Genomic DNA, 288,358 nt, shown 5'->3' on the forward strand with positions numbered 1-288,358 from the left:
CATAAAGAGGGCACTATTCTTCAACTATATTCGACACACACATCTGATGTCAGCAGTAAAGTAGCTGTAAATTAACAACAGTAACTTTATCACAGTGAAAGTTCATATATTATATATATATATATATATATACACTGGCCATTTTAAATGTGTTACTGTACATTTATGAACTTAAGAAATAGGAGTAGGTCATATGGACCCTTAAGCACTGCCATTCACAAGACCATGTTGGATTCCCAGTTCCCTTGATTCCCAGGGTCCAAAAATCTAACTCAGCCTTAAATATACTCAATGACTGAGCTTCCACCTCCCTCTCTGGGAGTGTGAATTCTAAAGATTCACAAATCTTTTTGAGTGAAGAAATTTCTCCTCATCTCTGTTTTAAATGATCAAATCTTATCCTGAGACTATGACACTGTTTCCCCTGGCTGGAAAGCCTAGAACAATCTCTCAGCATCTACCCTGCCAAGTCCCTTCAGGATTTTCTGTTTCAATGAGATGATGGGCTGGATTTGCGGAGGCTGATGGAGTTGGGAGGACATGTAATTTTCCAGCTGGTTTGCCAGTTTGGAGGCACCATCCTGCCCCGAAGCCATTTTCAGGAAGGGAAGTGGCAGTTAGCCAATTGTGATAAGTAAGGCCCCTTTCCTGCACTGACTGGAATTTTACAGTTGGCAGGAGAGCCCCACACAGCAGCTGAAACACGGTCAGGTAAAAGAGGTGGCCTTCTGGCGAGAGGTATAGTGGACCACATTTCATCCCAACTGTTTAGATTTTCGGTCCTCAGTTCACCAATACATTTCTGTGGCTGCTGGTCTATTCAACCACACCCTCACCTTCATCTTTGGTGCCCTAGACCCCATTAAAAGATTACCATGCCAAATTGAACACATAAGGTAGACAAACAATATAGGGCAGAATCGTCTGGTCCCATTGATGGGGGCGTCATGGTGGGCGTGAGTGGACAATAGGGGGAAAATCAGTTTCGCGCCATCGTGAAACCAGTTTGCCATCGTCTGCTCCGCCCGTCAATTGCGGGGGCTGCACTTCCCGGCGCCGCACATCAGGAATCTAATTTCAATACTTTTAACATCTCATTATAAAACCTGCTTGCCGGAATCATCCCCTCACGCTGGATCATCCGGGCACGCTGGCATACGTAAGCAACGTGCACCTGGCGAGCTGCACTTCTCTCGGGGCTTTTGAGGTTTGTTTGCCAACGTTGCTTCAGGCAGCATTCGCAGTCATCAGCGCCAGGCTTCACAGGCAGCACCACATCACTTTTAGGGGGTGAGCTCAAGGGCAGGTCTCTACCTGCCAGTAAGGCGGGGGTGGCTTTTTAACAGCTGCAAGGAGAGGGCTCCCAGAGTGTGTGTGGGGTCACATGTTGATCTGTGCAAGTGGCCTCAAGTTGGTGAGGATGGAGGAGGCAGTCTCCAGAGGAGATAAGGCCAGATAGAGATGTGAGGGTGCATGTGAGAGTGTGAACGGTGATGTTCCTTGAGCTGGCAGTGAGTGAGATGCCAGTGAATGTGCAATGGATTGTTGGTGAGAGTTTAGAGTGATGAGATGGTTGCCTTACCTTGGTGGCACAGATGAGATCATTCATCTGTTTTCTGCGCTGGATGGCCAACCTTGTGTGTAGTGTTGGCACTGACCGCCTCTGCCACTGCCTCCCGAGCTGGGTTAGTGAGACTGATGGGTCCCCTCCAGCCAGTGTGGGGGTAGAGGCCATTGCAGCGGGCCTTTACAGGATCCAGGAGGCATCCCAAGTATGCATCACTGAATCGGCGGGGGGCTATACACTACCTTGTTTTTGGGGCCATGGCTTCACTGGAGTAGTCCTGGGCTGCAAACATTGAGAAGTGTGCGCGTGGCTGCAGTTTAAATATGGTACCCAGCGTGAGGAATCGGTGAGATAATGGCATGGTGGGCAGATTGGAGGCTGCCCACCAGTGAGATGGCATGTTTCTTGTGGCTGCATAATTAAAGCAGACAATATGGCGCAAAAACCTGCCATCTCAGCCGGTGGGTAAAAGGCCGTTTTTCGCACCTGCTACTGCACTTAGTGCTAATCTGGGACAATTCCCCCCATAGCCATTCATTGCCAGGTCCAGCTGGACCACACATGGCGTTACCGGGTCCTGCTCTCTACTGCTAAAACTGCTCACTCTTCTAGGATCATCCTCGACTGCAAAGCTATAACCCCCGACTTCCTTTCTCTACTGGAAATCTATGGGCAGGGTTTTTCAGTCAGCGTGCAGAGGCGGGCCCGACACGCTGATAAGTAAAATGTCACGCGATGATGTCGAACATGCATCCCGACGTCATCGTGTGTCTCGCGATGTTTCGTTTGACAGGTGCACGCCGGAGTTGGCTGCGCGCCTATGAATATATAAAGGGCCTATTAAGGCCATTAAGGAAGTGATTAATGTAATTGTGAACGTTGCCCATCCAACCTTAAAGTTGGCAGGCAGGCAAAAAGGCCAAGCAGCCTTCACATTTTTTAGGAAACCTCATCCAAAAGCGGAATGAGGCTTCCTAAAGCTTTTACTAATTTAAATTTTAAAAATTTCCTACATTATAAAAACATGCCCCATCTCATGTGACACAGTTACATGAGGGGACATGTTTAAATAAATTTCGACTCCATGTATTTAATATTTTCTGTCGTGATTCAATCTCTGAGGCAGCTCCGTGCCTCAGGGAGATTGAAGCGCTCTTTTCACACGCATGCGCCCCCGCTCTGTCCCCTTCCCCCACCCCACCCCACCCCGTCCCGCACAGGTAGTGCTGAGGCCTATGTCTTAAACACGGCCCCCCTATCATCCCCATCTCCAACAAATGCAAGGAGCTAATGGACTTTTGTCATTAGATTGAAACCATCCAGGCAGCTGCATTTGTCACTTCCCTCCCTTCCTCTAGTCCGAGCTAGGTGGGTTACTGATCTCACTTTTGTCTCCTTCACAACATCACCACGCTCCTTATAAAATACCATCCGTCTCCAACCTCCTTTTTCTTACCAAAGTCATTGAACAGGTTGTCATTTCAAATTCATGCCTATCTTTCCAGGAGCTTCACATTTGAATCCCTCCAACCAAGTTTCCAACCCTGCCTTGGTATTAAAATAGCTATTATCAAAGTCACAGATAACATCCAACGTGACTGTGGCAAAATTAACCTATCACTACTCATCCTCCTCGATCTGTTCACAGCCTTTGACACGGTTGATCACACCATCCTCCTGCACTGCCCCTCTACTGTCATTGGTGGGGTGGGACTGTACTCACCCGGTTTCATTCTTATCTACCTAATCATAGCCAGAGAATCACCACCCATTTCATCTCTTCTTATTATTTCCCATTATTTCTGGTGCCCCAGATGGAATTCTTCTTGTTCCCCTCATTTTTCTCATCGGCATGCTGCTCCCTATTAACATAATCAGAAAACATTTTAATTTTCACATGTATGCTGATGACATCCAGCTCTACCTCATCATCATCCCTCTCAACTCCTCCACTGCTGCCAAATTATCAGTCTGCTCATCTGGCAAGAAGTACTGGATGAGCAAAAGTTTCCTCCAGTTAAATATTGGAAAGATTGAGCTATTGTTTTCATTCCCATTCCAAACTCCATTCCCTAGCTACTGACTCCATCCCTCTCCCTGGCAACCATCTGAGGCTGAACCAGACTATTTACAAACTCAGTATCATATTTGACCCCAAGATATTTGACCGCATATTCGCACTGTCACTACGACTGCTTATTTGTACGTCTGTAACATTGTCTGACTCTGTGCCAGACTCTGCCCCAGCCTCAGTTCATCTGCTGCTGCAACCATTCGTGCCTTCAAAACCTCTAGTCTTGATCATTCCAACACACTCCTGGCTGGTCTCCCACTTTCCATTCTCTATAAACTCGAGGTTCATCTAAAACTATGTTGCCCACATCCTAACTATTACCCCTGTGCTTGTTGACTTACATTGGTTCCCCTAAAAAAATCCCCCCGCCCTCTGTGCAGGATCTTCTGGTCCCGCAGAAGTCAACAGACATTTGGCCACTCTCCAAATTTTCCAGTCCTGCCATGATTCCCGCTGCTGGCGGAGCTGGAATATCCCGGCCTCTATCTCTGCAACCTCCCTTCAACTCCACAACTCAAGATAGATGCTCTCTTTTAATTCTGGCTTCTTGAGCACCCCGATTTTATGGGGTCAACAATTGGTGGCGGTACCTTAAGTTTCCTAGGCCACAATATCTGGAATTCCCTCTCGACACCTCTCTGCGTCGCTTTCCTACTGTAGGCACTCCTTAAAATCTCTCTCTTTGACCAAGCGTTTGATCCTCTGACCTAATGGGCCGTAACTTCCGACTAGCGTTGGAAAGTGCTGGCCCACAGAAATTAGAAGAAATAAATGCACAATTACCTGGTCTTGAAAATTGTGTTGCCACTTCAGTTCACCGGAGCTACTTCAGGCCTGAATCACAAGAATCCTCGCAGGCCCCAGCGAAGTCGAGCTCCAGCATATTCAAGGAGGCCACACCCCCTTATATACAGCACATGCTTGGGATTGTCCGGAGGTCAGGGGGGATTGTGGGTGTCCGGAGGTCGGGGAGGGAGTTTGGTGTCAGTCTGGGTCTTTATTGTAGTTACCCATAAGTTAGGAGAGGTTTTAATTCTAACTTTTCCTGAGTAACTATTGGTATAACCCCAGCGGAACCATCCGAGGTTTGCGATTTAATTTTCGGGTGGTTCCCAGTGCAGCGCAATTGTCCAGAGGAAGTGTGCACTTCTGGGCACTTACCATGCAAACCCTTACCTGGGAACCTCCCAGAGGGAGCCCCCAGCGCATTTTTGGGTCACCTCCCAAATCCGACACTAGGGAACGAAGTTACGGGCCATTGTCTCCTTACCTGCCTTGGTGCCATATTTTGTTTTATAATGCTTCTGTGAAATTGCTTGGGATGTTTATTCTGCTAAAGGTGCTATATAAATACAAGTTGTTATTGTTTTTCTTCTAAATCCCAATTCTGCAAAGAAAGAGGAGTCAGGAGATATTGGAGTTTGGGAAGGGGCGAATCGTTAGCTCTATAATTTGATCAAAAATGTTACCATATTGGTTGGACTTTTCTAAAATGGATTCAGGGTTACTGTGGCCACTAGAAAAAAGGATGGCAGCTTCAATCTGGTGCAATTCTAGGTGTGCTCAGTGGAGTTGGATTGCCCAGCTTTCAGACACAGGGGTCCCAATCCATGACCCGTCTCCAACAGGATGGCAATTTTCTGATGCTTCATTTGAATGGTTATGGTATGCAGCCCGTCTGGCCCACATTGCTGGTTGGCTGGCAGCTGGGGGAGGGGGAACAGGGTACATGGCTAGCATATGTTCTAACTAGTCTCCAGCTCTTAAAAGGCAGACCACCACTCTTAAAAATGGAAGACTAAAGGCTGCCAAAGTCATAATGGTGAAGAAAAATAGGGTACCCGCCCAGCAAGAAGGCTGGAAGATTCATTGATGCCATGTTGGAGGCACTAGTTGCTAAGGTGGACTCAGGCAAGAGGCCATGTTTCAGTTGGCCTTATGCCAGACCCTCCAAAATGGAATGGGAGAAGATGGCAAAAGAGGAGAATACCCAGAGTCTGGGCCTTGAGGATCTAACTAAGCACCGGAAGAAGTTGACTGATTTCATAACCACTGCAATGCCTGTGAATGCATCTTCACTTCACCTCTCAGATTCAACAGACCACCAGCCCCTCTCACTGCTCAGTATACCACACCCACTCAGCAGCACACAGGGTTCACGTCTCTCCCTGCCTCCAGATATGGAAAGATCATCACCCGAACAGTGCAACACCATCACTGATATTCTGCTCCCTCTACTGCAGAATGCAGGAGGACCAGGGTTCCGGAGGGTGGGGGCCACCCTGGCTCCATCCTGAGCATAATGGAGGAGATGGTGCTGATGCTGGGAATCACAGGGCTGATCACAACAGAGCAAGAACAAAGAACAAAAGCAAAGTACAGCACAGGAACAGGGCCTTCGGCCCTCCAAGCCTGCGCCGACCATATTGCCTGTCAAACTAAAACATTTTGCACTTACAGGGTCCGTATCCCTCTATTCCCATCCTATTCATGTATTTGTCAAGCTGCCTCTTAAACACCACTATCGTACCTGCTTCCACCACCTCCTCTGGCAGCAAATTCCAGACACTCACTACCATCTGCGTAAAAAACTTGCCCTGCACATCTCCTCTAAAATTTTCTCCTCTCACCTTAAATCTATGTCCTCTAGTAATTGACTCTTCCACCCTGGGAAAAAGCTTCTGACTATCTACTCTGTCCATGCACTCAATTTTGTAAACTTCTATCAAGTCGCCCCTCAATCTCCGTCGCTCTAGTGAGAACAATCCGAGTTTCTCCAACCTCTCCTCATAGCTAATAACCTCCAGACCAGGCAACATCCTGGTAAACCTCCTCTGCACCCACTCCAATATCCTTCTGGTAATGTGGTGACCAGAATTGCACGCAATATTCCAAGTGTGGCCTAACCAAGGTTCTATACAGCTGCAGCATGACTTCCCAGCTTTTATACTCAATACCCCTGCCGATGAAGGCAAGCATGCCATATGCCTTCCTGACTACCTTATCCACCTGCGTTGCCACTTTCAAGGATGACTGTGATCGCCCTATGCCTTTTCTCAACTCCCTCCTCACCCTTATTGCAAGATGTAGCATAAGTGAAAAGATGCAAATGGTGAGACTGTGGACCTCCTGCCTTCAGGTACCCAGGAACTGCCAAGTTTGGACTTCCTCTGCAGTACAGGAAGAAGCTATGCAGTGACTCAGTGCAGTGGAATCTCAGACTGAGATCATGAAATTTCAGCTTGTTGACATGCAAGTTCAGGCTGCTGCCATCATGGCTGAAGCTCCAGTGGTCAAAGTGGCTTGCAGCCTCTCACAGCAGTCCTCAATCAGTCTTCATTGGCTTGCAGAAGTGCCACTCATGGGAGTTGCAGCAAAAATGGAATCGTGGAGCACCATCTTGCTATCCTCACAGGATAACAGTATTCCAGTTCCCACCACTGCCATTTTGCCAGTGTCCTTGCTGTTGCCTGCCATCCAGCCAGTCCAGGCTGCTGCCCTCCCATGGCAATGTGGTGCAGTCCAAAGCTGGGCCTCAAGCCTGAGGGCTGCTTGAGGTTGTCCTGCAAGACTATCTGCAGTATCCCCCATCGAAAGTCAGCTGACTTCTACTATGCTGCAACCACTGGAGTATCACTGTATAGGAGCACAGGGGCAGGCAAAGTCAGACACAAAGGGAGTGCACAAATTAAATCAAATTATACAAACAACAATGAATTAATCAACTTTTTTTGTTTTTCCACCACCTGCAAGTTCCATTCCAAGCCATCCTGACTTGGAAATATATCGCCGTTCCTTCACTGTCACTGGACCAAAATCCTGGAATTCCCTCCCTAACAGCACGGTGGGTGTACCTACATCACAGGGACTGGAGCAGCTCAAGGAGACAGCAATAAATGCTGGCCTAGCCAGCGCTGCCCACATCCCTTGAATGAATACAAACAAGCCAGGGATAATTAGTTCATTGTTGTTTTTATAATTTGATTTATTGTTGGAGGCTTGTTGTTGTCGTTGGCCGGTGGCCAAGGGGAAGCTGCAATTGAGGAAGTTTAGGAGAGTAGTACCACTGAAAAGTGTCAATCCGCTCTCTGACAGGTCATCTGATTACAAGAGGGTCAGGATCCCTTGTGTTCCACTCTCCCCCTCTCTCTGTATCATTTAATGGTCATGTTACAGGCTGAGGGGCACTGCAGCACAAGCTCCTCTATCTGGTTCAGGTGCCTCTCTGACTTAAGCTTGGTATTTTTGACATGCTGTAGTTGCTGATCAGACCAGCTGCCCTATCAACATCAGCCCAGCTCTCACCAAGATGCTGGGGGGCAGGGGGGGGGCGGGTTCAGGAGAAGTAGGATAAGAGATAGGAAGTACAGAAAAGTGCTTTAGAACCAAGCATTCCAATTTCTCCTGGCTCTACATTCTGTATTTTGTGGTGGGCTGGGATGGCTCTTTAAAGGTTACAGCAACCAAAAATAAAAAAGTGTGGCACAGACCCTGTGCTAATATAGCATCAGACATCTCAGACAGCCTTTGGAAGCAAGGCATAGTCCTGCCAAATTGAACCTTTTTGCCTCCATTTTGTACAGGCAAAACAAAGAAAAAAAGGCTGTGGTGGAAGACAGGGAGGGGGAGGTGTGGAGGGAATAGAAAAGATCAGAGAGTGGAAGACAGGAGAACCAGTTACTGGGAGATAGGCTCAAATATTTTTGCATTTGTCTCTAAGCAATGCCACAAGAGATTTACTAGTAAGGAATGAAACCTTTCGAGAAACATTCAGCAATCAGATGAATACAAACCATAAGCAAACTTTAATTAACACAACGCTTTAAGTGTCTTATGTACATACATTTGAAAAAAAAATGCAACTTACTGTTGTAAGAAAGGCTTTTGGAAATTTGCACAGAAGTTTAAACAATTTTAAAAAAAAAACATATGTTCCTAAGATTTTGCATGTTTTAACAATTTTAGTTTGAAGAATATGTTTAGGAAATCTCTAAGTCCAAAATAACTGTTCAGATCAGTACCCTGAACGGGATATGTCAGGTTCTTTTAACAGTAGAAACAATATTTCAAGAAATGATAAAGGAAAATGAGTGGTTTTTTACAATTGAGCACCAGAATGTGGTAACAAAATGTGTCGTACTGAAAGTTACCTTGACAGGAAATCACTCAGCAAAGCCTAGGCTTGGGGAGCGGATTTTAAGATTAAAAATCCAACAGTTTCCTCTCAGAAATGTGTACATAAGTGGGCACGGCATGGATACATCCTTTGGAAATGTGGCCAATTTTAAACTGGCTGTGTACAGCCTGGTAATTTAGTTCTGATAATGAGTAACATTTCTGTTAGATCTTTTCTAACACTACTACCTACCACTAGTGTGAAATTTAAACGGCCACAAAGTAAACGTCAATTGCTAAGTGGCATCTGAAGTCTTTTTTTAAAAAAAGCAACAGGGAGGTGGTTCAAACTGGATTAACACATTCCCCTCCACTTACCACCCACCACAAACCCTGTAAGATGCAATCACCATACATACGCCTGGATCATTCCTGTACAGGCTTTGTTTTGAGGATTGACCACCTTAAGAATTTAACATGCTGCTTCCTTACAAAAGCTAGTGCCAGAAAAAAAAAAACATGTGTGTGTCACATTCTATAAGTGTCAGCAGCAAAGCCACTCAAAAATGACTTAAGTTCCAGAAAAAACACAATTGGGGACGGAAATTTGAATGTCTCAAACTCCTGCCTTAGATCTCAGCTCCAGTGCATACAGTGCTCCAGCAAAATCCGCCAGGAGGTTAATTCTGACAGTGGTGTATTTCACGATGGCTGGCTGGTTCATTTTATCATCATCTAAATAATTGATTATTTGACACAAAATAAAACACTTCACAATTTGGAAATCTGAAGTAACAACAGAAAATACCAGAATATACAAGAGGTCAGATAACAACTGTATTGCCACTAAATCTGATAGGAAGAATTATGATTTCCTCGGTTAAAAAAACAATTTTAACAGGCGAAAATCAATTAAATGAACAACTGGAGATCAAATAGTGGTTATGATTAGTTGCTAACGTTATAGGTTTAAGTGCTATTGTATAAAAGTCACTACTTTTAACAAAATGTTAAGCAAAATTAATTTAAAAATACTAATTTTTACTGAAGTGTATTTCAGTCATTCAATTAGTTGTTGAAGTGTCTTTTTGTAGTGTTACAGTAGTAATTCTCACTAAGTGACTTTGGCACTTGGCTTGCTTACTAACCTGTACACAGCAAAACCACATATGCATCCAGAACACAAAAGCAATTCTTTGCTTAACTTAGAATGCTGGAGACAATAGAAAGCTTGTGTTGTACTCGACTGTTTTCTTCCATTGAGGCTCTTAACTAACATGCTTCACTCATCCTGCAAGTGATTGGCCAGCAGTGTGTGGCCATTGTACTGTTCCACAAAAAAACATTCAGGCCCAGATTTCCCTCCAGGGTAGGTTCATTACCTGAGGGGAGTATGAAGCTGGACTTTCATTTTAATGGGATGGTGCTGTTTAGCAATGTAGGCGAGGTTCCTGGCAGTGAAAGCGAGCCTGCTGTTGCTGCCGCCAGGAGGGAATGATGATATAGCAATGCTACAGTTAGCAAGGTTATAGGCCCAAGGGAAAGGAGAGGCTTCCACTACTGAGTCCACTCCCTCCAAGAACAGTTTCAACAGGCCTTGCAATGCTGCCCCAAGATCTCTACTATTACCCCTCTTCTAGCAGCCACTGTAGCAATAGAATGCGGGAAAATTGGGTGGATTTCTTGGACTTCACCCTCTGCCATCGTTAACGTGATGAGGTGATGAAGGGGCAGCCACCTGCCTTCCCAGCTAGGGCAAGAGGAAAATCCACGATAGTGCTGTTAGAGGCAGACGTGCAGCAAGTAGGCCTCTTCACTCAACTTCATTTTTCCACTGCAGAGATCAGTTATAGAGGAAGGAAATAGAGCCATTGCTCTTATTCCCCAACTGCCCACTCAGGTATGCAATATGAGAGGAAGAGACAATCAATGAGATTCCTCATTCTGTCTTGCCAGTATCAGCATTAACATTCTTTGGTGAGCTGTGGTAAGCCTGGAAGCATGTCTGTTTTCAGAACTGCTTAACCAGGGATAAAATGGTCTTCCACTGGACTGATCTTGCAAGTGCAAATATAGGACTGACAAGTGCACCACGTTCATGGCAAATGAAAACAGTTTAGAAACCAGCCCATCTCTGGATTTTTTTGAGAAAATAAAGGTTAAAAATATTATATAGTACGAAAACAAAATGTGTGCTGTATGCAGGAAGTGTAAAAAACTATTTATTGTCTGATGTCACCCATACTGAATCATTTGCCCCAATGCCAATACAGCAGCAGTCAACAATTTAGATTGCGTTTTTATTTTCTGTAAAACTGCATTAATTGCAACACCACCTTAAATTACATCAGCTATACTGATGCCAAAGCAGATGTTTTGTATCAAGATCAGATTGAATTGTGCTGTACTGGAGTGGACTGTGTCAGGATCAATATCCTCTAGTGTAAATTTCAACCTGCACATTGCACATGTTCAAAGGCAGCAATAAACAGTTGCACAATTATTCTCTCTCTCTCTCTCTCTCTCCCTCTCAAGTGTCTTAGGAATGCATCGTATGTAATGGAACCTCTGCCCCTCATTTTAACCACTCCAAAAAAAATTCCTCTTCCATTGCAGGCCATTTTAGTCCATGGCAGTGAAACCACTGGTCTCCTTTCAAGTCAGTCAGTCAGTCTTCCGTCCAAATGAAAGACTGTTCCAGAATGGTGTTAACATTGCTGATTTTACTGGCTTCAGCCTTTTTAAGCAAGCTGGTTGAAGTTGGCACTCTGCTTGAATTAATATTTCACTGCAATTTTGAATTTGAATTCACAGAATAAATCTCCATCCATATTTCCATCCAAGAGAATAATATTCAGTTTACACCCCCAGCCCATCAATAATCTGAAACCACAGTAATGGTGACTGACCAGCAGAGACCAAGGAAACATGGCTCGAGTTAGATCTTCTCTACAAAGAGAGATGGGCAGATGTTGAGAAACACTGGCATAATCTCTATCGTATCACTTGCTGCACTTAAAAAGAAATAATTAACAAAATCACACTGACATTCCCACAAAGTGTTTTTACCCCACTCGAATATCTGAACATGGCTTTTAAAAAACAAAATTACAATCATTGCACATGTTAACATTCTAAAAAGACATGACACCTCCTCAACATCTGCTCTCTACCTCCCCAAATTGCAGAGTGTAGGTAGTTTCTGTAGTTCATCCAATGGTCACTCTGCAACACTTCAAGAGATTGTCTCAGTCCGTGTTCATCGAGATTAATCTGTGTTGCTCGTATCTTTGTGCAATTCTCTCCCCAGAGCAGTATCGAGAAGCACACTTTCCGATTGCACAAGCGAGAATTCCAATTAATAAGGCGACAACAATCCCATACATCAAAGGCATCTTAAAGGAATCTAGCACTAGAGGGGAGGAAAGGGAGGGAATGAGAGAAAGGAGAAAGTTAGTGGGGAAAAAAAGCAATTAGTACATGTTCTTTTGGTCTTATTATCCCCTCACTAAAATATGCAAAATACTCAATTCTATTCTAGCACCATTCCAGTCCAGCGTTTCTGAATTGTATTCGAGTCCTACTTCTATTCGCTCTTTCTCAGCTGCCTAATCATTCTTTTGGTCTTTAATACTGCCTTTATACCTCATTTCGCATTAAACGTCTATACTTTAAAAATTTCTCACTGTTTTACTTGATTTGTTTATCTTTCCCTTATTTCTACGCAATATGTGTTTATTGCTATATTACTTGTTTCCAACCAGGTTTGAGACATGTGTGAACAAGTGACTTTACAATTATATGTAAAAAGGCACTTCAAAACTAGGAATATCTTGTGCAACAATGTTGATAATTGAGTGATCACAAAATAATTATGGCTAAAAGGAGGCCAGCTGACTCATCCCTCTCTGCATCCATTAAGTGTGTATCTCTGGATGATATACTGTCAAACAGGCTAGCTTGATCTAAAAGTCCACTGATTTTTTTATTATCCTTGGACAAGCAACACAACAAAAATCATTCAGAAAACACTACAGAGAATGTGTGTGTCTATATGCTGTCAATGTGAGGATTATGCGCGGTATTTTCTGTTTCTGAGCTCAATATCAATGTCACAGCTGCAAGAAATCCCAGCCATGTAATCAGACCAGCTTTTATTACATGTTTACTTTCACAAGATGAGCAATTATTATGTTGTCATAGAAACATTCTCCTCACAACACTGCTTTACTGCCTTCAGGATGTCACCATCTCAAAATAGGCTGGGACACAAAAAAAAGAGCTATTCTACCACAAGCATCCTGATGCACTGGCCTGGCAGGCACAGTGAATTCCACAATTGTGGGGTGGGGGAGGCATTGGATCGGAAAACATTCTTGTAAAAGAACTAACCAGCCTTGCAGCATTTGGGTTAAATTGAGCAAAAAATAAAAAAATAAAAATGTGCAGGTTCCTTCACAAGCATGCATTCCAACCTGCTTGATTTTCTAGCATTTGCTGCACCTGGACAATCCAATGTTTATAGATCAGGAAAATCTCTTCCCTTAGGTGGCAAACAGTGGATCACAAACACTGCATTCTGCCCAGAGTTCAATCTGCAGCCTATATATGCATAAAATGTCCAAAGAAATCTGTAAGTATTTTGAACTAAACCAGTGATCCTTGGTTATTTATAAAAGCCACTTCTTATTTTTGTCCTCAAACAGCTTTTATAAAAAAAATTGCTGCATTAAGGCCAAAAGGGTTAAAAGGTTGTAACATCACTGGTACAAGGGCCAACTATTGTCTGCTAAACTTGCCTTTGGAGGGTCGATCTTGGTGTTCTGAAATGAATCAAGAGCTTTTCTTAATCATGTAATGTTTAAAGATACTGCCTGGTTTAACAACAAGTTCTACAGACTTGAACTTTGATCCTTATAAGTTAAGTTCTACCAAGCGCTACAATGGCTTTACTGTCCTTGAGCTGGGTAAGGAGAAGTGGAAGACGAAAAATTAAAAGGGTTATTACTCTTGCTTCCATCCATTGATTCATTTGGAAAAGTGAGTGACTTAGTATTTGTATACACTGTGTGAAGAATTTGGCTGTGATGCCACCAACAGTGGAATAGCCTGTCAAGTTTCCCTCCAAGTTCACAGAAGACTATAGTTTCAGAAAAAAAGACATAACTTACATTGGAAACAAAGCAATCATACTAATAATGCAGGCAAGGAGAACAGAACATTCACCACACAATGGTAATTTTTGCTTTCAGCTTTTAAAATCAATTTCCTTGACAAATTTACAGTTGCAAGACTGTTTTTTCCCCTTTGATTTGCCAACATAAACAATTCCCCAAATATGCATATTGCTTTGGTGCGATATGAACTTGGACGTATAACCTCATATAGAATGATGCATATCATTTCCAGTACCCAATGAAAGTCAGAAAAGAGATTAGAGTGCTCAGTTTGTTTCAAAAGTATTGCAAAACTTTTGAACAAACCAACATAAACCAGCAAAATGTTCATTAAGTTAAGTTAAAAATTTGAACCCCCTCCCTCTCCTGGTTTCATTTGACTTTTCTTTTAAGAAAAAAACAATAAAAAGTCCCTAGGAAAACTGGAAAGCAGCCCCAACCACAAGAACAGTGCACTTCAAGTTTGCTCAATGGCATCCCCTTAATGAGCAAACTAAAACTAACCTGAAATATCAACACGTATGGAAAGTGAATCAGATTGCTGTGGAGGCATTTTCTGCCACATTCCAGTCTCCGATTTTATCCAAGGTGTGACTGTGCAGAAATAATCCCCGGCAACATTCTTCTCAGAACAGTGTAGTCGTAGACGGAACTGATGCGTGCCGATTCGCTCAGCACTGATGTCGCTGGTGCTACTGTCTTTCAGATATGTCACCACTGACCTCTGATCAATCGACACTAGAGGACTTTGGGTCGTGTCATTGGAGAACCGTTGGGTCACAAACCATTCAACCTCGTACAAGACATCTAGGAGGGGGATCAATTAATCCAAAAACTTAATTTATTATTGGATTATTATAATCATTGACATATTCAAATTCAATTCAACTCTAAGACTCAGTTCCTTCCTTGTACCCCATTTCCTTGCTCGTCTTAGAAACACTAGGATTTGACTGAAATATTGTACAGCGGTGTCAAAGAAATTATGATTATATGTTGAAATTTAGAGACTGTTAGTGCTCAACGGATTAGAGTAATCCTTAATGATTGCAAACAAATTGGATTGCAGAGAGAGAGGGAGAGAGAGAGAATTAGTCTGTTATGACAGAGTGAGGAGTCATGGGAACGTTAGTGCAGGGAGCTAAGAAAATCAAAGTCATGCTCAAAAAATGCTTTTCACCAACACTTCATAGTAAAACAAACTGATATAGATTAACGGGACACAACTAGGTTATGGGTATGTAGTTGCACACACGCACCACCAATGTACATAAAGCAGTCACAATAATACAAGTTCCTAGTGAAAGTTGAGATTTGCACTGTAATACATTGGACCATAATTTGCTGTAGGAGTGCATCTCATGGCACCTGCCATTAGTGAGACTTGTCCTTGCCTGTTTAATCTCAGCAACATTTTGCATGGCAAGTTGCCCTAAGTGTGAGCTGGATGTCACAATGAGAAAAACCAGGCATCTGGGACCCATGTTAACAGGGCAAGCAACTGTGTATTTTCTGACCAATCAGATTGAAGGATTGTGAAATAAACAGAGGAAGCACAGAGAGAAAATGAAAATGAGAATGGGTGAATTCAGTGTCAAATCAGGTCCAGAAAGAGAAAGAGAGAGGAAACAAAAGATTGGTTTAAAGACAGAAAGGAAAAAGAAAAAAATTGTTTTTTATTTTTAAATTGCACGTTTTAAAAATATCCAACCATTAAAACCTGAAAGACAGACTGCAGAACTGTAATAGTTAATTTTTTTTACTGCCAGATAGAGTAATTGACAAGTGGTTAATTAACAGTTTTTTTAAAAATGGATAGCTAATCTGTGATTACTTAAATACGTGTGGAATTTAAATTGCCCTGAAACAGACTCCTTGCTTCACTTCAGCCCAATTCTAACTTTGTCGCAACTTTAGTCCATATTGACCATGGAAGTAGATCAACTTTATGCTGCTTAATGAATTTCAGTTGGGAGCTAGATAGCATCATGCAAATAGCACCATTCTATGGTGCAGTGATACACCTTAAGACAGCAACTTTGGGATTTCTGCTCTCTGTTGTGCATCTGGCTTCGTCTGAAGTTGTTATAGAGTTTGCACATAATATACAGAGAGGTATGAGCTGTTATTTTAACATTGCATCGAATGAGCTCCAGCCTGCTCATTTCACTGATTTTCTTAGCTACCTAGCTGCTAAACAGAAACACAGAAATATTGTATGGTTTTATGTATTTTTCATTAGTGAAAAGTTAATTTTGAAAGATAAAAAAGGTCAAGATATTTTAAAAAAGGATAAATTTACTGACTGCAGAAACATAACTCAAGAGTTTAAATAGGTTACTTAGTGCAGGAGTGATTAAAGATTAAACTCACAAAATCAAGTCAAAGTCAAATGCTTCTATAAAAATCTCAAAGTCATAGGATTTACACTACAACACCCTGCTCATTGGTCCCAATGAGAGTGGAATAGGATTTGAGTAGAAGCAGTTGAATTGTAGCGTACCTCTCCAGAGAGAAGCCCTTATGTAGTCAGTGTCTGAGGGTGCTTGAGGAATACCACAAGCAGGTGCAACTGCCCATCACTAAGGAAGTATTTTAAATGGCCTTTGAAACAAAGTTTTACCAGGGGTGGGGGAGGGGTTAAGTTGCGGAGCAAAGTACTTCATGTGAACAAAGTATTCCAATGTTATCCTGCATAAGAGTGTGAAAAACCAACATGGGCCTGCAGTCAACAAAAAAAACTTAAATGCACATGGTACCTTTTAATGTTATAAATAACCCCAATGTGCTTCACATGAGCATTCAATATAACATTGAGCCACGTTAAGGAGAGTAGGTCATGTGATCAAAAGCTTGGCCAAAAAAGAGGTAGGTTTCAAGGAATGTCTTAAAGGGGGAAAGCAAGGTAGAAAGGCAGAGAGGTGTACAGAGGGAGTTCCAGAGCTTGAGACCTACATAGCCACAAATGGTAAAGAAATTAACAGGGATGCTCAAGAGGCCAGAGTTAGCAAAGCACAGATATCCCAGAGGTTTTTGGGGCTGAAGGGGGTTATAGAAATAGACAGTGGCCAGGAAGGGAATTTGAAAATAAGGGTGAGAATGTCCACAATGTTCATTTTTAAAAGAGATCCACTAGGTTCACAGAAAGAAAACGATAACTTACCGACAATGTAACATTCTCAATGTATCACAGGCATTGCTCTAAAGGGAATGATTTAACCAGGGAGAACAGGACCTTTTTGGTCTGGATTCCCATCTCTAAGAATATACCACAGGGTCTTCCCATACCCCCTACCTTACCCATTACAATCCTCCATTTCAGATTTTTCTACACCACCACTTAAACGTTTGCCAAGAGATCAAATTTGAAAACAAAACATATCTTTCTTTTTAAAAAAATATTTTTATTCAAGATTTCAATTTCCATTTTCTCTTCAATAGAGCAACAACTCATTTCAATCACCTCTTCCCACCAGAATAAATCATGGTTAGAACTTTGCCCCACTACACTGTTTCATCAACTTTCTCTAAAATTTCAACAATATTTCATTTGAGATGCAAGACTTGAATAGAAGAACTCAAGAAGTTTATATACTATAATCAGGGGCCAAGCAATAAGATGAGAGACTTCATTTGAAGAATGAAGTGTACTTTCCATCAGCAAGTTGTTCATAGTCAATGTAACACATGCATACTGAGCAAGAGGACAGGAGTGGGGTTGTATGAATAACAAACCACAGCAGATTCTTGAGCAGCAGCAGGTGTTTAGTGGAAGTGCTCACTATGGCTGCCTAAAGATTTCAAACACAATCTGCTTGAAACCATGAGCCCTTCAGCCGAACCTATTCTTGGGAAATAGTCTGGACCCATGATAACCTGTTGCTAAAATTACCTGAGTTGTTAGGTATGTCCGACAGATCAACAGTGCAGTTCATTTCCACAGTCTCGCCTTGGTATACATGAGGCTTCTCAGAGTGCAAAGTCACATTAAACTGGGGAGCTACAGAGCATAATGAGAAAAGTTAATAGACAAGTAATGGTTTATTTTATTATACTCAGTGATCAATTTAAATGCAATTTTAAACTTTGGAACTGCACTTATTATAAGGGAGATAGAGAATAATTTATACGTATGATTCATGTGCTGAACAACCACTGCTGTGGCTGGGCAGCAATGAGCACAGGTCACAAAAGTGAAATGCTAATTTTTAAACATGTTTTCTCCCATCCTGTCCTGAAGGCTCTGAACTTTTGCTGACATGCAGTCCTGTTGGCACAGGTTGGCCTCCAACACTTCATCTTAAAAACGTGTTTTTTCCTTCATCGTTAATTCCCAACCAAAACTTATGAAGGAAGGGCTCTTTTTAATGCAGTGTTTTTTTGGGTGGGAATTATCAGAAAGCTACCGAGCTACACAGAGCCTTGTAGCCTAACCCAACCCTGTAGCTAACTCAGAGCAGACTGGAAATTGAAGCTGGAACGTCCAGTCTGTCCAGCTCGGCGTTGTGGCTTTACTCACTACGTCATAACAATGTTCTGACTATCTACACGATCTATTCCTGTATGAATGTTTTTATTTCCTCCCTTTGGGCTAAATTAAATGCTCACAGAAGTGAAGTGAGAGCAATCACATTTGAACCAGCAACAAATCAACCTGAACTTCATAGTAAGAACACTTATGAGAGTCCTGGTGCAGCTCTAGAAGAATAAACTGAACCTGTGCCTTTTCAGTAATGCCAGCTGCAACCTGAAAACAGCATATCTATTAATTTTCTGTCTTAAATAACATGCAACAAGAATTTCACTTGGCAATATACTCAGCTATAAAAGCTAAGCTGGACTGCCAAAACTGAAACTATGTGCACTGATGAAGAGAACCTAGAAATAAATGTAGCACCTAAAATAATATAGAGCTGAACTATCTCAATAGGGTACAACTACACACAGCCACCTGAATCAAAACCCAGGTGGCACTGTATTCCGAATCACTTGCAACAATAATTATAGTCTCTTCTTAATTATTGCAGGAATGCAGATAGTTTCAAAAACAATCCCCAGTTTATATGACATTTCTACATAGCACACAGAAGATGTTGGTAAAGTAGGAACTGGATTAATCATTTACAGATTTTTAAGTATTAAGCACTCAATTTAAAGATCAATTGTACTGTGCTTTTAGCAAATAAACACACTTGAAAAGTCAACTATTCCCAACTGAACTCCCTCCGCTCCTCCAATCCCCCACCCCTCCCCTCGCCATTTTATTTTAATACTAAGATTTGTTGAACAAGTTTTATTCATGCTGATGCTCCGTAAGGAGCTTTGGTTACTTATTTTTGAAAACATTTTGTGTTTGTTTTAAAATTTATTTGGAATTCAAATTTTTAACCAGAAAAGAATCAAATTTGATGGAATTTTATTTTATACAACTGAATGCAGGGCAAGAGATAGCAAAGACTTTTGAAAATGCAGAGGTAACATGGTATTTCAAAATGAGGCAAAGAGAGGAATGGCGTTGGGGAAGGGGAGGTGGAATTGGAGAATAATGAAAAAAAAAAGTTTGGGGGGGTTGGGAAGGGATAAAAAAGATTAGGGCTGAAATTTGCGCTGAGCAGGTGGGCACATGCAGGACCTGCCCGAGCGCAAAACGGCGCGCGATGTCGGGCCAGTGTCCTGACGTCATCGCATGATATTTCGTTCGGTGGGCACACACGGGAGTCGGCAGCGCAGCGTCGACCATTAACAGGCCTTTAATGCCATTGAAGTAATAATTAAATGAAATTTTTTGCTGCCTGTCCAACCTTATGGTTGGCAGGCAGGCAAAAAGGCCAAGCTGCCTTTGGATATTTTAGGAAACCTCATCGATGGGCGGGATGAGGTTTCCAACAGCAAATAAAAATTAAATAAAAGTTTTTAAATTTCATTCATAACATGTCCCTGCTCATGTGACAGAGTCACATGAGGGGAAATGTTTTAACAAAAAGTTTTTAATTTTTGAGTTTATAAATCTTCAGCTCCCTGAGGCAGCTCTGTGCCTCAGGGAGCTTTCATTGCACGTGCATGCTCGAATTTCCATGCTGGCTCTCCTCCCGCCCCCACCCTGGGAGCGCTGAGCGCTGCACCACGCGTTTCATGCTGGTTGACTGTAAATTGGCCAGCCAGCGTGAAATCGATGTCGAGGCCCGATCGCAGGCGGCGGTCAGCTTCATGACCACTCCCAGGTCCGTCCACCCAACAACCTGAAAATCCTGGCCCTTAAGGTTTTTCAAACAAAACAGATTTAAAAGGAAAAGGGAAAACCCACAGATCTGTAATTAGGCTCCAGAACTGCAAATACATCTGGTCATACTAAAAGTTTAAATGAAACTTATAGTTTGAACATCAAAAATACATGGGTTATCTCATTATGACGCGATGTGAAGACCCATAACAAACCATTTCAAATCAAATCTCCAACATCATCTATCATTATCTTTCTCAACCCACCAAAGATCAATACCACACTGAACTGGTTAAACCTGGGTGGGAAATGGATACTCTTAAAATACAACAGTTCCATAAGATGTGGAAATCTCCAAACCCCTTAAATACAGAGGTAAAGATTGTCCAGATGGTAATGCTGGGATCATTGGTACAATTTGGATAAATGTCTAATTTCAGGCCCCCAATCTAGATTACAATTTTCATGTCACAAATAAAATCATATTTTATATCAACAGATTATAAAAGTCTGATGTCACAACAGCCCATGGACCACATACAGCACAGGTCAGGCAATTCAATTCTACTTGTGCTTATATTTTACTGTATGTTGATTTTTTGCGACAAGGAAGGAGAAACTTGGACAGGAAAACCCCTGTTATCCAGCATGCTCCAGTTCTGGGAGGTGCCAGCTAATCAAATATGCCAGTTAACTGTGGATGTAAGGTGAGTTCTGTGGTTTCATCCAATCAGAAAGCTCCAGGGTGATCACGAGGGTATTGAGGTCTCATGAGAGGCACAGCAGCAGATGAATCAAGTGAGGGGAGATGGTGCTGCAGAACAGTGGGAGGCTGAGACCAGAGAGAGGACAAGCCCACCAATAGCAACTGCCACAGAGTTCAACATCTCCAGTCAAAAAAAAGTTAACAGGCCCGACCCCAGAATTCTGGTTAATACAGAAGTCTGGTTGGTAGAGTGTCGGAAAACAGAATTTTACTGTATTTATAGAGTGTCTTCATGGTGACCCAAAGTGATTCACAGCCAAAGTACTTCAGAAGAGTAGCCAGTGCCATAATGTAAGGAAATGCAGTGGGGAATTTGTCCACAATTTCCCACGCACAACACTGGGATCAAATAATCAGGTTTACTGGAGTTGGCTAAGGGATAAACATCAGATTTCTGATGGTGAACTAGCCAATGCTATCTTTAATGTCCACTCAAGACATAAATCCTAAACTGGAACAGCAACATGTTATTGCAGCAACTTAGAAGTGGATGCAACTTAATGGGGGTGTGAATTTAAACTTTATGGCCAGGATTTTATAGTTGGCATGCAGGGGCGGGCCCGACACACTGGCACGTCAAATGACGCGCGATGATGTTGGGCGTGCGTCCCAACATCATTGCACTGTCTCGCTCGGTGGGCACATGCCAGAGTCAGCTGTGTGCCCGCCGATAATTGATAGGCCTATTAAGGACATTAACAAAGTAATTAATGTCAAGTTTACGCTGCCCGTCCAACCCAACGGTTAGCAGGCAGGCAAAAAGGCCAAGCGGCCTTTACTTTTTTTTAGGAAACCTCATCCATGAACAGGTTGAGGTTTCTTAAAGCTTTTGCAAATTAAATGAAAAGTTTTTCTGAAAAATAAAAACATGTTTCGTTAAATTTATCTATTGTTTTCAAAAGCACTTCAATCTCCGAGACACTGGACCCAACTCTCCCTCCTCCTCCCGCGTATTACGCTGGGTGGGCCTTAATTGGCCCACCCATGTAAAATGATGGCACGTAGCGCCCCCCCCTTCACTAAGCCTACCCAACGTGGGAAAAATTCAGGCCCATTTCTTCTCTTAGGGCACCATGATATGCACAAAGTTAAATAGCTGGGATACTCCTGCAGAAAGATTTCAAGTATCTAATGAGTTATGGGAGAATTTGTCCTTAGTTATTGTACACAATAAGTTTAATTACACATTTGAAGAATCTCATTTCTTTTAAATTAAGATTTATTCATTAACAGTTTTGATTTTAAAAAACCCCCAGCTACTTTCATGTTTAAATCGCTCCCTGTGTAGATGGTCCACATGGTCCATGATTTCCTAGTTGTCAAAAGCCAAGTAAACTGCTCCTAAGCCTCTGCCAGTTTATCAAATAAACCTGCAATGTTGAGATGCAAATTATCCAGGTCAATCTTTATTACTTTCTACCCTCTTTTTGAAATCTCCCCACAGTACTGTAACCAAAATGATAAGGTTTCCAGATTCTAAACTACCAAACCATTCATGCATAAAAAGTTTAATTTACAGTCAGCAGTCTTCTGTAGAACCACATCTGAAAGATTAAAAGATATGTGCACCAATATTTCATCTGCTGATGACTGTGCCAATTGGTTGATTAAATTCAGAACCTACCTGCTGTTTTAAAGGCAACTGCTACAGTGTTGGACAAATTTGCAACTACTTCAGACCACTGCCCATTTGTGTCTGGAGCCCATGCTTGGACAATACAGTAATATGATCCTTCATCGGAAAATTGGGTCCTGTACAGTCGGAAACGGAACTCCTCGTCACCGACTTTTTCCAGAACAACATCCTCTGATCGGTCCTGGTCATCCCATCTCTCCAGTTTAACCACTGAGTCCCTGGTCAACGAGATAAGCATTTTGCTGTCCTTTGCATCAGTAAAAGCTGGTTCATTCATCGCTATAGCCACAGAGTAATGAGGAACTTCAACATGCTCTGCAGAAACACTACAGACCATCTCAAAGGTGTTGCCTCGCGTGGATACTGGTTTCTCCTCTATTGCTGTAATACTCAGGCTTGGGTCTAAGAAAGTGAAGGGAATATTATTAAGTGTAATTAAAAATACAGGTTTATTGCAATCCTAAACCAGCAGCAACTTTGATCTAAAGGCAACATACATGATGTATAATGCACACTAATCTTAGTTATGAATTATTCTACTAGAGAGCAGAACATTGTGTACAATGAAAAAGTATTAGAGAAATAGTGCCTGTAGTATCCAAAACCTTGTTCTCCCAATCACAGCCACATTATCATGGAAAATAAGTAAGAGGTCAGACAACTCCCTAGGAGCTCGTGGCATGGAAGAAAAGAGGATGGGTTGACAAAATCTGGCCCACGTTAGTCTAAATGTTGTCTATCTAAATGTTAGTCCATCCCAATATTAATTGGGATAGACAGTGTTAAGGGCTTGGTTGGAGTGGATTTCTTGAAATGTGTACAGGAGAACTTTTTAGGTCAATATGTAGAGGGTCCAACAAGGGACGGTGCATTGCTGGACCTAATTCTGGGGAATGAAGCTGGACAGGTGGCTGTGGTTGGTGGTGGGTGAGCATTTTAGTGATAGTGACCACAACATGGTACAATTTAAGTTTGTTATGGACAAAGAAATAGAAAAAAGTGGCAAAAAAAATGTTTTGGATTGGGGGAGAGTGGATTTTAGTAAAATAAGGCAGGATCTGGCCAAGATGGACTGGGAACAGTTACTTGTGGGGAAATCTACAAAGGAGCAGTGGGGGGCTTTCAAAAAGCAAATGGGGAGGGTTCAGGCTCAACATGTTCCTCTAGGGTGATAGGAAGAAGTAACAAGCCCAGAGAACCATGGATGACCAGAGATATTCAGGATACGATGAGAAGAAAAAGAGAGGCTTTTAGCAGGTACAAGGGAAGCAAATCAGCGGAGGCATTAGTGGAGTACAGAAAGTGCAGGGTGGAGCTTAAGAAAGCAATTAGGAGTGCAAAGAGAGGATATGAGAAAGCTCTGGCTGGTAAAAGAAGGGAAAATCCCAAGATATTCTATAAGTATATCAATGGGAAAAAGATAACCAGGGAAAGAGTGGGGCCCGTTAGGGACCAATCTATGGGTGGAGCCAGAGGACATCGGTAGAGTGTTGAACGAATACTGCACATCCGTCTTCACCCAAGAGAATGAGGATGAAGGTATCGAACTCAGGGAGAGAGACTGCGAGGTTCTTGAGCAAATTGATATAGGGAGTGACAAGGTATTGGAGGTGTTGGCAGGCTTAAAAGTGGACAAATCTCCAGGTGCGGATGATTTGTGTCCCAGACTGCTGAGGGGGGCAAGGGAGGAGATCGCAGAGGCTCTGACCCAAATTTTTAATTCCTCTCTGGCCACAGGGGAGGTGCCAGTGGACTGCAGAACAGCTAATGTGGTTCTGCTATTTAAGAAGGGTTGTAGAGATAAGCCAGGGAACTACAGGCCAGTGAGTCTCACGTCAGTGGTAGGGAAACAATTGGAGAAAATTCTGAAGGAGAGAATCTAACTCCACTTGGAAAGGCAGGGTTTGATCAGGGATAGTCAGCATGGCTTTATCAGAGGGAGGTCATGCCTAACAAATTTGATTGAATTTTTTGAGGAGGTGACCAGGTGTGTAGATGAGGGTCTTGCAGTTGATGTAGTTTATATGGATTTCAGCAAAGCCTTTGACAAGGTCCCACATGGGACACTTATAAAAAAGGCAAATGCACATGGGATACAGGGTAATTTGATAAGGTTGATTCAAAATTGGCTTAGTTGTAGGAGACAGAGGGTGATGACAGAAGGATGCTTTAGTGACTGGAAGCCAGTGTCCAGTGGCATACCACAGGGATCTGTGTTGGGTCCCCTATTATTCATCATTTATATAAACGACATAGATGACTATGTGGGGGGTAGGATTAGTAAGTTTGCGGATGACACAAAGATTGGTTGGGTGGTTAACAGTGAGGTTGAGTGTCTTGGGCTACAGGAAGATATAGACAGGATGGTCAAATGGGCAGATAAGTGGCAGATGGAATTTAACCCTGAAAAGTGTGAGGTGATACACTTTGGAAGAAGTAATTTGACAAGGAAGTATTCAATGAACGGCATGACACTAGGAAGCTCTGAGGAACAAAGAGACCTTGGCGTGTGTGTCCATAGATCTCTGAAGGTGGAGGGGCATGTTAGTGGGGTGGTGAAAAAGGCATATGGGACACTTGCCTTTATCAATCGAGGCAAAGATTACAAAAGTAGGGAGGACATGCTGGAGTTGTATAGAATCTTGGTGAGGCTACAGCTGGAGTACTGTGTGCAGTTCTGGTCACCACATTATTAGGAAGGATGTGATTGCACTGGAGTGGGTGCAGAGGAGATTCACCAGGATGTTGCCTGGGATGAAACATTTAAGTTATGAAGAAAGGTTGGATAAACTTGGGTTGTTTTCGTTGGAGCAGAGAAGACTGAGGGGCAACCTGATCGAGGTGTACAAGATTATGAGCGGCATGGACAGGGTGGATAGGAAGCAGCTGTTCCCCTTAGTTGAAGGGTCAGTCACAAGGGGGCATAAGTTCAAGGTGAGGGCCAGGAGGTTTAGGGGGAAGATGTGAGGAAAAACTTATTTACTCAGAGGGTGTTGATGGTCTGGAATGCACTGCTTGGGAGGGTAGTGGAGGCGGGTTGCCTCACATCCTTTAAAAAGTACCTGGATGAGCACTTGGCACATCATAACATTCAAGGCTATGGGCCAAGTGCTGGTAAATGGGATTAGGTAGGTCAGGTGTTTCTCACGTGTTGGTGCAGACTTGATGGGCCGAAGGGCCTCTTCTGCACTGTGATCCTGTGATAAATGGGTTATCTCATGAAAATAATTTTTGACATAAGAATAAACAACCTCCAGCAGTATCATCTTGTCTGCAATGGTATTTACAAGTATTGATCAAGGGTTTCAATCTTGTTCTCCATTTTTAAAGAAAAAGTTCTTACAAAGCAAAACGCTCGATTTAAAGAAAAAACAAACGAGACCTTGCAAAGGCGGTAGGGACATTTTACCTTCTGTTTTCCAGAATATTTCAATGGCGAGTGAAGAGTTTTCCTGTTTTTTCAACCAAGTGTTACCTCGCTGTTTAATCCAGGCAGTAACATTGCAAAAATATTCTCCTCTGTCAGAGAGAAGGGCATGCTGCAAATGAAACTTGAAAGCATGTAGCTCAGGCTTCATAAAACCAATCTCTCCCTTTTCCGCTCGTTCATTATATTTATTGCCCAATTTTAGTGTCCAATCCTGATCCATCGTTGCTATGGGCACAGTTGCTTCAGTAGCAACATTCTGCCCTTTTGGGCTGAAATACCAGGTCACAGTTAGCTTCGCATCATCTGCGTTTTGTAAATTCAACACCCGGCACTCAAGTTCGGCTGGCTCCCCTGAGGAACTAGGTAACTTGATGGAGTTTAGCTCAACGGCATACGTAGGATCTGTGGATGCAATTAGAACAAGATGACCTCCAACACGGACTGCAAAATTAACAAACTGATATAGTTCAATCCACTAAGAAGTGATCCCATAGGTAACCATTTAAAAAAAAATAAAAAAAGTTACAGTTGGATTTTCATCAGTAAACAAATGAACTATATGAAATGCTGTTATAAGAACGTTACACTTAGAATAGCATTTTATACCCTGGTCTGAATTGCCAGGCTTGTTTGCAGGTGTATGTAATGACACTTGCACAAGGGGACTCTAAATATGCTGTCAAGAGTTTCATCAAGGTGCAGAAGCATGTTAAGCTGCTTTGAACATTTCCTGTTAGCTATTTCAAAATTACATGGAGAAATGGGGCAACATATGCCGATTAGGCCCAACAAACCACTCCAGCCTAACGGTAAACTAACCCCACCCCTCCCAACATGTTACAGTACATTCACACCACTGCTGTAGTTTCAGTTGCATTGATGCTGCAGTTAGTTCAAATGTAGCCTAAATCTGGAAATCAAGTCTACACTGGTGCCTGATCAAGCAGAGTGCAAATATGACACTGCTTTGAGAGAAAGAAAAGAGAGAAAAAAAACAGGGAATTACAGGCCAGTCAGCCTTACATCAGTTGTTGGGAATGTGCTGCAATCTATTACTAATGAAATCTTAGCAATGCACTTAGAGAATCATAGTGTGACCACACAAAGTCAACATAGTTTAACAAACGGAAATGGTGTTTAACAAATGTATTAGGATTTTTTGAGGATGTACCTAGTAGGGTAGATAAAAGAGAACCTGGATTACTAGGAGAACTAGAAAACTTGGATTTCCAAAAGGCATTTGATAAAAGGTACCACACAAAAGGTTAACAGACAAGAAAGTGGCTCATGGGGCAGAATTTCATCCTTGGTCGGGTGGGCTCGGCGGGAGTGGTCGGGAGGCTGACTGAGATCGAGGCCGGAAGGCAGCTTCACGCTGGTGGACCAATTCAGGCCCGCCCAACACGAAACGCCAGCGGCAGCACTCAGCATTGCCTGCGCGGGCGGGGGGGGGAGGAGTGCGAGCAGGGCAAGTGTGACCTTTGCGTATGCACGCGAGTGTGCACTCCAAATCTCCCCGAGGCTGCTCTGTGCCTCAGGGAGATGAAGCATTTTCAAACAAAAAAAATAAAGAAATGAATAATATAATAAAACATGTCACCTCAAGTGACTCTGTCACATGAGCAGGGGCATGTGATTAATTAAATTTTAAAAATTTTATTTCATTTGCTTTAGGAAACCTCACCCCACCCGTGGATGAGGTTTCCTAAAAAGTGCAAAGGCCGCTTGGCCTTTTCGCTGCGGGCATTGAAAACTAACTCAATTGATAAGTTAATGGTCTTAACAAGCCTTTTAATTGTTGGGGGGCTTGCTGCTGACCCTGGTGCGCGCCTACCAAACGAAATATCGTGCGACTGCACGTTGACGTTGGGACGCTCGCCTGACGTCAACACGCATCATTTCATGCTTGAGCGAGTCAGGTGCACGCCCACCCGCCGGGCTAAACATTTTGCCCATGGGAGTTGGGGGTAATATACTAGCATGGTTAGAGGATTGGTTAACCGACAGGAAACAAAGAATAAGGATAAATGGAGAATTAAGTTGGCAGCCGATTGATTAGTGGAGTGCTGCAAGGATCAGTGCTGGGGCCTCAGCTATTTACAGTCTATATTAGACTTAGCCAAAGAGATAGAGAGTAATGTATCTAAATGTGTTAGGCAGAAATGTAAGCTGTGAGGAGGACACAAAGAGGCTGTAAAGAGATATAGACAGATTAAACAAGTGGACAACAAGATGGCAGATGGAGTATAATATAGAGAAGTGTGAGGTTAATAACTTTGATCACAAGAATGGAAGAGCAGAATTTTTTTTTTAAAAAAGGTGTAAAACTTGTAAAATATTTTCACAGGGATTTGGGTGTACCTGTACAAGTACAGGAAGTTAGCGTACAGGTGCAGCAAGCAATTAGGAAGGCAAATGTCAGGTTAGCCTTTATTCTGCTACAATTGTACTGGAGTTTGCTGAGACCACACTTGGAACAATGTGGGCGGTTTGGGTCTTCATAGTTAAGGAAGGATATACTTACATTGGAGGCAGTACAACAAAGATTCACTAAATTACTCCTGGGATAAGTGGATTGTCCCATGATGAATGGCCAAATAAACTGGGTCAATATTCTCTAGTGTAGAAGAATGAAAGGTGACATAATTGAAATATAAGATTATGAAGGGGCTTGATAGGATAGATTTTTCCCTGACTGGGGAATCAGGAACTTGGGGGCACAGTCTCAGGATAAAGGGATAATCATTTTGGACTGAGATGAGGAGATATTTCTTCACTCGAGTTGTGAATCTTTGGGATTCTCTACCCCCTAAAGGTTGTGGATACTCCATCGTTGAATATATTTAAGATGGAGATAGACAGATTTTTGAACTCTCAGGGAATCAAGGGATAAGAGGATCTGGCAGGAAAATAGAGTTAAAACCTAAAGATCAGCCATGATCATACTGAATGGCAGAGTGGGCCGCAAGAAGTAGGAGCAGAAGCAGACCTTATGGCCAGGATTGTGCCCTCATTGGGCAGGCTAGGCAGGGGCAGGCAGGAGTGGTCAGGAAGCCGACCACTGCCCGCGATTGGGCCCGACCGGTGATTTCACGCTGGTGGGCCAATTCAAGGTCCGCCCAGCGTGAAACATGTGCTGCAGCGCTCCCTGAGCCACAGAGCTGCCTCAGAGAGATGAAGTGTTTAAGAATTAAAAATAAAGAATTTTAAATTGTTGAAAAACATGTCTCCTCATGTGACTCTGTCACATGAGCAGGGACATGTTATCAATCAAATGTTTTATTTTTATTTAATTTTTAATAGCTGTTGAAAACCTAATCCTGCCCGTGGATGAGGTTTCCTAAAAAATCCAAAGGCCACTTGGCCTTTTCGGCCTGCTGGCCACCATAAGGTTGGACGGGTAGCGAAAAATTTAATCCAATTGAGACTTTAATGACCTTAATAGGCCTGTTAATTTTGGCGGGGGTGCTGCTGACTCCTGCGCGCAGCCGCCGACCAAAACATTGCGCGAGTGGATGACGCTGACGTCAGGACGCTTACTCAACGTCATCGCATGTCATTTTTTGCATATTTGGGTCAGGCACGCGCCCACCCGATGAGCTAAAAATTCTGGCTTATGGTTTTTATGAGTGAGAAAAGTTCTGGAGGCGATAGTTAGTTTTACTTTGAAGTCAGTTCGGGCCTCGACAGCTGACTTGCATTATAAAGCCCTGACTTGGAGGTGGATGACAAGGGCCATTTTAACTCATGGGGCTTATTTAACTATACCAGGCTAAACATTCACCTGAACACAGTATCTACACTGCCTGGCAGAAGTCTGGCAAGCACAGAAGCAGGTCCTTACTTAAGTCCTATGGCAATCTTTCCCAGCAATCAGGTAATTGAGGCTGGGGCAGACAGAAGTAAGAGATGCAATGGCGGTCAGGGACAGGAGCACAGGGCTATTTGGCTTCTTTGGAAGAGCCTGGAAGAATATTTGCTTCCACGTCCATAAGTAAATCAAGTCTCAAAAAAAAATTAATTCTCACATGGAATCTGGGTTTGCTGTTATTTTGCACCTAGTGTTCCTGGTGAGACCTGGCACTGGGCATCAAGCATAATTCCCAAGGGTTGAAATAGACTCAGGGTCTCAGTGATGTCATCAGAGCCCAACTTTTCCATTTTAACTGGGCTCTCATCTGACCTTGTAGGATGCCAATTTTTAAATTGGTGTTCAGGACACTTTTATAAATGTCTTTGCTCTGCACCAGGTTAAATTACACTGAAAATAGAGCAAATCAACTTGCAAGCACCATTCTTCACAAAAATACAGCTAAATTTATATAAATAACTTAATTAGACACTATTCCATTTCAATAATGTACAACGCAATACGTGTGCCAAAGCAGGCAGATGTAATGGGACACACAGACATTCTTTGTAAATGCTCTAACTTCATATGTACCACTGGGTTTAATTAATTACTCCAGCACTTGTAAAACATTGACGAACTAAATTACCTAAAATACCAACAGTGACACCGACAGGACTGGACGTTCTCTCTGCTGCCTTGTGCCACATCTCACTGATATACTGGATCCAGACAGAGGCTGTACAGTAATAATATCCACTATCTGTCTCATCAATCTGTTGCACTCTCAGTTGGTAGTCAGTACCGCTAATCCTGCTCAACGTGACAAAACGTGTATTGTTCACAACTGCGGCATGGTTCAAGTGCACTAGAACTTTATCGCTTGGAGGATTAATTGCTGCAGATGTGCTGAAATACCAGCTAACTGTCACCATGTCTTCAACTCCTGTTACATTGCAGATGAGATCAATGGTGTCACCTTTGTTTAAAGCAAGATTCCCTCCGACTGTAGAGACCTTTAGGAGCTGGGCTGTAATAAACAAAATATATTCTTTAGTAAGGTTTCTCATAAGAGTATTCCAAACTTCAACAGTTACCTGAACTTGTCTATTCTGACCCAAGAATGTTGTAACAGATGATCGAATCATCCATCAGTAAATTACTTATCATGTTATTCGGCTCAGTCTCAAAGAAACATCAAATATTCAAGCAGGAAACTGTTAGTTTACATAGAGTTAATTACATATTCTCCACGAGTAGTTCACAGTGCCTTCTCTGTTCTTACAAATCAGGGGATATGATGGCATAGTAGTAATGTCATTGGAGTGGTAATCCAGAGGCCCAGGCATATGCTCTGGGGATGTTGGTTCAAATACCCCCATGGCAGCTGGTGGAATTTGAATTCAATAAATCTGAAAATAAAAGTTAGTCTCAGTAATCTCGCCTTTTACATTCTACACCTCTTACCACACAACCTTGTAATCTAATCATTTTTTTTTTTTTGGCCTGATTTACTGGAGATGCTGCTTAAGTAAGACAGGAAAGGTGAACAAAGCGAGAATGAAAAACAACAAAGCTAAATCAAGTTACATTACCCACTGTTCAACAGCTTGCTGAAATTAAATATTGAATTTGAACCCTGTTTTTAATGCCTATGCTAGCAACTCCATCTAAACCACCCTCTACCCCAGGAAGAGTCATTCAGTAATATTTGCATGAAGATTTAATTTATGAATAATGGAATGATTTGCTGAGAACAACATACCTAACTGCTTTACTTTGATCATTGCAATGTCCGTATTTTTTTCTTGGATTTTTTTCCAGTTGGAGCCATCTTCTTTGGCCCATTCTGCTGCTACACAGGAGTAAACACCCTCGTCCTCAGGTCGCAAGCGGTTGATAATCAATTTGAAGATGCCGTTTCTTTCCATTCCCATTCTAACATCACCACTCTGATACCTATTTTTGTACGAATCACCGGGTTGAAAGCTGTTATCTTCAGTGAATGACAGGATGTCCTTAGTCACACTGTCATTTACTTTTAACTGCCATGTGACAGAGACATGAGTGGGAACAGACGAATTTGTCGTTGCGACACACTGAAGTTCCAATGGCTTCCCTTCAGTGAAACTTGCAGGCTTCACGCTTCTGGATTTTCCAGACAATATAGTCAGTCCATCTGGGATCACTGTTTGGTAAAGGAATGCATTGGGATTACTAACAAAACCAAAATGCTCAGAAGCATAAAGGAATAGTTATAAAAGTAGAATCAGGGCCTTGATCTCTCTCAATAACACCTTCTGTTTCCTACCCGCGATATAAGTTTGAGTTCCAATTTTATCTCAATGTATATAGGAGTATTTTTTCAATACTTGAAAAGATTAGTGGTTCAGTTTAAAATTGACTGGATATGAGTGTCAGAGTAAAGGGCAGTGGAATTGTTTTATTATTTGATAGAATATATGTGATGGATATAACAGGTAACATTGTGCACTTTGAGGCAATATTCCCTTTGTGATATTTCAAGTACAGTCAAGTTTTCATCTAGTTTCTGGCAGGACATTCCATGTCCATCAACTTAAATGCATATATAAAAAAATCCTAGCCACGTGTTGCCTTTTTGGCAACACTTAAAATTTGTCTTCTCATTACCAATTCACTGGCAAGTGGAAATTGACTTTCCCCATTTATCTAATCACCTGCACCCCGCCCATAATTTTCTCTGAAAAGATTCCTCTTTGACCTAAAATACCTGTTTCTCTAGTCACTCTTTTGTAGCTAAAATTTGTGACACCTGGCATCATCTTACCCTCTCTGCAATCTCTCTGCACCCTCTCTGGCCAGGCCCTCTTCCCCAAAGTAAGGGATTTGGGGGTCCTCGTGTATGCTAGCCCTTTGCCATTCATACAAGTTCAGCGGGTAATAGGGAAGGCAAATGAATGTTGGCCTTTATTGCAAAGAGAATGGAGTATAAAAATTGGGAAGTCTTGCTAAAACTATACAAGGCACTAGTTAGACCACACCTAGAATACTGTGAACAGTTTTGGTCCCCTTATCTAAGGAAAGATATACTGGCATTGGAGGCAGTCCAGAGAAAGTTCACTAGGTTGATTCTGGGTATGGAGGGATTTTCTTATGAGGAGAGGTTGAGTAGGTTGGCCCTGTTCTCATTGGAGTTTAGAAGAATGAGAGGCGACCTTATTGAAACATATATGATTCTTAGGGGGCTTGACAGGGTAGATGCTGAGAGGTTGTTTCCCCTTGTGAGAGAGTCTAAGAGGACCAGAGGACATAATCTCAAAGTAAGGGGTCACCCATTTAAGACAGAGATGAGGAGGGATTTCTCCTCTGAGGGTGGTGAATCTGTGGAATTCTTTCCGCAGAGGATTGTAGAGGCTTGGCCGTTAAGTATGTTCAAGGCTGAGAGCGAAAGACAATTTTTAATCAGTAAGGGAATCAAGGGTTATGGGGAAAAGGCAGGAAAGTGGAGTTGAGGATTATCATCATTGAATGGTGGAGTGGACTCGATGGGCCAAATGGCCTTCATCTGCTCCTACGTCTTATGGTTTTAAGGTGCCCAAAACTGGCCAGAATATTCTAATTTGAGGCCTAACCAATGATCTGTGCAAGTTTAACTCCACCTCTATTGTAGCCTGGAATGTAGAGACTGAAACACCAAAGTTCTATGAATACTTTACAGACTTCCTTGATTACACGTTTCTGAACTCACTTACAAAGAACCATTCTACACAGCTAAACTGATTATGGGAACTGGCAGCTTCCCAGGATCTAGACAACTTTTGCAAGGATATAAGATAGATTGTTTAGAATTCCAAAATTGACAAGCGACAACAAAGCCTAGTGTTAGTAACTGAAACATTACATGACAGAAATAGTTAACAATTCATCCAATTATTAACATGAACCTCCAACAATTAACACTCAGCCATGTGTGTGCCACTCTTTTCTACCATCCTTTAAAAGGCAGAATATAAAATGGAAGTCATTATGGTTTCATCATTGCTAGCCTGTTCAGAGTACATATTATTGAAGAGCAACAGTTCATTTAGTCCCGGTTACTGTTTAATCACAAATTCTGCCATTTTGAACCATTATGTTATTCGATTCTTTGCAATATTCACTAATTGTCATTCTATTTAAATTACAGCACCCTAGAATCAAATCTTATTACATATTTGACATCCTATAATCAAGTGAACACAGTCCACTGCACCAAGACAACATACATTTTGTGCGGGGTGGGAGAGAGAAGATGTAAACTACAATGGTTCCAAATAGCTTCAAAAATAGAAAATGCAATCAGATAAAGAAAGCAACAGTGAAGTAAAACAATTAGCAGAATTCAAATTAGATTAATATTTTATATTTAGCTCAGGGTGATTGGCTTTAAAACTCCAGAATGGAAGATGAAGAAGTGTCAGTACTGGCTCAGTGGTAGTGCATTGACCAGAGTCAAAGTTGTGAATTCAAACCCAGTTCCACAGCAGATAACCGGAGCTGACACTTCAGCGCAGTGACAGGGAGTCCTGCATTGTCAAAAGGTGCCATCTTTCAAAGAAGAGGTTAAAATGTGACCCTGTCTGTCTTCTTAGGTAGATGCAAGAGATTGAAATGAAGCTGGGGAGTTCTCCTGAGGCTCTGGTAAACACTTATCCCTCAAACAACCACCACCAGATTGACTTGTCATTCAACTTTTTCTGACTGGTGGCACCTTGATCTGTGCAAATATGTTGCAGCACCATTTCGACGACTTCTACACTATCGTCACCCAAGTAATCACAACACCTAATTAACTGCCCAGATACTCCACTTGTGGGATGGAGAAATAAAAAAGGAGGAATATCACAGGATGGTGTAGAGAGCATCAGTGAGCAGACACAAGGTAAAGAGATGATGGTGTCTGACCTGAGGGTGGAGAAACAAATGCCCCCTGCTGAGGAGCCAAGTGGTCCGAATCTCAGGTGCTTAATATTCATCTGAAAAAGTATATAAGGATATAGAACTGTTGCAAATCATGAACATGCTTCAGAAGATGTAAGTTTCAGAAGTTTACAAGCTACATCAGCAACACAATGAAGGAAATGTGTGAAGTAATACAAATCACCAGGGGCTGTGGCTGTCCAGGAGAGATCTGCAGCTAAATGACTGCCGGAGGATGACCACTTACAGCTATTGTCTCCGGAACGGAAGCACTTCATTGCTTCCATCAACTCCTAGCAAGACAGCCATAACAGGACCATAGCTTAGGTCTTGTATGATCTGTTCTGTAACTGACAATTTGGCCAATAAAGCCAATTCCCCACACTAATGGGATACAGGGAATGATAATGGAAGATGCTGCTATGTATCAAGATGGTGATGAGGGGGTCCCAGGAAGAAGTTTTGTCTCAAGCAGGTAAGTATTTAGGCACGAGGGGGTAAATACAGAATTAGGAAATAGAAAACTGATAGGGTACGTGGGGGTGTGTAACACAGGCAAGGCAGCATGTATTCTGATATCTAGTTGCCCTAGGTTTGTAGTGGTGGCCTTCTCCAATCCTTGTGGTGATGGTGCTCCCACTATAAAGGTTTGAAAAAGGATTTTGAAGATTCTGACCCAGCACCAAAGGAAGAATGACAATATATATCCAAATGAGGATGCTACGGGAATCTGTTCCCTGTACATAATTAAATAAATATATTTTTTAAAGGCTCGCTTATTTTGCAAACATGCAACCTGCTCTTTTACATTTTCAACTATCCCTATTGGAATCTAACCTCAATTCGCTTGTAGTAAGTGACACAGTGAGGTGGATGTTGTACTTCTAATGGTTTTGGTCACAACCTTTTAATCCAGAGACAGGGTAAAGACTTGTGGTGCTGGTTAAGTTAATGGTTATGTTTCTTAATTCTAACTAAACTAAAGCAAACTACAAACACACCAGAAAAGTAACAAACCATACTTGTATGAAATAAATTCAATACTACATAATGAGCAAATACAGACCAGGAAAGCAACAAGTTCCATTTCTGGGCGCTGCCAATTTAACTAATCTCAGCCAAGACAAGAGTAGAGATACAATAATTAGCAACAGTACCCCTGTCTCAAGAGAGGGCATGAGGTGGATGCAGTGGCAGAAATAAAGCCCCAGTGTTCCTTTTTCTGATCAATTGTCAGCAACTGTCACTGGACAGTTGTGTGTGCATGCCTGTGTACGAAACAAGTTAGGAATAAGCTCAGTTGTGATGTTTCCAGAGCTGAACAACCCGTCACTTATGGCCAAGATCTTCCCATTAAAAGATAACTACTTGGGTGAGATCATATCCCAGTATCAGGCAGCAACTTTAGGGGAGGATGGAGAAAATTGGAAAAGTGAACATATTTTACCTTCACTTGTAAATAGTGGGAAAGGAGATTCAAGTAAGATTAACAATATGCAGTCATGTGACACACGCATCGACTTAAAATGAATTAAAGGTAATAGCAGTTAGTGATTCTTTTGCAAAGCTTACCCTTCAAATTCACAATGTCTTTATAAGTTCCAAAACTATTTTCATCTGTGCTAGGTGTCTGGCATTGATATTCCCCATCATCCTCAAATTGGACACTCTTGAAACGTAGTTCAACAGAGCTGTCACCAAGTCTCTCCACCCAAATGTCCCTTTTCTGGATTTTATCCTTGTATTCAGCAGCTGAAAAATCAGGTTCCAATGTGCTGACAATATTTAACCACTGGTTCCCACGGGACACAATCCAATCAAAGTTTTGTTCGGACGGCCCTTGATAATCACTGACGTTACAAGGAATGCCGACTGGAGTTCCAACTACACGGTACAGGTTGCCTGCTGGGACTTTCACAATACGCCCTGAACTCAGTCCTGCAAGAAAAAAGGAAAAATACCCAAACATGAATAACTCTCAACCGAGAGGCAGAATATTGAGTAAGATGAGAAATCCCCACATCCTTGCCAACATGAAGTCAATAAATGCTTACAAACAAGCATAAACATAGCTTGCTATATTTTACTCGGACATGGTTTCAATTGACTGAAATCTAACTGCTTTAATCTCTGGCTCACATTGTGAATGACAACATAGCTGTTAAGAGGCAGATGAGAAGTGTATATTAAAAAGGCAATTACTGGCACAAGTAATTCCATTGATGTGATATACTTAATTTCACAAAGTATCACTTTCCATCATGGCCAATGTTTTAAATTTTGAGCCATCTGTTTCTCCATGCAAACTTCAGGAGAGAAATGGCTGCATACTGCCAGTATTGTCCAATACATCAGCTATTAACCGTGTGCTTACCTGGAAATCCAGATGTGACTAATTGCATTATTGATTAGTAAAGGAGTAATAGACACTGGTTTTCTGTATTTAACCTCAATACTCACATGGTATACACGCATGTCCTTTGTACATCGAGGCTTACATGTGAATAATTCTATCTTTGCTTTGGTATGATTCTAAGTGCTATACTTTGAGAGTGCATGTAACAATGTCTGCTGTTGGTTAGCCTTTCCCTTTTAATCACAATATGTTGCACAAGTTGCTGAAAGTGCAACCTCAATGTCTCAGCAAGAGAAACTGGGCACCAGGGAGCCGAATGAAGCAACCTTCTTAAATCAATCAGATTGAAGGATTGTGGAATTAACAGCTCAAGAACGGAGAAGGAAAATGTAAATAAGAACGGGTGAATTCAATGTCAAATGAACCACAGCGAGTGAGAGCGCCTTTTCTCCCGCTCTTAGGCCAAAGGAAAAGCAAAAAAGAATAATTTAAAATGTGACATTTTAAAAAATATTCAGCAATTACAAGTCTCATTCCTTTAAGTTTTAATTAGTTCATTTTGAGTGCCAGAGAGGTCGACTGGCAGCAATTAAAACTCACACATCACGAAAAAGAATACTGTGAATGCATAAGAGTTAACATTCTGTGGAGAATTTAGTTTGCATCTGCTACGCAAATGAAGCAACTTCATACCATTGAATGTATTTGAATGCCAAGGCAAACAGAAAAATAAATCAAACAGTGGAGAACATTTTGGACAGAAACTTTTGAATTTCTGCATTTAACTGCTCATTGCCTTCTCTTGAAGTTGTGCAATGCTGCACATAAATGATAGCAAGCACTATTAGCCTCCATTAAATTTGACAGAAATTTATGGAACAATATCTGGAAGAGAGAAGAGACAAAATGTGCAAGATTTTTGAACACTGGACAGATCACAGATGCAAACTTCAATGGAATTAACTTGTAAAAGTTAAGGCCATAGTCATCCATAAAATTTCATCATTTGCTGAAAGAATTTCCAGGTTATATTATTCATAAAAATTTACAGGCAGATTTGCACTAAGTGCAGTAGCGGGCCGGTAACACAACATCTTACCTGCCAGCCACTATGGCAGGATTTCACACCGTATCATCTCAAACCCGCCTCATTATTCATGCACTCTTGAGAAACACACCGTTTCCATGGCGGGTGGGCTCTCATTCGCCTGCCAGCCATCACCTTGTCTCACTCTATCACTCCGGATGCCAAGTTTAAAGTCCAGCTGCAAGCACAGCGCTCATTGCTTCCAGCTCACCACTGCTGCACAGAAAAATGACCGCAGCCCCACCCCCCCTTCAATGAGGAGTCCCTCGAGCAACTGCTGGATGCTGTGGAGCCCCACCGGGATGTCCTGTACCTCCGCTCTGGCTGCAGGATGGGCAGCAACATGACCAATCCAGCTTGGAAGGGGGTAGTAATGGTGGTCAGCGTCCTTCAGAAGAGGACAGCCACCCAGTGCCGTATGATGATGAATGATCTCCTCCATTCCGCCAGGGTAAGTCACTCTTCTCATCACTCTGAACTCACACACTCACAAACCCATCACATATCCACAGGGCCCTTGCTCAGTGCCAGTTCAAGGGGCATCACCATTCACTCTCTCACACACACCATCATGGTCCTCATCCCATCTCCAGGACCACTCACCACCCACACAGGCCAGGCATACTTATCATCTGGCCCAGCAGGAATCCTGCTTACTCTTTCTCCAGCTCTATCCATGCAGGATAAGCTGGCAGACAAGAGAGAGGGGCCGCAGACCGGTGGTGGAATGCCCAAAATCAAGGTCCTCACAGATTTTGAAAACCGAGCCATCCGGCTGGCCGGCCATGAATTGGACCATTCCTGTGCTGATGGTGAGGTTGGCGCTGCTCTACCAAGTGAAGATCCAGCAGTGCAACATCCATCAGACAACCATGCTGTGAGTGGTGTCCTCTGTCACAGGCCACTGCCATGTACTAATTATCTCTCTGCTTTCACAGGCACATCTGCAAACAGCCGACAGAGTCCACGACCCAGGGCCTCCAATCAAGCCCGGAAGAAACTGAAGAGGAGTCTGAAGGCACCCTCCCTGAAGTCCCGTCACAGCGCATACCCACACCCTCCACCAGCACACAGACACACATCTCAGTGGGACCTAGCTTTAGAGTAGCTTCGGGACCACAAACCGGTGAGCACATCGCACTTTCTGATCCACAGCAGGCAGCGGCAGGGACTTCCCAGGTCCCCACACTCGGAGGACTGCTGGAGGCCAGAATGTTGCTGAGTCCGAGTCAGATGATGAGCCTCTGGATTTGGTCATGTCACATTTTCTGTAACTATAAAGGCAAACTCGGGAACATCAGGAAGGGATGTCCACTGCACTCCTCAGATTGAAAGGCACGATGGACAAGTCCGTCTGCCTTCAGGCTGAGGTGATATCGCCACCATGCTAATGCACTGAGGTCAACACTGATAGGGTGGCGGCTGCCATGGAGACCTTGGTCCAGGACGTCACTCCTGCGTGGGCTCAACTCCATCGCTGATGCCATAGTTGGCCTCCAACAGTGTGTATGCGAGAGGGGTGCTGGGCAGCTCGATCTCACTCCAGCTACTCCTTCTCCTCAAGGAGTCAGCCTGGGGCCCCCAGACACCCATAGGGAGGAAGATCAGCAGGTGCACACTCCAGGCCCATCCATCCAGGTTACTCCAAGAGTGCCCAGTCAGTCAATCTGACTCCCCTCCTCCTGTGACCTCAGCAGCTCCAGCTCCACAGGCCGAGGAGGGTGCCACTGCCACTGCCACACAGCAGGACCCCGAAAGCAGGCTGGGGCTCTCCAAGTCTCAGCCCTCCAGAGGGTGCCCGCCAAAGTCATCACAGACAGGGCGTCACAGTCAGCAGGCTGCCTCCACCTCCGCTGTGGATGTCCAGAGAGCATCAAGACATAGCGGCAGTGTTAGGAAAGTTAAGGAGAATTAACTCTTTCTGAACACACAGCCTGGGCATGGGTGTTAATCACTTGTACATAGCTGTTCACTATTGTCAATAAACTCCCAAGAATGTCTCCCTGCCTATGGCTCCTTGTTCTGATGAGCAGTGTTCGTGTCACTCAGATGTGAGACTTTTCTGCACAAGATAAAGGCAGGTGTCTCAGTCCAGGGCCTCTTCCCTGTGCTTTGTGCAGCCTTCAGACCAAACTGATGGTCCAGCCTCTCACTCCCTGGAAACATTATTGATACCTGCACCTCGGCAGTGCTGGTCATTGCTGCCAGAATGTAGTGGGCAGGCGCCACGGAGTTCTCTCATTCTCTCAATGTGCTCTCAGCACCTTTAAAAGGAGGGGCTGACCCTCATCTCTTCAGCATCTGTGACCACTGATGCTGTGCGCCGCCCCCTGAAGGGCTCAGGTGTTGAACGGGACAAAGCGTCAGAGCTTCTAAAGTTTCATGGCTGCGTCTCAATGATATGGCCCTGAGCACAGAGCACAAGTGAGCTGCCCTCGGCCAGACAGGAGACAGACATTGGAGACAGGCTACGTGAAAATCTATGGAGTGTCCTCAATGCATGTCGTCATCATCCTCCTGCAATCGAGTGACTATTACAGCCTCCACTGCATCTCCATGAGGAGCATTCTCACAGAGGGTATCGGCACTGCGATAAGCCAGACTGGAGTCAAACATTCACAAGTGCGATGTGAGGATCTTTGGGGTCACCTCACTGCATGTCATAATCATTCTTCACAAATCTAGCAGCTATGAGGGTCTCTCGAGCACGCCTGCCTCGTCTAGCCAGTGCAAGGGCCTCATCCCCGTCACCACTGCCTCTGAGGACCACCTCAGCCTCATCCTAGTCGGTGTCCTCCCCATCCAAGGAGACGTGCAGCTCCTCCATCTCCTCCTCAGTGAGCTCCTCTCCCCATTTACAACCTGGCACTGCAAGGGCGCAGCAGACGGCAACGATGTGTGAAACTATCTGCTGACTGTATTACAGGGCTCCACCAGACTGGTCCAGGCACCGGAATCTCACCATCAGCATCCGGATGGTCTGCTCCACCAAGTTGCGAGCTGCTGCATGAGCCTGATTATACTGTTGCTCTGCTGCAGTCTGAGGTCGCAGCATGAGTGTCATCAGCCACAGCCTCTGCGGGTAGCCCTTGTCCCAGAGGGGCCATCCCTGCAGCCTCTGTGGACCCTGGAAGACTCCAGGGATCTGTGACCGACTAAGGATGTAGGAGTTGTGCACACTCCCTGGAAACCATACACATACCTGCAGGATGCGTTTCTGGTGGTCGCACACCAGCCACACAGTGAGTGGAATCCCTTGTGGTTGATGTAGTCCGTGTGTAGCGACGGAGACCCGAGTGCCACATGGGTGCAGTCAATCGCACCCTGCACCTGTGGGAATCCCGAGATCTGGGCGAATCCAGTGGCCCTTGCATCCTGGCTGTCCTGGTCCTGGACGAAGTGCACAAAGCTGTGTGCCTGGCAAAGATGGCATCCGAGACCTCATGGATGCATTTGTAGGTGGCAGCTTGTGATATTCCACAGAGGTCACCTGTGGAGCCCTGAAAGGAGCCTTTGGCTTAGAAATTGAGCGCCACGGTCACTTTCACAGCCAATGGCAGTGGATGCCCTCCATGTCCCCTTGGCGCCAAGTCCTGCAGTAAGTGGCAGATGTGAGCCTAGACATGTGCAGTCGTTGGCGACACTGGTTCTCAGTCATCTACAGGAATGGCAGGCAGTGTCTATAGACCCTGGGTGTCACTTGGCGCCAACCAGCCACGGCTCACTGTCACTCCTGGGCAGTGTGTGCAGGAGCCCCTGCTGCCCCGTCTTCATGAGGTTGCTGCTCCTGCCTTTGCGCGGCCAGGTGCATCAGTCACTCTCTCCTCTGTCTTCTATGGTCTCTGTAGACGATCAGCTATGTCACCAGGCTCCATGCTCCTGATGTGGTCCTCCTGCGGCATGAAACGAAGAGAGACGTGGTTAGCATGGGTGTACTTAGTGCCTTTCCTGGCCCTGTGTGACGGCTTCTTAACGCTTCCCGGAAAGCGCTGGCCACCCATCAGATGGCCAGAGAGGAGTGCGCTGCATGGCTGCCCTGTCAGCCTACAACATGGGGGAAACTGCTCCTAACCGGGATGCTGAGATTGCAAGGGGCTGTGAGCACCTCCAGCAGTGACTGTTACATGGCCAGTGTTGGTGAGAAGATTGTACAACGTGTGCAGTCCAACTGCTCCGCGGTCCAGTAAAGTGGTCTTGAACTCGCAGCCTGTGCCTGGTGGGGGGGTGGTAAGGTCTGGTGTGCTTGGTGGCACTTTGGTGCCTCTGCCTTGCTTGCATAGGTGGGCAGTCTAGGAGCCCAACCCCAATCATATCATTGTGGCTGTGCCTGAACTGTCAGTTGCAGAGGAATGGTCAGTTTATACAGGTGTCCCTAATGCGTGGCCACTTCCCTTGCCTACCCTGCCACTCACCTCGATTTCTTGTACACGGGATCCAACGCCAGGGCAGCAGTTGCCCCTGGACACCCTCCCGCCAACAACAGTCACCTCTGTGGCAGGGCAGCACTTCACGCTGGCCCCCCGGCACCCCTGAAGCCTGCCATGCAACAGGCGACCCTGGCAAGTTCTGCAGAACAAATGCTGTTTGCTCACCTCCAGTTCCCCCAAAGTTGAAGGCCACCAGGTGCACGTTGCCCGTGTGCTGTTGTGAGACACGTTGACGTGCTTTCTGCCGATGTGGACAGACGTGGGGGTCCAAGAGCCTGGCAGGGTGGCCTTTTAATGAGATGCTGATGTGTTACAATGAGCTCCCCGACGACTATCAGCGGGAAATGTGGCCAGCCATCGGCGGGCTGAGCAGATGGTCACGACCTTCCCGTCCTGCCATCATGAAACCGATCACGCCATGTTGCCCGCACACGCCGACTTTCACGCCCGCTGCCAGCAGGCATGGAAAATTCCGCTGAACATGTAATATTAGATCGGAGGAACAGTTGAGTCAACAGCACAGGAGTAATCCAATTGCTGAACAGTAATAGTCTTACCCAGATTACAAGCCAAAAGCTGAGCACCAAAAAGTTTCCTGCCACCCACGAGAGCACTCAACATGAAGTTTCCATTTGAAAGCATTATGATCAGTTCTTAAAGTTTGTGCCTTTGCATATAAAGCACATCAACTTCCTTCCTAATCTTTAATACCAATTCATCTCCTTAAATCAAAGTTCTGACTTGAAAACTAAGTGACTACCAACGCAAGACCTTCAAGCAACTACTTCATAAAATACCCAACTGGATAGATCCTTTGTGTACTGATATTATCAAGTTGTACAATAATTTTGTATCAATCTACAGAACGTCCCTGTTTTTAAATTTACGAAATGCTGAGAAAGAATTTGTATGCGGGGGGGTTGGCGGGTGGGGGGGGGACGTACAAGGAAGGTTCCAAGGAGGGATGAACACTGATAATTGGTGCATCATGGCAACCTTGCATGCAAGTAGCACAATATTTTTTATATAACAGCTCATTGTTTTTAAATATAAGAAAGTGATGGTTCCTATTAGGAGGTCAATGTACTCCCTATTTTAAATAATCACCTTGGGGGTTAAGCTTTGCCTTGGTCAAACAGGAGTTGGGGCCAGTCCTGCAGGCATTATTTTTTATGCTACTAGCATACATTTGGTGTGCCTTGCAGGTTTGCTATCAGGATCTCTCTCTCTCTCTCATGGATGGATTTAAAATCTGTCCATTGGAAGAGTGAGCAGGCTCACTATGCTTGGGAAATTCAAATCCAGTGTGACTAACTAAAGTGTCCAGGCAAATGCAAACCAGCCAATAGGAGTGAACTAAATGAAAACTCAGTCAGCCTTTGAGGGATCAGAATGACAAATTTTTATTATACCTATTGCACATGGTCCGTCTAATTGAATTGTTCTATTATCCACCATTCCTGAACTTTTCCTTCAAACCACAAAGTGATAAAATACCTGAAAAAGTTATCAGCTTTATACTCCAAAAAAATGGTGATGGCCTTTGGCATAATTACGTTTTGTTGGTTTTCTGTAGTGAAAACTAGTGTTTTGAAGTCCATGGTAACAGACCAGGAGAATCTGACTAAGCACAGGCCCTGCCCTTCCCATGATGAACTGAAGTTCATGTCTATGAATTGAGGGGGAGTCACTTCAAAGATGAGATCAATAAAAAACAATGAAAATAAACGAGGGAGCTAAAAAGCTTGTAACTCGATCTAGAACTTAGAACCATTCTGCAAAGTTTCTGAGCGATTTATCATCAGAACTACCCCCAATTGTAATTAGGACTTTAGATTGTTTCTTTACACTTTGTACATGACCCCATGACGGCTTATAATAGGGAAACCTTCACTTTCTACTATGTAAGTAAATGGACAAAGATAACTAACTGTACAGAAAATATTGTGCCATGTGCATGCAAAGTTGCCGTGATGCATGAATTATCAACATTTGTGTCTCCATGGGCGGAATTTTTAGGTCAGCGTGTGGGCATGCGCCAAACCCGCTCGAGCGTAAAATAGTGCGTGATGACATCGGGCGAGCGGCCTGACCTCATCTCACGCTCGCACAATATTTCGGTCAGTGGGCGTGCGCAAAAGTTGGAAGTGCCCCCGCTGATAATTAAGAGGGCAATTAAGCCCATTAAAACTCCAATTGTCCCCAATTTTTTGTGGTCCGTCCAATCATACAGTTGGCAGACGGGCAAATCTGCCAGGCAGACTTGGCATTTTTGATGAAACCTCATTCAAGGGGCAGGATGAGGTTTCCGTTATTAAATAAAAAGAATAGAAATGTATGGGCAGAATTTTCATCATGCATATGTTCAAAGGACTGATTCTGATGCGTGGACATTTTTTTTTAAAACCAGATTTCAAAATCTCTATTTATTGGTTTAAGTCTTCAGCTCCGAGGCAGCTCTCTGCCTTCAGGTAGCTTTCATTCCGCGCTCCCCTGTGCCTGCGCTCATCCCGCCCCCACCTGGCAGTGCTGAGCATTTCAGCGCGCGCTTCATGCTGGCTAGCTGTTAATTGGCCAGCCAGCATGAAATCGCGGTTGAGGGCCAATCACAGGTGGCGGTCCGTTCCCCTGCCGCTCCCGGGCCCACCAAGCGCAACCGCACACCCAACTAAAAATCCTGCCCCATGGGGCCATTTGTCCCCGCCCCAATATCAGTAGATTCCTTATATAACGCCGAGAGAAAATTTGTACAATTAAAAACAGGAATATTGTAAATTGATATGAAAATTTGTTGCACAACATGCTAAATATGCCTGTAAAAGACAGTTGCTGCTATTGCTTACAGATGTTGAGTGCACAAAAGGTTGAAGTTATGCAAGTTAGTCAAATATGTGTATGCTTTAGGGAGGACAGCAATGATACATAGACTACACTTATTGAACATGCATTAATTCTGTGGATTTCTAGCATTATCTTATCCACCAACCATTTTACATGAAGTAATGTACTATGTAGCCACTAGCTTGCAGTCAGGTCTGATCCAGCCATACATCGCCCCCATCTTCCTTTCCTTGCTGGTCTCAGGAACCTGAATTCCACAGTTGAAAACCTGCAGAGCCTGAATTACGTAAAATAATTCTTATTACCATAGCAACCCATTTATAAGCAAATTCCTCTAGACTGCCGGAGTTCTAATAAAGACTAACCTGCTGGAGAGAACAAAAAAAACCTGCTTGAAAAGAGATATCTCTCAAAGAAAATATGGAGAGCAAGCAGGAAAATTGGATTACATTAGATTGGTTCTTTTGAAAAAAACTTGGTGGGTTGAATAGCCTTTTTCTGTGCAGGAGCATTCAACAATTCTATAGCACTACACAGAACACAACTGAGAAAATGTATGTATGAATGAATTAATGTATCATCACAAGGTTGGATTTAGTTTGGAAACATCTTTGGCCCAACTGATCTCATCCTTCTAGATACCAATCCTTCTACTACAACCCACCCATATAACAACCCTAATGAAAGTGGGGACTTTCTGCTGCCTGAAATAAAATTATTGGGTCAGTATTCTTCAAAGAACATGTGACTATCATGCCTTGCTGTCTTCTCTGAAGGTGGTGGACACAATGCCACATCACCCAGGAGATGCTAGAATTACTTTTCTAGATTTATTTTGAGATCCCCACAGTGCCTTATTTAGAATCTGAACCAGTTCACAGAATTAAGACACCCTTCTAAGGAAGCTCCTAGTTTTAATTTAAAGGAGCAGTTAAAAGGAGCAAAATTTACTCATTTCAATAAACTCATCTAAATGCCAGGTCATAGAGTGTACCACAAGTAACTGTTAGTCAAAAATCCATTGCTACCCGAGTTTTATTTTTGATGAGCCAAAACAAAAAAAGTCAGTCACATTAATGACCATATAAAAACTAGGCTACTGGTCTGAAACAAAAAGCATCTACAATAGGCTTTCCTCGAAAGAGTTGCATCTTCTAACTCGAAAGAGTTACAATAGGCTTTCACTTGATTCAAGTCAAGAGAGTCATAATACTTGATGTATCAAGTGCCAATTTCACAGCATTAAAATCATGTATTAGAATTAATACAGGGGCTACTGCATGGTTTGATAACACAGTACTTTGAAAATGCCTCTGGCAATTAATAATCAACAGTTTTGTTATTCTCTCTAAATAAGTATATTGCGATGCTAGTGAAACAGGAATTATGTTGCAGTTTCCATATCTTGCACAGATCAGATTACATTACTCACACATTTACATGCCACTACATGAAAACAGATTACTCCAAACATCTGCCTGAATAGGGTGAAAGCTATTAATCATATCATCATTTAACTTTATTTCCTGATGCATCAGTGTAATTTTCTACAAGTGAGCAGCTGGTATAGAAGATTCAGGAACAATTGCTGGCACTGAATCATCCAGATAAAGGATATAATCACCCTCTTCTTCTAAATGAAGAAACTCATCAAGCAGCCTCCACATACTCCTATTTTCACTCCAAGAGCTGTTAATGGCTTCTAAGTGTTTCCTCAATTACTTTTGGTCTGGGTCCCCATCGCCCAACAGCAGCAAAAAATCTCCCTTGTAGGCCTTTTCATTTACAGCCCTTGCTGTTCAATGTGGATCTGGCCCTCCTTTCAGGGTCTTCCTGACTGTGCAACAGAGAGTGGAGTTGCAATGCTGCTCCCTCTTTTTATTGCACATCTCCACAGTAACATTGAGGAAGGCTATTAGATACATTTTAATTCATCCATTCGGGAAGATCCAAAAGTAATCCTTTGCACTTTATAACATCCAAATGTTACTTAACTGGCACCATAGTTTTTACTCCTTTAGTCTCTGCGCATGCTTATTACTCATGAAGAATTTCATGTTGTAAAAAGTCCCTGATTCTAGTTCGAACCCATGTCGTTCTATTCTTGCAATTGAATTTAAAGTAATATTCAAAGTTAACTCCCTTTGGGATCTCTTACATCTCTAAGATTACCTTCCTTCCAGACTGAAATAAAACAATGTTTCTCTTCATACCCCTGAAATTGGTGATTGAACATATGGCCCTTTTCTGAAATGCCTCCAGCGACTGAAAGTCTTGCTCATTTCTTCATGACCAGAACTAGGTGCAGTATTGACTCAACATGCAGTCTAACATAAAACAAGATCAGACCCGCCTAGTTGCATTATTCTTACTCAGTGCAACATACAACAGAAAGATGGCAGAGAGGCTGGGGTGGAATTTTCTTTTACATTCCATTTAAGAAATTAAGGACTGACGAACACCATGACATTTTTGGAACTCCTAAAAGGTAGATTTTGGAGGAAGTTTGAGCAATTTGAAAGATTGCTCCATGTGCACATCACATTCAGGCAGTGTGTCAGCACAGTATGTAATTGAGAAAAAAAAATCACACTGAAGGCATATTTGGAGAAAATGGGGGAAATTCAACCTTAACAAGGAGGACTGGTATAATTATGAACTAAGGTTACAGATTTGACTGATTATAAAATAGGAGATGGAGGATAAAGTAAATGTTTTCCTCACCAGATGCTTTTGAGGAACAGGTTGAATACCCTTTATCCGTACTTCTAAAAGTTGAACTCGTTTTTTGAACGGTTATGCATTGAATTTGTACATTAATAACGCAACATATTATATTACAGGTGTAATAAGCATCAATAGGTAAGAAGTAGGGTGTATGAGAGTTAGCAAATGGAAAGACAACCTAGTATTTGTAGGCTATAGCTAGCCCAGGCTTAGACTACTGTAATGTAAGTAGACCGAGGCCTACCAAATGCTAGGTCCGAAAACCGAAAATATCTGAATATTGAAACCCTGTCGGCCCCAAGGGTTTCGGATAAAACATACTCGACCTGTACTGTCTGACCAATGTTGCCCGTGAAACCCCAGTACTATGGAATATGCAGAAATCAATCAAATTCTGGATTCATTATGGCACGACCAAGAACGAAATTGCACTGCAATTTATGTTCCTTCAAAGGACGCAGCTGCCAAGTGAGACTGGTGCAGATTACATTCTCGAATTAAAGAAACTTGCGTGCCACTGTGGGTATGGTGTGAACTTAGAAAGTCAACCTTGAGACATATTCAGGAGGCCTAAAGAGCAATAAAATCCAGGCCAATTTTTTGAATAAAGGCAATAGGCTGATGCAGAAGGAGGCCTGCATGAGACCACAGCCATGGAAATGGCAGAAAGAGATAGCTGCAGATTGCAAAGGAGTTCTTTTCCTGAGCTGACCGCGGCGCTCCACTGGATTTCAACAAGATCCAGGCCTTGACGGCCAAGTTCAGTCTCAGAGCCAGAAATTTAGATGCTACTGTTGCCATGGTAGCCACCTACCAATTAAATACCTTCATTTCCAGTCAAAGTGCTATGCCTGTGGGAAAGTCAGTCATATCCAGGTGGAATGTAGCAGAGGAAACAGTAATGCTGAGGGTCACAGTACAGTGCCAAGTCACAGCCATGCACCATGTTGAGGTCGCGGTAGATCTAAAGCTCGTTTAGGAGTCTGGAAGTCCTTAAACATGCACATTATAGATAAGGAAACAGAAGCCATGCTAGAGTAGGAAGATCAAAACAGCATATAGAAGAGGAGAGTAATAGGGCTGAAGATTAATTCCAGTACCTCCAATAAAAATGAAGACTGGAGATTTACAACTTATTTACAGCTGCAGTGTCTATTATCTCAAAGATAGTACAAAAAATCCCTAAATCACATTCCCTTACACAAAACTGAAACTTACTATTGTTGCAACAACAATAGTTCAGTGTTATGTTAGAGTGGAATATGATGATGCATCCTATTATTTGCTATTGGTAGTATTCGTAGTCATAGTCGTGTCATAGTCGTAGTCGTAGTGAACAAAGTCTCCCTGATGGGAAGGGATTGGCTTAAGATGACATGGTTAAACTGGGCCTAGTTATGCACATTAAGGATCAGTAAGAGTACATCTGTCAATGAGGAAGTGCTAAGAGAGCACAAAGTGGTCTTTGAGCAGAGGACCAAATGCTAAAATCATTATGATATTAAATATAAAAGTCAGCAGATCATGCTAATGCAAATGTTCTTTTGAGATTTCCCGTGAATATTGTTTCATTTCTAGCCACCGGGTTAACTGAATTACTTTACACACAAATTGCATGCCAGAGTGATTAGTGACAAAAAGTGGCCGATTCTGTCATGAATGCTGGCCTAGAGTGTGATGAGAAATTGCACATGTAGAAATGAACCGAGTGTAAGCCAAGACTGCCTTCTAGGAGTCATTATTCCACCAAGGTTTAGAGCAAGATTGTTAGAGGAGCTTTATCAAGAACACAGAGATATCCTGTATGAAAGCAGTAGCAGGAAGCTATTTTTGGTACCATAGGTAGACAAAGATATTGAAGCATTGGTAAAAAATTGTGAAATAGTCTCAGAATGACAAATGGTCCAACTGAGGTACCTTACATTCCATGGTCAAACACAAGAAAACCATGGGAATGAGCACCTGTCAATTACTTTGAAGTGGAAGGGAAAGTGTACCTTGTTTTGGTCGATAGCTATAGCAAGTGGAGTCTATGCCCAATAGAAGTGCCAAAATTTAGGTTTTGAGAAGTTAGTTTGCAATTTATGGGTTGCCAGGGATGTTGGTGTTAGATGATGATCCACAGTTTATGTCAGAAGGGTTCAAAATATTTCTGAATAAGAATGGAGTCAAACATGCTCTAATACCACCATATCAAATAGCATCAAATGATCCTGCAGAAAGAATTGTACAGATTGTGAAGGGGTCTTTGCAGAAGTGTTTGCTAGGTGACAGGCTAGGCAGTAATTTCCATGTTTCTCTTTGACACAGGCTAGACAATTTTCTGTTCCCTTACAGAATAACCCCACAGTCTACAACAGGTTGCTCACCTTATGAGTTAGTGTTTAAACATGCTCCTGGGAAAAGATTTAGTTTGCTTAAGTCTGACGCCAGTAGCAAATTAAGAGAAAAGCAAGACAAAATGAAGATGACTCATGATACATGAGGCATGAAACAAAGTTTAGAGCTGCTCAGAAGGTCATGGTGAAAAACCAAGATAAGGAGAAGTGTGTGACTGGAGTTGTTGTAAAGAGACCAGGTGTATTTACATATGTAGTGATGATTTGAGAAAGTACATCAGTGTCATGTAAATCATTTGCTTGAAAGGGGAAACAGACAAAGGGAGGGCAGCAGAAGACTCCTGTAGTCCAAATTCCTCCCACAACGCAAACAGAAGTCAAAGAAACTGAAAGTTCGCCACTATTCCAGAGTCCACTGGCAGAGCAAAGTGAGTGAGGATCTTTGATTAGTAGATTAACCAATGTCACAGTCCCAACCATTCAGTGGAAATGGTAGCCAAAGTCAAAGTTAAGGTTTGATACAGTCAAAGATGTTGAGAGAGCAGAGTAAAGCTAATGGAAATGGAAGGAGATACCCAGGTAGAAAGAGAAAAAGGAGCCAAATAGGTTCATGAACGTATGTAGGACGGAAGAAGAAAAAAGTTGTTCCTTTCATTATTTCTTGTCAGGTTAAAATTTTTTTGTAAACACATATTGGTGTTAAGGAAAAACATTTCACATGTAAATTACTTTGGTAGTAGTAATGTGTGGTTGTGATTACAGTAAAAACAAGTATACAACCCAATTTGTTAAACTTCAGATATTGTTAATATTGATTTAGTCATTGTATTCTGCAAAATTATGTGTATTAAAATGTAAAATGGTACAAGTTTTTAAGTGGGGAATATAGTATTTTGCAAGATCTGAGCATTTTGTTATATTACCATTTGTTCAATAGTGGCCACCTGCAGCTGAGCATATGTTAGTCTACAACGTACAGCACTAAGTCATTTACATAAATTAAAAACAGTACTGTAACTAACACAGAGCCAAGGTACTTCACTCAGAACTTTCTCCAAACTCTCATTCTGACAACTTCTCTCATGAGCAGTCATTTCCTACCCCTCAACAAGTTTTTTTTTAAAAAGCCATTCGTAGATTTATCCTAAATCCCCACAGCTTTAAAAGTTTAAAATAAACCTTTGCAGAAAATTTATCAAAAGCCTTTTAGAAGTTGAGGGATGCCACATCATGGGACTTGTCATAATCTATTTGGGTTGTCAGTTTCTCAAATTAAATCAGATAGGAACATGCCCTATTGCATCCATGTTCTCTGCTGTTTACTAGATTGCTGCTGTCCAGATGATGCTCACGTTTACTCTTGATAATATTATGTTACATAAACAAGACTCATGGGTCTTTACTTGCTCTTGCCTGCTCCATCTTTTCTGAATACAGGTACCACCTACAATCTACTGGTACTTTTTAAATGTCCAATGGCTCCCTTGTAGCTAGTCAATGACTGCAGATGTGTTCCCTCATTGCTCCAAATGCTCCAAGATAAATATCACCTATCCCTGAGGAATTATTTGTTTTGAGGCCAAATATCCCACCTAGAAGCTTTAAGCTTATTTATTAGATATTAATTTTACTTTTATCATCATTGGTTGGAAACAGAATGCTGTTCTTATCTTCCCTTGTAAACATTTGAAAGAGAGGGGGGAGAGAGAGAGAGAGAGAGAGGGAAAGGGAGAACACACCATTAACAGCAATACACAAGGGAGGGCAGCAACATCAGCAGAACACCGAAGAGAAACACCATTATCTTCAACACCTAGGGGAAAGCAGCACTATTATCAGCAACACAGAGAAGGTAGAAGCACAATAGGCGCTCGCATACGTGTTAAAATTGGTGGATTAAAATTTTCTGAGCTCAACCACTGCCGAATCACCAGGCACAGGAAATTTAACTCTCCTGATTTTAATAGCAAGTACTGTAGTGTTGCTAAGACTTGAACTATCCAAGTCTGCTAGAGAGAGCAGTACTGTTCCCTCATTCTCGAAACACCATATGTCAAATGGAGCTCAATCAATAATGATAAATCATTTACATAATTGACAATCTGTACCCTGAGCATTGCAGGAAATGACTACATTTAAAAATTGTCAGGGGCTTTCTAAAATTCCGAGTGTGCTGCTCGAGAGTGGGAAGTGAAGTAGCTGATCTGGAGAAAAATAAAATATTGGCACTTTAAGAGCATTGTTTATAGCAACATTTAGTTTGCTTACAAGGAAGAGAAACAGTACACTGGTGATTCATTTTGCTTGAAATCATCAACACACAGATTCAGGAACTTAACCTATTACGAAAACACACGGAGGATCCCATGATTTATAGAGAAGGCAGATTGGTTTAAATGTTGCAGTTCACATTTCCTAGTTGTGGCTCAGATCTCTGCTTGATTAAGGGCTGGTGTCTCAATGCTGAAAAAGTCTAATTCACAGGATAGACTGGAGCAAAGGCACTTAACTTATTTGATAGCATCCTTCTAGAGTATGAATTCTCCCGTTATAACACTAGCTATTTCTTATATTACTCTGCAGACAGCTTTCCTACCCAACCCTATTGTAGTTCTTCAATAAAATCTCAAAAAAAAAGTTAAAACATTTTGTATGAACTGAAAAGTCCCTAGATTCCAAATGAAATTTAGGAAACTCCCCACCCAGTGAACAGTTCCTCATCTGGGAGGAATATAAAAAAAATTGTATTCTTAGGGAATAAAAACCATCCCTTAAACTATCAAAATAAAATACTTCCCCAAATATGTGACAGTTATTCTGATCAACATCAATGTAAAGAACGTGATAAAATTTGTACCTCCGATTTTAAGATAAAGCATCATAATTCCACGAGGAGAATAATCACAGATCTCTCTTGGAAACCAGAAATTGTTGCCTCTTAGTGAGGGCTGACCAATATCCTTTGCTTCAGTTTCTACCCAGTATTAGAAGATTTTTTTAAAAAAACTATTAACACTCATTCCCAGCCCATTTGATGACAGAAATAAGTATGAATCAGTCTTGGGCCCATTCCTCTCAATATTAAGAATGTAATATTGAGAACCTGGTGTTCTCAATCCTGGACACACTAATCAACATAATTTTAGCGTGCAGAGATTGGAGGGAGGTTTTTGTTGCCTGAAAATCTTAAAATTTGGACTGCAGTTCTGTCAAATCACCATCAACATCGTAGGGGTTACCATTAACCAGAAACTGAACTGGACCAGCCACATAAAGACTGTGGCTACAAGAGCAGGTCAGAGGCTGGGAATTCTGTGGTGAGCAACTCACCTGACTTCCCAAAGACCGTCCACCATCTACAAGGCACAAGTCAGGAGTGTGATGGAATATTTTCCGCTTGCCTGAATGAGCGCGGCTCCAAAAACACTGAAGAAGTTCGATACTATCCAGGACACAGCAGCCCCCATGATTCCACCACCTTAGGCATTGACTCCCTCCACCATCGGTGCACAGTGGCAGCAATGTGCATCACCTACAACAGGGCTTTCCAAACTGTGGGTCGCGACCTCCCCATTGGGCACACAAGACAAGATTTAGGGGTCACGAGCTCTGAGGCAGCAATGGCTGCTGTGGAGTTCAGACTGAATGTTAACAGCTGCATGGTCCCTTTAAACCCTCACAGATTTTTCCAACGGTGGGTGTGGCCTAACTGACCAATCGAGGCCTGATACCCGCTCCAAAGAAGTCAGTGAAAAGGTAGGTAATTTTATTTTAAAAACCCAGCAGTTTAAACAACCCCTGCCCTTGCTCTCACAGCTCTCTCTATCCACCCCCTACCCCTACCCACCCCTGCCCCCCCCCATCTGACTCACATTCCAAAGTCCCGGCAATTTTCAAGCCTCAAAACGCGGTCACAGTGGGAAAACGGTTGGGAAGCACTGGTCTACAAGATGCATTGCAGTGACTCCCCGAGGCTCCTTCGACAGCACCTTCCAAATCCGTGACCTCTACCACCTAGAAGGACAAGGGCGCAGATGCATGGGGACACCAAGACGTGCAATGTCCCCTCCAAGCCACACACCATCTTACCTTGGAACTGTATCGCTGTTGCTTCACTGTATCAAAATTCTGGAACTCCCTTCTTAACAGCACTGTGGACTGCAATGGTTCAAGAAGGTGGCTCACCATCACCTTCTCATGGGCAATTAGGAATGGGCAATAAATGCCGACACCCACACCCCATGAAAGAATTTTTAAAATTCTCCGTTCTGGTGCTGGAATTTATGAACAGAGTCTTGAAAAGCTTCCTCACGTGCAAGTATTAGGATTGCATTGAGTAATTCCTTAAGTGTATCAACTGCACAATAGGAATAAAAAGGGAGGGGGGGAGGAGGGGAGAAAAATCAAACAAAGGTTAAAAATCTGAAAATGCCTATTTTAATGAAGTAAGCTCCCACAAATAGCAATAAAATAATGACCAGATAATCTGTTTGCCGTGGTTGGTGAAGGATAACTATTAGCTAAGACACCAGTGAGAATTTTTTGAAAAATTCATTCATGGAATGTGCACATCGCTGACAAGGTCAGCGTTTATCACCCATCATTTTTTCACATCATACCATAGAATCTTTAATGTCCACTGGAGGGGCATTTGGGGTCCCAGTTTAATGGTTCAACTGAAAAACAGTGCCTTCAACAGTACAACACTCCTTAAATACTTGTGACTCAGGATGTAAGTAAGGAAGGTCAAGGTGTGGTGGGAAGTGGATACAAACTTTTCCAATATATCCATGAAGTTCCATCATCTTATTGAAGCAGAAAGATTTATTTATCCTATTCTCAAAACCCACACCCACATAGCATATAGTGGAATCTATTACACTCCTTGTTTTGATAGAGGCTTGACACTTGTAATGGAAACAGTCACACGATGGTGGTGGCAGAAGGTAGTGAAGTAGATCCTTAGAGCTTTGTGCTTGTTATCTCAATCCTGAGTTTAGTCCATTAGCCAACATAGGCTCATGATACTGTGCAGTAAGCACTTGGCCCCACTCAAAGATTTCACTATAGTTTGTTCTGCCAGTGTTTGCAACTGAGTCAGAATAATGAATAAGAGTCTAGGCAGTTATTGGGGTTCAGTATTTCCAATTAACCAAGACAACTAAATGTTTACATAGGAACATGTTTCCCATTTCAAACAGAAATGTGCAGACACTGCACTAAATTCAAACAATGTGACCATAAATAATTTGCATTCCTCAAAAGTTATCCATCTGGCCCAACAAGAATTAGGCAAAGAAATTCAGTTTTCATGAATGTGACTCTGCCAATGTTCCCAGTGAATTCACTGATGGTTTTGTTTCATAACAAACAATATAGATTTCAAAAAGGCAAACAATTGTGGCTGAGTAGAAATAACTGTATTAACTTAAACCTTGGGAGGAGCCCATCTGGCCAGCCCTTTACTCTAATCCCATTTCCCTGTCCTTTATTCATGTATTACATTCTGCCTTTTCAAATACTTATCCAATTCCCTCTTAAAATGACGTTACAATCTTTGCATCAATAGTCACTTGTGATAAAGCATTCCAGATTCTCAAACTTTATTTCCCCCAAACTTATGTACTGCCTGCAAAATGTGGGAAGTCTGAGATGCTCCTTGCGCTCTGACTGACCACGTGTGCAGGAAGTGCCACCAGTTGCAGCTACTTGAGATCTGAGTTTCGGAGCTTGAGCGGCAGCTGGAAACAGTGAGGTGTATCTGCGAGGCGGAGAGTTTCGTGGATAGCATGTTTTAGACAGGTGTTTACAGAAGTGCAGGCAGAAGGGGAATAGGTGACCATCAGTCAGAAGAAAGATGTCAGGTATGTAGTCAGGAAATCCCCAGGGTGCATCTTGCTCGAGAACCGTTTTTCTGTGTTGGAAAACGGTGGGAGTGACGGTTCCTCTGGGGAGTGCAGCCATGCTCATGACACTGTGAGTGGCTCAGCTGCACAGGGGGGAAGAGGGGAAGGAAAAAGTGGGCAAGAGATATGGTGGTAGGAGACTCGATAGTAAGGGGAACAGACAGCCGTTTCTGTGGCCGTAGACGTGACTCCAGGGTGGTATGTTGTCTCCCTGGTGCCAGGGTCAAGGATGGCTGCAGGGCATTCTAAAGGAGGAGGGCAAACAGACAGAGATCGTGGTACATATCGGTACATAGGTAGAAAGAGGGATGAGGTCCTGCAAACAGAATTTAGGAAGCGAGGAAACAGATTTAAAAATAGGACCTCAAAGGTAGATTACTTCCAGTGCCATGCGCTAGTGAGTACAGAAATAGGAGGTTAGCCCAGATGAATGCGTGGCTGGAGAGATAGTGCAGGAGGGAGGGCTTTAAGTTTCTGGGACATTGGGACCATTTCTCGGGGCGTTGGAACCTGTACAAGGTGGACAGGTTGCACCTGAACCACAATGGGACCAACATCCTTACAGGGAGGTTTGCTAGTGCTGTTGGGGAGGGTTTAAAACTAACTTGGCAGGGGGATGGGATCCTGAGAGGAGGCTCAGCAGGGGGAGATGCACAGCCAAAATTAGAGTGAGCAAGTGAGTCTGGAAGGCATAGAATTTATAGGCCAGTTAGGGCACAAGGGAGTTTGGCAAGGTTGCATGGTATTTATTTTAATGCAAGGAGTCTGACGAATAAGGCAGATGAGTTGAGGGCACAAATTAACACATGGAAGTATGTTGTCGTTGCTATCACAGAGACATGATTGAGAGAGGGGCAGGATTGACAACTCAATATTCCAGAATATAGGGTCTTCAGGCGAACCCCTCAGTAGTGGGGAAACTATTGGAAGCAATTCTGAGCAACAGAATTAATCTACACTTGGAGAGGCAGGGATTAATCAAGGACAGTCAGTATGGTTGTGTTAAGGGGCGGTCATGTCTGACCAATTTGATTGAATTTTTCGAAGAGGTGACCAGGCGTGTAGATGAGGACAATGCATTTGACGTAGTCTACTTGGACTTCAGCAAGGCTTTTGAAAAGTCTCCCACATGGGAGACTGATAACGAAGGTAAGAGCCCATGGGGTCCAAAGCAATTTGGAAAATTGGATCCAGAATTCGCTGAATGGTAGGAAGCAGAGGGTGATGATCGAGGGGTGTTTTTGTGACTGGATGCTTGTTTCCAGTGGGATTCCACAGGGATTGGTGTTGGGTCCCTTGCTGTTTGTGGTATATACGAAGGATTTAGACTTGAATGTAGGAGGGTTGATCAGTAAGTTCGCGGATGACACAAAAATTGGTGGGGTGGTAAACAGTGAGGAGGGCAGCCTTAGATTACAGGAGGATATAGACGGGCTGGTCCGATGGGCTGATCAGTGGCAAATGGAATTTAATCCGGATAAGTGTGAGATGGGCTGATCAGTGGCAAATGGAATTTAATCCGGATAAGTGTGAGGTGATGCACTTGGGCAGGACAAACAAGGCACGGGAATACACGATTAATGGTAGGACCCTGAGAAGTACCGAGGATCAGAGGGATCCTTAGTGTGCATGTCCACCAGTCCCTTAAGGTAGCGGGACAGGTAGATAAGGTGGTTAAGAAGGCATATGGGATACTTGCCTTTATTAGCTGAGGCATAGAATATAAGAGCAGGGAGGTTATGCCGGAACTGTATAAAACGCTAGTTAGGCCACAGCTACAGTATTGCGTGCAGTTCTGGAATCTGCATTGTAGGAAGGATGTGATTGCACTAGAGTGCAGAGGAGATTTACCAGGATGTTGCCTGGGCTGGAGAGTTTTCGTTATGAGGAGAGATTGGATAGACTGGGGTTATTTTCCCTAGAGCAGAGGAGATTGAGGGGAGACATGATTGAGGTGTATAAAATTATGAGGGGCATAGATAGGGTAGACAGGAAGGAACTTTTCCCCTTGGTGGAGGGATCAATAACCAGGAGGCATAAATTTAAGGTAAGGGGCAGAAGGCTTAGAGGGAATGTGAAGAAGAATTTTTTCACCCAGGGGGTGAATAGTTAGGTACTTGTTTGACCGGTGCATACTAGATGGGCCAAAGGGCCTTTTTCTGTGCTGTAGACCTCTATGACTGTATGTCCGCACACAGTGATAGTGCTAAACATATGCACGTTATAAACAGTCCATCAACTGATAGAAATATTTTTTTTACTATTTACTTTCGCAAGCTCTTCTATAATTCTGAAGACTGCTACTGGATCGACCCTTAATGCCCTCAACTCCCATGAAAAAAAAACAATATTCAAGCCTTTCATAACCTCTTGTTCCAAGTATAATTTCAGTGGCATATTCTATGGCTTTGTATTTTCATGATGCCAAAATCCTTCCAATAAAAAGGTATCCAGAATTGCAGAAAATATTCTATGTGATCTAACCAATGTTCTATACAGTATCTTTACAGCGCAGAAGGAGGCCATTTGGCCCATTGAGTCTGCACTGGCTCTCTGAAAGAGCATTCTACTTAGTTCCGCTCCCCAGCCTTATCCCCGTAACCTTGCACATTATTTTCTTTTCAGGTAACAATCCAATTCCCATTTGAATACCTTGATCGAACCTGCCTCCACCACCCTTTCAGGTAGGTTGTTCCTGACTCCAACCACCCTCTGGGTGAAAAATGTTTTCCTCACATCTCATTTACTCCTTTTATCAATTATCTGGAATCTGTGCCCTCTAGTTCTTGATGTTCTCTTGAGTAGGAACAGTTTCACACTATCTACCCCGTCTATAACTCTCAGAATCTTGAATACCTCTATCAAGTCTCCTCTCAGCCTTCTTTTCTCCAAGGAAAACAGTCCCAGCCTCTCCAATCTATCCTTACAGCTACAGTTCTTCATCCCTGAAATCATTTGTGTGAATCTCCTCTGTACTCTCTCCTTTCACATCCTTTCTCAAACCCAGAACTGGACACTGTACTCCAGATGAGGCCTAATTAGTGTCTTATATAAGTTCAACATGACCTCTTTGCTCTTGTACTCAATGTCTCTATTAATAAAGCAGAAGATACTATACACTTTTTAAAACTGCTCTCTCATCATACCCTACCATCTTCAATGACCTACGTATGTATACACCAAGGTCCCCTGTCTTCTATCTCCTTTAGAGGCTCTCCCTTTAATTTAGACTGTCTCCCCATATTTTTTCTGCCAAAATGAATCACCTCACACTTCTCTGCATTGAACTTCATCTGCCACTTGTCTGCCCAATCCACCAACATGTCTATGTCCTTTTGAAGTTCATGACTACCCCCATCACAGTTGACAACATTTCCAATCTTCATATCTGCAAATTTTGAAATCATGCCCTGCACATCACAGTCTAGTTCATTAATATACACCAGGAAGAGCAAGGGTCCCAACACTGACCCCTGGGGAACTCCACTACAAACCTTCCTCCAATCTGAAAAACAACCATTTATCACTACTCTCCGTTTCCTGTCCCTCAGCCAATTTCTTATCCAAGTGCCTACTTTCCCTTTTATTCCTAGAATTTTGCTCACATGTCTGTTGTGCGGCACTGTATCAAATGCCTTTTAAAAATCCATATACACCACATCAACAGCATTCCCTTTATCAACCTTCTCTGTTACCTCCTCAAAAAACTTCATCAAGTTAGTTAAACATGATTTCACCTTGCTGGCTTTCCTTAATTATCCTGCACTTGTCTAAGTGACTGTTGATTTTATCCCATACTGTAGTTTCCCTACCACTGAGGTCAAACTGACTGGCCTGTAGTTGCCAGCTTTATCCTTGCATCCCTTTTTGAACAAGGCTGTAACATTCAGAATTCTTCAGTCCTCTGGCACCTCCCCTGTGTCTGAGGAAGACTGGAAGAATAGCGCTAGTTCCTCTGCAATTTCCACTCTTACTTGCCTCAGTACCCTTCGATGCATCTTATTCAGTCCCGGTACCTGATTTTAAGTAATGATAGCTTTTCGAACACCTCCTGCCTCTCGATTGTAAGTTCTTCTAGTGTACCAGTTACCTCCTCTCTCACCTCAGCCTGGAAAGCATCTTCTGCCTTTGTAAAGACAGATGCAAAGTACTCATTCAACACCTCCGCTACTTCTCCTGCCTCCACATGCCAGTCCCCTTTTTTGTCCCTAATCAGCCCTATTCTTTCTTTGACTACCCTTTTATTATTTACATGCTTATAGAAAACCGGAAAAAGGATTCCCTTTTATGTTTGTTGCCATGCTCACTCCTTGCTTTTCTTATGTTTCTTCACTTCCCCTCTGGTCCTTCTATATTCAGCCTGATTCTCCACTGTATTTTCTACCTGAAATCTGTCGTACGCACACTTCTTCCTTTTAATCTTCACCTCTAACTCTCTTGTCATCCATGGCGCTCTGGATTTATTTGTCCTAAGTTTCCCCTTCAAAAGGAATATTCCTTGAAATTTGCTGCAATACTTTTTCTTTGAAGGTGGCCTGTTGTTCAGCCAGTCTTTTCTGCCAACATTTGATTCCAACTCACCTGACTCAGATGCATTCTCATCCCATTGAAGTTGGCTTTCCCCCCAATTAATTATCCCTGCTCTGGATTGTTCCCTGTCCTTTTCCATGATCAACCTATACCAGACAAACTCTACAACATTTGGGAGGGAGAAAATTTCCTAAAGCAGGCATCCCAGAGAGAGTGGTCACATTTCTCCCCCACCCCCACTAGGAGAGGCAAACTAGCAAGGAGCACTGGGTGGTCATGGGTGGAAAGCACCAGGTGAGGAAAGAAAAGGGAATCATCTTTGGAGCTGGATTTGCCTAATTTGCACACACCTATTTAGATAATAGTGAAATGGACATCACCATGGTGAGCAACAAGAGCATTTTATTTTTTATAGAGCTCTAAACAATGAGGAGATGGATTAGCAGATTTGTCAACATGTAACAAAAATAAAGGGGACTTTAATTAGCCTAAAACATGTTGTTAAGGGTATGGATGGAGAAGAATATCTGATATGTCCATAGAACTTTCTTGCTCAATGTATTTCCAGTCTACTAAGGAAGGAAGCAGAAATAAAAACAGAAAATGCTGGAAAAACTCAGCAGGTCTAACAGCATCTGTGGAGAGAGAAACATTTCGAATCTGTATGACTCTTCTTCAGAGCAAGCTTAAATGTGGTTTTCGGAAATGAAATAAAGCAAGTGGAGATTGTTACAGTAGATCATCATCTGGCTAACAGTGCTCACAACCAAATTCGGTTTAAGTAATTATGGAAAGAGACCAGATCATACCACTGGTAAAAACGCTCAACTGGGAAAGAGTTAATTGCAGTGATTTAAGAAGAGACACAGCACAGAGTTTGGAAAGAAGCGATTATAGGGTAAAGCATTAATGGAGCAATGGAGGACATAGAGGGAAGAGGTAATTTAGGTACAAATTAGGTATATACACATTTGAAGGGAAAAAGTAGATCATCCAAAGTTAATGTGCCCTGGATGAAAGCAACAAGACCGATGATAAATCTCAGGCAAGATTCAACAACTTATATTTATTGCGCTTTTAACATAATAAAATTTACCAAGTCATTTCACAGCAGCATTATAAAGTAAAGTTATACACATAAGGTGCTATGTAGCAGATGACCAAAAGCTTGGTCAAAGAGCTATGTTTTAAATGAGGGCCTTAAAAGAAAGAGAGGAGGAGGGGTTTAGGGAGGGAATTACTAATTGAATGGCAGAATAGGCTTGACAGCATGAATGGCCTACTTTTACATTCCTATTACCCCAATCTCCACAAGTCCCAGATAACCTCCTGAGAGAGGCAATCTACTGGCTGACTGAGGGGCTTTTTAAAAGAAAAGGCTTTGAACCTTCCACATTGGGTCGAGTAGTGGAATAATTTTGCTGAAGGGAGAATATACAATCGAAAAAAATCAGTGCAAAAGGCCCTGAAGGAGACACCAAACCAAAGTCAAAAACAAGACCAGGAATAATTACCAAGGTACACGAGAGGCAACAAGAAAGCACGCATGAAATGGTGAGAGACACCTAGGACAGGATTTTCCTTGCGGACTTTTGAACTCCATCAGGCTGAAATTGTAGGTCAGAAACCTACACTGTGGGAAACAGTCACTCAATGGGAATTTCCCCAGGGTGGCCATTTAATGGCCAGAGGGTAGGCTCACCATCCTGGTGGGCTGCAGTGAAAGGTAAGTGTGGGGAAAACTTTGCCTCAAAATGGAGGCACCCACTTTCCAACTTACTTAAATTTAGAATAAAAAGTGGGTTTTTCAGCCACAGGGAGGCAGCCTCCAGGAACCTAAACCAACCCCGGCCCCATGCAGGGACCTGGAGGTTGACTGGAAAATCCTCATTGGCCTCCTTTAATTGGCCTTGTGGCACTTAACAAGCTGCACCCACCATCTCCAGGGGTGGGATGGAGTCAGGGAACCGGCACACTGGCCAGTGAGGCCATTTTTAGCTCCCAACTACATTGGATCCCAGCCCTGGAGGGTCCTTAAGAATCAAGTCTTCAATCTGTGCACATAGGAGAGAATACTGGTAGAATTAATGAGTGGACAGCAATTGTTATCATGTTAGATTTTACTTTATTTCAGTATTTATGTATAGCTCTATTTATTATTTGATATAGGATATTTTTCAATAAATACAGTTAGAACCATTTCATAGAAGCCGAGTGTGATGGAGATTAATGGGTGGTGGCAGCCGGGGGAGGGGATGGTTCTGTTCTTCCATAATCAGGTTAAGTAGCCAAAAGAAAAAAAATTAAAAACAAGATGCAATGGAATATTTTTGGTAGTGTCTTTGGCCAATGCTGTTGTCACAGTATATACTACAAACCAGTAAAGACCTTGCTTTTCTAAACACAAGGTCAAGATATCACAAAGCATTTCATATCCAATTAAATTCCTTGAGGCATGATCATCATTATGTACGCAATCAAGTTCCCATAAACAGAAAATGGGACAAACAAGAAGTTAATCTGTTCTTTGCATTTTGAGTTAGTTAGGGGGAGAACATTGGTAAAGATACTGAGAGAACTATCAGTTCTTTAGATAGTGCCATTGAATATTCCACATCCACATGAAGAAACAGTGCCTCAATTTAACATCTAATCCATAGAACGACAAAACTATTGCACCAAAGTATCAGCCTAGATGACGTGCTTACTTCCTGTAACAGAATTTGAAACTACAATCTCTTGGCTCAGACAAAAGTGCTACTAAACGAGTGAAGATAATCAACTGGAAAATAAGAGATGGTATTGTGTCCCTTTACAATCCATTCTTTATATGATCTGTAAGTGACGTTACAAAGTTTCAAATACCAGTAGATAATGACTTTTGCTTATATCTATCATCAAAATACTTATTTTCTGGAACTACACACAAGTTTATGGTGCAGGAAGTGTTTTACTTCATCTAATGAATATTTTACCAGATTCAAGAGTCAGGCATTATGTACTTCAATAGCCAATCATTACATGAACATAATTATTAGTTAGCGTCAGTGTGTGTGAGCATTCTATAAAGTAGAACTCTAGTGAGGGATGATGGAGGGTATTCAGGTTAATATCACAAACGGTCCTACATGTGACTCCAAGCCCACAGCTATGTGGCTGACTCTTAAACTGACCTCAAAAGGGAAATTAGGGATGGACATTAAGTGCTAGCATTGTCAGTGGCACCACAACCCATAAAATAATTTTTTTAAATGTAAAAGGTCTAGATTCCCCATCCAGGGGGATAGCCTCCCAGCATCTACCCATTAAACCCCTGAAAAATTTCATAAGTTTCAATGAAATTACCTCTCATTCTTCTAAATTCCAGGGAATTTGGTCCCAGTCCATTTAATCTTTCTTCATTAGGAAAATGTCATTATCCTAGATGTACGAGATTATACTATAAAAGTAAATGAAACAGTAAATCCTCCAAGTCACTCACCATCCTGACTTGGAAATATATCACCGTTCCTTCACTGTCGTTGGGTCAAAATCCTATAACTCCCTTCCTAACACCACATGGACTGCAGCAGTTCAAGAAGGCAGCTCACCATCACCTTCTCAAGGGCAACTAGGGATGGGCAATAAATGCTGGCCCAGTCAGAGGTGCCCACATCCCACTAATTAATTTTTAAAAAGCATGAGAAAGGTAATGTAGAAAGTAACCAGTTGGATTCTGCAATTGGAGGGGGCTTTACTGTTCTTCTCCATGAGTGAACCAACATGAACCATTTGGCCTCCTTCATTCATTGTCTTATGATCATGAGAAGCAGGACAGGAAGAAATCCAGTACTGTTTTGGCCATGTTTCTGTCAGTCCTGCCAAACTCCCTCCTTTAAAATTTGTATAAATTTTCTGAGTTCACGATTTGCGGGTTAATTCCTCTGAATGCAATTCTAAGTACAAATGGGGACTAGATTGAAGTCTAGTATTTTAGTTTTGCTTTCTATCCAGATTACTATCACATTAAAAAGGAAAACTGAGCTCAATCTGTTCAGAATCTTAAAGATGTCCAATTTTTGGCACAGGTCACCAAAACACAGCAATGCAACAGGGAGTGATAGGATTAAAGGTCTGAGCCCATTCTCTTGCTTTCTTGAACCCAGCTACACCACTGAGGGAAGGTGTCACTCAGAAACCAGGCATTTCCTAACAAGGACAGCAAGAGAAATAAAAGAGAGAACTCAGCGAGGTGTACCTTAGCAATTGCCTCAAGAACAACTGCAGAGGTATTGGGGTAACCCAGGGTGGGGGATTTTTTTTTAAATATAAAAGGAAAATCAAAAAAATTATAATTACTGATCATCACCTCTTTTTTTTCTTTATGCACTATTAGGGAAAAGCAGCTAAGCGAACAGGTATTTTGTCTCGCATTTTCCCTGACAATATCCTTAAAAAAAGCTCTATTAGGCTTCAAAAAAAACTGTACAAACTTTTACAGCCCACTGACAACTGATTTATTTCTAACTTTTTCTTTCCTGCCCTTCAAAGTACTAACAGATTTCATTCATTATTTGACACTGACACTAGTACTCAAGTTCCACGCTAACAAAACCAAAGCAGCACGACAGAGTAAATCAAAAACAGAAAGTAAAAGCCTGCTAAAATACATTCTTATGAGGGGAGGGTAGCTGCATTTAGCAAACAATAAAATATTAACTGTAACAAATGATATTGCAACATTGTGGAACTAGCTGGCCCTTATGCCTTCTCACACTCTGTTCTACCTGGCCATTGTTAACTTATTAATTTGGCAATATAAAAACTCCCAAGTACAAGCTCACTCCAGGCATTAGCACAGTAATATCTTCTAATACTAGACCAACTTAAGGCTTTCATGACATCTCAATTCTATTTTCGTAAATAGCACCAATTTCCACATCAAATTCCTCTGACCCCTTCACAGTTTTCCCATTGTTGGGCTGCTTATGATATCCAGTCCTGGACAAGTTGCAATGTTCTTCACATAATCGTTGGCAGAAAAGAAAGCCATTGCCTTTGATCCCTGGTCACAAATTCTAAACCTTCACTACCATTTCCATCCCATCCCAGCCACCCTATCAAGGCTGCACAAGATTGCATGGTAGCCTCACGGTCCTATTTGACTCAGTGCTGAGCTTCTAAACTCTTATCATCTCCAACACAAAGACTGGCTACTTCCACCCCTAAAACATTACCCATCTTCACCACTGCTTCAACAACCCTCATCCATGCCTCTGTCACCTCCAGAGTAGGCTAATGCAATGCTCTCCTGGCCAACCTCCCTTCTATCCTTCTTAAACTTCAGTGCATCTAAAACTCTGCTGTCCATATACTACGTAAAATAAGCCCCACTTGCCCAATACCCCTTCACTCAACAGCTACCCATCGGCTCCCTGTGCTCCAATAACACAAACTTAAAATTTTCATCTGCTCAAATCCCTTTGCTGCCTCACTCTTCCTCATCTGTCACTGCACCCAAACCTACAACCCTCTGAAAACCCTGCATTCCTCCAACTATGGCCTCCTGTGCATCCTCCACTCTCTTCGCCCCCACCATTGACAGCTGTGCCTTCAACCCTCTAGGCCCCAAGCTCTGAAATTCCTTCCACCTCACTTTCCTCCTTTAAGACTCTCCTTAAAACCCACCTGACTGTTTAGTCACCCCTCCCAAGACTTTTCATTTTACTTGGCATCTACCTTTGTCTAATTGTGCCTGTATGAAGTGCCTTGGATGGTTTTTCTAAGTTAAAGACACTATAAAAATACAGGTTGTTACTGCTATATAGGGTTACAAATTAACAATGAATACATGGACAAAGTAATAGGGTGTGACTGGCACAAGTGAAATTATACTTCAATCAAGAGGGGAGAGAACTAGCAAAAATAACCAGACAAGTACAATCGGTAACACAATACCGTGATCGTCAGACAAATTGCTTACAGTCAGGTGTGGTTGCAAACGTTTCTTGGAAAACTTTTTAGGGCATCACCATGGCAACAATGTGGTCTAAAAAATAATTGGTATAAATTTTTTCCATTTTGGTAAGTTTATTTTATACCATAAAATTGGGTGGATAATACTTATTAGTTAGCAGGCCTCATGCTTATTATGAGTCAATTTAGCCAATTCCAAGTATTAAAAATTCCAAAGTGAAACAGGGCGATCTCAGAGGTTTTACAAAGATTAATCACCCAGACTGTATTTCGTCTCCTTATAAAACAGGGCTCAAAGTCCAAGATAACATTACCCTGCAAGGGAAAATCTTTTTTTTTAAATAGGAACAGGATTACAATACCCAATGTGGGTTTAACTAAGTGACAATTCGAACATTCTTTTCAGGAGAATGGGTTATTACACTCAGAAGTGTAGCAGACCCAGGTGTCAGGTCATGTGTTATTGGGCCAAACACTGTTGAATTTTATCAATAATGTATTTTTGAAATACATTATTGATAAATATATAAGTTGAATTCATTCTAAGTTGAATGACAGGGCCCCAATAACAACCACCACAAGTAAAGAAAATGCCAGAACATTTCTGAGCAAGTCAGATGAGCGGAAAAAGGGAAAAAAATGTCAGATTTGAGTTGAAGGTGGAGAGAGGCCATTATGTCCTGGGATCTTTGCTGCCTTCGCTCCTTAATGAGATTCAGAAATAAATAACTTTGAGCAGTCCCATTATACGTTAGGGCCAACCAACGCTCAAACAAAAGGTATGGAATACACTGGGAGCCTGAATCTGCACAGTAATTAATACTATATTCAATCGCTGCCCAGGCTCGTTTTCTGTCTATGTGAAGGTTGGCATGGAAGGTTTAAAAAGCTCGGAAATTTTAATCTGGGAACACAGAGGGCAGGCGAGGGCGGTTAACTACTTAGTGCTTTGTGGACTGACACCATGCATTGCTTTAAATTAATCGCACATTCGCCCTAACCGTGCAACATTCAGATGCCACCAAAAAAAAAACCAAAAAGGTAAATATAAAACCATCTCCCAGAAAAGATTATCGGGTCTGGAGACTCAAACCACAGCATTAGTTCCAACAAATGAGGCCAAGTTTGGAAGACTCACTGGAGAATAATTCCTGTTCTCGAAGATCGCGCTCTGAGACTTAAACACCCAGTCTGATTAATTTTCAAATAACTGTGAAATAAAGTCATATTCTTCCACTTATTAAAAGTCAAGTGGAATTAAAGCAACATTAAAACAGGGTAAACTGTTCTGGAGTGTTTCAGTGGAGCTGAAATGTTCCCAGACTGTCCTCACTCAACATAGGCTCAGTACTTCCCCGGGGACCAGAAGCTCTTATCCTTTCTGCTCGCAGCCCCCGGTTCCGTGATCAGCCCCAAACCCAGTCCCTGTGAGGGGGCAGGGTCTCCCGCGATCAGCCCCAGCCCCAGTCCCTGTGAGGGGGCAGGGTCTCCCGCAATCAGTCCCAGTCCCTGTGAGCGGGCAGGGTCTCCCGCAATCAGCCCCAGTCCCAGTCCCTGTGAGGGGGCAGGGTCTCCCGCGATCAGCCCCAGTCCCAGTCCCTGTGAGGGGGCAGGGTCTCCCGCGATCAGCCCCAGCCCCAGTCCCTGTGAGGGGGCAGGGTCTCCCGCAATCAGTCCCAGTCCCTGTGAGGGGGCAGGGTCTCCCGCAATCAGCCCCAGTCCCAGTCCCTGTGAGGGGGCAGGGTCTCCCGCGATCAGCCCCAGTCCCAGTCCCTGTGAGGGGGCAGGGTCTCCCGCGATCAGCCCCAGTCCCAGTCCCTGTGAGGGGGCAGGGTCTCCCGCGATCAGCCCCAGTCCCAGTCCCTGTGAGGGGGCAGGGTCTCCCGCGATCAGCCCCAGTCGCTGTCCTTCTTTCACAAGGGATCCTCCATACAGCCAGCGCCCCACAACTTACCCCAGTTGACCAGCAGCAGCAGCAGCAGCAGCAACGAGCGCTCCATGCTCTCCAAGGATCTGCTTTCCTGGCAAACACTCCTCAAACTCGGAAGAAAAAAATACCTCCCCCTCTCTCCCAACTGGAGCCTTTCCAATACCTCACTCTCTGTCTCCAGGTGGCACTTTTTGCAACATGAGCAAACTCCAGACTGAAACTCCAAACTTTTTACTAAACCAAAACTTTATCAACTCCCAGAAAGCTTCTTTTACTCTCGGGGGAAAAAAAACACAAAGCCAGCTTCAATGGTCAGGCACGTTGGAAGTTTCTGTTCCCTTTCTGTAGAAGCAGGCGGAAGCACCCAGGAAGACTTTCCCTCTCAGGTAATTGGCTCTGTTAAAGGGGAGGGCGCAGCTCGGCGGGCGGAGACATCTGGCGGCTAATAAAAAAATCAAGTGATCGCAATCCTGCCTCACGGGAATTTTTATTTTCGTTTCTGCAGTTGCAAGACAAGTTCTTTGTTCTTGTTTATTAATATGCACATATTTGGAAAAAATTGGGATCCTGGCATGATGGACATTGAGAGTGTTTTTTTATTCATTCATGGATGTGGGCTTCGCTGGCTGGGCCAGCATTTATTGCCCATCCCTAGTTGCCCTTGAGAAGGTGGTGGTGAGCTACCTTCTTGAATCGCTGCAGTCCCTGTGGTGTAGGTACACCCGCAGTGCTGTTAGGGAGGGAGTTCCAGGATTTTGACCCAGCAACAGCAAAGGAACAGCGATATATTTCCAAGTCAGGATGGTAAGTGGCTTGGAGGGAACCTCCAGGTGGTGCTGGTGTCTCCACCTATCTGCTGCCCTTGTCCTTCTAGATGGTAGTGTTCGTGGGTTTGGAAGATGCTAGCGAAGGAGCCTTGGTGAATTCCTGCAGTGCATGATGTGCATGGTACACACTGCTGCTACTGTGTGTTGGTGATGGAGGGAGTGAATGTTTGTGGATGTGGTGCCAATCAAGTGGGCTGCTTTGTCCTGGACGGTGTCAAGCTTGTTGAGTGTTGTAGGAGCTGTACTCATCCAGGCAAGTGGAGAGTATTCCATCACACTCCTGACTTGTGCCTTGTAGATGGTGGACAGGCTTTGGGGAGTCAGGAGGTGGATTACCCGTCGCACGATTCCTAGCCTCTGACCTGCTCTTGTAGCCACAGTATTTATATGGTTAGTCCAGTTCAATTTCTGGTCAATGGTAACCCCAGGGTGTTGATAGTGGGGGATTCAGTGATGGTAATGCCATTGAACGTCAAGGGGCGATGGTTAGATTCTCTCTTGTTGGAGATGGTCATTGCTGGCACTTGTGAGGCACGATTGTTACTTGCCACTTGTCACCCAAGCCTGGATCAGCAATCATCAGCGAACATTGACACTTCTAACTTTATGATGGAAGGAAGGTCATAGATGAAGCAGCTAAAGATGGTTGGGCCGAGGACACGGCCCTGAGGAACTCCTGCAGTGATGTCCTAGAGCTGAGATGACTGACCTCCAACAACTACAACTATCTTTCTTTCTGCTAGGTATGACTCTAACCAGCAGAGAGTTCTCCCCCTGATTCCCTTTGACTCCAGTTTTGCTGGGGCTCCTTGATGCCACACTCGGTCAAATGCGACCTTGATGTCAAGGGCAGTCACCCTCACCTCACTTCAGGAGTTCAGGTCTTTTGTCCATGTTTGAACCAAGGCTGTAATGAGGTCAGAAGCTGAGTGGCCCTGGCAGAACCCAACCTGCACACCACTGAGCAGGTTACTGCTAAGCAAGTGCTGCTTGGTAGCACTGTTGATAACTCCTTCCATTACTTTACTGATGATTGAGAGTAGACTGAGGGGATGGTAATTGGCCTGCTTTTTCTGATTTTTGTGTACAGGACATACCTGGACAATTTTCCACAAACCCAGGTAGATGCCAATGTTGTAGCTGTACTGGAACAGCTTGGCTAGGGACGCGGCAAGTTCTGGAGCACAAGTCTACAGTACTATTGCCGGAATATTGTCAGGACCCATAGCCTTTGCAGAATCCAGTGCCTTCAGCCGTTTCTTGATATCACATGAAGTGAATCAAATTGGCTGAAGACTGGCATCTTTGATTCTGGGGACCTCTGGAGGAGGCCGAGATGGATCATCAGCACTTCTGGCTGAAGATTGTAGCAAATGTTGTCACTAAGTTGCTGTGGGCTCCTATTTGCCGCTTTCTGCAAATAGCGTTTAAAACATCCAAATCAAAATGGTCAACGGGCATGATTTTGCCCTGGATGAATTTGTGCATCATAAAATCAATTAACCGGAATAAAAAAGAAACCATGCTACAATTGTAATCAATTCACACTACTCAGGTGTCAGCATTGAGGGAGCACTCTATGGGTCAGCAGATTGTGGGTTCAAACCTTACTCCACAGATTTGAACACATATTCATCAGCAGATTGTGGGTTCAAACCTTACTGCATAGGTTTGAACACATATTCGAGGTTGACACTTCAGTGCAGTACTGGAGGAGTGCTGTACTGGTGGAAGTGTAGTCTTTCAGATGGATGAGCTGAGACTCTATCTGCACTCTCAGATGAACATAAAAGATACCATGGCACTATTTGGAGAACAGTAGGCAAGTTTCCCAGTGTCCCGGATGACATTTATCCCTCAAACAACACCAAAATAGATTAACACAATTTGTTTCACTGACGGCTACATTTCAAACTACTTTGGCTGTAAAGCACTTCGGGATACAGGGAAAGGCACTGTAGAATGTGCACTTTCTTAAACTGCTGAATTTGTATAAAATGTATGTTTATCATTGAGCTAGAGAGTGAGCAAAGTTGGGCACTGTGAAATTATTGAGAAGATCATTTTACTGAGCAGGATATGGAAGCCTGAACAGATAGCATCATTGAAATTTGGCTGAACTGTTTGGCTGATATCAGACTTGAATGTGTTCACAACATCTAAGTTAGAATATTTGAGGATGACCATTAAATCCAACTTAGCTCAACCACCCAGACAAATGCGACAATCTCTCTATCACAGTCTCACGATTCCTAAATTAATGAAGGTTTTCTGTGTTCACTATTTGATCCAGTAGTCTGTACAAAGTGTTGTTCAGTTTTTGTGTGAACACCAAGCACCTGGCATGAATATTGAATTTGACTTTTACTCATATGAACCTAGTTCCTTCAAAGCCTAGTTTTAAGTTATATTCCCTATTCTCTCTTACATCTTTTGCTAACTTATAAACTTTCAAAAGGCAATTTTTCAGCTACCTCCTTTCAAAGCTGAAAAGTGGAAGTTTCTCTAAACTTTCCTCATAGTTCAGACATGGGTCGGGGAGGTGTAATTTTAACTTAACCAGTCCAATAGGAAATAGTCATCAATTTTACACTGGAGTGTCAAGTCAGGCACGTTGTAAACAGGCTGTCAACCCAATGCCAGATTTCTGCTGGGTGGGTTACTTTTAAATTACTTCTAAGGAATCTAAGGTTTGTATCTCTTTTTCTGAACCATCACCAGTGTTGTTAATGTCTCCTTTGTTTTTTAGCAATTAGGCTTAGACACAGTCCACAAAGTGTGACGTGGCCTGAGCATTGTACAGTTAAGCATGACTTCTTCTAACTTGTACTCTACTGCTTTGCCTGTACAATGCAGCATTTTATTTGTTTTGTTGATGGCTATCACACAGTGATTGAACATGTGTAACATCAAGTTTAGTAAAAGCCCTAGATCTCTTACCTTGTCCTTAGCTATTTCAACTAATATTTTTCATTTTGTGTTTTTCCTATGCACAGTGCTTTACATTTTTCTTTATGGAACTTCATCTTCTATTATGTTGTAAATATCTAGCTCATGGTTCATGTGTTTTAGAATATAACATTTAGCTTTAGGAATTAAAGTTTTAACTGTAGAAAATGAGGTAAATGCAATTTAAACAAGCTTGGAGTCAATTACATCTAAAAGTTTCAAGTCATGTTGAAAGTAAGATGATATAACAGCAGGTGGGGAAACTTAACAATGCATAACCAACCTGTGGGCCATCTGCAATCTTTTCAGTAAGGGCAGTCGAGAGAGATGTTTTTGTTTTGGGAGTTAGAGCTAACTTAGTTTAAAAGTATTCAGTAAACCCCAAAGAGTTGTAAAATCCATGTTTTAAAATCAGATCAAAGAAGGAATTTTAAATGGGGGATACTTAGTCTAAAGGTCTATTTGAGGACATCTCAGAGCATGCTACATTGTCATGGAGATGGATGTAGCTTAGGGGGTTTCTCTGGTTTCAATTTATCTGGATTTTGTTAGCTGCTCACAAAGGGAGAAAACAGCCAAAGTAACTGACAGTTAGCTAGGCCTGCACTGTAAGCAGACCATAAAAATAACATCTTCATTCACCATGTGGAATGCAGGTAGGGCTTAATCTCAGTTTGAATTTTGTGAGAGAACAGAAGCTGGAAGATTGCCTAGTGGAAGCATCTACTGTAGTCCTCACAGAGTCTTGTGACAAAAGAAAATAATCAACAGAATTAGCTGGGAAGTATTGAGAAGACAACCAGAACAAGGGACTGAGGCATCCACAGTTGAGAGGTAGTAAATGAAAGTGTTGCCTCTGAGAATAGCTGGAACAGAGGAGAATTTAAAAAGTTTTCAGAGGACTGTGGCATACTATTGGTTGGGTCCTAACAGAAGTGAATAACTCTAAGATATCATAAAGTATAAGAGAATTCTTGGGGAAGTAAGAAGTAAAACTGAGGGCATAACCTACATGGTTATAAGCCGTATTGTTAACTTAATAGTACTTGCTTTGTTTATGACTTTTATATACAATAAAGTTTGTTTTTGTTTAAAAACATGATATCTTGTGGCATAGTTCTATTGGTTTGAATGAGGTGTTTATAGGTCTGGAGCAAGCTCCTTCCCGAGATCAGTTTGTGTTTCTGATCCAAGTCATTAGTGCACATAAGAACCAGTATGAATCTCCAGACTTGATTCCCTGAGTAAAAAAAAACACATGCTCTTTTCTACCTTTAACTAATTTTTTAATCATTCTCAGCTTTTACTTTGAGTTCCTCATTGTTGAAGCCTATAGTCATTCACGTAGAACTTGGTCAAATTGTTTTTGAAAATCAAGGTCCATCAAGTTGGAGGTTTTCACAGTTCACTTCAGATATCACTTCCTCAAACATGCACTAGATGCAAAAACCGAGGAGGGTTGTTAGAAGATCATGGGTCATATCTTCCTAGCTCCCTAGCATCATATTGAGGGGTGTAGGTACCCCAAAGATAATCTGGGAATCCCCTTCAAAAGCCTAGAAGTGCAAACTTCCACTGGGCGATTGCCCTGTAATGGCAACCATCCGAAATTGCGATTTAAATCATAAACTTCAGATGGTTCTGATAGGGTACGCTAATAGTTACCCAGATAAAGTTAGAAGGATTAAAACCACTTCTAACTTCTGTGTAATTATTGTACAGGCCCAGACCAAATCTCCCATGGGACTCCCCCCACACCCCCGAACCCCCAATGGACTCCCCCAACCCTCTGGATTCCCAAGGGGTCTGCCTCCACCATCCAACTACACACCATGACGGGTTTACCCCACCCCCCCGATCCCCAGTGGTTTCCCGGACTACCACCCTCACAGATTACCCCCACCCCCGCAGATACTCTTCCCATCGCCCCCAGGCCCAACCCGACGAGACCTGAGGCTCGAACCCCACCCCCAGCAAGACCCAACCACCCTCCCCACCCCCTCTCCCCCAAAGCCTGACATGCTCCCCCTAACACTCCCAGGCCAGACCCTAACCGCACCCCCCCCCCCCACCCCACCCCCCCGCGAACTGAGGCCAGCCTGACCACCCTGCCCCACAACCGACCTCCGTTACCCCCCACCCCCAAAATGCTATCCACTTACCTTCTCCCTGGCCTGTCAAGGACTTTTAAATTTCCATGGACCTTTAAACCTTTAAACTTTGGTTTACGGCAGCTAGTGCCTGGATCTCACCTGGCCTGAGTTGGAAGGTCGGGCGAGACAGGCTGGGAAAAAAATATGAGGTAAGAAACTGGGCACGGAGTTGCAATCCAACGCTGATTGCCATTCCAAGGAAGTTCGGGCCCCAAGGACTGAAACTGTTATGCCAACAATTGGTCCAATGTTGATAATTCTGTTTAATATTCAAACTGTGGGAAAGCAGTACAGTAAATGGCAACAACTGGCATCTTCAGTGTCTAGAAGTGTGTGCCTTTTAAAAAAAAATGCTCCATTCAGTTTTGCAATATGTTAAAGACTGATCTGTTCACTAATTTCCAGCTGTAATCACAATATAACATTCAAATCTGTTACAGGATTAATAAAGGAAAAACACTGCATTTCAACATACACATTGTTAGTTCACGGCTCTTATCATGCCATCTTATTTCTCATAGAATAAGTTTATACTAATCTTTGGCTTCTGGTATAGAATTAATGTCAGAAAATTTCAGAATTAGATCCTCAAACATGATTACTTGACACTTACCAGCATGATTATCAATGGAAATTTCATTCAAAACATGTAACTATACTGGACAGGTGTTTGGATTCACTTTTATCAGCTGGTTCATTGTAGTTAATAAATTGGGTGTCCTAAGTGCCTACATGTAGAGAGTTCAGTTCAAGTCCCATTAATTCCCAAAAGACTGCAGGAATTGAATGTTGCAATTGTTTCTCACATGTATATATTATTGGTCACTGAAGATGACAGTTGAATCAATTTACTACATATTTTGTTTGAAGTTTATCCAAAGCCAAACCACTCCAGACATAGACATAATCATCCTTCCTTTATTTTTGCTCATGCCCGTGTTATTGGTGTATGCAATGATATCAACATCATCAAACTCCTGTCATCTTCCAGCCAGTGTCGTCATGGAACAATTATGAATTTATGTAAGTTATGTAAGTAAGCAAATAACAATGATGTAATAACATGTCTCATGGTACTTTAATATTGAGTGAAAACACAGGCAAACACAGGGAAATGGGGTGACAGTTATTGTGGAAGGGTAAGTCATAGTGAGTTTTCACATAGAGGGTTGATAATAACATTTTCAAGGGACAAGGATAGTGTCTGTTGGAAAAAGGTAACAATGTCAAGCCCCATGAGAACTAGAAAGAGCAGTTCAGTGACGAAGAAGGAATGGGGAGAGGATCAAGGCTGTGGGAAGTGGGTCTCAGAAATATTGAGTTTGGAAAGCGAAATGGGGAGGTGAGGAGAAACTGCAAAATGGTGAGGGTTCAGGGTTGGTCGTTAGAAAACTGAGGGGTTGTTAGCAGCAGAGGGCAAGAGGAAGGGAAAGGAATAGTAGAGACATACATGGATTTGCTGGGAACAAGGGTGTCAAAGATAGAGACGTGAGAGTGGTTTAATATGCCTACAGTAGCAGAGATGCCATGATGGGTGGAGAGCCAGAAAAAAATTAAGTTGGGAATTAGAGACCGAATTCATGGGAGAAGTAGACTTTTTTCAATGCTGGTGAGGGAAGTGGCACTGTGGATTGTAAGGGAGATAAGGAAGTGATCAGACCAGGAATCATTCTTACTGGACAAGTTATTTCATTTGGACACTGGTAATCCAACTGCTTTGGACAAAATAGCTTGATTACAGCTCTGTAATTATAAAGATAATTTGTGTAACGTGCATTATTGTGTGACAATTTGCTTGCGAGCCCTGATTTGACAACATGGAGATGAGAAGTTAAAAAAAAAAGTAAACTACTGCGAACGCTGCAATTCTGAAATAAAAACAGAATATGCTGGAAACACTCAATAGACCAGGCAGCATCTGTGGAAAGAGAAGTAGAATTAACGTTTCAGGTCAATGACCTTTTGTCGACAGTTCTGAGGATAGGCCATCAATCTGATTCGTTAACTGTTGCTCAAAAGTTCAGAACCCAAGCCATTCAAATCCGCCAGCCTCAATTAAGACTAGTTAGGTCAGCTCTTATCAGACCATTAGTTTAACATGTAGAATTCATTATGAATGTTCAGCAGCAATAGGGATATTGGCATCATGACTTATATGTTGGCCATGTTGTACAGCGCAAGCCAACAGCGAACTAAAATAACCACCTATACTAGAAAATGAGGGAAATCAGACATGAACAACTTATTTCTATGTAGTAACTTTCATGTAAAAATATCGCAAAGTGCTTTCCAAGTAATGAACATCTAGCAGCAAGTAACAAAAACAATCAGGGAAGGGGGCTGGAAGCACAGTCTCTGAGCGATATCTTCAACAGAGCTTTTATGAAAACTAAAAAGGTAGCAAGACAAAGAGGTTTATGACACGAGCTCCAGAATGTGTACCGTGTTAGCTGAACACTCTCCTCTAGACAGTGAGACAGAGGAAGGTAGGAGTGTGCAGGAGGCTGAAGTTGATAGAGCAAAAAGTCTATCCTGCATTATCAAACTGAGAGGATTACAGAACAAGGCACAGCAAGGTCATGGAGAGATGTGAAGATGGGAAAAAGGACTTTTAAATTAATATGCTCGGAGACAAGGAGCCAACGGCATTTGGTGAGGTCATGTATGGGGACTGTGTAGGGCTTAATATACAAGTGTTTAGGGCTCAAATTCTGGATTATTTGAAGTTGTCTGGTATGATGGTAGTGAATAAGTTGGGAAAGTGAATAAGAGGCATTAAGGCCCCAAGTTAATCTGAAGGCAGCTTCCAAGTAGGGGTGGTGGGCTGGGAGCGGGCATTGGAGTTCAATGGGCAAAACCCAACTAAAGCAGGTCACAATCTGCGGACACAGCTCAACTGGGGAGAGATGGTGGAATAGCGGTAATGTCACTGGGCTAGTAATCCAGAGGCCCAGGCGAATTCTCTGGGGATATGGTTCAGATCCCACCATGGCAGCTGGCGGATTTTGAATTCAATAAATAAACCTGGAATTGAAAAGCTAGTCTCAGTAATGGTGACCATGAAATCATCATCAATTGTCGTAAAAACCCATCTAGTTCACTGGTGTATTTTAGGGAAGGAAATCTGCCATTCTCACTTGGTCTGGACTACATGTGGCTCCAGATCCACAGCAGTGTGGTTGACTCTTACCTGCCTTCTGAAATGGCTCAGCAAGTCACTCAGTTTAAGAGTAATTAGGGATGGGCAACAAATGCTGCCCTTGCCAGCAACACCTAACAATAGCTCTTGTAGTTCAGCATCTGTGTCCAGCTGAGAATGTGGAATAAAGAAAAAAAATGGATACAATTAGTTTTGAGTTTTTCATCTCTGAACTGTGCAGAGGGCATAATGTACACTCACGTGACATGATCTCTGCTGTATTTAAAGGAACAATGCACAAATGGAAATTGGAGATGTTCATGATAGATTGAGCTGCACCCACACTCAGAGGTATTTGGCATGCAAGGCTATGGGCCTAGTACTGGAAAATGGGATTAGAATAGTTAGGCACTTGTTTGACCGGCACAGACTTAATGGGCCGAAGGGCCTTTTTCTGTGCTGTAGACTTCTATGACTCACTGGACCACTGGTGCAGTCAGGAGGAGGAGGAAGGACAGACTTTTCTCCAGTTGGAGGTAACTGAGAAGAGCAGCAGGAGCTTTGTGCCCAGATCTTGAATGCAACGTAGGAAGCAGTTTAATAACCTAACCAGGTCAGGAGAAGTGAACACATTTGCTGATTCAACTGCATCGTGTGATTTAAGCCCTCACCCCAACTGAGCATTCTACATCAGATCACTCCTCACACCCACTCAAATTTCAGTAGGACCCAGTGTTCACTTTCTATGCATTTCATTACTTACCCATTTATCCAGTCATTGTTGCCACTAACCTCAATCCTTATACATTGTGATGCATCTGTCTAATAGTCACCCTCACCGAATGCACAGGTAGGTTTTTTCACACCTTGCAGGAGAAGACAGTGCCAAATGCAAATGAGAGAGATGGGACTGCAAGTGGATCACCACAAATAGTCCAACTAAAAGATGCAGTGGAGAAAGCTCTGGAGATACGTTGTAGATCTGTGTCCCTCTCAGTAAGAGGTGGAGACAGGGAACTCGCAGATATCTGGTAACAGAATGGCCCCTCGGGCTGTACAGATCAAAATGAAAGGCTGTAAATGATTGTAATATTGTTTGTACTGATGCACCTGGTGATACATTTTGTAAAAGTTTAACCTGGATTGTACCCTTGTAATGTTGTTTTTGAAATGGTTTGGAATGTGATTGAAGATATTTTATGAATAAAGTATATTTTTACAAAAAAAAAAAAAAAATCTGGTAACAGAATTACAAATATCTCTGACACACTTACTTTATTTCATCAATGACTGAACAATGACAAGGATGGCAATTGTCAAGGTTGTGTCTTTGCTACGACTAAATAATAACCATTTTTATTGTTCTCTAGGGCTTTCACATGAGCGTCAAGAATCACAGGACATCCATGAGGACAATTTCTCAGTGGACCTCATTCCTCCTGAGGGTACACCATAACAAAATGTACAGATATGTATCTGCACAAACACCCATGGCTCCACTTACACAGTTGGTTGTGTTTTCACTGGGAAACTCACACTTCACAAGTGAGCACGAACAAACACTGGTGACAGGGAAAGCTGTGTCAAGTTCAAAGTCGGAGAGAGACAATCCTTTCCACATTCTCAGCTAGACACAGATGCTGAACTCCAAGAGCCATTGTTAATAATTAAAGTGTTAGAGGTGCATTAATAACTTAATCAGGCATTGACAGACATGCCATTCATACTCTCCACAATAACAGAGAAGATGGACGACCCCAGTGGAATTGCCATTGAATTTTTGAGAATGTCTGCCATGGAGAGAGTGGCTGGAACTTCAAACATGGCTTTCAAATGAGTCCATGACCATGGCCATGCAAGAAATAACTGCCATCATAAAGAGGATGGGAAATACCCTATCCTTGGCCTTAGAAAACATCACTAATCTCCACCAAGCTGGTCTACAGCAGTGTGGTAGGCTGAGGGGAGGGGTGATGGTGAAAGAAGACATGGAAGTGGGAAGTTCATTCAAAGCAGTCCCAATTCTGACCTGTTACATCCTCCTCATCACCCACCCCAGTCAGTACCTGACAAGCTGCCTCATGTCCCAATGTTTAGCCTGCCCCTCCAAGGTCCATGTTGAACAGTCTTTGGTGGTGCCCTCAGGGCTTCAAAACCCAGCGGACATTGGCTAAAAGCATCCCAGTCTTCAGAGCAGGGATCTGAGTTGCCTGCCTCTCTCTCCACTGAAGCCACATGGGTGCACCACACAGAAACAGTAGGAAGCAACCATCGAGCTTGTAATTCACTGAGGATTTGTACATGAGTGTTTCACTTATTGGCCTATAACTTTCAAGCTCCCCAGCGTCGAATTTGAGGGGTACTCCAAAGAAGCGCTGGGGAATCCCTCTCGGAAGCTCCCAGGTAAGGGTTTGCAAGGCAACTGCCCAGAAGTGTAACTTCCTCTGGACTATTGCCCTGCTCTTGGAACCATCCAAAAATGTGAGTTAAATCGCAAACTTCGGATGGTTCTGCCAGAATCATACCAATAGTTACCCAGAAAAAGTTGGAAGAATTAAAACCTCTTCTAACTTCTTGCCAGCTATCTTAAACACCCAGAACGACCCACACGGGATTCCACCCACACCCCGGACTACCTTCCACAAGGATTCCCCCCCACCCCCCAAGCTCCGGCCCGCTACATCCTCTGAACCCCCTACCCGAGCCCCGACAACCCCCGTGACATCTGACCCCCCGCCCTCCGAACCCCCCCCACCCCCGCACCTGCCCGCCCTCCGATTTTCCCCCCTCCACCCTCTAAATCCTATCCATCTACCTTAGACACTTACCTTCTCCCTGGCCTGTCAATTTCCCTGGCCCTTTAAACTTACCTGTTTTACCACAGCAAGTGCTGTAAAAAAGGGGGCGCGGCCTCCTTGAATCCTCCAGAGCTGCACTTCACTAGGGCTGCGAGGGGTCTTTCGATGCAGGCCCCATGCAGCTCCTGCGATCAGAAATATCAGCGTAATTTTCAAGGGCAGTTAAGTATATCTTTATTTTTTCTAATTCTTGCGGGTCACCTCTTTTCGGCACTACTTACAAGTTACAGCCCAATGTCATGTTGTTAAGTTTCTGTTTTTTTATAATGCCAAATAAAATTTATTGATTAGCACCATTCCACACTTTGCGCATTATTACATCCCAAGTGCCAACCCATTCTTTAATTTGCTTCATGATGAATGTCATGATGAATCATGGGACTCTGCCATTCCTCCGCCACTTCCGCCAACTCCAGCATGATGCAACCACCAAACACATCTTCCCCTTTCAGCATTCCGTAGGGACCATTCACTCTGCAGCACCCTGGTCCAGTCCTCAGCCACCCCAACACCCCTCCTTGCCCTATGGCACCTTTCCATGCAAGCCTCCTCCATGTGGAGGAGACGCTATACCTGCCCTTTCACCTCTTCCTTTCTCACTGTCCGAGGCCCCAAACACACCATCCAAGTGAAACAGCAATTACCTGTACTTCTTTCAATTTAGTATACTGTATTCACTGCTCACAATGTGGCCTCTACAGTGGGGAGATCAAAGGCAGACTGGGTGACTGCTTTGCAGAATACCTCCATTCAGTCAGCAAGCACTTCCCCAAGCTTCCGGTTGCTCGTCATTTTAATTTTCTGCCTTGCTCCCATGTTGACCTTTCTGTCCTCGGTCTGCTGCATTGTTCCAGTGAAGCTCAACGCAAACTCGAGGAACAGCACCTCATCTTTCAACTTGGCATTCTACAGCCTTCTGATCTCCTCATTGAGTTCCACAACTTTAGGTCAACCTCTGTCTCCAAGTTATCCTACATGTTTTTTTTTCTTCTTTTGTTTTGCTGGGTCAGTCTTCACTTTGTTCCATTCTTCATCCCTTCAAGTTGCATCAGATGGTGTTTATGTGGCAGTTCACACCTCATTTGGACACATCCTTTGTTTCTTTACAGTATCCACTCTCTTTGACTGTTGCATCATGATATCTTTTGTTATTTAATCTGCCCTGCCCTCCACCCTATCACAGAGCTTCCCTTTTGTTCTTCCTGCCCCCTGCTCCTCTCCCTTTAAAAACTCTTACATTTCTATCCTTCTTTAGTTCTGCTGAAAGGTCATGTGACCTGAAATGTTAACTCTGTTTCTCTCCACAGATATTGCCTGACCTGCTGAGCCTTTCCAGCACATTTTGTTCGTATTCTAGTAGCACTCACAGTATTTTGTTTTTACATTATGGGACTCATTGGGTTGATGTGCAATTGATGTATGGGTAGTTGAAAGGTTGTTCATTGCAAGGAGAGGGGTTTGATCCTGTGGTGGCAGTGAATCATAGATCTCATTTATGTTTTCCCATGATGAACTTTTGCAATATTAGGGCATCCAAGGAACAAAGTAAGCGGTTGGTCTGGTGATGAGTTTCCCATCTTCATTCTTCTGCTCTTCCTCCTCCTCTATGATCTCCTCATCTGAAGTTGAATGATGAGCCCTTCATCCTCCTCCATCTGCAATCTTCTCTGCCATGCAATGTCGTGCAGAATGCAGAACACCACTATAATTCTGAACTTCCTTATTGAGTGTACTGAATGGCACCTCCAGACCTACTTAGGCACCAGGAACACATCTTCAACATTCTGCTGGCTTGCTTGAGAGCACAACTGATGGTCATAGGGCTCTCGTTGTAGTTCTTCTGCAGCTCAATGGTCACAAGCTAAGTTTGAAATGAGTATCCCTTATCTTCTGTGAGCCAGCCCTCCAAGTCTTCTTCCTGGAACAAAAAGATCTGGAATGTTGGTCAGCCACAGTATGAATGCATCATAACAACTCCCAGCTGCATGAACCCCTGCTTGTGGTTGCACAACAGCTGCTGATGGACAGATATCCCTTGCAGTTTATAAAAACTCCTAGTTGCTATAGTAGTACTCAAGATTGCTACATATAAGCAGGTGACAATACCCTGTACCTGTGGAAATCTATGCAGAGAGCTGGATCTGCATGGCTGCTCATTCTGGCAATTATCATCGCAGAGGAAACTTATATAACTCTCAGCCCTGGCAATCTATCCATCTTCACCTGCCTTATCCATTTATGTGCAGTGGACTGAGATTTTCGAGATGTTCCCAGTGGTATCCTGGAAGAAGCCAGAGGTAAATCAAGGGCAGTGGTGATCTTCACAGCCTCTGGTAATAAGTTCTGCCAAGTCCAGAAAGAGACGGGTTTTTTCCCAGGAAGCTGCAGATGTGCATCACCTAAGGTTATAACCTCAACATGTATTAAGCGCTGTAAACTGCAGGGCTATGAGCTGGGTGCAGGAAGGTAGCATTAGAAAGGGCACCTGGGTGTCCTCGGGCTGGCATGGACAAAATGGGCTGAATGGCCTCCTTCTGTGCTGTAACTTTTCTATGGTTCAATTCTATGTGGGGAAGCACTGATCTTCAGAGAGGTCAAAGAAGCTGCACCTCTGTATATTAATAATACTTAATATAAAAGTGGAAACTTTAATCACATGTAGCTTCCTTCAGGCTCAGGGGATGCCAGGGGCCTATGTCTGTCCAGGAGGTTGGGCTGGGCTCGGCTCTGTAAACCCTGAGACATGGGTAGTGTCTACTGCGACCTCAATCCCTCTCCAGTGCATTTTCCTCCTGTGCACTTGCTTCACCCACCACAGCACATCGTCGCTGCCACGGACAGTGATTGTCCTGCTCTTCTGATATGCTGTCAAACACATTTAAGGTGTGATATTGTTGGTTTGAAAGCCTCTTCTGACAGTCTTCCACCTTGCGAGATTATGGTTTGCACATTGGTGGTCAATGTGTTAAGCGTCACTTGGTATGTCTCAGGAGCCCCACTCTGGCATGGCAGTCTCTTCTGCACTTGCTGCAGGTGAAGACAGTGGGCTGAGAAGTGCAAGAGTCGCTGGTCTCTGTTTTCTCTGGGCCCTCTTGTCAACCTGGCTGGGCTTTCTCCTTGCCTCTTCCAATGTCTTTCCGAACATGCAGCCTCCAGAGGTCATGGCTGTTGGCGACGTCTCCCAGTTATCTGTTGATGTACATATCTCTTCATATCTCGCTTGCAAGGTGTCCTTATAGTGGAGGTATGGGCATCCTCAAAATCGTGACCCAGTGATCAGTTCACTGTACAGAAAGTCTTTGGGTATATGGGCATCATCTATCTGATGAAAGTGACCAAGTCACTGCAGATATCGTTGACTTAATAATGAGTATATGCTGATGGAATTAGCACGCTCCAGGATCTCTAAATTGGTGACCTTGTCCTGCAAAGAGATGGAAGCTGTATCCACATTAGAACTCTACAAAACATTTGCCAGAAGGAGACAACAGCTATAATCAGTGAGATTTCACTCAGATGGAGCAATGACCAGTTTAAACATTCACCTGAACTGTGGCTCAATCTTGCCTCTGTTTCCTTGGTCAATTTCCTGAGCATGCAGATATTAAATTTAGAGCTAATTAAGATGATTTTAAAAACATCTTACTAACACCTTCTAAAGACATTCATTGCCTGCCTGCAATTATTAAACACCTGACTCTGGCGAGATGGTTCCTCAATGGCATCCAAAAAAAACCTTAGTTAAAACCAGAAATGTTAAACCCGGAACCAAATCCATAATTTGAACCACCACCTGCCACCAATGCACCCATTCTTGGGGTTAAAATCACCACTCCCACTCCCCCCCCCACCAACCCCCACCACACCACGCCCCCCCCCCCACCCCCACCTCCCATCGCACCCCCCCCCTCCCACCACCCCCCCATTGAGGATATGGATTTGAATGACTCAGGGGCGTCAGAGGTGAAGGTGGGTGATGCTTCAGAGGTGAGGTTAGCTGCCTTGGCAATGGTGAAGTTTGAACCTCAGCTCAAGATCATGTAGAACATCATGCACAGTTTGCTTATTATTACTTCAGTGCAGTGCTGAGCAAATTACAGTGACCTCCCCATACCAGGGACCACAAACACTATCCTGCTAATGACTGCTTTTGTAAGAAACAATAAATAACATGCATTGCAAAAAATGGTGACAGACTTGTATTTTTGCAATTTTTAGGTAAGCCAGTTTGTTACTAATTAAGTGGTAATTTTAGAAGTTTCATTATTATGTTGTCTCCCTGTTAGAATTTGCTTAATCACAACTCAATGAGATTATCGGAATTTGAATTTGCGTTATCATCAGTTATTGGCCAGAACAATGGAAGTGGAAACTATAGCAGACATGTTGGCTACATCCTACATCGGGTGATGGTGTCAGGTTTTGGCTAGAACAATGGAAGCACCCAAGCAGTATCACCTGACTATTCGAGATTGACAAGATCATCCTGTTCCTTTTATAATATTAACTGCTGAACAGTTAAACCATTGAGATAGCCATACGGTCAAGACTGGAGTTTGGACGAGAAGGAACTCGCTATATTGGATATCATGTGATATAACTCACAAAGAAAGGGGCACACAAAATATCAGGGACCAGCCCCTCTAAGCTCAGAACTCACAGGACTGCCAGAGGGACAACATCTGCAGAGGCCAAGTTTGATCACTTTGGGTTTGCAGGAAATTAGGTTGTATGAATCTATTGTGTAATCGTAACAGTTATTATACTATTGGTGTCTTAGCAATGAACTTACATTTGGAAACATGCTTGAGCCTGAATCACGAGGGATGATTCAATTGCATTTAAAAGATTTCCTAACACTCCCTGAGCTTCCAACTGCAGGCCACTGTGTTTCATATACGGGAGCACCTAGGAGAGGTTACTTTGACACCTGCTGTGGAGTTATGTTCTAAAACTTAATTTTATGCATTATCTAAACAATTTTCTGAAACATACAGGGTATAACTAAGGCGGTTTCCATCATGACATCATCTCCATTTCGTTCAAGAAAAGTACAACAGTTGAATCTGCCTGTTATGGATACGAACAACAACCAGTAATCCTCAGCGACCAAAATCAAGAATGCCCACAGCCATCCCTTAATCAAAGGCAGCTATAAAAGGAGCGCCCTTCTCTCTTGCTTTGGCTGTTTGCCAGAAACATGCAGCTCCTATGAGTAGAAACCAATCTTTTCACACCCAACTGCCAATTTCCCCAGCAACACTTACGCTGATTCCTTTGCTGACGGCAATTACTTGTGCAGAAATTTTTGATGATTCAAACCAGTGATGTCAGTTGAAAAGCGGATCCTTAATTATTGGACCAGACAAACCTTCAAAAACGTTTGTATGGGATTAGAAAGTTTGTGGAATTTTAAAGCTCATAAGGCAGAAAACTAGAGCAATACATTGTTGTTGAGGTATTTGTGGAAATGATTTTGTAGTACTTGTTTTGCATGAACCTTAACTGTAGAGTGCCTTTCAGATGAGAAATGTTAATGGCTGAATAAAGGGAAAAAACTGCTCAATCTGTCAAATATATATTTTTTTTATTATTCCCGATGATCTCTTTAAAACACTTATACAAAGGAGTTGTGCTATTATTATATTTAATGCTAAGAAAATTAACATGAATGAAGAATCAATGGTTACTCACCCACGTGGCTAACACCACTAAGATGCATGAGCTTCCTCTGCCATTGCAGTGAAGTTTAGTGATTCCAACGGCAGAGTTGTCAAAGAAATCACATTTTATAGAAGATTATTCAAGGCTATGGGCCAAGTGCTGGTAGATGGGATTAGGTAGGTAGGTCAGGTGTTTCTCACGTGTCAGTGCAGACTCGATGGGCCGAAGGGCCTCTTCTGCACTGTGATTCTGTGATCAGTGGCAGGGTTTTGGTACTCACCTGAATTTTTAAAATAGAAGTACTGCTTTAAACATTCTCAAAAGATGAATAGAATGCTGTCCAAAATACTACAGCACTACATGCCAAATTGATGTACTTACCTCTGGTCTCCTTGGTGTGATCTGTCTTTGACACCAACTGAGGTGACAAACATGTTTTATATCTCTTTGGGGATGAGAGGGAAAATATTAACACAAGTTATCCTGACTATGCATGTGAAAGTCACAGAAGCCAGTTCAAAAACATCAGCCAATCTTTAGGAGGAATGGCATATGACATGGCGTGAAGAAAACAAAGTAATCAAAAAATGGAGGAGAGAAGAAAAAATCCTGTGACCAATTTCACACAGAATAAAGGTGTGCAGCTCATTTCCTTACTTTTTATGAAAATTTTGTGTAATTTATTTGATGTCAGTTAAAAAAAGGATTTGATTATTAACATTTATTCTTCTGTAGTCATCTCTTAAGTGGACTGTAACTCTACTGGAATAACTCAATAATATAGTGCAATTAAACCTAGCCCCTGACCCTGTTTTGGTGTCTTTATTCCTTTCAATGGATCATGTTTGCAAAGGCAGTACCAGTTCTATCAAACTTGTTCAGTCATCTCCAGTGGCTAGGCCTCAAAATATTTGGACCTACATCCTTTATTGTATTACTGAAGGATCAACTACACAAAAGTAAATACTAATGTAATACAGGAAACACAGCAGTCAAATTGCACACTGTAAGATGCCACAAACAACAATGAGATAATGGCCAGATAGTCTGTTACCTTGTGACATTGTTCGAGGACTAAATGTTGACTTGGATACTGCAGCAAGCTCCACAGCTCTTCTTTGAAATAGTGTCATGCAATGTTTTATGTCTACCTGAGAGGATAGGCAGGGCCTCAGCTTATCACCTTGTCTAAATGACAGGACCTTCAACAATGCAGCACTCGCTCAATGTGCTCTGGAGAGTTAGGCTAGATTTTATGCTCAAGTATCTGGAGTGGGACTTGAACCCACAATCTCTGACTCAGACACAAGAATGTTCCCATTGAACCATAGCTGGCACCATATGACTGGCAATCATTTCAAATTGCTGTCCTTACTGAGTTGCATAAGCTTTTTGGACTGAGATATGCTCAAATATGGATTAGACACAAATACACTGCACTGACTGAATAGTCAAAATGTGTTTTGCTGAGAAGAATTTATGAAGTATTGAGCCTTATAGGAACATAGGAACAACATTAGACCATTCAGCTTCTTGAGTCTATGTTATCATTCAGTTAGATTCTGGCTGATCGGTACCTCAAATAAATTTTTCTGCCTTTGCTCCGAATCCATTGATATCCTTACCTAGCAAAAATCTTTTAATTACAGTCATGAAAATTTCAATTGATCAAGCATTTACAAGCTTTTGGGGGAGAAAGCTCCAGGTTCCACTTGTTCTGGATTCCTCCACCAGAGGATATAGTTTCTTTGTGTCTTTTCTATCAAATCCTATAATCATTTAAAATACCTAAATTAGATCACCTTCAAACTTCTAAGTTTAAGAGAATGCAAGCCAGGTTTATGTGATCTGTCCACATAATTTGATCACTTTGGGCTTGATGCCAGACTTCCATGGTCCCAAATGGAGGCAAGATTGAAAGAAAATGGCCACCAAGCAGGGCAACCAGAGGTTGCCTTCTGTACCCACCCTTGTCCATTTTCACAGGGGCAGGGGAGGGAGCAGACTCCGGAACATGCCTGCTCCTATGAAGGAGGCAAGTGGCAGTTTTGAAGGCTCATTGACCCTCGCACCAGTTAAGATCTTTAATTTTCATGGAGGCGAGCAGTTGTGGGTTTTACGCCAGGCGCGTGGTGGCATGAACCGTGGATTGGAAACGTGACAAGTTTTAAAGATAAGAAAATGGTTTTGCCTCCTTCACAGTTCATCATTAAATGCTGTAGCATGAGTTGTATCTGTGTTCAGTAAGATGAGTTATGACAGTGCTGTGATTGGAAGGTGTAAGTACCATTTAAACAATGTGTTTGCTAACTTGTTACTTCTGTCAACTGGCAAGCTGTCAAGTACAAGATCAACATTGTAAATGTGGAAAAGTCTTCTGATGAGTTAAAAATGTTCATCTAATGGGTAAAAAGGTGAGTACATTTTACAATATTGAAAGGATCACCTAGTATGATAACTAAGGGCAGGATTTCACTTTTACGGGCGGGCCTGGGAGTGGCCAGGAAAAGGTCTGCCGTACGCGATCGGCCCCCAACCGCGAAATCGCGCTGGCTGGCCAATTAACGGCCAGCCAGCATGAAGCGCGCGCTGCAACACTCAGCGCTGCCGGGGTGGGGGCCTGAGGAGGGCAAGCACAGAGGTTTGTGCATGCACGCGAGAGTGCGCGCTGAAAGCTCCCTGAGGGCACAGAGCGCCTCAGGCAACTGAAGAATTGGAGAAACAAGAATAAAGATTTAAAATATGATACAAACATGTCCCCACATGTGACTCAGTCACATGAATAGGGACATGTATGAAATGAAGTTGAAAATTTTTTTCTGCTTTTTTATTTGCTGTTGGAAACCTCATCCCACCCTTGGATGAGGCTTTGTAAAAAGGCCTATTCCCATGTCCGCCAACCAAACGGTTGAGCGGGCAGCGAAAAATACAAATTAATTATCTGCTTAAAGGCCTTAATCAGCCTCTTAATTGTTAGCGGGCGCACTGTCGACTCTTGCATGCATCTGCCAACCGAAGGATTGTGAGAGTACACGATGACACAAGGATGCTCGCCTGAAATCATCGCCCGTGATTTTATGCCCAATCGGGTAGGGCGCACGCCCACCCGACGAAAATAAAATCCTGCCCCAAGTGTCTATATTTCATCTTCTCTCATTGCCTTTATGTATTCAGTCTAGATACCTGTTGAGAAGGCAGTTCTGAAGTCTGTTTGTTTACTCAGGGAGTTTTATGTATTCTTGGCTGCAATCCAACTGCCTAATCATTTTACAATTGATACACTTTGTTTACACAGATGGTTTGAAGGGTCTGCTTGTTTACATAGGGAGTTTTATAGGCTATTTAATGGCATCCTGCTGTTATAATATGGTGGGTGAGCTCTGTTCATAAAATGGATAATGTGTGAGGGATTGTGGGTGAGAGGGTTTTGGTGAGTGGTGTGAGGGGGCGAGAGTAGGAAGTGAGGATGAGGCGGTTTTGGTGAGTGGTGTGAGGGGGCGAGAGTAGGGATTGAGGATGGGGGGTTTTGGTGAGTGGTGTGAGGGGGCGAGAGTAGGAAGTGAGGATGAGGGGGTTTTGGTGAGTGGTGTGAGGGGGCGAGAGTAGGGAGTGAGGATGAGGGGGTTTTGGTGAGTGGTGTGAGGGGGCGAGAGTAGGGAGTGAGGATGAGGGGGTTTTGGTGAGTGGTGTGAGGGGGCGAGAGTAGGAAGTGAGGATGAGGGGGTTTTGGTGAGTGGTGTGAGGGGGCGAGAGTAGGAAGTGAGGATGGGGGGTTTTGGTGAGTGGTGTGAGGGGGCGAGAGTAGGGAGTGAGGATGAGGGGGTTTTGGTGAGTGGTGTGAGGGGGCGAGAGTAGGAAGTGAGGATGAGGGGGTTTTGGTGAGTGGTGTGAGGGGGCGAGAGTAGGGAGTGAGGATGAGGGGGTTTTGGTGAGTGGTGTGAGGGGGCGAGAGTAGGAAGTGAGGATGAGGGGGTTTTGGTGAGTGGTGTGAGGGGGCGAGAGTAGGAAGTGAGGATGGGGGGTTTTGGTGAGTGGTGTGAGGGGGCGAGAGTAGGGAGTGAGGATGAGGGGGTTTTGGTGAGTGGTGTGAGGGGGCGAGAGTAGGGAGTGAGGGTGAGAGGGTTTTGGTGAGTGTAGGGAGTGAGGATGAGGGTGTTTTGTTGAGTGGTGTGAGGGGGCGAGAGTAGGAAGTGAGGATGAGGGTGTTTTGTTGAGTGGTGTGAGGGGGCAAGATTAGGGAGTGAGGATGAGGGGGTTTTGGTGAGTGGTGTGAGGGGGCAAGATTAGGGAGTGAGGATGAGGGGGTTTTGGTGAGTGGTGTGAGGGGGCAAGATTAGGGAGTGAGGATGAGGGGATTTTGGTGAGTGGTGTGAGGGGGCGAGAATAGGGAGTGAGGATGAGGGAGTTTTGGTGAGTGGTGTGAGGGGGCGAGAGTAGGGAGTGAGGGTGAGGGTGTTTTGTTGAGTGGTGTGAGGGGGCGAGAGTAGGGAGTGAGGATGAGGGTGTTTTGTTGAGTGGTGTGAGGGGGCGAGAGTAGGGAGTGAGGATGAGGGTGTTTTGTTGAGTGGTGTGAGGGGGCGAGAGTAGGGAGTGAGGGTGAGGGTGTTTTGTTGAGTGGTGTGAGGGGGCGAGAGTAGGGAGTGAGGGTGAGGGTGTTTTGTTGAGTGGTGTGAGGGGGCGAGAGTAGGGAGTGAGGGTGAGGGTGTTTTGTTGAGTGGTGTGAGGGGGCGAGAGTAGGGAGTGAGGATGAGGGTGTTTTGTTGAGTGGTGTGAGGGGGCGAGAGTAGGGAGTGAGGGTGAGGGTGTTTTGTTGAGTGGTGTGAGGGGGCGAGAGTAGGGAGTGAGGGTGAGGGTGTTTTGTTGAGTGGTGTGAGGGGGCGAGAGTAGGGAGTGAGGATGAGGGTGTTTTGTTGAGTGGTGTGAGGGGGCGAGAGTAGGGAGTGAGGGTGAGGGTGTTTTGTTGAGTGGTGTGAGGGGGCGAGAGTAGGGAGTGAGGATGAGGGTGTTTTGGTGAGTGGTGTGAGGGGGCGAAAGTAGGGAGTGAGGATGAGGGTGTTTTGTTGAGTGGTGTGAGGGGGCGAGAGTAGGGAGTGAGGATGAGGGTGTTTTGGTGAGTGGTGTGAGGGGGCGAGAGTAGGGAGTGAGGGTGAGGGTGTTTTGTTGAGTGGTGTGAGGGGGCGAGAGTAGGGAGTGAGGGTGAGGGGGTTAAAAGGTTTAAAGTGGTCAGATGGTTTAACTGTATATAGGTGTGCTGCTGATTGCATCAGAAGCCCTGGGCTGAATTTTTTTGGGAACGGAGGCAGCTCTTAACTTGCCTACTTTGGACTCGGTCAGTGGCAAGGCCGGCATCAGGCCTCTTAGGGCCTGGACACCGGAAGCTGGTGCCTACAGGCAGTCTCGAGACAGAGGCAGGATCTCAATGACGGAATTAGTCCCATCTCTTGATTCTTGCCTCTGACGTGGAAATCCGGCCCTTGGTATCAATCCAGTGAATCTGTGCTGTGACGTTTCCAAGGCCAATGCATCTTTAAAGAAAATTGAGTTCATGAAAATGAAATGAGATTATGGCAGAGGGACTAGAATCATGGCACTTTCAGAGTTTCCATATATCAGCTTGCCTTGGATGAGATGTGTCTTTAATTTGATGGGTTGCCTTTTAAATTCTTTTTTAAGGAAATAGAATACAAACATATATTTTGAGAAGTTATTTTGTCAATAAAATGTAAAAAAAACTGTCACAATTACTGGCCGGAGTTGTACTAAGGATTCAGAATTCCATTTCTAGTTTTGGTTTTGTCCCACATTTCCCCATTTATAAGCAGTAGTATTATATACAACTTTAGTTGTAAGTGCCAGTATGTGTGTGATAATAGACAATTGATGAATTTATTTTGTACCAACAACTCCAGAGTAGGTGGCAAGATGGTTTCATATATTGAATTTCCCATTCTATCTTTCATGTTAATAGGATGAATGGACAGAAACTGCAGGGTGTCAGCTATTGGCTGCTGCTGGTGTGCATTAAAATCAGCTGATTCAAATTTCCACTGCATCGAGGAGCCGATTAACCAATGGGTCAACTCTTCAAATTTGAAAGCATTTACTCCTTGTGTGTGTGTGCGTGTATGTGTCTGTGTCTGTGTGTGTGCTGTCATTAACAACTGGTTCCCTGAGGAGTCCCAATCTGCCCACTAGCTTTTTGGCTATCAAACCAGCAGCAACCCTTCAACGATATAACTGAAAAAACAGATACCCCTCAAAGTCAGGTTACGTGATCATAGTTTTTCTTCAGAAGAGAAGTTGCTGGGCATGTATATGGAGACTTCTCTTGAGGTTCCTTTGAATGTAAAGTGCAGAACCTCACACCACTGCACTGTAGCACTAGTGTTTAGCACTGACTAACACAGCACTGTACAGCATAATGCTTCATTGCATAGTACTGAATTGTACAACGCTGTTTCCCATTTACCCATGTTTCTTCTGTCTGTCCAGTTGCTGAGGTAACCACCAGATGGATAGCAGCCCTGCACTGTACACTACTGCACCAATCCCAGACTGTAATCTGAGCTGTTCTCTGTCTGCCATGCTTGCCATAGCATGTGCAATGAGTGATTCATCAGCTCTGTACACATTTCTTATTGTAACTCATATCCTGCATACATTTCTACTTCAATGTGATTAATCCATGAGAGAATAGGAATTTTAGTTAGAATTGTGTCATAACCAAGGTCCTCAAAGCATTGCTTCTGTTTTATTACACATGCTTCTGATTAATTTTGAGTGTGTGAGATGACAGGGACATTTTGACCTTCCCCCACCCTTTCGATGACTTCACAGGAGCAGCCAAGGCATTAACAAGGAGCAAAAGTAGGAGCAGCAGAGACTGCAGCAAAGGAGAGAGCTAGGCAGCATTTAAGGAGAATGGACTCAGTCAGAAAATGCAGGCAGATAATTGGGGGATATTCATCCCTTGTGAGAGCAGTGGGACAGAGTATTGTGGTCTGGGGGTATAAAGCGGGTCACCGGAATCAGGAATATCAAGTATGGCTGTTGGAGCTGGGGATCAGCAGGTCATATGACATTGTTAGTGAGAAGTTCAGCCACAACAGTGGCATCTACCCGGCAATGTGGAAAATTGCCCAGGTGTGTGCTTGCTATAGTGTGGCCGAGTCACCTATTTGTAATAGAGGTGATCTGCAGACAATTTTCTAAGTGGAAACATCGGGCAGAATTTAGCCCTCGATGGGCGGGCGGGCCCCACCGGCTCGGCGGCGGGCGGGCAGCCGAACTCCGCCGCCGAAATGGGCCCCGCCGCCATTTTGAGTGGGCGGGCCGCCCGATGGGAAGCGCTATGCGCTCCCTGTGCGGGGTGGGGGGAGGGATTTTCCAACTGTCAAAGTGCGTTCTTTCCCGCATGCGCGCAAAAGAGCGCACATCTCCCTGAGACTAAGTGCTGCCAGTTTAAAAAAACATCAAAAATAGCACAATAAAAAAATTATTAACATGTCCTCCCCATGTGACAATGTCACACGAGATGGGACATGTTAATAAATATCACAAACTTTATTAAAGATTTTTAAAACAGACATGAAACCTCATCCCGCTTTTACAGAAGCCCGCTGGGGCTCCTGGCCTGCCCACCAACCTTAAGGCTGGACGGGCAGAGCCTTTAATTATTTTAATTATCCCGTCAATAGCCTCAATTGGCCATTGACAGGTCGGCGGGCGGACAGCGAAATCAGCTGTCCGCCCGCCTTCCTCAATATTTAAATGGGGCAGGATCCCGCGTCATTTTCCCATTGGCGAGCAGGCCCCGCCCCCAAATCACTGAGGGGGAAATTCTGGCCATTAGGTTTATTTACAATACAACCAGCAGCAACAACACATGTGCTTTCAACTCCATCTCTATCCCTACACTGCCTGTGGAGGTAGCCCACGCTGCTAGCACATTGGTTTACAAAGATCATGTGATCTTACATCACAGGATTATTCTTAAAGGTGCAGTCCAACATTTAACAAAACCATGGCCAGAATTTTAAGTTGGCGGGCGGGCACAGTTGGCAGGCCCAGGAGTGGGTGGGAAACGGTCCACTGCCTGTGATCGGCCCCTGACTGCGATTTCACGCTGGTGGGCCAATTAAGGCCTGCTGACCGTGAACAGTGGTTCCCCAATGGCCGGGAAGGGGCAGATGGGGGCCTGTTGGCCGCTGGGTCCAATGGCAACCCGGCGGCCAGTTTAAAACGGGCACATTCAGGCCCTGGAAAGCTGCCAATGAGGAAACATCTTCGGCGTTGTCAGCAGATTAAAAATTATGGATGCCAATGTGGCTGCAGACGCCAGGTGGAAGGGCAGGTCGGGTGGGCACTCGGGGCCCCCCCTGAATTCTGATGAGTGCCTCGCGGTCCTCCCAGAGGAGATGGCTGCCAGGAGGGACACCCTTATCCCCAGGGATGGAAGGAGGAGGCCACCGCACCTAACAAAAAGAGCTTGGGAGGAGGTGGCAGAGCAGGTCAGTAGTCACGATGTTGTGCGGCGCACATCAGTGCAGTGTCGCAAAATATTTAATGACCTGCTGAGCTCGGGAAGGGTGAGTACCGTGGTGGCATGGATCAGTGTGTTGAAGTGTTAAGGGCTGGCCGTACCCCTGTGGAGATCAGGGGTGTTAGAGCCTGAGTGCCAACTGTCAATGACACCAGAGCTGGCCAAGGGGTGAGCCCTGACTGCTTGGTCTGAGAGCCTTGTGGCTCGAGGCCCACAACTCGGATGTGCCCTGTGAGGTGTTCCTCAGGCGGGGTTGGCAATGGAGCTGCAGGTAGAGAGTGGACTAATCCATGCTCCTCTATCCTTTCAGGAAAAGACGACCCATAACAACATTGAAAGGTTGCGGACAGGCAGAGGCCCTGCTAACCTCCTAATCCTAACCAGGTACAAGCAGGACGTCTTGGAGCTGGAGAGCCGCCATGCACCTCGGTTAACCGACCGCGGAGAGGCTGGGGTGTCAGACAAAGGTAAGAGTGCAGTGCACAGAGGTGAGAGTTTCGGATGCTGCAAACATTCTTGTGTAGTCCCATGATTGATGGGAGCCTCAAAACGGGATTCCCCATTGATCATTGAAAGACAATGGCACCATGATGCAGATCTCCATTGTCTCACGGGGGTGCCTGGCATGCACAGTGACAGTGTGATGAGTTAAACTAATGACATGTTGTTGTTCTCCCTTAGATTTTCCACCATGCACCCAATTGCAGGACCCCAAAGACCTACCCTTGATGGGGAAGAGAATTGCCAGGCTCCACATGCACCTGTGTCACACCCACTCTCTGAACCAGGCACCAGCACAGGTACCAGCACCTCAGTGGGCGTTAGATCTTTGGCTAGAATGTCAGTGCACAGTGGTGAGGGCACTTCACACTCACTCGAGGTGCAGATGGAGGCAGAGAGTGCCCAGGGCGCTGGCAGTCAGAGGACTGCTAGAGACCAGGGTGATGCTGAGTTGAAGGCACATGATGAGCCTCTGGAGTCGTCCATTAGGCGGCGGTTGCTGAATGTCCAGCGAGATGCGTGGAAGGATCTGCCGGAGATCCATGAGTATATGCGTGCCATGGTCTCCGTTATGGAGGAGTCCATGCAAAGCATCAGCACTGCGTTGACCCTCATGGCAGAGCGCACTGCCTCCTCCCAGTATCCTAGCTAGGTGCCTGGCAATCAATGGTGAGCGGAGAGGACCAGAGCGACCTCATGTTGGTGCACGAGCTGCCTGTCATCTCTGCGGGCTCTTCTCAGGGCGCTCTGGGTGATGGCAGCAGCTCCTCTGCCCCTCTGCCAGTGACCAGGGTATCTGATGAGGCTGCGGCAACCGTGGCACTGGCTACTCCCTCCCAGGCGGGGCCAGCATAGGCTCCACTGGCCAGACGATGCCTGCCAAAGTCATCAAGGCGAACAAGACAGCCGGATCAGCAGACTGTCTCCAATGCCAGCGCCAGCAAAGGGAGAGCACCAAGATGCAGCGCTTGTAAACCTAAGTTTAAGGCACCATGAGCACAAGAGGGACTGGTCACGGGTGATCTTCTGCTGTGCACTGTTTTATTTATTTTAACTGATGTGGGGTTGAAGACCAGAGAAGGATCTGTTAATTTGTTTTGAGATAAATTTTCATTTGTTGTAATGGCCTGAGTAAACTCCACCGCACTGGCGGAGGCACGGCTCCTGTTATACTGCTACTTGGCCTCTGTTCTTGGGTTGCGGAGAGGCGTCATAAGCCGCCTTTTCAAGGGTGAAATGATGACATCGCTTGTCACCCAGCAGCCATCCATCCAGTCGGGCTGGAGCACTGAAGAGCTCCGGCACCTGGGAGTGTCTCAGGATGTACATGTCATGGGAGCTGCCTGGGTGCCTTGCACAGACTTGTAGAATCAGCATCCTGTGATCACACACTATCTGCACGTTCATGCAGTGGAAGCCCTTCCTGTTGACGATGGCACCGGGTTCACCTGCTGGCGCCTTGATGGCCACATGTGTACAGTCTATTGCACCCTGGATGCAGGGGAACCCAGCAATCGCTGCAAAGCCTCTGGCTCGCTCAGCCTGGCTGGCCTCGTCCATACAGAAATGAAGAAATGAACAGAGCTTCTGTCACCAGCTTGACACAACTGTGGACAGCTGATTGGGTGACTCCACACAGATCCCTCACTGACCTCTGGAAAGAGCTGGAGACATAGAAGTTGAAAGCACTGTGAACTTCAGAGCCACTGGCATAGGGTGTCCACACACACAGTTGGAGATGATCTCAGGCCCAATCATCTGACAGATGGAGGTCACTGTCTCCCTTGGGAGGCGAAGCCTCCTTCAGCATTGCACCTCGAACATACTGAGGAAGCTGCTTCACTGCCTGTAAACCCTGGCAGCAGGATAGTGGCGTCTTCTGTGGCCCCTTCTGCCTTGGACTTCCTGCTGGCCCTGTGTCCCTTGTGCCTGCACCTCTCTTCCCACAGGCCCCTACCCTGGAAGCTGCGTATGGAGACCTAGCCTCCTCTCCCTTCTGCCCCTCTTCTCCTCCTCTGAGGAGATGCAGAGACCACAATCCCCATTACCAGGGTTACAGAAGGCTGTCTGATACCTGGAATGGTCCACATGGGCTGAATTCTCCAGGGTCTTTGGAGACACCAAGGAGTCCTGAAATGAAGCCTCGAAATGCTAACAATGAAGCACCGAACAGAGGTAAAGCTGCCAAATACTAATAAGTCACCAGCAGCAAACTATCTACCAAACTCCTCATTACTCACACTGGCAATGCTGCTGACCCTTTTTATCCCGCTTGTACATGAAGTTTTTGAAATTGTCAGCTGGCCACCTGCCCATTTTATTCATGCAACGAGCGCAAAATCATACGAGTAACCAAAAATCAGTGCCAATTGACATTTTAATGGCCCTAACTGGCCTCTTAATTAATAGCAGGCACGGCTCCAGCATTCACACGTGCCCACGAGCGAGATGTTGCGCGAGTGCACAATGATGTCGGAGCGTTATTTTACGGACATGCGCCTGCATGCCGAGCGAAAAATTCAGCCCCATAATTACTATATTCCTCCCCCTTTAACTTTGCTGTACGTATTGTATTAACAAGGATATTTATCTCCTGACATTATAATATTTTGTTATGGCACAGCTGTTGGAAATGCTGAGTTGTTCAAATCCCAAAGGGAAACTTGAAACAACTGCCACAACTTGTTTTGCAATTAGTATAAATTTTGAGATGCTTATCTTGAACTCAGTAGCAATAAGACCACCAAGTCCTATAGGTTTTTACAAAACTAGATGAAACATTTCTTAACAAGAAAAATGATTTTTAGGTACATATATATGTCTACAAATAACTTCTAAATCCACTACTTAGTGTTTGGGAAGCAATATATATAAAGAATTTCGGTGGAGGACCGAAGTGGTTACTGGGTAAAGTAAGTACAGTTACAGAACCATTATCATACCACGTGGAAGTGGTACACTTTCATTAAGGCAACAGTAAGACACATAGATTTTAAAAGACCCAGGCAAGGTAACACACAATACCCTGAACCAGTCGAGTTCAAAGTGAGTTTTCTTAATTTCAGCTCTTTGTAGATAGCTTCTTGAGGCATAGACGAAGGCTTTTCACACTTGTTAGATCTTAGAAAATGCCTACCCTTATACAGAGTCTTTGCTCCTTTATACATATTTTCCCCTTTGAATGCAAATTCCCATTGTTTCATTATGTCTTTGGACTTTACCTTCCTGATCATAAAAATTTATCTTAGTACTAATTTTACCAGCAATCTTTGGGAAAAGTAAACACACAGGACTGAATTTTGCCGTCAGCGAGCGGGGGTGGGGCCCACTCGCCGACGCATAAAATGATGCGGGATGACGTTGGGGGCAACCCCCAATGTCATCCCACCCCATTTAAATTTTCAGGAAGGTGGGCCTGCAGCAAAATCAGCTGCGGGCCCGCCGACCTATCAATGGCCAATTGAGGCCATTGACAAGACCATTTAAACAATTAATGGACCTGCCCATCCAACCTTAAGACACAGATACCACTATTTTACAATAAGTTTCAATAACATTATGAGAATTATTATATCTTCCTGACAATTTACACAGGCCATGAAATTTACAAGTTCAGTCTTTCAGGTGGTTTCCTGATTCATGTGGAATGTCGCAGCTCCACAACTTTAGATTCTTTTTCAGGAACCTCATTCTCTGGAACTGCATGATCATCAGGTACCTCGGTGGGCACTTGCAGTTCAGTGTCTTCCACTCTGATAGAGACATCAGACAAGTCAGTCCTTGGTTGAGCATCTTCAACAGGAAGCACTGGTTCAGTAACGTTTACAGGTGGAACCATATCTTGTTGTGGTATCTCTCTTTTCCTTAAATGTTACAGGCAATCCGGCCTTCCACTTCCACGTGGTATGATAATGGTTCGGTCACTTCAAATTTGGAAATATTAAGCTCAGTTTGTCCTAAGTTGGCATCTCATCAACAGTTCTGTAGGTGTTGCTCCTGTTGTCATGTAGGGGTGCGGGGTTCATCCTGTAGTGAAAAAGAAAGTGTGTAAGCTTGGTCTCCAATGAATCAGATGTTAACTTCTTCATATTTGTCTGCACCACCTAGAATTTGTTCCAGGCAAGGCCTTGGAAGTAACTTGTACCTCTTTAATTTTATCTTCAGCATCATCATCCAGCAAAGCATTGTGAGGGACTGGAATAATATCAAAGTAGGCACAGTTCGATAATTTGTGTATTGCCTCCTTCGAGCGTTTATAGGTGCTACCAGCCACCATTTTCTTGCCTTTTCGAAAACTTCTTCCATTTTGTCTTTTTCTTTCTGCCTCAGAGTTTAGTCTCGTCCTTCATTTTGACTTCACTGTTTGCCAGACTTCTTTCAGGTGAAATCTCGACTTGTCTTAGTTCAGTAGCTAAGTCTCCCAAAACTTCATTATCTGCTTGCCTCTTGGAAAGCCCTCTGATTTTTGTTTTCAAAGTCTCTTTGAGTTCATTTTGCTGATTCTTCAGCTCTTTTTGTCTCTTTTTTGTATTTGTTGGCTGCCTCCTGGAAACTTGAACATTGATGTGTCCTCTCTGCCCACTGGTTCTTCAGTTTGTTCAGAGAGGTGCTGAATTCTTTCTGTTTCTCTTCATACTGTTCCAGAGGCACAAACTTTGACCTGAGGGAGTCTTGTCGTGTGTGAAAGTTCTTCAGCATGTTTTCCCTTTCCTTGCGAAGGTTACTCACTTTGTCTTGAATTCTGTCACTCAGCAGGGTCTCCTTGAGTTTCTTCTGCTGTTCTTCCATGTTTTTGTTTGAGATAGGCTGCATTTCTTCAGGTTGTTGAGTTCTTACACACTCCTTTTTCATCCTGTTGTGGACCTTGAACTCTCCAGGCTCTTTCTGCCATACTTTGCCTTGTTCCCTTTTCAAGACATGGACTCTTCCAGCTCCCTTTCGAAATCTCACTGGCCAACCAAGGTTGATTTCCCTTAACCAGTTTCTCCCTAGAAGTCTTGGTCCTCTGCCTCTCAATACCATCACTGGTAGCTGTGCCCATTGGTTTCTATAATGGACAGTTACTCTGCTGATACCTTTTACTTGGATTTCTTCGCTTGTGTACATTTTCACCTTAGCAGATGTTTGTTACAAATTTACTTGATGTTCACCATTATTTAAATATCTGGAAGTGCATTCTCCAATTAGAGTAGTGGAGGCTCCCGCGTCTACTTCCATTTTTACTGGTTTGCCATTCACTAATACTGTAACAAATATTGGCTCTGTCTTCCCAACTTTCATGTTCAGCAATGAATAGATGTCAGAATTTTGTTGTTTCAGGCTCTTCAACACTGTAGATTTCATTGGGCTTCTTCTATTGTTTGCAAGCCTGTTTAAACCTCTCTTTGCACTGGCTCATTATATGTCCACTTCTGTGACAAAAGCAGCATCTTACTTTTTTAAACTGCCAACCGTTAAAAGACTGATTGTTTCCACATTGATTAAGGTTGTTCTTCAATTTAGCTGCTAAATTATTTCTTCTTATTTTTTGGTTAGCGGGGGCTGTTTCCCGCTTCACAGCAGAGTCTCACTTTCTCGCACCACTTTCAGCTGATTGTTCCCACCTGATTTGGAGTACGGCGCCATTTTGCACCCCTTGTATTGCTTGTGAATCTCTTAGAGCGCTTTCCATGGCCAGCGCTATTTCTAACACCATCTTAAAATCAGATTAATTTCAGCCAGCAATCTTTTCTGAATAGCGTCTTCTTTCACACCACACACTAAATGATCTCTGAGCATGTTTTTCAGAGTCTCACCGAACTCACAATGTTCCATTAGTTGCGTCAAATTCATCACGTCGCTAGCAATTGTCTCATCTGGGGCTCTATTTCGCGAATTGAACCGGAATCTCTGCATCGTGACTGATGGCTTGGGTTGAAAATGTCCCTTCATGAGGTCCACCAATTCTCCAAACTTCTGGGGCACTGGGTGCTGTCAAACTTTGAATCAAACTGTAGGTTTTGCTCCCACAAGTACTCAAGAGATCACTCGTCTCTTCTCTTCCCTTGTGATTTCATTCACTTGAAAGAAGAATGCGAGGCATTCTATATACTGAGACCAATCGTCTGTGGCTGGCTCAAAAGGGTCAATTCTGCCAAATTGTGGTATTTTGGATGAGTATATCTTCTGTTATTTTAAACAGAAATTGATACTCACAATCGCTGGACAAGGTACAGTACCGATTCCAATTTATCCTCGTCGCCAGTTTGTTGTAGTGTGGCCGAATCACCTATTTGCAACAGAGTTAATCTGCAGACAACTTACTAAGTGGAAACATTAGGTTTATTTACAATACAGCCAGCAGCAAATACACGTGTACTTTCAACTCCATCTCTATTTCTACACTGCCTGTGGAGGTAGCCTGCACTGTTAACACATTGGTTTACACAGATCATGTGATCTTACATCACAGGGCTATTCTTAAAGGTACAGTCCGACATTTAACAAAACCATAATTACTACAGTCCTGTACACAAAAAGCTGGACAAATCCAACCCGGCCTATTACCTCCCCATCAGTCTACTCTCGAACACCAGTAAAGTGACGGAAGAGGTCATTAAGAGTGCTATCAAACGGCACTTGTAATAAATACTACTGTAGTAATAAACACTGCTGCTTGTAGCTACTCCTACCATATCTGTTGATTACTTATTCATGAAATATAATATGATGAAGAAGAGAAGCAATGATATGACAAAGGAGACAAGTTGGACTCAAGTTCACACATGGAGTTCCTACAGAGGCCTTTAATTTTTCAAAAGTTCATTCTCGGGATGCGGGAAACGCTGGCAAGGTTCGCATCTATTGTCCATACCAACCACTATTCATTTATTACTATGGTACCTCGGGGGATATTGGTCAACATGAATTGGACTGTAAGTTGTTTTATGTAACAGAAGGGTATTTACTGATTTTTTTTTAAAGGCTAAGATATATAGCAAGATGGTGGGATGACATTAAGACAGCCTGAAGGTATGAGTCATGTGACAGGAATGAAGCATGTGGGGGGATGTGTAGTTTCTCAGTGGTAGAAAACAGGTATTGGGATCTTTATTAGTGGGAGAGGGAGGCAGGAAATGTAAACAGGGGAGGGGATACCAGGTAATGAGGGTATTGGAAACAGGGCTAGTTGGTGTATAGCAGTACTACAGAGAGTTCTGAGAAATAATAGGAGTTCTGTTTTAAGAGTGCAGCAGTAAAAGGGAATCACAATAAGTGGAGTATATTTATCTGTGAAAGCAGTGGGACAGAGTATTTATCTGGGAATATAAGGTGCGTCACTGGTTGTGGGAATATCAAACATGAGTGTTCGAGTTGGAGAACAACAGAGGAGACACCATGATCTTGGAGGATTGGGGAGCCAGGCACTTGACTATGAAGGTACTGTTAGGAGTACTTCTGATGTTTGGGAGTATTTTAAGGAGCTGCAGTGACAGTGGTACAATTGGATTCAGTGTCACAGAGCTTGGGACAGAAAAAATCTGCTCACATTTCCATCTTGGTTTGCTCTTCAGTAACCCATGAAAGTGTGATGACACACTCAGAACATTTAGGCGTGGTTTTGATGCACACTATGGAGACAAGGTTTCAAACACTCAATTTCTGGGATCACAGGAAGAAAGGCAACATAGGCAACGTACAAGAGCAAGAAGGGAAAAATTGGGAAATAAAGAAATGCTGATATCAGTAAAACAGTTGTTGGCAAGTTAACTGTGCATGTGTAAATGGATTCAGCTGTGCAGTCGTGAAGAAGTTTTGGATCTATGCTGCCCCCTCATGGTCAAATTGAAATGTAATTGAAATAGAATTATTTCCTTGCAGCCACTTTACTTAGAACCATAGAAAAGTTACAGCACAGAAGGAGGCCATTCGGCCCATCTTGTCCATGCCAGCCCGAGGACACCCAGGTGCCCTTTGTAATCCCACCTTTCTGCATCTGGCCCATAGCCCTGCAGCTTACAGCACTTTAGGTGCAGATCCAGGTACTTCTTAAAAGAGTTTAGAGTTTCTGCCTCTACCACCAACTTGGGCAGCGAATTCTAGACACCCACTACCCTCTGCGTAAAAAATTTCTTCTTCATGTCCCCCCTACACCTTCTGCCACTTATCTTGAACCTATGTCTCCTGGTTCTAGTATTCTCCACCAAGGGAAACAATTTTATCCTCTTATTCCCCTCATAATTTTGTATACCTCAGTCAAGTCGCCTCTCAGCCTTCTTTGCTCTAAGGAAAATAACCCCAAACTATCCAATCTCTCCTCATAGCTACACTTTTCTAACCCTGGCAACATTCTTGTAAACCTCCTCTGCTCACTCTCCAGAGGGTAGATCGTCAGTGAATAAACTTAAGATCCAGGTGAATCCACAATTTCCATACTTATCCAAACTTGTTTTAATAAACTTGGTAACTGCACTGAAAACGGTAACAGGCTATCACTGATTTGCTCTAACCCCAATCATTTCTGTTTCCTTGACGATAAAAAATTCAATATCTTCACACAATCATAGCACTAGAAAGTAAATTTTTAATAAGTAATATTTTTTCATTCAAACATAAATATTAGGATAAAATATTTGTGACAACTATAGATTAATGTAGCTTTAAACAACTTTAAGCTGAGAGCATGCTCATCAGCTGAATGGTTGAGCTTTAAGATGATAAGAAATTGGAGCAGGAGAAGACCATACGGTGTGTTGAGCCTGCCCTGCCATTCAATATGATCATGGGCTTCAACTCCACTTTCCCCCTGCTTCCCATATCTCATGATTCACTGAGAGACCAAAAATCTGACTTTCTCAGCCTTAAATATACTCAATGATATATTTCCTGAAAGGTGCAACATTAAACCTCATGTGCAATGATAGATTTTGAGAGATTTGTTGCATCTACCAACGATATGTAGCTGAGTGACTGCAAAAAACTACAGTTCAAGAGATTCTAAACTTGAAGGGTGTTAAAGAAACAAAGTTTGGTTTTCTCAGTTCTGTAAACTCAGTTTCCTTTGGTAGATTTTTGACAAGTCAAAGATCTTTGTGCAGAATGTTACCAGCTCCGCAGATGCAGCTTTGGGGGCAGGGGCATGGGGAAATTTCAAACGTTGTGCAGTAGGTCAGCTCCCAAAGCATTCCCGCCTCCATGTGCTTTTACCAGAGGTGGACTCAAAGCGGTAGAGGATAGCCGCCCAGAAGTGGCAAGTAGCCAACTGGGCCAATTAAGCCCCATTTAGGGACACCAACAGTACTTTTCCAGCGTCAGACCAGCCACATGCTGATTCCAGAGGCCAGCAGCAACTTGGAGGCAGCATCAGTGCCTCCTCTTACTGGTTCACAAGAACTAGCAGGCCGCAGCCTGGGCCAAAGGCATTCAAGTTGAGGGGTTCCCCTTCCATACTGCTGGACCCAAGAGCTGTGGGTCTTCCTTATTTTTAAAATGTGCTTCCAAAGGCACCTCCACCTTGAGCGCCCTCTCACTCTCCCACCTGCCTTAGCAGCATTCACCTCACCCAGTGGGGCTGCCGACCATCCAATGCTGAGTGCCCTCTGATTGAGTCTCTCGCTTCAGGAACCTGCCTCTGTCCTTAATTGGATGAAAAATGTGGAGGCAGCCTGTTATTTGGCTGTCTCCCCTAAGATTGTATAGCTGTGCGAATGACAGACACCAGTAGGATTGGGAACCACTGAGTTTTGCCAACATTTTCTGCTTTTATAGCATTTATTTTCTTATTCGGTCTTCCTGAAAGCAGACATTAGTGAATCCTTCATGTCCTTTCTGGGTTGCCGCTGGTTGCCAGCACTCTGAACCCCTCAGAACACAATACAAAAGTAGCTTAGGTCATACAGAATCACATGTTCCATATTTAGTCTATGTTGAGTCAGCTGATCTAAGTTGTTGAGCTGAGGACAGCATAATCTATGCCCTGGGCTATGGAAGGGGCAAAAAATCAGGTTACCTGTTTCCTGATCTCTGCCCTGCCCTGGTGGAAAATGCACATATCAGAATTAATCTGAAGACAGGGCTGGATTTAACTGTGGTGTTCCGCATGCCTTAGAACACATACAAAGAATGGTCACATAGGTGAATTACCACAGAGTACACATGCTGCTGCAAAATCTGCGACCTTAAAACTTTTTAAAAAAGAACTCCAATTTGATCAGTAGTACCAACCTTTTTATTGCTCTGAAATTTGTTTGCATTTCAGAACTTCATGCTTACAGCCCCAAAAGAATGTAAATATCAGTAACATTTAAAGTAATGCTGCTTTAAATGACGATTACTATGAAGAATCACAGCTGTGTTGGTACAGGCTTTTCTGTTTCTTTCAATACAGAAAGAATTTTGTGCAGTTGGTAAATTGACTTTTGTTACAGACACAGTTTGGGGCCTGAGTGAAAATACTGAGACATCTGTTCATTTGTAGTCTATATTACATTCTGCCATTCAGCCCCCTCCCCCACTCACAGTGGTTGAAACCAGCCAGCACACTCTCCTAAATATGCCTGCAGGCCTTTTAAAACAATCAGATAATCAATGTTACTTTTTAAATTTAATTTGACCTAAATAGATCAGACTGGGAGAGTTACTTCAGACATTTTAGGCGACTTTAATCGCAGTTGAATCTTGTGATGTGTAATAGGTTGGTATTGACAAAGTATTAGTGTATTATTAAAGATCCCTACAACAGGCAGAAGCTGGAACAAATACAGTACAAGTAATTTGCTGATATCAGGCTTGCATATACTGTACATGGATTCAGCTCAACTTGTAGCTGGCAGTGATGTGGGACTACACTCAGCTCACTCACTTGGCAATCAGCTGAGCCATAGTTATTTTAAAACGATTCAGTGAAGGACGGTTAAAACTACATTCATTTCTCATGAGACAAATGCATTATGTTTGGGGCCCTGAGTTTGAGCCCTGTTGGTGGGAATACTGGATGACAGTTTTCTCTCCCTGCCAATTGCCAGAATGTAAATGAAAGAAATTTGAAGACCCCCCCATACAGCACGAGACTACGCATAAAACATTCTACAATTATCAATCACATCCATCAAGTTAAGAAGGAGTAATGGTTGCGGATGATAGAAATAGTAGAGCCAGGAGGGAGTTCTGTTCTGAGGTTACGATTAAACCATGTTGTTAGGTGCAGTGGAGCTCTATCTTCCTTCTAACTTACATTACACCTGTCCTGGAAGTACTTGACAATGGCAAATTGGGAAAATGTTGCATTCCCCATTCAAGATCCCTTGTATTGATGAATGCAAAATTCATCAATAATAATGAGTAGCGATTATGGGGTAAATTAGAGAAGTAACTTATTTTACCATAGAACCATAGAAAAGTTACAGCACAGAAGGAGGCCATTTGGCCCATCTTGTCCATGCCAGCCTGAGGACACCCAGGTGCCCTTTCTAATCCCACCTTCCTGCACCCGGCCCATAGCCCTGCAGCTTACAGCACTTAAGGTGCAGATCCAGGTACTTTTTAAAAGAGTTTAGAGTTTCTGCCTCTACCACCAACTTGGGCAGCAAATTCCAGACACCCACTACCCTCTGCGTAAAAAATTTCTTCTTCATGTCCCCCCTACACCTTCTGCCACTTATCTTGAACCTATGTCTCCTGGTTCTAGTATTCTCCACCAAGGGAAACAATTTTATCCTGTCCACTCTATCTATTCCCCTCATAATTTTGTACACCTCAATCAAGTCACCTCTCAGTCCTCTTTGTTCTAAGGAAAATAACCCCAACCTATCCAATCTCTCCTCGTAGCTATACTTTTCTAACCCTGGCAACATTCTTATAAACCTCCTCTGCACTCTCTCCAGAGCTATTACGTCCTTCCTGTAATGTGGTGACCAGAACTGCACACAATACTCCAGTTGTGGCCTCACCAGTGTTTCATACAATTCCAACATTACATACTTACTTTTATATTCTACACCTCTGCCAATGAAGGAGAGCATTCCATGTGCCTTCTTTACACCCTTGTCTACTTGAACTGCTGCCTTCCGGGACCTGTGTACTTGTACACCAAGATCTCTCACTTCATCTACCCCTCTTAGTATATTCCCATTTATTGTGTAATCCCTGTAACTGTTTGACCTCCCCAAATGTATGACCTCACACTTCTCTATGTTAAAATCCATTTGCCACTTTACCGCCCACTCCACCAACCCATCTATATCGTTTTGGAGATTATGGCTATCCTCTACACTATCCACTACTCGGCCAATCTTTGTGTCATCTGCAAATTTCCCAATCATGCCCCCCACGTTCACGTCCAAATCGTTAATGTATTACACAAACAGCAAGGGTCCCAGCACCGAGCCCTGTGGAACACCACTTGAGACAACTTTCCATTCGCAAGGGCATCCATCAACCATTATCCTTTGTTTCCTGTTACAAAGCCAACCTTTTATCCAGTTTGCCACATTACCCTGAATCCCATGGGCTTCTACTTTCCCGACCAGTCTGCCATGTGGGACCTTGTCAAATGCCTTGCTAAAATCCATGTACACAACATCCACTGCACTACCTTCATCAACCCTTCTTGTCACTTCCTCAAAGAATTCAATCAAATTTATGAGGCAAGACCTTCCTTGAACAAATCCATGCTGACCATCCCTGACTAGTCCATGCCTTTCCACATGACAGTTAATCCTATCTCTCAGGACTGATTCTACTAATTTGCTCACTAACGATGTAAGACTAACTGACCAATAATTGTTTTTTTTTTCTTTTTTTTTCTTTTGATCCCTTTTTAAACAATGGAACTACGTTTTCATTTCTCCAGTCCTCCGGTACCTCCCCTGTATCTAGTGAAGATTGGAAAATCATCCTCAGAGCATCTACTATCTCCTCCCTGACTTCCTTCAGCAGCCTCGGAAACAATCCATCTGGCCCTGGTGACTTATCAACTTTCAAGGATTTCAACCCTTTTGAGTACTTCCTCTCTCTTTATGACTATCCCGTCCAATATCTCGCAGTGTTCCTCCTGGAATACTATATCTACATCCTCTCTTTCCTTTGTATACGCGGAGACAAAATATTAATTCAAAACTCTTCCCACAGCCTCTGCATCTACACACAAGTTTCCATCTTCATCTCTGATAGGTCCCACTTTTTCCTTAACTAACCTTTTAGCATTAATGTATTGGTCAAACATCTTTGGGTTATCTTTAACTTTACTTGCTAATCTTTTTTCATGCCCTCTCTTTGATTTCCCTATTTCCTTTTTTACTTCGTCCCTGCACTTCCTATATTCGTCTAGGCTATCTGCAGTGCTTAGTTTTTTATGCCTATCGTACACTTTCTTTTTCTGTTTGATCTTCCCCTGTATTCTTCTAGACAACCAGGGAGGTCTAGATTTGGCAGTACCACTCTTATTTTTGTAGGGGACATGTCTACTTTGTACAATTAGGATTTCGCTTTTTAGTGCTTCCCACTGCTTTTCCACTGTTTAATCCTCCAGCAGTGCTGTCCAGTCCACCTCAGCCAAGTCCCTTCTCATTTCTGCAAAATTTGCCTTCCCCCAGTTCAAGACTTTTACTCCTGCCTTATCTCTGTCCTTTTCCATGGTAATGTTAAATCTAACTGAATTGTGATCACTGTCCCCGATATGGTTGCCAACTGTCAGTTCACCCACTTGCCCTTCTTCATTCCCCAAGTCTAGGTCTAGAATTGTATCTCCTCTCGTTGGATTTGTCACTAATTGGATTTTCACATGATAAACAGTGAATGGAAGAGAAATGTTGTGTTAGAAATTAAATCTATCACCATCAGCACATTCGGCACTTTGTTCTGCCGCGTGATTTCATAGCAGCTTCTGAGTCTGTATTGTCAGAATGTCAGTGATATAGGAGTTGCCTAAATGGTTTCAATGTTCCTTAGTGCAGAAATGTGGGAGTTATGAAGGATGTAACAAGGACTAGTAACACTTTGATTTCAGGTCAGAGAAATAAGCAGGTCACTAAGGCTTCTGGCTGGTGTTCTGATGCCCAGACAGCAACATGCGTGCAGTCACTGAAACCCTGGAAGTGAAGAAATCCTGGCCACTGCTGCAAATCCTCGAGCATGCTCATGTTGATTGCTGAAGTCAAGGAAGCTGATATGCTGCCTAGCCTAAGCAAGCAAGGCATTGGTGACCTGCTTACTCCAGGAGTGGACTGCAGACTGGGAGATGCAGGACACGTCCTCTCTGTTGCAGACGGGAAGGAACCAGCGGAAAAGAAGTTGAGGATTATGGTGATTATGACAGCTGCTGGCAAAGTATGAAGCCACCTCCTTCACCCTCCCCACCACCAACCCCCCCTTCCCCCACTCCACGGCCCTCTGATCGAGCAGGTAGCATGTCCTGTAACAAGAGATTTCAAAGGTCTGCTTGGAAAACTGCAGCCTTCTGATGCACTGCTCTACAGATAGTTGCTAGAAAGTGACCTTTGGCCTATCCATCCTGTGTAAGAAAGACATTTGGGTTAACATTTTGGTGAGAAATAAATGGAAGGCAATTACTACTTTTATGAGGTGCTCCCCTCGGGACCTCAGCAAGGTTGCTGTCGTTGTAATGTCATGTTGTAATCCTTGAGATGTCCATGGCTGGTGACTAACTTCATTTGGTCTCCTCTAAGCACCTCTCTCTCAGCTGCTGTCTTCTAATAGACTCTTGGTGTTGATTGTATTTATAACACAAAACAATGTGAGAAAAGCACTCCGAAAATTGGAAACCCACCTTGCAATCTGAATGACATTTAAATTCTGTGATCCATTTATCTGCAGGTGAGTGCCCTGTTAAATAGTGCATCACTGGCTCTGAGGAACCAATCCCACTAAATTTTCCCCGAGGGTTAGGTGCTGGACAGGGCTTCTGTAAAGTCGCGTTAATATAGCATTGGGGTGCTAATTACATCACTGGACCCCTTATTTGCATGCATTCCTGAGGCCCAACCACTGGCACAGGCATGGTGGGCTGAATGGCCTTCTTCTGTGCTGTACCATTCCACGATTCTATGATCTGGCAAGCACTTCAGCAAACTAAATAAATGCACAGTTAAAAGATGACCAACACCATAGAGTTAGGGTTAGAGAACACAGTGAGAATGGCGCAGGATATACTCTGCAATAATTTTAACCAGCCACCCTGTTAATACTGAGTGAACTGGATTAAAATCACCCTTTTGACAAAATTGAGAGGCTCTGGACTAAAGGAACCTTTAGTGATCTGCCATTTTTAATGTTTATCTGGACAAAGTGGCACATCATTAATTAAATATTCACACATGATTTCAGTATATAAAACGTTGCATTACCTCAGGAACTCTGATATTTGATTATTAAAGGATTTCACTAGAGACTATTGTACAACAGCAGTTAAACAGGAATAATAGACCATAAAATGTGGAACAAGGGGAAAGGTAATGCACCATAATATGTTTTCCCCACCTCTCCTGGGGTTAAGTTCTTTGTTACATTTTCGATTTAACACACACACAGCTGGTGATAAAAGAATAAAAGAAAATTGAGTCAGAAGTGCCCAATGCAAGCAGAGTCACTTTCTCTCTCTTCCAAATTGGAGCCAAATTTTCTGATGGCCTTTTTTTATTGCTAGTGTTATATTTAATTCCTTTGTAGCACAGTTATTTCCTCACCCTGATTGGCAGCAAAATGTTGTCCTCCCCTGATATGTAGTGAAGTGCTGGCCTCCTCTGATCTGTAGTAAAGTGTGGCCTTTCCCTGTAGTAAAGTGTTGACCCCCCACTCCGATCTGTGGTAAAGTGTTTTCCCCCAATCTGTAGTAAAGTGTTTTCCCCCCGCCCCAATCTGTAGTAAAGTATTGGTCCCCCACCCCAATCTGTAGTAAAGTATTGCACCCCACCCCCCTATCTGCAGTAAAGTACTGTCCCCCGATCTGCAGTAAAGTACTGTCCCCCCGATCTGCAGTAAAGTATTGTTCCCCCCCGCCATTCTGTAGTAAAGTGTTGTCTCCCCCGACTCCCCTGATCGACAGTAAAGTGTTGCCTTTCCATGATCCGTAGTGAAGTATTCTACTTATTCTCTAATGCTTATTTTGCAAGGAGTTAAAATAATTCCAGGATAACATTTCTGCACAGTTTACAGCATGAGCACCATTGCTGAAATCTGTTTGTATTGAGTGCATGGGTGCAGAAAGCAGAGGGCTGAAAGGGTGTGCAGACCACATAGCACCCTGAAAGTCTCTGGCATTGGACACCACAGGAGCACATCTACTGTCTCAGAATAAACTATCCATGCTCTTTCAGTTGTTCTGTTTTGTAATGCAAGCTGAATGGGCAATTCAGTCAGTGCAGATCTGCCTGTGCCTCTCTAAGTAACCACAGTCCTGTAATGCTATTTTTCAGGGACATTTTGAGCAGTCACAGGGGATTGGATAAGAGTGACCTTTTCCTATTGCAGCAAAGGTCATCTAACCTCCTATATGACACAAAACCGGCTCTGTGGACTTTGGCGTGAAGCCACAGGAGCAGATATCCAGACAGCAAATCTTTGCAATTTGGGCTCCATCACCTTAAGCCATGCCATATAAATCTGCAAAAAGGATATTAGAGTACCGATAGTGCATCAGGTCAAGTTAAGCATGCTCTTTGTTAATGCCAGGTTTCAGAGGCTGCTTTAACTCTTCATTTGTGACAATGTCAACACTGGATCTGTTCCCTGGTAACAGCAAGCTGGATGGATGGCTTCTGGGGAATTCCAGCTATCCTCTTTGACCGTTGCTGATTACACCAGTTGCCATGTCAACCAACAAGGCTGAGCAGCAATACAATGGGGCCCTTGCCAAAACAAGAGTGCTCACTGAGCAGTGATTTGGAGTTTTGAAGCAACAACTGAATTGCCTAGGTCACAGAAAGAGGAGGGTGGTAGGCATATTATAGAGCACCATGGAAAGTGTCCAAGATAGTATTTGTATGTTTCTCATAATATTACAATTGAGAGAGGCATCAACATGCAAGAACACCAATGAAGTGCAGCCTCCAGACGATGAGAAAGATAAAGAGGGACCTGAGCATGTGAATGCTGATAATGAAGTATTATTGATTGACACCCAGCAACTTAAATGGATCACTGAAACATTCTTCAGTTGGTCTCAAACATTGTTACTGTGAAATACATCAGGAGCAATGATGACTGTCCTTTATGCTTTTCTTATGCTACTGCTGATACTGCCCGGCAGCTTACAGGCAAGCTCCTGTTATTCACTGGAGCTGTGGTTGCCATGTGATTTTTAACAGTTAACAGCAATATTCCTGTAGAATTTCATTGATCCTAGTTGCCTGTAAAAAGCTGGCCATCCTGCTGTTATAGGAAAAACATGTCTCAATTGTAATAGTGTAACAGCACCCTCTTAGAGCTATTTGTGTATGTTTGTATATATATATATATATATATATATATATGTATGTATATATATATATATATATATATATATATAGCCAAAACCAGATTAAACTAGTTTCAGTTGGTACTTGACTTTCCATGTAGCATACTATCTCTTTGCTATCCTGCAAAGATATTGCATCAATCTATCTCACCTCTGAAACCAGTGTTCCAATCTTATGCAAGTGACTAGAGAGGAAATGATGGTGATAGAAGTCCCCACAAGAATCAAAATTGACCTTAACTGCTTCTTGCACTTGGCACATCAACTGTGTTGTAGAGGCTTAAAAAAAGAAAAAAGATTTGCTCTTATATAGCACTTATCATAACCACTGGACACCTTAAAGCACTTTGCAGCAGGTGAAGTACTCCTGAACTGTAGTCACTGTTGTAATGTAGGAAATGCAGCAGTCAACATGCACTCAGTAAACTCCCACAAACAGCAATGGGATCATGACCAGATTATCTCTGAGAGATAAATATTGGCCAGGACACCGGGATAACTCTGCTGACCTTCTTCAAAAAAAGTGCCATGGGATCTTTTACACCCGCCCAAGCAGGCAGATGGGGCCTCGGTTTAATATCTTATCTGAAAGGCAACAACTCCAAAAGTGCATCACTCCCTCAGTACTTGTGATTCACAAGTGTGAATACAACAAACTGAGCCATGGATGACACTCTAAGCTAAGGTGACACATGTTGTAACTATGCTCTCAGGGTAATGATGCCATATGCAACATGTAAGCAGGTATCTGGGAGAAGCCGTGCTCCACAGCTGGTTAGTCTACTTTTGTGGACGTCTAGATCATACACTCTTGTAAAGGATCTAGTTGTGCACCCAAACTGGTTTCTGTGAAAATGAGTATCTTATTCGTGCTCATTCATTTCCAGGGAGCTGCACTGAGCTTTCCATCCTTAGGCAACACAGGGAACATGGACATGAGCAAACAGTTTGCCAATCCCTTTGAAGCCTGCACTGAATGCATCCCTTAGCCATGCTATACTGACTGTGCTGTTGCTGAGAATGTGAGTTGCTGGGACGAAGGGAAGTTGGCTGTGAAGACTACTTTTGGCTTTACTGGTTCTTTGAATGCATTTGGCTACTCATTCTCGGTATCCTGCGATGATGGGACATTGCCTATATCTACTGAGGCTGGAAAAATAAGCCTACATAATGCAAAGTATTTGTAATTGTAGCAATGTCATTGATACAGAAAGCATCATGTGTGCTTTTGTATTCTGAGTTGACTTACCATCCCTTTATCAGATTTTACAGTCAATAGTGAAGCAAGGATGCCTACCACTGAGCTCTAAGAAAGCCTTGCTAAGAGATCTAGTGAGCTTTATGGTGAGAATGTTACCTTTCTCACCATGCAGCAGATTGTAGCATTCTTTAATGGAGATTCCCAGTGTGGAGGTACAATGATGTCATTGAGCTGCCCAAGCAACCAATCACATTTAAGAATTCTTATAGGCAGACAACCAGGAATTGAAAAGCACTAAAATCAAATTAAATCAAACATTTTTAAAAGTGTTTCATGGAGCAAGATTCAGATTGCTACACACACATAGGGTGGAAGTAGAAGTTGAAATGTCATGAAAAAACTTTAATACTTAAAAATATAATACATTTAGTTTTAAAAAATCTATTTAATCATAATGAAGACATTTGACAACACTCCACAGATAGCAAATAATCTTTTCAGGGCCAGATCTGTTCTGCAGCAATAGTTACTAAGATTGCCATTAAAACCCAGCTACACCTTATTAAACAATTAAGGATTAACTTTTACTCCTATATCTAACAGCCCAGTGAGAGCAGAAAGGGGAAGTTCTCGCCACATTAACTGATTTCACTGATTGCTGTAAATGGTAGGTAAGGTAGGGGCATGGAGTGGCAGTAGTATCCACAATTCAGTCTGTGGCAGAGTGAGTGACAGACCACAACATCAGGATTCTGCATCAATGTGTGTATGCACTAAATCCTGATGTTGCCATGCTATACTGTTAGCTTCAAAGGGGTAACAACGATAAACAGTGGTGAGTAATACAGATCCAATAAATCCCAGGGGTGCAAGGATTTCTCCTGATACTGGCGAAAACTTGCTTCTGTCTGTGTCCTGGCATTGTCTGGAACCTTGATCTGCATCAAGTAGTCTTACAGCAAAGTAATTATAGGGCAGAGATTTGCAAACTACAGAACAATGTGTCTTCAAAACCAATGTAATTCAATCCTATTTACATTTGTATTTTCAATTTGTGAGTTAACCTTGTTTGGATTTTGTGGGTCTGGAGGTTTGGAAAGAAAACTTCTTAATGCTGTTATCTCATTGATGGATAAATCCCAAATCAGAACACCAAACAGTTAGCATCAGCAAGTTCAGATATTTCCAAGTTAGTACAAATATTGTTATTAAATAGTTATATTTATCTACATGTACCTATTTAAGATATATGTGGCCTCCTACGTTTCATGGTATGCATCTATGTGGCCCACATAACTTAGGCAACTCCTGCTATAATATCTATTATTGACATAAAGAGTGAACTTTGTATATAGTCAGGAATGTCTGTCACTTTGATTCACTAATGTGCAAATTTTCACAAAGTTCCATATCTAAGCGCAAACTACATAAGAAGGAAATACTTAACTGCCATTCTGTAATTTTATAATTACATTCTGCTTTCATATATGTCCAACATAGCTGTTTCCTGCAGCAGATTTCTTCTGCTTATGTGTGCATTCATTAATAATTGCAGATTCCTTCTCTTTATGTGGCGCAGCTTTGAACTGACAGCTTCAGCCACTTTTTATCTTGAGGCTTATGATATATGTCAGCTAGGCTTATAGCGGCAGAATGGTTCTAATCCTGTTAGTAAACCCCCTGCCCCCCAAAAAAATCTCTTTGTATCATGATGTATAATGAAGAACACTGTTAACATTCAAATCACTTCTTTAGTGACCTGGGTTTTGCCAAATTTCTTTGAAACCTTCTTTACTGTCGTTCTAGTTGAGGAATACAGCATTTAAAACTCAGTGTCACTTGCTAGGAACATAGGAACACAAGTAGGCTGCTCAAGTCTGTTCTGCCATTTAATGAGATCTTGGCAGATCTGTACCTGAACTGCAGCTACCCACCTTGATTCCATAACCCTTAATGTCCATGCCTAACAAAAATCTAGCAATCTCTGTTTTCTAATATTCCATTGATCTAGCCTCAACAGGTTTTTGAGGAGGTGGTTCCAGACTTTCAGTAAAGAAGCATGTTCTGACATTAGCCATGAATGATTCTACTTTTAAGCTTATGCCATCTTGCCAATCAGAAGAAATAGTTTCTCTCTTCTATCCTAACAACTCCTTTAACTTAAATCCTTCAATTATACCACTCGTTAATCTTCTGTATTCAAGGGGGTACAAGTTTAGTTTAAGTAATCTGTCTTCATAATTTAACCCCTTTAGCTCCCATCATGAAGGCAGCAAACCTTGGTAGCGATGTAACCTAATGACCCAAAGGTGAGCCATTAGTGAGTCAGCACCTCTTTGACTAGAATAGTCAATAGTCAGAAATAATGGTGGGCTCAACTTTAAATATGCAAACCAATCTCCAAAGATACCATTGGGGCCCTATCTGACATTATAACATGAGGCCTGAGCAAGGCAGCAGTGATGGCTTCTGCACAATGGCACTACTTATCAGGAACAACAGTCAAGGGCAGATAAGGTATAAAATTTAAAAGGTTCACAGACAGACGGGCTCAATAAGGTTAAGTTTATTTTTTAAGATTTCCCCACCAGGAAACCTTGGCCTCAACTGCCACAGGCTTCTCAAACGCCACCCCCTCCACCCCACCTCACACCAGACTAGGAATCCCCTCCCTGAGCACTTGCCTTGTACAGGGCAAATGGGAAGTAATATGGAGAAACGTAAAATTATCCACTTTGTTAGGAAAAATAGAAAAGCAGAATATGTTCAAGTGGTGAGAGATTGGGAAATGTTGGTAATCAGAGGAATCTGGGTTTTCTTGTACATGAATCACAGCAAGTTAACATGCATGTATAGCAAACAATTAGGAAAGCAAATGGCATATTTATTAGTCTTTATTACAAAGAGATTGGGGGTAGTGAAGAAGTCTTACTACAATTGCATAGGGCCTTATTGTGACTGCAGCTTTGGTCTCCTATCTTAAGGAAGGATGTACTTAGAGGGAGTGGAAGGAACATTCACTAGGTTAGAGTCTGGAATGAGGGGGTTGTGCTATGAGGAGAGATTGAGTAAACTAGGCCTATACTCCTGAGAATTTAGAAAAATGAGAGGTGATCTGATTGAAACATATAAAATTCCTAAGGGGTAGACAGAATAGATGCAGAGAGGTTGATGTTACCATTGGCTAGGAAATCTAGAACTAAGGGGACAGCCATTTATCACTTAAATGCAGAGAAATCCCTTCACTCAAGTGGCTGTGAACCTTCGGAATTTTTTACCCCAGACAGCTATAGATGCTCTTTCATTAAGTATATTCAAGTCAGAGATTGATAGATTTTAAGATATGAAGGGAGTGTAAGGAATACGGGGACAGTGGTTGGGGTGGGGGGGGGGGAGGTGTAGCTTAGGTAGAAGATCAGCCATGATCTAATGGCAGAGCAGGCTCATAGATCTAAATGGCTTATCCCTGCACCTATTTTATGTTCTTATGTTCGTGCAGGGTCTATTCCCTGGGGCCTCTGTCAGTAGCTTCCTAATGCCTGATTTTAATGGCCAGACCAGCCAGTTCCTGCTGACATCAGCCTTTTTGATCCAAACATCAGCATGCGCATGTTAACGAGGCCCAGCCATTAAAATCAACCAAACCTCTCTGCTACTGCTCAGGAACAGGTCATCTCTTGCATTCCCGCCCATGAGTTTAAAATCAAGCCCATTTAAGATGCCTAATACAAGGAGAGAGCATCTTTCACACTGCATAGCAGTTGGATACAGTGTAGCTTCAACAGAAATATGAAAACAAATAACTCATTTATGAGAAAATAATCATTAATAAACATTGAGTCCCAAATGTAATACATGCACTGGAACAATATAGAGCTTAACCAGGACTGGCCGGACATCTGACAGGTTGCTTAGGCCAGGCCAAGAAATCCATTCTACCAACACTTAGGTTCATCTTATTTTAGACCAAATCAGAAGCTGCACTTATGTTATGTGGAGATTTTTGAGAGGTAGAATATACTTGTCCTCCTCAGAAAGCATTGATTGGACGAGGATGTGGATATCAGTGGTGGAGGCACAAAGTGAGGTCTAAATATTTTTTTTTCATTAGCAGGATGTGGGTGCCGCTAGCTAGGCCAGCATTTATTGCCCATCCCTAATTGCCCTTGAGAAGGTGATGGTGAGCTGTTAGGAAGGGAGTTTCATGATTTTGACCCAGTGACAGTGAAGGAACAGTGATATTTTTCCAAGTCAGGCTGGTGTTTGGCTTGGAGGGGAACTTCCAGGTGGTGGGGTTCCCATACATCTGCTGCCCTTGTCCTTCTAGAATATAGTGGTCATGGGTTTGGATCGTGCTGCCTAAGGAGGCTTGGTGAGTTCTTGCAGTGCATCTTGTAGATGGTACACACTGCTGCTACTGTTCGTCTGTGGTGGAAGAAGTGAATGTTTGTGGATGGGGTGGAAATCAAGTGGGCTGCTTTGTCCTGGATGGTGACAAGCTTCCTGAGCATCCAGGCAAATGGGAAGTATTCTATCACACACCTGACCTATGCCTTGTAGATGGTGGACAGGCTTTGGAGAGCCAGGAGGTGATTTACTTGCCACAGGATTGCTAGCCTCTGACCTGCTCTTGTAGACACAGTATTTTTATGGCTAGTCCAGTTCAGTTTCTGGTCAATGGTAACATCCAGGATGTTGATAGTGGGGTATTCAGTGATGGTAATGCCATTGAATATCAAGGGGCAATGATTAGATTCTCTCCTGTTGCCTGGCACTTCTGTGGCATGAATGTTACTTCCACTTGTCAGCCTAGGCCTGGATATTGTCCGGGTCTTGCTGTATTTGGACATGGGCTGGATTAGTATCTGAGGAGTTGCGAGTGGTGTTGAGCATTGTGCAATCATCAGCGAACATCCCCACTTCTGACCTTATGATGGAAGGAAGGTCATTGTTGAAGCAGCTGAAGATGGTTGGGCCTAGGACACTACCCTGAGGAACTCTTGCAGCAATGTTCTAGGACTGAGATGATTTACCTCCAACAACCACAGCCATCTTCCTTTGTGCTAGATATGACTCCAACTACTGGAGAGTTTTCCCCTTGATTCCCATTGACTTCAGTTTTGTTAGGACTCCTTGATGCCTTGATGTTAAGGGCAGTCACTCGCACATCACCTCTTGAGTTCAGCTCTTTTGTCCAAGGCTGTAATGCGGTCAGGTGCTGAATGGCCTGGTGGAACCCAAACTGAGCATCAGTTAGCAGGTTATTGTCGCATAAGCGCCATTTGATAGCGCTGTCGACCACCCATTCCATCACTTTAATATGTCCTGCTTTTTGTGGACAAGACATGCCTGGGCAATCTTCCGCATTATTGGGTAGATGTCAGTGTTGTAGCTGTACTGAAACAACTTGACTAGGAGCATGGCTAGTTCTGTAGTACAAGTCTTCTGTACTATTGCTGGAATGTTGTCAGGGCCCATAGACTTTGTAGTATCCAATGCCTTCAGCTATTTCTTAATATCAAGTGGAGTGAATCAAATTGGCTGAAGACTGGCATCTGTGATGCTGGGGACCTCTGGAGGACGTCAAGATGGATCATCCGCTCAGTACTTCTGGCTGAAGATTGTTGCGAATGCTTCAATCTTATTTTTTGCATTGATGTGCTGGGTTCCCATATCATTGAGGATGGGGATATTTATGGAGCCTCCTGCTGCAGTGAGTTGTTTAATTGTCCACCACCTGTCACAACCATGTAGTTGTGATATCATAGATTTTGTAAAAAAGCTACTCTTCCTTTTTAGATGGACACCAGAAGTCTTAAAAATTGCTGCCAAAAGTCACGTGACCTTTCCCACTGCAGTGTGGTCAAGCTTTCAGAAGGCTCCAAGTAGATTGCAGGTAGATATATCCAGATATGTGATAACATTTGAAATTCAATTTGCATTTCCACCAGGGTAAACAGAAAGTCGTTGTGGCTTCCCTTCAGATGCAAATAGCTCTTTTTTACCTCCTCAAACCTGGGAGAATGGAAACCATGGAAGTTAATGACTGAGACCTTTAAAAGGTTATTTACCTTGGCTAAAAAGACACTGGATGGGACTATGCCCCCCAGACTAACCCAATAACTAATATGGAAGCTTCAGCAATTTGGGATAGCAGCAATTTTAAGTTTTGGAACTGGATAAAGTCTGGCTGTGAACAGCCAGTTAGGTGTGCAGAACCATCTTGAACATCATGAGCGAAACACTTTGAAACAGAATCTGCTTCTCAACAGGAAGAGACTAAGGAAGGTTTCCTGAAACAGTTATCAGACTGCTGTATTAAATCAGGCTACCAAGAGCCACCACCTGCAGTACAGTAAAAGTGAAAACAGGAGCCTGGCCTCACTCCAGTCCACTGTAAAGGCAAACTCCAACCCTTCAACTACAGCTGCTAAACCGAACCTTAAGTTTCAACCCTTTCACTTCTGAAAGAAAGAATTCAAGCAATGGCCCACAGCGATACCTCAGAGAGGCTGATTTGAAATCTTTATCTTTAAGTATCTTTTTCTCTTTATCTGTGTTTAACCTTTGTATCTGTATTTTAGCTGTTAACTTTTCTTTAGCGGTTTGATTCAACTTAGTGGCTTGCTAGACCATTTCAAAGGACATTTAAGAGTCAACCACATTGCTGTGGCTCTGGAGTCACATGTAGGCCAGACCAGGTAAGGATGGCAGATTTTCTTCCCTAAAGGCCATTAGTGAACCAGATGGGCTTTCACAACAATCAGCGATGGTTTCATGGTCACCATTACAGAGATTAGCTGTTGATTCCAGATTAATTGAATTTAAATTCAACTAGCTGCTGTGCTGGGATTTGAACCTGTCTCATCAGAGCATTAGCCTGGGCCTCTGAATTACTGGTCCAGTGGCATTACCATTATGCCACCACCTCCCCCAAGATAGGAGTTAACACAGGAGAAAAGAACATTTGCAATATCACCTTTGGAGTCATACCTAGCACAAAGGAGGATGTGGTTGTTGGAGGTGAATCATCTCAGTTCCAGGACATCACTGCAGGAGTTCCTCAGGGTAGTGCCCCAGACCCAACCATATTCAGCTGCTTCATCAATGACCTTCCTTCCATCCTAAGGTCAGACGTGGGGATGTTCGCAGATGATTGCACAATGTTCAGCACCATTCGCGACTCCTCAGATACCGAAGCAGTCCATGTCCAAATATAGCAAGACCTGGACAATATCCAGGCTTGGGCTGACAAGTGGCAAGTAACACACAAGTGCCAGGCAATGACAATCTCCAACAAGAGAGAATCCAAATTTCGTCCCTTGACATTCAATGGCATTGCCATCACTGAATTCCCTGATATCAACATCCTGAGGGGTTACCATTGACCAGAAATGAAACACAACCTGCCATATAAATACTGTGGCTACAAGAACAGATCAGAGGCTAGCAATCCTGCAGCAAGTAATTCACCTCCTGACTCTACAAAGCCTGTCCACCATCTACAAGGCACAAGTCGAGAGTGTGATGGAACACTTGCCATTTGCCTTGATGACTGCAGCTCCAACAACACTCCAGAAGCTTGACACCATCCAGGATAAAGCAGCCCGCTTGATTGAGACCCTATCCACAAACATTCACTTCCTCCATCATCAACACACAATGGCAGCAGCATGTACCATCTACGAGATGCACTGCAGGAACTTTCACCAAGCCTCTTTAGACAGCACCTTCCAAACCCATGACCACTGTCAGCTAGAAGCACAAGGGCATCAGGTGCATGGGAACACCACCATCTGGAAGTTTCCCTCCAAGCCACACACCATCCTGACTTGGAAATATATCACCATTCCTTCACTGTTGCTGGGTCAAAATCCTGGAACTCCCTCCCTAACAGCACTACACCAAAAGGACTGCAGCAGTTCAATAGGGCAGCTCACCACCACCTTCTCAAGGGCAATTAGGGATGGGCAATAAATGCTGGCCTAGCCGGCAATGCCTACGTCTCGTAAATGAATAAAAATTTGATTCTGCCATGAGCAGCCTGCAACAACTGGCAGAGGGTGTCCAGCAGCCTTGCAGTGGGAATTTACATACTCCCAGCTGAGAGAATGGGAGCATGCCAGCTCCTGTGCAATTGCCAATGTTGCTCTGTAAATGCCTGTAAGTGATGTAAATGTGGAGCGCCATGCAGTGAGAAACATCTTCAGATCCATCTGTACAAAATTCCCAAAGCAGTGAGGGGACAAGCTGTTTGTTAACTCCTCCTGTACAAGGATACATTTAAAGGCGGCAATATCATGCTGAATCTGAAATAAAAACACATCACTTTTGTCACATAAGCATGTTCTCTCATGAATTCCAGGATCAGTACCGTTGATACCTTAAGGATCAAGTCAAAGGAGTCTGTCACTGTGAGATTTGGCAGACTGGGAGACTATTTGGAAAGAGCAGTCACAGTTAGATTTTACAAACATAAACAACGGGCAGACTAATCTTAGGCAGCCTGCTGGTAAACTTGTTTGGCCATCCAGCCTTTGGGAAATAGCAGCAGTCATATCCAAGATGCTGCTTCCTCCCCAGATGGCTGTATGTCCTGCTGAACATGAGTCCTGCTGTCTGACATGGCATCGGTTTAAAGCCATGCACCCAGAGAATCAAGGCCACAAACATTCTAACACAGTCACACCACTCCACCTCACGCTGCCACACAATTGCTTTGTTCATGCATGAAGCACTTAGACACAGACTTAAAAGTAGGATGAACACCCTTATAGGGCCACCAACAAGCAACTTAGAACTCCTTATGTAAATACAACAACTTATATTTATACATCATATAAATGTCCCAAAGCACTTTACAAGCTGGTGGAAGGAGAACAAATGCTTTGCTGGAAGGCAGAGTTTAGTAGAGGTGACCATAAGCTTCTCAAAGAAATGGGCCTTGAGAAGATTTTTTAAAATGGAGATTCCCCACCTTCCTATGTCTACTCTCCCTTCAAAGACTCATTAAAACTTACCTCTTTGACCGTAAATTCAGTCATCTCTCCTGACCCTTACGTAGGGACACAAAAATGTACAAGACCTGTAAAGACCATCTCCAAACACTGTTCTGTGTTCAGTTATTATTGGGACATTATATTATTTGAAGTGCAAGGTGATGGAAACTGTGTTGACAGTAACATTTTTTAAGCTAGCTCAATTTCAACTCACTTTCTATTTTCGAGACTCCAGCTGTGAGTGTAAGTTCAGTGCAGTTTTGAGTTATTGTGCCAACTACAAATAATTTGTGCATTATGTTCAGTATTTTATATTTCTCTTTATACTGTGCTACTTACAGTTTCCCAAGGCCACTGTAATGTCCTGTGTCTCATTTCACATAGTTTGGGGAGAATTATATAATAAAAATTAAATCCTCCATTTCAATCTTATTTTTATGCTTTCCCCTTCTCCACCCATGCAGCACACTCCCTACTGAGAGAATGGGAATGGATACCAGCTCCTGGGCAATTACCAGTAATGCTGCTCTGTAAACGACTGCTTGGAGAAGTGTATCTCAGACGGACCTCTGTTGGATCACGAAATTAACAACTCACCTCCTGCAGGATCTCAGCTTCTTATCACTTGCTATCACCCAGTGCGTACAGTGTATTGCTATATTAATGTTAGTGTAGTGTCAGTTCACTCTGTTCCTGTGTAACATCCCTACAAAGATGGAGCTAGTTTACACATTCGCCAGCACTAACACTTTGTTCCAACATTGCTGCAGTAGATCGGTTTCAAAGACAGCACAATGACACGGAAATTAACATTGAATAAAACCATTGCTAATGTATCAATCTCAGTAATGTACCAAATATGGAAACATTGCCATATTATATACCGATCTGAGTTGGCAACCAACCTTCATTTTTTTAAAAGTCTGAAATGAAAGCGCCAAGCTTTTTTGTATGATAATAATCAGCTTTTGGTGGTTATAACATATTCTGAGTTTCTTCTAATTACAGCCCTATGTGTACTGCATATATTCATCTCTCCCAAGGCGCCTAGAGAGAAAATGATAAAGAAAAATAAATCCGTACACGGTTAAAGGCGACACTTCACTTGATTAACGTTCTCATTATCAGGCAAATGGTCCTTTTTAAACTCACCCCATAACACTGCTATGATCAGACAATGAAGAATCCCAGCAGTTTGCAGCCAGCATTTGTACCTCTCGGCCATGTCACCAGATTATTCAAAAAAAAGCTTAAGCTTTCAAGTGGTAGAGTAGGATTGTCAAGAGTTTTAAGAAAATGAAATATTGATTCTCCTTTGACGTTCCTGTTTGTATGCAGAATGATTCTCAGCCAAAATCATGCCCGGACTTAGTCCACGTGCATTTAAATTCATCACCATCCAGTTAGTGAATGTAGCGGAGGGGCACAGTACCTGCTCCCCCGCTGCTTCAGTGGGAGCAAACTTAGACACGGTCACATGGTTTCTGAGGTAAGGAATTCTGGACCACTGGAGAATTGTTTTGTAGTGAAGTAACTTTGCTATCTTCAGCTTCTCGCAGTGTAATGATTTGTCGCCTTGATGCATAAGTTCAGCCAGCGTTTCTGCATCGAAACCACCGATGTATAAAACAGGGCACTGCCCTGTAGTTTTGTTGTGGAGGACTGTGCAATATGCTATATTATAGCTTAAATTTAGATTATGGTTTACAGTGCATAATAATATAAATCACAGCCCAATGTGTTCCAGTTATGATACACAGTAACAAAGTAACTCAGCACCATGCAGAGTTGCATTGGCCGATAACCTTTAACTTGGTGCTACAGTGTGGGTTGTACAACAAAGAAACATCAAGCACATTTACGTTACTGCTCTCTAGCACAGTTTTGATTGGATTGTATAGCATATAGGCATTAAATAAAAGTGTTTAATAAATTACATCCATCATAAAATTTGGGTTTTAGTATACTTAAAACTGGTATTGTCGTGTTTTTATAATGATATAAAGGCACCAATCAGTCATAGGGGATTGTGTAAACACGCTGTGCATTCATTTATTGAGATTAGGCACATGGGAACATTTATACAAAGGTAAAACGCTTGTGGATATCAGAGCTGTGCTGTGTTCTGCTCACAGGCAAAAGTGAAACTAAGACTGGATCACATGACTTACTTCCCTTCTTGTGATGGTAGGCTATGTTATAATAGCAGGTCACAGCTCGAATTACTTACAAACATATTGAACTTTTTAAAGGAAGAAGTGTTTTTTTTTAAAAAGACATACGAGCAAAAGCTGGCTGAAAATGTAAAATAACCACTTGCTGCAAAATTCCTATTTGGACTACATTTGACCAACTACTCCAGAAAGCATGGAATGTCACACTGAAAAGTAGTCAAGGGCTACTTCAGACATAGACACTTCAAAGGAAGAGATGCAATGCAAAAAACTGAACTTTAATCTCCTGTGGTTGCAGGGACAATAAAGACTGATTACTATCTCAGCAGAAACCATCTCCTGTTGAGTTATATCTCAGAATGTGGACATGATCTGCATTGAAAGAGAGCAGATTCTGGGTGGAAGACATGTTTGTTTTTCCCTTCTAGGAATACACAAGAAAAGGGGTTAAAAAGGCAGCTGCAAACCTGGTCTGTGTGTGCTTTTTCTGGTGTGCTAGTTCTGGTGTGCTAGTGTGTGCTGTGTCGGTCACAGCTGAAGAACATCAGCTAGCCATCCCTGAAGCTTGCAGGTAAAAAAGGTCTTTCTCAGTTGCTGGAGGCAAGTCACAAGTCAGCAAAGCCACAGTCAAAAAGGAAACCGGACAATTCCTTCAGCTAACCTGCAGAAACAAGTGTCTCCAAACCAACTACTCAACTGTCAAAGTCAGCCCTACCGGAATTACCCAATTTCACGGCTGCAACATTTTACCATCTACTCCTCATGGACAAGCCAAAGGCTGATTCATTTTTTAAAAAAAACTTTTATTTTTGGACTCAATCTCTCATTTCTAATCTGTATGTATGTGTCTGCATTTTTATTATTTTTTCTTGGGGTTTTAGTAACTAATAAACTTACTCCTTCTTTGTCTCAAGGAAGCCTGGTTAAATTGGTTCCTTTTAAAACATAAATACATTTGGACTGGGAAAAGGTATCGATGAGGGAAGGGATCCTTCTTAAATTAACCTTGTTGCGACCAACTGAGGGGGTTGAATGAAGAAGGGAAACCAGTTCATCCCTCCTCACCCAGGAGCTTAACAATTTGAGGTATATCGTCTGGGATCATAACAAATTGGGGGACTTCGCCCAGGGACAGGTTGTAACAGCTGCTATCCCTTAAAGGCATATTACAACATCCTCCTTTCTTTTTAAAGATACTTTCCCCCCTTTTTAAAGAAGTATAAGCATTTACAACACATGTTCATGTTTAGTTACCATTACATAAGTGTATAAAACTGTATATTTTCACCCAGAGGGTGGTGGGAATCTGGAACTCACTGCCTGAAAGGGTGGTAGAGGCAGAAACCCTCATAACATTTAAGAAGTATTTGGATGTGCACTTGAGATGCCATGGCATACAAGGCTATGGGCCTAGCACTGGAAAATGGGATTAGAATAGTTAGGTACTTGTTTGACCGGCGCAGACTTGATGGGCTGAAGGGCCTTTTTCTGTGCTGTAGACCTCTATGACTCTATGATGAATCTATGAGTCTCAAAAACGCAGAGGTAATCTGCTGGCACACCCAAATCGTGTGATGGTAACCTTGTCTGGAGGTTTCTCTAATTGCTCAGTGGTCTGGGGATTGTCATTCTTGGATGTTGTTCCTGGTTGCTTTTGGGATCTTGCCTTAGACCGTACGGTAGTCGAGGAGCTGGAATGGATCTGATTTGACTTCAGTTACGTCTCACCATTGCACCTTTTTATGTTATGATTTCATAGGACCTTGGTTCCGAACAAGTCATTGTTAGCTTGGCTGGTTGCCACATACCTCCTGTTGGATCTTGGATGCAAACTTGTTGTCCCAACTGTAATCTTGGCAATTCTTTACCCACATTCTTATCATGCACGTTGGTCATCTTCTCTTGCAGTTCTAAAAGTTGCTCTCTAATTTCTGAGAGAGTAGAATGGGTAAGAGTAGGTAAATTGGTATACACTGGACTGCCAAACATAAGCTCTGCTGGTGATGGAATAGTTGCACTTAAAGGTGTCACTCTCAGATGTAGCATTGTAATGCGTAGATCTTGTTTGGTCTGTCTACATTTGAGAATTAGGAATTTCACCATGTGAATCAGTCGTACAGCTAGGCTGTTAGATCTAGGGTAATGAGGAGAAGAAGTAGTGTGATATTCCACTTCTCACACATCTCCTGAAATGGCTTACCAATAAATTGTGGACCATTATCCGTAATAATCTCCCTGGACACAGTAAATAAACTGAAATTAGCACTTAAAGTGTGCTGAACAGTTATGGTTGACATTGTGTGCAATTGTCAAATAATCGGGAACTTGGTAAAGAAGTCAACGATGATGATGAAGTCAGTGCCATAGGCACCAAAGAGGTTGGATGTGATTTTGGAACAAGGATGAGTAGGAACTTCATGTGGAATGAGTGGTACTTTGTGCTGACTTGGCATATGCTCTTGACATGCTTGGCACTTCTTGATGGCAATTTCAATGTCATTGTTCATACCCTGCCAATAGGCTCTCTCTTGCGAGTCTTCTCATCTGATCTATGCCTGTGTGTGAGTGACAAAGTTGTTGAAGAATATCATGTCACAAAAATTCCGGTATGATGACCCGCCTGCCTTTAAAAATGATTCCCTGGGAGATGCTTAGCTTGTCCTGATGAGGCCAAAATGGTCTCATGTTTTCTTGGACATGCTGACTTGAATCCAGCCATCCTTCAATGACGGTTTTTCAGTTTCTTTAATGCAGAATCTTTCACTGTCTCTTCTTGTAGTTGCTGGCATTTGCATTGTGCAAAATGAGCCCTATCAATTGATGCACTTGCATTCTCCTGTAAATGTAATGTTGTAGCTCCCTTGAAACTGCCAATTTTGTCAAAACATTCCAGATATTTTGATGTTAGGTGCTGAACTGAGGTGATAGGAGTAGTTTCCAAGGTTGATCTGCTGTATGAGATCTGACTGATTCCATGGATTATCACCAGTGTGAGGTCACGGCATGCTGATAGACCTACAATCATTGGGCCTTTGGTCTCCCTGATGTAGAACATTTGTGACACTCAGAAGGACTGATTGTACTTGCACTCCAGGACTATGGAACCTGCACATGGAATTGGTGAACTTATGTATGCTGAGAGTTCAACAGCAGTAAGTTTCGCTGTGGCCCTCCACATCTGTGAATACATGTCTTTTAGAATTTGCAGAGGTAGTACGTTGGCACTTGCCCCTGTGTCGATCTTGGCCAATAACAAGTAGCTACCAACTTTCTTAGGGCAGATAATTTGAATCTTGGCAAACACTTCGGACAGTGAGATGGCATCTATGTTTTTCACAAGGTTGTTGGTGTGAAACGTACTCACTGTTCTTCATCTCATCATGCACATCATCATTTTCTGGTTTGTCAATCACCTCATGTATATGTTTCTGATGGGTTACCGATGGTCATTCTTATTGCTTAAGGTATCCATTGTGTACGGTATATTTGGATCGATGTATGGCTCTTTTTGGCTGCATCGGCCTTTGCTCTAGTGCACTGCCTCTGCCAATGTCCTTTTCTGCACATGTCTTGCAGAATTGATGGAAAGCTGGGCATTTTCTTGGTGTAAGCAGAATGCCACACTTTCCACATGTTATGCTAGGTTTGGGTGTTCTAGTAAGTGTGTCAACAATTTGGGTTGTACTTAGGACTTGTAGGCTTCATTGACCTTCGAGGATCACTTCGTACTTATGTTCTTCTTTGAGTAGACCTCAATGCTATTCATTTTGGGCTTGCCTAACAGATCTTTCTGGAATACTTCCATTGGTGTACATGTGGCCACCATCTCAACAATTCTGTCTGCTTGCTTTGCATCTGAAAAATGACAGTACCTACCCTTTTCTCTACATCTACTGACGAAGTGGTCTTTGGATTCTGCAGGCTGTTGTCTAAATGACATGAACTCTAGTCGATGAATACTGAAGTTTAACCTGATACTGAACCAGCCTTCCAATGCAGTCTTTCCTCCCACAGGCCCCTCCCCTGGAAGCTGCATAGGGACACCTGACCTCCTCTCCCTTCTGCCCCTCTCTTCCTCCTCAGAGGAGGTGCCACCAGTGGAGAGCACAGTCCCCATTATCAGGGTTACAGAAGGCTGTCTTGCACTGATCCAAGCCGGTGCTGAGGATATTTGCAGCAACCCCCAGTTTACCATCCGCTGTTGCATAAGAAAAGTCTCTCTCTATTCAAAAAGAGCTAACTACATTTCATTCGCTCCTGCCAAAGAATAGCGGGCAGAGCAAGAATGCAGTTTGGGGAGGTTTGCAGGCTTCCCCATGGTGCAGGATGAAACTGACTGTATGTACGTCACCTTGTGGGTGCCTCATTTCAACTCTGAAATGTAATGCAACCAAAAGGGATTCTACTCTCTCTCAACTGGTATATGACCATAGGCAGTGAACCTTGCAGGTCAGTGCCTGATATCCTAGCAGCAGTTCTTATATATCCATTCTGTGGTAGTCCACTGTACTTTCTGCATTTGCACAGTCACAACAAACCAAACATTGTCTACTGGGTGACAAGGGCTAAATGCTGACAGCATGGCTAATTACTCCGGTGCACAACCCACCCACACGGGCGGCATGCAAATAATGAAAGCCATCCTTCTTCATGAAATGTGACTGAGCAGACAATCAGCATGCTGAAGCAATGCTCCTGCTGCTAGGACTGCTCTGGTGGAGCTCTGCCATTTGTCCAAACTGTAAGGGGCCACAAAAGATGCCACTATCCTGCTGCTAGGGTTTACAGGCAGTGATGTAGCTATCTCAATATGTCTGAGGTGCAATGCCAAAGGAGGCTCCTCCTCTCCAGGGAGACAGTGACCTCCATTTGTCAAATGATTGGGCCTGAGATCATCTCCATGCCAGTGGCTCTGTACATCCTCAACTTGTATGCCTCTGGCTCTTTCTAGGGCTCTGTGGGGGATCTTTGTGGAGTGTCCCAATCAGCTGTCCACAGTTGCATCAAGCTGGTGTCTGATGCTCTGTTCAAGCGGGTAATGACATTTATTCATTTCGGAATGGACAAGGCCAGCCAGGCTGAGCGAGCCAGATGAGTGTGAATGACCCATCTCCTGAATCGTTCACAAAACATCCAGGCATAACCCATGCATTCAGCTAGCTGTGGATCAAGCCATTAGACTCCATCACTTTGGACAATGGACTCCGGCTGAGAAAGGAATTCCACCGGCCATATAATCTAATCATTTTTAAACAAAGGACTTGGGACCAGCTTACAATAGTCATGTTTGCGTATCTGGCCAGTTGGTAAGAGGAGATTGTGTAATGAGCAAATTAATCCTCTTTGTGTTCTAAGAAATAACTTTCCTTCCAGGCCAGTCAGAGTGAGACCCAAGAGACCATGAGTTGGCACTCTCTCCCTCTTTCCAGCTATCCTGCAAGCTTGTGCCTGTTTTTTAACCAGCCACACGCCACAGACAGCATCTTAAATGTCAACACAGCAGCTACTGACTCTAGAAGAGGAGACATAAATCATCTGTCAACATCTTTAAATCATCTCGACGCAGAATCCAAAAAGACCATGAAGCCCAAACTGAAACCATCCAGGTTGTCAATCCACAGGATCCATATACAATTGACTTTTTTTGGAGTCTTAAACAATTTAACCTACTCTCCTACATTGTAACTTACTTGAACTCTTGAATGTATGTGTGATTGAGAGCTGGAGTATTTTTTATTATTTTTATTTACATCGAGTGTTAAGTACAATTTATGCTATTTCCTGTTCTTTTAAAATTTACACGAAAACCTGTCTGTGTGTGCATTTTACAGTCACAGCATTTAAACAGTTAAACACTCACTGAATGGGCAAGCAAATTCCTTAAAAAAATCATGTGCTGCAGTCAACTGAGGGGCGGAAGGAGTGGGGAACCAATCTACCACTTCTCACTTGATCGTAAAACCCAACATTCCCCACCCCCAACCATCTCCTTGTGAGGGTTAAAAATATGGCCCATGTTCCTGTAAATTCATATTGAATTTATCTTCTTCGTGCACAGGCCATGTCCTCTTTTCTGGGCAAGATGAATAAGCTTATCATGTTCTACATTACCGAGACCATTTAGAATCCTAGAAGAGCAATCATACCACCTTTCAACCATCTCCTTCCCAGTAAGAACATGTCCAATTTATGTAATCACTCATCATAACCTAATTCCTTCCAACTACTGAATCATTGATTAGTCCCTTCTGTATTGTCTCAGTAACTGCAATATCCTTTTCTGATGTGGAGACCAGAATGTTCAAAATATTCTATGTGCTGTTGAGTCAATGATTTATAAGGTGGCAGAACTATATCACTTTTTTGGTACAATATTGATATTTAAATGTATCCCAAAACCTGAGCTGTTTCACTTACTGCCACTGAGTATTGTTGCAATACCTTCAACTTATTGGCAATCATTTTCCATTCACACTTTCTTTCTAGCAAAATAATAGTCTCTTCACAATTTTTTTTCCCTTGTGAATAACTTTGTATTTTTCTACATTGAGTTTCACCTGTCACCTATTTTCCCAATTCCCAAGTATATTCAAAAACTCCTGTGGCTTATCTTGCTCAGCTTTGCGGTCTATCACCTTCATTAGCTTTACTATTATCTGAAAATTTAACCACTGCACTTGTGACCCCTAGTTCCAAATTATTTATGAAGGTATTAAACAAAAGAGTCCCAAAATCACCCCTGTGGGACCCCACTGGTAACATTCTCCCATGCTGATGACGATCCCTTCTAGGTTTCATCGGTAAATCAATTATATTATCCATTATAAAGTATTTCTGCTATGTCCTGTTTTCCTTATTGACCAGTTTGCAGACAATTGGGTAATTCCACCATCAGTCAAGCCTGATGCAAGTAACTGGAATAAACTTTACACACATGATTTCCATTATATAACTATCCTCGACTTCCAGTAACTGCATTTTGCTAACAAAATAATCCTGTTGTACGAAGGAGACTCCTTTTTCTGTAGTTGATCAGTAGATAGATTGTTTTCTACAGTTTGCAGGTAAAGTCAAATCACAAGTTAACACTGCACCTCACTCATGGTTGACACATAGGTGTCAACATTCATTCTGATCTTTGTTTTTCATACCAGCCTTTCCAAACGAACTGTATGAAAGGTCTTACTGAAATCGAAGAAAAGCACACCCACTGCCTTACTGCTCCCTCTCCTTTATCATATCCTTACAGAAGACCAATAAATTAAAGCAAGAACTCCCCTTCATGAACTGGTATTGGCTATCTCTTTTAATCTTATCTTAATAAGGATTTCCGTAAATTTGCCCACAATAGATGTCAAACTCATTGCCTGCAGATTTTGAGTCACCTTTGCTACCTTTTTTGACACAAATAATATCTGACTTTCCCTCCTTACACTGACTTTGCTTGAGCTGCTATTATTGGTGCTGATGGATCAAGGTTCCTCCTACCTCTCCCTGGACCATGACCCCACAACTGAAGATCAAGCCATTGTTTCCAGGGCTGTCACTGACCTCATCTCCTCTGGAGATCTTCCTCCCACAGCTTCCAACCTGATAGTCGCCCAACCTCGGACGGCCCGCTTCTACCTCCTACCCAAAATCCACAAACAGAACTGTCCCGGCAGACCGATCGTGTCAGCCTGTTCCTGCTCTACGGAACTCATTTCTCGTTATCTTGACTCCCTTCTCTCTCCCCTTGTCCAGTCCCTTCCCACCTACATCCGTGATTCCTCTGACACCTTACGTCACATCAACAATTTCCAGTTCCCTGGCCCCAACCGCTTCCTCTTCACCATGGACGTCCAATCCCTCTACACCTCCATCCTCCACCAGGATGGTCTGAGGGCCCTTAGCTTCTTCCATGAACAGAGGCCCGAACAATCCCCATCCACCACTACTCTCCTCCGTCTGGCTGAACTTGTTCTCACACTGAACAATTTCTCCTTTAACTCCTCTCACTTCCTCCAAATAAAAGGTGTGGCTATGAGTACCCGCATGGGCCCCAGCTATGCCTGTCTCTTTATGGGGTATGTGGAACATTCCTTGTTCCAGTCCTACTCCGGCCCCCTCCCACAACTCTTTCTCCGGTACATCGATGATTACTTCGGTGCTGCTTCATGCTCTCGTCAGGACCTGGAAAAATTTATTAATTTTGCTTCCAATCTCCACCCCTCCATCATTTTCACATGGTCCATCTCTGACACTTCCCTTCCCTTCCTTGACCTCTCTGTCTCAATTTCTGGTGATAGACTGTCCACCAATATCCATTACAAGCCTACCGACTCCCACAGCTACCTCGACTACAGCTCCTCATACCCCGCTTCCTGTAAGGACTCCATCCCATTCTCTCAGTTCCTTCGCCTCCGTCGCATCTGTTCTGATGACGCTACCTTCAAAAACAATTCCTCTGACATGTCCTCCTTCTTCCTCAACCGAGGTTTTCCACCCACGGTCGTTGACAGGGCCCTCAACCGTGTCCGGCCCATCTCCCGCGCATCCGCCCTCACGCCTTCTCCTCCCTCCCAGAAACATGATAGGGTCCTGACTTATCACCCCACCAGCCTCCGCATTCAAAGGATCATCCTCCACCATTTCTGCCAACTCCAGCATAATACCACCACCAAACACATCTTCCCTTCACCCCCACCGGCGGCATTCCGTAGGGATCGTTCCCTCCGGGACACCCTGGTCCACTCTTCCATCACCCCCTACTCCTCAACCCCCACCTATGGCACCTCCCCATGCCCACGCAGAAGATGCAACACCTGCCCCTTCACTTCCTCTCTCCTCACCATCCAAGGGCCCAAACACTCCTTTCAAGTGAAGCAGCATTTCAATTGCATTTCCCCTAACTTAGTCTACTGCATTCGTTGCTCCCAATGCGGCCTCCTCTACATTGGAGAGACCAAACGTAAACTGGGCGACCGCTTTGCAGAACACCTGCGGTCTGTCTGCAAGAAAGACCCAAACCTCCCTGTCGCTTGCCATTTTAACACTCCACCCTGCTCTCTTGCCCACATGTCTGTCCTTGGCTTGCTGCATTGTTCCAGTGAAGCTCAACGCAAACTGGAGGAACAGCACCTCATCTTCCGACTAGGCACTTTACAGCCTTCCGGACTGAATATTGAGTTCAACAACTTTAGCACATTCTCTTAGATAATATCGCTACCTTTAACACGTCTTTGTTCCTTTGTCCGTGACATCTTTTGATTATCTGCTCCTATCACTACTTGCTTGTCCCTACAACCACCCACGCCACCCACCCGCACCCCCCCCAAACTTCTCTCTCCCCCACCACCACCCCCCCACCCCCACCCCCACCCACCCCCACCCACCCCCTCACCTTAAACCAGCTTATATTTCACCCCTCTCCTAACTTTACTCAGTTCTGTTGAAGGGTCATGAGGACTTGAAACATCAACTCTTTTCTTCTCCGCCAATGCTGCCAGACCTGCTGAGTTTTTCCAGGTAATTCCGTTTTTGTTTTGTTTTGGATTTCTAGCATCCGCAGTAGTTTTTTGTTTTTATCAAAAGTCATGCTGCTTTAAAGGTCACTTGTTTCTCCCTGCCTTTCTATAATGCCACTGCATGACATGGATATGATGTGGAAATTGATAGTACTTGCTATGCTTATGCATCATAAATAGCAGCACCGCACAGTACACAGATTTTATTCTTCACTATTGTACTTCGAATAAAATCTATGTAAATTTTTAGAGTAAATTTGTAAAAATCAAGTGGTAGGAATTAATAAAGCATTCATCCATTTGGCCTACCTCATCATTAAATCCCACATGCTGAAGCTGTAAAGACTATTTTCATTTCCTCTTTAAAGCAATGCCAATTATCAGCAGTTTGTGGAATCTTGACATCTGTCCAGGAACATTTGTTTCTGTACCATTAGTATATCATTAGTCTGTCTGCCAGCATACCTCACTGGTGGATATTGAAATGACTCCAAATACACAAGAATAACAATGCTGTTTGCTGACAGAGATACAACATTGCATAAAAGCACATTCTTAGTTTAATATCTCATTTCCAATAATTGAAAATCATTTTAACAAGTCTGAACTACAAACTAAATGCTAAAGGGTTGATTCTCATTTCAGCAGGTGTTAAGTTTCTTGGCAATTAGTCCATTCAATTCAACTACTGGGGTCAACTAGGAAATCAGGCCTTCATATCAAAGCAGCTGGAAGATTATAACCAAAGTAGCTCAATTAGAAAGACCTCATGGTATGTTTATCAATTTGAAAGTCAATTACAAAATAACAGACAATAAGCTCCAGTTGAACAACTACATAACATTGTCTTTTTATTCAGGCAATGTAGATAGCTTAGCACACCTCACTTGCAGCATTATAGCATATTAATCATTGGTGAATTCATCACGAATAAATGTAAATCTTGTTGAATAACCTATCAACGCTGAGATGCCCAAATTATAGCTCATCAGCTATACATGGCCAATAAACACCAGCTGTCTTTGCCTATGAAGATATAGTGAAACAATTTCTATTTGCCACAATATATTAATATGCCAGTTGATGCCTTTAGTTGCACAAAATTAATTTTTAATTTAAGTCTGTAGCTAGGAAGTATTTTTACGTGAAGTTATTTGCACAAAATAATCTTTTAATTTAGCAATGTTGCCAGGTGGCACATATTATGTATGTTTGTATGTGGTTTCATTGTTTGCAAATAAATGGGCCCATGAAGACAAGAGGTCTGGACAACTCTGTATTAATATGATGCATTCCAAAAAAAGTTAAATACATATATCTTTGTGATACATTATATTCATCAAAATTTGATATGGAAATATCTTTTCAAGTATTAGTGAAGCATATGGATAAAACATTGATGTGTCATTCTAGCTCCCACCCTCTGCCCCTCCCCACCGCAGACTTTCCTGGAAATCATTATTTGACATTGATAATTCAGTAAATACATGACGATCTCCACACAGGAAATCATGCAAAGTCAACGAGGCTTACTAGTATTTGTTAAAGTATCTTTAAAGGAAAGCCACTTCAGTTTTCTCATTATAGATATTGAATTCTTCAATTTGCATTAACAGACTTCATTAACAGCATAATGATCTTTGATTGCCTTCAGTTTTATAAGTGTAGAAGTATTTGAGAGAATATTTAAAGTTATTTATCAGTGGTTCCAAGTTCCACTAATTTACAACAAGAACCTGTCCTGTAGGTCCGATCTAATGTTAGCTGTCCTTGTTAACTCACTATAATCCGTATTATTGGGAGTGATTAGGTTTTAATTTACATTAAACCTGTCAGGTTTACTTGGCCCCATTATTCTACAATAATCTGTACTGCTGGGTTCTGTTAGGGTTTAAAATGAAAACAGAAACTCCTGGAAGTATACAGCAGTTTTTTCAGCATTTGTGAAGAGTAGAGTACACATTTCAGGTGTAGACCTCCTGTCAGAACTGGAAGAAAAATTAGTTTCTTAACAGGACAGATCAAAGCAAAAGAGGAGGAAGAGGAACAAAATAGGAACAAGACAAGAGGCAGAAATACCGGCTCCCATTGCTGAGAGAAGATATTTCATTTAATAGCCAGGAAGCAGTTTTTATGAAAACCCAGGAAGAGGTGAAAACTAGTTGTTAATCGGGAAAGAATCTCAGTGAAGCAATGAAAATGCATTGGTATTTTTTATAATTAGCCATAGTCCATGAAGAACCATAGACATCTCTCTCTCTGTTAGACAGAAACAAGTGGTCATATAGCTCGAGGGGCACCACTCCACTTCAAGTGTGGAGCAAGGCAAGCCTCCATGAACTACCACAGCTGATATGGGGATTGAACCCACACTGTTAGCACAATTCTGCACCACACTTTAGCTACCTAAGCTAACCAACCCCCAGAATGAAAATGCATTGAAAGAACAAAATGCAAGAAATATGTCTCTAAGGAATTGAAAAGGCATGACAATGATAGCAAGAAAAGAAATTAAGACATTTATTTTTAAAATGTAATAAATAAAAATAAAAATGCAATTAAAAACTAAAATTAAAATTGCTAAGAACAAAAGTGCTCCATCCCCAAAAAGACAGGCCAGCAAATTTGATGCAGATCCCAGCAAAACTATGTTCTGACAAATGTTTTACCACTAGAGTATTCTCCTGCCTCTCCTTGCCTGAACCCAATAGCCTCAGCATGCATTCACAGACCCATCCGCTTCCAAGAAACTGTGGGAGGAAGTTGAGGCCTGAAGTTGATATTCAGACTAGAAAGCATGTTCACTAGAAAAGGTGAATGTGGCTGAAATAGCCTAGAAGACCAAGGATGTTGTAGAGGTTAAAGTGGGATTAGGGAGGGAAGTTACATTTTACGCACCATATTGATATGTGGACTGCACTTGTAGACAGAATAATGGTCACCTAATCTGTATTTGAGGCCCCATATGCAGAGGAGGCCTCACTGTAAGTAGACAATACTGCGGTGAATTCAGTGATGCTGCTCTCCCAGCATAAAGCTTCACCTCAACAAGACCATAAGACCATAAGGCATAGGAGCAGAAGTAGGCCATTCGGCCCATCGAGTCTGCTCCACCATTCCATGAGATCATGGCTGATTTGATAATCTTCAACTCCACTTTCCTGCCTTTTTCCCATAGCCCCTGACTCCCTTACTGATTAAAAATCTGTCTATCTCAGTCTTGAATATACTTAATGTCCCAGCCTCTACAGCCCTCTGCGGTAAAGAATTCCACAGATTGACTACCCTCTGAGAGAAGAAATTCCTCCTCATCTCTGTTTTAAATGGGCAACCCTTTATTCTGAGATTATGACCTCTGGTCCTAGATTCTCCCAGGAGGGGAAACAACCTCTCAGCATCTACCCTGTCAAGCCCACTAAGAATCTTATATGTTTCAATAAGGTCGCCTCTCATCCTTCTAAATTCCAATGAGTACAGGCCCAACCTACTCAACCTCTCCTCATAAGAAAATCCCTCCATCCCTGGGATCAACCTAGTGAACATTCTCTGGACTGCCTCCAATGCCAGTATATCTTTCCTTAGATGAGGGGACCAAAACTATTCACAATATTCTAGGTGTGGTCTAACTAGTGCCTTGTATAGTTTTAGCAATACTTCCCTATTTTTATACTCCAATCCCTTTGAAATAAAGGCCAACATTCCATTTGCCTTACCTATTACCTGCTGAACTTGTACGCTAGCTTTTTGGGATTCATGCACGAGGACCCCCAAATCCCTCTGTGCTGTAGCTTTCTTCAGTCTTTCTCCATTTAAGTAACATTAAGCGCCTCTATTCTTCCTGCCAAAGTACATATCCTCACATTTCCCCACATTATATTCCATCTGCCACATTTTTGCCCACTCACTTAACCTGTCTATATCCCTCTGTAGAACCTTTGTGTCATCCTCACCACTTGCCTTCCCACCTATTTTTACATCATCCACAAACTTGGCAATAGCACATTCACTTCCCTCATCTAAGTCATTAATATGTATGTAAACAATTGTGGCCTCAGCACTGACCCCTGTGGCACTCTGCTAGTTACAGGTTGCCATCCTGAAAATGCACCCCCGTAACCCAACTCCTTGTCTTTAATTAGTTAGCCAGTCCTCTATTCATGCTAATATACTACCCCCAACACCATGGGCTCTTATCTTATTAAGTAGCCTTATGTGTGGTACCTTATTGAACACCTTTTGGAAATCCAAATATATTACATCTACTGGTTCCCCTTTATCTATCTGGCTTGTTACCTCCTCAAAGAATTCTAATAAATTTGTCAGGCATGATTTCTCCTTCATGAAGCTGACTCTGCTTGATTATATTATGCATTTCTAAATACTCTGCTATTACATCCTTTATAATAGAGTCTAACATTTTCCAATTACAGATGTTAAGCTAACTGGCCTATAGTTACCTGTTTTTTTGTCTTCCTTCCTTTTTGAATAAGGGTGTTACATTGGCAGTTTTCCAATCCTCTGGGGCTTTTCCAGAATCTAAGGAACTTAGGTTGTGAAATTAGCTCTATGATATTAAGGAATTTATCTGTGACTTCCATTGTCATTGAGCAACATTCAGTGCTCAAAAGGCAGCAATGTTGAATTTACTCCAGAGTAAACTATACTGGAGGAAGTGCATAGAAATTGATTCTGTAGCATTTGAATGTATTATTCAATGTTTTCCATAGTCTTGACATGAACACTAGATGCCAATGGACAAACCTATCCAGTAAGATGAAGGCACATTTCTGGCCTAAAATGAACATACACTTCCTGGGCATGTCATATTGGACACCTTAGCGCTCATTTAGTCTGAGAAATGGGTATGGCATATTTGAATTTCTAGGTCATTAACCCCATATAAATGCATCATTGCACTCCTTGTGTGTGACAACATCATAAAAATGCTGCATAACTTTTCTGGGTCTTCTTCCTTCCTAACCACAAAGAGGTTTGCCAAACACAAAGTAGTGACGCTTGAATTTCTTTGCCCACTGTAACTTTTACAAGGAAATCACTTGGTAAGTGTAAAGGAATTGCTGGGTGTGTTCTTGGCCCAGTATAGCAATGACGTTTTTCTCCATCAGATGTGCAGTAGGATTGTAATGAAAGGAGAGAATACCTTCCAGGCTTGCATGTGCATCCATGGTGCCTGTGAACAAGAATTGCCCTTGTCCTATAATCTGCAATAGAAATGTATTCCTGTGAGAACAATTTGTGTTAAAAATACCTTTTGAGAATTGAAGAGTATAAACTGACAAACATTTGAATAAAGTATCAGCAAAACATTCAGTTATTGTAGTTCACATAGCATTAAAAAAACTATATTCGTTCAATATTTTTGCACAGCAAAGTCCACTTCCATTTATTCCTGGTTTTTGTCTGGCAGGGAAACCATATGATAAAAGATGCAGTATTACATAATCAGCCCCAAGTGAGAGATGAGGCTTTTTGTGAAATTAGGTCACAGCCTGTTCCCTAAGACAAAGAAGCACTGGGCTAAATCTTCCGGTCTCCAGGTTGTCAGAAACCCAACATACTATGAAAGATAGGTGGAAGTCCTGATGCACCGACCTCTGTGGGAATTGCCCAGGAAGTTTCAACTTCGGATGGTCAGTTTCCCCGCTCCGAGGGACCCTCCGTGAATGTCTCTGACTCTGAATTAGAGTTGGAGATTCGGACAGTTCCATGGTAGTTACCCAGGAAATGTTAGAGAGACTAAAATCCAGGGCGGAATTTTCCATGCCTGCTGTTGCTGGGTGTGCTCGGCGGTGTGAATGGACAATATGGCGAGAAAGCCAAAGAGCGGTTTTGCGATGACATGAAACCAATTTGCAATCGTCCGCTCAGCCCGTCGATGGCGGGCAGCGTTTCCCATCATTGGATGTCAGGAACCTGATTGTAATACATCTGCATATCATTATAAGGCCAGCCCACTGGACTCATCCCCCCTACCAGCTGGATCGTACGCCCATCACGCCACCGTGTTTCACAACTGAACGTAAGGGGCATGCACCTGGTGAGCTGCAGTTCGCTCGGGGGTTCGAGGTTTGTTTACCTTGCTTTGGGCAGCACTTGCAGTCATCAGCGCCAGGCTTCGCAGACAGCACCACATCACTTTTAATGGGGCTTGCAGGCAGGTCTCTACCTACCAGAACAACCATAAAGCAGGGTTGGCTTTGTATGGCTACAGGGCTAGGGCTTGCTTGGGGAAGGGGGAGAAGTGGCCTCAGGTAAGGGAAGACGCTGCAGGGCGAGGGTTGTACTGGGTAAGGGGGGAATCCCAGGTTTTGGGTGGGTTACACAAGTTGATCTGTGCAAGTGGCCTCAAGATAATGAGGGCTGAGGAGGAAGTCTCCAGAGGAGAAGAGGCCAGATGGAGATGTGACGGTGTGTGTGAGAGAGTGGTGATGTCCCTTGAGCTGGCAATAAGTGAGATGCCAGTGAATGTGTGAATTTAGAGTGATGAGATGGTTGCCTTACCCTGGCGGCACAGATGAGATCATTCATCCTCTGTCTGCATTGTCTGGCCAGCCTCTTCTGTGCACCATTAGCACTGACCACCACTGCCACGGCCTACCAAGCCTGAGTGGTAATGTAGCTGCTTCTCCTGCGGCCAGAGGACATCACAGTATGCCTCCACAGTGTCAAAAAGGCGCTCGAGGGATGCGTCACTAAACCTGGAGGCTGCAGTCTTCTTGCCTTCCTGGGCCAAGCCTTATTTGCAGCAGTCCTGGGCTGGAAGCACTGAGAGGAATTCATGTGATTGTACTTTAAATGTGGCGCCTTGCATGATGAAGTGGCTAGGTGACGACGTGTTGGGTGAATCAGAGCCCGCCCGCCATTGAAACGGCATGGTTCCTGGGAATGTGTAATTAATACGATGGGTTTGTGGCAATATGGCGTGAGAAACTGCCATTGTGGCCAATGGGTAAAATGTCATTTTACCCGCCTGCTACTGCACTTCGTGCAAATCTGGGATGATTCCACCCCAGTCTAACATCTGGGTAACTACACATCTAACCCCCTAATCACTCCTCCGACAACACCCCCCACGACACCTTGACTATCCTCCTGATCACCTGACTACCCCCACGACCAACTGACTACAATCACCCCAAATCCACTATGCCCCTCGACCAGATGCGACCACCCAATTAGCCCCCGAACTGATAACACCCATGACCTGACCTGCCTACCACCCCCGACCACTCAATTACCCCCCCAACCCAATAACCCCCACGACCCAACCTGGCTACCACCCAACTACCCCTCGACCAAATAACCCTCATGACCCGATCTGACTACTGCCCCGACCCCACCCAACCACCACCCCTGACCACCCGACTACCTCCCAACCCGCCTACCCTCAACCCGACTACTCACACACCCACCTATCTGCTTACCCACCTCACCCACTTACCCACCTCACCCACACACCCACTTAATCATCTAACCCCTACCCACACCCACCTACCCACTTACCAGCTACCCACCTACCCCCTACCCGCTTACCCACCTAACCCCCTACCTACTTACCCACCTAAACCCCTACCTACTTACCCACCTCACTCACGTAGCCCCTATCCACTTATCAACTTACCCAGCAACTCACCCATTCACCCATCCATTCAAACTGGATCTTGAAACTTACCAGATGCCAACTAGTGCCACTAAAAATGGGTGTGTGTTCCATCTTACCCCGACTCTACTCCGCTTTGACTGAATTCCCCGATGGACGCTGCACTGCACATTTTTCTGAAAGCCGGGATTGATAAAGCTTAGGAGAAATACACAGCGGCGTTGAGCTAGTGGAACTTTCAATCTCAGTGACAATCCAACAGCTTTTGCTGCTGCTCAGAAGATCTGGGTCACTATGTTTGTTAAAGATGTAGTGATTAGGTGGTGTTATGGATTAGTACAAAGCCTTTTCATCTGGAGAATGATATGGGTTCAAATCTGACTCCGAGCTCCCTTTTGCTGTAACATTTCTGCGCAAACTAAATTTGGAAAATCTCTTTTGAGTACAGAACTGTCCATAATCTCAAGCAATTGGCACTAACTTGGGCCAAACATGTGGCAGGTGTGGAAAATGGATATTTAGCATGTTGCAGTTGGAGACTTTTTCCTGAAGTACATTGTTTGGATAATGTACAAGATAGCTAGAACTGTTTAACGCATAGTGACAAATGTGAAAGATCATATCCTCAGTATGGATATCTGTCATATTGATTACATAAAAATTAATAAAAGTATAAATAAAAAGATATTCTTGAGTTTTAGGCCATAGGATCACCTAACATATTTTAAATTAAATACTGTGACAAAATAGTCATTTCAAATATACAAATTAATGTACTTCTTGGAAGAATCTGACTTTAGGATGTTTAAATGGATTAATCTCATTCCCTTTCTCTCTTGGGCAGAGTTAAAGTTTGAAAATGACTTTTTTTGACGTTTGCCTTATGAATTTCAACAGTTTCCTGTTCATATTATCTGTTCTACCTCTTTTTGGGATTAGACTGAAGGTCCCTTGCAGTGGTGGGCATCCACAGATCAAATTTAAATTGATGGAAAGCCCAATTCATCAAGATGGCACACCAGCTCCACAAATACATCTATTATTTTTGGATCACAGGGTTAACATCCCATCTGGACTGCACATCTACAATGGAAAGGCATTCATGAGTGAAAGGTGGAACAAGTAGTCTCATTCCAACTCCTACTTCGCATTTACTCTTTATCTGGATTCTTTGGCCCCCATTGTAGATTAAGACTGTATTGGATATAGTGAGACAAACCTGGCAAGATACATGCTGCCATTTTCCCTGAGCTCTGTTGATTCCTTTCTCTTTGGGCCAAATCATCAGGTTATTAATCATTATCTGAGTTAAGTCTTTTACGGCTGTCCCATTTGCTACAGATTGACTCACACACCATCCTGACTTGGAAATATATTGCCATTAATTCACTGTCGCTGTGTCAAAATCCTGGAACTCCCTCCCTACCAGCACTGTGGGTGCAACGGAACTGGCCAAAGCACCAAACTTGCCAAACTTCTCCGAAGGCACAAAAGCAGTCACCAAATACACCAACTCAATTTAGGTCGATTGTTCTAAAGAGTATACCACAGGGACTGTAGTGGTTCCAGAAAGTAGCTCACCATTACCTTCTCAAGGGCAATTAGGGATGGGCAATAAATGCTAGCCTAGCCAGGGATGCCCTCATCCTGTACAATGAATTAAAAAAATCAAATTGTTAGGTTAATAACCTAGATGAGGCTTGCATTCTCTCTAGTAAAGAAGATTAACAGGTGATATGATTGAGGTGTTTAAGGCAATTAAAGGATTTGATAGCATAGATAGAACCAATTTCCTCTCATGGGATAGTACAAAACAAGGGAGGATAACCTTAACTTAATGTTAGGATGTCATGAAGTACTTCTGCATACAAAGAATAGTGCAAATGTGGAACTCTCTCCTCCTAGAAGCTGTTGGGGCTAGGCCTATTGAAATTTTGAAAACAGGGATTGGTAGATTTTTGTTAGGCAAGAGTACCACAGGATATAGAGCCAAGGCAGGTAAATGGATTAAAAGTACAGATCTGCCATGATCTAATTGAATAGACTTGAGAGTAAGGCGTGCATGAGGAGACAGGTGATTATGCTGGAGTGAGACGGAGACCGAGTGAGTAGTGAATTAGGCTCACGTGGTAAATTCTGGTAAGTCCTTTTCAGGCTTAACTATAGATTAAGAATCAAAATCAGACATAAGTAAGTTAGGCTAACTCATTAAGTGGAGAATTGCCTGGAGTGGCAGTTATCTGTTAATCACCTGAAAGCAGTTGGTTCAAGAAGTGTTAATTACTGTAACAGGAAGCTAAACTAGCTAGTGACTCATCAGAGGGTCTATAAAAGAGACAGGCATTTCAAACTGCCTAGTCAGTAAGGGGTACGCGAGGAGACAGATCACTATGCCAGACGGAGACGAATTAGGCTCACATGGGAATTCAGTACATGGGGGAAATAATAGGAATAGTCGAGAACAGGAGCAGTTGAGCAAAAATGGACCTGGGTGTAAACCTCACCTTTGGGGCTGAGTTTGAAAAAAAATCAAATAGTGACGTCTCAGGAAAACCATAATTTAGTTGGTTCATAAGAATCTGCTGTTAGGGAGTGTATTTTGTCAGGAAGATATAATAATTTTCATAATGTTATTGGAACTTATTGTAAAGTAGAGTAACAATGGAGTCTGTATCTATGTCTGTGTGTGTGTCTGACTTAATTGAATTAAAGGCAGCCAGTCTAATGGCTTTGATGTGACAGAAGATAAGCTAGGTTTGAAATGTTAAGTAGGTAAACATAAGTGTAAAGGGAACATTTACATTTTTAAATAAACCAGACTAGATTGATTTCAAAGGAGGGGTGAAATGTGTCACCTAAACAGGAGAAGTTAAGAAACAGTGTGTTTATTTCTCCCAAAGATTACTGGTAAAATTGGTACTTTGATTAATTTTATTATTAGAAAGGTAAAGTTCAAAGACATAGTGAAACAATGGGAATTTGCATTCAAAGTGGGAAAATGTATAAAGGAGCAAAGCTTGTGTGTAAGGGCATGTATTCTAAGATCTAAAACAAGTCTGAAAAAGTCTCCAGCATCTACGCCTCAGCTGCTGTCTACAAAGAACTGAAGTTAGAAAAACTCACTTTGAATTGCATTGTTCAGGGTATCTTGTTTCTTTACCTGGGTCTTTTAAAATCTTTGTGTCTTACTGTTGCCTTAATGAAAGTGTAAGTGGGAGTTATGTTAACTAGGGATTTAGAAGTTATAATAGTAGTAATTTTGTCGATCTATGTGTGTACTTAAAATCACTTCTTCTATTAATAAAGGTTTAATTTAGTTTTGTAAGAAACCTATAAGACTTTTTACCACTGAATTTACTACTGAATATGCATTGCAAAACAGTTGTGGCAGTTGTTTCAAGTTTCCCTTTGGGATTTGAGCAGCTCAGCATTTGCCATCAGCTGTGCCATAACAATTTAAAGAGCTGCAAATTTGAAAAGTGTATTGTTTTTAAAGAAATAGCTACTTGGATTTGAAAAGGAACACTAGGAATAAGGGGTAGTCAGGGCCAGTAATGTAAAGCAATATAAGTAAACCAAAGTAAAATAAAGTTAACATAAGGGAAGTAAAGTTAAGTCATGGCAGGGCAGCTCAGTTGTGTATAATGCGTGTCCTGTAATATGTGAGAAGTCGTGGACACTGATGGTAGCCTAGATGACCATAGGAAGTGCAGGAAGTGCTACCAGCTGCAGAAACTTGAGCTATGGGTCTCGGAGCTTGAGCGATGGCTGGAGTCACTGTGGCACATCTGCAAGACTGAGAACTATGTGGATAGCTTGTTCAGAGAGGTGGTCACACTGCAGCTTAGGAGGCAGAAAGGGAATGGGTGACCATCAGGCAGTCCAATAGAACCAGGCAGATAGTGTAGGATTCCCCTGGGGTCCCATTCACGGGACCATTTTGGATAATGGTGAGGGTGTTGGTTCCTCAGAGGAGTGCAGTCAGAGCCAAGTTTGTGGCACCACCAGTGGCTTGGCTGTACAGAAGGGGAGGAAGAAGAAAGGAAGAGCAATAATGATAGGGGATTTGTTAGTTAGGGAAACAGACAGGCATTCCTGTGGCTGTAGACATGATTTCAGGGTCGTATGTTGCCTCCCTGGTGCCAGGGTCAAGGATGTCATTGAGCAGCTGCAGGACATTCTCCTGAGGGAGGGTGAACAGCCAGAGGTCGTGGTCCACATTGGCACCAATGACTTGGGTAGGAAGCGGGATGTGGTCCTGCAGACAGAATTTAGGGAGCTAGGTTGAATATTAGCAAGCAGGACCTCAAAAGTAGTAATCTTTGGATTACTCTCAGTTCTACATGCGAGTGAGTACAGATATGAGGATAAAGTAGATGAAAACGTGGCTGGAAAGATGATGCAGCAGGGAGGGCTTTAGATTACTGGGACACTAGGACTGGCTCTGGGGGAGATGGCACCTGTGCATGCCAGACGAGTTGTACATGAACAGAGCTGGGACTGAGTTCCTTGCAGGACCTTTTGCGAATGTTGTTGGGTGGGCTTTAAACTAGCTCCTCAGAGGTGTGGGAAACTGGAGAGAATATTAGAGTAATATCAAGGTGCACAAAATACTGGGAGGGACAGATAGCACTAGAATAGAGTATAGTAAGTTAATGGGTGGAGTCAGAGTGAGGGAGAAAGCCATGAATTCTAAATCAGGGTTATGCTGCGTGTATGCGAATGCACAGAGTATAGTAAATAAGATCGGTGTGTTATAGGTGCAGATTGCCATGTGGAATTATGATGTTGTGGCGATAACTGAGACCTGGCTCAAGGAAGGGCAGGACTGGGTGTTAAATATTCTTGGGTACAAGGTGTTCAGGAAAGATAGGGCAGGAAGAAGAGGAGGAGGGGTGGCTATATTGGTTAAGGAGAGCACTACAGTGCTGGAGAAAGAGGATGTCCCAGAGGTTTCAAGGACAGAATCAATTTGGCTAGAGCTAAGGAACAAAAAGGATGCAATTACATTGCTCGGTGTAATCTATAGACCGCCAACTAGTGGGGAGGATGTAGAGGAACAAATCTGCAGGGAAATTACAGAGAGGTGCAAACATTGTAGAGTATCTATAATGGAGGACTTTAATTACCTGATTATAGACTGGGATATTGGTAAAGGGGCAAAGAGGGGCAAGAGTTCCTAGATTGTGTTCAGGAGAATTTTCTACAGCAGTATTTGTCCAATCCAACAAGAAGAGATGCAGTGCTAGACCTGGTTCTTGGAAATGAGGTGGGCCAAGTAGATCAAGTGTCAGTGGGGGAACATTTAGGAGACAGTAATCCTTGTATCATAAGCTTTAGGATGATGGTAGAAAAAGACAATGGGAAATCCAGAGTAAGAATAATTAACTGGGGAAGAGCTGACTTCAATAAGCAAGAGCAGAGCTGGGCCGGTTAGACTAGAACCAAAGACTGGCAGGAAAATCTGTAGCTGAACAATGGGCTACTTTCAAAGAAGAAACAGTTTGGGGACAGTCAAGGTATATTCCAACGAAAGGGAAAGGTAGGGCAAACAAATCCTGAGCCCCCGGATGAAAAAGGAGATAGAAATTAGGATTAAAGAAAAGAAAAAATGTGCTTTTGATAGGTGTCAGTTAGAAAATACAACTGAGAACCAAGCTGAACACAGAAGGTTCAGAAGGGAGGTGAAGAAACAAATAAGAGAAGTGAAGAGGGATTATGAGAAAAGACTGGCAGCCAACATAAAAGGGAATCCCAAAGTCTTTTAGAGACACATAAATAATAAAGGGGTGGTAAAAGGAGGAGTAGGGCTGATTAGGGGCCAAAAAGGGGATTTACAAATGGAGGCAGGGGACATGGCTGAGGTGTGAAATGAATACTTTGCATCTGTTTTTAACCAAGGAAGCAGATGCTACCCAGGCCATGCTGGTAGAGAAGAAAACTCTGGATATTGGGTAAACTGTCGGTACTTAAAAGTTGACAAGGCACTGGGACTGGAAGAGATGCATCCAGGAATATTGAAGGAAGTGAGAGTAGAAATTGCAGGGGCACTGGTCATAATCTTTCAGTCTTCCCTAGACTCATGGGAGGTGCCAGGGGACTGGAGAATTGCAAACATTACACCCTTGTTCAAAAAAGATTGTAAGGATAAGCCCAGTAATTACAGTCCAGTCAGTTTAACTTCGGTGGTGGGGAAACTTCTAGAAATAATTATTTGGGATATAATTAATAGTCACATGGAAAAATGTAGGTTGATTAGAAAGAGCCAGCATGGATTTCTTGGGGAAAATCATGTTTAACCAACTTGCTGGGGTTCTTTGAAGAGGTATCAGAGAGGGTTGTTGAGGGTCATGCAGTTGATGTGCTGTATATGGACTTCCAAAATGCATTCGATACAGTGCCGCACAACAGACTTGTGAGAAAAGTAATATTTCATGGAATAAAAGGGACAGTAGCAACATGGATACAAAACTGGCTGAGGGATAGGAAACAGTGAGTAATGGTTAATGGATACTTTTCAGGCTGGAGGAAGGCTTGTAGTGGAGTTCCCCGGGATCAGTATTGGGACCTTTGCTTTTCCTGATATATATTAATGATCTAGATTTTGGTGTGAAGCGGACAATTTCAAAGTTTGCAGATAATACAAAACTTGGAAGCATTAGAATTGTGAGGAGGACAGTGTAGAACTTCAAAAGGACATTGACACATTGGTGGAGTGGCCAGATAAGTGGCAGATGAAGTTCAATCTGGGGAAGTGTGGTGATTCATTTTGGTAGGAAGAACATGGAGAGATAATATAAAATAAGGGGTACAACTCAAGGGTGTGCAGCAGCAGAGGGACCTGGGCATAAATGTGCATAAGTCAGTAAAGGTGACAGGACAGTGGAGAGAGTAGTTAATAAAGCAGACTGTGTTCAAGGTTTTATTAATAGGGGCATAGAGCACAAGAGCAAGGAGGTAATGCTGAACTTGTGTGGGCACTAGTTAGACCTTAGCTGGAGTATTATATACAGTCCTGGGCACCATACTTTAGGAAGGGTGTGAATGCATTGGAGAGAGTGCAGAAGAGGTTTACAAAAATGGTTCCAGGGATGAGAAACTTCAGTTGTGAAGATAGATTGGGGAAGTTGTGACTGCTCTCCTTGGAGAGGAATAGGCTAAGAAGATATTTGATAGAGGTGTTCAAAATCATAGGGGGCTGGATAGAATGGATAGGGAGAAACTGTTCCTGCACACAAGGACTGAGAACAAGAGGGCACACATTTAAAGTGATTTGCAAAAGAAGCAAATGTGATGTGAGAAAAAACTTTTCACACAGTGAGTGGTTCAGGTCTGGAATGCACTGCCTGGAAGTGTGGTGAAGGCAGGATCAATTGAGGCATTCAAAAGGGCATTATTATTTAAATGGAAACAATGTGCAGGGTTATGGGAAAAAAGGAGAATGGCACTGAGTCATAATTCTCATTTGGAGAGCTGGTGCAGACGCAATGGGTAGAATGGTCTCCTCCTGCACTGTTATGATCCTCTTGCTATGTTCCTATGATACCTGCTAGAAGTCTATGAGTAGGTGTCAAATAAAGATGGGATGAGGTTAAACCATAATGTTCTTTCCAGTTGAATACCCTGCCAATAATCACGGCTTATATGTGGGGACAGGCCATTTGGGGAAGATGCTAAAGGGTAATCAGCAATCATTGAACTGTACCCCTGTGAGAATTCAATAATATGTACTCTTAAAAAAAAAAAGGAAAAATTAGCAGTTTTTTTTCTTTAAATAAAAGCAGTCTGACAGAATAGTAAAGTTGTGCCAAGATATCACCACATGCACATGGGAATGATCATAGCCTGCATTAGCTCCAGAGTCATACTTTTCTATCCACAATGGATATTGAAATAAGGACAAAGGTAATATTCCACCATGGCATGTGTGATCTAAGCTCAGTTATACACTCAGTCCAGTGTGAGTATGTAATACAGTCTGGCATCCAACAAACAGTTACAAGAAACGGGTCACCTGAAATCACAATTATCTACTACATGGATGAAGACCTAGACTATTGCTGACAGTTTAAAAAATCTTGTTACTCTGGTCTTTCTCCACTGGTAAATATGCTAATTAAAACCTAATTCAGCAACTAAATTTGAAGCACATTCTGCCTCTTTTGAACTCATGATCTATGGACTGTTTTAAATGCAAATTTAGATTTCATGAACTGTGCCAGCAGCAGTCAGGTTTTTTTTGAATTTGTAATCCTGACTTCTTTTAGTATTTCTTTCAGAAAATCCTAATTGTACTTTGTCAGAGGAAAGTCAGTGAAAATGAATCAACGAGACTGAAGTTACTGTGCAGATGTGTAAAAAATATTCTTCTTGCCTTTCAGTGCCATCACATTATCAAAGTGAGTCATCTGTTGGATGCCAGTCTTTGAAGGATATTAGTCAGCTTATTGCTAACTTAAAACTGAGCTTCAAAAAATCTACTTTCCATTTGTGCAGGAGCAGCAGCCAATCAGATCAGCTGTAGCTCACCGCAAAACTACACTGGCTGCAGCCAATTTCATTTTATTGCAATCCTCATTCAGCTTTGGAATGTTTTTGCTTGGCAGCATTTTAAGTAGGTCAATACATTTGTAATGTTAACTATTAATATTTGAATGCAGCTGTTACATTTTTAGCAGATAATCATATGTGTCAACAGTAATACTGTTAATTTAAACAGTGTCTCATAAAGAAAATGCCAGAGCCAAAGTGTGGCTTGGCCATGTGAATCCCCTGTGTGTGCAGTTGTGATTTTAAAATGGTTAGATTTGTACTGAATCATGTATATTTCAGACTTGACCTTGTTTAACAGAATTGCTGAAATTCTAACCAGTTCAGACCTGTAACAAGGTCTAACTGCCAGATAAAAGGAAATCACTTGCTAAAGCAGGATGAGAGGAAAAACAAACAAGACCATGTTAACCTGCAATGTTGTAATATTGTAAAGTGCACTGCTGTGAAGTGAAGAGCTGTCTACGCTCAATATCTACCTGAATTAAAGCCATATTTTCGTACAAAAACAAACCAACTATCAATAGTTATCATCTTAGTACAGGTTAGAGAATTTACAAGTATGACACTTTGAAAGGTTTTATACTATACAGCACTATTACTAATTATGGAATATAGCATATATACATTGTCTGTAAATACATTAAAAATGTACATGTTTTCAAATATTTGAACAATTATTGGTAAAACTATCATCAGAATAATATCTATTGAAATACATACCTTGTGTTCCTCCTGGTTCTATATACACCGTTATATTTTCAGTGAACTTTTGGGCGATGTTATACCAGGATTTATCTGGGTCTTGGATCCACTGTCTAGCCTCACAGTAGAACTCTCCCTGATCAAATGCCTGCAGTTTGTAGATGCTGAGTTTGAATGAAATGGCTCCAATCTTGTCCAGTCGTACATCTTCTGATGCCTTCCTTTGTTTATATCATGCTCCAGAATATAGAACAAAATCTCTTGTTAGAATTTGAGATTCTGATCTCCCTTCTGTAAATACCATGTGACAGCCACGTGTGTATGCTGTGATGTTTGTTTGGATACTTCACAGATCAGTTCCGAGGAGTCACTTTCTATTTATTCAGGGTCTGAGGTACTGATATTGCACTGAGCGTGTCTGGAATGACTAAAATAAGTAAGAACAGTGATACTTTTCCATCAAATATGACGTTAAATTATTGAAAAGAGCAAACTGCCAGTTAATGTTTTCTATTTGTTTATTACAAATTAATTAACATAAAGAAGAACTAGAATAATGTAATAAGTTAAATGTTCGTGTAATTTGACTGAGAAAAACAACAGCAAATTGCATTTATCAAGTTTTCTTAAATCCGAAACATGTGCTAATGTATTTCACACAAACATACGCAAACAAAATCATCACTGAAGCAAAGATTTTGGAAGGGCTGACTACAACAGAATGGACAAGAAAATTGGGTTTGAAGGAGGGCCTTAAAGAAAGGGGGTGGGGAGGAGGTGGAAAGGCTGAGAGGTTAAGGGACTGAATTACATAGGTTTAGGTTCCAGATAACTGAAGATCCATCTGCTAATGGTGGGATGAAGACATTTCAAGATGAAGAAGGCGGCAAAATTGAAGACATGCGGAGGATTATAGGGCTGGAGAAGGTTACCAAGATTATGAGGGGTGGGACTGTAAAGGGATTTGAACAGGAGGATGCTAATTTTAAATCTGAGGCTTTATTCCATGGGGTTAATGTCGATAGGCAATGGCAGAGGTGATGGATGTTAATATACTTATTCAGGAATCTTACGTTGCCATGGCTCTTTTTAGTTTAAAATTGATGGATTTGTTCCTATTGAAGGCCTAAGATTGTGTCGAGGTAGAAGATCAGCCATGATTGAGTGAAATGGCAGAGCAGGCTCGAGGAGCTGAACGGCCTACTCCTGCTCCTATGTTCCTGACATTCTAACCTATTTCATCACTTAAATACAAATGGCAAACTTTGCACAGGACTTATCAGTCTAGTACACAAAATCTTTCTTTCCATACATGTTACCTGTGACACGCGCTTCAGAATGACAGAGGTTTAACCAACGCCCTTTTAGGTAAATAAAAGCACTCTATGAAGATTCAACTAAGTTAAAAGGCAAATATTAAAACTTTGGAACACATGAATGACATGCCAGATGGAGGTCATGAGATTAAAGCTTTCTCCCATGCAGGCTTAGACTGCTGCCGTCATGGCTGCAGATACCAGTACTCAAAGGCCCTGACAGCAATCCAGCAATCCTCCATCAGGTTACTACGATTGCTAAGGTGCTGCTTTGTGGGAGTTGAGCACGAATCTGTCTTCTCTCAGGATGACAGTATCCCTGTTCTCACCACTGCCATTCCCCTGTGCCCTTGCTGTGGCTCTCAGCCAGCTAACCCAGACTGCTGCCACCCATACTGAGGCGGTGCAGTCTGAAATCAGGCCTTCAAGGTCCAGAGCTGCTCATGGTCACCCTGCAAGGCCACCTGTCTCCCACACTGAAAGTCAACAGCCTTCCACCAGCAATGCTGCAGCTACTGGGGTAGCACTTCATAGGAGCACGAGGACAGGCAAAGGCATCAGGAAGACAGCACTGAGGGGATGTACAAGGGTGAATAGTTCAGTTTTGTATGTATTATTGGAAGTGTCATTGGATAAAGATGTTATGGAAAAGTTTATTGGTTGGTGGCTATTCTTGCAAGACTTTGAAGCTCTGCTGGGTTGTTGCAGATGGATAGGGCATGGGAATAATGGAGCAATGATGGTGAAGGGATGACGTTCTATGGGAACCGGAGTCTAAGTTGCACTCATGTCTGTTCACAATGAAAGGAATACCGGATGCCTCATCCTTGCTTCCTCCTCCTCACCTCCCTGAGGTGACCTCAATGTTGTGACAATGGTTGTGTTCTTGTAATGGTGAAGCAGATCATCTTGAACTTGGAGACATGCTCTGGTGGGTATTGGAGGGCTTCCACTGAGGGGTCCATGCAGAGAAACAGTTGCTTAGGAATGCTGATGATCTGCTTAACAAGGTTTCTAGAGGCTGCAAGTCTTTTATTCATGCCTATTATCCTGATGTAGTTGGTTGGAGGAGTGGAGCCATCAACCATGTATAGGGAATATCCCTTATCTCTGAACAGCCACTGTCTGGTTCTTCTTGATGGCACAAAGACAGCGGGAATGGCAGATTTCCTCCGGATGAAGGTGAAGTGCTGCTACCAGGATAGTGAATATTCACCAATATTGTGATTTGGTCGCACACCAACTACACATTAATAGAGTCAAGTCCTTTGCTGTTCCTGTACCTCTCCTCATTGACATGTGAGATTCATAGAGCCACGCGTGTACTGTTGATGGCTATCTCTACCATTGGTAATCCCATGATTCTAGCAAAACCACATGCCTATTCATCGTGCTTTTCTCTGATTAGACAGAAAATGATTAACTCTGCTTTCCTCACATAATCTCTCGGATGGTGAACTGGGATGTGTTCACAAAGCATCTGGTTGTGTATAACCACAGAATCACACAGTGCAGAAGAGGCCTTTCGGCCCATCAAGTCTGCACTGACATGTGAGAAACACCTGACCTACCTACCTAATCACATTTACCAGCACTTGGCCCATAGCCTTGAATGTTATCACGTGCCAAGTGCTCATCCAGGTACTTTTTAAAGGATGTGAGGCAACCCGCCTCAACCACCCTCCCAGGCAGTACATTCCAGACCGTCACCACCCTCTGGGTAAATAAATTTTTCCTCACATCCCCACTAAACCTCCTGCCCCTCACTTTGAACTTTTGTCCCCTTGTGACTGACCCTTCAACTGAGGGGAACAGCTGCTCCCTATCCACCCTGTCCATGCCCCTCATAATCTTGTACACCTCGATCAGGTCACCCCTTAGTCTTCTCTGCTCCAACGAAAACAACCCAAGTCTATCCAACGTCTCTTCATAACGTAAATGTTTCATTACAGGCAACATCCTGGTGAATCTCCTCTACACCTCCTCCAGTGCAATCACATCCTTCCTATAATGTGGCGACCAGAACTGCACACAGTACTCCAACTGTGGCTTCACCAAGGTTCTGTACAACTCCAACATGACCTCCCTACTTTTGTAATCTATGCCTCGATTGATAAAGGCGAGTGTCCCATTTGCCTTTTTCACCATCCCACTAACGTGCCTCTCCGCCTTCAGAGATCTATGGACACACACGCCAAGGTCCCTTTGTTCCTCAGAACTTCCTAGTGTCATGCCGTTCATTGAATACTTCCTTGTCAAATTACTCCTTCCAAAGTGTATCACCTCACACTTTTCAGGGTTAAATTCCATCTGCCACTTAACTGCCCATTTGACCATTCCGTCTATATCTTCCTGTAGCCCAAGACACTCAACCTCACTGTTAACCACCCGGCCAATCTTTGTGTCATCCGCAAACTTACAAATCCTACCCCCCACATAGTCATCTATGTTGTTTATATAAATGACAAATAATAGGGGACCCAGCACAGATCCCTGTGGTACACCACTGGACACTGGCTTCCAGTCATTAAAGCATCATTCTGTCATCACACTCTGTCTCCTACAACTAAGCCAATTTTGAATCCACCTTATCAAATTACCCTGTATCCCATGTGCATTGCCTTCTTTATAAGTCTCCCATGTGGGACTTTGTCAAAGGCTTTGCTGAAATCCATATAAACTACATGAACTGCACTACCCTCATCTACACACCTGGTCATCCCCTCAAAAAATTCAATCAAATTTGTTAGGCATGACCTCCCTCTGACAAAGCCATGCTGACTACCCCTGATCAAACCTTGCCTCTCCAAGTGGAGATAGATTCTCTCCTTCAGAATTTTCACCTATAGTTTCCTTACCACTGACGTCAGACTCACTTGCCTGTGGTTCCCTGGATTATCTCTACAAGCCTTCTTAAATAGCGGATCCACATTAGCTGTTCTCCAGTCCTCTGGCACCTCCCCCGTGGCCAGAGAGGAATTAAAAATTTGGGTCAGAGCCTCTGCGATCTCCTCCCTTGCCTCCCTCAGCAGTCTGGGACACAAATCATCCAGACCTGGAGATTTGTCCACTTTTAAGCCTGCCAACACCTCCAATACCTCGTCACTCCCTATATCAATTTGCTTAAGAACCTCGCAGTCTCTTTCCTCGAGTTCAATACGTTCATCCTCATTCTCTTGGGTGAAGACGGATGTGAAGTATTTGTTCAACACTCTAGCGATGTCCTCTGGCTCCACCCATAGTTTGCCCCCTTGGTCCCTAATGGGCCCTATTCTTTCCCTGGTTATCCTCTTCCCATTGATATATTTATAGAATATCTTGGGATTTTCCCTACTTTTACCAGCCAGAGCTTTCTCATATCCCCTCTTTGCTCTCCTAATTGCTTTCTTAAGCTCCACCCTGCACTTTCTGTACTCCACTAATGCCTCCGCTGATTTGCTTCCCTTGTACCTGCTGAAAGCCTCTCTTTTCCTTCTCATCGTAACCTGAATATCTCTGGTCATCCATGGTTCTCTGGGCTTGTTACTCCTTCCTATCACCCTAGAGGGAACATGTTGAGCCTGTACCCTCCCCATTTCCTTTTTGAACACCCCCCACTGTTCCTCTGTAGATTTCCCCACAAGTACCTGTTCCCAATCTACCTTGGCCAGATCCTGCCTTATTTTACTAAAATCCACTCTCCCCCAATCCAAAACATTTGTTTGCAACTTGTCTATTTCTTTGTCCATAACAAACTTAAACTGTACCATATTGTGGTCGCTATCACTAGTGACAGTGGTCTTGACAGCCACTGGCAGTGCAGCCCTCACCCTGGTGTGAAGCTGAAGGTCCTATTGAAGCAGGTGACACAAAACTGTGATCACCTCCTGGTGAATCTCCGGTCCCTCCAACATTACTTCTGGCTGAGCTGGAGGTGGGAGAAGTGCTCAGGGATAAACTGTGGCAGGTAGGGCCTTCTGTGGAGAGCCTTCCTAGTCATCCCTCTGTGCAGAACGTCCCTTCTGCAGCCTCTGCTTTATTTGCCTGTCATTGTTATGGACCCAGAGGCACTGCAGCCACAGCCTTCATGCCTTTGCAGCCTTTGTGTGGGTAGGTCATCAAATCCTCTGTCCATCCTGGAAGAATACCCTGCCAAATTGAGCAACACACCACAACACCTCCAAAAACGCTCCACAGTACTTCCACGAACCCTGCAATAGCAGAAGTAAGTCAAAAACACCTTGCCTGCAAATTGGATGACTGGCTGTTTAAATAGCATGAGGGTCCCTCAAGCAGCTGAGCTCGTGTTGAGCTGTGAGTGATTAGCACAGGCGTTCACTGGACCTGCGCGGTCCACATTTCCAGAACATGCATCAAATGAGCTAGGATGGTTGTATGATGTTACAGTTTGCCCACTGCATGGGCTTTCAGCACACTCGTTGCATGTCCATGCTAGTGCCCTTCCCAGCATGGGTACCTTGCAGGCCGCACCGGAAGTGGCTAAGAGTGCTGTATGCATCACTTTCTCACTTCATGGCTTCTTTAGCATTGGCACCAGTGCCCAATTTTGTGACCAAGATTCCAAATTCTATGGGTGGAATTTTCTGTACTCGTTGGCATCGGGTGCCATGGTGGGCGTGAACGGACAATATGGCAGGAAGGCCAAAAATCGGTTTCATGAGATTGTCAGACCAGTTTGCAAACATCTGCTCTGCCTGTCAATGGCGGGCTGCATTTCCTGCTGCCAGACACCTGGAGCTTCATTGTAATACATCCGCATATCATTATAAGGCCAGCTCGTCGGAATCATCCCCCCAGGCTGGATCATCAGGGCATCACGCCAACATGTTTCACAACAGCATTTATAAGGCGTGTACCTGGCAAGCAGCATTTTGAGGGGAACTCAGAGGTGAGTGAACAGTAAGGCTGTGAAGTACTTGTGAGGGTCGCCTGTTGGACCTCAAGGTTGAGGTGCTGTGCATTCAGGTGAGGACATAGGCAAGTCGCTTTTTCCCGGCTGGCTGACAGTGCAAGGGCTGCATTGCCGTTAAGGTGAGTTGGTGGAGATGGAGGTTGCAAGGGCTGCACTCTGGTTGATGGTGGTGCACAAGCACATGCTGGGGTGGGGGTGGGAATGCTGGAGGGAAACAGCCACACATTAGGAAAACCTTGTATAAAGTGACCATTTCTCTGCAGCTGAGACAGTTCAGATGCAACCACATTAACATGCTTGGAGTTGGGCCTCTAGCTTATCTGCCCACTCAACCAAGTGCTCAGGCTATGAACTAATGAGTGTTTTAGTGAACTGCAGAACAATTGGACAACTGGGCACACTGTATAATCTCCTTGCTAAAGCTGGCCGTGGAGCAGTCACTGCTGGAGGTGCTCACAGCCCCTTGCAATGTCATCATCCTGGTTTGGACCAGTCTCCCTCATGGTTCAAGCTAACAGTGCAGCCTTGCAGTGTGGGTTAGGTGAATGCCTGTGCCTGAGCTGAGAGCACAGCATGCAGTCCAATGGGCAAAGCTGGGAGTTTATTTACAATAGTGAACATCATGTAAATGTGATTAACACCCATGCCCAGGCTGTGCAATTATGTCTTTTTAACCTTCCCAACCCTGCTGCTATGACTTGGTGCTTCCCGGACATCCACAGTGGAGGTGGAGGCAGTCTGCTGGCTGCTACACCCTGTCTGAGATTATGTTGACAGGCGTCCTCTGGAGGGTTGAGACCTGGAGGGCCCCGGCCTGTTTTCGGGGTCCTGCTGTGTGGCAGTGGCACCCTCCTCAGCCTGTGGAGCTGGAGCTGCTGGGGTCACAGATAGAGGGGTTTCAGATGGGCCATGCACCTTATCAGCTGATAAGGATGCCGGGCATGTATGGGTGGTGAGTGGTGCCATGGATGGGATGAGGACAATGAAGGTGTGTGTGAGAGAGTGAAGGGTGATGTCCATTGAACTGACAGTGAATGAGATCCTTGTGGATGTGTGATGGGTTTGTGAGTGTGTGAGTTGAGAATGATGACAATGGCAGAACAGAGGAGATCTTTCATCCTCTTTTGGTTCTGGGTGGCTGTCTTCTTTTGCAGGGCCTTGCCACCACCTCCCAAGCTGGAATGGTGTTGCTTTTGCCCCTCCTGCAGCCAAAGCGGGGGTAGAGGGCATCACGACAGGTCTCCATGGCATCCAAAATGCATTCCAAGGACGTGTCACCAAATCGGGGGGGGGGCTGCAGTTCCCATGTCTTTCAGGAGCATGTCTCCTGTGCAGCAGTCCTGGGCTGGAAGCAATGAGAGGTGTGCACGTGGCGCCTGGTGTGAGGAAGTGGTGAGGTGACAATATGGCGGGCGAATGAGAGCCCATCTGCCATCAAAGTGGCGTGTTTCCTGGGAATGCATGACTAATGATGGGATTGGCACAATACAGCATGAAAAGTAGCCATTCGACCAGCAGCTTGCAACTGCACTTAGTACAAATCTGGGATGATTCTTCCCTATGTTTATTTAATGGTTATTTTATTATCACATAACTGAACTGCAGTATACCAAGGGACTCACTTATAAAGATCAGCTAATTATAATGATGGCTTGGGCTACTGGCTTTATTGATCATTATAATCATGCTCTGCAGTACACCATGATTATAACTTTCCATTTCAGTCTCTGTTTGATTTGCTGTCTGTAAGACCTCATATTTGTTTCCCAGTTAATAGGAACATTGATAGTTTCTTCATACTGCTTTGAACCATAAGCTCATTGCACACCATCTTGCATTGACTTGGTTATGAAACATACAAAAGATTCAGAAAAACATGCAGCTAACATCTGTGAACAACATATTCGGTTAGAACTCAAGCTATCTGGAATACTTGGCAAATAAAACTGTGGCCTCACACTCATTGGGCAGAATTTTCGGGTTGGCGGGCGGACGCAATTGGTGGGCCCAGGAGCGGCTGGGGAATGGATAGCCAAGCGCAATTTCATGCTGGCTGGCCAATCAATGGCCAGCCAACGTAAAAGGCGCATTGAAAGGCTTAGCGCTGCCGGGGTGGGGGCGGGAGGAGGGTGAGTGCTGAAGTCAGCGCTGGTGTGGGGGAGCACGGAAGGAAAACTCCCTGAAGGCGGTGAGGTGTCTCAGGGAGCTGACAAATTTAAAATCAGTAAAAACAATGTAGAATCGGGAAAAAAATGCCCACCCATCAGAATGATATGCCTCAACATACGGATGATAATTTTTTCAAAACATTTAAATCTTTTTAAAAATTAATCACAGGAAACCTCATCCCACCCTTGGGCGAGGTTTCCTCAAAAAGGCAAAGGCCGCCTGGCCGATTTGCCCACCTGCCAACCATAATGTTGAACTGGCAGCAAAAAATCGCCACCGATTGCTATTTTAATGGCCTTAATAGGCCTCTTAATTGTTGGCAGGTGTGCTGCCGACTCTTGCGTGTACTTGCTGACCAAAATATCGCGCCAGAGCACGATGATGTCGGGATGCTTGTCCAAAGCCATTGCACGCTATTTCATGCTCGAGTGTGTAGGGCGCTCGCCCACATGCCTAATGGAAAATTCTACCCATTATATTTTCATATTAATTTTAGAAATGTCAGTTGCGCAGAAGACTGCACATGAAAGCTTCATTGTTCAAAGTCTGTATATTAAACTCGGGTGATTTGCTATCTGATGTATGGAAGTACCTTAGCAGCTTTTTATTTGACTTCTCTAGCACCACAACTTAATATATCCTGTCTGAGTGTGATAAATGAGAAATGATGGTAGGAAAAATAAAAGAGCAGAATATTTTTTGAATGGTGAGAGACTGGGAAATGTTTGAATTCAGAGTGACCTCAGTGTCCTTGTACATCAATCGTAGAAGGTTAACATGCAGGCATAGCAAGCAATTAGTTTGTTACAAAGGAATTGGAATACAAGAGTAAATAAGTCTTACTACAATGATACAGGGCATTGGTGGATACCTGGGCCAGAGTTTTTCCTTTGTCGGGCGGGCTCGGCGGGAGTGGGTGTGGACGATCGGGAAGCTGGCCGCTGCCTGCGATTGGCTCCACTCCGCGATTTCATGCTGGCGGGCCAATTAAGGCCCGCCCTGCGTGGATCATGAGCGGCAGCACTCAGCGCTACCTGTGCGGGCGGGGGGAGGAGGGAGAGCGGGCCTGGCGCGCAGTTCGCGCATGCTCACGAAAGAGCACTTCAATCTTCCTGAAGCACGGAGCTGCCTCGGGGAAATTGAAGCACTTTTTAAAAAAATTAATAAAGATAGTAAAAGTTAAAAAAAAATGTCCCCTCATGTGACTCTGTCACATGAGCTGGGGCATGTTTTTACTTCAAAGGTAAAGTTTTTAGTTAATGTTTATTTGCTTTAGGAAGCCTCATCCTGTTCGAGGTACACAAGTACACTTGCCTGTCAGAGTCATCTTGACATTATAGGATCCCCAGTATACAGTGTCTGTGTTGGGGGTGAAACACTCATACTACCCTTCATCTCTTTTCTGCAGCTTTGTAATGTGTAACGGCACCGAATCTGCTATAATCCTCTCTATGTAGATCTCATTATTCTGCACTTTCCCTCCATACACGGCATAAGGGAAATCGGAACTAACCGAGCTGATAATCTGGATTTTCAGTGTAGGCTCAGCTGGACGAAAGATGGGCAACTCACAATTCTGTTCTGAAGACTCCTGATACCCACTCACATTACACTGGATTGTTCTATGGTATCCTTCAGCCCAGACTAGCGGGCATCCTTATACTTGCACTTGTCTTTGAACAACACATAGATCTGTATCAAGATATAAACAAACACTTTATTTAGTGTCTATACATCAACCTCTTCTTGAAAAACACACACCTAGTAAAATTAGAAAAAAAGTATAGAAAAGACAGTGTCAATGGGTGAGCAGAGCTGTGTTGCTTGTGAAATTTATGGAAGAGTCACGATACCTTGGAGCATTGGAGCACAAATTCATTGCCCTTTGATATTGTGCATCATGGGTTTATGCTCACTGTATTCATATATTAAGTTCCAAATCACTAGTGCTATTAGGAAGACTTTGCAAGTAATTTTCAGCAAATCGCCTTGTGTTGGTCCAAGTGACTGGTTGAAGATTAGCATAGGATGCCTGCTGGCAGAGTGAGGTTTGGTTCATAGCCTGTGAGAACTAAGGTAAAGGGAATGCAAAACATAGATAAAAAGCAAGGATATGACCAGCCTCTTTCTGTAAGCACACATAACCCAAATACATGGTCTCAAAAAAAACCACCCCGTGAAGGGGAGGGAGGGCCAGCACAATAGTGAACTGTTGACTCTGGATTTCACTTCATTATACCACCTGAAACTGGGTGGTATATTAAGAGGGCAAATGTTACATAGTTACTTATGTTGTCCTTAAGAGAAAAAACAGAATTTGTTAAACCTCGGGAAAATTGTGACCTGTTCTCCTTCCAGAAGAAAGGAGATACTCACATGGGTGCAGGATGAGCAACCTGGATGGAACAACATGATGGAGGGTATTCTCAATGTGAAGGCGGGACTTTGTCTCCACAATGACTGTGCGGTGGTCACTCAGAATCACAGAACCACACAGTGCAGAAGAGACCCTTCAGCCCATCGAGTCTGCACTGACACATGAGAAACACCTGACCTAACTACCTAGCCCCATTTACGAGCACTTGGCCCATAGCCTTGAATGTTATGACGTGCCAAGTGCTCATCCAGGTACTTTTTAAAGGATGTGAGGCAACCCGCCTCCACTACCCTCCCAGTCAGCACATTCCAGACCGTCACCACCCTCTGGGTAAAATAGCTTTTCCTCACAACCTCCTTAAACCTCCTGCCCCTCACCTTGAACTTATGTCCCCTTGTGATTCGCCCTTTAACTAAGGAGAACAGCTGCTCCCTATCCACCCTGTCCATGCCCCTCGTAATCTTGTACACCTCGACCAGGTCGCCCCTCAGTCTTCTCTGCTCCAATGAAAACAACCCAAGTCTATCCAACCTCTCTTCATAACTTAAATGTTTCATCCCAGGCAACATCCTGGTGAATCTCCTCTGCACCCCCTCCAATGCAATCACATCCTTCCTATAATGTGGTGACCAGAACTGCACACAGTACTTCAGCTGTGACCTCACCAAGGTTCTGTACAACTCCAACATGACCTCCTTACTTTTATAATCTATGCCTCGATTGATAAAGGCGAGTGTCCCATATGCCTTTTTCACCACCTCTGCCTTCAGAGATCTATGGACACACACGCCAAGGTCCCCTTGTCCCTCAGAACTTCCTAGTGTCATGCCGTTCATTGAATACTTCCTTGTCAAATTACTCCTTCCAAAGTGTATCACCTCACACTTTTCAGGATTAAATTCCATCTGCCACTTACCTGCCCATTTGACCATTCCGTTTATATCTTCCTGTAGCCCAAGACACTCAACCTCACTTTTAATCACCCGGCCAATCTTTGTGTCATCCGCAAACTTACAAATCCTACCCCCCACATAGTCATCTATGTTGTTTATATAAATGACGAATAATAGGGGACCCAGCACAGATCCCTGTGGTACACCATTAGACACTGGCTTCCAGTCATTAAAGCATCCTTCTGTCATCACCCTCTGTCTCCTACAACTAAGCTAATTTTGAATCCACCTTATCAAATGACCCTGTATCCCATGTGCATTTGCCTTCTTTATAAGTCTCCCATGTGGGACTTTGTCAAAGGCTTTGCTGAAATCCATATAAACTACATGAACTGCACCACCCTCATCTACACACCTGGTCACCTCCTCAAAAAATTCAATCAAATTTGTTAGGCATGACCTCCCTCTGACAAAGCCATGCTGACTATCCCTGATGAAACCTTGCCTCTCCAAGTGGAGATAGATTCTCTCCTTCAGAATTTTCTCCAATAGTTTCCCGACCACTGACGTGAGACTCACTGGCCTGTAGTTCCCTGGCTTATCTCTACAAGCCTTCTTAAATAGCGGAACCACATTAGCTGTTCTCCAGTCCACTGTCACCTCCCCCGTGGCCAGAGAGGAATTAAAAATTTGGGTCTGAGCCCCTGTGATCTCCTCCCTTGCCTGCCTCAGCAGTCTGGGACACAAACCATCCTTTTAAGCCTGCCAACACCTCCAATACCTTGTCACTCCCTATATCAATTTGCTCAAGAACATCGCAGTCTATCTCCCCAAGTTCGATACCTTCATCCTCATTCTGTTGGGTGAAGACGGATGTGAAGTATTCATTCAACACTCTAGTGATGTCCTCTGGCTCCACCCATAGATTGCCTTCTTGGTCCCTATTGGGCCCTACTCTTTCCCTGGTTATCCTCTTCCCATTGATATACTTTTAGAATATCTTGGGATTTTCCCTACTTTTACCAGCCAGAGCTTTCTCATATACCCTCATTGCTCTCCTAATTGTTTTCTTAAGCTCCACCCTGCACTGTCTGTACGCCACTAATGCCTCTGCTGATTTGTTTCCCTTGTACCTGCTGAAAGCCTCTCTTTTCCTTCTCATCGTAACCTGAATATCTCTGGTCATCCATGGTTCTCTGGGCTTGTTCCTCCTTCCTATCACCCTAGAGGGAACATGTTGAGCCTGTACCCTTCCCGTTTCCTTTTTGAATGCCCCCCACTGCTCCTCTGTAGATTTCCCCACAAGTAACTGTTCCCAGTCTACCTTGGCCAGATCCTGCCTTATTTTACTAAAACCCACTCTCCCCCAATCCAAAACATTTTTTTGCAACTTGTCTATTTCTTTGTCCATAACAAGCTTAAACTGTACCATGTTTTGGGTGCTGCCACTAAAACGCTCCCCCACCACCACCTCAGCCACCTGTCCGGCTTCATTCCCCAGAATTAGGTCCAGCACTGCGCTGTCCCTTGTTGGACCCTCTACATATTGACCTCATAAGTTCTCCTGTACACATTTCAAGAAATCCACTCCATCCAAGCCCTTAACACTATGTCTATCCCAATTAATGTTGGGAAAGTTGAATCACGTAATATAATTACTCTATTGTTATTGTTTTTACACACCTCCGCAAATTGTGCACATATTTGCTCCTCAATTTCCCGCTGACTATCTGGGGGTCTATAATAAACACCTAACAATGTGGCTGCTCCTTTTTTATTCCTAAGCTCTACCCACAAAGCTTCATTCGATGCCCCCTCCAAGATATCATCTCTCGTTACTGCAGTAACTGACTCCTTAACTAATAATGCAATGCCTCCTCCTCTTTTACCCCCTCCCTTGTCTCACCTGAAGATTCTGTATCTCGGAATGTTGAGCTGCCAATCCTGCCCCTCCCTCAGCTGCGTCCCAGTGATGGCTACTATATCACAATTCCACGTGTCAATCCTCACCTTTAACTCATCCGTTTTACCTGTAATATTCCTGGCATTATAGTAGAGGCTATCCAGCCTTGTCTTACTCCCTTGAAGTTTATTGCAGCTGTACTCCCTCTGATTTGATTGTTTTACTGTATTATTATGTGTCCCTATTCTGCTATCATTCTGTGTCCCCTCCCCCTGCTGAATTAGTTTAAACTCCTCCCAACAGCACTAGCAAACCTGCCCGTAAGGATAAAAACAGAATTACCTGGAAAAACTCAGCGGGTCTGGCAGCATCGGTGGAGAAGAAAAGAGTCGACGTTTCAAGTCCACATGACCCTTCAACAGAACAAGGATGTTAGTCCCGCTCTGGTTCAGATGTAGACCGTCCAGCTTTTACAGGTCCCACCTTCCCCAGAAACGGTCACAGTGATCCAGGAATCTAAAACTCTCCCTCCTGCACCAACTCATAAGCCACGTATTCATCTGCGCTATTCTCCTATTTCTGAGCTTGCTAGCACGTGGCACTGGGAGTAATGCAGAGATTACAACCCGAGAGCACTGATTCATCAGCTGAGGGAGGGTGATATTTGTTATCAGCAGGAGATTTCCTTGCCCATGTTTGTCCTGATATCATGAGACTTCATGGAGTCCAGAGTCAATGTTGTGGACTCCCAAGGCAACTCGTCTACTGCCTAACTCCTTGAATTCTTGATGCAAGACCTCATCCCTTTCTCTACCTAAGTCATTGGTATGAACATGTACCATGACCTCTACCTTATCCTACTGATACCGTCATGGACAGATGCATCTGCAGGAGGTAGGTTGGTGAGGATGAGGTCAAGCATGTCTTTCCCTCTTGTTGGTTCCCTCACCACCTGCCATAGACCCAGTCTAGCAGGTATGTCATTTAGGATTTGGCCAGCTCGGTCTGTCTTCGTGCTACTGAGCCACTCTTGGTGATGGGCATTGAAGTCCCCCCTCTCCCCTCCGAGTATATTCTGTGCCCTTGCCACCCTCAGTGCTTTCCTCCAAGTGGTGTTCAACATGGAGGAGCACTGATTCATCAGCTGAAGGAGGGTGGTATGTGGTTATCAGCAGGAGATTTCCTTGCCCATGTTTGACCTGATATCTTGAAGCTTCATGGAGTCCAGAGTCAATGTTGTGGCCTCCCAGTGCAACTCGTTCTGGACTGTATATCACTGTGCTGCATCTCTGCTGGTTCTGTCCTGCCGGTGGGACAGGACAAACCCAGGGATGGTGATGGTGGTGTCTGGGACATTAGCTGTCGGGTATGATTCCGTGTTGCTTGACTAGTCTGTGAGACAGCTCTCCCAATTTTGGCACTGGCCCTCAGATGTTAGTAAGGAGGACTTTGCAAGGTCAACAGGGCTGAGTTTGCTGTTGTCTTTTCCGGTGCCTAGGTCGATGCCTGGTGGTCCGTCCGGTTTCATTCCTTTTTTGTGACTTTGTCGTGTTTTGTTACAACTGAGTGGGCTTGCTAGGCCATTTCAGAGGGCATCTAAGAGTCAACCACATTGCTGTGGGTCTAAAGCCATGTCACGTGTAGGCCAGACCCCAGGTAAGGACAACAGATTTCCTTCTCGAAAGGGAATTAGTGAACCAGGTGGGTTTTAACAACAATTATCCCATGGCCATCCAGATTTTTATTGAATTCAAATTCCACTATTTGCCGTAGCAGGATATGAACTCTAGGCCCCAGTGCATTACCCTGGGTTTCTGGATTACTAGTCCAGTGAAAATACCACTACGCCATCGCTTCCCCCTATGGCGTGAAAAGCTGCCATTGTGGCTGGCGGGTGAAGTGTCCTTTTTCCCGCGCGCTACTGCACTTAATGCAAATCTGGATGATTCAGTCCAGTATCTTTCCAGACAGGCTTGAAAATCATCATTTTACATTTCTCATAATGTGCAATTTGTATTATTAAAATTAAAATCAAGTTAATCATGTGTTATTATAAAACATAAAAAATTACAGACTTTCTGTTACAGGTTATATTACCAATACATTTATTGATTAATTACTTATTCTTCAACTGACTCACAATTGAGGATCACCACTTTGTTCAATTCCTGGCTGGTTTCCAATCATGCAGTAACTGGTTAGTTGCAAAATGTCTCCTGTATTAGTTCAAAATTACTTCTAACCTCCTATGTTCAATAACATATTGAATCAGACAACAAAATGGTCAAGCCACACTAAAATTATTGATTTTAAAACTACCAACATTCCTTTGGACCTGTGTCCGCTCATTCAAAGAGATATCCAATTTGACCCACTCTCCTGCCCTTTCCCCATAGCCCTGCAAAGCTTTCCCCTTCAAGTGTATATCCAACTCTCTTTTGAAAATTATGATTGAATGCTTCCACATTTTTCAGGCAGTGCATTCTAAATCACAACTACATAAAGATTTATTTTGAACAATGTCAAGTCTAGGATGAAATGCAGTAATGAGCCTAGGATTGCTCCCTGTCTGGGTTTCATTACAGCAGTTTGGAAGTCAGCTGCCTGCAATTTCTAAGATGGAAGTGCAAGTTTATGGAGTGGGGAGGGAGAGGGGGTTTTGTCAGAAACTTGGGGCAGGCTGAAGCTAAAACCACGCAAACAAAACTCCCTATCCAGTCCACCCCACCAGCACTCACTGACAGCATCCATTTGGCTACTTTAACACCTGGATCTCATTTATCTCCTACTGTTTGCCCAAAATAGCTGACAGGCAAAGATCAGGAGGGCCAAAGACTGCTTACTGATATTTAGGTAAGTTGTTGAGTTTAGGTGCCAGACATGGTTCAGGTGGAAGCACTCTTGCCTCTGAATTAGAAGGTTATGAGTTCAAGTTCCACTCCAGAAAATTGAGCGCAAAAATTGAGGCTGACATTCTAGTACTGAGGGAGCACAGCACTGTTGGAGGTGCTGTGTTTCAGATGAGACTTTAGCCTCCTTGGGTCCTATGGCACTGTTTTGACAAAGTGCAATGGAATTATCCCCATAGTCCTAGCCAATGTTCATACCTCAATTAACATCACAGAAAAAGATTGTTAAAAAGGCCATTATCACTTTGCTGTTTGGAGGACCTTTCCACGTACAAATAGATTACTGTGTTTCTTACATTATAACAGTGGCTACACTTCAAACAGAGTACTTCATTGGCTGTGAAGCAATTTGAGATGTCCGGTGGTCATGAGAGACATTATATAAATGCAAGTTGCTCTTTCTTTTCTTTTTTATTTACAATATTTATAGTTTTTACAGAGACTTTCGATCTTGTAGGCAGGAAGGGTGGCACAGGGAAGCAAAGGCCCAGCCTTTCCTTGTGAGGTCCCGAAGAGCACTCCAGCTTCTACTGCCCTCACAAAAACTTACCTTTTAAAACCCCATCATACCCTGACACTCTACTGAGTGAGGCAGCTGGTGGTTGGTGATTAAAATACCATCAAGTTCCCAATGAAATCACAGGGTCTGGATTTGCATGTATCAATGAGACTCCCATTTGAAGCTGCCAGGCACCTCACACATCTAAAAAAAAGAATTGGTTAAAGCAGCAGCAAGCAGGAAGGTAGTGGGAATGGGGCAGTTAGTTTCCAGAGGCGATCGTAACTGTATGGCCACCCTGTTCCAGGCTCCCATAGATTATTTGCAACAAAAGATGGCGCCAATATAATGAAAAGCTTAGAATATGAAAACAGTTGTGAAGCAAACCTATACATTTAAAATAGCTAGAGAAATTAATACAAGTGGTTAGGAATCTCTCAAGTACATCAACATAAAAAGAGTTTTAAAAATGCAGGAATAGTGGACTGCTGTCTTCTGGAAAATATATTAAGGTCAAAGGCATTGACATAATTGAAAAGATAACGAATTCATTAGCTTTGTGTGTAGAAAAGGAACAAGACTGCAATGGGATTGGTGGGTGTTTCATGTTATTCAAAAGGAGGGAAATGATGTCAGAACATTTCAATAGTTTTCTTTGATAAAGTAACTGAGGATACCGGTATGGACAACAGTGTAGGTGGGGTTTACAAATAACTGTATGGAGAATTGTGCTGAGACATCTCAGAAACAAATCTGTATGTGCTTCTTTCGATGAAAACTTCTCCTCATGACCAAAATGTAATTCTTTATTTTTGTTGCATGGATTTATTAAAGACAAATAAATAGAGGCATAGAGTGGAAAAGCAAGGGAATTATGATGAAGCTTTATGAAACACTGGTTCAGCCTTAACTAGAGTACTGGGCAGAATCTTCTGTTCCCCGCGTTTTACTCTGGGTGGGCCTTAATTGGCCCGGGCGCATAAAATGGCGGCACGGACCCAATCGGGTCTGCACCTGCCCGACAGGCAGAAAATTCTGCCCATGGTCATCATTAGACTTTTAATTCCAGGTTTTTTTGTTGAATACAAATTCCACCTTCTGTCATGGCAGGATTCAAACCCAGGTCCCCAGAGCATTACCCTGGATCTCTGGATTGCTAATTCAGCAACAATACCACTGCCTCCCCTTCTGCATGTCTCCTAAATAAAGTTTAGCCTTTTCTTCACCAAACCTGCTGTTCCATCAAGTTATTACATTTGGCAATGAGGATAAAACTGACCTCTGCTGTGTGATTCACCCTAGTTGATGTGAATAAAACGGAATTGAACAATACTTAGCAGTCATGCCGCTGTTTGGAAGAATCAGTTCATACGATGCTAACATTGAAGATTGGAGTCAGTATGATGACCAGCTCAGGTTCTATTTCATTGTGAACAAGATTACTGCTGAAGAAAAATGCACAGCTATCCTGCTGAGTGCAATACATATAACCTGACTCGAGACCTGACTGCCCTGAACATGCCCAGTTCGAAGTCATACAGTGAGTTCGGGGAGCTCATGAAATCGCACTTTCAACCCAAACCGTCTGTGATCGTGCAGCACTTCAAGTTTAATTTGAGAGTTCGTGCCCCAGGAGAGTCCATTGCTACCTTTGTGGCAAATCTGAAACAGTTAACCAAATACTGTGAGTTTGGGGATGCCTTGAATAAAATGTTGCAGGATAAGCTTGTATGTGGAGTCAAGGACAACATCGATTTCAAACAAACCCTGGACCTTTCTCTCACTGTGGAAAGTGCTGCAAAAGACTTGCAGGCTTTGTGGCATGTAGATAATGGCGCCGTACTCCATGTTGGGCGGGAACCTGCAGCTGAGCATGGCGTGAAAAACAGAACAGCAGATTTTAAACATGATTCTATGCCCGCTACACAGAGACTTAGGATGCCTAATGGTAACATGTCAACTAATAACATACGCACTTGCTACAGATGTGAAGGAAATTATGGAGCAGACGTTTGTAGATTGAAAGAGGCAGAATGCAATTATTGCCACAGGAAAGGACATCTGGTTGGGCAAAACAAAGAATAGGCAAACAACAAAACAACAAGTGATAAAAGCAAAAAACTGCGGGTGATGGAAATCCAAAACAAAAACAAAAATACCTGGAAAAACTCAGCAGGTCTGGCAGCATCTGCGGAGAGGAACACAGTTAACGTTTCGAGTCCGAATGACCCTTCAACAGGACTAGTAAAAATAGAAGAGAGGTGAAATACAAGTGAATCTGATTGAGCTAACTGATACAGCAAGGTTGAGGCTGCTACTATTGATGTTTACTCTGTATCATGTGACTGCTGTTAAATCTGAGCCCATTACAGTGACAGTGCAAGTGAATGGCGAGCAACTGCAGATAGAGGTGGATACCGGTGCTTCAACTACTGTTGTTGGGGAAGACACATTCAAGTACCTCAGTGAAGGGAGTCAGCCATTGACATTGGAGCAGACATCTGCCAAGCTGAGAACTTATACTGGAGAATCCATTCATGTCAAAGGCATTGCTGCTGTCCCAGTCTGTTACAAACAACAGACAGCCCAACTGCCTTTGATAATCGTAAAGGGGGAGGGGCCAAGTCTTTTTGGTTGAGATTGGTTGCAGCAAATAAAACTTGACTGGTCAGAAATATTCCATTTGAAGTCCGATAGAATTCCAGAGCTCATGAAGAAATATGACAGTTTTTCAAGATGAATTGGGAAAACTGAAGGGAATACAAGCTAAAATGCACATCGATCCCAGGCAACACCATGTTTCTTCAAGACCAGCTAAAAGAAAAAGTGGAAGCAGAGTTGAGCAGATTGGAAAACCTGGGAATAATTCAGCCTGTCCAGTTTCCTGAGTGGGTGCACCCATAGTCCCAGTTGTCAAGCCAGACTAGACTATACGTATATGCGGTGACTACAAGCTGACAGTCAATAAAGCAGCAAAGTTAGACAAACACCCCATTCCTAGAAGCGATGACTTGTATGACAAATTAGCAGGAGACAAGTCATTTACAAAACTAGACATGAGTCTTGCCTATCAACAATTGGAATTGGATAGCACGTCAAGAGAATACGTGACAATTAATACCCATAAAGGCCTCAACCAGTACACCTGATTACCTTTTGGAGTTTTGTCAGAATACACTATTCTTCATTGAACCATGGAGAGTCTACTGCAGGGCCTTCCACGTGTGGTCGTTTATTTAGATGATGCTCCCATCACTGGACTGATCGAAGCTGAACATTTAGCCAGCCTTGAGGAAGTGCTGAGAAGATTTATGGAAGCAGGTGTGTGTTTGAAGTGAGAAAAATGCACATTTCAAGCATCGGAGGTAACCTACTTGGGTCACAGAGTGGACATTATGGGGTTGCATCCTGTTGAAGAAAAAGTCCAAGCAATTAAAGATGCACCACCACCCTCTAATGTGACAAAGCTTAAATATTTCCGGGGCATGATTAATTACTGTAGCCATTTTTTACCTAATCTGTCCACTGTACTGGCACCAATACATCTGTTGCTGAGGAAGACCCACCGCTGGTCATAGGGTTCATAGCAAGAAGAAGCCTTTGTAGCAGTGAAGAAACTGCTTCATTCATCACGCTTGTTGGTACATTATGACCCATCTAAAGGGCGAGGTATGACGTGTGATGCTTCTCCTTATGGTGTGGGAGCCATTCTATCTCTTCAAATGGAGGATGGATCAGAAAGGCCCATTGACTACGTTTCAAGAACATTTTCCCAAACTGAAAAGGGCTACTCTCCAATGGAAAAAGGAGGATTGTTGGTTGTATTTGGTGTCAAGAAATTTCACCAACGTCTACAATCTACACGGGTGACATTTTACAATTGTGTCTGAGCATAAGCCGTTGACAGGTTCGTTCACCACAGTCAAAGCTATTCCGGCTATAGCTTCAGTGATAATCCAACGTTGGGCTTTGATGCTGTCAGCTTACGAGTACATATTCCTGTCCCGCCCTGGCTCTCATATAGCCAATGCAGATGCACTTAGTCATCTTCCGTTACCAGGTAGTCTTGTTGATACAACCATTCCACAAGAGTTAGTGTTATTGTTAATTTCTTGGATTCATCACCGGTATGGCCAAACAGGTCAAGAATTGAACGAACAGAGACCCAGTACTGTCAAAAGTCAAAGATTTTGTTTTACAACAATGGCCAAGAACATTTGTGTCTGATGACTTATGATCATTTTATTTCAGAAACACTGAACTGAGTTGTCAAGACGGAATTTTGCTGTGGGGTTCAAGACTCATGGTCACAGCACAGGGTAGAGAGTCACTCTTAGCAGAGCTCCACAGTGCACCCCAGATTTATTGAAGATGAAGATGCTGGCATGTAGCTACATCTGGCGGCCAGGAATAGGCAGTGACATTGAGAGCATGGTTAAACACTGTTCCCTTTGCCAGCAACACCAAAAGCTACCTGTTTCAGCTCCTCTTCACCCATTGGAATGGCCTGGTCGCCCTTGGGTTAGATTGCATAATGACTATATGGGACCGTTTCTAGGCACCTTGTTCCTATTAATCATCGATGCACATTCAAAATGGCTTGATGCCTATGAAGTAAAAATGCCAACTTCAGCAGCAACTATTGAAAAGCTGCGTCATTCCATCAGTAAACATAGTTTACCTTAGATTATTGTTTCTGATAATGGAACAGCTTTCCCCAGCATGGAATTTCAGAGATTCATGGACCTGAACGATATCCGGCACATAAAGGCTGCTCCCGGGCAAGCTTCATCCAATGGTCTCGCCGATAGAGCTGTTCAGACCTATAAAGCTGGTATGAAGAAGTTATCTGGAGGTACTCTGGAGTCTTGCCTTTCCAGATTTCTTCTGAGTTACCGTACAACATCACATACTACTATGGACCCGACATCGTCAGAGTCACTGATGAAATGCCATTTGCGTACGCATTTACACTTGGTGTTTCCAAATCTAGAGGGGAAGGTAACACAGAGCCAGAATAGTCAAAAATTGAGCCACGGTCTACACAGCAAGGCTTGTAAGTTCCATGTAGGTGACCCTGTATACGTGTGTAATTTTGGAAGAGGACCCTGTTGGACTCCAGGAGCCATCATTTCAGAGACTTGTCCATTATCTTTTCAAGTGCAAATCGAAGGTAAAATTGTACATAACACGTATATCATATTAGGGCTAGAGAAACATCCCAATGAATGGAACCTGTGACTGATGTTTCACCGCCGACTTCTGAGGTGTGTTATCATCCTAGAGATATTGCAGACATATCTAACGAGTTGCCTAATACAGAACTACCCAGTTCCAATGATGTATCTCCTAGTGCAAGTCTAGATCCCGTTAAACCTGTTCAGGAACCTCCTTTGGTAGAGTTATGTTGCTCTAACTGTCTCCGCTGAGCTCCTCAGAGACTTGATTTGTAATCAACAGGGACTGTACAAATATTTGGTGGTTTTTCTGGCATTTTTTTAATTGTAAATGTAAGAAACTTAAAGGGGGAGAAAGCGTATTAACTAGATTATCCCTCGCTCCTGTCAATCACTTGTCATGTGATGTGATTATGGGGGCTTCAGCCAATAAGCTTATTGTGTGGGTAATCTGGTGGGCAGGGCTTCCGACAGAGCAAGCATGTCTCGTGTGCAAGCACTTCTACATGTCTCCTAAATGAAGTTTAGCCTTTTCTTCACCAAACCGCTGCTCCATCAAGTAATCACAGAACTGAAAAGATGGTGGAAGAGAGATTCTGTTACCGTGATAAGAGTATAGCAGCTTAAGAATAATTTAACAACTAATGTTAGCCGCAGAAAGCACTGATGCATATCTATAATAACCCGCAATTGTTTCATAAAGAATAAGAATCAATCTTCAAACTTTTGCTCCAATGTTCCATAACAAAAGTGATAGAATGTTAGGATAAATTCAACCACCCACACTCCCAGAAGACAGCCAAGCTCTAAGCAAGGGAGAGTAAGAGGATTAGTGCTACAGTTGTCAGTTTAAAAAAAAGCAACTTCTTTTTGTTTAATATTTAATCTTTAATACAGCAATCCCGAAAGGGCATTCCGTCAATGCTGCACTAGAAATTATAGCCCAGATTATGTGCTAAAGTCCGTAAAGTGAGCCTCGAACTGATCACTATTCCTCTGCATTCCTACATTTTTGCCAACTTGTGCCTCCCTTGGATTCTCTGAAGGAATCCATTGAGATTGTCAACACTTCAACCTTATGAGCAGCAACTGCAGTTTTCCATCTTCCTCTCTCTCCAATCGTTCTGCCCGGCACAACAACTGGCATCTGGTGGCCCTGATCTTCCAAGCAGTGGCAGTCAGATTACCGCTGCTCTTGAAAATTCCCCCAAGTTGCCACTGCTGCGCATTTCTTTCGGGGTCATCCGATCCCGGCTTTCACAAAAATGTGCAGCACAGCTTTCGCGCGGAGTAGGGTCGAAAGAAGGCAGGACACGCCCCATTTTTACAACGATAACAGCCATATGGTAAGCTTCAAGGTCCAATCTGAATGTGAATGAGTGGGTGAGCCAATGAATAGGTGAGTGGGTAATTGAGTAAATGGGTTGGTGGATAGGGTAGATGTGGTGGTGGGTAGGTGTGAGCTGGGTACATGGGGGAGGTGATAGGTGGGTAAGGGGGTAGTCAGGTCGAGGGTTATTCACGTGGTCTGGAGGTAGTCAGGTCGGTGGGTAGTCAGGTCTGGTCAGAGGTTGTAGTTGGGTCTGGTTAGGAGTAGTTGGGTTGGGGGTTAGCTGGGTCAGGTCGGGGGGGTGTGGGGTACTCAGGTCTGGCCGGGTGGTTGGAGGTGTCAGAGGGGGTAGTCAGTGATCAAGGGGGGAGTTGAGGAATCAGGAGGCTGATTGAGGGATCGGTTGTGTAGTTACCCAGGTGTTAGACTAGGTTTTAAGCTATCTAATGTTCCCGGGTAACTATCCGGGTAAGTAAGAAAGTTGAAACATCCTGGGCAATTTCCACATAAGTCCATGCGTCAGGAATTCCACTGGGTTCTGACATACATCTTCAGTCACAGGTCCGGCCTCCAACAATCTGGAAACCGGAAGGTTTGGCCCAATATCTCCAATTTCAACCCTCCTGGAAGGGGCCTTGTAATTGGCTGCCTCCGCATTCACCAGCCTTTTAAGGCCGCTCGCCCAATCAGAAGGCCTAGAGCAATGTCAAGCCGGCACCCCCACCAGGAGATGTGGCCGTCTCCAGCACAGGCAGGTGAGTAAAGTATGCCTTAACATGAACACACTCTTGTCTGTCTGCATAGCAGTAATGAAATAAAGAGGTATGAATCTGGAAGGGACATCATATTGGAGCGGAAATTCCTCCACAGGGCTATTCACTGACGGAAATGTGATCTTTCATCTCCATGGCCCTGACTTTGGGGCATTGAGCCTCCAGCTTCAATGACTCCTCTGATCTGCCACTGGGGGAGGTTCACCGAGCCAGCAGCCTCCCCAGGTGTTAGGGGCTGGCTTCAACATTGATAAAATGCTGATGCCATTACAGATGGCTGCTAAATTGGACCAATTGGCTGCCCACCTCCAATGGAGCGGGCAGCCAACCTTTCCAGCGGGCCCCTGGGATAGTCCACCTGAGACAGGAGTACACCAAGGAGCTGACCCAATACGACTGCTCCCTACTTTCTGGTCTCCCTCGCCTCTAACCCCAACTCCACGGAGCTGGGAAAATCCAACCCTATGCCTCTATTTAAAAGGCCCAGGATCTCCAATGCCTTATTAATGACTTTTGCAAGCTGACCTGCCACCTTTAGCAATATGTGCACCTGCACCCACTACACCCTCTGCTCCTGCGCCCTCTTTAGAATTGTGCTTTTTTATTTTATATTGCCTTTCCTCATTCTTCCTACCAAAATGAATAATTTCACACTTAAATTTAATTTGCCACGTGTTTGCCCATTCCACCAGCCCGTTTGTGTCCTTTCGAAGTCTATCACTACCCTCCTAACAGTTCACAATACTCCCAAATTTTGTCATCTGATGTGAAACTGAGGAAAACAGCATTAGAAAGGTATCAATGCCTAGAAGATGGCTGAAGAAACCAACACTCTCTTTTCACTTTTCTCTGTTTATTGAACTTTTACAAACATTCAGCTTAGTTTTTTGAAATTCATACTTGTGCTAAATATTATCAGATTTGAGATATTAAATTTGTTGTTTCTAGAACCTTATGTTTCCAGTCATTCAACTATTTTTGTAACCAGGATTGTTTCAGTCATAAAGAATCACCACCTTCGGCTAAGGAGTTGTCAGAGCCTACAAGTTTAGTTTCAATTCTTGTTCAAATGTGCTATAGAGATGCTTTAATAAGGTTTTAGAGGTATTTTTCATTTTGAATTTTCACTGCGGGTAGACTTGTCTTGTTAATTTGATCTCTTTGTTTTTTAATCCTGTTTAAAGATAGATAGGGTAAACTTTAGAGACCTATATTGAGATATATGTTTCTGTCCTGTGAATTTTGTCTGTAAAGCAATTGTCAGCACTATTTTTCATTGACATCAGCAAGCAAGGGATATTCTGTACGACCTGACTATCATAGCCAGGCTCCTGCTGTGAACTAGTGAAGTTGTGGAAGAAATCAGAAGTTTTTTTTTTATGTTTGCAATCCTATCCATAGCCAAGATTATGCAATTTTTACAGAATCATGGACAGAATTGGAATCCCTAAAACAGTGATTAAAAGCCCCAGGTTTTTTTTTTAAAAAAAGAAATTTAGCTTATTCTAGCATTGTGAAGCAATGCAGTGCTCACAGGCCAGTGTAAAAGTGTACTCAGGTTGGATTTCCCAGCACTCTCTTTCAATGCTTTAAGTGGTCCCTCTATTAAGGAGCCATAGATTTATTTCCTTGTGATGGGATTGTGCTGGGTACACCATTCACTTATCTGAAGTTGGCCTGCGGAACATTCTTGAGTGCTAGAACCTCTCAAAGGGTCTGAGATGTTTTATCCTTTTTTTTAACGTTCCACATTTACAATGCATCCTTCTAGGTTCAATTCTTCCAAAAGCTCTTCTCGCCAGCCTCCCGTGCTCCACAAAAGCCAACACAAATAAATCGCTGCTCTTGGGATTACACCTTTAATCTCCGTCACCTTTCACCACTATCCTTAATAACCACCACTGGCACCACATTATCATAGTACATTGATTATAAAAATTTTCATCTGATTTATAAGTTCCCCTATGGCCTTACTACCTCAGCAACTTCCTCTGGCTCTGTGTTCCAGCTTATATCCTTGTTTTTCTGGCATTGATTTATTTAGTGTTGCCCTCTTCTACTGCTCCATCACATACAGCCTTCTACCATTGTGTACCCGAATTCTGGAATTCTCTTCCTAAACCCTTTCTATTTTTCTTCCCAACTCCTCAAAATCTTCCTCCAACACTGCCTATGGTCGTCTTCGAGAAATCGCCTCCCAATTCCTGCTTATATCCATCCTTCACCCATTGTGAAAAGCATTGCAACCTTTTGCAATGTTAAAGATGCTCGAGTACTAATTGGAAGCTGTTGATTGTAATAAAAGGACCCAACACTAGGGGGAAGTAGATCACATAGATAAAAGCAAAAAACTGCAGATGCTGGAAATCCAAAACAAAAATAAAAATACCTGGAAAAACTTAGCAGGTCTGGCAGCATCTGCGGAGAGGAACAGAGTTAACGTTTCGAGTCCGTATGACTCTTCAACAGAACTAAGTAAAAATAAAAGAGAGGTGGAATATAAGCTGGTTTAAGGTGGGGTGGGACAAGTAGAGCTGGATAGAGGGCCAGTGATACGTGGAGATAACCAAAAGATGTCATAGACAGAAGGACAAAGAGGTATTGAAGGTGGTGATATTATCTAAGGAATGTGCTAATTAAGGGTAGAAAGCAGGACAAGCAAGGTACAGATAGCCCTAGTGGGGGTATTTCCAATATTTTTAAATGTATTTCCATCTTTACAGTCTTCCGGACTGAATATTGAGTTCAACAATTTTAGATCATGAACTCTCTCCTCCATCCCCACCCCCTTTCCTATCCCCCCCATTATTTTTAAATGTATTTCCATCCATTGTTTTATCTCTACCTTTTAGCGTTTTTTGATTCCTTCACCCCACCCCCACTAGGGCTATCTGTACCCTGTTTGTCCTGCTTTCTACCCCTAATTAGCACATTCCTTAGATAATATCACCACCTTCAATACCTCTTTGTCCTTTTGTCTGTGACATCTTTTGGTTATCTCCACCTATCACTGGCTCTCTATCCAGCTCTGCTTGTCCCACCCCCCCTTAAACCATCTTATATTTTACCTCTCTTCTATTTTTACTTAGTTCTGTTGAAGGGTCATTCGGACTCAAAACGTTAACTGTGTTCCTCTCCGCAGATGCTGCCAGACCTGCTGAGTTTTTCCAGGTATTTTTATTTTTGTTTTGAAGTAGATCACATCCCTTATTTGCTTCCATTGCAACTTTATCATCAGATGAAAGAAACTTAAACAGCAACAAAACTTGGTCATGTTTAACCTATACGGGGGTCAGCTTAGGGTTCGTTTATTCATGTTTGTGCGTCAGGCTAGGGCATGTTTAAGTATATATCTGAGTCAGACTAGGACATGCTTAATCATTTGTGAATAAGTGTAACATTCCAAATGTTGATTGTGTATTGGCAATGGAAAATGTTAAGTACAGAAATAGTGTTTGGACACATGTAACAAAATTATTATATAAGGCATGGTATATGTTAAGGACCACATTCTGTGCTGAGACCAGGAAATTCATTTGTGTAGCGTTGCTTCCAGCAGCAGTATGGAGGTTGACTGGAGGTTTCTGTGGGCCATTTGCTGGGTGGCCCATGCACTGTTAAAGAAGTTTGTTGTGAGGAGATGCATCCACTGGGTGTGCACGAAGACCCTGAATGGACGCTATAATGATGCCAATGACCCAAACTGGCTGATGCAACAGCAAAGCAGTAGCAAGAAGCTACTGCTTTGGTATCCAAAGGTAGACAAAGTGGTTGAAGAGTTGGGAAACTTGTGGTCAAACACAAGAAAACCATGGGAATGAGTATATGTTGATTTCTTTGAACTAGAAGTGTACCTTGTTTTGGTTGATAGCTATAGAAAGTGGATAAATGTTGAATCTATGTCAAATACCACAAGTACCAAAAAATTACCAAAGTACCAGTTGAGGTTTTGAAGAGTTGGTTTGTACTTCATGGGTTATCAGAGACGTTGGTATCAGATAATGGTTCACAGTTTATGTCAGAAGATTTTGAAATATTTCTGAATAAGAATGGAGTCAAACACACTCTAGTACCACCATATCACCCAGCATCCAATGAAGCTGCAGAAAGAATTGTGCAGATTGTGAAGGGGTCTTTGCAGAAATATTTGCTAGGTGACAAGCTAAGCAGTAATTTCCATGTTTCTCTTTGACACAGGCTAGACAATTTTCTGGTCTCTTACAGAATAACCCCATAGTCTACAATAGGTTGATCACCTTATGAGTTAGTGTTTAAGTGCACTCCTGGGACAAGGATTAGTTTGCTTAAGCTTGATGTCAATAGCAAAGTAAGAGGAAAACGAGACAAAGTGAAAATAATTCATAATACACAGGGCATGAAACTTGGAGCATTCAATGCTGGTCAGGAGGTCATGGTGAAAAACTGAAGTGATAAGGAGAAGTATGTGATTGGAGTTGTTGTAAAGAGACTAGGTACATTTACATATCCAGTGAAGATCAGAGAGCCCATCATCACCACCATCACCATCCCTGGGAAGTCCTGTCCCACCAACAGGACAGACCCACCAGAGGTGGCGGCACAGTGGCATACAGTTGGGAGGGAGTTGCCCTGGGAGTCCTCAACATCGATTCCAGATCCCATGATGCCTCATGGTGTCAGGTCAAACATGGGCAAGGAAACCTCCTGCTGATTACCATGTACTGCCCTCCCTCAGCTGATGAATCAATGCTCCTCCATGTTGAACACCACTTGGAGGAAGCACTGAGTGTGGCAACAGCGCAGAATGTACTCTGGGTGGGGGACTTCAACGTCCGTTACTAAGACTGCCTTGGTAGCACCACTACTGATTGATCTGGCCGAGTCCTAAAGGACATAGCTGCTAGACTGGATCTGCGGCAGGTGGTGAGGGAACCAACAAGAGGGAAAAGCATACTTGACCTCATCCTCACCAATCTACCTGTCATAGGTGCATCTGTCCATGACAATATCGGTAGGAGTGACCACCGCACAGTCCTTGTAGTGACAAAAAAATCTTCACATTTAGGAACCCTCAATCGTGTTGTGTGGCACTATCACCATGTTAAATGAGATAGATTTTGAACAAATCTAGCAACTCAAGACTGGGCATCCATGAAGTGCTGTAGGCCTTCAGCAGCAGCAGAATTGTACTCAACCACAACCTGTAAACATATGGCCCAGCATAGCCCCCACTCTACCATTACCATCAAACCAGGAGATCAACCCTAGTTCAATGAAGAGTGCAGGAGAGCATGCCAGGAGCAGCACCAGGCATACCTAAAAATGAGGTGTCTGCCTGGTGAAGCTACAATACAGGACTACTTGCATGTCAAAAAGCATAAGCAGCAAGCGAAGTGACCTCGCAACCTAAGGATCAGATCTAAGTTCTGCAGTCCTGCCACATCCAGTCATGAATAGTAATGGGCATTTAAACAAGTAACAGGAGGAGGTGGCTCCACAAATATCCCCATCCTCAATGATGGGGAGCCCAGCACGTAAGTGCTAAAGATAAGGCTGAAACATTTGCAACCATTTTCAGCCAAAAATGCTAAGTGGCTGATCCATTTTGGCCTTCTCCAGAGGTCCCCAGTATCACAGATGCCAGTCTTTAGCCAATTCAATTCACTCCACATGATATCAAGAAACGGCTAAAGGCACTGGATACCACAAAGGGTATAGGCCCTGACAATATTCCAGCAATAGTACCGAAGATTCATGCTCCAGAACTTGCCGTGCCCCTAGCCAAGCTGTTCCAGTACAGTTACAACACTGGTATCTACCCGGCAATGTGGAAAATTGCCCAGGTATGTCCTTTCCACGAAAAGCAGAATAAATCCAATCTGGCCAATTACCGCCCCATCAGTCTACTCTTGATCATCAGCAAAGTAATGGAAGGGGTCATCAACTGTGCTATCAAGTGGCACTTGCTTAACAATAACCTGCTCACTGATGCCCAGTTTGGTTTATGCCAGGGCACTCAGCTCCTGACCTCATTACAGCCTTGGTCCAAACATGGAGAAAAGAACTGAACTCAAGAGGTGAGGTGAGAGTGACTGCCCTTGGCATCAAGGCAGCATTTGACTGAGTGTAGCAAGAAGGAGCCCTAGCAAAACTGGAGTTAATGGGAATCAGGGGGAAAATTCTCGACTGGTTGGAGTCCTAGCACAGAGGAAGATGGTTGTGGTTGTTGGAGGTCAATCATCATCTTGGGTTGATAAGCGACATGTAACATTCACACCACATAATTGCCAGGCAATGACCATCTCCAACAAGAGAGAACCCAACCATCTCCCCTTGATATTCAATGGCATTACCTATGCTGAATCCCCCATTATCAATATCCTGGGAGTTACCATTGACAAGAAATTGTACTGGACCAGCCATATTGTTATGATCCTAGCTGATGTTAATGCTGGACAAGGCAGATACCTGGCTTAATAAATCTTAACTTTTTTGATTAGAAACCATGGAGGTAAATCACTGAACAAATTCACAGGAGCCTGGTGATTAACTTTTAATACAAAGCATAAAATATTTATTTAAACAAGAGAAGTGAACTATATCACACCAGACAAGAAGATGATTTAAATTCCCATTATTCCTTTACCCCTGCAATATCTTTACAGACACATAAACCAGTGAAGACTTAATACTAACTTGACACAAAGGCTTCTCGCTTACGACTGGCAGAGTTGCAAATGGTTTTCTTCCAGTGAATTCCTGAGCATTCACTTGATGTTTCTCACCCAACTCATATCTCTCCCCGAAAACTGCACTCTAAATTCACTGTTTCTTGAACTGCACAGCAAGCAGATGAGTTCCCTAAACTCATTCTTCTAGTAGTACCTCTGCTAAACTTTACTGAGTCCTATAACTGATTACTCAGTTAATTACTGTTCCAATGGCCTTGTGGTTTTTCTTCTCAGGTCTTAAAATCTCTGTCTTCTCTCTTTGACACACGCTGAACACTCCCATAAATGACAGATGTGACCAAAGCAGATTCCGCAGATTTCTTAACAACCCACCCAGACGTTTATCACATTGTCAGCCAACCAATCTCAATGAGACTTTGTCTTTCTTACGAGGGTCTCCAATCTCCACATTTGAAGATCTCACCTTGGAATGCTTTCCAAAAGTCACTCCCACTCGGGCATTTTCGACAATGGCCCTCCTCACAGGATTTCAGTCTCGCCTTCCAAGTTTCCTTTCCCCTGGATTTCCAAGTATACTCAAGTGTCACCTCCCAAGCACAATTTTAGAATTTTAGATCTTTAGCTCTACCAAGCAGAACACCAGAGGAGAGCAGAGGTACCTTTGCCTTAACGGCCTGCAGCACAGAGTCACCAACCTTTGACTGTCTTCTAGGATCTTCAGGGCTTCTCTCAAGCCCACTTCACTTCAGGTCTGCTCACTGCAGCTCTTTCTTTAACTCAGAGCATATTTCTCTGCTCCTTTCTTAACCTTAAAGGGACCTATCCCTGTTTCCTGCCTTTGTCCCATATCTGGAAATTTTAGCTGGAACTTCTTCAACAGCACCTTCCAAACCCATGACCTCTACCACCTACAAGGACAAGGGCAGCAGATGCATGGGAAAACCACCACCAGGAAGTTGTCCTCCGAGCCACTTGCCACCCTGACTTGGAAATATATTGCCATCCCTTCACTGTCGCTGGGTCAAAATCCTGGAACTCCTTTCCTAACAGCACTGTGGTTGTATTTACACCACATGGGCTGCAGCAGTTCAAGAAGGTGACTCACCACCACTTTCTCGAGGGCAATTAGGGATGGGCAATAAATGCTGGCTTAGCCAGCAATGCCCACATCCTATGAATGAATTTTTAAAAAGAGACTCGGTCAGTGTCATATAGATCATTTGCTTGAAAGAGGAAATCCAACAAAGGAGAAATTTCCTATAGTCCAAATTTCTCTTATAATGCAAAGCGAAAGTCAGAAAGAAGCTGAGAGCAGAATCTTGTGGAAGAGACAGGGGCCTCATTCGCTGGCAGGAGAGCTGTAGAGACCCCACAATACCTCATTTGGGGAAGGCCCACTGTATCTTGTGTCACTCAGGCACTTAACAAGCCAGCGGCAGGTCTTCTCCCAGGATCAAGGGCCCACTGAGAACTGCCAGCCAATCACAGGCTGGCATCTCTTCTGTCTTAGCAGTGCCACCGGGAAGGCATTGGCTGCTGCCAATACAACAAGGCCTCAGATCAAGGACGAATGCAGGCACAGGTCAGAGATAGCAGGAGGGAGGTCATGGGAAGGGGTTGTGGGGGAGAGGTGACAACATCAAGGGATGGCTCACAGTGTGTTTCCCCTTCCCAGTGCCAGGCTCCTCAATCAGGTATGTGTGCCTTTGAACAAAGGAAACCCCCTACCTCCACCCCGGGAGTTGGCAGGCAAGCATGCCAGGGTTAGCTTGTTGTGTCCCACGCATAGTGAACCCCCCAGCTGGGTTAATGCCAGTGGCAGTGGGATAAGGCCCTTAAGTGGGCATTAAATGCCTGGTTAACGGCCTCAACTGGTAATGGGGTAGTGAAGTTGACTATAATCGTAACTCCTTTGTGGGACTATTCCGGATCAGACCTACTCCTAGAATGATCACTCTCACTTAAAGTTGAGAAAGAAAGACCTCTTCAGAAAGTCTACTTAAGTGGGTCTGAAGAACTGATCTAACTCTCCTTAAAGGAATGAAACTACCAGAGAGTATTATCATCCACCAGATGGCCTTTTTAACAAGCTTTATACAGATAATAACAATGCATCTATTATAAAGGTTTGGGCATCTCTCCTCAGTAATGTACCTCTCCATTGAAGAGAGTACCAAGATGGCTTCTTGAATTTGGAAATGGAAGACTATGTAAGGCAATATATTTTCTAAGTTACATAAATGTTTATTAAAGAACCAAACATACAATTCACATTTGATAAGAAATCAATCACAACATGGATTGTTCTAGGAAAAGAAAGTATAATCTTGTTTCTATTAGAGAAGGAAAGCTTTAAATAATGTTACAGAGAGATATTTAAGAAATCTATCAATATTTATGTAGCATTTACATTAAATTCCTGAGTAGAAAGCTACAGAGTCTAGTGAGATACCTCCATTGCAATTAAGGGGAAAGACACTGGAGTGAATCCAACAAATCTAAAAATCCAACTGTGAGGTTCCAATATTTGTATCATAAAAAAAGCCAAATCAGCAGGAACCATGTTGAGCACATATGCTGGGCAACATCCTTCAAGCAAACGGGATACTGAGAGGTGCAGATGGTGGTAACTTCCTTGCTACACAATTGTCTAGAGCTAATTTTTCCAGATTTAGTTGACAGCTGATTTAGGGGCATCCTTACAATTTAAGTTGTCCATTGTTAGATTATGGTCATTTTACAATTTATCAATGCTGAACTGAGACAATGTATCCTTATCAATGCTTTACTGAGATAATATATCCATGATTTGCAAAGACCAGTTCCTGTTTGTCAGGAACTGCCTTGTGTTAGAGGATATACCATATGCTATGCCACAGAATGTTGATGTCCTTGATTATGCCCAGGCATGTTTATGGGCTTTTAAACCCTTGTTTAAACTCTGCTTTTAGTTTTTAATCCCTACTTCAAAGAATCACTCTTTTTAATCTTATAACTCCATATTACATCCAGATTGCTTCACAGCAGGAAGGTTGTCTTTGGGCCTTCCTGCCCGGGCCTAATTGGGGTGGAGGCATGAAGGTTGTGCGATCCCCACCTGCACCCTCCCACCCAATTAAAAGCTCCCACCACCAAACTTGCCAGAAGAGAGGACACAAGATACCCTCCTGAAAGTTTGCCAGTATTACAGAATCCACTGGTAGAGCAAAGTGAGTCAGGGTCTTTGATTAAGACAAATCAATGTCACAGTCCCAACCATTCAGTGAAGTTGGTAGTCAAAGTTCAGGTTTGACACAGTCAAAGATGTTGAGAGAGCAGAGTTAAGCTAATGGAAATGGAAGGAGACACTCGAACAGAAAGAGAAAGAAGCCAGGTAGGTTAATGAAAGTATGTAAGAAGGAAGAAAAGAAAATGTTGTTATTTTCATTATTTCTTGTCAAACAAAGATATTTTGTTAAACACCTACTTGTGTTAAGGAAAAACAATTTTTTTAACATTTAAATTACTCTGGTGATTTTTGTTTTATATAGGTTTTGGTTGTGATTACGGCACTGTAAAAACAAATATTCAACCGAATCTGATTTTCAGCTATTGTTCATGTTGGTTTAGTCATATTGTATTCTGAGTAATTATGTCAGGGTGCTGGCCCACTGCATTTTTTTACCATTTTCCTGGCCCCTGCGCTTCTAAACCAGCCCTCATGGTGTTGGGAAAATTTCCCTCATCATGGTTTAAAAAAATAATATGTAGGCACAATAAAGGCAATGACTATGAGAAAGTGTTTTTTACATGGTGATTGCAGAGGAAAGCTTCTTATCTATTTAACCGGGGGACAATCTGAATCGGAACTTTTTGCTCATGTTTCGAATTCATTTAGAAAATCATTGTAATGATTACTCATTTTTAACATTTTGCAATGAAATACAGGTGTCTTTGCGGAAACAGGTACATGTTTAAAATGATTCTGTTAACCTTTTTAGAAAGAAGGAAACAAAATATCTACATGAATGGTTGCAACATACGAAACAAGAGAAGTTCCAGTCTATTCTACCCCCGCAGAGAGAGTCAGTATCATCATGGAACAACAGCTGATCTGCTCATTTCTATTTTTCTCTGTTTGATGCTTCACCCTCTCCCTTGAGAGGAATGATTCATATTAAGCCTTGTCCTCATTCTGCATCCACAGTCAGTTTTTCCATCAGTACTCGCTGGATATTGATCAACAGCAGGAAGCCATGTTGAACGGGGACCATACCTCAGCAGATTCAAATTGGTCTCCCTGAGAATAGTTAGTTTAGCACCGCAGAGATTAGAGAACGGAGCCTGAGATCTTCTAGGTATATAAGAGTTTAGGATAACACCATGCAGTTCATTTAAAGTACTGAACTCCAATCCCTGTTTTCTAAGTTCTTATCAGGAGCAGTGGAATACAGACCCAAGTAGCATTTAAATTTTAAAGAGGTTAGAGGGTGATAAGGGACCCTAATTGCTGGTGTTCTCACCTCAGAAGGTTATGGTTTCACATCCCACTCCAAAGACTTGAGCGCATCATCTAGCCTGACATTTCAGTACAGCACCGAAGAAATGTTGTACTGGCAGAGGAGTGTTTTCTTTCAGATGAGACCTTAAACACCTATCTGCCCCTCTTGGGTGGATGTGAACAATCCCTTTGAACTGTTCAAAGAAGAGCAGGGGAATTCTTCCTCAGGGTCCAGCCTTCTATTTTTCCAACACCCAATATCATACAATGGGTTATCTGATTGTTACCTCACTGCTTTATGTATTTCCTACATTGCAACAATGACTGTACATCAAAAGCACTTGGCTGTAAAGGACTTTGAGAGCCCTGAGGTCATGAAAAATGCAGTATAAATGCAAGTTATTTCTTTATTTATTTAATCATAACATTATGTTATCCTCTTTCCAGTGGTATCGCGACTATTTTAGAAGTAGGTATGCAAAATCGCATGCAGCAAATCTAGTTTCTAGGAGAGATCTTGGGATATATTTGCCTAGAAAATTTTAATTTCTCACTCTTTAATTTGGTTTATCTGTGTGATTATACATAAATATTTTGTGATGTGCACTTTACGGTGTGTAAAAACGCAGCACATAAAACATTCTCTCCTGATGACTCCGTATGTTTCTCCAGTGAATAACTAAGCTAGGAAGGCCAGCAAAATGTCACAAGTGAGCTATTGGTAAGGATCATGTGGGGAAAGCTGACAGGAACAGAAGAAGCAGCATTAGAATCAAGAAAGGCACTGGTAGCCAGGGATAGAAAGAGCAATAGCAGGAAATTAATTGATAACAAGAGAGTTAGGAGAAACTGGAGAGGCAGTGACAGAATTTTCAGCTAGCAGTCTGTCAGCAGACGAGGAGGGAGAAAGGGGAATCAGGTGCTGAGGTACACTTAGTTTTTACTGCAAAGTTCATAGTTCACATTGAAATGTTGCAAATTCATCCTGCCGCTATTTCCTTATTGCAGAAAGAGCTGAGGCAAATACAGAATAGTGTTTATAACAAACAAAAAATGAGCCTGTACTTGTTTTATTTTTATAAAATGAATATATGCCACGTACCTGCATAAACTTTTATTCACATCTCTGATTCTTAACAACATTAAAATAATTTATTCAGAATCACATGTTGGAATCCAATTCATAAGAAGAGATTTAACTGTATGCGTTCTTATTGAATGGTGAGAAGCAACATTCAGCGTCTTCAACACAGTGACAGGTATGTACAGGCCAGTTAGCTCAACTATGGTGCAGGAGTCCAGGATATGTACACAAAAATCAGCAACCCAAAAGCAAAACTAAAGATTAAAGTGACGTCTTGTCTCCTTCAGGGAAAGAAAAATGTGGACTAATGTATCAAAAATGATCACTTCTGTAATTAAGACCCATTTGGAAAAATCCTTTATTAAAAATCTAATTCTTATTGCAGACAGATGATCAAACACACCACAGAGCACCCCTTAAGTAGATAAAGGGATGAAATTGGATGGAAGGTGGTTATTATTAGATGCCTATATTAAAAAATCGGAATTAATTCTGTTTTCACAATATATCAGCTCACTGGGGATGCCTTATTAGCAGGCCCCATGTACTATTTCCCTCCTTTATTTAGCAATGAAAAGTGATTAACATTAACTAGTTTATTTCCAGGCAGTTCCAGGCACACGTTCACATCAGCATTTCAACAAGGGCACATGGCAGCAAATGAAGCCACACATCACATCAGCAATTTAGCAGGAATTTCAGCTCTAGAATAGATAGATTAAAGGAAAACTTAAATAACCTTTGTTCAAAAGTGCACATGTTGGAAGGATTGTATTAAACTCAGCTGTGATAGTTCCGTGTTGAAAATAGCTGTCAACACCCACTGATTGAATAACCTCTTGGGTGCAGTACTAGACATCAGCAAAGGCCACTGCCTAGATGAAGAGGAAACCTATGGAAAAATAATGATCAGATCTCTAGCACTGCTATTTGTTAATGCGGTGTAAAATGAAAGAAAAAAACATGAGTGGGAGGACAAGATGAACAACAAGAACATAGGAGCTTTGATAGCAGAAATCTTGACTCCCAGCCCACGGCACTTATCAGGTGCTACATCCTTAAATAATTTTCGTTTTTTATTTCAGATTTTCAAATTTCCATTTTTACCGCTTTTGTGTCTCAATTTCTGCCGTAAGACTCTTGAAATTATTTCACTTGTTATATTTCCTTTACGCTGCCAGCAGACACTGAAGGAACATCATTACCACTTGCATCATTTCTGCTTATAAAAACAATTAGAATGTGGCACAACATAGGCCCTGGTCTGAATGTGGAACTGCCTGATTGCAAATTTAAAGGATTAATAAGTTAAGACCATCTGTCAAGTGTTAGTTCCGCTTATCACCAAGGAGAAGAATCCTACCTTCCATTTCGAGGTAACATGGAATCAAAATGAAGAACTGGGATGAAAGAGAACATTAAAACCAGAAATGATAAAATGAAAGCTATTCAGTCAAGTCAGTTGATAAATAGTGTTGGGGAAATAATCCTGTTCCATTTTCTTTGCCAGAAACAGTTTTCTTAGGATTTGTATAGGCCGGTAAACTCAAAAACTAGAAGTCCAAATAATAACACTGAGGGGCTGTCGGAGCAGGAATATAGGGTGTGATATTGGGTGGGTAACCCGGAAAAACTTCAGAGCATTAACCTGCGCCATATTAACACAGCCACTTAATTGCAATATTACTTCTGGGTTTGATGTCAAATGTTCAGCATTGCCATGATGTGGATGACATCCCAACCAAGGATGCAAAGGGCCAACCTGAAGATGAAATTTGAAGGAGTAAGCAGTTTGAACCAAGAGCGAGAGAGATCTCACTGTTTATCTATTATAACCAAGAGCTGTGCCTCGAATTAATAATGCATTACTTAATTAACTGTTAGGTGTGGTGAGGGGTCGGAGATAGATACTCTTTCTTAGCAACGAGAGAAAGAAACCTATTTCTGCAAAATAGAAGGCATGGCTGGAGATGGCCGCAGAGGTCAGTAGCAGGGACATTTTGCTCTGCTACTGGCTTCAGTGCAGGAGGTGCTTTAATGACCCAACCAAACCCAGGAAAAGAAAGTCAACTGTTGTTCAGATCACTCTGCCTTGTCACCCATATTCTCTTTCTATGTACTTCGTCACCTTCTCTTCTATCCATCCACCACTTTTATCCTTATGCCTGTCCCCAATAATCCCCCTCACCAAATGCACTGCATCCATCAGAGGAAGAAATGCCATTACACTCACTCAGTTCTGTTTTCTCCCCTATTAAAGGAGAAGAGAGCACAGAACACCAGGGAGAGGAAAAGAATGGAGGTAGTCTTCCACAGATTGTGCAGTTGACATCTGTAGACAAAGAAGTGGTGGAGATTAGTGGATTTCAGCATCCCTGACCATCGGAGCTGGGAGCTCCCAGCTACCTAGTGACAGTTAAATATCAGCAACCCCCATGTGAAGAAACTACTCTGTCGCGCTGAGTTGATTTCAACAGTCGGTGAAATATGACCATCTCCATAAAGCTAATTTGCAACATTCTTACATTGCCAGTACTAATTCATAAATTTTCTCAGATATATGATGTCAGTGGAGCTCTCTGATGACCAATCGCCAGTAGATCTGATTCCTTCTGAAGGTACACCATCACAGGACTCATGAGGCTGAATTTTGGGGATCAGATCAGAGGCAGAAGACTGGCAAAATGGTGCTTTAAGGCTTTGGGGGGTACCTGACATCTTCCTGCTGCCATGCCATTTTGCCAGCAGCAAGAAAAGAGGCAGACGGGCCACCAAGCGCCCAATCAAGCCACTTAAAAGTGACTAATTAAGGGCTTCTTCCAGCTTCTGCTGGCATTTTACCAGTGGCAAGGAGCCCATCAACCACATGGGGAGGCTGCCAAATTAATCTAGGCAGCCTCCCAACAGGGTCTGGGGTGGCACCCTCTTCAAGCACTCTTTGGTCCATTTAGGGACCTTGCAGCATCATCACCACCTGTCCTTTGCACTCCCCACACGCCTTACTAGCTGGCACTTGCCTGACTGGCCCTGGTGCCCCTCAGACTCCACTTACCTGGTTGTGAAGACACAGGACTATCGCTACCTTCTCTTCCTCCAGCTACAGCCTCAGCAAAGGTCAGTGCCAGCAGTGATGTTGCTGAGGCTGCTGTGCTACTCGCCTTCTAATTAAATGACTTCCGTTCTCCTGACCCTACCATGCAATGCAAAATCCAGTCAAGGGAAACAGAGGGTAACAGGAAAGCTGAGAGAAAGAATCAGACACAGGGAAATTGAAAAAGAATGAATTGAGAGCTAGGGACAGAATTTTTCCAGTCCCCAGCGAGCGGGTTTGTAGAAGCTGTACTCAGCCTGTACCCCGGTGGCCTTCCAGCTGCCTTCCCACCCACCACTGACCCTGTCTACAATTTTACAGGGCGGCAGGGGTTGAGGCCTAGGGTGACCCACTTCATCTCACCCCAATTGAGGCCATTAAGTGGCCGATTAATAGCCATTTGATGCCCCGGCCTCAATTTTGAGACCGGCTGGAGGAGTTCAGGGATGGGGGAAGACCAACTGGTTACCCTGCTAGGGCTTCGGGCAGGAAAGGAGGGCTCCCTTTCCAGATCAGGTGTCACCCCCTCCCCCCCCCCCCCCCGCCCCGCCCCACCACCATGGACTTCAACCCCTCCACCAACACACCCTCCCTTCCGCCCCCCACAAGTTCTCCCTCCCCTCCTGGCCTTACAATCAGCATCCCTACCCCACTCTTAACCGATCTCTTCCCCTCCCCATTGCAAGACCCTGGATTTATCTGGTCAAATCAGATTGGCTGGCAGGGCTTTGAGATGGGACCTCCTACTGAGCCAATTAACTGGCTGAGGAGCAGCCATGATCAGCAGGGAAGCTTTCCCCGCCAACCCTTTGAATAGTGTGGCAGGAAACCCTGCTGCCCATTAAGTCCTGCCCGAGGAACCACACAGCAGTTAAAATTGAGAAAAAAAAAAGGAACTACCAATCACTGTGATGCCACTGGAGCTGTGAACACTTCTGGTGTTTTCAAACTCATGAAAATGACAGGAAATGGAATGTATGCAATCAACATGAAACCCCTTAACAAAAAAGGAGAACAAAGACAGATTATTTTTGAACGTTAATGTGCATTTCAGCTACCTCATTTATAACTAATAGATCCAGAATCCTAATCAGGTTAACATTCAGTTCGATCCCTACAAAAACACAACCTTTGAGAAAACAAGATTTATTTTCCCTCTCATGGTGACAAGGAGGCATTAATCTATGAAAATCAGTTTACTTTACGAAACCAAATGCTGGAGAGATGGTACAGGAGATTAGGCTTGCGAATCTTGGGACATTGGAACTGGTTCCGGGGGTAAGGGTATGTACAGCCCTGATGGGTTGCAGCTGAACAGAGCTGGGACTTATCTCCTCACTGGGCAATTTGCAAGTGCTGTTGAAGAGGGTTTAAATTAATTTGTCAAGGGAATGCAAACCAGGATATTAGAAAGGGAAAACAAGGTGCACAAAGAATTGAGAGAAACTGATAGCTGTGGAATAAGAAGGTGGGGTCAGGATAAGAGAGAGTGCAATAAGGTCTAAATTAGTCTTACTGTGCATGTATGTGGACACATAAGGGATAAAGATCTTCTGAAGTACGTTCAGGAGAATTTTCCATGTTTCCAGTCCAATGAGGATGGATGCATCGCTGGATATGCAGAATGATGTTGGACAGGTAGATCAAGTGGCAGCAGAGGAATATTTCGGGAGCAGTGATCACAGTTTCATAAGCTTTAGGTTTAGCATGGAAAAGGACAAGGAGCAATCCAGTGTAAAATAACTAGCTGGGGGGTGGGCAAACTCAATGTAGTGAGAATGGATCTGGAGCAGGTAAATTGGAATCAAAGAATGGCAGACAAATCTGTAACGGAACAATGGGCTGCCTTTAAAGAGGAGATGGTTTTGATATAGTCGAGGCACATTCCCACGAGGGAGAAGGTAGGACAAACAAAAACAGAGCTATCTTGATGAAGAAAAAGATAGAGAGAAAAATGAATGAGAAAAAGGGTGTGCATGACAGATGTCAGGTTGATAATACACGTGAGAACCAGCATGAATATAAGAAGTTCAGAGGAGAAGTAAGAAAAATACTAAGAGAAGAGGTCGGCGGCAAATATAAAAGGGAATCCAAGGACCCAATTTTCACCCCATATACAGAGGTAGGTGAGTGCCAGAATTCACACTGTTGACTGGTGTGCCAGTTTGCTGACACCATGCCGCTATCAATTGAGGTCAATAAGTGGCTAATTAACACTAATTATCAGAGGCTGACTGGAATTTCCAAGTTGGCCTATGGGTCCACTGCGGCAAAGGGACAGGCCAGCTGCCTACAGGCGGCTTCCCAATGGCAGACAGTGGGTACCAGTGCTCCAGGCAGGACTTTAAGGCTCTCCATGCCTGACTGGTCACAGCTGCAGCTGCAGGAGAGATTTCCCCTCCGCAGTGATGAGTGCATAGTTGTGGACATTTTCTAACTGAAAAGTTTTTAAAGTTACTGAGAGGACACCGGAAGCTGGAGGTGACCTTACCTCTCCCTTACCTGAATGGCAAGCTGCTGCTCCTTCCAAGCTAGGGGGAGGCCTTTGACCCTCCAGCTTTGGGAGTCCGTTTACTGTTCTTAATTGGATGGTGCCTGACCCCTAATTAGCCAGTTCAGGGAAAATCACTGCTGGGTGACTGTTTCCCACACTGTCCAGGGTTGGGACCCTCATTTCACCCCGACATCAGGGTTGGGTTCCCGGTCCAAAACACCAAATCCTGCCTCAGAAGCCTTCTATAGACATATAAACAGTTTAAAAATTGGCAATTAGGTACCAAAAAGGGGATTTACACATGGAGGCAGAGGGCATGGCTGAGGTAGTAAATGAGTGCTTTGCATCTATGTTTACCAAGGAAAAAGATGCTGCCAAAGTCATAGTGAAAGAGAAGGTAGTTGAGACACTCGATGGGGTAAAAATTGATAAAGAAGAGGTATTAGAAAGGCTGGCTGTATTTAAAGTAGATAAGTCACCACGTCGGAATGGGATACATCCAAGGATACTGAGGAAAGAAGGATGGAAATTACGGAGGCAATGGCCATAATCTTCCAATCCTCCTTAGATACAGGAGTGGAACCATAGGACTGGAGAATTGCAAATGTTACCCCCATGTTCAGATAAGGGTGTATGGATGAACTCAGTAATTTCAGTTCACTTAGGCCAGAATTTTCTCATTTGTGTTTGGGGGCACTCCAACGCATAAAATGACACGCGGTGACATCGGGCAAGTGTCCTGACATCTCCATGTGCCATTGTGATATTTAAGTGGGCGGGTGCGTGTTGTTCTCCGATGCGCACCCGCCATTAATTAATCATCCACTTAAGTCCTTGAGGCAGCAATTGTCTGTTATTTTTCGGGGCCCATGTGATCTTCAGGATGTCACACGGGCACAACGAGCAGATGGGTAGGCCACATTTGTATAAACCTCATCCACAGGCGGGATAAGAGGGGTGAGTGGGATCGCGAGTGTTATTTTTCAGACATTTAATTGTGAAAGTTACTGATACTTGCCTGTGTGAGCGGGAATACTTCAAAACTCTTCACAGCTGCTTGGACAGGAGTAACAGCCTTCAGGTCAGGACTCTGAGTCAACCTCATTTCTGGGGCCTTGCTGGTTTCAGGAAGCCTTCCCTTCGCCTGGGAATGGAAGTTGTGCTCTCCACTGAAGGGACCTCCTCTGAGGAGGAAGGTAGGGCCAGAAGGGGCAGGAGGCCAGAAGGCCACATTCAACCTCCAGGGGAGCCACCTTTGAGAGGAGAGGCGCAGGCACAAGGGGTGCAGAGCCAACAGGAAGTCCAAGGTGCAAGGGGCTGCAGAAGACACCGCTATCCTGCTGCCAGGGTATACAGGCAGCGAAGCAGCTACCTCAATGTCTGAGGTGCAATGCTGAAAGATGCTCCATCTCTCAAGGGAGACAGTCACCTCCATCTGTCAGATGATAGGCCCTAAGATCTGCGCCAACTGTGTGGGTGGGCACCCCATGCCAGTGGCGCTGAAGGTCACGGCTGCCCTCAACTTCTATGCCTCCGGCTCCTTCCAGGGGTCGGTGGGTGATCTTTGCGGAGCCTCCCAATCAGCTGTCCACACTTGTGCCAAGCAGGTGATAGACGCTCTATTCAGGCATGCATTGACTTTCATCTGCGGAACCAGGCCAGCCAGACACAGCGAGCCAGATGCTTCGCGGTGATTGCTGACTTCCCCCGCGTCCAGGGTGCTATTGACTGCACACATGTGGCCATCAAGACACCAGCGGGTGAGCCGGGTGCCTTCATCAACAGGAAGAGCTTCCACTCCATGAACGTGCAGATAGTGTGTGATCACAGGATGCTGATTCTGCAAGTCTGTGCAAGGTACCCAGGCAGCTCCCACGACGCCTACATCCTCAGACACTCCCAGGTGCCGGGGCTCTTCAGTGCTCCAGCCCGGCTGGATGGATGGCTGCTGGGTGACAAGGGCTATCCCCTCAGAAGGTGGCTCATGACACCTCTCCGCCTCCCAGGCTGAGTAGCGGTACAATAGGGGCCACGGCACCACAAGGGCTGTGGTAGAGAGAACCATCGGCCTTCTCAAGATGCGCTTCTGATGTCTGGACCATTCAGGGGGCACACTCCAGTACCCCCTAGATCATGTGTCACTGATAGTGGTTGCATGCTGCACTCTCCACAATCTGGCACTGGAAAGGGGGGACACAGTGGACAAGGAAGATGTAGACGCAGTTGCTCTGGCTGCACACGATAAGCCCAACAGTGAGTCCGAGGATAAGCACACACAGGAGAATGCTGAGGGGGTAGACGCTGACCCGGGCATACTCCAAGGAGGCAGGGACACCCGGGCAGCTTTAATCCAATGAACCTTCAGCTAGCCCACCACATATGGACCTCCAACACAGGCCAGGGCTGCAGAATCCACACTTGGTACCTGAGTGCAAAATTTGCCTGAGCAGGAACATTAACTAAGGGCCTTGTCAATAAAGCTCAATGTCAAACAACTCACTCCTAACATCATGGGTAACCGTCCACCTGCAGAAGAAAGTTGTCACCATGAGCCATACTCACATATCAAAATTTAATGATTTAACGAAATAAAGTTCAGAAAAAATAATTACAAAGGTGTTACGCATCACACCAAGTGGTCATGAACTAATAGCGGAGCAACATAAAAGCACCAGTGAGAAACCCGTGGTGTGCCTAAGATGCCTTAAGTTTACGCTTATAGGTGCTACGTCTAGGTGCTCCCCCCTCGCTGGCACTGGCATCTAAGGCAGCCTACTCACTGTGCTGTCCTGTTGGCCTCGATGACCTTGGCAGGCGTCCTCTGGCCTGTGGAGCCTTTGATGGCCCTGCCTGGGAGGGAGTGGCCAGCACCACAGCTGGCATCTCCCCAGTCGCCACAGCCTGACCGGATCCCACGGTCACTGGCAGAGGGGCGGTGGAGCTGCTGCCCTCATCCAGAACACCCTGAGAGGAGCTCACAGAGACGACAGGCAGCTGCTGCGCCGATGTGAGGTCGCTTCGGACCTTCCTGCTCACCATAGATGGATGGGCACCGAGCTGGGATACTTGGTGCCCAAACCATCTCCCACACTGGCACTGATCAGCTGTGGCCAATGCTGCTGTGAGGGCTTGCAGGTCCGAGCGCAACCCCAGGGGGATCTGATTGTTCTCCTGGAGGAGCCTCTCCACGACAGTCACCACTCTCTCCATGGAGGAAGCATGGTGCTCAGCGATGAAGCTCATTGCATTGGTGATGCTCCACGTGGACTCCTCCAGCATGGGCACCATGCCACGCATAGCCACATGTATCTCCGCCAGATGCTCCCGCATACCCTGCTACACTTCCAGCATTCGCTGCCTCACGAACTACTCCAGAGGCACATCATCAGCCGAGCATGTGCCTGGTCCCCTGCAGTCCTCCGACTGCCGCGCCATGGGCACTCTCTGTCTCTGCCCGCACCTCAAGCGAGTGTGAAGTGCCCTCACCGCTGTGCCCCAGGGTACTAGCCGATGATCTAATTCCTACCGAGGTGCTAGTATCTGCGCTGGTGCCTGCCTGGCTGAGATGGTGTGACGCTGGTGAGTCAAAATGTTCAGGGCCCTCAGATGTGAGAGGTGATCCCTCTGCCTCCTCCTCCCGGCCCTGCTCCGCTGATGCTGAAAGGAAGAACAAGGACATTTGATTAGTTAAAGTGGAGACAATGTCAATGTGCATCCCTGTCCCCTGGATCATTATGCGCTCATCCTTCCATAATCAATAGTCAACCCATGTTGCAAACTTCAATCACTGAACATTCAGCAGTGCCATGGCTGCTGGGACGCAGATGGTGACCTCAGTGCTCAACAATCTTACCTCCCCGTGGCACCCCAGCCTCACCGCCACTGGTGGACCTGGGCACATGGTGCCTCTCCAGATCCATCGCCTCCTGCTCGTATCTGCTGATTATGGCCAACTGGGCCTAGCCTCCACCAGTCCGCATCCACCTCGGCGGCATTGTGTGCAGTCTTCTCCTGAAAAGGAGAGAGGAGCATTGATTAGTCCACCCTGTACCTGGATTCCCATCGCATCCCTGCCACCCCAGCCAGAGTGGGACATTGCAGGGCTCCAGTGCTTTGTCACCCCACAGCTGCCACACACTCACACCAAGAAGCCAGGGCTGACCCCGCACCCCCTTGCCCACATGCTGCCTCCATCACATTTGGCACCACATGGTCTAACCTTGCAAAGCAAGGAGGCACAAGCACGCGGAACGCCAAGGGCAGCAGATGGATTGGTGCCCCGCCACCTGGAAGCTCTCCTCCCAGCACGTCAGCGCCATGACTTTGGCATGTTTCGCAGTTCCAGCACTGCGCCAATAGTGCAGCTCCTCCAGGTTGCCCCCAAAACAGTACTCTGGATGACAGTGTCACACATGCTGCGGGTGCAGAACCCATCTCAGCACTACCCTCTCAGGGTGAACTAGGCAAGGGCAATATTTGCTGGCCCTCCCAGCGAGGGAAACATGCCGTGAAGAATTCAGTGCTGTAACTGCACTCAGACTCGGAGGGGCAGGGGGCGGGGGGTGGGGGTGCTGGTGAGAAAACCTACCTGCTGTGTTAAGTGACCTCTGCCAGCATGGTACTCACCCTTCCTGAGCACGGGAGGTCATTGAATTGCCTGGACCCAAGTGCATCGCACCACGTCATGGGAATTGACTATGTTTGCCACCTCCTCCCAGACACTTCTGGTCAAGCGGCGGGGCATTCGCCTCCCGTCCCTCAGAAACCAGGACCTCCTGCCATGCTGCCACCTCCTCCAGGAGGGCAGCAAGGCACTGATTGGAAAACCAAGGGGCACACTACCCCGCTGCCCTACCCTCTGGCCTGACCTGCTCTCCAGCAGCTTTCTGGTGAGCCCTTCTACTTGCCATTGTGATCAGCCTTTCCAAGGCTGCCAGCATTTCATTTAAACAGGTCGCCAGGCCGCCATTGGACCCGGCAGTCAATGGACTACCGCCGCCGCCCGCCCACTCCCGCTATCCTCGGGAGTCGCACATTAAGCTGGGCGATCCTTAATTGGCCCGTCCGCATAAAATGGCGACGCGGACCCGATCACGAGTGGCGATTGGCTCCGTGCCTGCCCGTGCCCACTCCCGCCCAACATGGGGAAAATTCTCACCTTAGTTTAACATCAGTTTTGGGAAAGATTTTAGAAACAATAATCTGGGACAAAATTAACAGTTACCCTGACAATGTGAAGTGTGCATATAGAATACTAATCTTTAATTTCATTGGCTGGTCAAATATATATTGAACTTCTTTAAAAGAACTTTTTAAAACAAGCAAAGTCACTGATTTTAGATGGCTGCCACAGATCACCTGACATGTATAGAATTACAAGTTGGTCAGTTTCTGGAAGTTTCCATTGTGGATTACAATTAAGACATGCCAAGGCAAATATATAGAATTTCACACCTGGTGATGTCCAGAATTACTTCAAATATGAACTGAATCTTGTAACTAGCTCTCAACATTTACTTTTCTATAAAACTACCTTTCAGGCAGAGATAGAAAGTCTACTGAGATAATGGCTATTAGGTGATATATGTTCTATGAGATATGTTCTCCCTAACTCACCACAGGGAAAAATGGTCTATTCAGAATTGTTGGCTGGGACATTAAATAAATTAATCAGCTAGGCTAAAACACAATAGCCAAGCTATCTCCAGACATGAGCTAATCAATTACCTTCCGTGGAATACCCAACTCTTTATGGGAGAGAGGCCATGTGACCAGAATAATTATTTTGAAATGTCTTTTATTACAATGCCCTGGTTGCTTTTGGGCAATCTGCAAGGAGTCTGCAAATGAAGCAGTAACACCATCTTTCTCTCTCCCCTATTCTCAAGTTCAGAGCCCTATCTCTGTCACATTTTGGATTCCACCACAGAGATAGAGGATTTCAATCATAAGGAACCTCAGGTACAATAGCATTGACTTTTGAAAAAGATGGATTAAGGTTTAAAAGAGACTACCTCCAGAAATTGCAGTTTACATTGGCCTCTACATTCTGGAATTTCAAGACCACTGTGAAAAAAAATCTGTCATAGCTACGAGCTCCAGCGAAGGATTCATAAACAGTGAACTCTCTATTTTTTGCCTTTTATCATTGAATCTTAATTTGGACATAAGTTAACCTCCGCTACCGTCTAATTTGTAAACTTGTGTGTTGCGAAGGGTGGGACATGGGTTTACCTTTTTGAATATCTATATTTATTTTCCTGGGTGGGTTTTTAGCACAATAAAAACTAACCATTTGTGCTTAAACTCAAGAAAGCCTGCCAGACTCAGTTCTTTGCAATCAACATGTAAACGGTTAAATAAAGACAATGAATTGACACCTTCATCTTTGTAAATTATAAAAAGAACCTTGTTACGATCAATTGAGGAGTTGGAAGTGCGTAATGTATCCAAATTTACTGATGACACAAAAATAGGTGGGAAGGCATGTTGTGATGAGGACATAAGGAATCTGCAAGGGGGTATAGATAGGTTGAGTGAATAGGCGAAAACTTGGCAGATGGAGTTTAATGTAGGAAATTGTGAGGTCATGCACTTTGGTAGGAAGAGTCAAAAGGCAGACTATTACTTAAATGGAGAGGGACTCCAAAAACGTGCTGCACAGAAGGATCTGGGTATTCTTGTGCAAGAAACTTAAAAAAGTTAGCATACAGGTGCAGCAAGTAATTAAGAAGGCAAATGGATTTTTGGCCTGTATTGCTATTGGAGTTTAAAAATAGGGAAGTCTTGTTTCAACTGTACAGGGTGTTGGTGGGGCCGCACCTGGAGTACTGTATATGTGCAAGATTCTGAGGGGGCTTGACAGGGTAGATGTTGAGAAGATGTTTCCACTAGTTGGGGAATCTCAAATTAGGGGACATAGTTACAGAATAAGGGACACTCATTTAAAACTGAGATGCGAAGGAATTTCTTCTCTCAGAGGGTAGTGGATGTCTGGAATTCTCTACCCCAGAGAGTTGCGGAGGCTAGATCACTGAAAGTATTTAAAGAGGAGGTAGATAGATTTTTGAAATATCAGGGAATTGAAGGCTATGAGGAGCTGGCACGAAAGAGGAGCTCAGGCCTGGGGCAGATCAGCCACGATCTTATTGAACGGTGGGACAGGCTTGAGGAGCCGAATGGCCTACTCCTGCTCTTATTTCTTATGTTCTTATGGGAACGAATGGCCAAATCCTGACATGTGCCCTTACCTGTCATAACACAGTTACTTCGACAAATGTGGATTAACAAAGGAAGGCCAGCACACATTTGTTGAAGGCAAATTGTGTTTAACCAACTTGGGGGAGTTTTTTTAAATGAGGTAACAGAGAGGGTTTATGAGGATATTTCCAGTGATGTGGTGTACATGAACTTTGAAAAGGTATTTGACAAAGTGTCACATAACACCTTTGTAAGCAAAGTTAAAGCCCATGGACTAAAGGGCACAGTGGCAGCATGGAGGTGCACTTGGCTGAGTGACGGGAAACAGATAGTAGTGGTGGATAGATGTTTTTCAGGTTGGATGAAAGTTTACTGTGGGGTGCCCAAGGGGTTAGCACAAGGACCGCTGCTTTTCTTAACTTATATTAATGAGATAGACTTGGGTGTGCAGGGTATAATTTCAAAATTTGCAGAGGATGCAGAACTTGGAACTATTGTGAACTGTGAGGAAAAAAGTGATGAACTTCAAGATGGCATAGCCAGACTGGTGGAATGGGTGGACTCATAGCAGATGAAAACAAGCGTGACATCATGAGAGAGCGGCAGAGAGATCAGAACTGGCCCGAGTGCGGGAAACTTCAAAAAGTGATGTCAGCACAAAGGTGAGAGCTGATTGGCGAGTACTGGGAAGGCGATTTTCCCCAGTTTTTTTCTCCAATTCAAAATAGATTAAGCTAAGGAAAGGTAAGGGTCCTAGATTTTATTTAAAGTATGTAAATAATTTACTGTTTTTTTATTGTATTTAACTTAAAGTAAGGGCTTTTTTTCAATTAGAGGCATGGCAAGGCAGCTCAGTCCAGTGTTATGTACTGCCTGCAACACGTGGGAAGCCCTAGACGCTCCTTGCGCTCTGACTGACCACGTGTACAGGAAGTGCCACCAGCTGCAGCTATTTGAGCTCTGAGTTTTGGAGCTTGGGCAGCAGCTGGAGGCACTGAGCTGCATCCGCGAGGCTGAGAGTTTCATGGATAGCATGTTTTCAGACATGGTCACCCTACAGCTTACGGAAGTGCAGACAGAAAGAGAATGGGTGACCATCAGTCAGAAGAAAGGTGTCAGGCAGGTAGTCAGGAAATCCCTAGGGTGCATCTCACTTGAGAACTGTTTTTCTGAGTTGGAAAACAGTGAGGGTGACGGTTCCCCTGGGGAGTGCAGCCATGCTCTTGGCACTGTGAGTGGCTCAGCTGCTCGGGGGCAAGAGGAAAAAGAGGGGAAGAGCAATAGGTAGGAGGCTCGATAGTAAGGGGAACAGACAGGTGTTTCTGTGGCCGCAGATGTGACTGCAGGATGATATGTTGCCTCCCTGGTACCAGGGTCAAGGATGTCACTGAATGGCTGCAGAGCATTCTAAAGGGGGAGAGCAAACAGGCAGAGATCGTGGTACATATTGGTACAAATGACATAGGTAGAAAGAGGGATGAGGTCCTGCAAGCAGAATCTAGGGAGCTAGGAAACAGATTAAAAAACAAGACCTCAAAGGTAGTAACCTCTGGATTACTTCTGGTGCCACGCGCTAGTGAGTATAGAAATAGGAAGTTAGCCCAGATGAATGCATGGCTGGAAAGATGGTGCAGGAGGGATGGCTTTAGATTTCTGGGATATCGGGACCGTTTCTGGGGGCGTTGGGACCTGTACAAGGTGGACAGGTCGTACCTGAACCAGAATAGGGCCAACATCCTTGTGGGGAGGTTTATTAGTGCTGTTGGGGAGGGTTTAAACTAACTTGGCAGGGGGATGGGATCCTGAGAGGAGGTTTAGCAGGGGGAGATGCACAGCCAAAATTAGAAGAGAGAGCAAGTGAGTCTGGAAGGCATAGAAATTATAGGCCAGTTAAGGCACAAGGGAACTTGGCAAGGTTGGATGGTATTTACTTTAATGCAAGGAGTCTGACGAATAAGGCAGATGAGTTGAGTGCACAAATTAACACGTGGAAATATGATGTCATTGCTGTCACAGAGACATGGTTGAGAGATGGGCGGGATTGGCAGCTCAATATTCCAGGGTATAGGGTCTTCAGGCGAGACAGGGAAGGAGGTAAAAGAGGAGGGGTATCACAATATTGATCAAGGAATCAATTACAGCAGTAAGGAGGGATGACATCTTAGAAGGCTCCTCAAATGAAGCCATATGGGTAGAACTGAAAAACAAAAAAGGGCAATCACATTGCTGGGAGTGTACTATAGGCCCCCAAACAGTCAGAGAGAAATAGAAGAGCAGATATGTAGGCATATTTCATAGAAGTGTAAAAATAATAGGGTAATATTAGTGGGGGAATTCAACTTCCCCAACATTAGAACCATAGAACCATAGAAAAGTTACAGCACAGAAGGAGGCCATTCGGCCCATCTTGTCCATGCCAGCCCGAGGACACCCAGGTTCCCTTTCTAATCCTACCTTCCTGCACCCGACCCATAGCCCTGCAGATTACAACACTGAAGGTGCAGATCCAGGTACTTTTTAAAAGAGTTTATAGTTTCTGCCTCTACCACCAACTTGGGCAGCGAATTCCAGACACCCACTAACCTCTGCGTAAAAAAGTTCTTCCTCATGTCCCCCTACACCTTCTGCCGCTTATCTTGAATCTATATCCCCTGGTTCTAGTATTCTCCACCAAGGGAAACAATTTTATCCTGTCCTCTCTATCTATTCCCCTCATAATTTTGTGCACCTCAATCAAGTCACCTCTCAGTCTTCTTTGTTCTAAGGAAAATAACCCCAACCTATCCAATCTTTCCTCATAGCAACACTTTTCTAACCTTGGCAACATTCTTGTAAACCTCCTCTGCACTCTCTCCAGGGCTATTACGTCCTTCCTGTAATGTGGTGACCAGAACTGCACACAATACTCCAGTTGTGGCCTCACCAGTGTTTTAAACAATTCCAACATTATATCCTTACTTTTATATTCTATACCTCTGCCAATGAAGGAGAGCATTCCATATGCCTTCTTTACAACCTTGTCTACTTGAACTGCTGCCTTCAGGGACCTGTGTACTTGTACGCCAAGATCTCTCACTTCATCTACCCCTCTTAGTATATTCCCATTAATTGTGTAATCCCTGTAACTGTTTGACCTCCCTAAATGTATGACCTCAAACTTCTCTATGTTAAAATCCATCTGCCACATTACCGCCCACTCCACAAATCCATCTATATCGTTTTGGAGATTATGGCTATCCTCTACACTATCCACTACTCGGCCAATCTTTGTGTCATCTGCAAATTTCCCAATCATGCTCCCCAAGTTCACGTCCAAATCGCTAATATATAACACAAACAGCAAGGGTCCCAACACCAAGCCCTGTGGAACACCACTTGAGGCAACTGGGCTAGTCATAGTGTGATAGGTTTAGAAGGAGTGGAATTCTTAAAATGCATCCAGGAGAGCTTTTTAAGCCAGCATGTAGAAAGTCCTACAAGAGAGGGGGCGGTCCTGGACTTAATTTTAGGGAATGAAGCCGGGCAAGTGGTAGAGGTATCAGTGAGGGAGCATTTTGAAGATTGTGATCATCGCTCTGCTAGATTCAAGGTTGTTATGGAAAAGGACAAGGATGGGCCAGAAATCAGAGTTCTAATTTGGGGGAAGGCCAATTTTAATAAGATCAGATATGATTTGGCCATGGTGGACTGGGAGTAGCTACTTTTAGGTAAATCTGCGTCAGAGCAGTGGGACTCATTCAAGAAGGAAATAGGGAGAGTATAGGGCCAACATATACCAGTAAAGACAAAGGGTGGGACCAACAAATCCAGGGAACCCTGGATTTCAGAGGATATACAGGATTGGATAAAGAGAAAAAGGGACGCTTATGGCAGATACCGAGGGCTCAAAACATCGGAAGCCCTAGAGGAGTTTAGAATGTGTGGGGGGAACTTAAAAAGGAAATTAGGAGAGCAAAAAGGGGGCATGAAAAAATATTGGCAGGTAAACTAAAGGAACATCCAAAGATATTTTACAAGTACATTAAGAGTAAGAGGATAACTAGGTAAAGAGTAGAGCCCATTAAGGACTATAATGGTAATTTGTGTGTGGAGCCGGAAAACGTAGGTAGGGTTCTAAGTGAATACTTTGAGTCAGTGTTCACAAGTGAGAGGGATGACGTGGGTATGGAAATCAGACAGAAGGACTGTGATATAATTAAAGAAATTAGCATAGAAAAGAAGGAGGTTCTAAGTGGTCTGGCAGGCTTAAAAGTAGATAAATCTCCAGGCCCAGATGATATGTATCCTAGGCTGTTGAGTGAGGCAAGGGAGGAGTTGGCAGGGGTGCTGGCAGTAATTTTCAATACCTCTCTGGCCACAGGAGAGGTGCCAGAGAACTGGAGGACAGCCAATGTGGTACCATTATTCAAGAAGGGAGGAGGGATCAACCAGGGAACTACAGGCCAGTCAGTCTAACCTCAGTGGTGGGAAAACTATTAGAAGTAATTCTGAGGGACAGAATTAATCTACACTTGGAGAGGCAGGGATTGATCAAGGACAGTTAGCGTGGTTTTGTTAAGGGGAGGTCATGTCTGACCAATTTGATTGACTTTTTCGAAGATGTGATCAGATGTGTAGATGACGGCAATGCATTTGACGTAGTCTACTTGGACTTCAGCAAGGCTTTTGATAAGGTCCCGCATGGGAGACTGATAACGAAGGTAAGAGTCCATGGGATCCAAGGCAATTTGGCAAATTGGATCCAGAATTGGCTAAGTGGCAGGAAGCAGAGGGTGATGGTCCATGGGGTGTTTTTGTGACTGGATGCCTGTGTCCAGTGGGGTTCCACAGTGATCGGTGTTGGGTCCCTTGCTGTTTGTGGTCTATACAAATGATTTAAACTTGAATGTAGGAGGATTGATCAGTAAGTTTGCAGATGACACGAAAATTGGTGGGGTGGTAAATAATGAGGAGGATAGCCTTAGATTACAGGAGGATATAGACAGGCTGGTCAGATGGACTGATCAGTTGCAAATGGAATTTAATCCGGATAAGTGTGAGGTGATGCACTTGGCCAGGACAAACAAGGCACGGGAATACACGATGAATGGTGGGACCCTGGGAAGTACTGAGGATCAGAGGGACGTTGGTGTGCATGTCTACCGGTCCCTTAAGGTAGCAGGACAGGTAGATAAAGAGGTTAAGAAGGCATATGGGATACTTGCCTTTATTAGCCAAGGCATAGAATATAAGATCAGGGAGGTTATGCTGGAGCTGTAGAAAACGCTGGTTAGGCCACAGCCAGAGTATTGCGTACAGTTCTGGAATCTGCATTATAGGAAGGATGTGATTGCACTAGAGAGAGTGCAAAGGAGATTTACCAGGATGTTGCCTGGGCTGGAGAGTTTTAGTTAGGAGGAGAGATTGGATAGACGGGGGTTATTTTCCCTGGAGCAGAGGAGATTGATGGGGGACATGATTGAGGTGTATAAAATTATGAGGGGCATAGATAGGGTAGACAGGAAGGAACTTTTCCCTTTGGTAGAGGGATCAATAACCAAGGGGCATAGATTTAAGGTAAGGGGCAGGAGGTTTAGAGGGGATGTGAGGAAGAAATTTTTCACCCAGAGGGTGGTGGGAATCTGGAACTCACTGCTAGAAAGGGTGGTAGAGGCAGAAACCCTCATAACATTTAAGAAGTATTTGGACGTGCACTTGTGATGCCATGGCCTCCAAGGCTATGGGCCTAGTGTTGGAAAATAGGATTAGAATAGTTCGGTACTTGTTTGACCGGCACAGACTCGATGGGCCGAAGGGCCTTTTTCTGTGCTGTAGAGCTCTCTGACTCTATGACTCTATGACTTGTACTTTTTAGTGGGATGAATAATGAGAGGCAATATAAAATAAAGGGTAAAATTCTAAGTGGGGTCGTTAAATTCTGGCCCTGGGGATATATGTGCTCAAATCATTGAAGGTGGCAGGCCAGGGTGAAAAAGTGGTTAATGAGACATATAGGATTTATAAGTAGCAGCACAGAGTACAAAACCAAGGATGTTATAGTGAATCTTTGTAAAACACTGGTTAGTCTCAAGTGGAGTATTCTGTGCAATTCTGAGCACCAAAACTTTAGGAAGGACGTGCAAACATTAGAGAGGGTACAGAAAAGATTTACAAGAATCATTCTGGGGTTGAGGTACTTCAGGTATATGGATAGACTGAATACACTGGAACTGTTTTCCTTAGAGAAGAGACGGTTGAGTGGAGATTCGATTGGCTTGTTCAAAATCCTGAGGGACCTGGACAGAACAGATAGAGAGAACTGTTCCCTTTGGCAGAAAGGTCGAGAACCAGAGAACACCGAATTAAGATGAATGGCAAAAGGAAAAGAGGTGACATGAGGAAAAACCTTTTTACACAGCAAGTGGTCAGGATCAGGAATGCACTGCCTGAGAGTGTGGTGGAGCAAGATTCAGTTGTGGCTTTCGAAAGGAAGTTGGATAACTATCTGAAGAGAAAAATACTGCCGGGCTTTTGGAAAAGGGTGAGGCAGTGAGGCTAGTTGAGTTGCTCTTGCAGAGAGCAGGTACAGATTCAAAGGGCCAAATAGCCTCCTTCTGCGCTGTTACCATCCTATGATTCTATGACTCTATGGGCAGGATTTTCCGGTCTCGCCCACTGTGGGACTGGAAATTCCCACCCGAAGTCAATGAGCCTTTTGCAGGTCTGTCAAATTTTCCATCCCACCCACAACGATTTCCGCGGCAGGCGGGACTGGAATATTCGGAGTATAAATCTCATTGTCTTAACACTTTATGGGCCTTATTTTTGATCCCAGCAAAGCCGGCTTGTACTGGCCCACACCTTAGGTGTACCTGCACCAATATCATGGTGAGCTGCATCCAATATTCTATTAAAAGCCCTGCCTCTGCTTTAACTAGACTACAGATGAACATAGCACACTTCTTTGGGGATCAAAAAATTGGGAATGGATGATGCTTTTAAAGGGCTGCAGCTTATCATAAAATGGGAAGTTCTGCTGGAGCCATGTGGAAAATACAGCTCCCTGTGATGTGGAAGAGTAGCGACTCCTCCTACAGAAGATGCATCTAAGGAGGGCAGTCCTATTTGAGCACATTGCCCTACATTAAAAGCTGAAGTTGGCTCTTTGAGGTCAATGCATGCACCACAAGTATGCAGAGAAGGCAGATCATGATGTCAGTGATTTGATGGTAGCTCTGCAATTTTCCACTGCACTGCTCCAGCTAATGCCCTCTCTTACTATCACACAGCTAAACATGCGTTCAGCAGCAGGGAAGACCCACCCCACCTTCCCCACCCCACCCCCTCAGACTCTCCACTATTTAAAAGGATTATCAATTACTTGCAGGTTATTTGCCGATTGATTTCCTGCTTCCGCCTGGTTGGTGAAGGCAACGGAGAGTAATGTTGCAGTAGCTCAATTGTTAGCAACCTTGCTTCAGACATTGTCAATTCAAGTTCCACTTCAGGGCTAGAGCACAAAAATCAAAGCTGACATGCAAGGGCTGAGAGAGTGCTGCACTACGTTTCAGGTGAGACATTAATGCAAGGTTACATCTGCCCTCTCCTGTAGATCTGAATGATCCTAGGGCACTGTTTCTAAAAGATTATCCCTGTGTCCTGGTCAATATTTATTCCCCAATCAACATTACAAAAACAGTTTATGTGATCTTTATCACATTGCTGTTTGTGGGAGTTTGCTGTGCACAATTTGGCTGCCATGTTTCCTACAACAGTGACGATAACTGTTCACCTGGACCACCATTTCCGCATTGGATAGAATGGGCACCAAGCTCAGTGACAAGTTGGTGTTGGGATCTTCCATGGTACTTGACAGTGCTAGTAAGCTTTCTATCTGACAGGACTGCCAAGACATCAAGCAGTTCATTGTGCATGCTTATTAGCCTTTTTCTGTATACCGCCCATCAAATTCCTCAACTGAGTTCTCTTCAGCAGGACTTGTATGTGACCTTGCCCCCCTGTAAGTGATACTTGTATTACCCTATCCTCCTGCCCTTCCTGCAGCTGCTCATGCTCAGTAACTCATCACGCGTAGGCCCTGCCTTTATGACAAAGTACATGCAGTGTCAATATCTGAGCTGATAGCTGGTGAGATCAAGTGGTGGTGTTTCAGCATCTTCAGCCACTTGTTTCTCTTGTGCTTCATGTTCCTGCATCATTGCATGGCCAGGTGGCAGTTTTTGGGTATCCGAAAGAAGAAAGGCACAAGGGCAGGGCTACAGTGAAGGAAGGGATGGAAAGATACAGTTAACTACTTACACCATCTGCAGCATTTAAATTAGAGGCGATTGTGGGATGATAGGGCGATGAGATGTGAGAGGATTAGGTGGGAATAAGCCATCAACTTTAACAGTGGCAACAGCCTCAGTCATGGCCCTTCCAACAATTGCAAATGCCATCTCTATATTGGGATAAGAATTTGCAGCCATGCCTTCCCCCGCCAGTTCAACACTGCAGTTATGCACCATCTTGTCCTACAAGAGAGTGAGATGTGTACCAAAGAGCATGGTGCAATGTGTTTGGATAAGTGACATAATTGAATAGCTGGCAATGTGTGCAAGCTGTGAAATGTGGGTGTGAGGCTCGCGGTAGTGCTAAATGTGTGAAGCTGAGGCAAAGCTATGACTATTAGGCATGAGTCATTGTTGATATAGATTGTTGGTATGTGAAGGGGGTGGGGGTGTACTGTGTAAGGCTAGTGGTTTGATTATAAGAATACAGCATTCAAAGATGCATTCAGTGATTTTGACCTGATCATGGGAGGCCACTGAACGTTTGCCTGCACTGCATCCAGATCCTTGGGGCTTCATTACAGGCATTGACTGTGAAGGTTACTTGCTCCCATTGCCTTTGTAATGCCTGTTTGGAGGGCCTCTTGGCCCCTTGTGGATAAAGGATCTCTCTCCTCCAGTTCAGCTCCTGCACCAAGTCTCCCAAGTGCTGCTTTCAGGAAGCTTGGAGCCACTCTCTGTCCTGTTGTATTGTCAATGTCCTTCCTGCTCAGAATGTCTTCAGCAATCAGTTCCAGCACCTATTACGACAGAATGCACCTCCCTTTTAAGAGCTGCAGGCTGGCTTAGTTCAGGACTAGCTTTAAGTAGTTTTAATTTTGCAAGAACTGGGGATCCTTCCTGAGACCTGCAGCCATTCAATTGTGCATGTAGAGCTGGGCTGCACACTACTATCATTTAAACTAGTGGGCAGGACGAAGTTTGTATGCTGTCTGCCTCAGAAATAATGGGCATGGGTTAATCACACATTGCGATCCCCGTGCATGTTTGCGGGCTTTATCCAATTTACCCCCTAAATGATGGAATCAATGGATTTAACTTTAAATTCTTGAATCAGTCTTACAATAACCTATAGTGTTGTCAGTTCTCCAAATAAAACCATGGTCGTTTTACATTACACTTAAACAAGGGATATTTTTTGCCAGTGCTTAAAATTAATTCTGAAGTTATATATCAAAATTTGTAATTAGGATAGAAAGACATGAAAATTATGAGCATGTTTTAAGGGAAAAACAAAAAGCAAATATTACAAATGCTGGAAATCTGAAATAAGTTTAGAAAATACTGGAAACACTCCACAGGTCAGGCAGCATCAGTGGAGGACGGAAAAATGTCAGGTTTCATGACTTTTTGAATAGAACCCAGGAGGTGATTTTTTTTTTGAGTACTCTTCACTAAGCAAACCTCTGACATAACTTTTCTGCAGAAACACAGCTGCAGTTCTTGGAAGCATGTGAGCGAAAATGACAATTGAAAATGGACCCTTGAGAAAGCCGCAATTGCTCTTTTGAAAATAACACGCTTTGTACGTGCACCGAAATCACCAAGATGTAAAGCTAGTTATGAAAGTTGGTTCTATATGCTTCTTTCTGAAACAGGAATGGCACACCCACACCATATGCTTTCTCTGTTGTACTATTCACGGAAACTGCCATGCAGAAATTAAATCTAGGGCAACCTATTTTCAAATATGTAAAAGATTAATAGCACATTTTTTCAGTTCTGAGTTACTGTCATGTTCATTTTATGACTGTAAGAGGCTGAAGTATCACTACAGCAAACTACATTTTTACAAATGAGCGTCTTATCCACTATTCATTTGGTTTTTTTTTAATCTGTCAGGTGCTCGACACATGGAAAGACTGATTGCCATGCTTAGAAGTCTCCAAAACAATATAGAAAGAAGGAAAGGTTGCATTTATATAGTGCTCTCTACAACCTCAGAATGTCACAAAGCACTTTACAGGCAATGAAGTACATTTGAAGTGTAGCCATTGTTTTAATGGAGGAGCTAAGATATTCAGTAAGCAGAGTTTCAGTTTGCTTGTTACAGAGTGTTCAGTCTCTTGCAGTGGGAACACAATGCAATTACTTAAACCCAAAGAAAATACGCACAAGATGGCAGGAACCAAGACTAGCAATCCCAAATGCACGTAGGGCTTTGCTGAAGCTTAACCATCCAAAGACAGGCAGTTAGACCATAAGACGTAGGAGCAGAAGTAGGACATTCGGCCCATCGAGTCTGCTCCGCCATTCAATGAGACCATGGCTGATCTGATAATCCTCAACTCCACTTTCCTGCCTTTTTCCCATAACCCTTGATTCCCTTACTGATTAAAAATATGTCTATCTCAGCCTTGACTATACTTAATGACCCAGCCTCTATGGCCCTCTGCGGTAAAGAATTCCACAGATTCACTACTCTCTGAGAGAAGAAATTCCTCCACATCTGTTTTAAGTAGGTGCCCCCTTACCTGAGATTATGCCCTCTGGTCCTAGACTCTCCCACAAGGGGAAATAAGTTCTCAACATTTACCCTGTCAAGCCCCCTAAGAATCTTATAAGTTTCAGTAAGGCCACCTCTCATTCTTCTAAACTCCAATGAGTACAGACTACTCAACCTCTCCTCATAAGAAAATCCATCCATCCCCGGGATCAACCTAGTGAAATTTCTATGGACTGCCTCCAATGCCAGTATATCTTTCCTTAGATAAGGGAACCAAAACTGTTCACAGCATTCTAGGTGTGGTCCATCTAGTGCCTTGTATAGTTTTAGAAAGACCTCCCTATTTTTATACTCCATTCCCTTTGAAATAAAGGCCAACATTCCATTTTTCTTACCTATTGCCTGCTGAACTTGTATGCTAGCTTTTTGGGATTCATGCATGAGGACCCCCAAATCCCTCTGCAGCTTTCTTCAGTTTTTCTCCATTTAAATAATATTCGGCTCCTCTATTCTTCCTCCCAAAGTGCATAACCTCACATTTTCCCACATTATATTCCATCTGCCTCAATTTTTCCCACTCACTTAACCTGTCTATATTCCTCTGTAGACTCTTTGTGTCATCCTCACCACTTGCATTCCCACCTATTTTTGTGTCATCCGCAAACTTGGTGATAGTACATTCACCTCCCTCATTCAGGTCATTAATATATATTGTAAATAATTGTGACCCCAGCACTGATCCCTGTGGCAATCCACTAGTTACAGGTTGCGATCCTGAAAATGCCCCCCCCACCACCATATCCCAACACTGTCTTCTATTAGTTAGCCAGTCCTCTATCCATACTAATATACTACCCCCAACACTATAGGCTCTTACCTTATTAAGTAGCCTTATGTGTGGTTCCTTATCAAACGCCTTTTGGAACTCCAAATATATAACATCTACTGGTTCCCCTTTATCTATCCTGTTACCTCCTCAATGAATTCTAAAAAATTTGTCAGGCATGATTTCCCCTTCAAGAAGCTGACTCTGCTTGATTATATTATGCATTTCTAAATGATCTGCTATTACACCCTTTATAATGACAGATGTTAAACTAACTGGCCTATAGTTACCTGTTTTTTGTCTCCCTCCCTTTTTGAATAAGAGTGTTACATTGGCAGTTTTCCAATCCTCTGGGACTGTTCCAGAATCTAAGGACTTTTGGAAGATTACTACCAGTGAATCCATTATCTCTGCAGCTATTTCCTTTAATATTCTAGGATACAACCCATCAGGTCCAGGTGACGTTTCGGCCTTTAGACTCATTATTTTCCCTGTACTTTTTCTCTAGTGATAGTTATTGTATTTATTTTCACCCCCTTTTGCCCTATGATTATTTAGTATTTTTGATATGCTATTAGTGTCTGCTACCATGAAAATTGATGCAAAGTATTTATTCAACTCCTCTGCCATTTCCTAGTTCCCCATTATTATTTCCCCAGCCCCATTCTCTAAGCGGCCTATATTGACTTTGGCCTCTCTCTTCCTTTTTATATATTTAAAGAAGCTCTTGCTGTTCGTTTTTATATTACTTGCTTGTTTACCCTCAAAGTTTAGTCTCCCCCTCTTTATTTTTTTTTTGGTCATGTTCTGTTGGATTTTAAAACTTTTCCAATCCTCTGGCTTACCATTAACCTTTGCCACATTGTATGTTTTTCTTTCACTTTGATACTATCCTTAACTTCCTTGGTTAATCCCCTTCCTACAATCCTTCTTCCTCACTGGGATATATCTTTGTTGTGAGACATGAGCTATTTTCTTAAATATCCGCCATTGTTCATCAACCGTCGTTTCTGCTAAACTCCTTTCCCAGTTCACTCCAGCCAACTCTGCCCTCATTCCTTTGTAAGTACCCTTATTTAAGTGTAGTACAGAAGTTTCTGAACTAAGTTTCTCACTCTCAAACTGAATGCTAACTTACGCCATGTTGTGGTCATTGTTTCCTAGGGGATCCTTTACTCTGAGATCATTTACTCATTACACATTACCAGATCCAAAATAGCCTGATCCCTGGTTGGATTCATAACACATTGTTCTAGGAAACTGTCTCGAATAAACTCTATGAATTCTTGTTTGTGGCTACCTCTGCCAGTATAATTTTCCCAATCTACATGGAGATTAAAGTCACCCATGATTAATATACTGCCTTTTTTACATACCCTCATTATTTTCTGATTTATTCTCTGTCCGACAACATAGCTACTGTTAGGGGGCTTATAGACTGCTCCCACCAGTGTCTTCTTCCCCTTGTTATTTCTTACCTCCACTCATGGATTCCACATCTTCCGATCCAAGATCATTTCTTGCTATTGTACTTATTCCATCTCATATTAACAAAGCTACCCAACCACCCTTTCCTTCCTGCCTACCTTTTCAAAAAGTCACATACCCCTGAATATTTAGTTCTCAGCTTTGATTTCCTTGTAACCATGTCTCCGTAGTTTCAGTAGTTTGTAACCTAACAATAAAAGTGATTGAGTCATACATTCATTAATAATAACATGTAAATAATACATGACCACATATAAAATTATGGATAGGAGTGAGTGACAATGCATTAATTTAATCCAAAGGTTTCAACAATTTCATAAAACTCGAGCAAATTTTCAAAAGTCCACAAAAATGCATGAGAAAGCCTGGAATGAGAAAAGACTTTTCTATAGCTGATCAGCTCTATTCCACCAGTAATCACAGATTCAGTCCCATTTATTTAACTTCCTCATGGAAGATTCATTGAAACTCCTCCAGACTGCTGTCACATCCTGTGGTCTGATTGCAACTTGCACATCCCAGCAAACGCTTCTCTTCCTACCCCTCAATATTCACTAGCAGAGCTCCTGAAGGAATTCCTCAGCCTCTCCTCATTTTCTCATCTTCAAGCTACTTCTCAGTGGCATCATTTACAGGCACAGCTTCTAAATATGTGCTGATGACACCAATCCTTCCGATCTACCACAATACTCATTGTGCTGTCTGGTATCAGGTCATGGATAAGTCAAAATTTCTTCCAACTGAACATTGAGAAAAGCAAAGCCATTGATTTCAGCCCCACCAAAAACTCTTCCTTGCCATTGAAGCCTAAAATTTATACCATAGAAGCCAAGAATTTGCAGCATAATTCCAACACTGCAAGAGGCCAATAGGCCCAAGTAGTCCATTTTAGAGTTTATTCTACACATGAAAACCGGTCCCAATCACATGTATTCTCTCTGTTTCCCCATCTATTTCTCCTTGTTCCCTCAATCACCTATCAAATTTGTTCTTAAATGTTTACATGGCCATCTGACTCAGTCACTAACTCTGGTAGTGTATTATACACTCACAATATACTGTAAAAAAAAAGATTCTGCCCCATCCTCATTTCTTTAGGTTGGGGCTCATTGAATACACCACTAACACAGAGCCCACCAGTGCAAAAAGGGAAATGGTGACAGGACCACTGCTGCGAAGAGGCATGAAAGGAGTTAAAGCGGCAGAAGCACCCTGGAAACTGATGGAGCTTCAGTTCTGAACAATGGGTAAGACTGGAGGGGGCTGAGAGTGCTATTACGTTACCCCACAGCATTAGTGGAACTTGAACTGTTGATGGCACTGCCTGTGACTGAACACCAGTTTCCACTATTTTGACTTTTGGATTACATGTCATAAAATCCAATTATTCCCAAGGCCCTGGGAATCGGCAGTGAATGGAGCAGACTGAAGAGAACCAAGGGGCCATGATTTGTCTAGGGGATTACAGTGGACAATCCAAGCCTTGTCCCCTCGCTGACTTTGAGGCATTGGGTCATTTGTCAATGATGTCAATTAACAGTTCAGGGATAAAATCTTGGTGTGTGAGTGCCACACAATGCATTTACTAACTGAGACACCAGAAAATCACAATTCTTTTTATGTCTGTTGGTTAATTTTACCAAATAGCGTGTTTGATTCAGCCCTAATAGTGATGCTTCATTTATGTTCCACCTAATAAAAATATTTTTTTCAGAGGTGAGCTTTTTGAGGCATTGCATTCTATCCCTACATTAATTATGCTTTAGTTAAATATAGGCAACAATATTTGCCACAACAAGCATTCTGCAGAGGTAGCATTTATTGTAATGTTAGATCTATAGGCACCAAGCGAGATAGAAAACGCCACAGTAACATATAGTAGAAGATTTAATTGCGAATGATATCATTACCATATTTTGTTGATAAATAGTTTCAGGTACTCTTTATAGGGTATAATCATAAAAAACCAGCATTGTATCTTCAGTAAGGGAAATTCAGAATACTGGAGGTAAAATGGATAAGGCCCATTAATGGGCACAGGAATTGTGATGCATAATTAACCCACGCCCAATTGTAATGACGCCTGCAGGTTACAAACTTAGTGCTGCTTACTAATTTAAATGATAGTTGTGTGAAGTTCACCCTTAAGTGTGATGCCTAGCAGTTGCACACCTCAGCAGAGGGTCCAAGATTATGTGAAGCTGGCACTGCTTAAAGGTAGCCTGTACTACTTAATGCCAGCTTAAATCCCTTAAACGGGAGGTGCATTCTGGCTGCAGCAGGTTCTGGAGGAGTCTGGGGAAGAGTCTCTGAGGAGGAAGAAGGGTGCAAATGGTGCAACAGGACAAAAAGTGTGTTCTAAGATTATTTTATATTGCACTGGAAACCTCGGAGCAGGATGTGGACAGGAGGAGAGGCCCAATTCCCACAGCTGACCAGGAGACCATCCAGACAAACTTTGAGAAGGCATTGGGAACAGATAGCCACTGCTATTATGTAAGAAGACTAACCATGAGGGATGCAATGCAGAAAGAAGCTTGATGACCTCACACAAGTGGTCAAGGTCAGTGAATGCATCTGCAAATGCCATAGCCTTATAAATGAACCGCTAGCCTTACACACTCTGCTCAATACACCATCCACCCTTCACTCACCTACCAATGATCTTTATCAAGCATGACTCAGACCTCACATTCATTGCTTCGCCTCACCGTTACACCTTTAACACTACCTCAGGCCTCATACCAACATTTCAAAGCTTGCACACACTACCAGATATTCAACTATGACAGAGGTGTTACTGAAACAGACTGGACCACATTCACTGACAGGATGAGGTGGCACATAATCAAAGGCAGCAGAACCTCACCGGTTGAAAGAACCATGGTCGCAAGTTCTCACCTTGATGGAGGAGACAGTGCTGGCCAGCACTGAAGCGGCCACGGCTGAGGCTGTGACCAGCAACAGGCTGAAACCATAAAGGATGACACCAGCTTCCCATATGGCACTTTCTTTTCATTCCATAATGTCTTCTGAGTTACAAGCTGCAGATGGTCCAAGCGTGCACCTCTTGCTCCCACCCCCCTGCCCCCCACCCCAGCCCTGTCACCTCCCAACCATCACTCAACGCAATTCAACCCTTGTGCCTTTATCCTTTCTGATATCCAAGAATTGACACTTGGCCAGGCAGAGGTGTGGAAGTGTGAAGCTCAAGAGGAGCAGGATGCTAAAAATGATCAAACATCATCACTGAGGGCTGAATTTTCTCTCTCGAGCTGGGAGGGCAGAATCAGGAAAATTCCTGACTCTGCAAAGCCAACTCAGGAGTAAGTGCCACAGATGTTACAATCTTCTTCCTGAGAGTGCAGGTGTTAACAGGAGTCGGGCCTGTCACCCCCGGAAACAGTCCTGAAGCAGCCAAAGAGGCTGCTGTGTATGAAGGCGGGTTTTCTGAAAGGCTGGCCTTGGTGCTCCAGGACTTGTTAAAAAAAAAGCTCTCCATCCCTCAGCCTTCACACCCACCTCACAACCCCACACACTCCTCATGCTCCACCCATGTCAACCCATGCCACCTCATACCCCCACCCACTCCCCATGGCCCCTCATACCCTCTATCCAGCAGATGCCCCTCTAACCATCCTCCATGGACCTTCATACCCTCCATGCCAATGTATACCCCTCTACCCACTCCCCATGGCCTTTTATAGCACTGTGGCAACCTAAGTGTCAATTCATGCCAACCATGCCACCTTTTGCCCTTAAACCCTCCATGCAACTTACCCAGTATCCATCATGGGCAGATCCCAGGAGCCACGCTGAGATGAAATATAATGAAGATCTAAATATCTATTGATGGCTTCACTATTTAAAAATAAAACTCTCATTGATAAAAACCCATTCACTACATTTAAACTCCTTCGATTCTTTAATCCCTTACGAAAGCAAACATTTCATTTATGTACTTAATCTCTCATAAAAAGTAACATTTGTATTCATAGCCCCATAGCAAAGACTTTATAACCATTTGGAGTCGTTAATTAAATGGTGAACTGATGGGCACCCCACTGTGACAATGATAAGTTGTGAAAACAGTCATGCAGCAGAAATCCTATAATGAAAGCCATTAGACTTACGTCAACAGAGTGAAATAGCAATCAATTGTTTTTCAACCGCAGACTCTTTCTATTTAAATTTAAAGGGCAGGGGATTTAAAAACCTTGACAGCTTGACAATTTGAATTCTTAATAGTTTGACAGTTCCAATGAGTTTCCCCACTCTATACACACATTTATCTCTACTTTTAACAATAGCAAAGGGCTCTTGACCTCTCCCAAAGGGATTTGGCATCTCCCAAAGGGGTCCCTGGACTTATCCAAAAGAGTCCCTTACCTCTTCAAAAGGATACCTTACACCTGAAAAGAATTCTGGTAAGCTTGGACTTCTCCTGAAAAGTATAAAGCCCCTCAGTTATATTTCAGAAATCCGTTTGACGTAAATTGCATCTGCTCTTCCATGAGCCACGGATGTGAAAGCCACAAGCCTCTGCCCCCGTTCCCCACCCCTCCAACCCCCTGCAAAAATGGTAGGTGTCGGGTTTGGGAATGGGGCCCCTGGAACTAGGGATCCGGCACAAACTTGGCTAAGCTGGAGACCCCCTCTGCCCCTGCAGGCCTCAACCCCACACTCGCATCCCTCATCAGACAGACACTGGCAATGTGCACAATTTCGAAGGTAACATAGAGGTAGGATCTGCACAAAGTGGGCTGGATTTTCCAGCGGCTGTTGGAATCCTGACGTCAGGTCTGTAAGGGGCTCCTGAGCACATCCATGTGGCCAGCGCGCTTTCTGACACAACCTTTCGGTAGGTGGTTTCCTAACTGGCCACCTCTGCACTCACCAGCCTACTAAGGATGGTGAGAAGGCTCTGGAGACGTAGGCTCAATCAGAGGGGCAGGAGTGATGTCAGGTACACAGGCAATTGTGAGGGCATCTCAATATGGAGGTTCTCTCGACTGTCTGCATTGAAGTTATAAATTGAAATGCCAGACGTCAGTCAGGGACATTGTTTTGGAGGAGAAACCTCCAAAACAGTTCACAGACAAGGCTGTGGCCTTTCATCCCTGTGGCCCTGTCATTGAATCTTGGAGCCTTCAACTCAGCCGGTGGCTCTAATGTCAATAAAATATTTGTGCTGGTGCAAAATGTCCCCTTTGTGGGGCCTTAATTGGGCCAATTAACTGCATGGCAACCTCCAATGAGCAGGCAGCTGACTCAGTTCCAGCCTGTCCTGACATGAATGCTTTGGGAACCTATCCTGATGCGGCACCACCCCCTGATGTTTCCATGTTCTCCACCCATTCCCCCCAACCTCCAACCCCTTACAAGGTCAGGAAAATCCATCCCAATGAGTCACCAGGCACAGGTAGCCTGCAGCTAGAACAGAGGGTGAGGGTCATGCAGGTACTACAGGGGACCTGGATGAGGCCTTTGATGGGGGCAGTATGCAGAAAATGGCTCAACCACAGACACAATGAGATGCATTGGCAGGCCTGTCAGAAATCCTGTAGTTAATGCCAAGGAGAATGAAGGGGCCTGGCACTAACTTTGCACAGGACTTTGAGCAGAACTCAAAGCCCATTCTTTCCAGCATAGAAGTGGTTAGAATTGTACATGTCTGGCAAGGACGCCACTTTGGGGGAAAAAATGGTACCTGTTGCATTAAAGCCACGAGCGCGATGGAGCTGAATTTGGCTGTTATTGTTTCTGTCAATATATTCAGTTATGCTTTCACTGGGGGATTTTTGAAACATGGTGAAAATAATATTTCCATTGCAGAAATGATTACATTTTGTTTCCTTCTGAATGTTAAAAGGTCATTTCTTTATTCAATATTTCAATTGGTAGAAAAGTGTAGAAATGTACATTTTAACCTCAAACTGGCAGTTGGGTTTGCAATATACACTCAGAAGTGATTCACAAGTTATTACTGTATTGTGTTTTAAAATAACACAGTTTGAAATTCCACAGACTCTTTCAAGGGGCTGGATGTTCTGTGGGGTGCCAGTTTGCCCTCCTCCCAAACCATACCGTCAAGGTGATTTTCATGACCTGGCAACTGTGGAAATGAAACAGACCCTGATGAGTTCCCTCAGGAATATTAGCAAGACCCCTGCCACTCTGACAGGGAGCCAGCCTCTAACAAGAGGCAAAGAAAAAAAAACCACCACATTTTTTTTCTATCATGGGATCTGGGTGTCGCTGGCTAGGCCAGCATTTATTGCCCATCACTAATTGCCCTTGAGAGGGTGGTGGTGAGCTGCCTTCTTGAACCGCTGCAGCCCATGTGGTGTAGGTATACCCACAGTGCTGTTACGGAGGGAGTTCCAGGATTTTGACCCAGCTGCAGTGAGGAATGCTGATATATTTCCACATCAGGATGGTGAGTGACTTGGAGGGGAACTTCCAGATGCCGGTGTTCCCATGTATCTGCTGCCCTTGTCTTTCTAGATGGTAGAGGTCATGGGTTTGGAAAGTTCTGTCTTAGTTTCCTGCAGTGCATCTTGTAGATGGTACACACTGCTGCTACTGTGCGTCATTGGTGGAGGGAGTGAATGCTTGTGGATGTAGTGCCAATCAAGCAAGATGCTTTGCCCTGGATGATGTCAAGCTTCTTGAATGCTGTTGGAGCTGCACTTAACCAGGCAAGTGGGGAGTATTCCATCACACTCCTGACTTGTGCCTTGTAGATTGTTGGCAGGCTTTGGGGAGTCAGGAGGTGAGTTACTCGCCACAGGATTCCTAGCCCCTGAGCTGCTCTTGTAGTCATTTATATGGCTAGTTCAGTTCAGTTTCTTGTCAATGGTAACCCCCAGGGTGTTGATAGTGGTGGATTCAGTGATGGTAATGCAATTGAATGTCAAGGAACGATGGTTAGATTCTCTTTTCTTGGAGATCGTCATTGTCTGGCACTTGTGCAGCTCGAATGTTACTTGCCACTTGTCAGCCCAAGCCTGGGTATTGTCCAGGTCTTGCTGCATTTGAACATGGACTGCTTCAGAATCTCAGGAGTCGCGAATGGTGCTGAACATTGTGCAATCATCAGTGACCATCCCCACTTCTGACCTTATGATGGAAGGAAGGTCATTGATGAAGCAGCTGAAGATGATTGGGCTGCACTTATTGCAAATCTGGGTCAATTCTACCTTATACGTCGGTTTCAGTATTTGTAAATCGTCTTAAACAATCATCAAAAAGAGGTTGATTGGCAGCCATTAACACATATCATGCCATCATAAGGGCCTTTCACACTTGCAATCTCTCTGACCTGCTATTGTAGCTACAGTATCTATATGGCTGGCCCAGTTAGATTTCTGGTTCATAGTAACCTCAGGATATTGATGATGTGAGATTCAGCAACTGATAATGCTGTTGGGTGTCAAGGGGAGATGATTAGATACTCTCTTGTTGGAGATGGTCAATGCCTGGCACTTGTGTAGCACAAATGTTGTTTGCTATTTACTAAACCTGAATGTGGTCCAGGTCTTGCTGCAAGTGGGCACAGATTCAGTATCTGAGGAGTCATGAATGGTGCTGAACATGTGTAATCAGTAGCAAATATCCCCACTTCTGATCTTATGTTGGAGGGAAGGTCATTAATGAAGCAGCTGAAGATGGCTGGGCCTAGCACACTACCCTGAGGAACTCCTGCAGTGATGTCCTGGGATGAGATGATTGGCCTCCAGCAACCACAACCACCTTCCTTTGTGCTAGGTATGACTCCAACCAATGGCAAATTTTGCCCCTGATTCCCATTGATTTCAATTTTGCTAGGGCTCCTTTATGCTACACTCTGTGAAATACTGCCTTGATACCAATTGCAGTCACTCTCACCACACCTCTGGAATTCAGCTCCTTTGCCCATGTTTGGATTAAGGCTGTAATGAGGTCTGGAGCTGAGTGGCCCTGACAGAACCCAAACTGAGCGTCAGTGAGCAGGTTGTTGCTGAGTAATGGCACTTGAAGCACTGTCAATGACACATTCCATCACTTTGCTGGTGATTGTGTGTAAATTAATGGAGAGGTAATTGGGCATATTATCACATTACTTAAAATAAAAATTAAACTAACATGTATCAGAAGCAACATCCTTTCATTTTATTTTACTCTTATTATGTTTTTTGTGTGTTTGACGTTGAAAGATTACTGATGTAGAAATTGATATGTGTTGTTCCTGTTTTCACCTGTAAATTCAACAATTGGGCATTGATAAATTTAGTAGTGGGCCAGTTCTTCCTTGCATGGGCCACTGCTGAATTCATCAAGGATGTTTATCAGGTTCCCTTGGTGGGCGTCTGAAATAATTGTTACCAACTTGCATATCTAAAAGTGTTCGAAGTCCCTTTGCCAAAATTGGTTGGAGATGAGTGGAACATTAGTATTGTTTGACCTTCTTCTGCCCAGAAACTGGTTAAATGGACAGCCAGGCAAAAGGGTAGGAGGGAACACTAGCAGCAGGGTGTCACAGCCAGGAACCCTTAGGGGCAATCTCGAGCACAGGGCTGTAATTGTGAGGAACAGGGAGAGATTTGAGATCAGGCGAATTGGCAGAGAGAGGATGTGATCAGGCTAATGGCACTCATTGTGCAAATGGTACAGCATGTTCTGACAAGGGACAGGTGTGTGGCTAAATACCAATATCTGTTTCTATGGTGCTGCTCTGCCATTAGCTTTGCTGAAAAGACATCTCCCTATCTACCTCATCATTGAGAAGCATTGAATGTTGTCAAGCTTTCTACCCTTGAAATTGTTGTCAAGCTGCTGTTTTTGCACAGTAGATATGAATGACCAACGGCAGATATTTAGGGAAAAAGAGCTGAATTCCAGAGATATGGTCGTAGTGACTGCCTTTGACATCAAGGCAGCATTTCAGAGTGCGGTATGAAGGAGCCCTGGCAAAATTGAAGACAATGGGAATCAGGAGGAAAATTCGCCACCGGTTAGGTTCATACCTTGCACAAAGGAAGATGGTTGTGGCTGTTGGGGGGTCAATTATCTCAGTCCTAGGACATCACTGCAGGAGTTCCTCAGGGTAGCAGCTTGGCCCAAACATCTTCTGCTGCTTCATCAATGATCTTCCCTCCAACATAAGGTCTGCTGCTGCTGCTCTTGTAGCTGCTTCTACCAAGGGATCTGCTGTCATGGGACTGAATACTGAAGCAGTCTGTTCATATGCAAGATCTGGACAAGATTCAGGCTTAGTAAGTAGCAAATAACATTTGTGCCACACAAGCACCAGGCAATGACCATCTCCAACAAGAGAGTATCTAATCATCTCCCCTTGACACCCAACAGCATTATCAGTTGCTGAATCTCACATCATCAATATCCTGAGGTTACTATGAACCAGAAATCTAACTGGGCCAGCTATATAGATACTGTAGCTACAATAGCAGGTCAGAGAGATTGCAAGTGTGAAAGGCCCTTATGATGGCATGATATGTGTTAATGGCTGTCAATCAACCTCTTTTTGATGATTGTGTAAGACGATTTACAAATACTGAAACCGACGTATAAGGTAGAATTGACCCAGATTTGCATTAAGTGCAGTAGTGGGCAGGAAAAAGGACATTTTACCCACTGGCTTTACACAGCTTATTGCCCCATTCCAGCCTCATGAATTATGCATCCCCAGGGAACAGGTTGGGCCGCTGGCGGGGCAGTTTCTGATTTGCCTGCCCCAGCAGCACCTCAGGCCTTTAGTAAACTGGGTGTCATATTTAAAGGGCGCCTTTGCAAAGAGTTACCACTCTTCAAGTGATAGGAAGCTGCTGGGAACTGATGGCTGCCCCCAGATTTAACGGCACCTCCCTTGATCGTCTACTGGACGCAGTGGAGCCTGCTGCGACGTCCGATACCCCTGCTCTGGGTGAAGACCAGCAAACAAGTTCACCAATCCAGCATGGGAGGCAGAGGCAGCGGTGGTCAGTGCCAACGCCCTGCAAAAGAGGACAGCCACTCACTGCTGGAAAAGCTAAGTCACTCTTCTCACCACTCTCAACTCACACAATCACAAACACATCACATATCCACAGGGATTTCAAACCTCAAGGGACAATACCACTAACTCTCACACACACCCTCACATCTCCATCAGGCCCATATCCTCTGGAGCTTGTGTCCTCATTCTGTCCATGACTCCGCACACCACACAAACATTCCACACAGCGATGTGCCTCCTGCTTACACTCTCTCCATCTGTTTTCATGCAGGAGAAGCTGGCTGACAACAGCAGGGAGAGGTTCCAGACTGGGGTGGAGTGGCCCTCATTAGACCCCTCACTCACTTTGAGGAGTGTGCCATCATGCTGACTGGTGAGGATGTGGACCGTGCCTGCAGCAACTCTACCATGTGAGAATCCTGCACCACATCATTCCTTTCCCAATGCAACTGTGAGTACTCTCTCTCCTGCTTTTGACTCTGCTGCTATGCATTAATTATCTCTACTTTGGTTCACAGGGAGCTCTGCCAAGCGATCGTCACCATCAGCCAGCCAATCCCTCAGCTCCATCCAGGTCCTCACCTCCAGCCAAGAGGACACCTCCTTCATTGAAGTGCTGGAAATAAGCAGCCTGGAAGGCCCATCACAGCACTTACCCACACCCTGCACCAGCACAGAGACACACATCTCAATGGGACCTAGATCTAAAGCAGGCTCGGGTTCACAATCTGGTGGTCACCGCACGGACACATGTCCGCAGCAGCAGGAGGTAGGTTCGGCCGAGCTCCCCGACACTTGGAGGACTGCTGGGGAAGAGACATCTGCAAGGACCGAGTCAGGTGATTAGCCTCTGGATTCAGCCTTCCAACTCATCATAGAGAGTCAGCAGAAGGCGGAGGAACATCATGCAGAGCTGATGGAAGCCCTCAGCAAAGTGGCACGTGAGTCGGAAGAGTGCACCCACCTGCTTTCTGATGAAGTGGTGCCCACATGTGCACACATTGAGGTGTTCATGGTAAAGATGGCAGACGCCATGGAAACCCTAGTCCAGCGGAATGCGGAAATATGCACAGACCCACTCTCCATTGTGGTAGCCAAGGGTGAGTTTCTACAGTGGCAACATGAGAGGGAAACGGGGCACCTCGACTCCCCTCCAGGTGCCCCTTTCCCTCATGGAGTCAGGCCGGGGCCATTGGGCACCTGAAGGGAGGAGGAGTGGCAGCTGGACACCCCGGAGTCATCCACTCAGGAATCTCAGAGGCTGCCACCAGCCTCTGACTCCCCTTCGCTTGCAACACCCTCAAACTCATCCTCTGTTACCGCAGAGGGAGCAGCTGGCCCACAGGAGAGCAGCCAAAGCAAGCCTGGGCCCTCAAGGCCTCGGCTCTCCAGAGGACCCACGCTGAAGTCATCAGAGGCAACAGGGCCAACCACTGCACAGGCTGTCTCCATCCATGCTGCAGGTGTCAGGGCAGCACCTAGAAGAAGTGGTAGGTCTAGAAAAGTTAAGGATTTCTGATCATGGGTGAACTCATTTTGTCACTTTATTATATGAAAATATATTCACTTTTACTGAATAATGCGTAATGATGTCTTTCAGCTTCACTTACAGGCTTCACAAGTCCTCTCCCTCCATTCCTCCCACTAGTAGTTCAGCTGCGTGCAGCTGGACAACGAGTGATTCTCAAGGGAGAAATGGGTATGTGACAGGGCCTTTTGGAGCCTCATGCAAGCATTTCCCCATGCATGCAGATCCTTCATGTGGTGCAAAGATGTGTGCAACTTTGTTACAATGGGTGGACTGTGAAATATCAAGATTGGAGATAGCAACAGACCGAAGATCTTACGAGAACCACAGGAAGTAACAAGTTCAAACTTGCATTAAGCTGGGCTGATCTAATCAGTGATGAGAAAGACAGGGGAAGGTGTGGTCAGTAGAGCCTGGCCAATGAAATGGTTGAAACCCAATGCAATCAGCTGAAACTGTCCTTTGGCCAAATATGGTTGGGGACAGCAGACATGCTAACATCATGGTAACTGAAATGCAGCCGTGAATTTAAAAGTCAGAGTGGGAGAAGATCTGCATTACAGTCAGGAAGGAGTGGCCTAGACTGTCACTGGAAGATGTATGAGGAGAAGTAGTCAGTGGATTGACCACCGTAGGGTGAGGCCCAGCACACAGGGGCAGCAACTGTTAATATTAGCCCAGATCTTCCGCTCTCAAGATGGTCATACCCCAGAGGCACCCAGATGATGCACCAGAGGATCCCTCAGAAATCCCAATGCAAGAACTTCCAAAGGGCAATTCCTCTGCATCCAGAACCCTCCGAAAACATCTCCAGCTCTGTGTCAGATTTGGGGACTGCAGTGTGTTCCGACTCACTTCTCACTTGCAAGAATAGTTACCCAGCCAATGTTAGACAGGAAATAAATATATCTAATTCCTGGGTAACTGTACAACTGACCCCCCTCCCTTCCTGAATCCCCAATGACCCCACCCCCCCAACCCCGAGTCATCTCCTGACCCTTCAACACCCCCCTCACCCTGACACCCCCCAACTCACGGATCCCACTTACCTTCTGACCCATCTGACCCTCCAACACCACTGACCCTCCGACTCCCCCCGACCCTCAGACCCCTCTCTCACCCTCCGGCTTCCCCCGACACCTCCGACTCGCCCCCCAATCCTCTGACTCTCTCTCATGACCCTCTGACCGCCACTCCCAGCATGACCTGACCCAACCTCACCACCCTACTGCCCTGCCACCCTACCACCCTGTCACCCTACCCACCTTGCCACCTATCACCCTACTACCCTACCCAGATGGCTCCCTGACACCACCAGTCTGCCACCCTACCCATCCTACTACCCACCCCCTACCACCCTGTCATCCTACCCAGCTGCCACCCTATCACCCTACACACTTACCTCACTCACACTCATTCACTCACACCGTGAAAAGCTATTTAATGGCCCAAAGCTTTTCTCTGTGTTAATGAATGAAGGCTTACCAAAAAACGACAGCTGGTGCCGTTAAAACGAGGCATGGTTTGGCTTCCTCCGATGATCCTGCCAAACGAGGAAGGGTCTCCGATATTAGTTCCGTATTTCTGAAGGGGCCCACTTCGGAAGTCTGAGCGACAATGTGGAACTCCAGCGCTGTGTAAAAAATAGGAGCAGAGCGGCAGTCTGATGACAATCACCACTCCTCGGAAGATTCAGCCCATTGTTTTCTGCAACTTGAAAGTAAGTCTTAGTAAAGGCACTACTATGTGTAAGTAGAAACAATACTCTCCGTGTCTGTCATTATTCTAAGAGTAGGAGTCCAACCCAAACTAATTGTCCTATAATTATAATGGCTCATTTCTTTAGATTCTGAATAGTTTTAGGAGATATTAGAAGTGTCAAATTTTAAATTACATCTTTTTTCTTGCTTTTCCTTTCTGTCCCTTTTCTCCCTTAATTCAACTCTTCTTCCCCTCCGATCTTTATCTGCTAATTTATCATTGAATTCATCTTCATTAACTCACACTCCTGCTCTGTCCTTCTGCTGTTTATTTACCAATCATTTTTTATTCATTCGTGGGATGTGGGTGTCGCTGGCTAGGCCAGCATTTATTGCCCATCCCTAATTGCTTGTTCAGAGGGCATTTTTAAGAGTCAACCACATTTCTGTGGACCTGGAGTCAGGTGAGGATAGTAGATTTCCTTCCCTAAAGGACATTAGTGAACCAGATGGGGTTTTTTTTTACAACAATCAACAATGGTTTCATGGTCATCATTAGACTTTTAATTCCAGATATTTATTGGATTCAAATTTCACCATCTGCTGTGGGATTTGAACCCGGGTCCCCAGAGCATTACCCTGGGTCGCTGAATTACCAATCCAGTGACAACAACACTATGCCATCACCTCCCCGCTCACTGCCTCCCCACATTTAACCCTTTTTTTTTGAAAAATATACTTTATTCATAAAATATCTGGAAGAACATTACAAACATTTCTAAATCACCATCATAAAAAGTGCAATCAGATTCAACTTTTACACATGGAACACGAGGTGCTTCAATACAATCAGTGAATAGTACAGTCATTTCAATATGGTCATTACAGACAGTTAGACAGTGCAGTGGTATTGGAGCTATCAACATACATCATGTTGCACTCTGAGGTGCTTCAGTACAATTATAAAACAGTTAGTATTCAATGCATACATTCATTGTGAGCCATACAGGCCAAGGGGTCTATACCTTTCCCAGCCCCTTGGTGCACTATGGCAGAAAGGTTTTAGACAGCGACCTTTCCCCATTTAATCCCATTGACTAAGGAGATACCCTGTAGTTTGCCCTGTTCACTCAGGTACATAGGTTAAAGGGGCAAGTCTAACTAATAGCAAATGCCATTAGATACTATGTTACAGAAACATCTAACCCGTTGGTTTTATTTTCCATTCAGAAGGCTTTATATAGGAGTTTTCCATGCATTTTGAAATAGGTTATTGTGGCATACTGATCATTTTTTTACATGTTAAAGAGATTATTTTGCAAACATGCAAATAGCGAACAATGCTCATCAAAAAACAGCTGTCATCGTGTTTGGTTTTTGCATATATTGCTGACAAACCACAGGAAGTGCTTCATGTGGCTAGCAAGCAGTTAGGTAGGTTCAGGCACAGACCATCTCATTTAGCTAGACCTGGGTGCACTGGACTGCACACTTCCTGTGTGGTGACTCCAACCCTTTGATTCCCATTTCTTCACGTTCAAACATACATTTTTTGTGAAGCAAAATATAAATAAGGAACGTCATGAGTAAGATGGTGAGAACGATAAGTTCTGCAGCTCAGAGTATACCCTGCACCATGCTTCTTTTTGGCAATTAACCCCTACTGCTACCAACGTTGTTGCTTTCTCCCTGGTTTCTCCAGACTAAGTGACAGCAAATAAATTGGATATTTTGAAGAATAGCTTAAATATCTTGGCAGCCAGATTGTTACTGAGCATCCATCACCTCCCCAACACATTTGGAAAACATGACACGTCACTGTTATGTAATGCTACACCTCAGAAGCTTTAACCAGCCTGAGAGCAATCATTCTGTGGGAGGCACTCTATGCGAAAATCCAGTAATGGGTGAACACTGCTGTGCCCTGAGTGTAGTTAGACAAGGATGGCAATCAGATCAGAAAACAGCAACAAACTTCCTGAAATAAAAACCAAAAATGCTGGCAAAGCTCAGCAGGTCTGGTAGCGTCACAAAGGGAGCGTTAATGGTTAGGGTAAAGAGTAAAGAAGGTGCTGATAGTGGCATAAAGTTAAGATAACAGAAGATGTTAATAACAGTACAAGGGTCAGTGCTCTGTGAAAGCTAAACATAGAAACAGTGACAGATGGCCCTGTGTGGGGTTGGAGGGCAGGTTGGGGGGAAAAAGGATTAAAAATGAACAAATAAATAAAAGAATGGATGTTTTTTTCAATCAAAATAAATAAATAAATAAATAAAAATTGGATCAAAAAGGGGGTCAGAATGGAGGATGGAGCTCATGGTCTGAAGTTGTTTACCTCAATGTTAAGTCCAGAAGGCTGCAAAGTCTCTAATTGGAAGATGAGGTGCTGTTCCTCCAGTTTGCGTTGAGCTTCACTGGAACCTTGCAGCAGGCCAAGGATGGACATGCGGGCATGACAGCAGGGTGGAGTGTTGAAATGGCAAGCGACAGGAAGGTCTGGGTCATGCTTACGGATAGACCGAAGTTGTTCCGCAAAGTGGTCACCCAGTCCGTGTTTAGTCTCCCCGATGTACAGGAGACTGCATTGGGAGCAGGGAATACAGTAGAACAAATTGAAGGAGGTGCAAGTGAAGCGCTGCTTCACGTGAAAGGAGTGTGTGGGCCCTTGGACGGTGAGGGAGGAGATAAAGGGGCAGGTGTTGCACCTTCTGCGATTGCATGGGACGGTGCTGTGGGAGGGAGATGAGGAGTCAGGGGTGATGGTGGAGTGGGCCAGGGTATCCCGAAGGGAATGGTCCCTACGGAATGCTGACGGGGCAGTGAGGGGAAGATGTGTTTGGTGGTGGCATCATGCTGGAGTTGGCGGAAATGGCAGAGGATGCAATTTGAATGCAAAGCTGATGGGGTGAAAGGTGAGGACAAGGGGACCCTATCATGGCTCTGGAAGGCAGGGGAAGGGTGAGGGCAGAGATGTAGGAGATAGGTTGGACACGGTTGAGGGCCCTGTCAAACACAATGGTGGGGAAGCCTCAGTTAAGGAAAAAGGAAGACATGTCAAAAGCACTGTTTTGGAAAGTGGCATCATCAGAACAGATGCGACGGAGGCAGAGGAACTGAGAGAATTGGATGGAGTACTTACAGGAAGCGGGGTGTGAGGAGCTGTAGCCGAGGTAGCTTTGGGAGTCAGTGGACTTGTAATGAATATTGGTGGACAGTCTATCACCGGAAATGGAGACAGAGGGGTCAAGGAAGGGAAGTGAAGTGTTGGAGATGGACCATGTGAAGGTGAGAGAGGGGTGGAAATTGGAAGCAAAGTCGATAAATTTTTCCAGGTCCAGATGAGAGCATGAAGTGGCACTGATACGGTCATCAATGTACCGACAGAAGAGATGGGTGAGGGGGCCTGAGTAGGACTGGAACAAGGAGCATTACACATACCCCATAAAGAGACTAGCATAACTGAGGCCCATGCGGGTACCCATAGTCACACCTTTTATTTGGGGGATGTGAGACAAGTTAAAGGAGAAATTGTTCAGGGAGAGAACAAGTTCAGTCAGATGGAGAATAGTGGTGGATGAGGATTGTTCGGGCTTCTGTTCAAGGAAGAAGTGGAGAGCCCTCAGGCCATCCTGGTGGGGAATGGAGGTGTGGAGGGATTAGACGTCCATGGTGTAGAGGAGGCAGTTAGGGCCTGGAAACTGGAAATTGTTGATATGACATAGGGCATCAGAGGAATTGCGAATGTAGGTGGGAAAAGACTGGACAAGGGGAGAGACAATGGAGTCAAGATAGGAAGAAATGAGTTCTGTGGGGCAGGAACAGGCTGACGCAAAGGGTCTACCGGGACAGTCCTGTTTGTGGATTTTGGGAAGGAGGTAAAAGCGGGGTTGTCCAGGGTTGACAGGCTATGAGGTTGGAAGCTGTGGAGGGAAGATATCCAGAGGAAGTGCGGGCAGTGACAGTCCTGGAAACAAAGGCTTGATGTTTGGTGGTGGGGTCACGGTCCAGGGAAAGGTAGGAAGAAGTGTCTGAGAGTTGGTGTTCAGCCTCTGCAGGGTAGAGGTCAGTACGACAGACAACAACAGCACCATCTTGTCGGCAGGTTTGATAAAAAAGTCAGGGTTGGAACTGACAGAGCGGAGTCAGAAGGAGACAGGTTGGAGTGGGTGAGAGGAGCAGAGAAATTAAGACAGCCGATGTCACATTGACAGTTCTCAATGAAAAGGTCAAGAACAGGTAAGAGGCCAGAGGGAGGGGTCCAGGTAGAGGGAGAATGCTGGAGGCAGGCGAAAGGATCTGTTGAATGGAGGAGGACTCCTGCACAAAAAAATGAGCATGGAGACGAAGGCGACGGAAGAAGAGTTCAGCATCCTGCCGAGTCCTAAATTAGTTGAGGTGAGGGCATACGGGAATGAAACTGAGTCCTTTGCTGAGTACAGAATGTTCAGCATCAGAGGCTGAAAGGTCAGAGGGTATAGTGAATAGATGGCAAGGGCTGGGATTAGAAGAAGGGATGGGGTCAGAGGAACGGGAAGGAATGGAGGGTCCCAGGTGGGCATTGGGATCAATAAGCTGTTGAAGCTTATGTTCCTTAACACTTGGAAGGAAGAGAAAAAGTTTCCTGTTATGGCGTTGGATGAGACGAAGAATAACATGAAACTGGGGACAAGGACAGCTTTGAGATATGATGAGTGGGTGCTGTGGAGAGAGTGTCCTGAAATTTAGAACACAAGGATGGTCAAGGTCTGGTTAAGGGCAGGAAATATCTTAAGGCAGCAGTTGACACTTTGTGGAGAGAGGTGAAGATGGCAGTCAATGCTACAACCTTGACCCACACACTCCTTGGCATTTCAGGAAGAAATGGCCTTCAGGCCCTGTGGGAGTATCTGGGTTTTTGCATTTTAAAAAAATATCAGGCTTGCTCACTACACATTTTGAAGTCCTAATGCCAAAAAACTGCAGCCCTCCGGTATATGTCCAGCATTAGTCTGGCACAAGTGCATCACAAAAGCTGGACATTAAGCCAAGTCTTGGATACACTGATCCTTTAGGCATTATATTAGGTGATCCTTAAGCCTAATGTAAAACATCTCATAACCACTGACAAACCAGTGGCATATATTTTCATCTTAAAAGACATTTATATGCTGCTTTCCATGACCACAGGATGTCTTAAAACCCTTTAAAACCAAGGTAGTGCTTTTGAAGTATAGTCACTGCTGTAATGTAGGAAATATGGCAGTCAATTTGAAAGCAGCAAACTCTTACAAACAGCAATATGGTTATGACCAGATAACCTGTTTTTGTGATGTTGATTGAGGGATAATTATTGGCCAGGACACCGAGCATTACTCCCCTACTCTTCTTCATAATAGTACCATGAGATCTTTTAAATCCACCTGAAGGACAGGGTAGGCCTTAATGGCTTTAGCGTCTCATTCAAAAGGCAGCCCTTCACCACCCCACCTACCTCCCACCTCCTCGACTGAACTGCAAAAGAATGACAGCCTACATTTATTGAAAAGGTGCATGAAAACTGTCTGTCAGAACAGGGAAATGCATGACATCATCTAAGAAATCGCTTCAAATATACAAAGGAACACATTAGCCGTTGAAAACAATGAGATCTGGCAATTGGTTTTCATTTGAAATAAAGAACAGAAAATGCTGGAAATATCCAACAGATCAGGGAGCATATGTGGAAAGAAAAACAGTTAGCACGATGAAAGTTCATGACCCTAAAATGTTCACTCTATTACTTTCTCTGCAGATGTTGCCTACATTGGGGAGTATTTCAGCATTTTCTGTTTTATTTCCGATTTCTAGCACCCATAGTATTTCACTTTTGAATTGGTTTCAACAGTTGCTTGAGACCATCTGATTAAATTTGTGTTTAATAATGGAGGAAGATGCGAAATATCAGCAAAAACCTAATTACTTTACCATGAGTAGCTTTACAGCAACATTACCTGGCACAGGATAACCAAGTAGTTTATCACCTTGTAAGGACAGTGTAATGACAGGTTAATGTGAGCTTTACAGCTAATTTTGCTGTAAAATGAAGGAAACACCCACAATAAATGTAAACTTTCTCGTTCGCTGCTGCCTGTAATTCATATACTCATATTAGTTCCATGTATTTAGGATTGCTTCAAATTTGAGAATACTGTACAGTATGTTTATTGATTTTAGTTTTAAAGAACAGTTTATGAATAACAATATAATTTACATAGTGTTTACAGTATACACATATTTGAAACAATCATTTACGCCAATATTTATTCTTCTGATTTCATTCTATTTTAGTAAGAGAAGTGTGTGATTATTTAGTGTCCTGGTCACTTGGGCTTTTCCAGATGATCAGTTACCAATTGTCAGCCTAGTTGTTGGGTGATACACTGAGTCAAGTGGTCAAGGGCTACTAAAACCCATGTTTTAACATATTGTCCTTTCACCTCTGAGATGTGGGCCCTGATTTTAACTTATCACCTGATGGAAATCAGACAGATATGGCAGTTAAAATGGGGGACTTAAACAGTCCTTAAAATTGCGGCTACCAAGAACACCCATCCCAAGTTGGTCTTTGCCTCTTTAAATATGCAGACTGATGACCCCATTGCAGCCTTATCTGCTATTTTAACCATAGGGCTCTGTTGGAGGCTGTGATGGCTTCCTTGCTAGATCAAAAATGTCAGAAGTTGGATCAAGGATCATGGGTCAAGTAAGGTAAGTTTAAATTTTATTTCATTTCCTTCTGGGGCAGGAGGAGCAGTAACAGTTCACCAGGCCCCAGGGAGAAACCTTGGGCCTCCCTTACCCTAGAATTCTCCTCAACCCCCTCCTACCACTCACCTGACTGTTGGGGAGCGTTGCCCACTGACCAGTCAGCAATTTCTAATGAGCTAAGGCTGGAGTGAGAGCCTGAATATTAAAATGAGACCTGGGGGTTAAAATCACTCTTGGGATCTCACCATATTATTGCTCACCCAGATCCCTTCAATAAGATCAAGGCCATGGAGTTGAATCTAGCGCAGACTGTTGAAATAAAAGTTTCCATTTTCTGTAAGCTCTATGGGTCCTGTTCGAAATTAATTTGAGTAGTTTCAGCTCAGTTCTTGATGAAACATCCACAGAACTAATTGACACTAAAGTTCGCATTCTCACTCAGGGAGCTCATAACTGATATAAAAAAATGAAAATAGCAGTGGGTGCCGTTCTTGAGGTTCATGTTAAGACACACGGTTGACAGGATGGAGCCTTTATTTGCATGTTGTTCATTTTATACTTTAACTTAAAGTGTTTAATAGTCGTAAAATGTGGGGAAATGAATAGATTTCACAAATTATGCTTTGATGCAGAGGCAGGAATGCAAATTAGGAATTTAGTTTTGGTCGGTAGTAGACCCTGCAGAACATTCCATATGTTCAGCCTCAATGGGTGAAAAAGCTGGTGGAGGTGTAGCCAGAAAGATAATGGGTAGTTAGGCTCATCAAGACTTGACATATGTCGAGTAATATTGAAATTGATGGTGGTGGTCGACAAAATTGTATTTTTGGTGTATGTGTGAAAACTGACGCCTTTGTAGAAGTTGGTTCTGAGGGAGAGCTTATACATAAAGAAGAAAGAGCCAAAGACGGAACCCTGAGATATCAGGCTTGGAAGGAAATTATTTGAGGGGATGGTACGCCTGCTTTGAAGCAGATGGAGTGGAGCAAGGTGGGTCTTAGCAAAGTGATGATGGAAGAGAATCAGCGATTGATAGCAATAAATGAGGTGGCCGGTCGTAAAGAATAAGGAGGGTCAGAGAACCAGGGTTGCACTCTAACAGGATGTAATTTGTGACATTGACTAACATAATGTTGCTGCTGTACATTGGTAGGAAATTGGACTGGAGGATCTTGAAAAAGAAATACTGGGAGTGATTGATATAGCATTGTGAATTCAAGAAAATGGCGATAGTGATTGGGCAGTAGTTTGTAATCTGTCATATGTTGGTGGGATGTAACAAGTGGTGTGCCACAGGGATCAGTGCTAGGACCTCAACCTTTTACAATTTATATAAATGACTGATGCAGTGACAAAAGGTATGGTTGCTAAATTTGCTGATGATACAAAGATAGGTAGGAAAGTAAATTGTGAAGAGGACATAAGGAGGCTACAAAGGGACATAAATAGGTTAAGTGAATGGGAAAAGATCTAGCAAATGGAATATAATGTGGGAAAGTGCAAAATTGTCCATTTTGGCAGGACGAATAAAAAAGAGACATATTATCTAAATGGCGAGAGATTGCAGAACTCTGAGATTCAGAGGGATCTGGGTGTCCTGACGCATGAATCACAAAAGGTTAGTATGCAGGTACAGCCAGTGATTAGGAAAACTAATAGAATGTTATCATTTATTGCGAGGGGAATTGGATACAAAAGTAGGGAAGTTATGCCTCAGTTACACATGGCACCGGTGAGACCACATCTGGAGTATTGCTTACAGTATTGGTCCCCTTATTTAAGGAAGGATGTAAATGCATTGGTAGCAGTGCAGAGAAGGTTTACTAAACTAATACCAGAAATTTGCAGGTTGCCTTATAAGGAAAGGTTGGACAGGCAAGGCTTGTATCCACTGGAATTTGGAAGAATAAGACGTGACTTGATTGAAACATATAAGATCCTGAGGGGTCTTGACAGGGTGGCTGTGGAGAGGATGTTTACAATTGTGGGAGAATCTAGAGCTAGGAGGTCACTGTTTAAAAATAAGAGGTCACCCATTAAGACAGAGACAAGAAGAATTTTTTTCTCTCAGAGGGTAGTGAGCCTTTGGAACTCCCTTCCTCAAAGGGCAGTGGAAGTAGAGTCTTTGAATGTTTTCAAGGCAGAGCTAGATAGATTCTTGGTAAACAAGGGGATGAAAGGCTACCAGCAGTAGGCAGGAGGTTGCAGTCAGATCAGCCATGCTCTTATTGAATGGTGGAGCAGGCTCGAAGGGCTGAGTGGCCTACTCCTGCTCCTAACACGTCTGTTCGTATGATCGTATCGATGGGTGAAACCTTATTGAGGCGTATGGGGTCTCACCTGCTGGCTGGAGAGCCTGCGAGAGGCCCCTCCTGCCTCTTTTTGGGAAGGCCTGCTAAACCACGAGCCATCCAGGCAGTGACTGGGCCATTCCCTGGAATCAATATCCTGGAGGCAGAAGTCTTGCCTACCGAGAGCTGTTGGCCAATCAGATTCCAGCAGCTGTTGTGCTCAACATTGCAATTGGGGAGTTCGTGGCTCCTGCCAGAAGGACAGGCACCAGGAGTCCTAGGTCTCAGGTAAGTACTGTGGGGTTGGTGTTTGGGGCTTGTTTTGCATGGTGGGGATCACGGAGAGAGGGGTGCAGGGGGTTTGGCAGCAAGGGCAGGGAGATGACTCTCAATGGTGCCTCCCTTCCTGATGCTCCACCGTGCCCCCCTCTCCCCTGTCCCGCCCCCAACACCCACCCCAGAGGTGACAAGCTGGCTGCATGGTTTTAGTTGTAATGCACAATGCCCGGCAACAGGCCCACCTGCAGTTGGATTAATACCAGCAATGGTGGGATGCGGCCCTTGAAGAATTGGCCAATTAAGGGCCTCATTCGGCGCCAGGGCGGGAAGGTCGACCATGGGCTTCCTGCCCAGAACTTATTTCTGCCAGAGGTGGGAAGGCGGCGGAGTTCAGGTACACCACCATCTTGGAACATGTGTCTGAAATTTAAAATGAATATTAAACCAGACACGTGTCAGAAAATTATTTTGAGCATGGTGAGTCACGATCACTTTATTCATGGTTTGATGAATGATTTGCTAATTTCTTCGAGATTAATTAAATGGTATATGATGAGCTTCAGAAACTGAACTGGATGAGCCACATAGACGCTGTGGCTACAAGAGCAGGTCAGAGGCTAGGAATCCTGTGGCAAGTAACTCACCTCCTGACTCCACAAAGCCTGTCCACAATCTACAAACCGCAAGTCAGGAGTGTGATGGAATGCTCTCCACTTGCCTGGATGAGTGCAGCTCCAACAACACTCAAGAAGCTTGACACCAACCAGGACAAAGCAGCTGCTTGATTGGCACCCCTTCCACAAACATTCACTCCCTCCATAACCGATGCACAGTGGCAGCAGAGTGTACCATCTACAAGGTGTGCTGTAGAATCTCACCAAGGCTCCTGAGGCAGCACCTTCCAAACCCATAACCACTGCCATCTAGAAGGACAAGGGCAGCAGATACAAGGGAACATCACCACCTGGAAGTTCCCCTCCAAGCCACTCACCATCCTAACTTGGAGATATATCACCATTCCTTCACTGTCACTGGGTTAAAATCCTGGAACTCCCTCTCTGTACCTACACCACAGGGACTGTGGTAGTTCAGGAAGGCAGTTCATCTCCACCTTCCCAAAGGCAATTAGGGATGAACAGAAAATGCTGGCCTGGCCAGCGTTGCCCACATCCTGTAAATGAATAAAAAAAATTTACAAGATTCTGAACAGCTCTCATGCACTGACTCAATGGTAAGTACAAAGGCTGTAATTTATTGGCTTGTGAGGCATATTTTTACTAGCGGTTCTGAAGTATACCAATATTACATTACACGTTTTTATTTTGTCATTTTGGGCTAAATGATTTGCATAGAACATAATGGTTCAGATAATCCTGGGGACTTGCAGCATTTTATTGATGTGCCTACAGTGTAGGAACCTTTGAGTGGGGAAAAAGGTATAAGTGGCTCATGCCTTTTATTATGCCTCTCCATATTTTATGGCTGCTTTTTCCTCCTTAGCTGCAATGCTGTTGGAGATAGAGTCGGAGAATGAGAGCTGGAAGGTAGCCAGCAAAAGACAGTAGTAACACTGTTGCTAGTTACTGTGTCAACCTAAGTTCTAGATTACATCTCAGTTGTAATAAAGAAGTTAATGTTTCAGCTGGGTTTACTGAGCTCAGACATGGCTGTGAGCTGGTTATTGTGCACCTGTAGGATTCTAGGGAGCTCTTCTCATTGCACCTGCATGACTACTGGGGAAACAAAAACTTGAATAATGTGGTGTTTGTTATAAATTTCAAGTTAGATCATCCTAGAGTCAGGTCAAAAAACATAATCAGACAAGTGGTGATAATTTGATGGGTGTAAGTACAATGAAAACACATAGGCATTTCTGAGTAAAACAAATAAAAGTGGGGAGTAATTCATCAATTTACGGTACAGTTAAGTAATTGAGTAATTATACAGATGCAAAATGATTTGTCTCTCAAAGGAAGGAAAAACTTGCCTGTCTATATAATTTTTATTTATTATTTAGTAAATACAAATCCCTGAAGCCATGCAATAGCCTCCTTATTTGCTGAGTTTAAGGTGATTAGTCTGTAGAGGGGACATTCCTCAGTTATGTGCAGCATTGTTTGTGTCTTTCTACAAGTGCATACGGGGTTTTTACTGAGGCCCCAGCACTGGAAGTTGGCTGCACAGGGGCCTTGGCCTGTCCTGAACCCGTTTAGCAAGGACCACTCTCACCATGGTGGTTCAAAGCCTGCCATTCGACAGATGGGGTCTGTCATAAGGAACTTGTTAGTGACTTTCCCATGTTCCCCATTCCTTGATCCAGAGGATGTTTGCTGGCATATCTTGCTCAGGAATGTACTCCATGTGCGGTGGTGAGATGGAAGGCAGGCAGTTGGTGGATTGGACAGGTCATCACGGAGTGATAAGTGAGATGTAGCACAGATGGTTTCAACCAGCTTGTGGGTTTCTGTCAGTTGGCAGATATGTGGTGGAGTGATGTTTGCAAAGACAGGAAGCCAGGGGAGGGATTTTGAGTGGAGAGTCCCAGTTATGATGCGCATTGTTGCATTCAGTTGAGTGTCAACAAGATGTGTGTGTGATGATCTTTGCCAGACAGTACTCTGCTACAGAGTATGATAGGGCAAGTGCTGAAGCCAGGGGTGCTGTGGCGGCACACCCCACGTACATACAGCAAGATTGGTTAGTAGGTTGTTTCTGGTTTTGACCTTTGTTGCTGTTTTCTTCAGATGTTTCTGGAAGGACAGAGTCCTGGCATCATAAATGCCAGTCTTCATCCAATTCGATTTACTCCACGTGATATCAAGAAATGGCAGAAGGCACTGGATACTGCAAAGGCTATGGGCCCTGACAATATTTCGGCAATAGCACTGAAGACTTGTACTCCAGGACTTGCTGCATCGCTAGCCAAGCTGTTCCAGTACAGCCAATACACTGGCATCTATCTGGAAATGTGGAAAATTGACCAGATATGTCCTGTACACAAATAGCAGGACAAATCCAACCTGGCTAATCAGTCTACTCTTGTTCATCAGTAAAGTGATGGAAGGAGTCATCGACAGTGCTATCAAGCAGCACTTGCTTAGCAATAACCTGCTCACTGACACTCAATTTGGGTTCTGCCAGGGTCACTCAGCTTCTGACCTCATTACAGCTTTGGTTCAAATAAAGTTTGTCCACCACAGGCACAAGTCAGGAGTGTGATGGAATACTCTCCTCCTCCCTGGATGAGTGCAGCTCCCACAACAGAAGAAGTTTGACACCACCCAGGACAAAGCAGTCGGCTTGATTGGCACCCCATCCACAAACATTCACTCCTTCCACCACCGATGCGCAGTGGCAGCAGTGTGTACCATCTACAAGATGCACTGCAGGAACTCACCAAGCCTCCTTAGGCAGCACCTTTCAGATCCATTACTGCTACCATCTAAAAGGACAAAGGCAGCAGACACATGGGAACACCACCATCTGGAAGTTCCCTTCCAAGCCACTCACCATCCTGACTTGGAAATATATCACCATTCCTTCACTCTTGCTGAGTCAAAATCCTGGAACTCCCTCCACTGTGGGTGCACCTACACCACATGGACTGCAGTGGTTCAAGAAGGCAGCTCACCACCACCTTCTCAAGGGCAATTAGGGTTGGGCAATAAATACTGGCCTAGCCAGCGGCGCCCACATCCTATGAATGAATAAAAAAAACCTGGTGTCACTTCCAAGTATGTTGGAGTCGGATCATGCTTTAGCCTCTGGCCATCCATGTAGATATGCAATTCGGGTTTAGCACTGGCATTGTGGAGGTGGAATACACTGGATTGTATACATCATGATCTCAGGACACCTAAGATTGCTTCACCGCCAAACTACATTTGAAGTAAGGAAATGTGACAGCTAATTTGTGCACAGTGAGGCCCCACAAGCAACAATAAAATAAATCATAATCTGTTTTTTATGCTGGTTGAGGGATAGATGTGGGTCAGAAGCAGGTGACAGCTCCCTGCTGTCGCTTTGGCTTCATTGAAAGTGAAAATCAGGACAGATCTGACTGATCCAATATTGCTCCTTTTACAAAAACAAAAATACCTGGAAAAACTCAGCAGGTCTGGCAGCATCTGCAGAGAGGAGCACAGTTAACGTTTCGAGTCCGAATGACCCTTTAACAGAACTAAGGAGAAATAGAAGAGAGGTGAAATATAAGCTGGTTTAAGGGGGGGTGGGACAAGTAGAGCTGGATAAAGGGCCAGTGACAGGTGGAGATAACCAAAAGATGTCACAGACAAAAGGACAAAGAGGTGTTGAAGCTGGTGATATTATCTAAGGAATGTGCTAATTAAGGGTAGAAAGCAGGACAAGCAAAGTACAGATAGCCCTAGTGGGGGTGGGGTGGGGTGAAGGAATTGAAAAAGGCTAAAAGGTAGAGATAAAACAATGGATGGAAATACATTTAAAAATGATGGAAATAGGTGGGAAAAGAAAAATGTATATAAATTATTGGAAAAAAAGGGGGGGTGGAATCGGAAAGGGGGTGGGGATGGAGGAGAGAGTTCATGATCTAAAATTGTTGAACTCAATATTCGTCCGGAAGGCTGAAAAGTGCCTAATCGGGAGATGAGGTGCTGTTCCTCCAGTTTGCGTTGAGCTTCACTGGAACAATGCAGCAGGCCAAGGACGGATGTGTGGGCATGAGAGCAGGGTGGAGTGTTGAAATGGCAAGCAACAGGGAGGTCTGGGTAATGCTTGCGGACAGACTGAATGTGTTCCGCAAAGCGGTCACCCAATCTGCATTTGGTCTCTCCAATGTAGAGGAGACCGCATCGAGAGCAATGAATGCAGTAGACTAAATTGAGGGAAGTGCAAGTGAAATGCTGCTTTACTTGAAAGGAGTGTTTGGGCCCATGGACGGTGAGGAGAGGGGAAGTAAAGGGGCAGCTGTTACACCTTCTGCGGTTGCATGGGAAGGTGCCGTGGGAGGGGATTGAGGTGTAGGGGGGTGATGGAGGAGTGGACCCGGGTGTCCCGGAGGGAACGATCCCTGTGGAATGCTGCCAAAGGGGGTGAAGGGAAGATGTGTTTGGTGGTGGCATCATGCTGGAGTTGGCGGAAATGGTGGAGGATGATCCATTGAATGCGGAGGCTGGTGGGGTGATAAGTGAGGACAAGGGGGACCCTATCATGTTTCTGGGAGGGAATAATTTATATATATTTTTCTTTTCCCAACTATTTCCATTATTTTTAAATGTATTTCCATCCATTGTTTTATCTCTACCTTTTAGCCTTTTTCGATTCCTTCACTCCACCCCACCCCACCCCCACTAGGACTATCTGTACCTTGCTTGTCTTGCTTTCTACCCTTAATTAGCACATTCCTTAGATAATATCACCACCTTCAACACCTCTTTTTGTCCTTTAGTCTGTGACATCTTTTGGTTATCTCCACCTGTCACTGGCCCTTTTTCCAGCTCTACTTGTCCCACCCCCCCTTAAACAAGCTTATATTTCACCTCTCCTAATTTTACTTAATTCTGTTGAAGGGTCATTCGGACTCGAAACATTAACTGTGCTCCTCTCCGCAGATGCTGCCAGACCTGCTGAGATTTTCCAGGTATTTTTGTTTTTGTTTTGGATTTCCAGCATCCGCAGTTTTTTGCTTTTATCTTTTTGCTCTTTTTACAGTAATGCCTAAGGTCAAAAGTTCCCCTAAGCAGTTTAATAGTTTTAACTAAATTTCTCCTCATCTATTGTTAAATCATTTAATTCAAATGGAAATTGAAGAAACACAGGTACACGAGTACCTTACATTTAAAAATAATGTAAATAGGTGGGAAAAGAAAAATCTATATAAATTATTGGAAAAAAAAGGGGGGGAAACTGGAGGAACAGCACCTCATCTTCTGACTAGGCACTTTACAGCCTTCCGGACTGAATACTGAGTTCAACAATTTTAGATCATGAACTCTCTCCTCCATCCCCACCCCCTTTCTGATCCCCCCCTTTTTTTTCCAATAATTTATATAGATTTTTCTTTTCCCACCTATTTCCATTATTTTTAAATGTCTTTCCATCCATTGTTTTATCTCTGCCTTTTAGCCTTTTTCAATTCCTTCACCCCACCCCACCCCCACTAGGGCTATCTGTACCTTGCTTGTCCTGCTTTCTACCCTTAATTAGCACATTCCTTGGACAATATCACCACCTTCAACACCTCTTTGTCCCTTTGTCTGTGACATCTTTTGGCTATCTCCACCTATCACTGGCCCTCTATCCAGCTCTACTTCTCCCACCCCCCCTTAAACCAGCTTATATTTCACCTCTCTTCTATTTTTACTTAGTTCTGTTGAAGAGTCACACGGACTCGAAATGTTAACTGTGTTCCTCTCCGCAGATGCTGCCAGACCTGCTGAGTTTTTCCAGGTATTTTTGTTTTTGTTTGGGTCCATTGCAAGCAGAGTCAGGAGAATTCATAATGGGGAATAGAGAATTGGCAGAGAAGCTAAATGATTACTTTGTGTCTGTTTTTATTAAGGAAGATACAGGAAATCTCCCAGATTTAAAGATCCAAGGGACTAGAGAGAATGAGGAGTTGAAGAAAATTAGTATAAGTAAGAAGGTTGTATTGGAGAAATTAATGGGACTGAAAGTTGATAAGTCCTCGGGACCTGATATTCTGCATCCCAGAGTGTTGAAAGAAGTTGCTATAGGGATAATGGATGCACTGGTGATCATATTCCAAAGTTCTATAGATTCTGGAATGGTTCCTGAAGATTGGAAGGTAGCAAATGTCACCCTACTATTTAAGAAGAGAGGGAGAGAGAAAACAGGAACTCCAGACCTTACATCAGTAGTAGGGAAAATGCTAGAATCTATTATAAAGGATGTGATAAATGGACACTTGGATAATCGTGATCTGATTGGATGTAGTCAGCATGGATTTGCGAATGGGAAATCATGTTTGGAGTTTTTTGAGGATGTTACTAATAGAATTGATAAAGGAGAGTTGATGGACGTAGTATACTTGGATTTATACTTGGAGTAATGAAATCTTGCTTCAATTATATAGAAGCCTGGTTAGACTTCATCTGGAATACTGTGTGCAGTTTTGGTTCCCTTACCTCAGAAAAGATATTATTGCCATAGAGGGAGTGCAACAAAGGTTCACCAGACTTGTTCCAGGATGGCGGGACTTCCTTATGAAGAGAAACTGGGGGAACTGAGCCTGTATTCTCTAGAGTTTTGAAGAATGAGAGGTGATCTCATTGAAACCTACAAAATACTTAAAGGAATAAAAAGGGTTGATGGCAAGTAAGTTGGTTCCCCTGTTTGGGGAGTCCAAAACCAGGGGACACAATTTCAAAATAAGGGGGAAGCCACATAGGACCGAGATGAGGAGAAATTTCTTTACTCAGGATGTTGTGATTCTTTGGGATTCTCTACCCCAGAGGGTCGTGGAAGCTCATTAATTGAGTATGTTTAAGGTAGAGATTGATAGATTTCTGATTAACAATGACGTAAAGGGTTATGGGGATAATGTAGTAATTATGGTTTTATTTAGTGTGTAATGCACATTTAAGAATAATGCTTGTTAGGAAAGATTACATGATCTATAGTAACCCATAGGAGAGTAATATGGGCTACCTCAGCAGACAGTGTAGAGACAGAGTGGGAGTTGAAAGCACACGTGTAGTTGCTGCTGAGTGTGTTGTAAATAAACTTAGCGTTTCCACCCAAGAAATGTCTGCAGATCAACTCTATTACTAGTAGCACAACTCGGCCATCCTTCCAACAGATAGTGTGGGTAAAAGGCATTGAATTGTTCGATCAGCCATGATCGTACTGAATGGTGGAGCAGGCTCGACGAGCTGAATGGCCTTCTCCTGTAGCTATGTTCCTATATTCCTATGTTTCAAAGAACTGCAGATGTGTTTAGATGCAAACTTACAAGTAATCCTATTTGCTTTAACATTGAAAAGATTAAAATACTAGGTTGAAATAACAGGATATGGCGAAAATTGTCTGCACACAGCATCAATTCCAGGAAATGGCAAGAGCTAAAAATATCACCTCATTGAAGTTGCTATTGAAGTGCAATATTAGTTTATCAAACTTTGTAAAATGAAATAACTTCTAATGGTCATGTTTGATTCATAGCTATGGGGTAAAATTTCCCTAGGAGTGCAGCTATGGTATGGCGCAGGCATATTTCACATTGCAGCTATGGAGAAGGGTTTTCTGAGGTCATCTCATTTAGACTGGCAGATAGACTGGCCAAACCCTGGACTAGGGAGAGTTTCAAGACCCCCTACTTAGTGTGGGACAAAAAATAATTGGAAAAAGACCCACAAGCTGGCAGTAGGCAGAACCATCCCAGATTTGCACTAAGTGCAATGGGGGATGTGATAAAGGACACTTTACCTGCCAGCCGCAATGGCAGCTTTTTGCACTACATTCCTGGCTTGTCATGCCTCATTAATTATGCATTCCCGGGAAACATGCCTGATTGCTGGCGGGCGGCCTCTGATTGGCCTGCCCCACCGTCACCTCAGTAAACCAGGTGCCATATTTAAAGGCCGACCCTGCACAGAGCTAGCACTCTTCAAGGGATAGGAAGCTGCTGGGAACTGATGGCTGTCAAAGGGAGGAAACATGCTTCCCCCAAATTTAGCGATGCCTCTCTCGAACGCCTACTGGGTGCAGTGGAGGCCCGCTGCGATGTCCTCTGACCCCGCTCTGGGTGAAGACCAGCAAGTAAGGTCACCAGTCCAGCTTGGGAGGCAGTGGGGCAGCAGTGGTCAGTGCCAGTGCCCTAGAAAAGAGGACAGCCACCCAGTGCAACAAGAGAATGAATGCTCTCATCCATTCCACCAGGATAAGTCATATTCTCATCACTCTCAACTCCCAGACTCACAAACCCATCACACATCCATAGGGATCTCACACCTCAAGGGACAACACCATTAACTCTCACACACACCCTCACATCTCTATCAGGCTCATATCATCTGGAGCTCACACCCTCATTCCATCCATGGCTCCACTCACCACACAAACATTCCACACAGTGATGTGCCCTGCTCACACACTCTCCATGTGTTTTCATGCAGGAGAAGCTGACTGACAATAGCAGGGAGAGGTCCCAGACTGGGGGTGGAGTGGCCCTCATTAGGCCCCTCACTCATTTTGATGAGCGTGCCATCGCGCTGACTGGTGAGGCCATGGACCGTACCTGCGGTGATGGTGAGATCAGCAGTGAACACCCATGTGAGGATCCGACACCACATCATCCTGTTCTCAATGCAAATGTGAGTGCTCTCTCCCCTGCTTTGATTCTGCTGACGTGCACTAATTATCTCTACTTTGGTTCACAGGGCGCTCTGCCAAGTGACCGACACCCTCAGCCAGCCAGTCCCTCAGCTCCATCCAGGTTCTCACCTTCATCCAAGAGGACATTTCCTTCATTGAGGAGCTAGAAGTAAGCAGCCTGGAAGACCCAACGCAGTGCTTACCCACATCCTGCACCAGCGCAGAGACACACACGTCGGTGGGATCTAAATCTAGAGCAGGCTCGGGATCACAACCTGATGGTCACCACATGGGCACTTGTCTGCAGCAGGAGGATGCAGGTTCAGCCAAGCTCCCCAGCACTCGGAGGACTGCTGGTGAAGAGGTATCTGTGAGGTCCAAGTCAGAATGCGAGCCTCTGGATTCGGCCTTCCAACTCATCGCGGAGAGTTAGCAGAAGGCGGGGGAACATCACACAGAGCTGTTGGAAGTCCTCAACAAAGTGGTACGCGAGTCGGAGGAGCATGTCTCTCACTCTGTGGGGAGGAATGCAGATGCCATGGAGACCCTGGTCTAGCAGAATATGGAGCTGCATGGAGACCTCAACTCCATTGCAGTTGCCATGGGTGAGTTCCTGCAATGGCAACATGAGAGGGGAACGGGGCACCTGAAGAGAGGAGCAGTGGCAGCTGGGCACCCCTGGGACATCCACTCAGAAGCTGTCCTCTTCCTCCGAGTCCGCTTTGCCTGTGATCACCTCAACCTTAACCTCTCACTGCAGAGGGAGCAGCTGGCCCACAGGAGGACAGCCAAAGCAAGCTTGGGTCCTCAAGGCCTCAGCTCTCCAGAGGCCACATACCAAAGTCATCAGAGGCAACAGGGCCAACCACTGCACAGGCTGTCTCCATCTCTGCTGTGGATGTCAGGGCAGCACCTAGAAGAAGTGTTAGGCCTAGAAAAGTTAAGAATTTCTGGTCACAAGTGATTGTACAGGCGAACACATTTTGTCACTTTATAATCTGAAAATATATTCACTCTCACTGTGTAATGTGTAATGGTGTCTTTCAGCTTCATTTCCAGGCTTTGTGAGTCCTCCCCCAGCAAACCCTCCACTAGCAGTTCAGCTGTATGCAGCCGGACCACGAGTGATCCTAAAGGGAGAAGTGAGTGTGTGGCGGGACCTTTCAGAGCTTTCCTCAATCACACTCATCTCACTGTCCTGACCATTTTCAATGCTGCCTGCTGGGGTTCGCTTTCAGTTGTCCATCTGAGCTGACCTGCATCTCCACCCACCCACTGATCACACTCCCATGCAGCACCTGTGCCCGTCCAACATCAGACTCCAATCACTTTCGATTTCAAGAACATGGTTGTAGTAAGGTTTCTTCTCAGCTCTCCTGTCCTTTCCCCTTTCCCAGTCACACATGACCTTTTCCCCATCACTCTCGACCCCCCAGTATCACCTTCCACCTTCCCACTGTCGCCTACCAACCAGAGCCCTTTACTTTCCAGGATGTCTAGGTCAACGTGCACGTTCCCTACCTTCCCAAGAATCCCACCCCCATCCACATTGCCCTTCCAGACCCCCTCTTCCCATCCCCAGGGTCCATGTCTGCTTCCAACTCCCCACCAACCACCCTTACCGTCCCTTCTACCATTACTGTCACACCCTCACCCTCCCACCCTTTGGGCTCACTCTGCCCCCTCTCATAGTCACCATTCCCACCCTCAGTTCACTCTCCGGGAGGCAGTCATTGACAGATCCTTCCCTTGCACGTTTGCCTGGACATTCCCCCTCACCCCGCCCCATTCCCTCCTCTACCCTTATTCGCTCCTTCACCCTTAATCCCTCCTGCACAATTAATCCCTCCTCTCCTCCCTCCTGGACTCCTTCCACCCCCTGAACCCCTTCCCCTGCTTCAAACTCCTTCCTGCCCCAGGACTACTTCTCCCCTCCAAACTCCTTCCTCTCCCCGAAGTCTTTCACCCCTCCCAACCCCTTCCTCCCCCAGGACTCCTTCTCCCCTCCAAACTCCTTCCTGCCCATGAAATCCTTCCCCCCTCCGAACTCCTTCCTCCCCCCCGAAGTCCGGCCCCCCACAGAAGTCCTTCCTTCCCCTGAACTCCTTCCTCTCCTCTTCCGAACTCCTTCCCCACTCTGAACTCCTTCCCTTACATCTTCCTCCTCCCTTAGACCTACCTCCCTCCCCACTATTGCCGCACTCTCCCCTGTTACACCTTCCTCCCCCATACTATCTTCCCCCACCTCCCAATCTCACCCTGCATCCTCTGACACCCTCATTCCCCACCTCACAGTCCCAGCTGCATCCCACTACGCCCCCAACCCGATGCACATTCCTCTCACACTGACGGTTGGACCTTCCTTTCCCCCTGCGCGATGATCATCCGTAGCAGCCCATGGCCAAGACTACGATGTGCTGAAGCAGACCCAAGATATCAATGGAGAACTTCCAGCTTCTGTGAGCCACTTAGCAGCAGGGCCATGTCCATGAGAATCCACCCAGCATGCCGTGCATATGTTTCTCAGGGCCTGGTAGCTGTAGGGCTCCAGAATCTTCTGCTACTCGGATGTCCGTAATGTGAGCAAGGCCCTAATGGTTAGTCCCACTTCTGCATGTCAAACTTGTCAAGATGTGCTCTGGGCCGGTGTGTTTTTTCCGCCAATGTGGGCTGTAAATTTGATGCAGGAGATGATTTAGACGAGAAGGGCTTATAATTAGATGCAACATATTAAATAACATTCCCGATGTGCGTCGGTGGGAATTGTGGCCCGCCATTGATGGGCGGTGCGGACGATCGCAAACTGGTTTCACAAAGGTGTGAAACCAACTTTTGGCCTTCTCACCATATTGTCTGCTCATGCACACCATCATGCCTGACACCAACGAGGATAGCAAATTCCAGCCAGTGGGTCCATCAAGAGAGTGGCAAGTTAACCTCAGACACGTTATCTGAATTGACCAGGCCCAGTGTCTGATTCTATGCTACGATTGGCTGAAATAGAGAACATTTAGTCTGCTAACCAAGGCAGGACAGTGTAGTGTATTTTGTTTATTTACAAGAAGAGGCCTAGGTTAAGTTGGAAAGAGTGACTTTTTGTTATGACTGTTAATTTGAACATTTGCCTGAACAGCCTTGACAAGGTGGAAAGGATGTTTCCTCTTGAGGGTGAGTCCAGAACTAGGGGGCACTGTTTTAAAATTAGGGGTAGTCCTTTAGGACAGAGATGAGGAGAAATCTTTTCTCTGAGGGTTGTGCGACTTTGGAATTCTCTGCCTCAGAAAGTGGTGGAGGCGGGGCCATTGAATATTTTTAAGGCAGAGGTAGTTAGATTCTTGTTAGGCAAGGGAATCAAAGATTATCCGGGTTAGATGGTAATATGTCGAAACACAAGAAGATCAGCCATGATCTTATTGAATGGCAGTGCAGGCTCAAGGGGCCAATTGGCCGACTCCTGTTCCTATTTCTTATATTCTTATTTCATTGCTGATTGTAAGATTGTAGCATCATATAAATCTATTTTTAGCCTCACCTTGCTAAAGTGTTAATCAACCTCTCAAATGGAAGACTGGGGAAGTGCGCAGGAGGGCACATGCAAAGTGACTAATTCAGCAAACAAAGTAGTTGTATTGTTACACTCCCTTACCTCTAATCATAATTAGGTATGAGTTAATTCTGCCATATAAGAGCTATGAGTCTGTTTAAAGGAGAGGGCAGTGCCACTGAACCCAAGAGAATATCTATAGTACCTTTTACGTGGTGAAAATCATATTAATGAACATCAACGCATCATGCATACAAACGGTACAACAAAAAAGATTTATTATCCTGGCTTTAATCGTTTCTAAACAAAAAAATAATACTGCCGAAGTATCTGTTCAGGAAGACAATGTCCCTTAATTCCAAAGGAATGGAACAGGATAATTACATAGAATTTACAGCATAGTAAAAGGCCATTCATCTCAACTGGTATATGCTGGTGTTTATGCTCCACAGAAGCCTCTCCCAGCTCTTATCCACCTAATCCTGTCAGCACGTCCTTTTATTTTGTTCTCCCTTATATGTTTATCTAATATCTCCTTAAATACATCTCTGCCATTAACCTTAACTCCTTGTCTTATTAACGAGTTTCACATTCTATAACCATTCTCTGGGTATGCCAGTTTCTCTTGGGGGGACTATATTAATCTTATGGCCCCTCATTTTGATTTTCCCCCACAAGTGGCAAGATATTCTCCTTGTCTAGTCTTAAAGGCTTCTATTAAGTCACCTCTCAGCCTTCTCTTTTCAAGTGGATGGGACAAATATTCTGACGGTGTTTTGATTTCTGTATTTAATACTCTAACACAATTAAGACCACACCACATTGCTGAGTTAAAAAAAAAGGCTCTAACTCCCCTCGGGTAAATTTGAAGTTCTCTACTGAATTTGAGAGGAGGACATGTTTGAAACAAAATTTTGCTTGATATAAGCTGAACTCAACATTCCCATTAAGTCTGACATTTTACCTCCCTTTATCTCCAGTAGCATCTCTGTTTCTACCATATTCATTGTCAAAAACATTGCAAGGTAGACATTTAAATATTTTAATCTCATTATTGTTCCATAACAGAAAACATAAAAATGAAGTAAATATCAAATATTCAGATTATTGTTAGTTCTGACTGCAATGAATACTCTTCAGCAAAAGCAAATCACAGCTACTTATCTTACATACATTTATATCTCTTGTTAAAAACATTTATGAATAAAGTTACAAAGTTCTTACATCAATTGGTAAAACTAATGGTTATTAGATTGTTGTGCAAATAAATTATTTTTATAAGCAATCTGTAGAAATTGCAACCCCATTACTGTAGCAAAAGCACAAATGATGATTTTACAGCATTTGAGGAGATAATATTCTTATTTGCGGGAATGATTTTTCTTTATATACACTCCCACCTAAAAAAAATATGTTCCTAAAGTAATTTTGTTAGTCAGCATCAATGACTTTTCATGGTGGGAGAGGCACAGGCCCTCTGTCTACTCTCAGTTCTCTCTTTTCAGTTTTCGGCACTCTATCTCCTCTTTGTGCGCTCCCTCCTCTCTGTGCATTCTCTCCTCTTTGTGCTCTATCTCCTTTCACTCCTCTCTGTGCTGTCTCTCCTCTGTGCTCTCTCTCTCCTCGTTGTGCTCTCTCTCCTCTGTTCATTCTTTCTCCTCTCTCCCCGGGTTTTCGGGATTGTAGTTTTGGTGCAATATTTTCTTCAAAGTGTTGTCCAGGTCTTGGTACTGGTTGCCTTGGCTGTTTCATCTGTTCTCTGGAACTTATGGGGGCTTTCAGCTCAGCTTGGGGTGTGTTCTCCACCACTAAACAGAAAGAAGAAAAAAAATAATTAATTCAAAGTTACACTTGTTCATACAAGCGAAAATCAAGAAATTAGGATTTAAAAAATCCTTTCACTAAATGGTCATTATAACCCTCCCCAGGTTAACAGAAGTGTTTTTCTTTAACTTTACAGGCAGGACCATATAACCTGGCTCCACTCCCACCCTCCATCTTCCTTGTCATAGTAACTTGTATGCCAAAAGATTAAAGCAAATTTCAGCTCTGCATTCCTGGAAAAATAGATACACCCTCACTCCAAAGCTGCAGACAAAACTCTGAACTGTTTCAACTCATTTAAATGTTGAGGGTAAAGAGAGACCAAGTTCACCATGTATGCCTTAAGTTTAGTAATGAGCACAGAAGTGAGTTATCAAGAACTAAAGCAATTTAAATTGGGTTGAACTGATGTCAGTGATTTGGTTCAAAGTAAGATGGGCATGTTATTTAAAAATTATTGGCACATGGGCAAAGAGAATCAAAATGTCTCTCAGCACAAGCAAGCAATCAGTTCTTATGCAGCATCAATAGTTTCTTATTGTCTTAATGAATACAAAATAATCAATAGTAATCTGTGGCTTTAACCAAATCACCTAAAGTAGGTCAGTTTGACTTTGTGTATATCTGTTGAATGCCCTCCCATTCAGGGTATAGAAGTGCCAGTAATTTCCTTTTTTTCATCCACCAAACATCTCCCAGGCCTTCTTTTTCTGGCGATATGGTTCGATCCACACTATTCAGCCTTGAGCACTTTGTGCAGGTCAGAACATAGGAACATAAGGAATGAGGTCAAGATTAGACATAATACCACTCGAACATGCTCCATCATTTAAATGGCAGAATTTTACAGCCCCGTTTTGGTGGGGACGGGGCCCTGAAATGCGGCGAGACATTCTAAATCCCATTGGCTTTGGCGGGAACGTAATATCCCGCTGCCATAAAATTTCACCTAATAAGATCACAACTGATCTTACAACATATAAATATGTATATATCTGTCTTGAAAGTACTTTGTAAAAATGTTATTTTATGTAACCATGTAGGTTTCAGCCAAGTCCTTCATATTTCCCAGTGACAGAAGACTCAGTGAAGCCACTCTCCTGCCCTGTCACAAAAACACTGTACTCAGACCCCCTCCATCACACACTGTAATCAGCCCCCCTCCCTCATATACACTGTAGTCAGCCCCTCTCCCTCACACAATGTACTCAGCCCCCCTCCATCACACACTGTAAACAGTCCCTTTCTCTCACACACTGTAATCAGCTCCTCTCCCTCACACACTGTAATCAGCCTTTCTCCCTCACACACACTGTAATCAGCCCCTCTCCCTCACACATGCTGTAATCAGCCCCTCCCCCTCAGACACTGTAATCAGCGCTTCTCCCTCACACACTGTAATCAGCCCCTCTCCATCACACACTGTAAACAGCCCCTCTCCCTCACACACACTGTAATCAGCCCCTCTCCCTCACACATGCTGTAATCAGCCCCTCCCCCTCAGACACTGTAATCAGCGCTTCGCCCTCACACACTGTAAACAGCCCCTCTCCCTCACACACTGTAATCAGCCTTTCTCCATCACACACACTGTAATCAGCCCCTCTCCCTCACACATGCTGTAATCAGTCCCTCCCCCTCAGACACTGTAATCAGCCTTTCTCCCTCACACACACTGTAATCAGCGCTTCTCCCTAACACACACTGTAATCAGTCCCTCTCCATCACACACACTGTAATCAGCCCCTCTCCCTCACACACTGTAATCTGCCCCTCTCCCTCACACACACTGTAATCAGTCCCTCTCCATCACACACACTGTAATCAACCCCCCTCCATCACACACTGTAATCAGCCCCTCTCCCTCACACACTGTAATCTGCCCCTCTCCCTCACACACACTGTAATCAGCCCCTCTCCATCACACACACTGTAATCAGCTCCACTCCCTCACACACTGTAATCAGCCCTTCTCCCTCACACACACTGTAATCAGCCCCTCTCCCTCACACACACTGTAATCAGCCCCTCTCCATTGCACACACTGTAATCAGCCCCTCTCCCTCACGCCCCTCCCCCTCAGACACTGTAATCAGCCTTTCTCCCTCACACACACTGTAATCAGCGCTTCTCCCTCACACACTGTAATCAGTCCCTCTCCATCACACACACTGTAATCAACCCCCCTCCATCACACACTGTAATCAGCCCCTCTCCCTCACACACACTGTAATCAGCCCTTCTCCCTCACACACTGTAATCAGTCCCTCTCCCTCACACACACTGTAATCAGCCCTTCTCCCTCACACACTGTAATCAGTCCCTCTCCATCACACACACTGTAATCAGCCCCTCTCCCTCACACACACTGTAATCAGCCCCTCTCCCTCACACACTGTAATCAGCCCCTCTCCCTCACACACACTGTAATCAGCCCTTCTCCCTCACACACTGTAATCAGCCCCTCTCCCTCACACACACTGTAATCAGCCCCTCTCCCTCACACACTGAAATCAGCCCCTCTCCCTCACACACACTGTAATCAGCCCCTCTCCCTCACACGTTGTAATCAGCCCCTCTCCCTCACACACTGTAATCAGCCCCTCTCCCTCACACACACTGTAATCAGCCCTTTTCCCTCACACACACTGTAATCAGTCCCTCTCCATCACACACACTGTAATCAGCCCCTCTCCCTCACACACGCTGTAATCAGCCCCTCTCCATCACACACTGAAATCAGTCCCTCTCCCTCACACACACTGAAATCAGTCCCTCTCCCTCACACACACTGTAATCAGCCCCTCTCCCTCACACACTGAAATCAGTCCCTCTCCCTCACACACACTGTAATCAGCCCCTCTCCCTCACACACACTGTAATCAGCCCCTCTCCATCACACACTGAAATCAGTCCCTCTCCCTCACACACACTGTAATCAGCCCCTCTCCCTCACACACACTGTAATCAGCCCCTCTCCATCACACACTGTAATCAGTCCCTCTCCATCACACACACTGTAATCAACCCCCCTCCATCACACACTGTAATCAGCCCCTCTCCCTCACACACACTGTAATCAGCCCCTCTCCCTCACACACTGTAATCAGTCCCTCTCCCTCACACACACTGTAATCAGCCCTTCTCCCTCACACACTGTAATCAGTCCCTCTCCATCACACACACTGTAATCAACCCCCCTCCATCACACACTGTAATCAGCCCCTCTCCCTCACACACACTGTAATCAGTCCCTCTCCCTCACACACTGTAATCAGCCCCTCTCCCTCACACACACTGTAATCAGCCCCTCTCCCTCACACATGCTGTAATCAGCCCCTCTCCATCACACACTGAAATCAGTCCCTCTCCCTCACACACACTGTAATCAGCCCCTCTCCCTCACACACACTGTAATCAGCCCCTCTCCATCACACACTGAAATCAGTCCCTCTCCCTCACACACACTGTAATCAGCCCCTCTCCATCACACACTGAAATCAGTCCCTCTCCCTCACACACACTGTAATCAGCCCTTCTCCCTCACACACTGTAATCAGTCCCTCTCCATCACACACACTGTAATCAACCCCCCTCCATCACACACTGTAATCAGCCCCTCTCCCTCACACACACTGTAATCAGCCCCTCTCCCTCACACACTGTAATCAGCCCCTCTCCCTCACACACACTGTAATCAGCCCCTCTCCCTCACACACTGTAATCAGCCCCTCTCCCTCACACACACTGTAATCAGCCCTTCTCCCTCACACATTGTAATCAGCCCCTCCCCCTCACACACTGTAATCAGCCCCTCTCCATCACACACACTGTAATCAGCTCCACTCCCTCACACACTGTAATCAGTCCCTCTCCCTCACACACACTGTAATCAGCCCCTCTCCATCACACACTGTAATCAGCCACTCTCCCTCACACACACTGTAATCAGCCCCTCTCCCTCACACACACTGTAATCAGCCCCTCTCCCTCACACACTGTAATCAGCCCCTCTCCCTCACACACACTGTAATCAGCCCTTTTCCCTCACACACACTGTAATCAGCCCCTCTCCCTCACACACGCTGTAATCAGCCCCTCTCCATCACACACTGAAATCAGTCCCTCTCCCTCACACACACTGTAATCAGCCCCTCTCCATCACACACTGAAATCAGTCCCTCTCCCTCACACACACTGTAATCAGCCCCTCTCCCTCACACACTGAAATCAGCCCCTCTCCCTCACACACACTGTAATCACCCCTTGTCCCTCACACACTGTAATCAGCCCCTCCCCCTCACACACTGTAATCAGCCCCTCTCCATCACACACACTGTAATCAGCTCCACTCCCTCACACACTGTAATCAGTCCCTCTCCCTCACACACACTGTAATCAGCCCCTCTCCATCACACACTGTAATCAGCCACTCTCCCTCACACACACTGTAATCAGCCCCTCTCCCTCACACACGCTGTAATCAGCCCCTCTCCATCACACACTGAAATCAGTCCCTCTCCCTCACACACACTGTAATCAGCCCCTCTCCATCACACACTGAAATCAGTCCCTCTCCCTCACACACACTGTAATCAGCCCCTCTCCCTCACACACTGAAATCAGTCCCTCTCCCTCACACACACTGTAATCAGCCCCTCTCCCTCACACGTTGTAATCAGCCCCTCTCCCTCACACGCTGTAATCAGCCCCTCTCCCTCACACACACTGTAATCAGCCCCTCTCCCTCACACGCTGTAATCAGCCCCTCTCCCTCACACGTTGTAATCAGCCCCTCTCCCTCACACACTGTAATCAGTCCCTCTCCATCACACACACTGTAATCAGCCCCTCTCCCTCACACACTGTAATCAGCCCCTCTCCCTCACACATACTGTAATCAACCCGATCTCTATCACACACACTGTAATCTACTCCTCTCCACCACACGCACTGTAATCAGCCCCTCTCCCTCACACACACTGTAATCTACTCCTCTCCATCACACGCACTGTAATCAGCTCCTCTCCATCACACTCACTGGAATCAACCCCTCTCCATCACACACACTGTAATAAACTCCTCACTGTCATACCACAGACACTGGGGAGGATTTTTCCCTTGTCAGGCAGACTCTGCGGGGGCGTTAAGGAAGCTGCCTGCCGCCTGCACTCGGGGCCGGACTGTGATATTACACTGGCGGGCCAATTAAGGCCTGCCTAGCGTGAAATGTGAGCGTACAGCGGGGAGGAGGGTGAGTGCGAACTTTGCGCATGTGCATGATTGCCCGCTTGAATATCTTCCTGAGGCACAGATCTGCCTAAGGTGGATGAACACTTTTCAAAAGAGATAAATGTTTCTAAATGTTATAAACCATGTCCCCTCATGTCACATGAGCAGGGACATGTTATTAATTAAATTTTAAAGTTTTTATTTTATTTTTATTTGCTGTTGGAAACCTCATTCTGCCCGTGGATGAGGTTTCCTAAAAAATGCAAAGGCCCCTTGGCCTTTACGCATGCCTGCCCGCCGTAAGGTTGGACAGGTAGCGAAAAATTTCTTTTAATTACCTCTTTAATGGCCTTAATAGGCCTATTAATTGTTGGCGGGCGCATTGCAAAATCCGGCGCACGCCCGCCAACTGAAATATCGCGCAAGTGCGCAATGACGTCGGGATGCTCGCCCGACATCATCACACGTCATTTTACACTCAGCACAACCTTCTCAACGGCAATTGGGGATGAGCAATAAATGCTGGCCTAGCCAGCGACGCCCACATCCCATGAGTGAATAAAACAAGGCACTGCCATGAGTCCCTCGCTCCCCACAAGCAAACTGTAATGAATCTCTCTCTCTGCACACGCATACTGATCTGCCTGTCAATAGGGGCCACTGGCGAATTTCAGCAGACCTGAGAGCCCAAGTCCGAATCCGAGCTAGTGTGTGGCTGATTCACCATCCTCATGCTCCTTTTCTGTCTACAGAAATGCCTATTAATATTTTCACATTTTCTTAACATATTTTAATTAAAACCCACATGGGCCCCAGTTATGCCTGTCTCTTAATGGGGTATGTGGAACATTCCTTGTTCCAGTCCTACTCCGGCCCCCTCCCACAACTCTTTCTCCGGTACATCGGTGATTACTTCGGTGCTGCTTCATGCTCTCATCTGGACCTGGAAAAATTTATTAATTTTGCTTCCAATTTCCACCCCTCCATCATTTTCACATGGTCCATCTCTGACACTTCCCTTCCCTTCCTTGACCTCTCTGTCTCTATTTCTGGTGATAGACTGTCCACCAATATTCATTATAAGCCTACCGACTCCCACAGCTACCTTGACTACAGCTCCTCACACCCCACTTCCTGTAAGGACTCCATCCCACTCTCTCAGTTCCTTCGCCTCCGTCGCATCTGATCTGATGATTTCACTTTCAAAAACAGTTCCTCTGACATGTCTTCCTTCTTCCTTAACCGAGGTTTACCACCCACGGTTGTTGACAGGGCCCTCAACTGTGTCTGGCCCATCTCCAGCGCATCCGCCCTCACACCTTCCTCTCCCTCCAAGAACCATGATAGGGTCCCCCTTGACCTCACTTATCACCCCACCAACCTCCGCATTCAAAGGATCATCCTCCGCCATTTCCGCCAACACCAGCATGATGCCACCACCAAACACATCTTCCCTTCACCCCCCCGGTGGCATTCTGTAGGGATCGTTCCCTCCGGGACACCCTGGTCCACTCCTCCATCACCCCCTACACCTCAACCCCCTCCCATGGCACCTTCCCATGCAACCGCAGAAGGTGCAACATCTGCCCCTTTACTTCCCCTCGCCTCACCATCCAAGGGCCCAAACATTCCTTTCAAGTGAAGTAGCATTTCACTTGCACTTCCATCAGTTTAGTCTACTGCATTCGCTGCTCCCAATGCGGTTTCCTCTACATTGGAGAGACCAAACGCAGACTGGGTGACCGCTTTGCGGAACACCTTTGGTCTGTCCGCAAGCATGACCCAGACCTCCCTGTCACTTGCCATTTCAACACTCCACCCTGATCTCATGCCCACATGTCCGTCCTTGGCCTGCTGCATTGTTCCAGTGAAACTCAACACAAACTGGAGGAACAGCACCTCATCTTCCGACTAGGCACTTTACAGCCTTCCGGACTGAACATTGAGTTAATCAGTTTTAGATCATGAACTCTCTCCTCCATCCCCACCCCCTTTCTGATCCCCCTTTTTCCCAATAATTTATATAGATTTTTCTTTTCCCACCTATTTACATTATTTTTAAATGTATTTCCATCCATTGTTTTATCTCTACCTTTTAGCCTAGTTCGATCCCTTCCCCCCACCCCACCCCCACTAGGGCTATCCGTACCTTGCTCGTCCTGCTTTCTACCCTTAATGTCACCTATTAGCACATTCCTTAGATAATATCACCACCTTCAACACCTCTTTGTTCTTTTGTCTATGACATCTTTTGGCTATCTCCACCTATCACTGGCCCTCTATCCAGCTCTACTTGTCCCACCCCCCGCTTAAAGCAGCTTATATTTCACCTTTTTTTTATTTTTCCTTAGTTTTGTTGAAGAGTCTTACGGACTCAAAACATTAACTGTGTCCCTCTCTGCAGATGCTGTCAGACCTGCTGAGTTTTTACAGGTATTTTTATTTTTGTTTTTAATTAAAACATTCTCTTCTTACAGCCACATCAAACCTCTTCTCACTCAGCAACCACAAAGCTTCCAACAAGACTTGTTAGATGATAATCAAGAACAGAACAGATCTCAGGGGTAGATGGTGGTATAGTGGTGATGAAACTGGACTAGTAATGCTCCTGGTTCAAATCTGGTGGAATTTAAATTCAATTAATAAAATCTGGAATATAAAGCTAGTAATGCTAACCATGACAACTATCATTGATTGTTGTAAAAACCTATCTGGATCACTAGTGTCCTTTAGGGAAGGAAATCTGTCGTCCTTACCTGGTCTGTCCTACATGTGACTCCAGACCAAAAGCAATCTGGTTGACCCTTAACTATCCTCTGAAATAGCTGAGCAAGCTACCCAGTTAAAGGGCAATTAGGGATGGGCAACAAATGCTGGCCTTGCCAGCGATGCCCACATCCCATGAAAGAATATAAAAAAGAGAAACTGTAGCTGATTTTCCATTCCCTAATCCAGAAACAGATGGTCTAACACAACACAGACTGGGACTCAAACTGGAACATTCCTGCTTTATATATTTTTGGCATATGTATTTTTTATGTAACATTTTGGAACTAAATGACTGAGCCAGCAACCCTCTAGTTTAATAGTAATTACCTGTGCTTGCTACCTGGTGGACTAGGTAGTTAGGTAACTCCCAGGATGTTGATAGTAGGGGATTCAACGACGATAATGCCACTGAATGTCAAGGGGAGATGGTTGGACTCTCTCTTGTTGGAGATGGTCATTGCCTGGCACTTGTGTGTCACGAATGTTACTTGCCACTTATCAGCCCAAGCCTGAATGTTGTCCAGATCTTCCTACATATATGGGCATGGATTGCTTCAGTAACTGAGAAATCAGCAGTGGTTCTGAACATTGTGCAATCAGACCCACGGCAAGGTGTTTAACTTTTAAATGCCATCTGAAATAATCTAGCAAGCCACTCGTTTGTACCGAACCGCTCCAAAGTATTGTTACTGATGAGTCCCCTCAATATTTCTTTCTTGCTTGCCTGTGGTTTAGTGATGCATTCTCTGATGATTTCATCTTTCCCCTTCATACCTTAACAGACACATACATCCACACTCTTCATTTGTTCTCACTTTTAATTCTAATTGTAATTAACTGCAGGTTCATACATCTGCCTATTTTGGATGTCCTGTGCATGGATGTCTACAGAGTGGACCCTGGTTAGGATGATGAATAAAATGATGTTCAGCATGGGTGAGATGAGTGGTCAGCACTATAGCACAGTGGCTGGGTCTGTAACAGTTTATAAATAATGTACTTGTCCTCTTTCTCAATATATTGCTGTTTTTATTGTTTGTGCTTGATCTTGATAATAAAAAGGCAGAAAAGAATATGGTAAATGCAGGCAAAAGATACCATGAATCTTTGAATTAAGAAAGTGGACGAGATAAATATCTGTTATTGCAATCAGTTTTCACTGTTCTCTTTGAGAGTCTTTTATGTTTAAAAGTGAGTCAGTAATCAGTCTGACTCTTAGCACTGGCATATCCCCAGACCTTGGTACAGGCTCACACAGACATTCAATATCAGCTCTGAATGTAGGTATTAATCCAAACCCAAATACACATCAGGATTGCCTATGGATGTGGGCAGCAGTTTTGAATCAGTTGAGATTTAGGAAGGTGGAGGATGGAAGGTCAGCCAGCAGACCATTGGAATAATTGAGCGTGGAGGTGATAAAGGCTGAAGCAGAGGTCAAGACAGATGTTGTTAAGGAGGTGGAAATGGGTGTTCTTTGAGATAGAGAGGATGATCTAGAAATTGGACTTGGGCACAATCTGGGAACACGTGAATAAAAAGACTGGCAACAGAACCATGACACTAGGGGATTGTTGTAAAAACCTATTAGGTTCACTCATGTCCTTTAAGGAAGGAAATCTGCCATCCTCATCTGGTCTGGCCTACATGCGACTCTGGACCCACACAATATAATTGACTCTTAAATACCCTCGGAAATGGCCTAGCAAGTAATCCAGTTATATCAAACCACTACAGAAAACTCAAAAAAGAACAAAAGCAAATGACCACCTGGCACGACCTAGACACATGGGAGTGATAAAGGCACATCCTACCCAGTTGGCCCTGCAAAGTCCCCATCACTAATAACTGGAGACTTGTACCCAAATTGGGAGAGCTTGACATAGTCATACCCACACAATCATAGTATACAGCCCACATCTCAGACTCCTCCATCACCATACCTGGCAATGTCCTTTCCCACCGACAGGGCAAGCCCAGCAGAGGTGGCGGCACAGTGGTATACAGTCAGGAGGGAGTTGCCCTGGGAGTCCTCAACATTGACTCTGGGCCCCAGGAAGGCTCATGGCATTGGGTCAAACATGGGCAAGGAAACCTCCTGCTGATTATCACATACCCCTCTCTCCCTCAGCTGATGAACCAGTGCTCCTCCATGTTGAACATCACTTGGAGGAAGCTCTGAGGGTGGCAAGGACACAGAATCTATTCTTGGTGGGGGCCTTCAATGCCCATCACCAAGGAAAGGATATAACGCTCATTGGGTGGTGTGCACCCAGCCCGACTGAGCACAAAATGACGCCTGATGTCGTCGGCGAGTGTCACGACGTCATCGCCCACTCACGTGATATTTCAGTAGATGGGCGCATGCCGCAGTCAGCAGTGTGCCTGCTGACAATTAAAAGGCCTATTAAGGCCATTAAAGTTATAATTGAAAGAAATGTTTTGCTGCCCATCCAACCGTACGGTTGGCGGGCAGCCGAAAAGGCCAAGCGGCCTTTGCATTTTTTAGGAAGCCTCATCCACGGGTGGGATGAAGTTTCCAACACCAAATAAAAATAAAATAAAATTTTAACATTTCATTAATAGCATATCCCTGCTCAGAGTCACATGAGGGGACATGTTTTGTAACATTTTTAAAATCGTTATTTTTAATGTTTTAAACTCTTCACCTCCCTGAGGCAGCTCTGTGCCTCAGGGAGCTTTTCCAGCGCGCACTTGTGCGCATGTGTGAACTTGCGCTCACCCTCCTCCCTGCCCACCCCCCCAACACTTGCAGCGCTGAGCGCTGCCATGCATGTTTAATGCTGGGCAGGCCTTAATTGGTCCAGCCCTGGTAGCGGGCTGTGGTCAGCTTCCCGATCGCCCCTGGCCTGCCCCTGCTGAGCCTGCCCGAGGAGGAAAGAATCCTCTCCCAAGAGTGGCTCAGCGGCACCATTACTGACCGAGCTGACCAAGTCCTAAAGGATACGTGTTACAGGCTGAGCCTGCTGCAGGTGGTGAGAAAACCAACATGGGGCAGAAACCTACTTTGCCTTGCCCTGACCAATCTACCTGTCGCAGATGCATCTGTCCATGAGAGTATTGGTAGGAGTGACCACCACACAGTCCTTGTGGAGGCGAAATTCCATTTTGGCACTGAGAATACCCTCCATCATACTGTGAGGCACTAAATGGGATATAAATTCAGAACACATCTTGCAGCTCAAAACTGGTCATCCAGGAGGCATTGTGGGCCATCAGTAGCAGCAGAATTGTACTGAACCACAATCTGTAACCTCATGGCCCTCACTCTACTATTATCATTAAACCAGGGGATCGACCCCGATGATGAGTACAGGAAGCATGCCAGGAACAGTGCCAGGCATATCTAAAAATGCGGTGCCAACCTGTGAAACTACAAAACAGGAATGCATGCATGAGGAAGCATGGAAGTAACATGCGATTGACAGAAGAAATCCCACAAACAAAGGATCAGATGCCCCTAGCCAAGATATTCCACTGCAGTTACAACACTGGCATTTACCTGACAATGTAGAAAATTGCCCAGTTATGTCCTGTCCACAAAAAGCAGGACATATCCAATCCAGCCAATTACTGCGTCATCAGGCTACCCTCAATCAGCAGCAAAGCGATGGTGGGTGTCATTGACAGTGCTATTAAGCGGTGGTTACTCAGCAATAACCTGATTACTGACTGATACTCAGTTTGAGTTCTGTCTGGACCACTTGACTCCTGAGCTTATTATAGCCTTGGTCCAAACATGGACAGAATTCCAGAGGTCTGATTAACATGTTCAGCTGTAATTTAGCTTAGTATTAGCTTCTTTAATTCTCTCGTTACATATAAAATGTTAAAAACTAGCTTTACTCATAGAAATCCAAGATTAACTCAGGACATTGCTGCAGTCATTGGAAGGAGCAGCCAAGTTATTCAGTTCATTGGCAATAAATGTGAGTAGCTCACTGCCCTAAACATCAAGACAGTATTCAACTAGATATTTGACTCAACATGGGGTCTATTTAATAATACTTGACATATAGGAGGAAATCGGTGGAGATTAATGGATGACAGTCATCACAACACCAGGACCTTGTTGTGCAAATTTTTTAAGGGTAAGGTAATGTCTGGGTGTTCTGAGATGAGTGGCTCACTGCCTGACTCCTTAAAGCTTCTCCACTATTTAACATGCTCGAGTCCAGAGTGTGACAGAATATACAATACTTGCCTGCTTATAGCTTAACTACAGGGCCGTGTTAATCCATTTCCTGTATGGTGTGGTGTTATATTCAGGGCCATTTTGTGAATTGTCAGCTTTTTTTGGAACGGTAGCAACTTTTTGAAGAGGTTAATCAATATTTGACAGTTTTCTTGGCAATTTGTATGTCTTTGGTTCACAGAGCCATACTATTACTTACCATCTCCCCTTCTCTGTCGATGACATCTTCGAATGCAATAAACCACTAGGATTATTAAGATGGTTACCAGTCCTGCTGCTCCTGCTAGTATCATAATTTTATTAAAACTCATGATTTGAGTTTTACTTTCTGTAAATAAAAAAGGAATGAATGAAAGCATAAATAATGTCTGCAAAGCCACACAGTAAAAATTTAACAATAAATATTGCATGACAGAAATACCAGAATTGCAATTAAGATTAAGATATGAAATTATATTAAGCATTTTAATTCAGATAATATATTAAGATAGCAATATTCATTGTTATAATCAACATTAAAAATGTATGAGTGGCATGTTCTTATTCCAGTATCTAATGCCAGTGGGCCCATTTTGACATGGGACGACCAGCGTTAACAGCAGTAGAGGCCTAAATCAACTTCCTGTTAACCCCAACAATAAGCCTGATATAACTTTGTCAAAGGCTTACTGCTGGGCATCTAGCATGCCTGCCTGAAACAACTAGTAGGCCAGTTTCCCATGTAAATCAGGATCCTAAAAATGTCAATTTTGCCTGGATGCTAACACTCATGAGAATTTTTTTTGTGTGTAGATCCAGAAGGAGCACAGGTTCTCCTCCTGGATCCACAAAACTACAGCAGGCTCATCCTTGGCCTACCCTGGAATCATTCCCCACCTCCCCATACCCCAACTCACCAAACCTGCTGGCCTCAATTATGGCAGGCTGGTTCGCTAACCATCCAAAGTCAAAATTGACCTCAATGAGTGATGATAGAATCTAGATATATGCCCATTGTTCATCAGAGTAATGGAGCCTGCTCTCTCCATCAGGAAGGGATGGTGAGTGGTGTAGTATAAAGTAAGGAGAAACAGACCAAGAAAGTAAGATCAATGTACAAAGTCATACTTTGAATTTTGGTATCAAATCAATGCAAATTGAAAGCTGCAAAGGACATTTACAAAGTGATTATATCTAAACTCCAGTGTGAGAATTATGAACTGCATTTCTTTATTGACAATATGTTATTTGACCAAGGATGTCAAATGGAATTTTGGTTTGGTTGATATTTCAGTCTTGAAGTCAGCTTCCCTTTATGGAAACTACTTCATTTCCATTTCCAATTGTTTAATTAATTTACAGGATGTTGGAAAGGTCAATATTTATTGCCCATCCCTAATTGCCCTTGAGAAGGTGATGGCGAGCGCCCATCTGCGCTTGCCCCAGCACTCTCCCCACTCCCCCCACCACAAGTGGGGAAAATTTTCCCCAGGTTAACACATTCCTGTAATATCAGGTGAAGTTGAATGCATAGGAGCCAGTTCTATCTATTTCCCATTATCAGACAATATTTGTAAAGACTAGCGCAAGAACCAACCAGCTGTCACTATAAAATATTAATCTGCATTTACCTGAACAGTCAACCACTCCTGAATCTTTGGCGTTACTAATCTTATTGCTAGCAGCACAGACATATTTCATACTTCCAGTCTTTTCCAAGTGTTGCATCTTGTTTAAATATCTGTCAGTGCCTGTTTCATTTAGTGAGTCACCAGATAATTTCAAAGTGAAACTCGTTCCATTCTCCACTTTACAGGTTATATTGACCCATTCTGAAGAATTACACCTCAAGTTCAAGACTGGCTTTGAGACACGCACTGAAAGAGAAAGATAGTTTACATAATAAACAAATAATCTACAACAAAAACAATGCTAACAATTATTTTTATAGCACCTTTAATGCAGTAAAATCTCAATGCATGTCACAGGAGCATTACCAAACAAAATAGACATTGAGCCACGTAAGGAGATATTAAGATAGATGACCAAATCTTGGTCAAAGAGATAGGTTTTGAGGAGCATCTTAAGGGACAAGTGGGAGATAGAGAGTTGGGAGAGGGTTAGAGGTAGAAGCCCAGGGTGTTGGGCCTCATCAATTGTCGAATGATTAAAATTGGGAATGTGCAAGAGACCAGAATTGTAGGAGTGTAAAGATTTCAGAGGGTTCATAGAATGGAATCATTACAGCACAGAAGGAGGGTTGTAGGGATAGATGTTATTATAGAGATATGGAGGTTGAGGCCTTCAGAGGATTTGAAAACAAGAATGAGAATTTTAAAATCAAGATATTCTCAGCTCAGGAGCCAATGCAGGCCAGTGAACAAAAGGGTAATGGGTCAATGATACTTGGTACGAGGTGGGGTGTGGGCAGCAGAGTGGGTGAGTTCAATTTTATAGTGATTGTAATGTATTTATCCTGGCTAACACAGCACTGGCTCTTTACTGTATGCAGGAATTAATAAAAGAAAATGTTGTTATAGCAACAAATGCTTTGAACAATCACAAATGGTGCTAACTTTATTTCCATCACACCTCTTATCTGCAAATGTTCTACCAAGAAACAGCAGCAAACATCATGCCTTTACTGAAGCGTAATCAGAATTAAATGAATGAGAAGCCAAAGGAGCAGATATTAGGAGAGGTGACCAAATGTTTGGTGAGTTTTAAAGGAGGTGAGGGAGGTAGAGCAGCTGAGGGAGTTAGGCAGACAACTAAAGGCATGGTGATCAATGGTGGAATGAACAGGGATGAGTGGGGTGAAAGGCCAGAGTCAGAGGAACAGGGAACATGGGGTGGCAAGAAGGCTGCAGTACTTTACATGAATAGAGAAGGGCAAGGACATGAAAGAGTTTAAACACAAGAATGAGAAATTTAAAATATAGGTGGTGGGCAACCAGGAACCATCATAGGTTGGCAAGCACAGCGGCCTGGAAGAGGAAATAGACTGCAATGTTTTGGGTGAGTTAATGGTTACCAAGAGTGGAAGGCAGGAAGGACACTAGAAGAGCATTGGAATCATTGAGGTGACAAAGGCAGGGATGAGAGTGTCAGCAGCAGAAAGGTTATTGTAAGGGTGGAGGAAAGCAATGCTATGGAGGTGGAAGAAAGTAACATTTGTGACAGAGAGGGTATGGGGTCAGAAGCTCAGCTTGCGAACTGATAGCATGACAATGTTGCAAACAACCTGGTTCAATCTGACATGGTTGATGGGAATGGAATCAATCGCAAAGACATTGGATTTGTCAGAGGGATTGAGGATGATGTCTTCAGTCTTCGTAATGTTTAACTGGGGGACACTGCAGCTGATTCGAGACTGGTTGTCGGGAAAGCAGTTTGACAACAGAGGGAGAAAGGACATAGAGAGATATGGTGCAGTGACGTACAACTGGATGTAATCAGCAAAATGATGGAACCTGACCCTATGTCTGCAGATGCTGCTACCAAGCAGCATTGTGTAAATGAGGGGACCAAGGATAACTTTTTGGGGGGACTTAGGATGTTGGGATGCAGAGCAGGACAGGAACTGTTGTTGGAAATGCTCTGTCTACAACTGGATCCAACAAGGACAGTCACACTGAGCAGGACTATGGAGGAGCATTGTATGTTTAATCCCATCAAAGGCTATTAAAGATTGGGTGAGGATGATGAAGAGAAATAATGCACCATGGTGACAGTCACTGAGCAATTCATTTCTTTGGGTTATTTTGGTGTTGTGCCAGGGTCAGAAAGCAGATTGGAGAGATTGAAACATGGTGTAATGTGAAAGTTAGGTACAGATGTGGGAGGCAACAGCATGCTCAAGAACCTTCAAGAGGAAAGAGAGGTTAGAAGTGGGAGAATTTGCAAAAGCAGAAAGAGCGAGATGGTGTTGATGAAGCAGGGTGAGGCAGTGGTTTCAAAGAGAGGGGACAGGAACCATATACAATGTCACTTAACATGGGGGCTAGATGAGGAAGTTGGGTGGTCTGCAGTTTAGTAAGTTTGGCCCAAGGGAGCGGGAGTTGGGTTTCATGGACATGATAATCTTGAAGAGTGTATGAGGGGTGATTGGTTTGAAACTAGGGGAAGATTAGGGTTCAGGGTTAGGTTGGAGGGAATGACCACAATGAGAGAGACAGTAAAGGTTTTCCTGGGGATGAGGGCATCAGAAATGGAGGTCTGTGAGGGGTTAATCAGGTTGATAGCTACAGAAGCATCATTGCAAATTGACGGCCAAAAGGTTAAGCAGTCGGAAGTTTGAAAGTGCAATTGTAAGTGACTTGGAGAGGGATTTTCCAGTGATAGGCGCAGATAGAAGTGGGGTTGAAAGGGATTGGGGAATATGATGAGGGGTACAAAGAAATGATCAAACATGGCCTTGTTTGTAATCAAAACCATGGAGGGTAGAGTGGCCCCTACAGATGGCAAGGTTGAGGAGTTGGCCATGTTATGGGTCAGCCAGTTTATATGAAGGGAGAGGTACAGGGAGGACAGAAGATTGGTGCATTCAGAAGAGGGAGAGCAAGGGTCTTTTAGATGAAGATTGAAATCACTGTGGTTCATAAGTGCAGAGGCTGTGGGAAGAAAGGAGGGAGGATGACTCAGTTAGAAAGCCAGGATATCATTGCAATTGTCCACATGAATGTCAAGGACCTTTTTTGCATATCAATGGATTTCCTGGAAGAAAATGTGAAGAAGGGCAGTTAAATTGATCCATTGTTGCTCCATATTTTTGGGCTAACACCTGAGGCAACTCTGCACCTAAACTGGACCCTTGGATCATCCATGATCTAATTGAATGGTGGAATAGATTTAAGGAACTGAATGGCCTAGTCTTGTTCCTATGGTAGAGAACAAAAGGTAGGGGGGTGTTCAGGTGAGCTTGATAGGAAGGAGGTTGGCAAGGTTAATCCAAATGGTAATGCAATGTAGAATGTTAGCAAGAAAGAACCATGGGGCATTTGGGGGTGTTGTTACAAATGTGTATATGATAAGATTATTTTTCGTTGGGCAATTGTCATTTTTATTCATGTAAATTCCCTAGATCAAAAATAGTTTGAAGGCAACTGGTAAACAAGAGACGGTTTGAAGTTAGGGATAATTAATCTGGGTTTCTATCTGGAAACAGGCCATGTGTGTCACATTGCCATGCAGATGGTCTGTGGAGATAGGAAGGTTCCTTTGTTTTTAATATATCTGTTTTCACCGTGTGTGAGGCAGGCAGCCTGGGAGCATCTGTAAGGGGGCACCCTGTGCCCAGGGCTGCTTGAAGCAGGCAGGGATAGAACCTGCCATCAGCCAGGACAAGAGGTGCTCAGGAACCAGGGTTATTTCTGATTTGGAGTCACTGGGCAAGGATGCAAATGAGGCTCAGGCTGCAGAAGTCCAAATTCGTGAGAGGTTCAAGTAGGGCTGAAGAGTTTGCCGAGCTGGATGCAGAGGGAGGATCCCCAGAAAACCCCCCACCTTGGAGGATAGTACTGAAACTAAGGAGAATCAGAGTGAATTACTGCAAGCTGTGACACACCTTGGTTTTGATCCAGGAGAACTGAATGACCACTCATGAAACTAATGTAGAAAGGGATTCTTGGTTGAAATTAAAGATAGAATGAGGAAAGCTCTGTTCAGAACATTGGTTTAAAGTATATGTGCTTACAAGACATGGTGCTTGTTTGGTTTTGACATTTGTCACTGTAAAAGTTTTAATTTAAAATGTGGAATCTTGTTGTGTGGTATTTTCAATTAACAACTAGGAATTCAAATTTCTTTTTAGAAGTTACTGGACTCAACTAAGATTCTAACAGTGCTTGTATGTTAGGAGGTAATGACAGTGCTTCAGTGGGCCCTTTGAGAATGGGAAAGGATGTGCAGAGTAGTTATGGACATATTCAACAAGGATTGAACCTTGACATGACAGTAGCGCTGGAAAGGTGAAGCGTCGTGAGGGGTTGGATTAGTGAGGTGGCAGTGGATGGGAGGTGGAAGAATTATCCAAGAAGGGACAAATGAAGGTGGCACGGCAGACACCACAGGCAGAGTTTTACGTCCTTTGGGTGGGCGCGTGCCCGATCCAATCGGGCATAAAAATGCGTGAGTTGACATTGGACAAGTGTCCCGATGTCATTGCGTACTTGCACGATATTTCGCTCGGCAGGTGGGTGCAAAAGCCAGAAGGGCACCCGTTGACAATTAAGAGGGCAATTAAACTCATTAACAGCGCAATTGTCTCCAATTTCTCGTGGCCAATCCAACCTTATGGTTGGCGGACAGGCAAGTCAGCCAGGCAGGCCGGCATTTTTCATCAAACCTCATCCAAGGGCGGGATGAAATTTCCATTACGAAATAAAATAAAAATAACTATCTGGGGACAGCATTTTTATCAGCTATATTTTCAGGTGCTTGATTGTGATGCATGGACATTTTTTTTAAGCTTTTTAAACCTTTAGTTGATCATTTTCAGGTCTGCAGCTCCCTTCAGTGAGCTTTCTCGCAGCATTCACCCACACCCGCAGAAACATCATCGCCCACCCTCTTCCCACCCCCACTCTAGCAGCGCTGAGCTTTTTAGCGCGTGTTTCATGCTGGCTGGCCATTAATTGGTCGACCAGCATGAAATCGAGGACCAATTGCGGTCGGGGGGCCCGTTTCCCGACCACTCCTGGGCCCACTGATCACACGCGCCTGCCAAAGATAAAATTCAGGCCCGTGTTATTTTTAAGAATAAGTTGGATAGTCGGCATGAAGAGCAGGGGATGAAGGGATGTGGGAATAATCTGGGAACATGAGATTTGGGCTGATGCTCATTTGGAGAATAAATATCAATACGGGCTGGTTGGGCTGAACAGCATGATTCGATGTTATAATTTCTTTGTAATTCTAAATATAGTCTCATAGTTGTAGAAATTAGTCTCTGTAGATAGTAGTGATGAATAATAATTGTCTTGTGATATGGACTGCACAACAATTCACCTTAATATCATAAGCTTTAACCTGTCCATAATTACATGCACAATAAACCGTACTAGGCACCTTTAGCTATAAAAGCTAACGATACCCTAATAAAAATTACTTAGAATAACCTTCATTTATTTAATCCAATCACAACTAAAGCAAGTGCATCACATCTATCAAGGTTTTGAACTGTTAGTTTGAAGACATGGTGGAAATCAGTAGTTTGCGGGGTAATTAAAAGGCTAATGCTTTTGAGCTGCACACTCAGAATTTCTCTATAATCTATCATTAAGTCATGTAAAATTATTTGTTATCAAACCAAGAGGCCTTCCAAAACATAAATTTGTTGATGTGCATTGTTCTACCTAACTTGAAGCTGTTTTACTATTTCGCTGACATCAGGGGACATCCACAGAGGAAGCAAAAGCCAACCACAATGCACAAAATAATCTTCAACAAAATGTCAAAGTATCACTGTGTAAATATTACAGCTGGAGGTGAACTTAAAAAGGAGCTCTGCACTTTAGTTAGTCTTAGTGATAGAATTCCAAATTTTACACTCCACCATCAATGATCTGTTAAATCAATAAATAAAGTTGATAAGAGCAACTGAACAAGTGAAGTTTGATGCTCAGTGACCAATTCAAACTGTGAAATTGGAAATAAGCTAAACTTCACCATATTTTGAAGGAAAATATTACATGGAGCAAATAACAGGAAGTGAATTTAAGGAAATAATTTACTTTCAGGCTTCTGATGTTTATTTATCATGATCAAGTAACTTTAGCTTTGTGATTCCAGCTAACATGAGCAGAACTCTCTGATCCAGCTAGATCCTTTGTCAACTGCTTCCCATCAGTATTGCAGATTTTTGGTCACAAATCTAAGTCTGCAGCATACATTCCCTGTGATCTACATGTTAACATTTGAAGGATATACAGGGGAAATTTGAAAGTCCATATTGTATATAAACTACAACTTTAGACTTTGCAAAAACTAAACAAATTGAAAATACAAAGTAGTTCTGTTTGACATCCCAAAAAAGAGAATGATGGGTTTTAGTTCAGACATAATCTTTCATCAGAACACGAGACAGACTTTAGTTTGAAAGTTGTTCAATTCTTGCATTTTCTGTTTTTATTTCACACTTGCAGCATGCTTTCTACTAGCGCTAGAGTTTACTATGTGCACTTGCAATCAATGTACAGAAAAGTGCAGTGCACCTGTGGCTTCCTGATAAACCGCCTGCAGTCTCTAGGTTACCACTTGTGGCAGGGATCATGAAAAATTCCTCCTAATTTTGATTCATAGATCTTGGCTGACAAATTTGCACAGTGACATGAAATTTGTTCAAAAAGAAGCTGGCACCAGGATGTGTGGGGAACTTTTTGAGATAAAAAGATTCCGGAAGAAAACCCAGTGACATAAAATAAATTAAGATAAAAATAATGAAAGCCAACCTATTAATCATATTGACCACCTTAGAATTGCTATCAGAAAAGAGCTATTCACCATAAAATTCTGAACATCTTATTTTCTTCATTATTGTACATCTAGACCAACTGATCAAGTATAGTTCTTGGAGGTGGTAAAAAATAATCCAAATTTAACTTTTTCAATTAGTTAAAAAGTACTGTTCAACCACACAATGAATAGAAAGAAATGGCTTGATAGAATTCACTAAAGTATTCCAATAAAGAACTTAGATATTCAGCGAACATAATGTAGAACAGAACAAAGTTTGGATTAAGATTAAGAGTACAGATACTGGTATAGCATCTGATATTCCAGTTACCAGTATATTATACATTGTGGGGCAAAGCAGCCTTAAATTTTGCTCCTGGTTTATAGTAAGTACTCGGAACTACTTGCAATTCGGTGCAAACCCATTCAAAAAAGTGTTCCTTAAATTTTGGCCCTTGTTTGCCTAGAAACCATCTTAAATCTGCTGGTTTAGGATTCAATGTCCTGTAATTTGTTGTGTAATGACATGATGAACATCACAAGGGTCTGCGTAGACTCTTTTTTGAGATAGCCAGAATGCAGAATAGATGGTTCAAAATGTAAACTTTGCCTGTAATACAGAACTGGAATGCTCCAGCTCCAAGACATCACCATCCAATATAACAAAAGCATCTAAGTGCAAGTCCAGTACAGAGGGACTATATGCACCGGTACCAGTGTGCTTGCACCAGACCGACATCAGAACAGTTCCATGACAGTTACATTACCAGTCTAGCACCAATACACAAGTGATAGCAGTACCAAACCCATATCTGTATCAATGCCAATTTCAGATCCCTACCAGAGCAGTACCAGTTCCAGGAGAATAGCACTAAACTCTGCACCAGTACAATACAAGCATCTAAACTGCATCAGCATTACGGTGACAGTGTCATATTTACTCAGATCGATTTGCAACCCCACTGACGTGGTTCAGATGGTGTCAATGCCATTATCCCCCACCCACCTACAAATCTTGAAGTACCAGATCTCCACTATCATGCATATAAATAGAACTTTTCACATAATACAAAGTATTAACATCATGTACATTGTGTGCAAATGCATGTTGACAGGTTGATGTTGTGGGTGCTGCTTCAGGATTCAAAGGGATTTGGAGTTTCTGTAGTGCATGGCTAATCATAACTCGGAGAATATTTCCCCAAATTTACAATGCCCTAATTACTTGAAATAGATTCTTTACCCCAAAGGATTTGGAATCCCCTACTTTTACCCAATGAATTTTGCCTGAGGCTTTGGGCTGAACTCTAACAAAGAAAGGTTTAAATGAAATAAACTCACCAAGTAAATGCAATTTAAATTCTTGAGTAGATAGTAGTTTTCCATCTTTGTTATATATTTCAAAATTATATTTTCCTTCGTCAGTTTTTTCCCCGATTTTAAATGTCAAAGTCCCATTTGGAGAAACTTCTAATCTATTTGCATTACCACCATAGGTCTTAGACTGATTATTTTTGTATCGTGCAACTACTGTGTCTCCTTTCTTCCACTTAATCTCATGGTAATCATTAGAGTTTTGATCCCGAACATTTAAAAACACTGACTTCCCAAGTTCACCATAAACATTCTCTCCAGTGTCACTACTTTCTGTAAGAAACGGACCTGTAGATTAAAGAATAAAACTGTTTAAATATATTAATTTGTTTATGATCAACTGATCTCTGACATGCAAGAAAACCCATCATCAATCCAAACTACTGAGAAATCCACCAGAGTGGAGTTTCTGTTAGCCTGATACAGGGTACAGACTCTTCCACATGAAGGACATCGATAAAGTAACCGGTCCAAAGGGCTTTGATACAGGTTGGCAGGTGCAAAGCTTAGAGAACTCCAAATGTGTGCAGGATTCCTCCTGGAGTTCAATTAACTACATCCCACAGTCTGACAGCTGCGAGTACTGGTAAGTTCCCACTGCTTCTCCAGCCAGGACTAAAGACATTAGCTTAACTGGTATCTGGAACTGATTGAGAAAACTCCCAGGCCCCACTAACAGTTCCACCCCTTTAGGATAAATTATCCACAGTAGCTAGAATTGCCACAAATATGCTTACAGTGTATCGTATTATTAAACCTGCCATAGTGGATTGACTTGGTTCCAAATGTTAATCTCATCAATGTTATCTTGAGAAACCTGAACTTGAAGAGACTTATATTCCTTCCTTTTCAAGGAATGTATAAGTGTAATTTACAAAATTACCATTGAAAATGTAAATTTAAATTTCAATATAAATATCTAGAAATAAATGCCTTTAAACAGTGTAAGTTGGCAATCCTGATTCAGTGATGTTTTAGTTATTAATGTTCAGAAGTACAAATTTGAATTATAATAATCTTTTAGGAGTAACTTAAACAAACTTTTAAATTAAATATTGAACACGAAAGAATTTATATTAGGAATATCAAATTAATTGCATGGTTAACAGATATATGAATATTGTGCACTTTTAGGTTTTGAAGGTAAATTAAGGGCACACTTAAGGGTGTAATTTCATAAAACAGAAACAACAGCATAAGATACAAGAGAAATGTTTGAGTAACTGTAATCAATATTTGTAACAACAGCTAATGCAATAGAAAATCTTCCTGCCCAATTTATAATTCATTAAATAACCTCTGTTTCCAAATTTCCTTTGGAAATTAAATGTATAGGGGTAATGTAAACTTTTGAAGATTGCATAAAGCAGTGGATATCACAACGGCTGCCCATCAAGTTAAATGGGAAGGAAAATTGTATGGTTGTAAAATGGTCAGCTAAACTGATATCACCTCCTCTACACTTTGTGAAAGTTAAAATTAACCCGAAGAATTTAATACATAAAGTTAAAAATGTATTTAAGTTTAAATTTCCTTACCTGATGTAGTTAGCAGAAAAATTATGTTGAACTGTAGTGAACATTTTTGATGACAAAACATTTTGACTGAATTTTGCCTGCGTATCAGTAATTAAGATCAGGAACTGTCTATTTAAAGAAAAAGCTCTTCTACAAAAAAGAAACTTATGTAAGTAGCTCAGCTCTGGGTGGGAGGAAGAGACAAAAGAATATGATAGATAGCTCTGAGTGGAAGGCAAGGGCTGACTGGTATAGCTCTGTATAGGGAGGAAGGATTCTGACAGGCAGCACCCGGCAGAAGGGAAGGGGAGGGGAAGATGAGACTAGACTTTAACAGAGCAGTATTGTCAAGAGGGGAGGATTGAGGCAATCAGCTCTTTGCAGAAGTGAAGAGTTTGGCAGACAGTTTCGGGAAGTAGGCGTGGGAAAGGATTGTTTGTGGTTAGTAGAAGATTGTGATGGGAGCACCGGTAAGCAGTGCTCAACAGAAGATGGGGGAAAATTATGATAGGCAGTTTAAATAGATAAGGAAATGAATAATTTTACCAACACCTTTTCTTACTACCATTTATCTATAGTCTGAGTTGTTCAGGGATCAATTTTCTGCCTTAATAGACCCCCTAGACATAAGACATAAGACATAGGAGCAGAAATTAGGCCATTCGGCCCATCGAGTCTGCCCCGTGGTCATCATCAGACTTTTAATTCCGGGCAGAATTTTGCTGGTGGAGGCCGGGCTTGGCGGAGGCAGGCAGGGGCTGTTGGGAAGCCAACCACCACCAGCGATCGGGACCGGACCGCGATTTCACAATTGTGGGCCAATTAAGGCCTGCCCAGCGTGAAATGTGAGTGGCAGCGCTGAGCGCAGCCTGTGGGGTGGGGTGGAGGAGGGTGGCGAGGAGGAGAGAAAGTGGGCTGAGTGTGAACTTCTTGCGTGCCAGTGAGCTGCCTCAGGGAGGTGAAGCGTTGTTAAAAAAAGAACATAAAGAAAATAAAAATGTAATAAAACATGTCCTCTCATGTGACTCTGTCAAATCCCATGAAAGCAGATGATGAAATTTGCATTCAATAAAAATCTGGGGTAAAAGTTTTAGCTCGGTGAGTAGACACGTGCCTGCCAACCGAAATATCGTGCGAGTGAGCAATGACATCGGGACGCTCGCCCGCCCGTCACTTTACACTTGGTTGGGTTGGGCGCAGGCCTGCCCACCGAGCTAAAAATTTTACCTCAGGTTTTTATTGAATCCAAATTTCACCAGCTGCTGTGGTGGGATTTGAACCCAGGTCCTCAGAACATTCCCCATGGTCTCTGGAATACTAGCCCAGTAACGATAACACTATGCCACCGCCTCCCCTGTAAATCAGGGAATGGAAGGGAGGGAGGAATTCAGGAAAATTACAATCACCAGGGAAGTGGTATTGAGCAAACTGTTGGGTCTGCGGGCTGACAAATCCCCAGGTCTAGATAGACTTCACCCTAAGATCTTGAAAGAAGTGGCTAGTGAGGCTGTTGATGCATTGGCTTTAATTTTCCAACATTGCCTAGATTTGGGGAAGGTTCTATGAGTTTGGAAAATAGCAAATGTAACTCTTTTATCCAAAAATGGAGGGAGACCGAAAGCAGGAAACTACATGCCAGTAGCCTAGCATCTGTCATATGGAAAATGTTAGAAGCTATTATTAAAGATGTTATAGATACACTTAGAAAAATTCAAGGCAATCAGGCAGAGTCAACATGGCTTTGTGAAAGGGAAGTCATGTTTAACCATTTTATTGGAGTTCGTTGAAGGAGTCACTTGTGCTGTGGATAAAGGGGAACCGATGGATGTACTGCACTTAGATTTCCAGAAGGCATTTGATAAAGTGTCACAGCAAAGGTTATTGTGGAAAGTACAAGGTCATGGTGTAGGAGATAACATATTGGCATAGGTAGAAAATTGGCTAGCTAATAGAAAACAGAAAGTAGGCATAAATGGGTCTTTTACTGGTTGGCAAGATGTGATGAGTGGTGTGCCACAGGGATCAGTGCTGGGGCCTCAACTTTTTATAATTTATATAAATGACTTGGATAAAGGGACCGAATAAATGGTTGCTACATTTGCTGATGACACAGATAGGTAGGAAAGTAAATTGTGAAGAGGAGACAAGGAGGCTACAAAGTGACATAGGTTAAGTGGGTGGGCAAAGATCTGGCAAATGGTGCATAATGTGGCCAAATATGAAATTGTTCATTTTGGCAGGAAGAATAAAAAAAAAGCTTATTATCCAAATGGTGAGAAATTGCAGAGCTCTGAGATTCAGAGGGATCTGGGTGTCCGAGTGCATGAATCACAAAAGGCTAGTATGCAGGTACAGCAAGTAATTAGGAAAACTAATAGAATGTTATCATTTATTGTGATGGAAATTGATTACAAAAGTAGGGAGGTTATGCTTCAGTTGTACAGGGCACTGATAAGACCACATCTGGAATATTATGTACAGTACTGGTCTCCATATTTAAGGAAATATATAAATGCATTAGAAGCAGTTTAGAAAATGTTTACTAGGCTAATATCAGGAATGGGCGGGTTGTCTTATGAGGAAAGGCTGGACAGGTTAGGCTTGTATCCACTGGAATTTACAAGAGTAAGAGACAACTTGATTGAAATCTTTAAGATCCTGAGGGGTCTTGACAGGGTGGATGTGGAGAGGATGTTTCCTCTTATGGGAGAATCTAGAACTAGAGCTCACTGTTTAAAAATAAGGGATCACTCATTTACGACGGAGAAATTTTTTCTCTCAGAGGGTAGTGAATCTTTGGAACTCTCTTCCTCAAAAGGCAATGGAAGCAGAATCTTTGAATATTTTTAAGGCAGAGCTAGATGGATTCTTGATTAACAAGGGGGTGAAAGGTTATCAGGGTAGGCAGGGTTGTGGGGTTGAGGTTACTATCAGATCAGCCATGATCTCACTGAATGGCAGAGCAGGCTCGAGGGGCTGAGTGGCCTACTCCTGCTCCTAATTCATATGTTCATATGCAAACTGTCACTTAGCAACGTTATTCACATACATAGGGTCATTTTTTACAGGTATGCTGACGCTCAGCTCTACCTCTCTAATATTTTGTAAGTCCCTCAACTGTGTCTGTGACATCAGATTGCTTGTCCAGCATCTAATCTTGGATGAGGCATGGGGCGGAATCATCCCAGATTTGCGCTAAGCGCAAAAGCGGGCAGGAAAAACGACGTTATACACTCCAGCCACAATGGCGGTTTTTCACGCCATATCATCCCAATCCCGCTGCATTAATTATGCATTCCCGGGAAAAACACCGTATCGAAGGTGGGCGGGCTCTCATTCACCTGCCACGCCATCACCTCGCCACTTCATCATGCCGGGTGCCATATTTAAAGTGCAGTGTGCACAAACATCTCAGTGCTTCCAGCCCAGCACTGCTGCACGGAAGACGTAGCCCCAAAAGGCAAAAAGATTGCAGTCCCCAGGTTCAATGACGCGTTCCTCAAGCGCCTCTTGGACGCAGTGGAGGCTTGCCGTGATGTCCTCTGCCCTCGCTCTGGCCGCAGGATTGGCAGCAACATCACCAATCCAGCTTGGGAAGTGATGGCAGGAGTGGTCAGTGCCAACGCCCTGCAAAAGAGGACAGCCATTCAGTACTGCTAAAGGATAAGTGATCTCCTCTGTTCTGCCAGGGTAAGTCACTCTTCTCATCGCTCTCAACTCACACACTCACAAACCCATCACACATCCACAGGGATCTCACTCACTGCCAGTTCATGGGACATCACCATTCACTCTCTCACACACACCGTCATTGTCCTCATCCTGTCCACGGGATCACTCACCACCCACACAGGCCGGGCATACTTATCATCTGGCCTGATAGGCGTCCTGATACACTCGCCCCATCTCTATTCATGCAGGACAAGCTGGCACGTAACAAGAAGGAGAAATCACAGACCGGTGGAGGAATGCCTGAAATCAAGGTCCTCACGAACTTTGAAACCAGAGTCATCCAGCTGGCCGGCGAAGATCTGGACCATTCCTGTGCTGACGGTGATGTTGGCGATGCTCTACTAAATGAGGATCCAGCAGTGCAACATCCATCAGACAACCATGCTGTGAGTGATGTGTCCTGTTTCACAGGCCACCGCCATGTACAAATTAACTCTCCTTTTTTTCACAGGCACATCTGGGAAGCAGCCGGCGGACTCCACAACCCAGGGCCTCCAATCGGTGGCAGGGACTTCCCAGGTCCCCGGTTCTCGGAGGATTGCTGGAGCCAGAACATTGCTGAGTCCGAGTCAGATGATGAGCCTCTGGACTTGGTCATGTCACAGTTGCTGGGGCTGCAAAGACAAGCTAGGGAACAACAAGAAGGGATGTCTGCTGTACTCCTCAGATTGCGAGGCACGATGGAGGAGTCCATCCGCCTTCAGGCTGGGGTGATAGCACCGGCATGCCAACGCACTGAGGTCAACACTGGTAGGATGGCAGCTGCCATGGAGACCTTGGTTCAGAGCATCGGTTCTGCACTGCTGCGTGGGCTGAACTCCATTGCTGATGTCATAGTTGGCCTCCAACTGTGTGTACACAAGAGGGGTGTGGGGCAGCTCGATCTCACTCCAGCTTCCCCTGCTCCTCAAGGAGTCACCCAGGGGCCCACAGGGAGGAGGATCAGCAGGTGCACACCCCAGGGCCATCCACCCAAGTGACTCTTGGTGCGTCTGGCCCATCCAAATCCGATTTTCCTGTGACTCCAGCAGCTCCAGCTCCAGTGGTTGAGGAGGGTGCCACTGCCAAATGCTAGGACTCCGAAAGCAGGCCAGGGCCCTCCAGGTCTCGGCCCTCCAAAGGACGCCAGTCAAAGTCAGCACAGACAGGACGTAGCAGTCTGCACACTGCCTCCACCTCCACTGTGGATGTTGGGGAAGCGCCAAGACGTAGCAGCAGGGTTAGGAAGGTTAAGAAGATGTAGCTGTACAGCCTGGGCATGGGTGTTAACCACTTATACATAATGTTCACTATTGTAAATAAACTCTCAACAATGTTCCCCTGCCTATGGGTCCTTGTTCTGATGAGCAGTGCTCATGTCACTCAGATGTGAAACCTTTCTGCACAGGATAAAAAGCAGGTGTCTCAGTCCAGGGCCTCTTCCCTGTGCTTTGTGCAGCTTTCAGATCAAAGTGATGGTCCAGCCTCACACTCCCTGGACACATTACTGATGTCTGCACCTTGACAGTGCTTGTCTTTGGTGCCAGAATGTAGTGGGCAGGCGTCTACAAGGCGCAAGTCAGGAGTGTGATGGAATATTCTCCACTTGCCTGGATGAGTGCAACTCCAAAAACACTCTTGACACCATCCAGCAAAAAGTAGTTTGTTTGTTCAGCACCCCACCTTAAGGGCAGAATTTCCCCAGAGTTGCACTAAGTGCGGTAGTGACCAATGAAAATGACGGGTTTTCACGTCATATCTTCCCAAGCCCGCTTCATTATATATTCACTCCTGCGAAACATGCTGTTTCCATGGTGGGCGGGCTCTCATTCACCCGCTCGCCATCACCCTGCTGTTGCATCACGCCGGCTGCCATCTTTAAAAATACAGCCACCAGCAAAGCATTTTCCACCACCAGCTCACCACCGCTGCCTGGGAGATATAGCCTGCAAAGGAAAAAAGACTGCAGCCCCCTGCCCCCCTGCTTCAATGACGGGTCCCCCAAGCGACTGCTGGATGCCATGGAGGCCTGACGGGATGTGCTCTACCCCCGCTCTGGCCACAGGGTGGGTAGCAATGTCATCAACCTGGCTTGGGAGGCAGTGGCAGCGGTGGTCAGCGCCAACGCCCTTCAGAAGAGGGCAGTCACCCAGTGCCGCAAAAGGATGAATGATCTCCTCTGTTCTGCCAGGGTAATTCACTCTTTTCATCACTCCCAACTCACACACTCACAAACCCATCACACACCCACAGGACCCTCACTCACAGCCAGTGCAAGGGACATCACCATTTTACTCTTACACACACCATCATTGTCCTCAGCCTGTCCATGGGGCCACTCGCCACTCACACAGGACAGGCATACTTATCATCTGGCCCGGCAGGCATCCTGATACACTTCCCCCATCTCTATCCATGCAGGACAAACTGGCTCACAACAGGAGGGAAAGGTCACAGACAGGTGGAGGGATGCTGGAAATCAAAGTTGTGACAGAATTTGAAAACAGAGCCATTCAGCTGGTCAGCGATGACCGGGACCAGTCCTGTGCTGATGGTGAGGTCAGTGCTGCTCTACCAAGTGAGGGTCTAGCAGCACAACATCCATCAGACAACCATACTGTGAGTACAGGCCACTGCCATACATTAATTATCACCCTTTGGTTTCGTAGGCACATCTGCCAAACAGTTGACGGAGTCCACGACCCAAGTCCTGCAGTAAGTGGCAGATGTGAGATATGCGCAGTCGTCGGCGACACTGGTTCTGAGTCATCTGCAGGAATGGCAGGTGGAGTCTATAGACCCTGGGTGTTGCTAGGCGCCGACCAGCCACGGCTCGCTGTCACTCCTGGGCAGTGTGTGCGGGAGCCCTGCTGCCCCTTCTTCATGAGGTTGCTGCTCCTGCCTTTGCGCAGCCAGGAGCCTCAGTCGCTCTCTCCTCCGTCCTCTACGGTCTCTGTAGGCCATCAGGCACACAGCTAGGTCACCAGGATCCATGATCCTGACGTGGTCCCCCTGCAGCATGAAAGAGACAGAGAGACGTGGTTATCATGGCTGTACTTAGCACCTTTCCTGGCCCTGTGTGACCACCCCTTAATGCTTCCTGGAGAGTGCTGGTTACCCCTCGGATGGCCAGAGATGAGTGCGCTGCATGGCTGCCCTGTCAGCCTGTGACATGGGGACACTGGTCCAAACTGAGATGCTGAGATTGCAAGGGGCTGTGAGCAACTCCAGTAGTGATGGCTACATGGCCAGTGTTGGTGAGAAGATTGTACAACGTGTGCAGTCCAACTGCTCCGCGGTCCAATAAAGTGGACTCGAAGTCTGTGCTGGGGTGGTGCGGGGGTGCGGGGAGGCAGTAAGGTATGGAGTGCTTGGTGGCCCTTTGGTGCCTCCGCAATGCTTGCATGGGTGGGCAGGCTAGGAGCCTGACCCCAATCATTTCACTGTGGTGCACCTGATCTGCCTTACTTGCAGATGCATGGTCAGTTTATACAGGTATCCCTAATGCACGGCCAATTCCCTCGCTTACCCTGCACCCCCCCCACCTCGATTGCCTGTGCACAGGATACAGCGTTAGGGCATCACTTGACCCACCGCCCCCCTCCCTCAGCAGATCCTTCCGAGGCTGGACAGCACTTGTCCCCAGACCCCCCCCCACCTCTCAGCAGTCGCCTGCGGGGCCGGGCATCAGTTCCCCCTGCCCCTTGGCGCCCCTGAGGCCTGTAAACAATGGGCGAGCTGTGGAGAAGCTGCTGCTCACTCACCTCAGTTATCCCAAAGTGAAGGTCGCCAAGTGCACGCTGCCTGTGTGCTGTTGTGAAACACATCGGCGTGCTTTCCCGCTGACGTGGACGGATGATATTCGGGGTTCCAAGAGCCAGGCGGTGGCCTTTTAACTATATGTTAATGTATTACAATTAGCTACCTGCCAACCGATGGCGGGAAACGCTGCCCACCGTCGGCGGGCTAAGCAGAAGATCGCGACCTACCTTGATGCCGTCGTGAAATGGGTCCTGTCATATTTTCCGCGCACGCCACCTATCACGCCAGCCACAGGCGGGCTCAGAAAATTTCACCCTAAGTATTCAAGCCCTCCGCCACCGGTGCACATTGGCAACACTGTATACCGCCTACAAGATGGGGCACTTTACTGATGGCAGGTCCAGATGCAGAGAGGCTGACTGCTCCAAGAAGGTGGGCAACTGATGTACATAAATGCCCAATTAGGAGCCATTTTACTTTGCTGTCAGCATTTTGTCAATGTCAGGGCGACTCCTTGTCACATGGGGAGCCTGCCAGCTAAATGGATCGACTTCCCAGTGACAGCTCAGTGGGGGATGGGCTGATGGAACAAAGATGGGCTGGCAGGCAGGGAAGGCAGCACCCATGGACTTACCAACCACCTCGGATGGGTTTCGCCTCTGAAGCTCAGCCTCGTGAAATTTTATATATTTTTTCACTTACCTGCTGGAGGCCCAAGCATTCCTGCATTCCTTAGCAGCAACCACCTCTCCCAGTGGCAATGCTGATTTTTCAGAGCTGTTGGCCCACCGAACCACCCACCTACCGTCCTTAACTGGATGGTGGTCCCTCAGGCAGCCAATTAAGAGGGTCTCACTGCCAGTGAGTACGGGCCCAGAGCCCACTTTCTATCATGACTTTGGGGTCCCGAGTCACCCAAGTGTCTGAGGCCTGGCTGGCGGGCTCTTAGTCTGGAGCTTTACTCTTCAGATTTCCATAAAAGGTTCAAAATCTAGAAGAAAATAGCTAAACATCACCACATTATATTATGGGACCAGTGATCTTGCCAGGCCTGACCTAGTGATCTAGAGATAGGAGTTGAAACCCCACCATATCAGCTCGGGGAATTTAAATTCAATTGATTAAATAAATCTGGAATTAAAAAGGTAGTATCAGCAGTGGTGACCGTAAAGCTACTAGATTGTCATTAAAACCCATGTAGTTAGAGAGTCTCAAGTCATTTACAGCACAGAAGGAGGCCATTTGGCCCATCGAATCCATGTGGTCCCCTGTGGAGCAGCCCAGTCATGCTTGATCCCCTTAGCCCTGCAAGTTTATTTCCTTCAAGTGCCCATCCAATTTTCTCTTGAAATCATTGATTGCCTCTGCTTTCACCATCCTCGTGGACATCGAGTTCCAGGTCAACTGTGTTCCTCTCCGCAGATGCGGTCAGACCTGCTGAGTTTTTCCAGGTATTTTTGTTTTTGTTTTGGATTTCCAGCATCCGCAGTTTTTTGCTTTTATCTTAGAGTTCCAGGTCATGACCACTTGCCGAGTGAAAAAGTTTTTTCTTACATTCCCTCTGCATCTCTTGCCCAAAGACTTAAATCTGTGTCCCCTTAGTCCTTGGCCCATCAACCAATGGGAAGTTTTTCCTTGTCAAACTGATCGTAGTGGTGCACCATCTATCAAATCTCCCCTCAATCTCCTTTGCTCCAAAGATAACATCCCCAGCCTTTCCAACCTAACCTAACCTTGGAATTTTCCAGCTCCTCACACTGACGGGATCTTCCAGTCCTGCCGATATGAATGGAGATTTCAATGGCTTGCCGGCTGTGAGGAGCAGCTGGAAAATTCTGGCCCTTGTAACTAAAACCCCCCCATTGCTGGAACCATTCTGGTAAATCCCCGCTCAAGGGCCTTATCTTTCCTAAAGTGTGGTGACTGGAATTGGACGCTATATCCCAGTTGCGGCCTAACCAGAAATTTATAAAGGTTTAGCATAACTCCCCTGCTTTTGTGCTCAGTGCCTCTATTTATAAAGCTCAAGATCCCATATGCTTTGCTGACCACTCTTATATCCAGCCACCTTCCAAGATCAATGTACGTGCATCCTCAGGTCACTCTGTTCCTGTACACTCTTTAGAATTGTGTCATTAAGTCTATTGCCCCTCCCTATCCCTTCTGCCAAAATGCATCATACACTTCTCTGTGTTAAATTCCATCTGCAACTTGTCTGTCCATTTAGCAAGCAATATCGATGGCCTGTTTCAGGCGATTCGTATTATCCTCACTGCTTGCCACTCCTCCAAGTTTGGTATCATTGGCAAATTTTGAAATTTTACTCCATATTCTAAGATCCAAGATATATCACAAGAAAAGCAGTGGTCCTAGAACTGACCCTTGCGGAAGACCACTGCCTATTGCCCTCTCTACCAAAAAACAACAATCTCTCTGCTTTCTGTCCTTAAGCCAATATTTTAACCAGTGGGACACTGACACTCCCATTCCATCAGCCTCAATTTTGTTAATCAGCCTTGTATGCGGTATCTTGTCAAATACTTTCTTAAAATCCATACAAAGTCCACTGCATTCCCTTCATTGACCTTTTCTGTTACTTCATCGAAAAATTAAATTAAATTAATCAAGCACAATCTGTCTTTTACAAATCTACGCTGGTTTCTTTAACTCAGACCTCTCCAAGTGCCTACTGATTTTTGTCCCCCTGATTATGGATTCCAAAACTTTCCCAACTACTGATCTTAAGAAACAGTTGCTCGGACTGACCTAGCTTTTCTTGAATAAGGGTACCACATTTGCCACTCTCCAATTCTATGGCTGCTCCCTCATATCTAGAGAAGTTTGATAGATTAAGGCAAGCCCTTCCGCTATCTCCACCTCCACGTCCTTTAGCAACCAGGGATGCAAGCTCTCCGGACCAAGCTCCCCATAGCTTATCTACCCTAAGCATATCCAGCCTATCCACTACCTGGTGAAGCGAGAGTGACTGCCCTAGACATTAGGCAGCATTTGAATGAATGTAGCATCAAGGAGCCCGAGCAAAACTGGAGTCGGTAGAAATCAAGAGGAAATCTCTCCACTGGGTTGAATCATACCTAGCGCAGAGGAAGATGGTTGTGGTTGATGGAGGTCAATCATCTCAGTCCCAAGACATCACTGCAGGAATTCCTTAGGGTAGTGTCCTGGGTTCAACCATATTCAGCTGCTTCATCAATAACCTGCCTTCCATCATAAGGTCAGAAGTGGGGATCCTCAAATACTGAAGCAGTCCATGTACAAATGCAGCGAGACCTGGACAATACCCAGGATTGAGCTGACAAGTGGCAAGTAACATTCGCACCACACAAGTGTCAGGCAATTACCATCTCCAACAAGAGAGAATCCAACCATCCCCCCATGACATTCAATGGCATTACAGCTTACCATCACCTTCTCAAGGGCAGTTAGGGACAGGCAATAAAAGCTGGCCTAGCCAGCGATGCCCACATCCCATGAAAGAATATAAAAAAACTCGCTCCTTTCAATTTTCACACTATCTATAGCCTCCACTATCTCTGCTTCCACCAATATTTTGTCACATTCCTCTTTCTTGGTAAATACCAATATAAAGAACTCATTAAGTATTCTAGGCTTGCCCTGTACCCCCTAAGCATATAATCATCCTGCTTGTCCCTAATAAGACCCACTCTACCTCTTACTACCTGCTTACCAATGACATGCTGGTAGAAGATTTTTGGGTTCCCTTGTATGTTGACTGCCATTCTATTCTCATACTCTCCCTTTGCCACTCTTATTTTACTCTTCACCTCTTCTCTCAACCTATTGCATTTTACCTGGTTCTCACTTGAAGAACTCACCTGACATGCAATTTACACCCTCTTTTTCCTCTCATCATATCATCCAACTTCCTCATCATTCAAGGAGCCCTTTTTTTGGCTGCTTTACCTTTTGTCCTTGTTGGAATATACCTAGCCTGTACCTGAAGCATCTCTTCCTTAAAGATCACCTATTGTTCTGTCACAGTTTTTCCTGTTGGTCTCCAGTCCCATTTTACCCTGGCTAAACCCCTTCTCATCGCATTGAAATTAGCCCTCTTCCAATTTAGAAGTTCTATATTAGATTGTTCCATTACCAATTAGATTGTTCTCCATTACTAATCTAAACCTTTTGATATGATGATGTCTCTTACTCAAATGTTCCCCCACTGACACTTGGTCCACCTTATTTCTCAGCACCAGATCCAGAAATGCCTCCCTTCTTGTTCGACTGAGAACATACTGATCAAGGAAGTTCTCCTGAACACATTTCAGAAATTCCTACCCATGAATATTAAGCACCAAGTCCTCACTGTTTTAAGCCATGTTTCCATTATTGCCACTACATCATATTGTCACATTGTTATTTATATTTGAAAGGATGTTTTAGTATACTGTCAGGAATATATTCCTCAATGGAGAGATTATTGATTCATTCATGTGTGCTCTTCTCAAAGGCAGGCACTTCGCTCATTGTCTACAGATGCTTCATCCTGAGCTGTCTCCTTGGCAGCTTTTGTTGGTGGTGGTTTGCCATTGCTTTCCAATCTCTGGAGCAGGGCTTGGGGGCAGGTCCCAAGCCTACCACAGCCGGAACAGGAATTGAACCTGTGCTGTTGGCATTATTCTGAACAACATGCTAGCCATCTAGCCAAATGAGCTAACCAACTCCCCCCCAAAACAAACACCCACAGCTCCAGCTCCAGCTCCAACCCCACCCCCCGCCCCTGCCCCGACATTCATTAATGTCTTTTAGGAAGGAGATTTGTCATTGTTAACTGGTCTGACCTAAATGTGACTCCTGACATATATGTGACTCCTGACCTACAGAGATGTCATTGGCTCATAACTGCCCTCTGAAATGGCCTAGCAAACCTCTCAGTTGTCAAGAAATTGGTTCACCACTAAGGGATGAGCAATTAATTCAGGTTTTACCAGTGACAGCTATATCCCATGAATGAATTAAAAAAATCTCCAGCCAATGCACACTGGTTGACACATTCAGCTGATGTTGACTTCTGCAAAAAATATTTGGGCTTGTCTCTGATTAACCCTTTATGGTTTTAATCCTTTATTTAAAGAGTGAATTTTACAAATTTCAAAGTAAAATCAATCAGTCAATGTTACTTTAACAAAATTTCCAATTACTAGTTGTTCCAAATTCAGACTTGCGTGGAAACCTTTTCAGTTCAGTGACATTGGTCACTCCCATAACCAGAACCCTTACATGCTGCCCAATATCTACCTATGTAATAGCACCACCTAGTGGATGTAACAATGCAATCCCAAGCCATTGACATATGAACTGGTTATTATGTTTTTGTAAATATGCTCACATGTCCACTTATCCAATCTTTCAGTAGCAGAACTGTTCACACTGTTAGAGTCTCCATTCCCTGCATGTGCGGATTGTATGTGGCAACTTGCAAAGGATTCTACATGTGAATGCAAGATATGCTGGAAGTTGTCGCGATGTATTCATCCTGCAAAATTTAACCTTTACTGGCCTTTTCAGGGAATAAAGTCATGTTAGTGGTGCTGTGTTATTAATACCTAATCGCTGATATAAGGGATTGGGTAAACATGTTGTAGTTTCATTTATTGAGGCTAGGCACATGAGATGGTTACATGGTTGTGTAGCTTGGAGACGTTAGAGCTGTGTATGTATTCTCTGCTCAAGGCAAAAGTGAAACTAAGACTGGATCACATGACACACTTCCCTTTTAGTGCTGTCATGCTGATGTCGCTTAAAAGCATATAGCAGCAAGTGGAAAACTTGTCATTGTTAACTGGTCTGACCTAAATGTGACTCCTGACCCATATGTGATTTCTGACCCATATGTGACTCCTGATCCATAGCGATGTCATTGGCTCATAACTGCCTTCTGAAATGGCCTAGCAAACCTCTCAGTTGTCAAGAAATTCAAGAAATTGGAATACCACTAAGGGATGAGCAACTAATTCAGGTTTTACCAGTGACAGCCATATCCCATGAATGAATAAAAAACAATCTCCAGCCAATGAGTA

At 43.9% G+C, this 288,358-nt stretch overlaps 2 protein-coding genes across 3 annotated transcripts; both read right to left on the minus strand.

Annotated features, from left to right (window-relative positions):
* Window positions 1-8,427: 8,427 nt before the first annotated feature.
* LOC144691514 (prostaglandin F2 receptor negative regulator-like) lies at window positions 8,428-124,601 on the minus strand. Of its 2 annotated transcripts, none has more exons than XM_078559659.1 (9): window positions 124,309-124,601; window positions 36,349-36,714; window positions 31,601-32,023; window positions 30,485-30,865; window positions 25,965-26,387; window positions 22,544-22,957; window positions 17,826-17,933; window positions 14,438-14,740; window positions 8,428-12,168 (listed from the first exon to the last, which is right to left on the minus strand). In XM_078559659.1, the coding sequence occupies exons 1-9, from the start codon at window positions 124,379-124,381 to the stop codon at window positions 12,005-12,007; spliced, it is 2,655 nt and encodes an 884-aa protein (XP_078415785.1). In that variant the 5' UTR covers window positions 124,382-124,601; the 3' UTR covers window positions 8,428-12,004. The 2 variants fall into 2 exon arrangements, with proteins under 2 accessions (XP_078415785.1, XP_078415786.1); XM_078559660.1 differs by lacking the exon at window positions 124,309-124,601 and adding an exon at window positions 68,899-69,260.
* Window positions 124,602-249,714: 125,113 nt separating this feature from the next.
* LOC144691939 (T-cell surface antigen CD2-like) lies at window positions 249,715-275,144 on the minus strand. Its single transcript, XM_078560506.1, has 5 exons — window positions 274,845-275,144; window positions 273,274-273,594; window positions 265,110-265,355; window positions 263,699-263,827; window positions 249,715-251,266 (listed from the first exon to the last, which is right to left on the minus strand). The coding sequence occupies exons 1-5, from the start codon at window positions 274,903-274,905 to the stop codon at window positions 250,911-250,913; spliced, it is 1,113 nt and encodes a 370-aa protein (XP_078416632.1). The 5' UTR covers window positions 274,906-275,144; the 3' UTR covers window positions 249,715-250,910.
* Window positions 275,145-288,358: the final 13,214 nt, after the last annotated feature.

This window comes from Cetorhinus maximus, chromosome 16 (genome assembly GCF_964194155.1).
Source record: "Cetorhinus maximus chromosome 16, sCetMax3.hap1.1, whole genome shotgun sequence".
Classification (NCBI taxonomy): Eukaryota; Metazoa; Chordata; class Chondrichthyes; order Lamniformes; family Cetorhinidae; genus Cetorhinus; species Cetorhinus maximus.

Bases quoted from the DNA above. Each gene is read 5' to 3' on its own strand.
- LOC144691939 (XM_078560506.1), bottom strand. From the start codon at position 274,905: ATGTTTTGTCATCAAAAATGTTCACTACAGTTCAACATAATTTTTCTG. The intron at 265,356-273,273 runs GTGAGTTTATTT...TTTCTCTTTCAG, and splicing joins ATTTAAATTGCATTTACTTG to TGCGTGTCTCAAAGCCAGTC. The intron at 251,267-263,698 runs GTAAGTAATAGT...CTTTCTGTTTAG, and splicing joins TCGACAGAGAAGGGGAGATG to TGGTGGAGAACACACCCCAA.
- LOC144691514 (XM_078559659.1), bottom strand. From the start codon at position 124,381: ATGGCCGAGAGGTACAAATGCTGGCTGCAAACTGCTGGGATTCTTCAT. The intron at 26,388-30,484 runs GTAATTTAGTTC...TTGCATCCACAG, and splicing joins TGTCACTGTTGGTATTTTAG to ATCCTACGTATGCCGTTGAG. The intron at 12,169-14,437 runs GTTAGTTTTAGT...CCTCCCCTCTAG, and splicing joins CATACGTGTTGATATTTCAG to TGCTAGATTCCTTTAAGATG.